This window comes from Molossus molossus, unplaced genomic scaffold (assembly GCF_014108415.1).
Source record: "Molossus molossus isolate mMolMol1 unplaced genomic scaffold, mMolMol1.p scaffold_m16_p_1, whole genome shotgun sequence".
NCBI classification, from domain to species: Eukaryota; Metazoa; Chordata; class Mammalia; order Chiroptera; family Molossidae; genus Molossus; species Molossus molossus.
Genome location: NW_023425344.1, coordinates 87,305,665 through 87,594,022, shown reverse-complemented (window position 1 = coordinate 87,594,022; position 288,358 = coordinate 87,305,665). Strand labels below are relative to the sequence as shown.

General features: G+C 40.4%; 2 protein-coding genes and 2 pseudogenes across 3 annotated transcripts; all 4 read left to right on the top strand.

The window, feature by feature from the left end:
* The first annotated feature begins 7,386 nt into the window (after positions 1–7,386).
* On the top strand, positions 7,387–7,670 carry LOC118631223 (thymosin beta-4-like). Its single transcript, XM_036263564.1, has 2 exons — positions 7,387–7,507; positions 7,657–7,670. Exons 1-2 carry the CDS (start codon positions 7,387–7,389, stop codon positions 7,668–7,670), a joined length of 135 nt encoding a protein of 44 aa, XP_036119457.1.
* A 24,451-nt stretch (positions 7,671–32,121) lies between these two features.
* On the top strand, positions 32,122–32,862 carry LOC118624501 (annotated as a pseudogene).
* A 16,931-nt stretch (positions 32,863–49,793) lies between these two features.
* On the top strand, positions 49,794–50,384 carry LOC118631128 (annotated as a pseudogene).
* A 60,426-nt stretch (positions 50,385–110,810) lies between these two features.
* On the top strand, positions 110,811–267,603 carry ELOVL6 (ELOVL fatty acid elongase 6). Of its 2 annotated transcripts, none has more exons than XM_036276179.1 (5): positions 110,811–110,860; positions 111,312–111,432; positions 220,065–220,196; positions 260,638–260,789; positions 266,240–267,603. In XM_036276179.1, the coding sequence occupies exons 2-5, from the start codon at positions 111,344–111,346 to the stop codon at positions 266,662–266,664; spliced, it is 798 nt and encodes a 265-aa protein (XP_036132072.1). In that variant the 5' UTR covers positions 110,811–110,860; positions 111,312–111,343; the 3' UTR covers positions 266,665–267,603. The 2 variants fall into 2 exon arrangements, with proteins under 2 accessions (XP_036132072.1, XP_036132082.1); XM_036276189.1 differs by lacking the exon at positions 110,811–110,860 and adding an exon at positions 111,101–111,152.
* The last annotated feature ends 20,755 nt before the right edge of the window (positions 267,604–288,358 follow it).

The following is a 288,358-nucleotide window of genomic DNA, read 5'->3' as shown; positions in this document are numbered from 1 at the left end:
ATCTTTTCCTTTCAAGATGCAGACATAAAAATTCATTGTACAGCAATATGATCATGTCAATATACATTTTTGTACATTTTTTCTTCTATCTAATGATTATGTGAAGGCAGCAGAATGTCAACAGAGATAGACATTTGAAGGAGACAATTATTAATACATGGGCTGTAATTTTTTATATGACACAAAAATTAACCATTTTATAGCCATCCTCAAAACTGCAACAGCTAAAGCAGAGTTTGCTGTTTTACCAATTTGCACATTTTCATTAAGGGCAAATGTTTGGGTTCTATTTCCAAATCTTCTCGTACATAATTTTCCCAATGTAGATCTCATCGTTCCAAAAGCAGTTTTTATTCCACGAATATGTCAGACTTCTATATAGTATGCTAAAGTACAAAACAAAGCAACACAAAACCAACTTTGCAAGTGTGAGATAAAGTCTGAGGTTAGCAGTTTGGGATGTTGGGCAAGCCTAAAAGCTTGATTTCTGTGCATGTAAGCCTTTTTGCTGTGGGTGTGTACCACAATTTCTATTTTCTTAAGCTACCAGTCTAATTAGTTTGTTAGCTCCCCCTTCTCATAAACATTGGATGCAGAAGGTTGGGAAGGGGTCACTGAGGCCAACCTCAGATGCAGCAATTGAGCAAGACAAGGCTCCTTGGGGATTGTTATAACTAGATAAAGAAAAAGAAAAACTGGGGGAGAGTGTCATTCATTTAAATTGCTAAGAAAATCTCACACATTTTAACATCCACATGCTTGTAAATTAATCTAGGCAGAGTATATAGCTCTATTTGAAATAATAAGGATGAGTTCTAGAAACAGAGAAGATGCTTCTAACAGAGTTTGCGACTAATCTAAGCCAAATGAGTAAATATTTAAAGAGTAATCAGTATGTTAGATTAACATTTCACAGCTTCACTCTGCTTGACGGCCTGGGTGCTCTGTGGTCTCACCTCAACTGTCTCCGCAAAATGACATTTCTTCCCTCTGCCTCCATACGTAGTATGTTTCTATTCCCTTACCTCTTTTATTCCTTTTTTTTTTTTTAATGTTTTTATTTTTTATTTATTTATTTAACAGAGAGAAGAATGGATAAAGAGAGAGAAACATTGATGTGATCGGCTGCCTCCTGCATGCCAGTAAGAGACAGAGCCTGCAACCTGGGCTTGTGCCCTGACCAGGAATCGAACTGGGACCTCTCAGACCATGGGACGACGCTCAATCCACTGAGCCACACAGACAGGCCCCCTTTTATTCCTTTTGACTACCATACCAAGACTCCTTTTCACTCCTGAACTTATGGGATTTCTCTCCACTCTTCATCGATCACTTTTTCATCGATTCCCAAGTATATGGCTGCTCCCCAGTCCACTCCACTGAGGAGCCAGCACTGTTGAAAGCCACAGGTAATTTCTCAGAGTTGAACTCAGTGGACTTCTACTTTCAAGTCTCATCTTTGGATTTTCTGCTATAACTGACATTTGTTTCCAGATTTTTCTTGACATTCTCTGCCCTTGATGCCAGGAGTTAGAAGCTGGTGGCCTACTCAGTGCTTAATTAAGCCCCCCAATTTTTTTTTCTTTTCTTTTCTTTTTTTTTTTTCCAGGTTGGGGTGGAGGGTAGTCAGTTCACATGGTCCTTGCCTGCCTCTTCACACACCGCTGCCTGAGCGCAGACATGAACATTTATAACTGTGACACCACACTGTCGCGATTCCCCACTGACTTCTTCTCTAATTCTCACTCCCCTTCCCAAATACAGTATCAGACATCTAGTTCTTTCATACCTACATAGTCATCATCAATTTTTCATTCCCTTTAATAACGTCAAGTATTCTATGTAATGGTCCTAACACAGACATTTTTCTGCCCTAACTTTGCTGCTGAAATCCAATTGTAGATTTCCAATTGATTTCTAGACATTTCCATCCTCCTCAAACTCAAACTGTTTAAAAACAAGTTGATGTTCTTCCACAACAGATTATTTTTTCTTTCTAACTTCCATATTTTTGTCAGAGACATCATTATTCTTGCAGTTGTTCAAATGGAGACTGTTTTCTTTCCAATCCTCTTCGCTTACCCAGGCAGACCCCATGAGTTACTACGTTTGATGAATAAGGAAACACGGTGAGGGACCAGTGTGAGGACATTCAGCTGGTGTGTGACAACGTTCTTACATAAGATCTAAGTTCCTTGATGGTCAAATTTAGTATTCTTTTCTCCAAACGGGGCTACCTTCACATTGAGAACATTTATTACATTTATGAAAAGATTTCTAACCCCCCAAAATGTAGTAAGCAACATTTTCCCTGAATATCAACACAACTTTAGGAGCTCAAAGTTAATTCCACTGACAAAAATAAATGAGCATTATGCTAAAAAGCTTTATCTTCACCATTCGATTTACAAAGGAAAGGTAGATTTTATTTTTAAAAATTTATTCTGAAAATGTTGGATTTGTGTCTGAAGAAACCCTGTTAGTGTGATGATGAGGAAGACAATGGTTTCAGCTAACATTTCTTGATGATGGATGTCATTTAATCTTTAAAACAACCCCCTGAGATATGTATGTACTATTATTATCTCCGTTTTATTGACAGGGAAATAGAGGCTTATGGACATTAAGTACATGTACAAGGTCACATAATTAAAAGGGCTGGAGCCAGAGTTATAACCCAGGTCACTTGGCCAGATTCCAAACCTTGTGTTCTCAAATGAGTACATATATGCCTAGGCCCTGTTGACGCCACATAATTCTTGCTCTCTCAGAAATTCTGCATTTTGAAACATCGTTTCTTATTTGTGTTTTTAAGCCAGAACATCTTTTCAATGTAGTCTACTCCTAAATGACAATGCTGATGTTTCCCAGGAATCGGAAGAAGCGGGGAAGAATTGGCACCTTTCCTTGGCACTCTGCAAGATACAGCAAAGAGCAGACCTCTCCAAGGCAAACTGCTTTTCGCCCAGGGAGCTGCTGAGAGTGTCTTGTTACTCCCAGTAGAGAGACCACTTCTCTACTGTGAGTATTAATTCAGGAAATGTGTTCATAAAGGGATTGTACCTGTGAGGAGGGCATCTGTGGACACTCATGTAGCTCTTTTCTCCCTAGTATTTTCTGTCAGTTCACATCCACTTGTCAGCTCAGGAGACTCCTGTTCTCAAACAGTCGTGCCAGCTGTCAGGTCTGGGAGTGCGTTTTCCTCCTCATTTCTTTTCAGCAGCTCCCATTTGTTTTTTTCCCTGTAGATTCTTGTCTCCATCTTACAACCACTAACCTACTGATAAAGAGACTCTGCCTAAAGCACTTCTTGTCTTCCTGTCCATTCAAGTATTACAAGATCTGGAAATTTCCCAAACTCTGTAAATTGTCATATATATAAATCAGCCTGCGGAAGTCAACACAGTACGGAGAATGATGGGCTCAAGTTACAAATTTTCACATCTGGGTTCTATTCCAGCTGAAGGTCACTCGTCCACTCTGGGTCTCTGTTTCCATGTTTATAAAAAGAAGAGTTGACTAAATCTCTATATTGCTCCTATCTGACAAAATTTCTAATCTTATTTATAGCAATAATAATATTCATAATTAATAATATCTATCATTATTGAGCATTGAACTTTTCCCAAACACTGTATAAATGCATTCTTTTCATTATCTAATTTAATCTTCACAAGAACCTTAATGATATGTATTAATATTAGTATTATTGCAATTTTTCATTCAGAAAAATGAGGCCTGGAGGGATCAAATAATTTACCCAGTGGCACTTGCTAGTAAGTGGTGTCCATTGATATTGAGGCTTCTCACAAATATTCCAGTTTCTGCTTCCTTCCAGGCACTGGTCAGACTTGATTTCTCCACCCCTCGCTGCCGTTGAAGTGAGGCATGGCCGTGTAAACGTGGTCAGTGTGAACCTAAGTGCTCTGTATCACTCGGAACAAAAGTTTGAGACGTCTGTGTGAAATCTGCCACAGTTCTTTTTCCACCTGTCACCGGTGTTTCAAATATTGGTGTCAGCTCTCTCAACTTGGGTTCTGGAGTGGGGACAATAGAGAATCGGGAGCCCAGCCAGTCCACAGTGAGCATATGGCATGAGTGAAAAATAAATCTTTGTCTGTCTGGGGATTGTTTATCTCTGAAATCCCACCTGGCCCATCCTGACTGATGTAGTGCTGAAAGTATGACGTTTGACACTAGGTCTCACTGGTTTTAAAATTCACAAGTTTAACCACTGTTATGGGCTGAATTGTGTTCTCCCAAATTCATATGTTGAAGCCCTCACCCCTTCAGCATGGGACTGTATTTGGAACTAGGTCCTTTAAAGTGATGATTACATTAAAATGAGGCCGTTAGGGTGGGCCCTAATCCAATGTGACTGGTGCCCTCACAAGAAGAGACGCCAGGGAAAATCCATGTGAGGACGCAGTGAGAAACCAAAAAGAGAAGCCTCAGGAGAAACCCAAACCACCAACACTTTGATCTTGGACTTCTATCCTGCAGAACGGTGAGAAAACAGATTTCTGTAGTTGAAGCCACCCTGCCCATGGTATTTTGTATGATGGCCCTAGTAGGTGAATACAATCACAACATTCCATTTTCTCCTAGAAGGACAGTGCTTACAAATTGCTGAGTCTTTGAGACCCTAAGAAGTGAAATGTCATAACAAAACATTTCAAATTTAATTCACACAGCAATCTGTAGATTTTTCCATATAGTTTTCTTTAAAATAAGAAGGGTTTCACCTAGGAGCTATACAAAGCATGGCTAATGCTATCTGGCATTAGAAATTGTGACCAAGTCTGCATATGAGTCCTGAAGTCTAAAATGTATTTTTGTTAATATCAGAGGTCACTACTTGGGCAGCACACATTGCTGAAAGTCTAGCAAACACAATTAGCATCCATGCAAAGTAAAATTCAGTAGTAATAAATGACTCTTTTACAGTTACAATTACCATAGCTCTGAACATCTTAATTCCCTGCTGCTCTCTCTATATATATATTTCTTAAGATAAAATAACACTTTTAAAACAATCTATAACATTTTCACAACTGTAGTAATTGAAGAAAATTAAAAGTGGCATAATAGTTTTAACATTTAGGATAATTTTTTTAAACGTATGATAATTCTCCAGACTTTCAGATGCTTCCAGAATTTGAACTAGACATTCTCTAGATTCTACCCTCTGGAAGGCATTCTTTTTGTCCATAAGGAGTGCTTTGAGCATAATCTGAAACACTTTGTAGATGTGTGGTAGGCAGTTAGACAGTGGGCCAAGTACAAGATCACCAGGGCAGAACATCTAGGGCACGTAGCAATGGGGAAAACTGGTAGAGCAAGTACTGGAGATCAGTACTGTTAATCAGGACCTCCCCCTAAGGCACCCTCTCCTCCCCCAGATCATCTCCTGTCATGCAGGTCAGATTCTCCCCCTGACATTTTTTCCCCAGCATGTGGTAGACCCCCACCTTTAGAGGAGAACAAGGGTGCTAGAGAAAAGCTCCATCTAATTTCCGTATAAGGACAGAAGATGACCAACCAGACAGGCCCTGATAGGTCAGTTACCCTCCCCCTCCAAGGAGTTCAAAGGAACCCTAGCCTATATCCCAGGGCAGCTCTTTTAGCCACCTGCTAGATATAATTAAGGTCAGGAATTGTTATGAGCTTAATTGAGTCCCTTAAAAGGACGTTGGCCTGGCTGGTGTGGCTCAGTGGACTGAGCATCCTCACATGGACTAAGAGGTCCTGGTTCAATTCCCGGTCAGGGCACATGCCCAGTTGCAGGATTGATCCCCAGTAGGTGCATGCAGAAGACAGCCCATTGATGTTTCTTGCATTGTTATCTCTCTCTCTCTCTCTCTCAAAAAAAAAAAAAAAGAAAGAAAGAAAGAAAGAAAGAAAAGAAAAGAAAAGAAAATCAATAAAAACATTAAAAAAAAGATGTTGAAATCCTAACCTCCAGTACCTGTGTACATGACCTTATTTGGAAATAATATCTTTGAAGATAATCAAATTAAGATGTCATCAAGGTGCAGCCAAATCCAAATGCCTTGTGTCCTTATTAAAAAGAGGAAATTTGGACAGAGATAGAGAATGCTTTCACAGGCCAAGGAGTGCCTGAGGCTACCAGCAGCTAGGGGACCGGATGCTCCCTCACAGCCCCTCTGAAGGACTCAACCCTGTCAACACTCTGACTTTGGATTTCTAGCTTTCAGAACTGTGAGATACTTTCCTATTGTGTAAACCACCCAATTTCTGGTACTTTGTTACAGTAGCCCTAGCAAATTCACATATGACTTGTTTGACTTTGAACTGAACACAGGAAGATTAGGAGGGTGGGCATAATCTAATCACAAGTGCTCTTCAAAAGCAGAGAGTTTTTCTTCAGCCAAAATGAAAGTCAGACATTCTAAGCATAAGGGACTGTTGCAGCCTCTGAGGTGGAGGGAGCCACATGGCAAGTGATGGAGGGAGATCTGTAGGAGCAGAAAGCAGTCACGCTGACAGTGGTAGGGGTTGAGGGGAGGAACTTCAGTCCAGCAACTTGCAAGAAACCAAATTCTGCCAACCACCTGAACTAGCCTGGACGTGGCTCCCTCCCCAGAGCCTCTGGATAGAAGAGCTGAACCCAGATGACACCTTGATTTTGGACTTTGATTCGCTGAGCCAGAAAACCCAGTTGAGCCCATCCAGACTTCTAATCTATGAAGCTATGAGATAATAAATGGATGTTGTTTCAGGTTGCAGTTTGAGGGTGATTCATTATGCAGCCAGAGAAAGTGAGTATGTCAAAGCTAGCAAATACCAAGTGCTTTCTTCGTCAGTCACTATTCCAGGTGTTTTATATTAAAAAAAAATCACAGTATTGTCATAGAGCTATTATTGTCCTGAGGCAATCAAGTTGAATCCACAGTAGGAAACTACGTGATATCTGAAAGACAAGAGGCATGTACCAGACAGCAACAGAACACCCTATGCAACGGAAGGCAGAACCAGTGGAACAGATAGGATGGGCATTTTAAATGAGGATAATACATTTCTTAATAAAGACAAGAAACAATGCTGGGAACATGCAGCAGGGACAATCAACAATGGAAAAAAAAAAACATTTAGAAATATTAAATAGTAAAATAATATATAATTGTTGAAATAAAACAATTAGTAATGGCAAAACAAATCTTGCCTCTGGCCCAGTAGACGGCTTGGCAGCACTCTGCGGCCCCTGTAAGAGTGAAGTGCCGCTCGCATGGAAATAACTTGTCAGAAGTTTGAGAAATGCTATAAAAGAGACCAGCAGAAGTGCCTTAGAGAGGCACTGGGTGGCGACCACTGAGGGATCTGACTCCTCTTGTTCAGGCCCCTCACTCCGCTTCCTCCACAACCATGTCTGACAAACCCGATATGGCTGAGATTGGGAAATTGATGTCAAGATTGAAGAAAACAGAAATGCAAGAGAACGTCTTCTGCCTTCACAAAGAAACGATTGAACAGGAGAAGCAAGGAGGTGAATTGTAATGAGGCTCCCTCCACCAATATGCACTGTACCTCCCAAAGCCTTGCCTTCTGATCTTACTTCTTCTGGTTGTTCAACTTTGTGAGATGCGCAGAGATTGGGTCAGTTTTAAATGACGGTGCTGCCCCTTTTCACACCAGAGAACGGACAATGAAGGCCGCACCTGCCTCGCCTGTCTGGCTATGGGGAAGGTAAAGAACTGGCTTGCTGGTGAAGAGGAAGTTGGTGGGATGGCAGTGAAATCCACAGTGAAAACCAGGCTCGCCCCAGATAGCCTGCAGGTTGTAAAATACAATTTAATCAGAGTGCTTTTTTTTCAAATGATTTTTATGGAAATGCACATTTTTTTATTATGAAAATAAAAAGTTTTTAAACATGAGGGAAAAACCTTAGAGGAATATAAAATGAATTTTTTAATAAGATAATCTCTTGCCCTGGCCGGTTTAGCTCAGCGGTTGGGGCATCGGCCTGTGGACCAGGAAGTCCCGGGTTCAGTTTCTGATAAGGGCACGTACCTCGGTTCCCGGCCCCAGTTGGGGTCGCGTTGGTGGCAGCCAGTCGATGTGTCTCTCTCACATCGATGTTTCTTTCTCTCTTCCTTCCTCTTTCTCTCCCACTCTATCTGAAGATAAATGCAAAAATGTCCTCGGGTGAGGATAAAAAAAAAAAGATAATCTCTTAAGAATAAGAATTCTCAAAATTGGAATTAGGAAGTTTATATCTATTTTATTCACTTTTCTCAGATATTCCACTTTATTTCTGCAACTAAATAAGCCTTTGCAGTGTGTGGGAAAACTCCCAGCAAAACTTTATCATAGTTTGTTCACAAACATGCCCAATTTTCACCTTTATTACTATACTATGCAAACTTATGATTGCCAAACTTCAGAAATGATATAACGGAGACAGGAAAGTCAGAGAAGGGTGCATACAATAATCAATCAACTTTGGAGCTATTCATTCTATTTTTTCTTTTTTAACTTATCTTTACTGTTGAAAGTATTACAGATATACCTCCCTTTTTCCCCCATTGACGTCCTCCTCACTGTGTCTACTGGTTGTGCATATATGTATATCAGTTCTTTTGTTTATCTCCTCCTGCCACCACCCCTACCTACTTCCCACTGAGATTTGTCAGTCTGTTCCCTACTTCCATGTCTCTGGGTCTATTTTGTTCACCAGCTTATTTTGTTCATTATATTCCACAAATAAGTGAGATCATGTGATACTTGTCTTTCTCAGTCTGGCTTATTTCACTTAGCGTAATACTCTCCAGGTCCCACCATGTCATCTCAAAGGGTAAGAGATCTTTCTTTCTTACAGCTACATAGTGTTCCATTGTGTATATGTACCACAGCTTTTTTATCTACTCATCTACTGATGGGCATTTGGGCTGTTTCCAGATCTTAGCTATTGTAAATAGTGCTGCTATGAACATGGGGGTACATATATTCTTTCTAATTGGTGTTTTAGGCTTCTTAGGATGTATTCTTAGAATTGGAATCACTGGGTTAAATGGCAGTTTCATTTTTAATTTTTTGAGGAAACACCATATTGTTTTTCATAGTGGCTGCACCAGTCTGCATTCCCAACAGCAATGTACTAGAGGCCCCTTTTCTCCACACCCTCACCAGCACTTGTTGTTTGATGATTTGTTAATGGCGGACATTCCAGAAAATGTGAGGTAATACCTCATAGTCATTTTAATTTATATCTCTCGCCCTGGCTGGTTTGGCTCAGTGGTTAGAGAGTCGGCCTGCGGTCCAGAGAGACCCGGGTTCAGTTCCCGCTAAGGGCATGTACCTTGGTTGCAGTTTGTCCCCGGCCCTGGTTGGGTCATGTGGGTGGCAACCACTCGATGTGTCCCTTTCACGTCGATGTTTCTCTCTCTCTCTCTCTCTCTCTCTCTCTCTCTCTCTCTCTCTCTCTTCCTCCCATTCCATCTGAACAAAATATCAAAAAAATGTCCTCGGGTGAGGAAAAAAAAATTATATCTCTCTGATGATTAGTGACATTGAACATTTTTTCATGTCTCCTGGCCATTTGTATGTCCTTTTTGGAGAAGTGTCTATTTAGGTCCTCTGCCCATTTTTTAAGAATAAACTCAAAATGCATAAAAGACTTAAATATAAGTCATAAAACCATAAAAATCCTAGAAGAAAATGTAGGCAGCAAAATTGCAGACATCACACAAAGCAGAGTTTTCACTGATACATCACCTAGGACAAGAGAAACAAAGGGAAAAAAATTAATAAATGGGATTACATCAAACTAAAAAGAAACCAGCATCGAAATGCAAAGGGAACCCACTGTATGGAAGCACATAATTGCCAATGATACATCAGGTAAGGGATTAATTTCCAAAATATATAAAGTACTCATACAACTCAACAAAAGGAAGACAAACAACCCAATTAAAAAATGAGGAGCTATTCATTCCTGAGTATCACACCTTGCCTTGTTCCCAGCTTCTGCTTTTTCCTGCACAGCGCCTGTCCTAGGACTGGCTTTGAGGGTCTGCAGGTGAGAATCCTGCATTCCTCCAGCTGGCTTAACTCCTCCTTTGTGAGAGACTTTTTGCATGGCATCAATTTTGCTAAAATCTGCTCTGCCATCTCCTGCCCCAAGGCAGGATATCTCTGCATTCTGCATTTCTTTATCTCTGCATTTTGCATTTCTTTAAGTAACCATTTACTCAACAAGCCAGTCTTTGCTGACCTTTTGTTCCTCTTGTGGTATTTCCTGGAATTGCTTCGTGCAAGCAAGCGTGGTGCTTGACAAAAGGTGCTCCCTGTTTTTCCTGCCCTATATATTGTGTGAATATCCCTGGAATAAACGAGACTTGATCAGAACCCTGTCTTGTCTCCATTTCTCGTGTCTCTTGTCCCTCCTCATCCTAACTCCCCCTCTAGAGTCCTCCTTGCTCGACCTGCGGGACGGGTCACTCCTTATCTGATTTTCCTCCAGTTTAAGGACTTCATTCATTCTGACTCCAGGGCAGAGTGTGTTTAATGACCTGTTCAGGGCCACAGTGACTTGGGAGACAAAGAATGGAGAGCAGACCTAGGATCAAAGTCAAACCAGGTGCTTGTTAAGGAGGAAGCCAGCACAAGTGCAGGGAACAAGCACAAAGTCCAAACGCAGGAAATCAAAGAACTAGGAAAGATAAAATAAAGTGACTGGTGAATCAGGTAGGAGGTGGTCTGGAGGATTCTCTGTAAACTTCTGCAGAGGCATTTAGAGGATGAATGAGCAACTTGGAGTTTGCTCCTGAACCATAGCTCAGAGGTGTCAACCTTATTACCTTTGATAAACTTTTCTGATATTGACTCTCAATTGGCCTAGAAATGAAGGGTATCTCCTCTTAGATTTTGCATCACAATGCTCTCCACCTATTTTATTTGGAAGCTTAAGATTTGCCACTCCCTCAGGACACTATGCTTTGCTTGTTCCCACCTACGTGGGTGGGACTCTATCTTTCTCCCTGTCACTAGGCCTCTTAATCCTGTTGCAGTTGATTGGAATATGCTAAAGACCAAAAATGTAACAGGAACATCTAAGGACAGGAGAGGACAGTAGCACATTCTACAAATCACAAACATTTTGAATAAAAGACATTGTTGGCTAACATCTGAATACAGACCTTAGAATATGAAAATTGGTTATTTAGGTCAAATAAAGTACTATTTTTTTTTTACATAAAGTAGTTATATAAAAACTACTGATAGAGCTTGGCTGGTGTGGCTCAGTGGTTGAGCATTAACCCATGCATCAAGAGGTCACTGATTTGATTCCTAGTCAGGGCACATGCCCAGCTTGTGGGCCAAATCCCCAGTGGGGGGCATGCAGGAGGCAGCCAATCAATGTTCTCTCTCATCAATGTTTCTCTCTCTCTCTCCCTCTCCCTTCCTCTCTCTCTAAAATTAATAAAGAACAAAAATATCTTAAAAAACAAAAAACAAAAAACCACTATTGGTAGAGATTTCACCAGTCAGTGGTCATGGCTCAATATAAAAAGAAATTTATGAAGGATCTGAGAAAACTCATGTATGAAATCTTCATAATATATTACTAAGTGAAATTATATTTATCTTTAGTATCATGTGAGGTGAATGTCCTGAAGGACAACTGTATGTGAAACTTCTGTTGACTTTTTTTGGAAGGGTAGGGCATCTTAGCACTGATTTTCCTTTCTAAGAGAACACTCTTTCCTCTGGGGGAATTATTTCTCCCAGGAATGAGCAGTCTTGGTGCTACTGTATTCAAGATCTCTACCCTCCCCTATTCAGGGAGCATGTAATTTCAGCTGGGCCTATAGGAATCTCTCTCCTGGGACTTTGAATTACAAGAAAATTGAACTAAGATGATGACAACTTTTGGAGCTTTTCATTCTAAAGTAGAACCCAGAGTATGTCCTGCTGCCTAGATGTTTGGAGAGCATTTAAAATATTCTGTGTAGGTCCTATGTCTGCTTCTATTGGGAGTGGCAGGAATGGCACTACGGTTAGACCAGTGGGGTCAGACTGGACCTGGGTTTAGCAACCTCAGTACTTTTTTATCCTCACCAAAGGCCATTTTTGCATTTATCTTCAGGGAGAGCGGGAAAGAAGAGGGAGGAAGAGAGAAAGAAACATTAATGCAAGAGAGGCAAATCGATGGGTTGCCACCCACACAACCCCAACCGGGGCCAGGGACAAAGTGCACCGAGGTACGTGCCCTTAGTGGGAACCACGCGCCCATGCTCTAACCGCTGAACCAAACCAGCCAGGGCGCAACCTCAGTACTTGAGTTCGGGCTAGGACAGAATTCAGAGCCAAGACTCAAACTATGAGAGAACATTTATTTATAAAATCACAGAGGTGGAAGAAGTAATTTCTAGAAGAAACGGGCTCAGGAAACACGTTATAGAGGCAAAGGAAGGGCCCTTGGAGTTTGGAAGTGAGGAAGGTAAAGGTGCTGTGTGGGGGAAGGGTGGGGAAGGAGGAGGGGAGGGAGAAGCGGCTGGGTCCGTGTCCCTAAGGGTTTTAAGGGTGGAGATGTTAGGGGAGATTCCAGTTGCAGATCTTAATAGAATATAGTCGTCCCTCGCCACTTTGTGCTTTGACATTCGAGACTTCACTCTATACTGTACTATATTGAAAAAACTACGATAGAGCGAAGCCGCGGACGTGGAAGCGCGAAGTGACGAGGGACGACTGTATAAAGAAAGATTCCTGCCTTGGCCAGTTTGGCTCAGCGGTTAGAACCTCGGCTGCGGTCCTGAGAGACCCGGGTTCGGTTCCCGCTAAGGGCACGTACCTCGGTTGCAGTTTGTCCCCGGCCCTGGTTGGTCGTGCGGGTGGCAGCCACTCGATGTGTCCCTTTCACGTCGATGTTTCTCTCTCTCTCTGTTCCTCTCTCTCCCTCCCACTCTGTCTGTACAAAAATTGAAAAATGTCCTCGGATGAGGATTAAAAAAAAAGAAAGATTCCTACTTCGCGGAAATTCATTTATCGCGGTAGAGTCTGGAACCAATTAACCACAATAAATGAGGGCTGACTGTATTTAGCAGCTCTCCAGGTATGTCCTTTCAGGGTCTTGGGTCTCTACTGACTGACTGACCAAGGCAAGGGGTCATTATTCAACACAGCTGGTCCCGAGGTCAGCCGTGGTGGCACTTGTCTGCTTTTGGTTTTGCTGCTTTTCTGGGCCTGGAGCTGAGATAGAGAGAGAGCTGAGGCCTAGATGTTATCTCTAGGAAGGAAAGGTCACCCTGGGAGCCAGGTCCCACCCTACAATGATCTATTTCTAGGCACCCAGGGCTGTTCACCCTGGTGACCTTCTGTACCTGGCCCATCGTCCTTGCTCTGCTCATGTCTGTCTGCCTACCTCAGTTCTACCGAGCTCTCTAACTTCCCATCACTCCGTGAGTTACCCACTGTGAAATTCTTGCCGGTCTTTGTTAATCACAACACCAGAATCTCCACTGATATGCCCTCTGCCTTCTGTTAAGACACTGCTACATGAATCAAGTTAGGAATTCAACAAACCTGAGGACTGCTGTCTGCTCTTTCACTGACATGTTCTGTGATTCTGAAAAACTTGCTTCGCTTCACTGAGCCTTAGCACCCTTTCCTGTAGAATGAGGAGCAGAATTCACATTCCCAGTTATTATTGGAATTAGGTATGCATTTATGTGAAAGTTCCTAGGATAGCTACAAAGAAAGCCTATGAATTTCTTATCAAAGTGATCCATTCATAATGAGAATTGGATGTTAGTGATTTGGCCAATCATGATAAGATGGAATATTGGGCATTTATCTAAAACCAAAGATTCTGTACAGAAAGTTACACTTAATAGTCAACATACACTTCCCCCTATTACTGTGGTAGGCAGATTTCAGAATTAGCCATTTATAGGTATATTCATTCTGGCAATATTTTTCTTTGTTGACAAAAAAGGTGATAGAAAATTTCCCATATGAATATTTACAAAGTAACTTGGTCTAGATTTACGTTGGCATACTTATTACTTCAATTCCTGGCAGATTTAAACTGCATCTCTGTTTATGGTAAAGTGAAAATCATTTGCTACTTTACACAAATGTTACTTGCAATCTGAAATAAAGCATAGACAACATCGGTTTACTGAAGACAGAAGTTGTGTCCTGGGAAGAAAAGGCAGACGGAACTGGCCCTCTCCAGAAGCACTAGAACTGTGACTGACGGGTTCTACCTTCTCCGCTTCTCCAAAGCTTTGTGTTAGTGAATATGCTGTGAAGACTTCAAATCATGCATGAATTCTTGGCAGAAACAAAAGAAGAAAAAAAGCACGTTGACTTACTCTCCCATAACTGAAGATTTAAAAAATCTTGCATGGGTGCAACAGTAAAATTTTGAAATGAAATAACAATAAAGAAAAAAATAACCTATAATGCACACCGCTCTGCTAGATAGTCTGGAGCTGGGGGTCTAAGGGGACCAGTTGTCACGGCCCCATGCCCCCTTCCACCCCATCAAGGAGCACCGTGCAAAACTCCGGCCTTCTTTACCTATGTGGCAGGATAGTAAAAAGCTAGGGAAATTCCTTGACACTTGGAATAAGGGAAACTGAGACAAAATAATTCAATAAGGCCAAACAATTTGAGCAATTTATAGCCAGCTAATAAATCACAAGGTTTTACTTTCCCCAACCAAGGACCCAGGAGCAAATGGTTCGCCTATTCCAGACTGTTCCGGGGCAGACTGCTCCATCCTGGTCCCTCTTCAATACATTCTTTGAAACTAAAACTTACCAGAAAATAACCCTGACCTCTCTATACACACATTTTGATGAATCATCATATTGAATGACATACCTGAAAAGTTAATGAATATTCTTTTAAGATGCTCCCCTAGATCTCCCCTAAGATTCCCCCTGTCCAAAGAAAAATTAAAAAGCCTCTAGACAAAGAATCCATGGCTAGAGCACACCCAGCCAGGCTAGAGCATGCCCACACCTCCTATCTCTGCTGTCTTTCTCCTAAACTCTAAGGGACCCCATAAGACTTGCAACCAGGTGAGCAATAGGCGGCAGCAGCTCGTCCTGGGCTTACCCCCTAAATCTGTCTCCAGAGCCCTTTTTTCTCTGACCTTCTTCGTTGCTTTTTTGACCTTAAGCCCACCCTTAGTTTCACTGTCCCTAGCTTTAATAAACATACTCTCAAAATCGTCTGGACTCAAAAGGTGACTCTAGTACACTGCTGGTGGGAGTGCAGACTAGTGCAGCCACTACGGAAGACAATGTGGTGTTACCTCTAAAAATTAAAAATTGAACTGCCATTTGACCCAGAGATCCCAACTCTAGGAATACATCCTAAGAAACCTGAAACACCAATCAGAAAGAATATATGTACCCCCATGTTCATAGCAGCACTATTTATAATAGCTAAGATCTGAAAACAGCCCAAGTGCCTATCAATAGATGAGTGGATAAAAAAGCTGTGGTACATAAACACAATGGAATACTATGCAGCTATAAGAAAGAAAGATCTCTTATCCTTTGAGACAACATGGAGGGACCTGGAGAGTATTATCCTAAATGAAACAAGCCAATCAGAAAAAGACAAATATCACATGATCTCACTTATCTGTGGAATATAATGAACAAAACAGACCCAGAGACGTGGAGGAGGGGTGCAGACTGACAAACCTCAGAAGAGGTGGATGTGGGGGGAGGGAAGAGCTAAACCACAGAACTTTTACACATGTATGTGTAAACAAGGACATAGACAACAATGTTTGGGGCGGGGAGGGGGCAGAATTGGGAGGAGGGTGTCAATGGGGGGAAAAAAGAGAAATATCTGTAACAAAAAGAAATTAATCAAAAAAAAAAACAAAAAACTTTATGCTAAGTGAAATAAGCCAGCCAGAGAAAGACAAGTACCATATGTGGAATCTAATGAACAAAATAGAAGCAGACTCACAGATATAGAGAACAGACACGGACAGCTGTCAGAAGAGATGGAAGTTGGGAGGCTGGCTGAAAAAGGTGAAGGGATTAAACCAAAAAAAAAAAAAAAAAGCCCTTAAAGACACAAGCAGTATAACAGTATGGTGATTACCAGAGGGAAAGGGGGCTGAGAGGAGGTAGAAGAAGGTATAGGGGGGTTAAATGAGGAGAGTAGACTTAGGGTGGTGAGCACATAATATAATATATAGATGAGAATTGTGTACATGAAATCCATATAATTTTATTAACCAATGGTACCCCAATAAATTCAATTTAAAAAAAGAAAAAAAAAAACACCTGGACTTGCATTGTGAAATGTTTCCTACATGAAGTCAAGAACCCACATACAAGTGGCTGGCCCAAGGCAGAAGTGCTCTAGGCCCAGACCCTGTCCAGTAACACTGTGACCAACCTGGACTGAGTGAACACGTCTATTTATGGAAATCTGTGTAGACTGAATAATCCGTGGGCCCCAGCCAGAGGACAAAAATGATGGAAGAGCCACTACTTTAGAACAACATTTTTCAAAGTGTCATATGGGATCATTCTTCAACTGAATCATCCTGAGATGGCAAAAATAATGTGTTTCTAGGTTCACCCCTGATTCAAGAACCAGAATCTCTGTGGGTGAGACCTTTGGAGATTTCAGCTGAGTTGATGTTTAAGAAACACTGACCTGGCGGGCTCAGAAATCTAATTCTTACCTGATCCAATTTACTTTCTAGTCAAGAAAAAAACTAGAAAAAAATGAATTTCATGAACATTTATAGATTCTGTTTTATGAGAGCTAAAATAAGAAAGAAAGAGAATTCTGGACAGACTGGGAAAGTGAGAACCATTTTTATTAAGGGGGGGAAAAAAGTTGTTTTGTCCTAATATCATATCTCTCTAACCTAACAATCATTAATCAGCCACTAGAATCCAGCACAAGACATTTCCCCCACAGAAACGGTATTGGTCAAGCACAGTGATTTCTGAAATTTGAATTATTAGCCAGTGTTTTAAAACTGAGAAATATTCAGGCCTCTTAGGGTACATTCCTAGAAGTGGGATCACTGGGTCAAATGGCAGATCAATGTTTAATTTTTAGAGGTAACATCATACTGTTTTCCATAGCGGCTGCACCAGTCTGCATTCCCACCAGCAATGTACTAGAGTCCCCTTTTCTCCACACCCTCGCTAACACTTGTTGTTTGATGATTTGTTGATGGTGGCCATTCTGACAGGTGTGAGGTGATACCTCATTGTTGTTTTAATTTGCATCTCTCTGATGATTAGTGATGTTGAGCATTTCTTCATATGTCTCTTAACCATTTGTATGTCCTGTTTAGAGAGGTGTCTATTTAGTTCCTCTGCCCCTTTTTATAATTGGGTTCTTTGCCTTCCTTTTGTTGAGTTGTATGAGCACTCTATATATTTTGGAAATTAACCCCTTATCTGATGTATCATTGGCAATTATGCTCTCCTATAGAGTCGGTTGCCTTTCCATTTGTGGTTGTTTCTTTTGCTGTGCAGAAGCTTTTGAGCTTGATGTAGCCATTGACCCAGTGATCCCACTTCTAGGAATATACCTAAGAAGCCTGAAACACCAATCAGAAAGAATATATGTACCTCCATGTTCATAGCAGCACTATTTACAATAGCTAAGATCTGGAAACAGCCCAAGTGTCCATCAGTAGACGAATGGATAAAAAAACTGTGGTACATATACACAATGGAGTACTATGCAGCTGTAAGAAAGAAAGATCTCTTATCCTTTGAGATGACATGGAGGGACCTGGAAAGTATTATCCTAAGTGAAACAAGCCAAACAGAGAAAGACAAGTATCACATGATCTCACTTATTTGTGGAATATAATGAACATAACAGTCTGGGGAATAGGGTAGTCTCAGAGACGTGGAAGTGTGGGTACAGACTGACAATCCTCAGAAGAGGGGTTGGGGGGAGAGATAAACCACAGAACTTATATGCATGTATGCATGAACAATGGACATGGACAACAAAGCTGTGGACAGGGCAGGGAGGGAGGGGGAAGGGGGGATCAGTGGGGGGGAAGAAGAAACATCTGTAACAAAAATAAATTAATTCATTAAAATAAATAAATAAATAAAACTGGGAAATATTACATAAAAATAAAGACAGCTAATCCTTTCTGAAATGTCAGATTGGCAACAATAAGCTGTCACTGAGTAGCAACCACCCCCATCTTAGACAAGCAGTTGGAGTTCATTTTAGGACACCTCCCACGTTCTCTTTCCCCCAACCAACCCAAGTGCTAGTTGACATTTATCTTTGAGCTTATGCTAGTGTTTTTGTTGCTGTTCAATTAAGAAAATAGCTAGCCCTGGCCAGGTGGCTCAGTTGGTTAGAACATCATCCCATGAACCAAAAAATTGCAGTTTTGATTCCCGGTCAGGGCACGTGCCTGGGTTTCAGGCTCTATCCCCAGGAGGGGGCGTGCGGGAGGCAGCCAACTGATGTTTCTTTCTCTCTCTCTCAAATCAATAATAATAATTTTAAAAATTATGATTAAAAAAATAAGAAGTAAAATGTTTTCACTTTGGGGGTTGTCAGTCATTCTTTGCCTAACCCTGATACCTGGAGGCACCCAGTTTGAAAACTCTCCAGTAGCTTTTACTCCACTGTTTATAAAATCTAGGCATACGAGGGTTCTCTATCAGAAACATAGGCTTTGTCTTCTGTAACAGCTGCAAATAAGTGACATTCTTTTTCAAAACTTTTAAAGGACAATTCAGAAGAGACATTTGAGTTGATAAAACTCATCTAGTTCACAGGAGAGTGAGAGAGAGAGAGGAAGAGGCTATGGGGCCAAGCTAACGTTGACACAGTGCCTGCATGGACAATAGTTTACTCCATGTTTGATATGCATACCTAGGAAGATTTAAAAACAGTCTTTATCATATACTCATGAAACAATTTATAGAACATAGCAGTTTACATTTTATAAAGTGACATCATATTATTTCTTTCCATTTTCACAGAAACCCTGAAAAGATTATATTATTATCTCACTTTATAGATCAGGACTCTGCTATTTAGTAGTAAACTGACTTATGAGGTCAAGTAGCTACTAACTAGCAAAGCTGGAGTTTAAACATAGTCTTTTTGATCTAAATGTAGTTTTCTCCCTATTATATAACTACCACGTTCCATTATAATTTCAGAAGTGCATTCACAGCCCAGCTGGTGTAGCTCAGTGGTTGAGCATTGACCTATGCACCAGTAGGTTGCCAGTTTGATTCCTGGTCAGGGCACATGCCCAGGTTTTGGGCTCAATCACCATTAGGGGGTATGCAGGAGGATCTTGATTCTCTCTCATCACTGTTTCTATCTCTCCCTCTCCCTTCCTCTCTCTCTAAAATTAAAATATATATATATATATATATATATGTGTGTGTGTGTATACCTATCTATATATATCTATATATCTATATCTATATCTATATCTATATCTATATCTATATCTATATCTATCTATATCGATATGAAGTGCATTCATATGAAGTCAATGGAATGTAGCACCACAAATCCCATTAGGGGAGATCTCAAATCCCAGGCACTCAGATCTTTATTCCTAGCAAATAAAGTAGAGAAATGCAAGGATAGGTAACTTAAACAATTCTTCTCCCTGTTCAGGTTTTAAAAGCAGTGATTTTTGTTTTTCAAATTCTGGGCAATTATCTAAGATATTTACTGGAGTCAATGAAAGGCCAGAAAAATGCTTAAGCTGCCGTCAAGTTCACTGAAGACTTGAACAGGGAAGTCTTACACACATGGCAGGTTAAAGCTTAAAGAGAACCTAAAATTGCTTCTCCTATCTGTAGATGAGGATGCAGAGCCCAGGAAAATGGCATCATGTTCTTTTTTGCAATTACAGTTTACATTCAATATTATTTTGTATTAGTTTCAGGTGTACAGCCTAGTGATTAAACAATCATATACTTTACAAAGTGATCTCTGATATTCCCAGTATCCACCTGGCAACATATGTAGTTATTATATTATTGACTCTATTCTCTATGCTGTACTTTACACCCCCATCACTATTTTGTAATCTGTGAGTTCACTAATCTGTGAGTTCAGGTTTTTCACCGTTTCTCCATGTCACACCCCCCTCAGTGACCATCAGTCTGTTCTCTGTAAAAATGGCATCACTACTAAAGCTGACATGTAAACCCCAATCTAATGGACCCTAAAGTATGTATTTCTTGTTAAATTTATTTTCAAGAGTTTATCTTTTTTGTTTATCTTGTAACTTTAATCTTTTCCCCCTTAATATTTGCTGTTTGGGAAGCTCTTTCTTCTAAAATAATTGGTCTGTTCGAGTTTATTTCTTTTCTGGTATCCATTTTATTTTTTAATCCTCACCTGAGGATATTTTTCTATTTATCTCCAGATAGAGTGAGAGGGTAAAAGAGGGAGAGAAAGGGAGAGAAAGAGAAACTTCGATGTGAGAGGGACACATCAACTGGTTGCGTCCCGCTGAACTCAACCAGGGCTGGGGACGAACTACAACCGAGGTACGTGCCCTTGACCAGAATCAAACCCGTGACTCATTGACCCATGGGCCCACGCTCTACCACTGAGCCAAACCAGCCAGGGCCCATTTTTGTTGTTGTTATTATTATTATTATTAACACTATTATTAATAAAGTATTAAGTACCTGTGAAACCACCACTCACGCAAACCAAAAGCTAGGGCTCTGTCCATACCCTGTAAACACATAGTCCTTTCCATCCAATTTCTCGGCCTCACCTCATTTGAGGTGACTATCATGCTGAGTCTCAGGTTCATCCTTTGCTTCTTGCTTTCCTCAGTATTTGGGTTTATTGCATCTACATGTTTTCTTAAAAAGTGTGTATGTATGTGCCTGGAGATGAGTCATTGGGTTAAGAGTGCTCAGTTTTCATTCCTTTATCTTTTCACTTTCTTCATGTCCTCTCACCCCCTAACAATGGTATCTTCAAGCAGGAATCCACTGTCTAGAGACTTTTTCTGACAGACTTGACTCTCTCAGGTTTCAAACTCCAGGGCCTTCACCTCTCGCCTCTATTCTGATGATGCCATGTATAGGTTTATAATCTCTCCCTACCTCTAATCACATCACCTTAATTGCTCTTGTACTTGGACATTGTTCTTTGTAGTCACAGTTTTTAAAGTTACTTAAAATATACAGTGAAGAAATCAAGGTTAGGCTAAAGTGATGTCAAATAGTAGAGATGATATTTAAATTACAGAAATAACTTCGTAGAGAAGAGCTGCCCTTCTAGGCACAGAAAACAAAACTGCGTGTTTACATGGAGATAATTAAATTTTTATTTTGTCTAAGCTAATATTATTTGAGCTCTCTCTGTTACTTGTAGCTGAACCTAATTATAACTAAAACATTTCCTTCTGTGGACCATAGAATAATAATGGCTAACATTAATGGGTCATTATGTTCCAAGTTCACTGCTAAATACCAAACATTTACTACCTCTTTTAATCTTCACAATGACTCTGAGTTGGTCGCTATCATCATTTTATTTTATTTTTTCCTTTATTGATTTGAGAGAAAGAAGAAGGAAGAAGGAGAGAGAGAGAAACATCTATGAGAGAGAACATCGATTGGCCGCCTCCTGCATGCCCCCCTCTGGGGATCAGGCCCACAACCTGGGCATGTGCCCTGACTGGGAATCGAACTGGCAACCTCTTGGTGCATGGGTCAACGCTCAACCACTGAGTCACACAGGCCGGACCATCATTTTAATTTTTAAATGATGGAACTGAGGCTTTTTTAAAGTACCAAGTTCCCACAGTTGGTAAATGACTGAGCTGGATTTCCAAACCCGCTCATGTTCATTCTGCCTTCTCTCACAGGCACTTCGTGACACATGTGCATTGCTCTGTTAATTATAAACCACTAGCCTACCAGATAAACTGGCTGATGAAAAGACTTTAAAATTATTACTGTGTTTCTGGTGAAAGAACAAAAAGCTGGTTTCACGAGACTCAAGATCCACCTTAGCAAGAATTGCCCCCATGATCTTGTAAAAGGCACACAGCCTGGGACCCATCTAACTCACGGTGCAGGTGGGAATAGCAGTGTTTGCCCTATTGCACTGCGTGAAGACGCTGTGAGGATTTGCTTCGGGGTTCACAGAAGTACTGAGGCACAATTTTAACCACTGGAACTTGCTCTTTTCAATCCGTTCAGTGATTTTACCTGTTAGTTAGCAACTACTTCTGGCTGTGGCAGTGTGACCGTGTGACCAGATGGCAGCGACTTAAAAGTTAGGGCTGTTTATTGTTTGGAGATGAAAAGGAGCTCCTCCCAGCTGAATCAGCCCTTTTTAACAGTTTTCCAGGAAATGCCAAGCATTACTTTGCTTGCATACCTCCTTGCTCACCCAAAACAAGGAAATGCAAGAAAGGTTTAAAATGCTGTCATTTAGCTTGGTACATGACTGTCCCAAATATAATCTGTTGCTAAGGAAAAGAAAGATGATAGAGATGAGAGAGGCATCCAGCAGTAGTAATCCACGTGGGCAGAGCACACAAACTCTTCGTTTTTGACTCTGCTTTTCCCCAAGTGGAGACCTTCACAGGGAGTGTGGAGGGTCTCAGCCAACATGCAACACAGCAAACTTTTATCTGCTGAAAGTCAGCATATCGGGCAGAGAAGAATAAGAGGGTGAAGATTCTGGAAGATGCTGGGATGTCTGCCTCTAGCTTAGGAGAGAATGGGCTCCTCTAGTTGGAGTTCTTAGTTGAGATGACAGCTCTGTTATTACAAGAGAAAGTTTTATCACATAAGTTTGATGCTGCACTAGGAACCTGACACATTTATTCATTTTAGATGGCCCTACTGAAATCAGCACAAGGTAAAAATCTATAAAAAAACTTTTTGGTAAACATTTCACACACAAAAAATGATATTGCTATTAGGTCAAGATTTTTAAGTTCAATATGCAAATGTTCAAACTTTGCTTTTTTTCTTTTAGTTTACTCGGTCTATCAATTCTGACAGAAGTGTGTGTTTGATTGTGAATTTGTTCTATTACTCTTGTACTTCCCTCAGCTTTTGCTTTATTTCAACACTGCATTTAAAGGCGTAAAATATCATGACTGTTGTATCTTTTGGGAATGATTCTTTATTATTAACTATTGCTTTTCTCTTTTTAATGCTTTTAGCTTTTATTCTATTTGGTAAAATTGGAATATTTCTATACTTTTAAAAAATTGTTGTTGTTACATTCACCTGATATAGCTTTTGCCAATCCTTCATTTTCTACTTTTCAGAGTTATTTCATTGTGATGTTACTTTATCACTCTAATCTGAGAGTTTCTCTTTTAATATCACTGATTATTAATAGTTTTGGACTTTATAACAATTTTATTTTGTTTTCTTGCTGTTTTCTTATTTTTTCTCTTTGCATTGTCTTGCTAGATAGACTTAGTTGTCTTTTATTTTATTTATAATATACATTAAAAATACACACACTACATCTATTCTTCTAGTGGTTAACCTTACTTATTGAACATTTTAATTTGATTTTTGTCACAGTAACACTTTCACATAAGTTTAAAAAAATTAGATGGTACTAAAAAACCTCATAAAGAAAATCAGCCCTGGCCGGTTTGGTTCAGCGGTTAGAGCGTCGGCCTGCGGTCCAGAGAGACCCGGGTTCGGTTCCCGCTAAGGGCACGTACCTCAGTTGCAGTTTGTCCCCGGCCCTGGTTGGTCGTGTGGGTGGCAACCACTCGATGTGTCCCTTTCACATCGATGTTTCTCTCTCTCTCTCTCTCCCTCCCGCTCTATATGAACAAAAAAAATGGAAAAATGTCCTCGCGTGAGGATAAAAAAAAAGAAAGAAAATCAGAAGTTCTCTGTAACTGTTCTCCACAGGTTTTACCACTCCGTCTCCCTGAGATGGTGAGAGAGGGGCAGGACGCACTCCCAGACAGGCTATGTCAGGACCTGGCCGGCTGGGCTTCTGGTTTCTACTGGTGCGCAGCCCCAGGACAGCTGCTCCGACTCTGGGGCACACCAATGGCTCCGCCCTGTGGTAGGCGCCTCTCCTGGTCACTTCTGGACACAGTGCCCTGCTGCTTCAGTCCGGTGCCCCAACTCTTCCCCTGACCAGTCCCTCCTGCTCCTATAGTGTCTTCTTCTAAAACCCCTCTAAAGCCACCCCTGTCCTTGGCCGCAGTTCTTTGTTGTAAGTTCTTTCCATCTCCTTTCCATCTCTTAGGGATTTCTCACCTTCTGGTCCTCAGCAAACACCAAGTGGCCCTTCTCATCATCTAGCACTGTGAGAGAGACTCTGTCACTGAGATGACAGGGGCAGGCACATGGGCTCAAGCCATCCTTTTGAGCCAAGTATGATCAACATGTTTCCATGGTTGGGTGGCAGAGACTTCTAATTTGCTTGATAAGATCAAATGAGGAGAGGAGGCAAGTTGGACCCTTAAACTCCAAAATCTAGGAAATGTGTATGAAGATATTGTCATGTCATATCTGACATTCTAGCTTCTTCCTTTCCAAGTCCCTCCCCTCTTGGCTTACTCATGTCCCACCACCCCACATCCACGGTCCTTTCCGGTCCCCATACATGTCATGACTTGAAGCAGGAAACATTTCAACAGTAACTCTATAAAGGCGTGAGAGTTGATGGATTCATCAATAAATAGGTCAATGAATTGGGAGCTATTACTCAACAAAATCCAAGGGGTCTTTATCCTCAATATCTAAGGAGAATGTCGTTTGATTCTGAGCTGAGGATTGTAGGTCATAGATTGTTGGTGTAGCAGAAGGAAGAGCGTGGCCACTGAGGGAAAGTAGAAATGAATTTGCAGCCTCACGGGGTTCTCACCACTGGGTTACTTTGAGCCAGTTCCCCAACCTCTTCAACTTTCAATTTCTTATTCTGTAAACTGGAATAAGAATATTTTCTCAGCAGTTAGGTACTACTGCTTCCTCATACACTGTAGTCCAGGCCACTGCAAACTCTCATTAGGATTCTGCAAAAGTTCCTGAATGGCCTCCCTGCCTTCACAACTGCTCCGCCTGCACTCCAGGTCCAGCCAGCAGCCCGTCAGATCGGGTCCTTCTCCTGGACACTGAATGGTTCCCTTACTCCCTCCGCAGGAGAGCTGCTTCTTTGCTGCCTCTCTGACCTCCTGTGCCAGAACGTCCCTCTCCTCCCCACGCACCAGGCACCTGCCGCAGGGGCCTCCTTGGTGGCCTTCAGTCACACCTTGGCACTGGCTCTACTCTCTGTGGGGGGTGCTCTTCTCCAGATACCCCCAGGCTTTTTTTTTTTACTAACGTGTCACCCTGCTAGTCGTGCCTCTCTTTGATACTTCACCACAATTTTCTGTGTTCCCCTGATACTTCTTCTGCATACCTTTTTTCTCTTAGAAGTTCACACTAGCTAACATGCTATATCTTTTACTCACTTAAGTTTGCTATTGTCTGTTCCTACAATTAAAATGGAAGTTCCATGAGGATGGGGATGTTTTAAAAATTCAGACTGTCGCTCTCCCAGCCCCAGGAGTCATTTCTGGCCCATAATAGATGCTCAGTGTATATTAGTTAGAGAGAGTGTTTGTAAAGCCAAATAGTATACTGCAGCGGTGAAGCTTGTGTCTTCAGAAACCAGACTCCACAGGTTCCAATCTAGTTCTCACAGTTACTGGGCCTATAACCTTGGGCAAGTTGCTTAACCTCCTGGGCCTCAGTTTTATCATCTTTACTATGGAACTGGTACTACTACCTATGCATAGAATTTTTGGGAAGATTAAACAAGTTAATACATGTAAAGTGTTTAGAATAATGACTGGCATATAGCAAACCATCAAAAAGAGATATCTATTGTGATTGACATGTCTAGCACACAGTAGGTCCCAAGTTCAATAGCACTTGTGATTATCATCAACCTCAATCTGTAAATCTACCGGCCTCCGAGAAGGAGCAGATTTAAGAGTTGAAGGATGAAGTTATCTGACTGGAACCAAAAAAGCCAAGCTTATAGATTAAGAGGAATCTGTAGCTAAGCTGACCATCTCTCTAATTCAACTACACACAAGCAGCTTGTGCTAATGCGGGCTGACTCCAAACAGCTGGTTAAGCACAAGATGCATGAAAGAGAAATGGCAACAATAGGACAAGGTTTCACAAGGTCGCTGAACTTAGAAGGTTTACTTCATCTCACAGGGAGCAGAGAGTATAATCAGCCAGAGAAGAGCACAGAGGCCTTCTGTTTGAGTCCCCTGAGCGGTCTTGTCACAGCTGAATAAGGAGGCAAGTGCAAGATATTATTAACTGTCCCGTGAGCAAAGGCCCATAAAAGCAACGCTATCCTGTATCAGCAAATTCCATTGCAGACATATCCAGTGAGAGGGATTCCTGGAAGCAACGGAGCCAGGAAACACAGGGTTCCTCCACAGCGAGAGGAGCACGGTGCCTCCCCTGCAGCTCTCTGCTTCCACTTCTGATGCTGAGTTTGGCTGTTGGAGGGTTGGTGTAGACGATGTCTGTTCTTAGATTACTTTAGCCATTAGGTACTGTCAAGGAATTATAGGTCTTTTTATTATTCTGTGATCATACTTATGATAGCTGAATAATGGAAAACTCCTTAAATGAGTTTGTTTTCTGAATAACCAGTTTTACTGACCTACTTTGTACTGATCCAACTGGCTATTGGGACATTTGGGGCATGTGGGTCTTTTTTGTAAAAGCAAATATCCTCTTTGGATTTTAAGCGATGTGGCATAGTGACATTTCAGGAGGCAGGGGATACCTGCATTCTATTTTTTAATTAGATAAAGAAAAGAAATTTATTATTTTAATATGTGAATCACCAAGAAAGATTTTAAAAAATGTTTTTTCTTTATTGATTTTAGAGAGAGAGGAAAGGAGAGGGAGAAATAGAAACATCGATGAGAGACAACATTGATTGGCCATCTCCTGCCCGCCCCCAACTGGGGATCAGGCCCACAACCTGGGCATGTGCCCTGACTGGGAATTGAACTAGTGACCTCTTGGTGCATGGGTCAACCATTGAACCACACCAGCTGGGCACCAAGAAAGATTTTAAATAACAATATTATACAAGTAAACCAGGTACACGAAAAAAGTTCACACAGTATAGAGGAGTCCTGATCATGACACAGCTGTACAAGTGCCCACCTTTCAGTCCTTCAGTCTCACATCCTAGAGATCAGCTTCCTTTTTTTTGTTGTTAATCTTCACCCGAGGATTTTCCATTGATTTTTAGATGGAGTGGAAGGGAGGGAGGGAGAGAGAGAGAGAGAGAAAACCATTGATGTAAGAGAGACGTATCAATTGGTTGCCTCCCTCATGACCCCAACCAGGGCTGGGGATGGAACCTGGAACCCAGGTACATGCCCTTGACCAGGAACTGAACACACGACCCTTCGGTCTGCGGGACAATGCTCTAACCACTGGCCAGTGGGAGATCAGCTTTCTTAACAGTTGTCTGAGTAAACTTTCAGAAGACTTTCTAAGTATTTGTGTAACCACACGGTCCTGCTTTTCACTTTTTTTTTTTTTTAATTAACAATAGCTCTTGGAGAATTTCATAAGAGGAAATATACCTAGCTCATGAATTCTCACAGCTAAATAATATTGCACTTTATGGACCTCCACAAATTTATTTACCTTCCCCCTCACACTAAATACTTAGCACTTCTCCAAGTAGTCCTTGATTCGCCTGTATCATGTTTAAAAGCTATTTGTAGATCTAAGCAGTAACAGTGATTTTCAAACTTTAGAGTGAGTAAGGATTACCTATGAAGCTTAGCAAAACTGAGCAGTGCTGAGCCTCATCCCTAGAGAGTTGATATGGTATGTCTGAAGTGAGGCTAATTATTTTGAAGCAAGTGGTTTCTAATCCAACTTTGAGTACTATTGAAACAAAATAAAGAGCATCATTAATTCCAGAAAGACACTGTAGAACTGTTGCTGTGTTCCAAAATCTGTCCGTGTGCTGGGAGTACAAACATGAATAGTACAAGGCCCCAGCCCTGACAATGGAAAAGACAAGTAAACGAGCCAATGCCACACCCTGGCAGACACACAGTAGAGGTGCATACACGGTTCTAGAGCTGGGGAAGGAAAGACTAATGGGAGAGGTCAGGGGAGCCTTCCTGAAGAAGGTTATGGCTGAGCAGAACTTGTGTAGATTAACAAGGATTTTCCAAGGAGATGGAACATGAGGTGGTGTAGAGTGAAAACTAGCAAACAGAAGGAATAGTCATGTGTGAATAGTCATGCGACCGAGAGAACAGAGTGATCACTGCAAGTCTACTGGAAAAAACAATGGTGATAATGGTCACATCACTGAGTATGCCATGTTAAGAAGCTTACTTATCTGTGGTTATGGAAACTAGGAATTGTTTTGAACAGGGAAGTAACAGGGTTCAACTTGCATTTTAAAAATCATCGTGGCTACCGTATGAAGATAGATTCAAGAGGTCAATAACTAGTGGCAAGGATATTCTTTTAAAGGCTATCACAAAATCATGCCAAAAGGATGATAGATTTTTGAAAATATGCAAGAATAATAATAAAAAATATATAAAAGGCTCAGCAGTTAGAACATCAGCCTGCAGACTGGAGAGTCCTGGGTTCAGTTCCCACTAACGGCACGTACCTCAGTTGCAGTTTGTCCCCAGCCCCAGTTGGGGTTGTGTGGGTGGCAACCAGTCAAAGTGTCTCTCTCACATTGATGTTTCTCTCTCTCTCTTTCCCCCTCTCTCCCTCCCATTCTATCTGAAGATAAATGCAAACATGTCCTTGGGTGAGGATAAAAAAAAATTATATATATAAAAAGATATTCTAATAATTTTAGGTAGAGAAATGCTTTTTATGTGTGTTATAAAACTCAGAAGTCAAAAAAGAAAAAATTGGCCCGGCCGGCGTGACTCAGTGGTTGAGCATTGACCCATGCACCAAGAGGTTGCTGGTTCAATTCTCAGTCAGGACACATGCCCAGGTTATGGGCCAAATCCCCAGTGGGGGGCATGCAGGAGGCGGCCAATCCATGTTCTGTCTCATTGATGTTTCCATCTCTCTCTCCCTCTCCCTTTTTCTCTCTCTAAACTCAATAAAGAAAATAAAAAATGAAAGATTGGTAAATTGAACAACATAAAAATACAAAGTTGTGTGTGTATTAAATACGTAGGAAGATCAAAATACAAACAATAAGCTGAGCGAAATGTTTGTAACATATACCACAAGGGCTAATTTCTTTACTATATGAGAAATTTCTGTGAATCGATGAAAATAGGCCAGCGAGCCTGGCCGGTGTGGCTGAGTGGTTGAGCATTGACCCATCCACCAAGAGGTCGCCAGTTCAATTCCCAGTCAGGGCACATGCCCAGGTTTTGGGTCAAATCCACAGTGGGGGACATGCAGGAGTCTGCCAAGTGACGTTCTCTCTCATTGATGTTTCTATCTCTCTCTAAGATCATTAAAGAAAAAAAAAAATTTTTTTAAAGAAAAGAAAATAGGCCAGTGATCCACTAGAAACACACACACAAAAAAACATGAGAAGACAGTTTACAACCTACAAATGGCTTTTAAATATTCAAAAATTATGTTTAATCTCACTTATAATTAGAGTCAATACAATAAAAAATAAAACTATATTGAAGTACTATTTTTTACCTTCCAAAACCTTAAAAAATTTTAAGAAAAAATATTCACCAAAGAAGTACAAGAAATTTTAAGGACAAGAATTCATAAAATGGTTGTCATGCAGATACATGTAAAATCCAAATGCACCAAGTACAGGATGGGGACAGGCATCTACACAATTGCCCAAGTGGAAAAACATCTAAGATCTTAAGATCACAAAATCATGTATGTGAAAAACATTTTCACATAAAAAATGTTTGTAAGTAACTTCACAAAATTCAGTTTTACAATGTGATATGTTTACAAAGTAAACAAAAATAAACAAATGTATCTATTGGGGTTCTAGGCTCTCATATCTTCTTCACATAGTAAATATAGAACAAGCTTTAGATTCATACATAGCTGAATTTTAATCATTCCATTGAATGATTAGGAATAAATTATTTACCCTCTGTGGTTTTTCATTGCCCTATCAGGAAAATGAGGTAATGATAACCCATTCCCAAAGTTTTAGAGGATTAAAAAGACAACATTAAAGCAACTTAGCATGATGCCTGGCACAGAATCTGTGTTTAATTAATGTCAACTCTCTTGCCTTTTCCCCTCTGAGGCCCCTCCCCTTCCCACGACATCAGACCACTTCCCCACTAGAGTATAATATTGGCCTCAGAAGTTAATTATCAAAAGAGATAATGGGAGAGTCCTTAGCAGAGTTATCACTACGGAATTTAAGAGGCAGTCCTAGCAGAGCTTGGTATTAAGAATAGGATAAAAAGAGCTAGAGTTTCAAGTAGAGGGAAGAGAAGGGGGCACAAGGGGTGGTTACAGAGAAGCAGTGCTGGGCGTGCAGACCAAGTCAGTAGCAGGCTGGGTCAGCTGCAGGAACTTGCAGAATATATTCACACCTGCAGCACACTTTCAGGAATGTCTCATTAAATAATAGGAGGAGAGTAATAGACATATTGAGGAATCTCTGTTCAGAGCCAAGTAGGATCAATGGCCAGTGTAGAATCAAGAAAATCAGAGTCCCAGCTGGATCCATGCATGCAGCTGACCTTGAGCTGGAGCCAGAGACCAGATCAGAGCGGTCCTCTGGCAGTGGGCAGTGGAAGAGCTGATATTCACTCGCCTTGTTTCTCAGCCGGCAGCGCTGCTCTGAGGAGGAGGGAAAACGTAAAGGTCTGCAGACAGATCAGTGTCTCTCTAAGAGTTTCCTAGCTGTGGAGAGCCAGGAATTAATTTTATAAAAATCGCTTTACAAATGAAATCAAGACTGCTTAAAAACATGAGAGGAACCATTCCTTGCTCCTAGGAGCAAAGGTCAATCCTATGAAATGACCTCCATAACCTATATGTAGTAGTCAGGGTTCTTCAGAAAAACAGAATATATAAATATAGATACAGATTTAATTCCTACAGCAATTGGCCCACATAACTATGGAGTCTGAGAAGCTGGAGAACAAGGAAAGCTAGTGGTGAAATTCAGCCCAAAGGCCTGAGAACCAGGAAAGCAGATGGTGTAAGTCCCACTGAGTCCAAAAGCCCAAGAATGGGATGGGGTACAATTCTGGATTCAAGTCCAAAGACCTGAGAACCACGAGCACCAATGTCCAAGGGCAAGAGAAGATGGATGTCTCAGCACAACAACAGAGCAAATTTCTCCTTCCTTCACCTTTTTGCTCTATGCAAATCCTCAATGGATTGAGGTGAGAGTGATCTTTATCAATTTACCAATTCAAATGTCTTACAGAAACACCCTCAAAGACATACCCAGAAATTAGGTTTTACTAATTATCAGGGCATTCTATAGCCCAGTCAAATTGACAATAAAAATAGCCATCACATTATGAAATAGCCCCAAGTATTGTTGGCAAGTCACTTGTCAGAAAATTAGGTGACTGTAAGATCTTCTCTGAGGATAAGAATAAAATAGGTATCTTGATTTCAAAGAGGCTGTGATCAGGTCAAAACTAGAGTGAGAAACAGGCAATTGGTTTCATCCTCAGAACTTTCCTCTTTTTTTCCCACTCATACATGATATTCTTATCCATCACTGTGGCTTTAAATACCACCCATAGTCAATGACTTCTCTACTTAGGCTATATTACCATCTTCTTTCCCCCACCCCACCTCAGCATGGATGCCCTCCTCACTTTGCTTAGTTTCTGAGGTTTAATATTTTTTTCATAAAAGCTCAACTTAATACATAATTACAGAAATAAAAATTAAAATAAAAATCCATTGTGAACATAGATGCAAAAATTCTCAACATATTTCCAAAAGAATGATACAATATGACCAATTGGGATTTATCTCAGGTCTGTAAGACTGGCTCAACATTTGAAAATGTATTAATGTAGAAGGGTGATGCTGATGAGTAACTCAGAGGGGAAGGTTATTTCCACCTGGTACATGTGAATGCTAGATTGGACTCTGATGAACAGAACTGTCAATTTATGAATGAAGTATGGCTTGTGTTGAACAAGATAAGTCGAGTCAAGCATTTGAAGATGCTTTTGGGGTACCAAGGCAACATTAAACTGGAGATCCTCGGTAGTCTCCAGATTACAAAAACTACCTGACTTTCATCAACCGCTGTTCTCATGTTAGAGGAAATTCCAGCTGCTGTGGGATGCTGCCTTCAGAGGAACCTGCTGTAACTGGAGAACAGTAATGGACAGTGCTGTGGACCTCTATTTTGAAAAAAAATATTCATCAATCTCTGCAGAACATCCCTGAAGACCAACTGGTACAACCTCCTGTTCTCCAGCAAAAGGGGGGAAAAGGCAGGAAGAAGCTTCGACCGTTCCAATACCTTCATGAATTCCCTGTGTAACCCCGAGATGGCATCTTGTATTCGGTGGGTAGAGAAAACCAAAGATATCTTTCAGTTCGTGTCAAAATACAAAGAAAGACTTGCCCAACTTTGGGGCAGAAGGAAAGGCAACCAAAGACCATGATTTATCAGAAAATGGACAGAGAACTGAGGAATTATGGAAGAACTGGAGAAATCACCAAAATCCGGAGAAAACTAACATCAATTCAATGAGGCCATTCTCCAAAGACTCTATCTTATTTCTTTGAAAAAGAGATCATCTACTCACAGTATGGTTAGCCTGATCAAGGATGTCTACGTTTAAGTAACTGGAATGCAAATTGTAATTATAAATATGCCAATTACCATGAGCTAAGTTACCCTGATTGCTAAATATAGTCTTACATATTATGATTTTCTAACATCAGAAATCCCTGAACCCGCAATACAACATGCAGATTATAGAATTGTACACTTAAAACCTATATAATTTTATTAACCAATGTCACCCTCATAAATTCAATAAAAATAAAATAAAATAAAAAGAAATCCTTACAGCCTGGCCGGTGTGGCTCAGTGGATTGAACATCGTCCCATGGACAGAGATGTCCCAGTTCGATTCCCGGCGAGGGCACATGCCCGGGTTGCAGGGTTGATCAACTGATTGATGTCTCTCTCTCACATTGATGTTTCTCTCTCTCTCTAAAAAACTGAATAAAAATTAAAATAAAATAAAAAAAAAAAGAAATCCTTACAAATTTCAAGATTTCTCTTAATGCAAATGCTGAAGAGAAAAAGAATGCCATTGTTTCTATTTTTTTTTTAAATAGCATACAGTCTATAGCTACTTGGCGAGACATTCTGCCAGTGAATGATAAAATGATCAAGTCCCCTTTGAAAGCATAGACTAAATGTTTTTGCTCTTACTATTGTCTATGCAACTTTCTTCTAAATTAACAATGCCAGTAGAGATTATTTGAATTCTATATTCATTTAAACATTTTCTTACCCTACTAAATTTAAAAAACCACTAACATATCTGATGGTTTTAGCAACAAAACAAAAACTGCTTATTTCATGCTAAAACACATTTAACGGCTTTACAATGTTCAGTGGCTATCCTGAACTTACGTTTTCTCTGCACTTCAGACCTCCTGGTCTGCAAACCTGTGGTGCCAAAGAAACAATGGTCTAAGGAAAATGCAACCTAACTTAAGGGAAGCTTATACTTCCCACAAATTATGTCCTTGCATTTCTCTCTTCCATACGTAGATCCAGAAGCTAATGTTTCTTGCTCTCCAGACATTCAGTCACAGGGAGAGGCTCTTGCACCACTATCTCTCTGGCCCAGCCTTGGAACATGATCTCCCTTCTCCCTTGAACTAGCCCAGCTGAGACCAAACTGGAATAGTTGAAAGGAAAAAGAAAAAGACTTTGATGAATGACAGAACTAGCAAAAACTAAACCCAGAATAAAACCAGAATTTAGTCAGTCTGGCTTGAAAGCTATGATTTAATCTCCACATTCCATAAGGAACCCTGGGAAAAAATGCTTTGTTTCTTCCTTCCTGCTTGGCAGGTTTGTGCATATGCCATCTGTATAACCATGAAGGACGAGAGCTTCCTAGACCACACGGGCCATTTTCATCCAGGCCAAGAGCCCCCTGGAGCCTGCCCTATCCAATCTGTGGCATTCCCACTCTCTCTTTTTCCTGGTGCACTTCCCCAGGGACTTTTAAAAAAGAACATGGCCAGTTTCGCACAGCAGTTAGAGCATTGGCCTGCAGTCCAGAGAGACCCAGGTTCGGTTCTCGCCAGGGGCATGTACTTCAGTTGCAGTTTTTCCCCGGCCCTGGTTGGGTCGTGCAGGTGGTGGCCACTCGATGTGGCCCTTTCACATTGATGTTTCTCTCTCTCTCTCTCTCTCTCTCTCTCTCTCTCTCTCTCTCTCTCTCTATCTGAATAAAAAAATGGAAAAGTGTCCTCGGGTAAGGATTAAAAAAAAAAAAAAAAAAAGTGTGGATTATAAAACAAAAAGCAACAAACAAACAAAAAATAGATACAGACAACAAAATGGTAGTTACCAGAGAAGTGGGTAGGAAGAGGACAAAGAAGGTAAAGGGGGTCAAATATATGGTAACAGAAGGAAACTAGACAGTGAGAGGTGAGTGCACAATTGAGTATACAGATGTGTTATAATGTTATACACTTGAAATTTATGTAATGTGATCAACCAATGCTACCCTAATAAATTCAGTAAAAAGTAATTTTTTAAAATTATTAATGTAAACCATCGCATCACAGGCTAAAAAAAGAAAAACTACAGGATTATATCAATAGACACAGAAAAAGCATTGAAAAGTCCAAAATTTATTCATCATAAAAACTCTCAATAAACTAGAAATAAAGGGGGATTTTCTCAACTTAATATATAATTTCTACAGAAAACCTACAGCTAACATAATACTACACACAAAGCTCTCTTACTAAGATCATGTACAAGACAAGAATGCCCTCTCTAACCACTACTTTTGAACATTAGATTGGAATTCTTGGCTAATATAATAAGGGGAGAAAAAAGGAACTAAAAGGTATACATGTTTGGAAGACAGACTTAAAGCTGTCTTTGTCAGCAGATCACATGATAATCTATGTAGATAATCTGAAAGAACTGACAAAAATTCCTCCTGGAACTCATAAGTAATTATAGCATGGATGTAGGATATAAGATTCATATATACAAATAAATTGCTCTTCAAATATACTAGCAATAAACAAATAGAATTTAAAATTAAAAACACAATTCATGACCACCCCCAAAATAAAAAACTTAGGTATAAATCTAACACACTATGTGCAAGACCCAGTGTGTTAGATTTATACCTATAAGGAAAGCTAAAACTTTGATGAACAAAATCAAATAACTAAATAAATAGAGAAATATTCCGTGTTCATGGATAGAAAGAGTCAATATTATCATTATGTCAGATCTCCCAAATGTGATTTATAGAGTAAATGCAATCCCAATATAAATTGCAGTGTATTATTTTGTGGATATTCACAAACTGGTTCTAAAGTTCATATGAAGAGGCAAAAGACCCAGAATGTCTAACACAATATTAAAGGAGAGAAACAAAGTTGGAAGATTGACATTACTAAATTTAAAACTTACTATAAAACTACAGTAATCAAAACAGCATGGTACTGGCATAAAAACGATAAATAGATCAATGAAACAGAACAGAAAGTCCAGAAATAAACACACGTAAATATAGTCAACTGATCATGACAAAGAAGCAAAGGCAATGCAATGGAACAAAGATAATCTCTTCAACAAATGGTGCTGAAACAACTGAACATCCACATGCAAACACAAAAAACAAATCTTGACATAGACCTTATACTCTTTCTCCGAAATTAACTCAAAATGGATCACACACCTAAATGTCAAATGCAAAACTATAAATCTCTTAGAAGATAACATATAAAAAAACCTAAATAATTCTGGATATCCAGATGATTTCTTAACTTCAACACCAAAGGCATAATTCATAAAAGAAGTAATTGATAAGCTTGACTTCATTAAAATAAAAAACTTTGTCAGTCTGTACCCTACTTCCACGTCTCTGGGTCTACTTTGTTCCTCAGACTGTTATGTTCATTATATTCCACAAATAAGTGAGATCATGTGATATTTGTCTTTCTCTGCTTGGCTTGTTTTCCTTAGGATAATACTTTCCAGGTCTCTACATGTCTCAAAAGATAAGAGATCTTTCTTTCTTACAGATGCATAGTACTCCATTGTGTGTATGTACACAGCTTTTTTTATCCATTTGTCTACTGATGGACACTTGGGCTGTTTCCAGATTTAAGCTATTATAAATAGTGCTGCTCTGAAAATGGGGTACATATATTCTTTCTGATTGGTGTTTTCGGCTTCTTAGGGTATATTCCTAGAAGTGGGATCACTGGGTCAAATGGCAATTCAATTTTTAATTTTTTGAGGCAACACCATCGTGTTTTTCATAGTGGCTGTACCAGTCTGCATTCCCACCAGCAGTGTACTAGAGTCCCCTTTTCTCCACACCCTCACAAGCACTTGTTGTTTGATGATTTGTTGATGGCAGCCATTCTGACAGGTGTGAGGTAATACCTCATTTTTGTTTTAATTTGCATCTCTCTGATGATTAGTGATGTTGAGCATTTCTTCATATGTCTCTTGGCCATTTGTGTGCCTGTTTGGAGAGTTGTCTATTTAGCTCCTTTAACAGTCTGAGGAACAGAATAGACCCAGAGACGTGGAAGTAGGGTACAGACTGACAGCCGTCAGAAGAAGGGGTGGTGGGGTAAGGGAAGAGATAAACCACAAAACTTATATGCATGTACACATAACCTATGGACACAGACAACAAAGCCGGGTACAGGGTAGAAAGAATGGGGAGGAGTATGTCAATGGGGGAAAAAAGGTAAAACATCTGTAACAAAAATAAATTAATAAAAATTTAAAAAAAACCCTTTGGCTCTGTGAAAGACAATGTCAAGAGGATAAGAAGAAAGCAACAGAATAGGAGAAAATATTTGCAAAAGACACATTTCATAAGGCAGTGGTATCTAAAGTATTGAAAAAACTCTTAAAACTCAACTGTAAGAAAACAAACAACCCAACTGAAAATGGGACAAATACCTTAACAGACACCTCACTAGAGAGATATACAAATGGTGTATGAAAAGATGCCCCACATCCTTTCATAAAAGAAATGCAAATTAAACCAACAGTGAGATACCACTAGACATATGTTAAAATGACCCAAATCTAGAACACTGACAACACCAAATCCTGGTGAGGATGTAGAGCAACAGGAACTCTCATTCATTTTTATGCAAAACAGTACAGTCACTGTGGAAGGTAGTTTGATGGTTTCTTACAAAACTAGGCATATTTTTTACCATATTGACCCGTCCCGCAGGTCAAGCAACGAGGACTCTAGGGGGAGAGTGAAGATGAGAAGGGACAAGAGACACAAGAAATGGAGACAAGACAAGGTTCTGATCAAGTCTCGTTTATTCTGGGGAGATCCACAGTATATATAGGGCAAGAAGCAGAAAAACAAGAACATTTGTTGCCAAGTGATAAGTTTGTGGTAACCACCCTGAAGCAATTTCAGGTAAATATCACATAAATATCCCTGGTGGAACAAAAGATAAACAGAGCATAACTGGCTGAGTAAATGGTTACTTAAAGGAATGCAGAAACATTGTATACAGAGGTATCCTGCCTTGGGGCAGGAGATGGCAGAGCAGATTATAACAAAATGGATGCCATGCAAACAGTCTCCCACACCATATGATCTAACGATCGTGCTCTTGGTATTACTTAGCCAAAGGAGTTTAAAACCTATGTCCACACAAAAAAACTACACAGGAATATTTATAGCAGTTTATTCATAATTGCCAAAACTTGGAAGCAATCAAAATGTCTTTCCGCAGAGGAATAGATAAATAAACAGTGATACATCCAGACAATAAAATACAAAGTTAGGAAAAAGTATGTTAATTTACCAGCCATCGTTATTTAAAAGATAAATCAAAAGTAAGAATATGAAATAATAACAATAAGAGGACAAATAATACAAATAAATAATACAATAATTAATAAATAATAACACAAAAATAAATTCTGTGTTTAGCATACTCACAACTGTAAACTTACATTTTCCTACCCCTGTATTATTCAGCACTAAAAATAAATGAACTATCAAGCCATAAAAAGACAGAGGGACCTTAAATAAATATTATTAAGTGAAAGAAGCCAATTTGAAAGGACTGCATATGTATGATTTAATTGTATGACATTCCAGAAATGGCAAAACTATGAAAATAATAAAAAGATCAGTGATTGCAAGGATGGGGTTGGGTAGAGGAGAGATAAATGTCAGTGCACAAAAGAATTTTAAGGCAGTGAAAATAGTCTTTATGATATAATATTGGGTATATGTTATTATATATTTATTTAAGACCATAGAATGTACAGTGATACCTCGGTTCTCAAACATAATTCGTTCCAGGAGGACGGTCGAGAACCGAATTGTTCGAGAACTGAAGCAATGAAACCCAATAGGAAAGCGTGACTCCACAAAGCGTGACTCTCTCTCTGCACTCACACTGATGACGCAAGCAAGGCGCGCTGGGCCGAATGAACGCCATTCGGCTCAACTCGGCTCATCTCGGAAGTTCGAGTTCCAAATATTTGTTCGGATTCCGAGACAAAAGTTTCTCGAATCCCGATTTGGTCGAAAACCGAGGCGTTCGAGAACCGAGGTATCACTGTATAATACCAGGGTCTTTCAGTCAAGATGGCAGAGTAGGTAAATGTGGTACTTGCCTCCTCCCACAACCACATCAAAACTACAAATAAACTATAGAACAACCATCATTCAGAACCACCTGAATTTAGCTGAACAGAAGGACTATAACTAAGGATTTACAGAAGCCACAATGAGACTGGTAGAAGGGATGAGACCCAGAACAAGCTGGTGCCACACCCACATGTGCTGGTTAAAAACCTGAGAGATATCTCAGCTGCAGATGTCCCCAATGAGGAGCAAGTGGTCCCAGCCCCACACCAGTCTTCTCAGTTCCAGGGTTCCAGTGCCAGGAAGAGAAAGTCACTATAACTTCTGGCTATGAAAACCAGCAAGGATTGTGGCTGAGTGAGATGAAGCATGGCTGGAATCCCAGGAATTTCTCTTAAAGGGCCCATGTATGGACTTACTTGGACTCACTCTGAGCTTTAGTGCTGAGGCAGCAGCTTCAAAGGCACCAGGGATACACAAGGAGGAACTTGAATTGTCTGGCTTTAGCATGAGATCTGGAGGGGCAGTTTCCTCAGAGAGAAGTGCTGGCAGGAGCCATGGTTCCTTTGTTGAGCCTTCCCCCTGCAGGCCCAGGCAGGCACTATAGCTCAGTCTCCATCAGCCTAGCTAACATCATTTCCCCTGCCCTGGTGATTCCCTGAGACTCCATTCCACCCAACTAGTAGATCCACCCAAGCCTCTTCCTGTGGCTTTTCCATACAGACAGCCTGTCTTGGCTCATGCTGCAGACTTTGCTAAAATCTTTCAGAGGTCCACAAACACCAAACAAGCAGTGACTGGCTTCAGCATTCCTCACATCTCCAGCAAGTGGCCTTAGGCATGGCATTAGTGGCAGCTGGCCTCATTTCACAGTTTGGCTTCTCCTGGGCACCTCCAAGCCCAGAACACGTAGCAACCATCAGCAGACCATTTAGTAACTCGTACCTGATAGTCCTAGGCAGGGTACGGGTGGCACATTACCTTGGCCTGAACCTTCCAGGATGCTATAGTGCACCTGGAAGACAGCCTAAAACCACACGGCTGCACAACCCTGCCTCCATGATCAACACATTTTAGAGGCAGACTAATTGGGCACAAGAGACCCCCTGAAGTGAGTCCTGCTTTAGGGAGTGCACAGTAGCTCCTTCACTAGAGTTGCAGCTGGTCCTAGCAGCCAATCTTCCTGGGGATCAACCCCATCTATTGATTTGCCAATAAAAATCAAGATTCAAATACAACAGTAGGGTTTTCAGCTTGGGTGGCTTGGGAGGCTGTGCCACTGGGCCTCACATAAGGCCACTCTACCAAGACTGAAAAACATAGCGGCTCTAACTAAAACATAGAAACAAACACAGGGGGGCAGACAAAATGAGACACAGAAGCATGTCCCAAATAAAAGAACCTACCAAAATGCCCCAAAAAGAACTAAATAAAGTGGAGACAAGCAATCTACCAAATGCACAGTTCAAAACACTGGTTATAAGAATGCTCAATGAGGAGATTCCAAAATGGTGGCAGAGTGAATGGAAGCTACATAGACCATCTCCTAGGACCAAACTGGAATTACAACTAAAATAAAGACAAATTATTGGGAAAAGGCAACAGAAAAGTAGCTGGAGAGGACACATATAACCAGGGACAGGAAAAAGGACACTGAATTGAGCCTAGTAGGAACTGTGGAGGTGTGAGAGGGTGGGCTGGAAGCCCACAGACAGCAAGTATTTTAGTTGTGAGCAGCTCCCTTAGGATTAAAATCCCAAGCTGACAGAAGGCTGGGACAGAGCATGAAATTAGCTATAGCCACTCACTTGGGGCTCTGGCAGAGGGAGGGTGAAGTGGACTGGAACTGTGTGAAGACTCAGGAGCTTGAAAAGGTATGAGGGTAATGGAAGTTTTTGCTGAATCACTCCCTCACAGGACAATAGACATCTTACTCAAAGAGCCCCTTCCCAGAGTCCTGGGGAGAAGCAACAGCTCCTCCCTCAGAAATTTAACACTAGCTGGCCAGGCCAGAGAAATGCAAATTGAGGCTAATTAACAGCAAGCCTCACCCTCTAGAAATCCTCTTACCCTGAATACCTGAGGGATTTTTTTATTCAGTTGATGGCTACACCCCAAGACTCATCAAGCAACTGAGACTAATAGCCTCCAGGCAAAAGGCTACAAAATAAATGAACCTTTCCTGGGCTTGGAAATCCACCTAGGAAAGTAAGACTTGACCATGGTGTTTAATGTGGGTCCTCCTGTACTCTTCTAAACCAAGTAGAGGGAGTCACAATCAGCAGAACACCAGCACCCACAGGAAAAATTTGGCAAGCTCCAAAATCCACTGAGACAGCCAAAATGGTGAAACAAAGAAACAAATCCCAAATAAAAGAACAGAAGAACTCTATTGAAGATGAGATAAATGAAATGCAGTCAAGCAAGTTATCAGAGGTAGAGTTCAGAGTGATGATATTGAGAAAGCTCAACAGCATGAGTAAAGATATAGAAATATTGAAAACCAATTCATTGTAAATAAAGAATGACATAGCAGAAATAAAAAACACATTGGAAGGAATAACCAGCAGGAAGATGAGGACCAGATCAGTGAATGAAAAGACAGGGCAGAAAAAATATCACCCAATCAGAAAACCAAAAAGAAAAAAAACATTTACAAATAGGAACACAGCTTAAGAGAACTGTAGGACAAGAATTACAGAATATATTTGAAGAAATAGTGACAGAAAACTTCCCTAACTTGGTGAAAGAAGAAGCATTCAAGTTCAAGAAGCACAGAGAGCCCCAACTATAAAGAACCCAAACAGGGACACACCAAGACAAATAATAATTAAAATGCCAAAAATTAAAGACAAAGAGAAAATCCTAGAAAATGGCGGTGGAGTGAATGAAGCTACACAGACCACCTCCCAGGACCCAACTGGAATTACAACTAAAATAAAGACAAATTGTCAGGGAAAAGCAACAGAAAAGCAGCTTGGAGGACCATGCTTCAATCTTGGTAGGATTGCGGAGGTGCAACAGGTGGGCTGGGAGCCCACAGACAACAGCAGCCTTTGCTGTGAGCAGTGCACTCAAGTCCGAAGTGGCTCCACAGCACAGAGCCAGGACAGAGGCAAAAATAGCCACAGCCACTCACCTTGGGCTCCAGCAGAGGGAGGGCAGATGGGACTGGAACTGTGTGGGGACACTCGGGATTTGGAGGGCACTCAGGGCTTTTGCTAAATTGCGGCCACACAGGACAGTGGTCGTCTTATTCCTTCCCAGGGCTATGGGGACAGGCAGTGGCCACTTCCTGGGAGATTCAACCCCACCCAGTGACCATTGAAATGCAAATTGAGGCTCATTAACAACAAGCATCTGCCCCCTTAGGCTGAACATCTGAGGGAGTTTTTCATTCAACTGCGAAGCCAAAGCTCTTCAAGTAATTGCGACTAATAGCCTCCAGGCAAAAAGCTAGAGAATAACCGCACTATTCCTTGGCTTGAAACTCTGCCCAGGAAAGTAAGATTTGACAGTGGTATTTAATGTGGGTCCTCCCACGCTCATCCAAACCCAGTAGAGGGTGCCACAAACAGCAGAACACCAATACCCACAGGGAAAATTTGGCAGGCTCCAAAGATCACTGAGATAGCCAGAATGGTGAAACAAAGAAACAAATGCCAAATGAAATAACGAGACCTCTACCAAAGATGAGATAAATAAGGTGCAGTTAAACAAGTTAACAGAGCTAAAATTCAGAGCCATGATCTTGAGGAAGCACAACAGCATGTGTAAGGACATGAGCACCATGAGTCAAAACATAAAAATGTTGAAAATCAATTAGTTGGAAATTAAAAACCACCAAGAAGAAATAAGGAATGACATGTCAGAAATAAAGAACACATTGGAAGGTCTAAACAGCAGAGTAGAGGAAGTGGAGGACCGGATCAGTGAATTAGAAGACAGGGTAGAAAATATCAACCAATCAGAAAAACAAAAAGAAAAAAACAATTAAAAGAGAAAATCCTAGAGGCAGCAAGAGATAAGCAACAGGTTACCTACAAAGGAACCCCCAAAAGGCTATCAGCTGACTTCTAAACAGAAACACTACAGGCCAGAAGGGAATGGCATAAAGTAATCAAAGTAATGCAAAACAAGAAACTGAAAGCAAGACTACTCTATCTGGAAAGGCTATCATTCAAAATAGGTCAAATGAAGAGCTTCCCAGACAAAAAAAAAAGGCTAAGGGAATATATTAGTACCAAACCAACACTGTAAGAAATGTTAAACAAACTGCTGTAATTAGTAGAAGAAATAGGAGGAAAAATATAACCACATTAAATGAAAATGGCAATAAATAAGTACATATCAATAATAACCTTAAATGTAAATGGATTGAACACTCCATGAGAAGACACAGAGTAGCTGATTGGATAATAAAGCATGACTCATATATATGTTGTTTAAAAGAGACCCACCTCACAACAAAAGACTCACACAGGTTGAAAGTGAAGAGATGGAAAAAAATCTTCCAAGCAAATGGAAAGGAAAAATAGCTGGGGTAGCAATACTCATATCTGATAAAATAGATTTCAAAATGAATGCCATAACTACAGACAAGGAAGGACACTATATAATGTTAAAAGGATCTATCCAACAGGAAGATATAACCTTGGTAAACATATGTACCAAATATAGGATCAACAAAATATATTGAAAAACTTCTGGAAGACTTCAGAGGAGAGAGCAACAGCAATACAATCATAGTAGAAGACTTCAGCACCCCACTGACATCACTGGATAGATTCTCTAGACAAAAAAATTAACAAGGAAACAGAGACTCTAAATGGTGCACTAGATCAAATAAAGTTAATAGATATCTACAGAAAATTACACCCCAAAACTACAGAATTCACATTCTTCTCAAGTGCACATGGGAGATTCTCAAAGATAGACCACATATTAGGGCACAGACTAAGTCTCTACATGTTCAAGAAGATTGAAATCATATCAAGCATCTTCTCAGATCACAATGGCATGAAACTCGAAATCAATTACAGCAAAGACATATGAAGACATGGAGGCTCAATAGCATGTTATTAAACAATGAATGAGTTACTGAGGAGATCAAGGAAGAAATTAAAAACTTCCTGGAAACCGATGAAAATGAACACACAATAACACAAAATCTATGGGATGCAGCAAAAGCAGTTCTGAGAGGGAAGTTCATAGTACTATAGGCCTACCTCAAGAAACAAGAAAATTTTCTAATTCACTGTTTAACCTCACAACTTAAAGAATTAGAAAGCAAACATAAAGAAAACCCCAGAGCAAGTAGAAGGAAGGAAAAGTAAAGATCACAGCAGAAATAAATGACATAGAGATCAAAAAACAATTCAAAGGATCGATGAAACAAAGAGCTGGTATTTTGAAAAGATAAACAAGATTGATGGACCCTTAGCTAGACTCACCAAGAAACAAAAAGAGAAAACCCAAATACACAAAATCAGAAATGAAAGTTGCAAAGTAAAAGATTGTTAACAACTATTATGAACAATTATATGGCAACAAATTCGACAATCTAAGCGAAATGGACAAATTTCTAGAATCACACAGTCTCCCAAACCTTGACCAGGAAGAGATAAAAAACTTGAACAGACCAATAACAACAAAAGAAACTGAAGATGTAATCAAGACTCTCCCAGCCTGGATGGTTTCACAGGGAAGTTTTACCAAACATTCAAAAAAGAACTAACACCCATTCTCCTCAAACTATTTCAAAAAATTCAAGAAGAAGGAAGACTTCCAAACTTGTTTTATGAGGCCAGCATAATTCTAATTCAAAAACCAGAAAAAGACACTACAAAGAAAGAAAACTACAGGCCAATATCGCTGATGAACATAGATGCCAAAATCCTGAACAAAATATTAGCAAATCAGATCCAGCAATACACCAAAAAAATTATTCACCACGACCAAGTGGGATTCATCCCAGGGATGCAAGGCTGGTACAATATTTGCAAATCAATAAATGTGATACACCACATAAACAAAATGAAGAATAAAAACCACATGATCATATCAATAAATGCTGAAAAAGCATTCAACAAAATCCAGCATCCATTTCTGATAAAAACGCTCAGCAATGTGGGATTAGAGGGATCATATCTCAACATAATAAAGCCCATATATGAAAGACCTACAGCCAACATAATATTCAATGGGCAGAAACTAAAAACATTTTCCTTAAGAACAGGAACAAAGCAGGAATGCCCATTTTTGCCACTCTTATTTAACATAGTACTGGAAGTCTTAGCCACAGCAATCAGACAGGAAGAAAAAGTAAAAGGGATCCAAATTGGAAAGGAGGAAGTGAAACTGTCATTATTTGCAGATGACATGATATTATACATAGAAAACCCTAAAAACGCCATCAAAAATCTACAAGACTTAATAAATGAATTAGGCAAAGTAGCAGGATACAAAATTAACGTCAAGAAATTGACGGCATTCTTATACACCAATGACGAACTCACAGAAACAGAAACTGAAAAAACAATCCCATTTACCATCGCGGCAAAAAAATTAAGATACCTAGGAATAAACTTAACCAAAGAAGTAAAAGATTTACTTGCAGAAAACTACAGGACATTGAAAAAAGAAATAAAGGAAGACATAAAAAAGTGGAAGCACATACCCTGTTCATGGATTGGAAGACTTAACATCATTAAAATGTCCATACTACCCAAAGCAATCTATAGATTCAATGCAATCCCCATCAAAATGCCAACGACATATTTCACAGAACTAGAACAAATACTTCAAAAGTTCATATGGAACCAAAAAGACCCCGAATAGCCAAGCAATCTTGCAAAAGAAGGACAAAGTAGGTGGGAACAAAATACCAGATATCAGGTTATACTACAAAGCTAATGTAATCAAAACAGCGTAGTACTGGCAGAAGAACAGGCATATAGACCAGTGGAACAAAATAAAGAACCCGGAAATGGACCCAAGACACTATGCTCAATTAATATTTGACAAAGAAGGCAAGAGCATACAATTGAGTAAAGACAGCCTCTTTAATACATGGTTTTGGGAAAATTGGACAGCTACATGCAAAAAAATAAAACTAGACTATCAACTTATACCATACACAAAAATAAATTCAAAATGGATAAAAGACTTAAATATGACCTATAAAAATCTATAAAAATTCTAGGAGAAAATGTAGGCAACCTAATTTCGGACATCATAACTAGCAGAATTTTCACTGATACATCACCTAAGGCAACAGAAACAAAGAAAAAAAATGAACACATGGGAGTACAACAAACTCAAAAGCTTCTGTACAGCAAAAGAAACAACCATCAAAATGGAAAGGCAACCCACTGTATGGGAGAATGATACATCAGATAAGGGGTTAATTTCCAAAATATATAGAGTACTCATACAACTCAACAAAAGGAAGACAAAGACCCCAATTAGAAAATAGGCAGAGGAGCTCAATAGACACTTCTCCAAACAGGACATACGAATAGCCAAGAGACATATGAAGAAATGCTCAACATCACTAATAATCAGAAAGATGCAAATTAAAACAACAATGAGGTATCACCTCACACCTGTCAGAATGGCTGTCATCAACCAATCATCAAACAACAAGTATTGGTGAGGTTGTGGAGAAAAGGGGACTCTAGTACACTACTGGTGGGAATGCAGACTGGTGCAGCCACTATGGAAAACAATATGGTGTTATGTCAAAAAAATTAAAAATTGAACTTCCATTTGATCCAGTTATCCTACTTCTAGGAATATACCTTAAGAAGCCTGAATCACCAATCAGAAAGAATATATGTACCCCCATGTTTATAGCACCACTATTTACAATAGCTAAGATCTGGAAACAGCCCAAGTGTCCATCAATAGATGAGTGGATAAAAATGCTGTGGTACATATACATAATGGAATTCTATGCAGCTGTAAGAAAGAGAGATCTCTTATCCTTTGAGATGACATGGAGGAACCTGGAGAGTATTATGCTAATAGACCCAGAGACATAGAAAGGAATACGGTTCCGACTGACAAACCTCAGAGGAGGAGGGCGGTTTTGGGGGGAACGGATGAGGTAAATCAAAGAACTTATATGCATGTATGCGCAACCAGTAGACACAGACAACAATGCTGGGGAGGTGGAAAGGGTGTACTGTGGAGAAGGGTGTCTAGGAGGGAAAAAAGAGAATAATCTGTAACAAAAATAAATTAATTAAATGTGGGGGAAATGCTCAATGAACTTGGGGGAGGTGTAGATGAACTTAATAAGGACTTCAACCAAGAGATAGGAAACATAAAAATTGAGATAAAAGTCATGAAGGATCAGCCAGAAGTGAAGAATCTAGTAACTAAAAATGAAGAATACATTATAAGGAATCAACAGTAGATTAGATGAAGCAGAGAACTGAATCAGTGATTTGTACGATAAGGTAACAGAAAACACCCAATCAGAATAGCAAAAAGGAAAGAAAAAAAGATAGTTTAAGGATCCTCTGGGACAACATCAAATATACCAAAAAGAGGAAAGAGAGAAGAGAGAGCAAGAAATTGAAAACCTATACCTATTTGACTGAGTAGTATTTCATTATATATATATATATATATAATATATATCACATTTTTTTAAGAGAAGTCATTTTTTTTATCCTCACCTGAGGACATTTTCCATTTTTTGTTCAGATAGAGTGGGAGGGAGAGAGAAAGAGAGAAATATCAACATGAAAGGGACACATCGAGTGGTTACCACCTGCACAACCCAACCAGGGCCGGGGAAAAACTGCAACTGAGGTACATGCCCTTAGCGGGAACCGAACCCGGGTCTCTCTGGACCACGGGCCGACGCTCTAACCCCTGAGCCAAACCAGCCAGGGCGAGAAGTCATTTTTTTTTTTTAAATATGTTTTTATTGATTTTTTTAGAGAGAGAGGATGGGACAGAGAGATAGAAACATTGATGTGAGAGAGAAACATTGACTGGCTGTCTCCTGTATGCCCCTTACTGGGAATCAAGTCTGCAACCAGAGCATGTGCCCTGATCAGGAATCGAACAGGGACCTCTCAGTCCACTGAGCAACACCAGCTGGGCTGTACCACATCTTCTTTATTCAATCCTATCAAATAACACTTTGGTTTTTCTCATGTCTTGACCACCATAAATAATGCTGAAATAAACATAAAGGCTCATATATCTTTGTGAATACATGTTTTCAAATTTTCAGAGTAGATGCCCAGAAAAGGGGTTTCGGGGTCATGTAGTAATTCTATTCTTAATCTTTTGAAGAACCTCCATACTGTTTTTCATAGTGGCTATTCCCACCATCTGTGAATGAGGATTCCTTTTTCTCCACAACCTCTCCAACACTTGTTATTACTTGCTTATTGATAATAGCTATTCTAACAGGTATAAAGTAGTATCTCATTATAGTTTTGATTTGCATTTTCCTAATAGCTGGTGAAGTTGAGCATCTTTCATATATCTGTTGGCCATTTGTATGTCTTCTTGGCAAAAGTGTCTATTCAGATCCTTTGCTCATTTTTTAATGGGATTGCTTTTTTCTCATGGTGTTGAGTTGTATGAGTTCTTTATATATTTTGGATATTAACAGAGCTGTTGAAATACTTCCATTTGTGACAACATGATGAATCTTGAGAATATGCTAAGCAAAATAAGTCAGATAGAAAAAGTCAAGAACCATATGATTTTACTCATATGTGGAATATAAAACTGAAAGCAACAAATGAACAAAGAAAACACACAGACATACAGAAACTCATAGACACAGTCAACAGTATTATGGTTACCAAAAGAGAAGAGGGGTGGGTGTAGTGAAGGGTAGAGAGGGTTGAGTACACAGTAACAGGAGATTTGACTTTGGGTGTCAAACACACAATACAATATACAGATTATGTATAGTAGAACTGTACACTTGAAACCTGTATGATTGTATTAACCCAATGTCACATCAATACATTAAACTTTAAAATTCTTAAAAACCTGTTTGAAAAAATAATGAAAGAAAATGTTCCTAACCTGATGAAGGAAATAGACTTACAAGTCTAGGAAGTGTAGGAGTCCTAAACAAGCTATACTCAAAGAGTCCCACAATAAGACTCATCATAATTAAAATGCCAAAAGTTGAAGACAAAGAGAGAATCTTGAAGTCAGCAAGACAAGAGCAGTTAGTTACCTGCAAGGGAGCTCCTATAAGAATGTCAGCTGATATCTCTACAGAAAGTTTGTAGTCCAGAGGGATTGGCAGGTAATATTTGAAGTGATAAAAAGTAAGGACCTACCACCAAGATTACTCTACTGAAGGACAAATTAAGAGCTTCCCAGACAAGAAAAAACTAAAATATTACAAAAAATATTAAAGTCTTTTTTTGAAGGAGGAGGAGGAGAAAAAGGAAGAAGAAATGAAAATATGAATAATAAAATGGCAATAAGTATATATCTATTAACAATTATTTTAAATACAAATGGATTAAATGCTTCAATAAAAACACATAGAGGAGGCCATGGTCAAGTAGTTCAGTTGGTTAAAGCATCTTCTCAATACACCAAAGTTTCAAGTTGCAGCTTCATCTAGTCAGACCACATACAGGAATAAACCAAGGAATGCATAAATAATAACAAATTGATGTTTCTCTCTCTCTCTCTCTCTCTCTCTCTCTCTCTCTATATATATATATATATATATATATATATATATATAGTATATATATATGTATATACACACACACACACACACACACACACACATATGTGTGTGTGTGATCTCTCTTTCTCAAATAAAATAAATTCAAAACTAGAAGACATAGAGGTGAGTCACAGGTGTCCACTGTTGCACTGCTCTTGCCTTAGCAATGCAGCTTCTACTCCCCTCCATCACTGCCTCCCCGCCACTGAGCATTCGAAGCCTCTGCACCCTCCTCTCCACATGTGTCTCTGGCTGCTGTTGCAGCCCCCGGCCCGGCCATGCACCTGGCCTTTCAGGCTCCTCGGAGGCCTGACCTGTGGCTGCGCAGCCCTCTACACACCAAAGAGGGCAAAGCTTTGGTTGAATTCCTGAGTGATCAAATTAAGGAGGGAAAGAAGGTACAGAAGCACAAGTCCCTCGCCAAGATGTCTGGAGTTTGAGATCTGGAAGTGAAGGGACAGAAGCAAAATTAATGCAGAATGTTGCTGGAGAAAGGATGACTATCACTCTCAACATTTGATGAGGAGGAGAAGCCCTCCCCAGGACAGAAGGTTGAGCCTGAATTGACATCCACTCCTAATTTCGTGGTTGAAGTTGTAAAGAATGGTGGCAAAAAGGCCCTTGTGTGAATCTGAATGGAAGGACACAAATTATATAGTCAACACAGATTCCCTGAACTGGGCCTTGTATGATCATCGAATGGATTTCCTTGTACACTGAGGGGTGGACAACACTTTTGTGGATGAGTTGGTGCAGCTCAGCACAACCCTGGAGCAGCAGGAGTACATTACTTTTCTGGGAGACCTCAAAGGTTTTGTCAAGATCCAGTAGACAAAACATTAAGCTGAATACCTTAGTTTCATGGCAGGCTTTGCCAGTGAATAACACCTCCTCTGAAGCCAGATGTGTACTTTGAAATGGTTTCATCCTAATATAATGGGAAATGACTCAAATTTAAATTACTTATTGCCCTCTTATTTACTATTCACCTGTTTTCTTTTCTACAAATCTATTATTTCTAGAATAAGACCCATACATATGCTGTCTACAAGAGACTCAATTCAGATTGAAAGACACATACAGATTGAAAGTAAAGAGATGAAAAAATGCATTTCATAAATATAAAAACAAACAAACAAACAAACAGAAAACCTGGGGTAGCAATACTTATTCCAAACAAACCAGACTTTAAGACAAAGACTATAACAAGAGACAAAGAAGGACCCAGCTATTCGACTTCTGGGTATTTATCCGAAAAAACCCCAAACACTAAATCAAAAAGACATATATATCAGTATGTATTTACAATAGATATAGAAGCAACTACAGTATCTATGGATAGATGAATGGATAAAGAAGTAATACATCAGGGGCGGGGCTCCACCGGGAGGCAGTGGTTGTGGCAGCTCTTTCATAAATGCGGCAACTCTGGCTCTGGTTTGAGTGGACTGAGCGGCCGGAGACGTTGGAGAGAGAGAGAGGAAGGGAGAGGGAGAGAGATAGAAACATGATGAGAGAAAACATCGATTGGCTGCCTCCTGTATGCCCCCCACTGAGGATTTGGCCCACAACCTGGGCATGTGCCCTGACCAGGAATCGAACTGGCGACCTCTTGGTGTGTGGGTCTATGCTCACCCTCTGAGCCACACTGGCCGGGCAATGAATGTGAATTTAAATGTTTGCAATATTCTAGCATACTTGAAAAGCATTTCCCACACAGCACAAACATGAGGAAAAATTTTTAGTATGTTCACTAGGAACTTGCCAGTTAACACTTGTATGACGGCTACTAGGAAAACCACATACATGACAGACGAAGAAGTTTTTACATTTGTCAAAGGTGATGGAAATCAATAGCTCTTCCGGTTTTTACATTATTTAAATACAGTAGAAAATCAGACTAAAATGTTCCTGATGCCAACCTCTTCAGAGTTCAACAGTGAGAAGAACTTTCTAACCCAGTAGATGACCAATCCTTTTTGGGTTGGAATCATATGAAATTGTGGATTTCCTATTTTGGAAGCAGATGAAGACAAGCGAGTAAATGTTAACGTTTCCACCAGTTTTCCTGTTAAAGCCACATATTTTTCAAATAGCTTGAACTTTATAAGTGAAGAAGATGCACTTCATGAAGAACAAGAGATGGAGTCTAACAGCCCTTACAAACTACAGTCAGATAAATCTGAAATACACACAGTCTTTTCTTTACCTAAAGAGGGACCACAACCTGTGGCATGTCAGGATGCTCCTGGACACTGGAAGATAACAAAGTGACTTTATCTCAGACCTTGCAAGTGAATTCAAAGAAGTGACTTACAAAGACCCACTTTTTAAAAAGCTGGAACTGGTGAAAGAGGTGCAGCAGAAGCAGAAACGGAAGAGGCAGCAGTTGGAGCAACTGCAAAGACTCACGGAAGCACAAGAGAAGCTGCTCACCATGGTGTCTGGGCAGCACACACTCCCAGGTTAACTCTGCTGCCTGATAATCAGAGCCAGAATTACAGAGCTCCAGGAAGTTCAACCACTGTAGAGAAACCCACACTCTTCTTACCATCATACACCTACCAGAATCAAACACAAGAAAAAACATAACACTTCAAACATGTACAATGAACAAAACAACTTCTGTAGAATTACTTATCAGGATTTTGTCTTCATTTCTTTTTTTTTTTTTTTTATCCTCACCCGAGGACATTTTCCCATTTTTTTGTTCAGGTAGAGTGGGAGGGAGAGAGGGGAACAGAGAGAGAAAAACATCGACGTGAAAGGAACACATCGAGTGGCTGCCACCCGCACGACCGACCAGGGCCGGGGACAAACTGCAACCGAGGTATGCGCCCTTAGAGGGAACCGAACCCGGGTCTCTCAGGACCGCAGGCCGACGCTCTAACTGCTGAGCCAAACCGGCCAGGGCGGGATTTTGTCTTCATTTCAAAAAAGCGGTGCTTCTCCCAATTTGTTTTAGGAGGCACAATATCAAGAAGCACTTGTGAGCCTGGCCTGTGTGGCTCAGTGGTTGAGCATCAACCCATGCACCAAGAGGTCACCAGTTCGATTCCTGGTCGGGGCTCATGCCCAGGTTGTGGGCCAAATCCCCAGTTGGGGCTATGCAGGAGGCGGTCAATTGATGTTCTCTCTCATCGATGTTTCCATGTCTCTCTCCCTCTCCCTTCCTTTTTCTAAAATCAATAAAGAAAACAATATATATATATATTTTTTAAAGCACATATAAAAAACATAATTTGAAGGAAGAAAACCATAACCATTCTAAAGGTGGAAGTATTGTACCATGTTTGGAGAAAGTGACAGACCAGATTCAGAAAGGGAACAATGTAAACTTTAAAAAAAATGGTGACTCCTCAGTAGTTAATAACAAAGAAAGATAACGTCCATGTTAAAAGGAATAAAACATGTGATTATTTAATATAAAAAAGTAATACTTATATACAATAGAATATGACTCAGCTTTAAAAAATATTAAAATCTTGCCATCTGCAACAACATGGATGGACCAGAGCAGAAGTTAAAGGGTCGTGGCATTAGGAAGGTTGAGAGCCACTGGACTAGAGGGTATTATGTTGAGTGAAATAAGTCAGTCAGAGAAAAACAAATGCCGTATGATTGCACTTATTTATGGAATCTAAAAATCAAAGCAAATGAACAAAACAGAAACAGCTTTATAGATACAGAGAACATTTTGACAGTTGCCAGGTGGGAGGTGGGTTGGGGGAATAGATAAAAAAAGGTGAAGGGATTAAGAAGTACAACTTGGTAGTTACAAATCAGTCATGGGGTTGCTAAGTATAGCCTAAGGAATACGGTCAATAATATTGTAATAACTATATATGGTGTCAGGAGGGTCCTAGATTTATCAGGGTGACCTGATCACTAATCACTATGTTGTACACCTGAAACTAATATAATATTGTATGTCATCTATAATGGAATTATTTTTAAATTTTTTAAAAGAACTCAGTAAATAAAAGCTGTGTTTGCAGCTGTCGCCTTTGACATTTTCTGGGATAAAGGCCATCAGATTAGTCACAAACAAGCTAGGACATAGTTGACATAGTTAAAAGTGAGGCTCAGTGAGGTAGGTTGTCACAAAGCACAACAAGAAAAACAAACAAAAGTCAAAATCCAGATTCTAATTCTTTTTCTATTATTTACATGCCTCATGCCCCTTAGCAATTTACCTTTTCAAATGTGAATTTTCTCACTCTTAAAAGGATCTTAAAAATAAAAATATCTGTCCTGCCTGGCCAGTGTGCCTCAGTGGTTGAGCTTCGACCCATGCACCAAGAGGCCGCAAGTTGAATTCCCAGTCAGGGCACATATCAGATTGTGGGCCTGATCCCCAGTGGAGGGCATGCAGGAGGCGGCCAGTCGATGTTCTCTCTCATCGATGTTTCTATCTCTCTCTCCCTCTCCCTTCCTCCCTCTCTAAAATCAATAAAGAAAAAAATATATATCTGTTCTGCCTATTTTGCATGGTTACTGAAAGGATTGAATAAACTGAAGGTTTCAAAGTGCTGCAACAATGGTGAGATTGCAGCGACAATGTGGGTGTCCCTGTGCACCAGTCCCCCGTGTACAGGAGGGTTAAACTTGCAAGGGGGAAGGGAGGACACAGCAGGTCCGTGATTGGACTCATCTGCCTGACAGACTATGAAATAGAACGTTCAGGCAATGAGAGCAGTCATTCAAGGACAGGATTAAAACTTTTGAAATTTTTATTTCTGTGCTTTTCTTCCCTATAAGAAGGGATCATTCTGAAGCTGTAATGGAAAGAAAATGGACTTTGGAGTCATGCCAGGATTCAGTCCGGCTCTGTTTCTTTCTTTCTATATAACCTTTAGCATGTTTATTAACGTCTTTCTGAACTTCACCTCCATCCTGTAAAATGGGGGAAAGAGCAATGCTTTTTTCACAAAGTTATAAGCATAGAGTAGTCATTTAATAATTAAGCTTTGTAATTTCTCTTAAGTATTCACGTTTTCCTCTGCCTATTTATAAATACCGGGTTTGCTATTTTAGTGTCAATAAAATAAAATAAAATAAATATAAAGAGATGCCTCTGGCCTTGGCCAGTTGGGCTCAGAAGTTAGAGCGTTGGCCTGTGGTCCAGAGAGACCTGGGTTCGGTTCCCGCTAAGGGCATGTACTTCGGTTGCAGTTTGTCCCCGGCCCTGGTTGGGTCGTGCGGATGGCAGCCACTCGATGTCCTTTTCACGTCGATGTTTCTCTCTCTCTTCCTCTCGCTCCCTCCTGCTCTGTCTGAATAAAGAATGGAAAAATGTCTTTGGGTGAGGATTAAAGATAGATAGATAAATAAATAAATAAATAAATAAATAAATAAATAAATAAGATGCCTCTGTGGTCACCAGGAAATAAATGTCCCCCTTACTCTAGAACAGGGTTTCTCAACAGCGGCACTGTTGACATTTGGGAGGGATTACTCTGTTTGTGGGGCTGTTCTGTGCATGTTTAGCAGGATGTTCAGCAGCATCCCTGGCCTCTATCCAGTAGACTCCAGTAACCCTTATTCTAGTTGCCACAATTAAAAATGCCTCTAGAAATTGTCAACTTCCCCTTCAGCAAAACTGTTCCCAGTTGAGAACTACTGCTCTAGGGATTTGGGATTGACTATAAGAAAGGTTTCAACAGTACAATATAAAACAGTTTACTTTTGAGCTGAATTTTTGCACAATAGTAAACGAGTACAGGGAATGAACCGGATGGATGTCCAGTTCAGCATGGATTTAGATGACATTAACTCTTTTTTTGCTGAGAGTCTCACCTTATTCTATGGGGATTGGCCTCACACATACTTATAGGAGTTCTCCTGTTCATCATTGAAATATAGACTCCTCTAGGGTTGAAACCAGCAGCTGTTTAAACATCATCAGTGTGTTATGCTGGAGTTTACAATAAAAAGCAAAGAGCAACCTTTCCCATGAAGACCACTGGGATCACAGGAAGCTGACGAACAGGGACTCTAGGACAGTGAGCTCCACAAGTTTCCACCCCAAGCAATGTGACCTAAAGGTATCATAGTTAGCCACTGAATGCCTTATCTTTTCTTTAAAGCAATCTCTTTAATGTCTTCATTTAAAATCATGTAGAAAGATTTATGCTATAAAGAAAATGTGATGTTAGCTTTGAACCTCTGATTCTATGTCAATTATTTGTTCTAAAAATATTTGTTTAGCACTTGTTTGTAAGGCACTGTCTACGTACTGGGAAAGCAGTAATCAACATAGTTTGGTTCCTTCCCATTTTATTTGGGGCAGGGTGTAGGACAAGACTCAGGCAAAATTAACGAAGTAGAATATGTATGTCTTTCTAGTCTTCCCCATCTTGTATTAAGTATCTAAGGTGCAGCTTCAGTAGCAAGGGCCTAAGGAAACACAGATTCTGAGATTTGCATTCAAATCTTGTTTGTACTATTTCCTTGCTTTGCAACTCTGTAAAAGTGCCTAATTTCTTGGTTTCCTCATCTGTAAAGTGGGAGAATATAATAATATCTGTATTATAAAATAGGTAAGAGTTCATTTATTGCACTTATTAAGCACAAAGTAAATTAAAATCAGTAATAGCTGAATTAGTAGTAACAACAACCACACATTCATTCAGGACTTAGTACTTCATAACATCTTTTGTTTGACCAGAGTCCCAATTAGTATCCTTCAGCCAGATGTGCCTTTCAAATCAGGTTCTCCTAGACTCTCAGAGCTTACATTGCAGAACACTTAAGTTCTCCCATTCAATTTCTAGTCAGGTGTTTTGATTTCTCAGCTTGGGAAAAAAGAGGAAGCTAGAAGGGATACTGTAATTAAGGGGGTGCAATGACCTGTACTTTGATTGCTACATTGGATCAAAAACTAACAGTATATAAAAAGATATTATAGAAAACAAAGACATCTCAGAAAAAGCACACTTTTCATAAAATGTAATAATAATTTAGGACTCAAAAGAACTTCTGAACTCTAAAAGCTGGACACAGAAGAACTTTTCACAAGTAATGAGTTTTATGGGGAGGTAGGAGGAGAAGCATCTATACTGAAGTAGCATCATAGATCAAGCACTAGTAAGTGAGCGCTGACCCAATTATAGCAAACACTTTCCTTTCAACAAGGTGAGAACAACAAAAAGTTGATGGACTGTGGGTACTAGAGGTGGTGCTAATTAGTCATGATGACTTTGCAGGTATAATACCATAAATATCACATTATTTTTGTGGATTTAGCCCATTGTGAGCATAAGATTGATTTGACGTCATTTGATTTAATTTATTTATTTCTTTCTTTCTTTTTTATTTTTTTATCCTCACCCGAGGACACTTTTTCATTCTTTGTTCAGATAGAGCAGGAGAGAGGGAGAGAGAGAGAAACATCGATGTGAAAGGGACACATCGAGTGGCTGCCACCCGCACCACCAACCAGGGCCGGGGACAAACTGCAACCGAGGTACGTGCCCTTAGCGGGAACCAAACCCAGGTCTCTCCGGACCGCAGGCCGACGCTTTAACCGCTGAGCCAAACCAGCCAGGGCCATTAGATTTAATTTAGCTGAGAGACAGCAGATGCGCTTTGTTGTGAGTACCAGTCAGATCATATGGTGATGACCACCTGGGGCAGTGTACGGAGAAGGTTATGTGAGGCTGTGTGCAGACTCGGTGAGAAGAGTGCTGAGGTGGATTATCAATGGCTGCGATGAGCAGACAGGCAGAGAATAAGGATTGTCAGCTTTATGCTGCTAGTTGACACTGCAGATTCAGGTCTTCTTTATGCTTTTCCTCATTAGATAAAAAGTAGACTTGCTTAGAGTTCAGGAAAGTTTATTCAATAGGTAAATCTAAATAAAATTACCTCCATACAAAAAGTATTTTCATTCATGTTTTATTCAATATACAGTAATAAAGTAACTATTATATTCTAGACAATGCTGGATGCTGGGGGAAAAGAGAATATAATAGATATGTTCTCTATCCTCACGTGGATTAAACGGAAAACAGGACCTTAAATAATAATCCAAATAAACATAAAATTGAGAACCGAGAGGATTTAACACTTCCTTAGAGACTAGTTTGGAATATATGATGCATGGCTCTTTTGTTGTAGGGCTTTTTGCTGTCTCTGTGTGACAAATAGAAACATTTTCATTCAATTAAAAAATGTTTATTGAGACCGGCTGATGTGGCTCAGTGGTTGAGCGTCAACCCATGCACCAAGAGGTTGCAGGTTTGATTCCTGGTCAGGGCACAAGCCCAGGTTGTGGGCCAAATCCCCAGTGGGGAGCATGCAGGATGCAACCAATTGATGTTCTCTCTCGTCAATGTTTCTATCTCTCTCTCTCTCCCCCTCTCCCTTCCTCTCTAAAAATTAAAATAAAAAATACTTCAAAAGTTCATATGGAAACAAAAAAGACCCCGAATAGCCATGGCAATCTTGAAAAAGAACAAATTAGGAGGAATCATAATACCAGATATTAGATTATACTATAAACCCACTGTAATCAAAACAGCCTGGTACTGGCACAAGAATAGGCATATAGATTAATGGAACAGAATAGAGAATCCAGAAATTGACCCAAGGTATTATGCTTAATTAATATTTGACAAAAGTGGCAAGAGCACACAATGGAGTAAAGACAGCCTCTTTAAAAAATTGTGTTGGAAAAATTGGACAGTTACATGCAAAAAAATGAAACTAGACCCCCAAATTACACCATACAAAAGAATAAACTCAAAATGGATAAAAGACATAAATGTGACCCGTGAATCCATAAAAACCCTAGAAGAAAATGTAGGCAGCAAAATTTTGGACATCACATGAAGCAGAATTTTTACTGATGCAACACCTAAGGCAAGAGAAACAAAGAAAAAAATGAACACATGGGACCATGTCAAACTAAAAAGCTCTGCACAGCAAAAGAAACAAGTATCAAAATGGAAAGGGAACCCACTATATGGGAGAGCATAATTGCCAACAATACATCAGATAAGGGGTTGATTTCTAAAGTATATAGAATGCTCATACAACTCAACAAAAGGAAGACAAAGAATTCAATTTAAAAATGGGCACCGGACCTACATAGATACCTCTTCAAACAGGACATACAAATGGCCAAGAGACATATGCAAAAATGCTCCACATTACTAATCATCAGAGAGATGCAAATTAAAACAACTATGAGGTATCACCTCACACCTGCCAGAATGGCTGCCAGCAACAAATCATCAAACAACAAGTGTTGGCGAGGGTGTGGAGAAAAGGGGACTCTAGTACACTGCTGGTGGGAGTGCAGACTGGTACAGCCACTATGGAAAACAATATGGTGTTTCCTCATAAAATTAAAACTTGAACTGCCATTTGACCCAGTGATCCCACTTCTAGGAATATATCCTAAGAAGCCTGAAACACCAATCAGAAAGAATATATGTACCCCTATGTTCATAGCAGCACTATTTACAATTGCTAAGAACTGGAAACAGCCCTCGTGTCCATCTGTAGATAAGTGGATAAAAAAGCTGTGTGTACATTTACCCAATGCAATACTATGCAGCTGTAAGAAAGAAAGATCTCCTATCCTTTGAGATGACATGAAGGAACCTGGAGAGTACTATGTTAAGTGAAATAAGCCAATCAGAGAAAAACAAATACCACATGATCTCACTTATTTGTGGAATATAATGAACAAAAAAGCTGATGAACAAAACAGAGCTGGAGACAAACTGCAACCGAGGTACGTGCCCTTAGTGGGACCCAAACCCAGGTCTCTCTGGACCGCAGGCCAATGCTCTAACCGCTGAGCCAAACTGGTTAGAGCTAGAGCACCCTTTCTAAAATTGCAACTCTCCTAACACTTTTAAACTCCCATTTCTTGATTTATGCTTCACTTTAATATACTACATATTTAATTATTTTATTATCTGTCTCTCCCTGGGCTGCATATGACTTTCATAGACTCAAGGGTTTTTTGCATTTGTGAGCCCCTTTATCCATAAAAAATATATATTTAAAATGTTATTTGAGAGTTCCGATCAAGATGGTCAAGTAGGTAAATGCTGTGCTCTCCTCTCATGACCACATAAAATCATTACAACTAAATTATAGATCAAGCTGGAGAAACATCTGAAGATTAGCTGAATAAAAGTTCTGTAAGTAAGAATAAAAAGAAGAAGCCACTCACGGGGAAGTTTTACCAAACATTCAAAGAGGAACTAACACCATTCTCCTCAAACTATTCCAAAAAATTGAAGAGGACAGAAGACTTCCAAACTCATTTTATGAGGCCAGCATAATTTCAATTCCAAACCCAGATAAAGACACTACAAACAAAGAAAACTACAGGCCAATATCCCTGATGAACATAGATGCCAAAATCCATATATGGCAACCTACAGCTAACATCACATTCAATGGGAAAAAACAAGAAGCATTTTCTTTAAGATCATGAATAAGACAAGTATACCCACTTATATTATTTCTATAGAACATAGTATTAAAAGTTCTAGCCACAGCAATCTGATGGAAAAGAAATGCATCCAATTAGCAAGGAAGAAGTATGTGCAGATGACATGATACTGTATATAAAGACACCTAAGGATTCCACCAGAAAACTACTGGAACTGATAAATGAATTCAGTAAAGTAGCAGAATACAGAAATTGGTTTCATTTTTCCCCCTCGTTTTTATACACTAATAACAAGTTATCAGAAAGACAAATCAAGGAAACAATCCCATTTACAATTACATAAAAAAATGTTAAATACTTAGACTAAATTTAACCAAGAAAGTAAAAGACTTGTACTCAAAAACTATAAGACAATGAAAAAAGAAACTAAAGAAAATTCAAATAAATGGAACGATATACCTTGTTCATGGATAGGATGAATTAACATCATTAAAATTCCATACTACTTAAAGCAATCTACATAGTCAATGCAATCTCTATCAAAATACCAATGGTATTTATCACAGAACTAGAACAAATAATCCTAAAATTTATATGAAACCACAAAAAACCACGAAGAGCCACAGCAATCTTGAAAAAGAAGAAAAAAGTTGGAGGTATTACATTGACATCAGGCTACACTGCAAGGCTATAGTAATCAAAACAGCATGGTACTGGCATAAAAACAGACATATAGATCAATGGAACAGAATAGAGAGCACAGAAATAAATCCGTGCCTACTTGGTCAGTTGATATATAACAAATGATGCAAGAACATGCAATGTGGTAAAGATAGTCTCTTTAATAAATAACATTGGGAAACTGGACAGATACATGCAAAAACATAAAATTAGACCACCTTCTTACACCATATACATGAATACAATCAAAATGGATTGAGGTCTTAAATATGAGACTCGAAACCATAAACCTCCTAGAAGAAAACATAGGCAGAAAACTTTCTGACATTGCTCTTTGTAATATTTTTTCTGATATATCTGCTCAGGCAAAGGAAACAAAAGGAAAAAAATAAACAAATGGGACTACATCAAACTAAAAAGTTTTTTCACAGCAAAGGAAACCATCAACAAGAAGAAAAGACAACCTACTGAATGGAAGAACATATTCGCCAATGATACATCTGGTAAAGGGTTAATATCTTAAATTTATAAAGAACTCATACAACCCAACACCAAAAAAAAATCTAATTACAAAACAAGCAGAGGACATGAATAGATAGCCCTCCAAAGAGGACATACAGATGGTCAGTAAACATGAAAACATGCTCAATGTCACTAATCATTTGAGAACTACAATGAGATATTACCTTTTTCCTGTCAAAATGGCTATTATCAATAAATCCACAAACAACAAGTGTTAGCGAGGATGTGGAGAAAAGAAAACTCTTGTGTACTGTTGGTGGTAATGCAGATTGGTGCAGCCACTGTGGAAAACAATATGAAGGTGCTCAAAAAATTAAAAGTGAAACCACCTTATGACTTAGTAATTCCACTTCTGGGTATGTATCTGAAGCAACCCAAAATACTAATTCAAGAGAATACAGTATGTGCATCCCTATGTTCGTCACAGCATCATTTACTATACCCAAGATATGGAAGCAACCCAAGTGTCCATGGAAACACGAGTGGATAAAAAGCCCTGGTGTGTGTGTGTGTGTGTGTGTGTGTGTGTGTGTGTGTGTTATTCAGCCATAAAAAGAATAAAATCTTACCCTTTGCAACAGCATGGATAGACCTAGAGGGTATTGTGCTAAGTGAAATAAGTCTTCAGAGAAAGACAAATACCATAAGATATTACTTATATGTAGACTATAAAGAACAAAATAAATGAGCAAACAAAATAGAAATAGACTCATAGATACAGAGAACAGACTGATGGTTGCCAGAGCTAGAGGGGTGAAAAAGCCGAAAGGATTAAGAAGTATACACTGGTAGTTACAAAATAGTCACGGGGATATAAAGTACAGCATGAGGAATATAGTCAATAATATAGTAATAACTGTGTTGGTCTCAGGTAGGCACTGGAAATAGGGGAAGGGACACTTTATAAAGTGTCAACCACTTTGCTGTACAGAAGAACCTGATTTAATACAAAATAATATTGAATGTAAACTGTAATTGAAAAATTAAATTTTAAAAAAGAAATACGTACCATTATAAAAATAAAGGATGAATCTAACCCCTGGGCTGCTCTGTACACAGCCAACACCAAAGCTGCCTTCTAGGCGATGAGCATGTGCCAGTGGGCCCCCTGCAGGGGCAGCTTCTTTGGGAACAGCAAGCAACACTACCTGTTCTCGGAGACACCCCTTCCAGTCCCTCCCAAACACGGCCACTGTGCCCAGCCACTAGCCCCAGCCCTGCGTTCTCCTTGGTCCCTGAAAGCTGTTTCAGCGGCGGAGGCAGCAGCAGCAGCAGCAAAGGCGGTGGCTTCCCCGGGAACGTTCCTGTCTCTGCTCGGAACCACCACCACTACCAGCAGCAGCCACTGGTGCCCCAGCAACCCCACCCTGCCCATCGCCCAGCTGTGTCCTCTGCGTGTCCTGTGGATTGAGTGGGTGCTGCGGTCCCTTCCAGCACCGATTTTCCGCCTTCAGTCTTCTCTTTCCCCTGCCTGCCCTTCAGCCCCACGTGCGGCAGAGGCTAAGCGGGCACCCAGCAGGAGGGCAGCAGCGCCTCCCCAGTGATGCATTTGCCTATGGTGGCAGTGTCCCCGCCGAGCCGTGCTGGATGGATGGCCAGTCGGTTCACCTCCCGTCCATGCAGAGCTTCACGGCGGGGCCGGCCGGTGCGTTCCAGGCCCAGGGCTAGGTGCGCAGCAAGGGTTCCTGTCATAAAAAGAGCAGCAGTCTCTGATGTTACAACTGTGGGACCACTGGTCTCGGGCTCAGTACTGCAAGCCGCTATCCATGGACTTCAAACGGCAAGATACTTTTAGGTTGAAACATGCCCCTCCAGCAGAAAGTGTGGACTCCACAGATCGATGCTTTTCTCTAGCAACAGAACGCTAGTAAGCCATGGAGACATGTGGAAAATTAAATACAAAACTGAGAAGTCTAGTTGCTGTTGAGTTTAATATTTTTAATTAAAGGTGATTTACTTTACTAGACTGGATAGAAAACCTAACGTAGGAGTGTATTGCATATCAGAGAGTTGCTAAGAGCATAGAGTTTAAAAGTTCTCATCACAAGAAAATAAATTTTGTAATTATGTGTGTTGATGGATATTAACTAAACTTATTGTGATGGTCATTTTGCAATATATAAAATTATCCAATCATTATGCTGTACACCTGAAACTAGTAAAATGTTAATGTCAATTTATAAAAAACTCTAAAATGGAGCTTGATGTCAGGACGGGCCTGGTGGGTACCCTCTCAGTGACCACCCCCACCCCTGGTTGCAACGCAGAGACCTCCTATCTGAGGAAGAGTATTGCTGCAATTGGTTTTAGGTCCACAGGTAATTCCAGGGCAGCTATCCAAGATCCAAATCAAGAAGTGAAGGTTGGGGTTCTCCAGTGTAGTTCCATCAGTCTGTCTATTAACAAGTCTGGGCAAGGGAAAATATCATCTTTGTTTTGTTCCTAATGTGATTAGGCATTGATTTCTGGGCTTTTTAAGGATTGCACTACAGAAAAATGTAGAATGACGTCGATCTCTGCAGTTCCAGGAGACAAACTGCCTAAAGCCGCTCAGTAGTTGCAAGACACTCAGAAAAGCCATATTAAAGAGTTGGCACCAGCAGGCTATGTGACTTAGTACACAACAGAGATTTTTAATATTTACTTCCCTCTTTAAAATATTGTAGCAGTTTTGCCCAGCTATTGTGGCTCAGTGGATTGAGCATGGACCCATAGACTGAGAAATCCCAGTTCAATTCCCGATCAGGGCTCATGTGAGGGTTTCGGGCTCAATCCCCAGTGTGGGAGGCAGCTGATTGATGTTTTTCTCTCTCTCCTTTTCTCTTTCTCTAAAAAACTCAATGAAAACATATAAAAAAAAAATTTATAGCAGTTTCAAGTTTTTAATATTTTTTCTACGAATGAATTTAAACTACATTATTAAATTTCTTTATTTGTTAATACTTAATTTATTAATATTTTTATTACAGATGTCCCTTTTTCCCCCTTTGACACCCTCCTCCACACTCCCACCCCCAGACCCCTTAACCATACTGTTGTCAGTGTCCATTAGTTGTGCATATATGCATATAAGTTCTTTGGTTTATCTCTTCCTGCCCCTACCTCCCTTCCCTCTGAGGTTTGTCAGTCTGTTTCTTACTTCCATGTTTCTGGATCTATTTTGTTCATCAGCTTATTTTGTTCATTATATTCCACAAATAAGTGAGATCATGTGGTATTTGTCTTTCGCTGATTGGCTTATTTCACTTAGCATAATACTCTGGAGGTCCTTCCATGCCATCTCAAAGGATAAGACATCTCTCTTTCTTACAGCTGCATAGTATTCCATTGGGTAAATGTACCACAGCTTTTTTATCCACTCATCTACTGACGGACACATTACATTTTTTAAAATCATAAAACTCCAGTCCTCTTATCACCTTCATTTCATATGAAGAAGGATCTATTAACCTCAAATTCGTTAGAAGGACATGAATCTTAGACCAAAGCATAGTGCTTTAAATTGTGAAATTGGATGAGAAAATAATAGCAGCATAGTTTGGAATCACCTCACTTCTCTTGGAAATCCTACAAAGCAATAAGAAGAACAGTATCAACCAGAACAAAAAGTACAAACTATATCCTCAACAAAATGAACTCAGAAAAATTCCAAATTCCACTGCGGTGTGGTCAAAATATATGAAAGTAAAGGAAGGACCTAAGAAGCAATGTCGGTGCAGCCTGAGATTTGGGGAGACTGGGTTGGAGAGAGATTGGCAGTGGACCAGCTCAGACACTGACAACTCACATCAACTCTTAGAATCTCAGGCCTTGCCCCGATGGAATCTAGCAGCCTGAGATGGAACAGAAAGCATGAACTGGGGAAGGCAGAGGGGGAAAAGCAGGGAAAGGGCCCAGGGAAGACTTGAAGTGGCTGAATTCAGAGAATACCACTTTTTAAAAAAATCTGAACTGTATACTTTGATTAATAGATACACCTGCCCTGGCCAGTTTGGCTCAGCAGTAGAGCGTCAGCCTGCAGTCCAGAGAGACCCGGGTTCGGTTCCCGCTAAGGGCATGTACCTTGGTTGCAGTTGGTCCCCAGCCCTGGTTGGGTTGTGAGGGTGGCAGCCACTCGATGTGTCTCATCCCGTCAATGTTTCTCTCTCTCTCCCTCCCCACTCTCTCTGAACAAAAAACGGAAAAATGTCCCGGGTGAGGATTTAAAAAATAAAAATAATAATAATAATAATAAAATAGATACACCCATGCAGCTTATACTCTGATTCAGATATCGGACATTGCTACCACTTCAGAAAGTTCCCCCATATCCCTACATAGTCGACCCACCCCCTGAAGCAACCAATGTTCTAAATTTTTTTTACTGCAAATTAGTTTTGCCTGTTCTAGAAATTAATTTAAAAGGTATGCACACCTTTGTGTCTAGTTCACCTGTGAGATAGAGAACACCACTTTTTAAAAAAAGAAAGCTGCAGGTGGAAAGCAGAGGCTGTTCCTCAGTAGTAATATCTGGAAAGCTCATCGCTGGCATTAATCCTGTGAGCGCCACAGGAGGCGGAGCTGCTCGGTAGAACCCTGTTTTCCCAGCACTGACGCTTCAGAAGGGGGAGAATTTGAGCACAGTGATTGGAAAACTGCCCTAGGTTTTCCCCTCACTCCACGTGAATCTTTTGCTAATGGCTCATCTGGAAAACAATAGACTATTCAAACACATGTGAGCACAGCCTCCTAACAACAACAGAAAATGAAAATAAAAAAACTCTAAGAGAAAATAGGAAGAAAACTTGCCAGAAAAAAAAAATGTTATCACAAAGCACATGTTGTCATAACTCAAAGTTCCTACATGAATGGGGCGGGAGGACCACCTGAATTTTGACAATTCAATTGATTGAGAATGGGAACAGGAAAAAAGACTAAAATTACACTGACATGAACGTGCTTGACATGGTCAGAAAAAGTGAACGAATTGGTGAGGCTGGACTATAAAATGAAGGGGAAAATCATATACGGAGCCAAGAAATCTTCTGGAAGATAAATTATGGGGAGTTTAGTTGCTACTCTAAATAAGTTTGTGCTTTGTACTTGGGTTTCTGGTTCGATTCCTCGGCCCTGGATGGGGCACCTGCGGGAGGCCACCAATTAATGTATCTCTCTCACATCTATGTTTTTTTTCTCTCTCTCCATCCCTCCCTCCCTCCTAGTCTATCTAAATATCAATGGAAAAAAAGATATCTTTGGGTGATGATTAACAAAAAATAGTAAATGAATCTGTGCTTTACCCTATCAATAAGCAATGAAGGGAGGAGAGTGAGTTGATTCAGTCCATGTCTTTGGAGCATAACTTGATTTCTTTGAGTGAGAGATAAATTCTAAAGGCAAGAGAGTGGATCAATTAGGAAACCACTGTGAATTTTCTGTGCATTTATTTGTGTGTCACCTGTTTATTGAGGGTCTGTGATGAGCTAGGCACTGTCTCGGGTCTGTGGAAACAGCAGTGAACCACGGAGTCACGGCCCTCAGGTGGTTCGAGTACTAGCAAGTTGAGATCACTAACACGACAAATACATTCGTACTATGTCAGAAAATTGCATGTGCTGTGAGAAAAGATAAAGCCAGTTTAGGGCATGGAGGATGATGTTGAGGGGAGGGGGCGGTCGAGAAGACCTCCCATGAGGAGCTGTTGGAGCTGAGACCCAGATGAAGTGAGTAAGTGAGCACGGATCCATCTCAGTGAGAAGTGCTAGGACTTCAGCCGAAGTTGGGAGCTAGGAGTGGGTGCTAAATCAAACCAGCCAGAGATCTCTGTTGCTCGAATATTTAAACATATCCTGGTACAAAATAGAGAATCTAAATGAAAAACCGAGGTCCTGAATGTGGAAAACTTGAGTGTAGGAAGATACTGAGAAAAGAGGCCAGGAGATGGAAAGATTTGGAAGCTCTCCGTTGTCCCCAGGCAGATTTCATCAGGGCAGTGTCTTTTGACTCATGACAGCTAATTCACCTTTGCCCGACAAACATAAAGCTGGGCCTTGTGCTACTGGCAGTGAGCAGTCTATTTTTTCACCACACATTAAGGATAAGCCCAACTGCACTAGAAGAAGATCATGGGAAGAATGTTGCTGCGGGAACATGCTGTTACAGTCCTTCTTAGCTTAAAAGGGATTCTTCAGCAGAGATGGTCCCCTTAAAAATGATCTTCCCTCATGTGTTCTTCATAAAATGATTCAGCTACTCTGGTAAATAGTCTGGAAGTTTCTAGAAAAACTAAACATGTACTTAGCATACAACCCGGCAATTGCACTTGTGGGCATTTATCCCAGAGAAATAAAAGCGTAATGCCCACATAAAAACCTGTACATAATTGTTCACAGCAGCTTTATTTGTAACAGTTGGGAAGTGGAAACAACCACAACGTCCCTCTGTAAATGAATGGTTACACCAAATATGGCACAACCATACCGTAAATCACTCAGCAATAAAATGAGCTATTGATGCCCATAACTACTTGGATGGAGCGCAAAGACATTATACTGAGTGAAAGATGATCTCAAAAAGTCATACTGTGTGATTCTATTTATATAACATTCTGGAAATAACCAAATTGTAGAGATGGAAAATAGATTAGTGATGGTCGAGTGCGAGGAATGCTGGGGAAGGATGGGTGAACGGGACTGAAAGGCACAAGGGAGATCTTTGTGGCGATGGAGCAGCTCTCCATCCTGACTGCAGTGCCGATTGCACAAAACTACAGGCTGAGAAACACAAAACCACCTAACACATCGGTATGGATGTCCAATTCCTGGTAGTGATATTGTACTATAAATTGGTAAGATGTAACCATTGGGGAACTGGGTGAAGGGTACATGACACGCATCTGTACCGTTTTTGCAACTTTCCGGGAGTCTATAATTATTTCACAATTTTTTTTTAGATTTAAAGAGTTCTAAAATCCTAGAGTGTCTCTGGACCTAAGTGGGGGGAAATATTATCAGTGATTTCTATCTAGTGGAACTCTAATAAAAGTTTATTTTAAGAAAACATCCATACTTCACAGAATGGTTTAGAATTGTAGTGCACTCTAGAATAGCATAGCTTTTAATCAGAAATAATCTCTTAAATATGCTTCTGTAGCTTCTCAAATGAATCTGACCTTGTAACAGACACTAATTCAGACAACTCAGGTCAACAAGCTTTTGCCTGGTAGCCTAAACAATGACCTCTTTTCTTTATTCTTTCAGGTTGAAGGGATCTGCAAGGTTTGCACTCCTGATCATTGAGGTTCAGGCTAGTCCACACAGCGGGGCAGGAGCAGGGTAGCTGTCTATAGTGCTTCTTTTGAGTTTCTGTATTTATAAAATGACTTGGTGTTTACTTCTCAATTCAAGCAAGTTGTCCCACTGTCATATATGACCCAAAGTTTGAAACCCACCAACATATGATTGGACTAGTTCTCCAGTTTTGGAAACTTTATTCATGATGCCCAACATAAATGCCATGGTCTTCATCCAGTTGTCCCTTATCTTCCTCTCCACCCCCAGGCCCATTACAATAGATGGTTTCTTTCATGTACCCACAACATGTGACTTGTAATCTCAGACTATAGGTCATTTTCCATGGGTTATAAAATTTAATAATATCTCTGCTTTTACTAAATTTTAAGTTTTTATTGGCAACAGTCTATGCTAAAAGTATCTATTATAATTCTTATCACAAAATAAGGCGTTCTGCCTACGCAACGATTTCATTGCCTTTCTCCCCGTTTTCACAGTGACCGCTAACGTTCAGGCTCTCCTAATCTGACCCCGGCTGTAATAACCTTCTAGACCAGTGGTTCTCAACCGTCCTAATGCCGCGACCCTTTAATACAGTTCCTCATGTTGTGGTGACCCCCCAACCACAAAATTATTTTTGTTGCTACTTCATAACTGTAATTTTGTTACCGTTATGAATCACCATCAGAAATATGTGTTTTCCGATGGTCTTAGGCGACCCCTGTGAAAGGGTCGTCCGACCCCCAAAGAGTCGCGACCCACAGGTTGAGAACCGCTATTCTAGACCATTTCTTCTATTTCAGTCTCTTCCTTTCTGAGGCATTCTACACCGATGCAAATAGCTTATCAATTTTACACTCAAAAATCTTTAGAATCTCCTTTTTGCCACTTTAATGGCTAATAGACATCTCAAGTTCAATATGTCCCAAACTGTGGCCCTTATCTTCCCCTCCAAACTCTCATTTTCCATATCGGTCCATATCTGCTGATGGTAGACATTTCAACACCAGCATGTTCAGCCTAGAAGTCCTGATTTAATCTCGTCTCCTGCTCCTCTCCTTGTTCACAGGACTGCAGCCATGCTGGCCTCCTTACTGAACTCTCTGGACAAGCCAGACATGCTCCCGCCTTAAGGTCTTTGTGTAGGCTATTCTTTCTGCCTGGACCACTCTTTCTCCAGATATTTACCTAACTGTTACCCTTACAGCCCTCATATTTTTGTTTAATTTTCACCTTCTGTTGGTTCACAACCTCGGGAACTTCCCAGATAAAATCTGAAAGTGGCCCCTGTACACAGAGGACAAGGAAAGATGAAACAAAGACGCAGCCACTGCAGACTGGCAGGTGGCAGGTTTAATAAGCAAGGAGACTTGCTTGGCTGGTGTGGCTCAGTGGTTGGGGGTCGACCCATGCACCAAGAGGCCACCAGTTCAATTCTCGGTCAGGGCACATGCCCAGGTTGTGGGCCTGATCCCCAGTGAGGGCATACAGGAGGTGGCCAGTCGATGTTCTCTCTCACTGATGTTTCTTTCTCTCTCCCTCTCCCTTTCTCTCTTTATCATCAATAAAGAAAAAAATAGCCCTGGCCAGTTTGGCTCAGCGGTTAGAGCGTCAACCCACAGACTGGAGAGTCCTGCGTTTGGTTCCCGCTAAGGGCACGTACCTCCGTTGCAGTTTGTCCCCAGCCCTGGTTGGAGTTGTGTGGGTGGCGACCACTCCATGTGTCTCTCTCACATTGATGTTTCTCTCTCTTTCTTCCTCTCTCCCTCCCACTCTATCTGAAGATGAATGCAAAAATGTCCTCAGATGAGGATAAAAAATAAGTAAATAAATAAATAAGGGGACTTACATATGAGGCTTATCATAGGTGCTACAAGCTGAGTAGATCTCCACACCTGCCCGCCTGAATATTAAAAGTTTATATAAAGACTTCGATGTGGTTCAACCATGTACAGAGTCCAGACAGTCTCAACAACTGTTCTCTCAAGGCTGCATCCTTGAAACAGCTTCTAATGCAGGAGAGGTGGGCAGAATGCACATTCCAAGGACAGGGAAGGGGTGAGGACTCTTTGATAGCCAAGTCTCAGCTCAGGGGTCAATTAATGGTCATATTCTCTTTAAGACCCTCTCCAACATCTTCTCAATGAATAGATACCATTTAAATACATGTATCAAACACTCCTCACTGCCCAGTACTCTTGAGTTTCCTTACCATGCCTTACCTTCATTTTTTCATGGTGGCACTCACCACTTTCTAATGTACTACACAATTATCTTATTTATTATTTTTGTCTTTCTCCCTCTACTACAGTATAAGCTCCAGAGATACAAAAAATATTGGCCTATTTTGCTCACGCATGTGCAATAAGCACCTATTACTTTGCTGGACATATTGTGAGTACTAAATTTTTTTTTTATCCTCACCCGAGGACATTTTTTCATTTTTTTGTTCAGATAGAGTGGGAGGGAAAGAGAGGAAGAGGGAGAGAGAAACATCGACGTGAAAGGGACACATCGAGTGGTTGCCACCCACACGACCCAACCAGAGCCGGGGACAAACTGCAACCGAGGTACGTGCCTTTAGCGGAGATCGAACCCAGGTCTCTCGGGACCACAGGCCAACCCTCTAACCGCTGAGCCAAACCGGCCAGGGTCTAAATATTTTTAAATGAACTGAATTAATTAAATGTCAACCAACTAAAAATAGACTTTCTTGGCAATGGTGAGAAAATGCCCCTGCAACAAGTTCTAACCTACGTTCCCATCTTGACCTCCTATTTCACTCGTTTACTACTCTTCAATCAATGACTAGAATACTCATGTTTAGATAGTTTTCATAAAAATAAAATTCTAGGAGAAAATACTAGGCATGTTTCCATAAAAAGCATTTTTGCCTCTAGGTCACTTTTCCAAATCATGACTTAAAAAGAGGAACTATGTCAGTTGTCCTTCACAGTCATTTCCAAGGTGATTGCTTACATCGTTCCTAAGACTGAAGATGGAATAGCACCATCTGCTGTCAGCCTGCTGATCTTGACAAAGGGACTTATTTGAGTCTTTCTGGAAGCAGTTTGTTCTCTAATACATTATAATACTTAGCTGTTGAACTTGGTTCTGTGCTATTATCCGACACGACAATATTCCTGACACAAAATAATTAGAAAATTTGAAAACAACAATTCTTCCTTTTTTGACCACATTTATCTCACCTAAATGTCTCTGAACTCATTTGCAAGATCATGAGATTTCTACATCTACTATGATATATTTATTGTATTTTCGTCATATTTTTCCTGATTTCTACTCACCCTACCTTTTCTTTGCTTTTTCTTAAACCTCTTTCTTGTCTAAAAGTAGACAAGTATCCTGACTCTACTTCATCTTTGCTTCTGGAATATTCTATAACCATGCTGTACAATACAAATATAATGTGAAATACATCTGTAAATCTAAAGTTAAAGAGTTAAAATTAATTAGTATATATGTGTACAATATTTAACCCAATATATCCAAAATATTATCAAATCAACATGTAATCAATAACGATTTTACTTTTTTTGTATTAAGACTTGAAATCTAGTGTGTATTTTATATTTAGAGAACCTCTCAATTTGAACTAGCCACATTTCAATGCTTACTAGCTGTTTGTGCCTAGTGGCCACCATACTAGATAGCATAAGTCCAAAGTATAATCACTTTTGCCAGCCTTAAAAAAATTTCATTAAAAAAAAAAAAATCTAGCAACTTGTAAATGGGACAAATAAAATATCAACAATGAACTGTCAATAACATTACAACTTGCCTAAGATTGTTGTTATCTAGTCAGGAGTTCTTTCAGAGATGGGATCAAGACCTTCATAATGTACATTATGACAAAATTGATAAACCAAGAACTAGCAAATATATATAAATACATATATATATGTATTTCTGAGGATATAAAAATAACCCATAGAATTAACACAGCAGACAAACAGAGACTAGGAAGCTTTGTGAGTAAAAGGCCAAAGAGATCCCAGGGGTCCTCCCAAGCACATCAGGAAGACAATAGGTAGCACAGCTGGACTCCAATCAACACCAGAAGGGGTGAATGGGGATTCTGACCTTCCTCCCTGGCTGGAGGGAAGTGAGTTTGTGTCTACAGGAGTTCTTTCAAAATCTTAACTCAAAATCTTGCACATAATATAGACTTCAGAAATATTTGATCATTGACTAATGGCTAATACATTCCAGACACAAGTTAACTGAGTCTTCTCAAGCATCTGTTCAACAAGATTTCTCTTTTAAATATATATTTCATTGGATTCTAAAATGGCAGCAGAGTGAATGGAAGCTACACATACCATCTCTCAGTACTAAAATGGAATTACAACTAAAAAAAAAAGACAAATCGCAAATGAAAGAACAAGAGAATTCTTAATTAGAAGAGATAGATTAAATGCAATTAAACAAGTTATCAAAGGTGGAGTTCAGAGTAATGATAATGAGGAAGCTTAACAGCCTGAGTAAAGATATAAAAACATTGAAAATCAACCAAATGGAAATGAACAATCACCAAGCAGAAATGAAGAATGACAATGCAGAAGTAAAGAACACATTGGAAGGAATAACCAACAGAGTAAAGGAAGCCAAGGATCAAATCAGTGAATTAGAAGACAGGGTAGAAAAAAATCACCTAATCAGAGAACCAAAAAATAAAAAACAAGAAGACAGCCTAAGAGAACTCCATGACAATATGAAACATAAAAACATTCACATTATAGGAGTTCCAGAAGAAGAAGAAAATGAGCAAGAATTACAGAATATATTTGAAGAAATAGTGACAGGAAACTTTCCTAACTTGGTGAAGGAAAAGGCATCCAAACTCAAGAAGCACAGAGAACCCCAAGTAAGAAGAACCCAAAAAGGACCACACCAAGACACATAATAATTAAAATGCCAAAAATTAAAGACAAAGAGAGGTTCCTAATGACAGCAAGAGATAAGCAACAGGTTACCTACAAACAAACCCTATCAGCTGACTTCTCAACAGAAACACTACAGGCCAGAATGGAATGGCATGAAGTAATCAATGTAATGAAAAACAAGGATCTGAATCCAAGAATATTCTATCTAGTAAAGCTAACATTCAAAATAGAAGGTGAAATAAAGAGCTTCCCAGACAAAAAAAAAAAAAAAAAAGAGTAAGGGAATATATTAGAAATGTTAAAAGAACTGCTTTAATTAGCAGAAGAAATAGGATGAAAAATATAACCAAAAGTGGCAATAAATAAGTACTTATCAATAACAATCTGAAATGTAAATGGACTAAATGCTCCAATCAAAAAACACAGAGTAGGTAATTGAATAAAAAAGCATTACTCATATATATCGTTTAGAAGAGACCAACCTCAAAACAGAAGAATCACATAGATTGAAAGTCAAAAATTTTCTAAGCTAACAAATAGGAAAAAAAAAGCTGGGGTAGCAATACTCATATCCCATGAAATAGACTTCCAAATGAAGGTTATAATGACAGACAAAGACGGTCACTACATAATAATGAAAGGATCTATCCAGAGGAAGATATAACCTTGGTAAACATAAATGCACCCAATATAGGAACATCAAAATACATTTAAAAACTTCAGACAAGAAATCGACAGCAATACAATTATAGCAGGGGACTTCAATACCCCACTGACATCACTGGATAGATCCTCTAGACAAAAAATGAACAAGGAAACAGAGACTCTAAATGATGCACTAGATCAAGTGGATTTAATTCTACAGAGAATTATACCCCCAAACTGCAGAACTCACATTCTTCTCAAGTGCACATGGGACATTCTCAAAAATAGACCACATGTTAGGAAAAAAATTAAGTGTCTACAAGTTCAAGAAGATTGAAATCATATCAAGCATCTTCTCATATAACAATGGCATGAAACTAGAAATCAATTACAATGAAAACACTAAAAACATTCAAACACATGGAGGCCACATATCCTGTTATTAAACAATGAATAAGTTACCAAGGGGATCAAGTAAGAAATTAAAAACTTCCTGGAAACCAATGAAAATAAACACACAACAACACAAAATCTATGGGATGCAGAGAAAGCAGTTCTGAGAGGGAAGTTCATAGCACTACAGGCCTACCTCAAGAGACAGGAAAAATTTCTAACCTCACAACTTAAAGAACTAGAAAGTAAACAAAAAGAAAAACCCAGAGCAAGTAGAAGGAAAGAAATAGTAAAGATCAGAGCAGATATAAACAACATAGAGGCTAAAAAACAATTTAAAAGATCAATGAAATAAAGAGTTGGCTCTTTGAAAAGACAAACAAGATTGATGGACCCTTAGACTCACCAAGAAACAAAGAGAGAGAACCCAAATAAACAAAATCAGAAACGAAAAAGGAGAAGTAACAACTGACACCACAGAAGTACAAAGGATCATTAAAAAAATACTGTGAACAATTATATGCCAAATTGGACAATCTAGGCAAAATGGACAAATTTCTAGAATCACACAGTCTCCCAAAACTGAATCCAGAAGAGATAGAAAACGTGAACAGACCAATAACAACTAAGGAAATTGAAGAGGTAAACAAGAAACTCCCAGCAAACAAAAGCCAAGCCCAGCGGCTTCACTGGAAGAGTTTTGCCAACCATTCAAAATATAACTAACATCCATTCTCCTCTAACTATTCCAAAAAATTCAAGAAGAAGGAAGACTTTCAAACTCGTTTGTTGAGGTCAGCATAATTCTGATTCCAAAACCTGATGAAGACATTACAGAGAAAGAAAACTACAGGCCAATATCCCTGATGAACATAGATGCCAAATCCTTAACAAAATATTAGCAAATCGAATCCAGCTATACATCAAAAAAATTATTTACCATGGCCAAGTGGGATTCATCTCATGGATGTAAGGCTGGTACAATATTCACAAATCAATAAATGTGATACGTCACATAAACAAAATGAAAGATAAAAACCATATGATCATATAAATAGATGCTGAAAAAGCGTTTGACAAAACCCTGCACCCATTTCTGATAAAAACGCTCAGCAAGGTGGGAATAGAAGGATCATATCTCGACATAATAAAGGCCATATATGAAAAACCTATAGCCAACATCATACTCAATGGGCAAAAACTAAAAGCATTTACCTTAAGAACAGGAACAAGACAGGGATGTTCACTTTTACCACTCTTATTTGACATAGGGCAGGAAGTCTTAGCCACAGCAATTTGACATGAAGAAAAAAACTAAAAGGTATCCAAATTGGAAAGGAGGAAGTGAAACTGTCATTATTTGCAGATGACATGATATTGTACATAGAAAACCCTAAAGACTCCATCAAAAATCTACTAGATTTAATAGATGAATTTGGCAAAGTAGCAGGATACAAAATTAACATCAAGAAATTGACAGCATTTTTTTTTATCCTCACTCAAGGACATTTTGCATTTATCTTCAGATAGAGTGGGAGGGAGAGTGGGAGAAAAAGAGAAAGAGAAACATTGATGTGAGAGAGACACATCGACTGCTTGCCACCCACACCACCCAAACAGAGGGTGGGCATGAACCGCAACTGAGGTACATGCCCTTAGCAGGAACCAAACCCAGGACTCTCTTGTCTGTGGGCCGATACTCTAACTGCTGAGCCAAACCGGCCAGGGCTTGATGGTATTTTTAAACACCTATAATGAACTCACAAAGAATCTTTAAAAACTCCTATTTACCATTGCAGCAAAAAAAAAATTATACCTAAGAATAAAATTAACCAAAGAAGTAGAGGACCTATTCACAGAAAACTATAGGACATTGAAAAAAGAAGTAAAGGAAGGTATAAAAAAGTGGAAGCATGTACCTTCTTCATGGATTGGAAGAATTAACATCATTAAAATGTCCATACCACCCAATCTATAGATTCAATGCAATCCCCATCAAAATACCAATGACATATTTCACAGAACTAGAACAAATTCTTCAAAAGTTTATGTGGAACCAAAAAGACCCTGAATAGCCACAGTAGTCTTGAAAAAGAATAACAAAGTAGGTGGGATCACAATACCAGATATCAGGTTATACTACAAAGCCAATGTAATCAAAACAGCCTGGAACTACCACAAGAACAGGCATAAAGATGAATGAAACAGCACAGAGAATCCGAAAATTGACCCAAGACATTATGCTCAATTCATATTTGACATAGGTGGCAAGAGCACACAATGGAGTAAAGACAGCCTCTTTAATAAATGGTGTTGGGAAAATTGGACAGCTACATGTAAAAGAATGAAACTAGACCACCAACTTACACCATACACAAGAATAAACTGAAAATGGATAGAAGACTTAAATATGACTTGTGAATCCATAAAAATCCTAGTAGAAAATGTAGGCAGAAAAATTCCAGACATCACATGCAGTATAATTGTCACTGATACAATGCCTAAGGAAAGAGAAACAAAGAAAAAAAATAATACATGGGAGTGCATCAAAATAAAAAGCTTCTGCACAGCAAAAGAAACAAGCATCAAAATGGAAAAGGGACCCACTATATGGGAGAGCACAATTGCCAATGATACATCAGATAAGGGGTTAATTTCCAAAATATATAGAGTGCTCATACAATTCAACAAAAGGAAGACAAACAACCCAATTAAATAATGGGCAAAGGAGCTGAATAGACACCTCTCCAAACAGGACATACAAATGGCTAAGAGACATATGCAAAAATGCTCAACGTTACTAATCATCAGAGAGATGCAAACTAAAATGACTATATGGTATCATCTCACACCTATCATAATGGCTGTCATCAACAAGTGCTGGCAAGGATATGGAGGAAAGGGGACCCTAGTACACTGCTCATGGAAATGCAGACTGGTGCAGCCACTATGGAAAACAATATGGTGTTATGTCAAAACATTAAAAACTGAACTGCCATTTGACCCAGTGATCCTACTTCCAGGAATATATCCTAAGAAGCCTGAAACACAAATCAGAAAGAATCTATGTACCCCTATGTTCATAGCAGCACTATTTAGAATTGCTAAGATCTGGAAACAGTCCAAGTGTCCATCAATAGATGAGTGGATAAAAAAGCGGTGTGTACATATACACAATGGAACACTATACAGTTGTAAGAAAGAAAGATCTCTTATCCTTTGAGACGACATGGAGGGACCTGGAGAATATAATGCTAAGTGAAATAAGCCAATCAGAGAAAGACAAATACCACATGATCTCACTTATTTGTGAAATATAATGAACAAAAATAAACTGATGAACAAAGTAGACCCAGAGGTATAGAAAGGAGTATGGTTCAGGCTGACAAACCTCAGGGGACAGGCTGGGGGGGGGGGAATGAGATAAACCAAAGAACTTATATGCATGTATGTGTAACCAACGGACATAGACAACAATCTTGTGAAGGGGGGCAAGATGGGGAGGAGGGCGTAAAGGAGGAAAAAGGAGAAACATCTGTAACAAAAATAAGTTAATTAATTTAAAAAAATAAACCTTAGATTCTAAGGCTTGGAAGAACTCAAAATAGAAATGGCTAGAAGAGAATTGGGTGTGAAAAGAAAGGGGGCTGTATTGAAAGATTTCATAAAAATTGCTTAGAAAGCATTCAGTAAAAGTTAGACATTGTTACCATCACCATTATTATTGTTAGTATTGTTGTTATTATTGTAAGCTCTTCTACATTATTTTATTTATTTATTTATTTTTTATCCTCACCGGAGGACATTTTTCCATTTTTTGTTCAGGTAGAGTGGGAAGGAGAGAGAGGAAGAGAGAGAGAGAGAAACATCGATGTGAAAGGGACACATCGAGTGGCTGCCACCCACACAACCAACCAGGGCCGGGGACAAACTGCAACCGAGGTACGTGCCCTTAGCGGGAACTGAACCCGGGTCTCTCAGGACCGCAGGCTGACGCTCTAACCGCTGAGCCAAACCGGCCAGGGCACATTATTTGATTTTTAAGCCATATAAATGAATTACATTTGTTTAAGTTTTTATTTTAAAAGAAGAAGAAAAAGGTGCTAACTTACGTGAAATTTTAGGATTAAGAACTATAAGAAACCTCAGATCATTATTCTTATTTCATAAATAAGAAAACTAAGGCTCAGATCACCTCAACTTATTCCTCACTCTGAAACCTACACCAGCATCTAGATCTCCATTTGTAGTGGGCAGGAAAATACACCTTTCGGTTTCCTAACTTTGGGGAATATAACTAACTGATAGATCCAACTATTATGCTCCAAATCCACCATGGAGTTTGAGCTCACAATTCCCACATGTCAGCCAATGACTGGGTGACAGACATGTGAAGGGAGGCCACTGCCGTGTGTCACTGGACTCCTTTGATTGTTTTCAAGGGTTTCCCCATGGCCTTGTCAAAACTTTCTTAGAATTGCACTGCATCTAAGACACTCCCTATTCAACATTTTCCCTTTCATATTTTCTGAAGCAATCATACCTGAACCTCAGCTCTCCCAGCCTCCTCCACCATCATCCCCATTTATCCTCATAGGCATTTTCTCCTGTAGATAACTTGCACACTTAATTCCATCCTGGTGTCTGCTTCTCTGAGGAGCCAAACGAATATAACATTCATTCTTAAGTTATTTCTAGACATAAGGTTATGTCCCTCTCTCCTCCTGCTCAAGGATAGTCCATTAACAATACATTGACCTCCATCCCTTCTGTCTCCTCCAGGACCGTGTTGCCCCACCCCCCTCATTTTTACAATACTTTCTTTTTGGTATTTATGGTCCCTCTCAACTAAACAACTACTAAAACATCTACACTGAAAACTGGTTCCCTTTCTGTCTGGATTTGATTCAGAAAGCAGAGCCACTCTAAGAACTTCAGAAACAAAGGGTTTAATACAAGAATTAGAATTTAGCCCTGGCTGGTTTGGCTCAGCAGTTAGATTGTCAGCCCACGAACCAAGGAGTCACGGGTTCGATTCTGGTCTGGGGCACATGCCTCGGTTGCAGTTTGTCCCCACTCTGGTTGGGGTCGTGTGGGTGGTAACCAATCTATGTGTCTCTCTCCCTCCCTCCCTTCCTTCCTCCCATTCTACCTCAAAATCAATGGAAAAATATCCTCAGGTGAAGACTAAAAGTAAAAATAAATAAAAAATAAAGAACTAGAATTTACCCTAAGGATGAAAGAGCTGGGAGAGTAAAGATCAGGGAACTCACTACCAAAGGTGAGAAAAGGTAAAACATTCACCTGAATCACTAAGGTAATAGGTTATCTCCCGAAACATCAGAAGGAAAGTTGGAATTTTCAGGTTTATCTTAAAAAGATTCCACCTACTAATTCTTTCCAAAGCAGTGAAGAAAATGGCTCTCAAACACACATCAAGAAGCCTCTGTGGATTTTATTCAAGTTTGGCACTAGAAAATCTAACTCAGAATCCCACTGGGGAAGGAGATTATGGAACATGTAGTTCCCTGGAATGTAATACAGAGGAAACTTTGGATAGGGGTTCTGGTGATGCGCCCTACTTTCACCCAGCCAGCCCCCTTCATGGAAGGCTCTGCCTCAGGGTTTTATAATTCCTTGCTCTGGACCAATCATAAAGAGAGGTGCCTTCCCAAGACGAGAAGACCAGAGGCTGCAATGGCACCCATCCTCTGCCAGATGCTCAGCTCCTAAAGCAGGTGTGTCACTCAGAGAACATCACTCACTGTTCCCTGAAACTTGGCTCAGAGATTTTGCCAAGTGGCACAGGCAGGCCTTAAATCAGATGGATTTGAACCTAGTCCCAAAGGAACTGATTCCGTCTGCGACAGAGTATGAGAAAGTCTAAGCCTAAGGATTCTCTCAAAAATAATGGATGTTGAGGTGAAAGCAATGAACAGGGGACTGGTAAATTCTCTATTCATAAAACCACAGATCAGTAAGTTTTCCAGAAAGAATTAAGGACAGAGACAAACAGGAAAAGCTCTCTTGAGATCAGAAGAAGTCTCAAACACTGACCTTCCAAGGAGCCCAAATTGAATTGGACCCAGTGATGAACAATCTCAACAAGAACCACGAACTAAAAGTCAGGACATTCTACTAGGTCAAGAGAAAGAATGAAAAGGCCCCCACAACTCAATGACTGGAGCCAGATACTGATCAACTGAAACTGGCTCAGCCAAAAATGAGGGTAAGCATGAATGCTAAAGGTACCTGCAGCAATTACCTTGTGTCAATCTTATCTTTTTTCCAGTATTCTGGCTCTTTGCAATAATTGCAGAAACCAGGAGGTTTCCCAACACTACAAATTGAAAAGGTGATCCTTCCCCCTTTGAGCATTCTTGGCCCCTCATCAAATATTAGTTGACTGTGCATGCATGAGTTTTGTTCTAAGCTCTTGAATCTGTTCCACTGCTCTAAATGTCAGCTGTAATGCCAGGACCATACTTTTTATTCCTATAGCTTTGTAGTATAGTGTGAAATTAGGAAGTTTGATGGCTCCAACTTTGTTCCTCTCTCTCAAGATTGCTTTGGCTATTCAGGGTCTTTTGTGTTTCCATTAGAATTTTAGGATTGTTTTTCTTTCTCTGTCAAAAAAGTCATCAGAATGTTGATAGAGATTGCATTGAATCTACAGATGGCTTCAAGTAGTATGAATATTACTGACAATATTAATTCTTCCAATTCATGAACTTTTGATGAAAGAATTTAGTTTAACTTAAAGTTTAAAATAATTATTGATAGGTAAGAACTTATTATTACCATTTTGTTTATTTTCTAATTGGTAGTCTTAGTTCGTTTGTCCTTTCTTCCTTTCTTTGTGACATTATTTTGTGGTGATATGCTTTAATTTCCTTCTCTCTATCTTTTGTGTTTCAACTCTATAGTCCATGGTGGTTACCATGAGGCTTACATAAAACATCTTATAAATACAATATTATTTTAGGCCAATAACAATTTACTTTTAATCACATACAAAAACTACATTTTTACTTCTCCTCTCCCAACATTTTTTGCTATTGATGTCACTCTTTATATTTTTTCATATTATGCATCTACTAACAATTATAGCAAAGTTGTTTTTAATGTTATTATTTCTTTAACTTCTATACTACAGATAAAAGGGATTTACGTATCATTGTAGAATATCAGGGCATTCTAAATTTGAATATATAATTACCTTGACCTGTGAGGGGGTTGTTTATCCTTGCCCAAGGACTTTTTTATTTTATTTTATTTTTTTCTTTTTTATTAATTAATTTTTGTTACAGATGTTTCTCCTTTTCCCCCCACTGATTCTCTCCTCCCCCACCCTCCCTGCCCTGTCCCCAGTTTGTTGTCCATGTCCACTGTTCATGCATACGTGCATATAAGTTCTGTGGTTTATCTCTCCCCCACCATCCCCTCTTCCAGGGATTGTCAGTCTGTACCCCACTTCCACATCTCTGGGACTACCCCATTCCTCAGACTGTTCTGTTCATTATATTCCACAAATAAGTGAGATCATATGATACTTGTCTTTCTCTGTTTGGCTTGTTTCACTTAGGATGATACTTTCCAGGTCCCTCCATGTCGTCTCAAAGGATAAGAAATCTTTCTTCCTTACAGCTGCTCAGTACTGCATTGCGTACATGTACCACTGTTTTTTTATCCATTCGTCTACTGATGGACACTTGGGCTGTTTCCAGATCTTAGCTATTGTAAATAGTGCTACTACAAACATGGGGGTACATATATTCTCTCCAATTGGTGTTTCAGGCCTCCCAGGGTATATTCCTAGAAGCGGGATCATTGGGTCAAATGGAAGTTCAATTTTTAATTTTTTGAGGTAGCACCATAGTGTTTTCCATAGTGGCTGCACCAGTCTGCATTCCCACCAGCAATGTACTAGAGTCCCCTTTTCTCCACACCCTCGCCAACACTTGCTGTTTGATGATTTGTTGATGGCGGCCACTCTGACAGGTGTGAGGTGATACCTCATTGTTGTTTTAATTTGCATCTCTCTGATGATTAGTGATGATGAGCATTTCTTCATATGACTCTTAGCCATTTGTATGTCCTGTTTGGAGAGGTGTCTATTTAGTTCCTCTGCCCATTTTTTAATTGGATTCTTTGTCTTCCATTTGTGGAGTTGTATGAGCACTCTCTATTTATTGGAAATTAGCCCCTTATCTGATATATCATTGGCAATTATGCTCTCCCATACAGTGGGTAGCCTTTCCGTTTTGATGATTGTATCTTTCCCTGTGCAGAAGCTTTTGAGTTTGATGTAATCCCATGTGTTCATTTTCTCCTTTGTTTCTATTGCCTTAGGTGATGTATCAGTGAAAATTCTGCTGTGTATGATGTCTGAAATTTTGATGCCTACAGTTTCTTCTAGGATTTTTTTGGATTCATGAGTCACATTTAAGTCTTTTATCCATTTTGAGTTTATTCTTGTGTAGGGTGTAAGTTGATGGTCTAGTTTCATTTTTCTGCATGTAGCTGTCCAATTTTCCCAGCACCATTTATTGAAGAGGCTGTCCTCACTCCACTGTATGCTCTTGCCACCTTTGTCAAATATTAACTGAGCATATTGCCTTGGGTCCATTTCTGGGTTCTCTGTTCTGTTCCACTGGTCTATATGCCTGTTCTTGTGCCAGTACCAGGCTGTTTTGATTACAGTGGCTTTGTAGTATAACCTGAAATCTGGTAATGTGATCCCTCCAACTTTGTTCTTCCTTTTCAAGATTGCTGTGGCTATTCGAGGTCTTTTTTGGTTCCATATGAACTTTTGAAGTACTTGTTCTAATTCCGTGAAGTATGCCATTGGTATTTAGATGGGGATTGCATTGAATCTATAGATTGCTTTGGGTAATATGCACATTTTAATGATGTTAATTCTCCCAATCCATGAACAAGGTATGTGCTTCCACTTTTTTATATCTTCCTCTATTTCTTTTTTCAATGACCTGTAGTTTTCTGCAAATAGGTCCTTTATTTCTTTGGTTAAGTTTATTCCTAGGTATCTTAACTTTTTTGCAGCAATGGTAAATGGGATTGTTTTCTTCGTTTCTCTTTCTGTGAGTTCATCCTTGCTGTATAAGAATGCCATTGATTTCTTGACGTTAATTTTGTATCCTGCTACTTTGCCAAATTTATTTATTAAGTCTAGTAAATTTTTGATGGAGTCTTTGGGGTTTTCTACATATAGTATCATGTCATCTGCAAATAATGACAGTTTCACTTCCTCCTTTCCAATTTGGATCCCTTTTAGTTTTTTCTTCCTGTCTGATTGCTGTGGCTAAGACTTCCAGTACTATGTTAAATAAGAGTGGCAAAAGTAGGCATCCTTGCTTTGTTCCTGTTCTTAAGAAAAATGCTTTTCGTTTTTGCCCATTGAGTATGATGTTGGCTGTAGGTCTTTCATATATGGCCATTATTATGTCTAGATATGATCCCTCTATTCCCACATTGCTGAGTGTTTTTATCAGAAATGGATGCTGGATTTTGTGAAAGGCGTTTTCGGCATCTATTGATATGATCATGTGGTGTTGATTCTTCATTTTATTTATGTGGTGTATCACGTTTATTGATTTGCGAATATTGTACCAGCCTTGAATCCCTGGGATGAATCCCACTTGGTCATGGTGGATAATTTTTTTGGTGTATTGCTGGATCGGATTTGCTAGTATTTTGTTCAGGATTTTGGTGTCTATGTTCATCAGGGATATTGGCCTGTAGGTTTCTTTCTTTGTAGTGTCTTTTTCAGGTTTTGGAATTAGAATTATGCTGGCTTCATAAAATGAGTTTGGAAGTCTTCCTTCTTCTTGAATTTTTTGAAATAGTTTGAGGAGAATTGGTATTAGTTCTTCTTTGAATATTCGGTAAAACTCCCCCATGAAGCCATCCGGGCCTGGGCTTTTGTTTGCTGGGAGAGTCTTGATTACCTCTTCAATTTCCTTAGTTGTTATTGGTCTGTTCAAGTGTTCTCTCTCTTCCTGGTCCAGTTTTGGGAGACTGTGTGTTTCTAGAAATTTGTCCATTTCACTTAGATTGTCTAATTTGTTGCCATATAATTTTCATAGTAGTTGCTAACGATCTTTTGTACTTCTGTGGTGTCAGTTGTTACTTCTCCTTTTTCGTTTCTGATTTTGTGTATTTGGGTTCTCTCTCTTTGTTTCTTGGTGAGTCTAGCTAAGGGTCCATCAATCTTGCTTTTCCTTTCGAAAAACCAGCTCTTTGTTTCATTTAGCCTTTGAATTGTTTTTTTTGGTCTCTATGTAGTTTATTTCTGCTCTGATCTTTACTATTTCCTTCCTTCTACTTGCTGTGGGGTTTCTTTTTGTTTGCTCTCTAGTTCTTTAAGTTGTGAGGTTAGATAGTCTATTGAGTTTTTTCTTGTTTTTTTTTTTTTTTTTTTTTTTTTTTTTTGAGGTAGGCCTGTAGTGCTATGAACTTCCCTCTCAGAACGGCTTTCGCTGCATCCCATAGATTTTGTGTTGTTGTGTCTTCATTTTCATTGGTTTCCATGAAGTTTATAATTTCTTCCTTGATCTCCTCGGTAACCCATTCATTGTTTAATAACATGCTATTTAGCTTCTATGTGTTCAAATGTCTTTGTGTGTTCTTCTTGCAATTGATTTCTAGTTTCATGCCATTGTGATCTGAGAAAATGCTTGATATGATTTCAGTCTTCTTGAACTTGTAGAGACTTAGTTTGTGCCCTAACATGTGGTCTATCTTTGAGAATGTCCCACGTGCACTTGAAAAGAATGTGGCCCTGGCCGGTTTGGCTCAGCGGTTAGAGCGTCGGCCTGCGGTCCTGAGAGACCCGGGTTTGGTCCCCGCTAAGGGCACGTACCTCGGTTGCAGTTTGTCCCCGGCCCTGGTCGGTTGTGCGGGTGGCAACCACTCGATGTGTCCCTTCACGTCGATGTTTCTCTCTCTCTGTTCCTCTCTCTCCCTCCCACTCTACCTGAACAAAAAATGGAAAAATGTCCTCGGGTGAGGATAAAAAAAAAAAAAAAAAAAAGAAAAGAATGTGAATTCTGTAGTTTTGGGGTGTAATTCTCTGTAGATATCTATTAAATCCATTTGGTCTAGTGCTTCATTTAGAGTCTCTGTTTCCTTGCTAGTTTTTTGTGTAGAGGATCTATCTAGTGCTGTCAGCGGGGTGTTGAAGTCCCCTGCTGTGATTGTATTGTTATTGATTTCTCCTTTGAAGTCCTCCAGAAGATTTTTAATATATTTTGGTGCTCCTATATTGGGTGCATATGTTTATCAAGGTTATATCTACCTGTTGGATAGACGCTTTCAATATTATGTAGTGGCCTTCTTTGTCTCTAGTTATGGCCTTCATTTTAAAGTCTATTTTATCAGATATGAGTATTGCTACCCCAGCTTTTTTTTCCTTTCCATTTGCTTGGAAGACTTTTTTCCATCCCTTCACTTTCAATCTATGTGAGTCTTTTGTTGTGAGGTGGGTCTCCTATAATCAACATATAGATGAGTCATGCTTTCTTATCCAATCAGCTACTCTGTGTCTTTTTATGGGAGCATTCAACCCATTTACATTTAAGGTGATTATTGATATGTACTTATTTATTGCCATTTTTGTTTAATGTGGTTCTATTTTTCTTCCCATTTCTCCTGCTAGTTACAGCAGTCCTTATAACATTTCTTGCAGTGCTGGTTTGGTGCTAATGTATTCCCTTAGCCTTTTTTTGTCTGGGAAGCTCTTTATTTGACCTTCTATTTTGAATGATAGCCTTGCTGGGTAGAGTAGTCTTGGATTCAGATCCTTGTTTTTCATGACCTTGATTACTTCATGCCATTCCCTTCTGGCCTGTAGTGTTTCTTGTGAGAAGTCAGCTGAGAGCCTTATGGGGTTTCCTTTGTAGGTAACCTGTTGCTTATCTCTTGCTGCTTTTAGGATTCTCTCTTTGTCTTTAATTTTTGGCAGTTTGATTACTATGTGTCTTGGTGTGGGCCTGTTTGGGTTCTTCTTACTTGGGACTCTCTGTGCTTCTTGAACTGGAATGCCTTCTTCCTTCACCAAATTAGGGAAGTATTCTGTCACTCTTTCTTTGAATATATTCTCTAACCCTTGCTCATTTTCTTCCTCTTCGGGGACTCCTATGATACGAATATCATTACATTTCCAGTTGTCCCATAGTTCTCTTAAGCTGTCTTCCTGTTTTTTAATAGATTTTTCCTTTTGGTTTTCTGATTGGTTGATTTTTTCTACCCTGTCTTCTAATTCACTGATCCGTTCCTCAGCTTCCTCTACTCTGCTTTTTAGACCTTCCAATGTGTTTTTCATTTCTGATATGTCGTTTTTAATTTCCAACTGGTTGATTCTCAACGTTTCTATGTCTTTACTCATGGTGCTCATGTCCTTACACATGCTGTTGAGCTTCCTCAAGATCATGGCTCTGAATTTTAGTTCTGTTAACTTGCTTAACTGCACCTCATTTATATCATCTTCGGTAGAGGTCTCTTGTACTTTCATTTGGCTTTTGTTTTTGTTTTTTACCATTTTGGCTATCACAGTGGGCTTTGGAGTCTGCCAAATTTTCCCAGTGGTTGTTGGTGTTCTGCTGTTTGTGGCTCCCTCTCCTGGGTTTGGATAAGGCAGGGAGAACCCACTTTAACCACCACTGTCAAGTCTTAAATTTCCTCTAGCTTTTTTTTTTTTTGCTTGGACGCTATCAGTAGAGGTCACCTGAAGAACCTTGGTTTCTGAGTTGCCTGAAAAGCTCCCTCAGGTGCTCAGTGTAAGAGTATTTCCGGAGAGTGGGGCAGATGCTGGTTGTTAATGGGCCTCAGTTAGCATTTCAATGGCCACTGGGTGGGCTTGAATATCTGAGGGAGGGGCTGCCACCTTTCCCCAGGTCCCTGGGAAGGAGTAAGATGACCATAGTCCTGCGTGGCTGCACTCAGCAAAAGCTCTGAGCACCCTCCAAATCCCGAGTGTCCCCACACAGTTCCAGTCCAGTCTACCTTCCCTCTGCCAGAGCCCAAGGTGAGTGGCTGCTGCCCATTTAGCCTCTGTCCAGACTCTGCGTCTTGGAGCCGCCTGGGACTTTTAACCCAATGGCGCTGCTCCTAGCTAAGGTCGGCCGAGTCTCCGAGTCTGCGGCACCACCCGAGGGCGTGGCACCCAGCTGAGGCGGCAGCAGCTTCCAGCCGTGTCCCCTGGTCCCAGCCGAGTCCACTGGTCCCAGCCCAGGCTGCTGTGGACCGTGGTCTCCTGGCCCCCTCTCACGTCCTTGCAAGCCTACCAGGATTGAGTCAGTGTCCCTGGTCATGTGGTCCTCCAGGCTGCCTTTCGGTTGCCCCTTCCTGGTGATTTGTCTTTATTTTCGTTGTAATTCCAGTTTGGTCCTGGGAGATGGTCTGTGTAGCTCCATTCACTCTGCCGCCATTTTTTCCATCTCCCAAGTACTTTTTAAAAAATTGATTTTAGAGAGAGAAGAAGGGAGAGAGAGACACCAAAGTAAGAAACATTGATAGGTTGCCTCCCGCATGCGTCCTGACTGAGGATCCAACACGCAACCTGGGTTTGTGTCCTGACCTGGAGTCAAACCTGCAACCTTTGGGTTTATGGGACATCTCTCCAACCAACTGAGCCACCTGGACAGGACTACCTGTGAGTTTTATACTTTTATGTTTTTATGTTGCTACATAGTATCCTTTCATTTCAACTTGAAGAATTCTTTTTAGCATTTCTTATAAGGCAGGTCTAGTGGTGATAAACTCCCTTCACTTTTATTTGTCTAAGAATGTCCTTATATCTCCTTCATTTTGAAGAACAGTTTGCCAAATAGTATTGTTGGCTGGCAAATTTCTCTCAGAACGTTCAATGTATCATCTGTCTCCCTTCTAACCTGCCAAATTTCTACAAAGAAATTTTCTGATAGCCTTGTGAAGGATCCCATGTATGTGATGTGTCATTTTTCTCTTATATTCAAAATTTTTTATTTGTCTTTGACTATTGACATTTTGATTATAATGTTCTTAGAGTAATCTTCTTTGGTTGATGTTGCTCCTCCCAGCTTCTTGACCCTGGGTGTCCACATCTCTCCCAAGATTAGGGGAGTTTTAAGCTATTACAACTTTAAATAATCTTTCTATCCATTTCTTCTCCTCTGGGACTCCTATGACACAAATGTTCATTTGTTTATGGTATCTTATAATTTGAGTAGGCTTTCTTCACTCTTTTTAATTCTTATTTTCTTTCTGTTCTTCTAGATGGTTAATTTCATGTGGTTGGTTTTTGAGTTTGCTGGTTCTTTCTTTTGCATGATCAAGTCTGTTCTGAAGTTCACTAATTAATTTTTCAGTTTGAACATTGTTGTCTTCAGTTCCAGGATTTCTGTTTGGTTTCTTTTGATGACTTACACTTCCTTAGTAAACTTCTCATGTTGTTTATGCATTGCTTTCCCGATTTTGTTTAGTTGTCTATCTGTGTTCCCTTGCATTTCATTGAGTTATTACAATGTTTTTGAATCCTTTATCAGAAAAATTGTGGGTCTTCATTTCTTTGGAGTCAGTTACTGTAGCTTCATTATTTTTTTTTTTTTTTTGGTGGTGTTATATCTGCCTGATTCTTTATGATCCATCATCGTGTTGGTGTATATGCGTTTGAAGGAGAAAACACCTCTTACAGTTTTTACAGACTACTTTGGCAGGAAAGGCCTTCTGTCAGTTTCCTGACAATGATAGGGTTATCACTGGAATCAGTCATGCTGTGTTAAAGCCAATTTCATGACTATTGTTGAGTCTACCATGTGATCCACACTTGGAATACTTGTTACCTGGGGCTCGGGCAGCATGCATCTTATCTGGTTCCTTGTGGACAGAACTATATTTAGTATCTTGTTCAATAGAGTGGTTTGGAACAAGGGTCCACTTCAGCTTTCACACTTTGGTCCTCAGTTCATTTTACAAGCCTATTACCAGATGCATGGACAGGTGTGACTTTGTCAGATTCTTGAAAGGACTCTTTCCTGGTCACCGGATGGGCCCCTGTGTAGATTGGACTGGCACTGGACTATGGCTGAAGAGGGCTAGAACTATGCTCCAGGGCTGTTTTGAGTTCCACAGTTGAGACTGAGCTCTGCAGACATTTACACAACGGAATACTACTCAGCCATAAAAATAAGAAAATCTTACCTTTTGCAACAGCATGAATGGACCTAGAGAACATTATGCTCAGTGAAATAAGCCAGTCATAGAAAGACAAATACCATATGATTTCAGTCATATGTGAAATCTAATGAACAAAATAAGCCAATAAAATGAAAACCAACAGAGAACAGACTGATAGCTGTTAAAGGGGAGGGGCGTTGGGGGGGCAGGGTGAAAATGTTGAAAGGATTATACAAGAGAAAACCTCATAGACACAGACAATAGTATAGTGATTACCAGAAGGAAAGTGGGGTGGGGGGAAATAGAAGAGGGTGAAGGTGGGATAAATGGTGATGGAAGGAGAGTTGGCTTGGGATGGTGAACACACAATACAACATACAGATGATGTATTATAGACGTATACACCTGAAACCTATATAATTGTATTAACCAATGTTACCCAATAAATTAAATAAAAATTTTTTTTTTTTTAATCCTCACCCGAGGATATTTTTCCATTTTTTGTACAGATAGAGTAGGAGGGAGAGAGAGGAAGGGAGAGAGAGAGAGAGAAACATCGATGTGAAGGGACACATCGAGTGGCTGCCACCCGCACGACCAACCAGGGCCAGGGACAAACTGCAACCGAGGTACGTGCCCTTAGCGGGAACCGAACCCGGGTCTCTCCGGACCGCAGGCCGACGCTCTAACCGCTGAGCCAAACTGGCCAGGGCAATAAAATTTTTTTAAAAGACTATTGGTTTCAGCAAGATAGATAACTTGTTTTTCAGTATGACCTCCTTCACCCATGGCCTTCCGCCATCTAGTGGAGAAGAGCAGAGGCCTCATTGTCAGTGGAAGCAGCAGCCCTGGTCTTCTACCAAGCAGTCATGTCTTGTGCTTACTCCTCTCCAACCATTCCAACTCGCTGTAAATCATTCCCTTCACCTCGCTTGTGGTAGATGGCCTTCATAGCCTCAAGTTTTTACCCCTTCCTATATCCACACCTTTGGCATGGGACTTTGCAGTTTCTTTGCTTACTAAGGCAAAGTATATTTCCTCCCTCACCCCCTTGACTTTTGGGCCACCATGTGACTTGCTTAAATCTATTTGATGCCAGTGCATGAGACATGTCCAAAAGCATAAAAATCTTATGAATGACTGGGCTTGCCCTCTTGCACTTGAAGAACATGGTCCAGAAGACAGGAGAAAGAGTGAGAAAGAAGAGAGAAAGACTCCCTGCTCACCTCAGATACAACAGCAAGCCTAGCTGAGACTAACAGACTAACAGCCCAGGTGAGCTGAACTGCAGCTGGCCCATGATCAATGCTTGTTGTTGCACGGCACTGAGGTTTTGTGGTTGTTAATTACACAGCATTATAGTGGCCACATTTAACTGCTACATCACCCCAATGCCACTGCATTAGTTATCTATTGCTGTGTAGCAAATTATTCCCAAACTTAATGACAAATATTTGTTATCTTGCAATTTCTGTCATCAGAAATTTGAAAAGCCTTGTTTGGATGGTCTGACTCTGTCATGTGGTTGCAGTCAGGATGTTGGCAGAGGCTGTAGTCAGTCATCTGAAGGCTTAGCTGAGGCTGGAAGACCAACTCGCAAGGTGCCCTAGTCCCAAGGCTATCAGCAGGCTTCAGTTCCTCACAGGCTTTGGACACGGTGCCTTAGTTCCTTGTGTGTGGACCTTTTCCTATGCTGCTGGTGTGCCCTCATGGCCTGGCAGCTAACTTCCCTCTTAGAGCGAGTACAAAGGAAGCCCCAATGCCTTTATGCCCTGCAGCACTCCACACCCTTCTGCTTTGTCATAGTCATTAGATGAGAGCCACTAATCGAGACCATATTCAAGGACAGGGAATATTCTTCTGGAAGGGAAGAGTAGCTAAGACTTTGTGAACATATTTTAAAACCATCACAGAATTTCTTCTAACATATTATATACATTCCTTCCACACGCAACCTATACTCACTCCTCCCCAAGGCTTCCCTATGTCTCACCCCATTATAGCTTCAGTTCAATGTCCAGAATCTCACCATTTAAATCAGGCCCGGTTGCAGAAGGGACACTTCAGTTTTAGTGTCTTAAGTACAGCGTCTGGAGTCCGGTTCCTTTCCACCCAAGTGTCTGTGACTAAAGGGATCTGTGCTCCCACCCCCACACCCAACATACAGTGGTGAGATAGGCATAGGAGAAAGACTATAATCATCCTCAGATATTCAAAAATATTCAGCAGTATAACTTTTATAGTTTTTTCCTCATCAAATCTCTAGGAAAGGTATTATTGCTATTTTACAAAAAAGTGGATAGCCTTATACATTCCTATTTAATGACAAAAAGTGAATTGACAAAATATCATAAAAATTGATCAGGTCACTGGAAACTTGGGTACAGTTATTTGTTTTGTTTTAATTTTTTTTTCTTATTGATTTTTAAAGAGATAGGAAGGGAGCCCTGGGTGGTTTGGCTCAGCGGTTAGAGGGTCAGCCTGCGGACCAAAGAGTCCCGGGTTTAGTTCTCACTAAGGGCACGTACCTCAGTTGCAGTTTGTCACCGCCCGGGTTGTGGTCGTGTGGGTGGCAACCAGCCGATGTGTCCCTCTCACATCAATGTTTCTCTCTCTCTCTTCCTACCACTCTATATGAAGATAAATGCAAAAATGTCCTCAGTGAGGATAAAAAATAATAATAAAAAAGAGAGAGAGAGAGAGAGAGAGAGGAAGGGAGAAGAAACATAGATGAGAGAAACATCGATTGGCCACCTCCTGCATGCCCCCACTGGGGACTTGGCCCACAACCTTGGGCATGTGCCCTGACCAGGAATCGAACCAGCAACCTCTTGATATGTGGGTTGATGTTCAACCACTGAGCCACACCGTCCAGGCTAAAGTTATTTGTTAATAGTGATGGTGGGAAACACAGAATGCTTAGATTATAATAGGCTTAATTAGTCTTATCATGTCACCATTATTAAGAAAAACTTTCCAGATGACCTGCTATGAGCTATATAAGAAGATATCTATTTCTGCTTTACTGGTAGTGTTACCTACTAGAACAATGTTTTTGTAGCATAGAATTTCTGCTTGGAATTCTGCTGAATTCAAGACTATCACCAGACCAGGTGTGAAACTAAGTATCATATTTTAAAATCATGTTGAAAAGTATACCATTGAATATGCACTCATAGTGGAAAAATGGTATACAGGTAAAAAGGAATTGGAGCACTGGATTATATTAAATAAGTATTTTGTTTACACTAAGAGATAAAAAGGCAGGATAGTATACAATTTTTGTGGTTACAATTCTCCAGGTATATAAATCCTTCTGAAGTATATGCATAACATCATGTACAGTCTGAACTGAAAGTCTAAAAGCATATTACCAAACCAAGTATATTCACAGAAATGAATCTTTCATGTCGGCCCCCAAACAAAAAACACCTCTTTGTTTATTTTTCAGTGGCTTTTGGATTTCTTTTCTCTTATATGGATATCAATTCTTGTATTTAATTTAATCAATGAAGTTTAAAAGCAACTTAGTAAAAGATAACTAGCAAAAATGTTTATAGTATATAGAACCCCCCAAAAAAGGTTAATACTTAATACATAAAGATCTCCTTTATAAATAAGGAAAGGTAGAAGCTCAAAAGTCCAAAATACTGTTTCCATTTCAATTTTATTTCATTCTTTTATCTCACTTGAGTGTTCTTTCCATCCATCCCTCTCATCCATTCATCCATTTATTCATCTATTTATCTATCCATCTATCCATCCATCCATTCAACAAGTAGTCTTCACTTATAGAATCCCTATCCAACCTTCCACATGGTAGATGTTATTGCTGCCCATCTACATTTCCTTGACACCTGTGACTATCGGACTACAGGTGTATGCTCAGATTGAGGAGCAGGCCAAAAGTACCACTGAGTCAATACCTCTGGAAGCAACCCTCAGTCAATGACAAACAGAGTTGGTGGATAAATACCGCATCCTTACTCTCCAGGTGGACCAACTGGGAAGTACATGCTTCACTGTCTCCCAGTGGTCCTCCATGGAATTCAGCTCTAATTGTTCCTTATACACATTATATTGGCTTCCTCTCCACCCACTCCCCCACCCCCGATTCACTCCCTTTTCCCTTACCTGTGCTTCCTAAAATTACTTCTCAAATCCTTGTCTCAGTCAGCTTCTAGGAGAACCCAGCCTAAGATAAAAACTAACTCAAACTTTTCCTCCATGAAATAAAGCATTGCTCTCCCCTCTGTGCTATCAAAGGACAGATATTTATTGTTCTCCCAGCACATTTCATTTATTGACATATTTCAAAGGCTCTTATCTCTTTTAGATCATAAACTTATAACAAGAATTATTTTTACCTATTGTTCAACCCACACTGTCTATCCCACACTGAACGATACATTTTCCTACAAATTTATCTTTTTATTTCTTTTGGATTTTCTTTCATTAAGATATCTATTTTTAAAAAATAAAAATGTAGGTCAACATTATCCTCTGTCCTTGAACATATTCTTCTTCATCTTTTTCTCATTATAGTACACTATTGGGTATTTCTTGGAAGCCTAAAATATAATCATATTTTGTGACTTTACTATGGGCACTTATGTTCTCTAGTTTCAATATCTATCAATTGAACCTACTTTACTGATATGCTATTTAGGTATTTATATCCTCACTTACTATGTTGTTATATTTTGAACTGAGAGAGGTTAACTAAAGTTTATTGTCATTAACATATTTCTATATAGTTCTTCTTTCTATCCCATAACTCAGGCTTAATGAATATTGTGGCTATTTCATTATATGCATAGATATTAACAACTTCTATATCTTTATTAAACTCTTTAGCATTATAAAGTACACTGCTTGTCTCTTAATTTTAGTTATATATTATCTAATTTTAATATCACAGCTCTTATTCTCTTTTTGGTCACATTTTTTAAAATTTTACACATTCTTTTATTTTTAACCTTTCTAAATTACTTTGTGTAGGTATATTTAATGTATACAGCCTTCAGCACGTTTGACTTTATGATCCAACCCATTATTAGGTATTATAAATTTATTATTGTCATGTCTTCCTAATCAGTTGATTCTTTTATCATTATGAAATCTCTCTCCTTATTTTTGATAATATTTTGTCTTGAATCCTGTAATAAACTATATTAATACATCCATTCCAATTTTTGTATGCTTACTTTATAAATGGTATACTTTTTCCATACATTTGATTTCAACCTAGCTGAATATTTTATATTTATAATGTATCAGCAGTAGACAGCATATAATCAGTGGATCTTGTTTTTTGACCTATTGATAAAATCTCTGTTTTTTAATTAAAGTATTTTGACAATTAATATTTAACATAATTATCAACATGGTTAATAGGTAGACCATCTTACTGTTTTCTGTTTTTCCCTTCCACTTTTTATTTGCTTGTTTATTTTTGTTTTAGGCTTCCTGCCTTCTTTTGAATCTTTCTTTGAATTCCATTTTAATCCATCTATTCATATACACTATATCTCTTTGCATTAATTTTTAGTGGTTATGGTAAGGATTACAATGTACATCCTTAACTTTTTGTAGCTAATCTAGAGTTGATATTGTACTACTTGATGTAAAATAGAAAACTCTTACAACCACCTCGATCCATTTACTGCCCCTTACCCTTTATTCTATAGTTGTCATATTTATTACATCAGCATACCTTATAAACCCCACATGACAATCTTAGAACTTTTGTTTTAAGTAGTAAAAATATATTTTAAGAAATTTAGGGGAAATATTTTAAAAATATGTTTTTATTGATTTTTTTTTTTTTAGGGAGATAGAAAAGGAGAGAGAGCTAGAAACATCAATGTGAGTGAGATACATCCATCAGCTGCCTCCTACATGCCCCCCACTGGGGACTGAGCTTGCAACCTGGGCATGTGCCCCGACCATGAATCAAACCAGGACCTCTCAATCCATGCAGCGACGCTCAATCCATTGAGCCATACCAACCAGGCTGAGAGGAAAAATTTTTTTTTACATTTACTCAGATACTTATAATTTATTCATTTTCCTCACAAACATAAGGTCAGGAGGAAAGTAGTTCCAAAGTTGATTCAGTGACTCAACCAAATCATCAAAGTTATTTTATCTTCCTATTCTGCCATCTACATTAAATTTGTTTAGACAAAAGTCTTCTTCCTTTCTAGACACACCATGGTTGGCACATTTCAGGAATTATACTTTGTAAATATACCAACATTTAGCTAAAGAAGAACAGTGTTTTATTCAATACTTTCCAAGAAGCTCAGTAGGACCCATGCCCATTGTTTTGAATAAGAATCTGGAGAAAGTATCTGGCATTGTATTTTCATCGTCTATCATGGGAATCAAGTTCTTTGGTTAGGAGGAAAGGAAGAAGAATTGCTGTTAGGTAGGAAATCAACGGTTCCTGCCATAACATCTGAAGTCTAATTATTTGTAGTGGCTGGTAAGAGCAGTAATATAAAAGAACTAAAGACTCAATTTAGAAGAATTAAAGACTCTGATTAATATGCAATGTCTACCATGAATATAGGAAGAAAGAATACTGGGGGTGTTTTCCATCCACTGGCCTAAAATGTGTAACATAATTCTATAGTTATTGCCTTCAGCACTACATTGTCAAGCCCTGAGTGCTTTAGAAATGCGCTGTCTGAATTTAAATTTCAGTTTTAGTACCCATCACTATTTAAGATGCCCACCTGCTTCTAGAACTCCTGCTCATTTGATAGTTAGCTTTTGCATCTAACTAGGTTCAATTAAATATAGATCCATATTAGTTACTAGTTCTGAGCCTAGTCTTACCTAAACTAAGCATTTACTAACATCTCAACATAAATCTATAAAGAATTCCCTACCTCACATACTGCCTCATATTCTAGCATAATAACTAGAAAATAAAACTTAACAAAAAGTAATTATAAATGTTGATGCTTCTGAAATTTTTGTTGTTGTTAATCCTCACCCAATGATATTTTTCCATTGATTTTTAGAGAGAGTGGAAGAAAGGGAGGGAGAAAAAGAGAGAGAGAGAGAACCATCGATGCGAGAGAGACACATCCATTGTTTGCCTCCCACACAACCCCGACTAGGGACAGGGATCAAACCTGCAACCCAGGTACATGCCCTTGACTGAGACTCAAACCCAAGACCCTTTGGTCTGAGGGCAACACTCTAATCACTCAGCAAAACTGGCCAGGGCTCTGAAAATTTTAATGATCATGGGTGGTAGATTAAAATTCCTAGAGATCCTCAAATTACTCTGCATATTTCAAAGCCAATGCTGCTAAAGGCCAGATTTGAAACTCCTCTGCTGTTTATTAGGCTATAGGATATTTTTTAATATTTAGTCAACTAGTCTTCTGTATCTTAAAACATCCAGAAAACTAGAACATTTTTATCAGTAAATGCATATGATTAAATTTAACAATTACTATTACAAGCATTGGCTGATAGTGCTTTAAATAAAATAAAGAACAAGCCATCTTAGCTTTGATAATCTAACATTTGGCCAGGCTTTAGCTAATACATAATACTACACAGATTGTTTATTATCTGTAATATGTATTTTTTTTTTTATTAGGAGTTTTCTCTTTTTCTAAGAATTCTTTTACTGTTTTAGTTTGTTTGGTTTTATATTGTTTTGTAGAGGAAAAGGCAAGGATTTTACTCTTTGGAGATTAGAAAGTATATATCATATACTTAATTTTGTATTTTAATTGAATCTTTGTAAATGAAAAGAAAATGAGGGACATACTATGAGAGAGAATGTAACCCTGTTTTCTAAAAATTAAGAGGTAATGCTACAGAATTCTAAAATACATTGATTTCTGTTCACTTCCACATTCCTTGATAATAGTGTCAGTCAGTATTCAGTGAAACACACTCACCCCATTGTAGGTATTTTAAGCAGAAAGAAATTGAGAACAGGGAATTAGGTCCTGATAAAATTACTGGCATGGCTCAGGCAGAAGGCACTAGGCTGAGTCTTTAAAATGAATCATAGCTGTCAGCTGATTTCTCAATAGACATATTTCATGCCAGAAGGGATTGGCACAAATATTCAACGTGATGAAAAGCAAGGAACTACAACCAAGACTACTCTACCCAGCAAGGCTATTGTGTAAAATTGAAAGAAAAATAAAGAACTTCCAACACATGAAAAAACTAAAAGAGTTCACCACTACAAAACTAATATTACAAGAAATGTTAAAGGCACTTCTTTAAAAAGAAGAAAGAAAAAAAAAAGAATGTAAATAATCACTTTAAATGAAATTGGATTAAATGCTACAATTAAAAGACATAGCATAGCTGAATGGATGAAAAAGCAATACCCATATATACACTGACTACAACAGACACATTTTAGAATAAAAGACACACACAGACTAAAAGTAAGGGGATTAAAAAAGATATTTCATGCAAAAGGAAACAGAAACAAAACAAAAGATAGGGTAGCAATATTTATATCAGACAAAATAGACTTTAAAACAAAGGCTATAGTAAAGACAAAGTAAAACATGACATAATAATAAAGGGAGCAATCTAACAAAGGGGTACAATTCTTGTAAACATTTATTCAATCAACATAGGAGCACCTAAATATATAAAGCAAATATTGACGAACATAAAGGGAGAGATTGACAGTAATTCAGTCATAGTAGGGAACTTTAACACCCCATTGACATTAATGAATACATCTTCCAGACAGAAAATCAACAAGGAAACAATGGACTTAAATGGCATATCAGACTTGATGGATTTAATTGATATTTTCAGAGCATTTCACCACAAAACAGCATATATATATATATTCTTTTCAATTGCACATGAAACATTTTCCAGGATAAACTGCATGTTAGGCCACAAAACAAGTCTCCATAAAATTAAGAAGACTGAAATTATATTAAGCATCTCCTCCAATAACAATGGTGTGAACTAGAAATTATTTATAAGAAAAAAATTGAAACACACAAACACATGGAGGTTAAATTACATGTTACTAAACAATGAATGGGTTAACAATGAGATCAAGGAAGAAATCAAAAGATACTTTGAAACAAATAAAAATAAGAACACAACAACCCTAATCTATGGGACACAACGAAAGTCATCCTAAGAGAAAAATCTATGGCAATACAGGTCTACTTCAAGCAACAGCAAAAAATTCTCAAACAAACAATCTCACCTTACACCTAAAGAAACTACAAAAAGAACATCAAATAAAGCCCAAAGTGAGTAGAAGAAAGAAAATAATATAAACAAAACAAAGTCTAAAGAAACAGAAACAATCAATGTAAACAAGAATTGGTTTTTTAAAAAGATAAATAAGATTAGCCCAGCCAGTGTGGCTCAGTTGTTGAGCATCATCCCATGCACCAAGAGGTCAACAGTTCGATTCCCGGTACAGGCACATCCCCAGGTTATGGGCCAAATCACCAGTGGGGGGCATGCAGGAGGAGGCCAATTGATATTCTCTCTCATCAATGTTTCTATCTCTCTCTCCCTCTCCCTTTCTCTCTCTCTAAAATCAATAAATAAATAAAAAAAATTTTTTAAGAGAAACAAGATTAATAAACCTTTAACAAGATTCATCAACAAAAAGAAAGAGGACCCAAATAAATAAAATTAGAAATGAAACAGAAGTAACAACTGACTCCACAGAAATATAAGATTTGCAAGAAAATATTACGAACAACTATATGCAAACAAATTGAGCAATTGGAAAGAATAGATAAATTTCTAGAAACACAACAATCTTCCAAGACTGAATCAAGAAGAAACAGAAAATCTGAACAGACCAATTACAACCAATGAAATCGAAGCAGTAATAAAAAACTCCCAGCAAACAAAATATTGTGACTAAATGGCTTTACCAAGCATTCAAAGAAAAACTAACACCTATCCCTCTCAAATTATTCCAAAAAATTTAGGCCTGGGAAGACTTCCACGTTCATTTTATAAGGCCAACATTATCCCCATTCCAAAATCAGATAGACACTACAAAAAAAGAATATTATAGACAATATCCTTGGTGAACATAGATACAAAGTCCTTAACAAAATACTAGCACATCCAATTCAGCAATGCGTTAAAAAAATCTTACACCATGTTCGAGTGATACAAGGATGTTTCAACATCCACAAGTCAATTAACACAATACACCACATAAACAAAATGAAGAATAAAAATTATATGATCATATCAATAGATGCAGACAATATCCAGCACCCATTTATGACAAAATATTTCAACAAAGTGGGAATAGAAGCCATATATGGCAAGCCCACAGACAGCATTATTCTTGACAACGGAAAAATAAGAGTGATTCCCTTAAGATCAGGAACAAGATAGGGATGTCCACACTCACCACTCTCATTTAACATAGAACTGGAAGCCCTTGCTATAGCAATCAGACAAGAAGAAGAAGAAGAAAAAAGGCATCCAATTTGGAAAGAAAGAGGTAAAATTGTCATTATTTGCAGATGACATAATACTGTATATAAGTAACCCTAAAGATTTCATTAGAAAACTACCAGAACTGATGACTGAATTCAATAAAGTAGCAAGATACAAAATAAATATTCAGAAATTGGTTGCATTTTTATACATAATAATGAACTATCAGAAAATTAAAACTAAAAAAAAAAAATTCCCATTTACATAAAAAAAAATACCTAGGAAAAAATTTAACTAAGGAGACAAAGACCTGTATTCAGAATACCTGTATTCAGACATTGAAGAGAAAACTCAAAGGAAATACTAACAAATGGAAGCATAAACCATGCTCCTGGATAGAAAGAATTAATATCATTAAAATATCCACACTACCCAAAGCAATCTATAGATTCAACACAACTCCTATCAAGATACCAATAATGTATTTCACAGAACTAGAACAAGTAATCTACAGATTTGTGTGGAAACACAAAGACTCAAATAGTGACAGCAATCTTGAAAAAGAACAAAGTGGGAGGTATCATACTACCTGATATCAAATTGTACTATAAAGCTATAGTAATCAAAGTAGCATGGTACTGGCATAAAAACAGACACAAAGATCAATGAAACAGAATAAAGATCCCAGAAATAAACCCATGTCTCTATAGTCAATTAAACTTGACAACAGAACCAAGAACATATAATGGGGTAAAGCAGTGTATTCAATAAATAGTGTTGGGAAAATTGAACAGATCCATGCAAGAAATGAAACTAGACCACCTTCTTACACCATATACAAGAATAAACTAAAAATGGATTAAAGACTTAAATGTAAGACCTGAAACCATAACACTCCTAGAAGAAAACATTGGCAGTAAAGTCTTGGACATTTCTCTCAGCAACATTTTTTCTGACATATCTTCTGGGGCAAGGAAAAACAAATAAACAAAAAATGATACTACATCAAATTAAAAAGTTTTTGCACAGCAAGGGAAACCATCAACAAGATGAAAAGACAACCTACTGAATGGAAGATTTTCACCAATAATATATCTGATAAGAGGTAATATCCAAAATTCGTAAACTCAGACAACTCAACACCAGAAACACAAATAACCCAATGAAAAAGTGGTTGAAACACCTGAATAGAGATTTCTCCAAAGAGAACATACAGATGGCCAATAGACATATGAAAAATAACTCAATATCACTAGATAGCAGAGAATTGCAAAATAAAAACCATAGTGAGCCCTGGCCGGTTTGGCTCAGCGGTTAGACTGTTGGCCCACAGACCAGAGAGTCCCGCGTTCGGTTCCTGCTAAGGGCATGTACCTTGGTTGCAGTTGGTCCCTGGCCCTGATTGGGGTCATGTAGGTGGCAGCCACTTGATGTGTCTCTCTCACTTTCTCTCTCTCTCCATCTCGCTCTAGATGAAGATAAAGGCAAAAAAAACCCATAATGAGGTATCATCTCACACCTATCAGAATGGCTATCACCCATGACTCAATAAAAAAGAAGCGTTAGTGAGAGTGTGGAGAAAAGGGAACCCTAGTGCACTGTTGCTAGGAATCTAGATTGGTGCAACCAATATGAAAAATAGTGTGGAGGTTCCTCAAAAAATTAAAAATGAAATTGCCTTATGACCCAGTGATTTTATATCTGTGAATATATCTGAAAAAACTCAAAACACTCATTCAAAAGAACACATGTACCCCACCTTCACTGCAGCATTATACACAATAGCCAAGATATGGAAGTAACTCATGTGCCTGTCAACAGATAAGTGGTTTTTATCCACTTGTGGTACATATACACATTGGAATACTACTCGGCCACTGAAAAAGAAAAATCTGGACTTCCAATCAAGATGGCGGGGTAGGTAAATGCGGTGCTCACCTCCTCCCACAACCACATTAAAATTACAACTAAACTATGGAAAAACCATCATTCAGAAGCTCCTGAAATCCAGCTGAATAAAAGTCCTACAGCTACAAAATTAAAGAAGCCACATTGAGGCTGGTAGAAGAGGCAGGGACAAGGATGGTTGGTCCCACACCCATGTGTGGCAGATAAAAATCAGGATGGATACCTTGGCTAGGAAACTCCTCTCGGAGGAGCAAAGGGTCCCCATTCCACACCAAGTCCCCCAGCTCAGGGTTCCAGTACCAAGAAACGTCTCCATAACTTCTGGCTGTAAACACCAGCAAGAATTGAGGCTGAGGCTGCTGGAGTCCCAGGTAGTTCCTCTTAAAGGGCCCACACAGAAACTTACTTGGACCTGCTCCCTCCAGGCTCCAGTGTGGGGGAGGCAGCTTGAAAGGTGCCAGAGACCTGAGAGGAAGAACTGAATTTGGCACTGGGGTGAGAACTGGAGAGGCAGCTATCTCCCAGATAAACGTGCTGGTGGAAGCTGCTGTTCCTTTGGTGAGCTCTTCCCCGACAGGGAAGGCAGACATGCACCATATCTGGACTCCAGCAACCTGGCTCAAACTGTTGGCCTCACCCTGGTAAATCCCTGAGGCCCTGCCCCACCCAACTTTCAGGTTGCCTACGCAAGGTGTTTCCAGTGGCTTTACCACAGGACTGGTCTGTCTTGACTCTTGTTTCAAATTTTCCTAAATTCTCTCAGAAAAACAGCACCTGGCCTCAGCGAACCCCATACCTCTAGCTAACTGGCCCCTAGGCCTGGCACTAGAAGCATCCAGCCTTGGTTCATAGCTTGGCTTTGCCTGGGCACCTTCAGGACCAGCACAAGAAGGAGCCATCTGTAGATCACTTTGTAGCTTACATCTGGTGGCCCCTGGTAGAACACAGGCAGTGGCTGACCTTGCCCCAGAGCCAGCACACCCAGTGGACAGCTTCAGACCACATCGAAGCACCACCACCCAGCCACCTACACGAGTGACACACTCAAGGAGTGGACTCAGTGGGTACCAGAGCCTTGCTCAAGTAAGTCTTGCTGTGTGTGGTGGGTAGTCAGAGGCCAGTGGTCAGTGGGCACAGCCAGTCATTGCAGCTGATCAGCCTGAGTAAATCCCTCTCATTGACGTGCCAACAGCAATCAAGACTCAATTACAACAGAAGGCTGTACAGTCCACACTAGGGATGCAGTTCGAGGGCTCAGCTGCGGTGACCAGGGAGACTGTGCCACTGAACCCTACAGGACACCTACTACAATAGGCCCCCTAGGAAGCCTAGGAAACATAGCAACTCTACCTAATACATAGAAACAAACACAGGGAGGCAGCCAAAATGAGGAGACAAAGAAACGTGTCCCAAATGAAAGAAAAGAACAAAACTCCAGGAAAAAATTAAACAAAATGGAGAAAAGCAATCTAACAGATGCTGAGTTCAAAACACTGATTATAAGGATGCTCAAGGAACTTAGTGAGAACCTCAAAAGCATACAAAAGGACTAATCAGAAAGAAAGATGCACTAACTGAAATAAAGAATAATTTACAGGGAATCAATAGTAGAGTAGGTGTAGCTTAGAAGCAAACCATTGATTTGGAATATAAGAAAGCAAAAAACACCAAATCAGAACAAAGAATCCAAAAAAATGAAGATAGTGTAAGGAGCCTCTGGGACAACTTCAAGCGTGCCAACACTCACATCTTGGGGGTGCCAGAAGGAGAAGAGAGAGAGAGCAAGAAATTGAAAACCTATTTGAAATAATAATGATGAAAAATTTTTCTACCTTGGTGAAGGAAATAGACATAAAAATCCAGGGAGCACAGAGAGTCCCAAACTAGATGAACCCAAAGAGGGGTCCACAACAAGGCACATCATCATCAAAATGCAAAAGGTTTAAGACAAAGGGAGAATCTTAAACGTAGCAAGAGAACATCAGTGTATTACCTACCACAGAGCTCCTATAAGACTGTCAGCTGATTTCTCAAAAGAAACTTTGCAGGCCAGACAGGAGTGGCAAGAGATATTCAAAGTGATGAAAAGCAACTACCTACAACCACCTACCTCCTTCTATCTTGCAAAGCTATCATTTATATCAATAGAAATATAAAGAGTTTTTCAGACAAGAAAAAGCTAAAGGAGTTCATCACCACCAAACCACTATTATATGAAATGTTGAAGGGTCTTCTTGAAGAAGAACAAAAATATGAACAATAAATACATATCTATCAGCAATTAAATCTACAAACAAAATGAGCAAGCAGAACAGAAACAGACTCATAGATACAGAGAACTTTTTGTTGGTTGCCAGATGGAAGGGGGCTGGGGGGATGGGTAAAAAAAGTGAAGGAATTAAGAAGTACAAATTGATTGTTATTCTGATGAACCTTAAAGGGAAGGTGGGAGGAAGGGTGGGAAGAGATAAACTGAACAATTTATATGCATATATGCATAACCAATGGACACAGACAATAGTGTGGGGAAGGCAGGAGTGGGGTGGGAACAGGGGAGGAGGGGGTCAATGGGGGAAAAAGGGAGGGACATCTGTAATACATTCAACAATAAAGATAAGTTTAAAAAGATTTTTTTAAAAAAGAATGAAATCTTATCTTTTGCAGTAGAATGAGTGGACCTAAAAAGTATTATGCTAAGTAAAATAAATCAGAGAAAGACAAATACTATATGATTTCACTTACATGTGAAATCTAAAGAACAAAATTAACAAATAGAAACAGATTCAGAGCCCTGGCCAGGTAGCTCAGTTAGTTAGTGTCCTCCTGACACACCAAAGTTGCAGGTTTGACACCCATCAGGGCAATGGATGGATAAATAAGTGGAACAACGAATCTCTCTCCCCCCCAACCCCCCCCCCCCAACCTCTTCCTCTTTTTCTGTCTCTTTAAAATCAATTTTAAAAAAGAAACAGAGTCATAGATACAGAGAACAGACTGAGAGTTGCCAGAGGGGAAGGTGGTTTGGGAACTGGGTAAAAAAGCTGAAAGGATTAAGAAGTACAAATTGGTAGTTACAAAATAGTCACAGAGATGTAAATTACAGCATAGGGAATAGAGTCAATAATATCTTAATAACTCGGTATGGGGTCAGGTGGGTACTTGAAATATCAGGGGGGCACTCTGTAAATTACATGATTGTCTAACCACTATGCTGTACACCTGAACCTAATACAGAAAAATAATGAATGTAAACTGTAACAGAACAATAAAAAAAGTCAACACAATATTGGAAAGACTACATTTGGAAAATTGTTTTACTCATTTGCCTCTTTGGGAACTCTTTCATTTTGTGGATGCTATTTTTTTCAAGGTCATTTTCTTTTCTAACTTGCAACACTCTCCAATCTCTTACAAATGTTTTTCTATTTGTTGTTGTTGTTTTTAATCAAAATACTCGGGTAAGTTCAAGAGTTCTCTGCGTGGTCTAAGTGAGAGAGACTCCAGGCTCAGAGTTGAACTGATTGAGAGGAATCTGGTCCTGTGAGTGCTCACCCATCACAGCACAGGCGGTCAGGTGTGGCGTGGGAGTCTGCAGGGCAGCTAGACTGCCAAGGTCATTGCACACCTTCCTCCTTCACCTGCTAAGAACCATAGAACATCAGAACCAAAGGAGAACTTACTGATCATGTTTTCCAATATCTTCATTTCGTAGAGGAGGAAACTGAGAAAAAAATGGTTTCTCACCCAAAATGGTAAAGGGATTTGCCTACGGTTGCCCAATAAATTAATGGCAGGACTAGCAAAGAATTCAGGCTTTCTGACAGCCAGCCTGGTGCTCTTCACTGTGCCACACTTTTCCCTTTCAAAGATGCTCTTTCTCCAACAGGCAGCTGAAATGACTCTCCTGCCAGGTCACTTTCCTTCCCTCCACACCCCTCTCTCTTCCTCCCTCCTCCCCTTCCTCCCTCCTCCCCTTCCTCCCTCCCTTCCTTCCTCCCTCCTCCCCTTCCTCCCTCCTCCCCTTCCTCCCTCCTCCCCTTCCTCCCTCCTCCCCTTCCTCCCTCCTCCCCTTCCTCCCTCCTCTCCTTCCTCACTTACTCCCTTCCTTCCTTCCTTCCTTCCTTCCTTCCTTCCTTCCTTCCTTCCTTCCTTCCTTCCTTCCTCCTTCTTTCCATTCTTTCCCTACCTTATTATATACATAAAATACAGAAAAAGAACGAATAAAATGAAACTACATCATAAAAATGTGTGAAATAAGAAAAAATAAAGGTAAGATTAAAAGAAGGAAAGAGCCCTGGCCGGTTTGGCTCAGCGGTTAGAGCGTCCGCCTGCGGTCATGGAAATATTCTTCAGATTTTCCTTAAAATAAAAACATGGGAAGATTTTTTTTTTTTTTTTTTTTGCTTTCTATTAGGTGGTCTGGCCTGGAACAGGCTGAAAGAGTTTAATTGGTATTCACTGACATAAGTCTTAGCCCAAGTCGCAAGGCGGTTAAAGGCCCTCCTAAATCTTACATGATAGTCAACTCCCTGCTGTCCAAAGGCCAAGTACCAGTCTACTGTCCTGACACGATGCCTCTGACAAGCAAAGATAGGACCATGGTGGGAAAGGGCCCACTGATACCTTTCTTGAGGTTTTCTTTACAGTTTGGACCAATACATATCAAAGAGATAACAGCAGAGGGTCTGGGCATTTCTTGGTAAGTCAAGGGAGTTTATTAATTCATTTGATGCCTTTTATTCTCTATTAAAAGAGATAATGAGGCATAAATGAAATTTCCTAATAGCCAGTGTACTGATACACATACACATGAATATAGAGAGAAAGATCGTATTAATGTAAAAGGGATTTTTCAGGTTTCCCTTCACATGCAGGCTGCCCAGTTGTCCTCTAGGGGCGCTATGATCTTTTTTTATTGTGTGTGTGTGTATGTTTTCTTTTTTTAAATTGATTTTTTAGAAAGAGTAGAAGGGAGAGAGATAGAAACATAGATGTGTGAGAGAGAAGCATCGATCGGCTGTCCTGCACACCCCCCTACGGGGAGTTGAGCCCGAAACCCAGGCATGTGCCCTGACCAGGAATTGAACCGGGAATTCTCAGTCTATGGGATTATCCCCAATCCACTGAGCCACATGAAACAGTGTGTATTTTAACATATTTCTATGCCAGAGAAATGTTGAGATGGTATCCAGATTATTCTGTCTAGTACTGTTATTTTATAGTAGAAAAGGAAATAAAAGTATTGATTTATTGTCCCCAAGATCAGATAGTTAAATCTGAACTAGAGTTAGGACTAAAATCCAAATCTTTTAGTAGTCAAGTCTTCTTTGCAGTACATTTCTCTTTCAAATATTCCTTAAACTCTCTAGCATAATTTAAAATTTTTTACTACTAAATATTGATTAACAGTTACTTTTTGAGCTCCAGTTATTTATATGTAGTATTTTAACTACTTATCTGGTTATGGGTTAGAAACACACACAATAAATCTTTTCACAAAAATTCCTAATGGTGTTGCTGGGCACCCTCCCAACATTCCCCTCCATCTTTCCTAACCTTCCCTAGGCCCTCGGCAGGAAAATATCTAAGCAAATAGCCATGACTCAGTGTATGTTTTGTAATTTAAAATAAGTCTAGAAAAATCACCATTTAAATGTTATTTATAATATTCTTACACATTAAGTTTTTCAACATAGAAAATTAAAAATAGAAAAGTGACCTATTATCTCACTACTTTGCTAACTCCTGTTGACTTGTTTTTCAATAACATACAAATACACCATAAGAAAATTCAAATACTGCAGAAAAATAAATAGTAAAAATAGTAGGTAGGAATTCTTAGTTTGCTCCTGGGACTTGCCCCTAATATACACATCACCAACAAATTCTTGTCTTTCTAGAAAAAAATATTGTACACAATTGCAGATGTTTTTCTTAATGCAACACTATATACAATGTTCTGTGCCTTTCTTTTTAATTTTTCTGAAAATTATATCTAAAAGCTTTTTTGATATTGCAACCTAAAAAATTATTTCTTTTTGAAAGACTTTCTATTGTTTCATTATAGAGTGTTTTGTTATTATAAAGAATGCTGAACAGTATCTTATATCTTGAATGTTTTTGTGAGTGTATCCACAGAGTAAATTCCCAGTAGTAGAATTGAAACCGGACAACAAATGTGTCCAGGCTGACGCGCTGCTTTCCCATCTTGCCGGCAATATTGGAATAAATGCTCATATGTGATTCCATCTTGTCTCTGCTTAATTGGTTCAAGTAGTGACAGGTGGCCCAGACCCATTCGTTGTCCAGTTTTATATTTACTAGGAATGATCATGTTATTCCCCAGCAAAAACCCTTTAATATCCCTTCACCCCCACTGCAGTTTAGAATCAAATCCAAGTTTTGCCTTGATTTCCCAGGCTGTAAAGACCTGGCTCCCACCTGCCTCTCCAACCTTTCATTAAGGACCTGGAGACACACAGGTCTTTTGCTCTTCTACAATCTCAATCCTCTTTTGGACTTGCTGTTGCTTCTTGTAACACTGCAACAGATGGCTGTCTCTTAGTTATTGTAACTCAAAGTTACCTTCTCCGTGAAGCCTTCAGGGTTTATTTATTATTGTTATTACTATTATTATTATTATTAATCCTCACCCCAGGACATTTTTTGCATTTATCTTCAGATAGAGCGGGAGGGAGAGGGGGGGGGGAGAGAGAGAGAGAAACATTGATGTGAGAGAGATACATCGAGTGATTGCCACCCACACAACCCCAACCGGGCCGGGGACAAACTGCAACCAAGGTACATGCCCTTAGCGGGAACTGAACCCAGGACCCTCCGGTCTGCCTGCGGGCTGACGCTCTAACCGTTGAGCCAAACCAGCCAGGGCAAGCCTTCAAGGTTTAAATGGACAGACACTTCACCCCTTCACATCATGCAGTTTAATTTTAATCTTAACACTTCACTATTAATCATTTTGTCTTCCCCTCTGGAACGTGAGCTCCAAAAGAACAGGATCCTTGTCACTTTTCTTCCCCACTGAGTCACAAGAGCTCCGAAGAGCACAGGCTCCAGAAATACCTGGTGAATGAGTGGTCAAAGGTTAAGTGAATTGAAAATGATCATACAGGTTGCTGAATTGCTTTCCAGATAGCCACCAATTGTTACTGCCACTGACAGTGTCCATTCTGTATACTCTCAACAGCCCTTAGAACTATCAAGCATTTACCATTTTTGTAATCATCCACTTTAAGAGTTAAGAAATAGGAACATATCTCTCACTTTGAAGTAATTTCTCTTTAGACATTATTAAGAACAAACAGATATTTGTTTTTAACATAACCCCAAATCCATCGTTGGAAAACAAATAGGCAGTCACAGACACTATTTGAATAAGAAACATGGTAAGTAAAAAAAGAATGTCTCAGACTAGTATGAAATTGATGTAATGACTAGTAAGAGTATAGAATTTAAAAATTGAATCCTTTAAAGACAAAAGTAGGACTTACCCTTGCAACATATGTTAAAATTGCAACATACTGTAAACTGGTAAATTTCTTTTTTATCTTCCTATTTTCTTCATAGTTTTTAAATCAATCTTTCATTCACATTACACATATTTTTTGAAAGCCCAGATACTGTGCTAAAATCCTTTTCTCATCAGGCCACACCCACCTTCCAAAGCCCAATGAGGCCAAGTGTTTGGGCCTGAGGTTGTTTTTTGTTTGTTTTTTATTTGGTACCTGCCCCTAGAGGAACCAAACCTACTACTCTCCGGTGGTGGTAGGTCGACCCTCCAACCGCTGAGTCAAACTGGCCAGGGCTTTTGGCCTGAGATTTACCTTCAATGAGAATTGTACTGCAGAAGTCTCTAGAATGACAACACTTGAAAAGTCCATACAAGGGATCTAAGATAAATTAATTTGCTAATCATCAACCAGTCTAGTCCTTTGATTAAATAATTTTGTAGTGGATGTTAAAAACTCCTTTAATTTCTTATTATACCTTTCTCCTTGACAGAGATGTTTCTCCTACTCCCCACTTTTCAGTGGTTCACAAGCACTTGACTTTGAATGAAAATACCATGTTTTCGGACTACCTGGGAGGTGGGGAGCCACCCATAAGAGAAAGAAAATGTTCTACCTGGTCCTAATGTCTACCTAATTTTTAAAACATAGGTTCCTGATTGTTGTATTTTAAGTTTACAATAATAATATAATCAATAGATTATATTATTAGATGCCTTTATGTCTCATATTTCATTTTTCCTAACTTGTGGGGAATGAGTGGAGGGATGGACCCAGTAGAAAATACTTTTTCCTCTAAGAAAAGAAAGGGGGGCATATATAGAAGCTGGGCTAAAACACTGTTGTGAGACTGGGGGTTCAGTAGGGGTCAACACTAGATTTAGCAGTCTACTTAAACAAGTATGTTCCACCAACTGGACATCAAATGAAGCAAAATTTCTCATGGATACAAATAAAGTTTTTGCATTGGACCAGTTAGTCCAGTTTTCCTATCTGATAACTTCCTTCCCCCTTTGTCTCTCTCGGTTCACTAATTCCACCCCTCCCGGTACCCAAAACCCTCCACTGATCCTATTTTCCTCTTTGGGCTACTACTTTTCACTCTTGACTTTCCACCATCCTCATCTTCAGCATCCCCAGCCGGCAAGTGATTAAGGAGCTCTGAGGGCTTCCTGCCCCCACTTTTAATAGAATCAAAACCAAAGCCTTGGGGTGGGAACCTAGAGGGTAGGGCGGGGCAAGGAGGTTGGAAGAACATTTACATGTAATCTCGGCTTTAATTTGCTAGGAGTTCTTACAAGACAGCTGGCAGGTTTTACTATTTCCTGTCGCCTACTTGGCCAACCTCGCGGGGACTTGCGCCTCCTTGCTGCGCCCTGCACGCCGAAACTACATTGAAATGCAAGGCTAGGACGCCCACGAGGTCGGTACTGGGGATGGTGGCTGACCTTGAGATCGGTTACTTCCACTTCTTGTCCTTCTTCCAATTCCCTACTCACCTTTGCTTAGGCATAACGCCCGCATGGGCAGGAGAGGTCTCGCGCTCCCTCTCTCCCTCGCAAAGGGTTAATTTTTCCAATCGCACGAGGGGGAGGAGATTTCCCTGTAGACTAGTAAAAAGGGTGATGGACAGACGTGCGGGCACTAAGACCGCAAGGCATTCATTTCCTCCTACGGTGGATGCGGACGCGGGGAGGAGGAGAGCCCCAGAACGGGTGAGGAGCACAGGCAACACTCAGCCCTGGATGTAGCTGAGAGATTGGGAGAGACCGACGACCGCCGCGATTTAGCGGCGAGAGGAAGACCTGGGGGGCGGGTGGGGGAAGCATAACACTTGAAACCTAGCGCTTTACAGATTATTTTATTTTGTGTAGAGAACACATAGCGACTCCGAAGATCAGCCCCAATGAACATGTCAGTGTTGACTTTACAAGAATATGAATTCGAAAAGCAGTTCAACGAGAATGAAGCCATCCAATGGATGCAGGAAAACTGGTAGGTGATGCTTTCGCGTGATACTGTGTCCAGGAGCCCAGCGCGTCTTCTCCGTGTGCCTTGATGTCTGTGTTCCCCGCGTGGGAGTGAATGGAGCCGGGAGTCGCGGGCCGCAGAGAGCCGGCCCCTGAGACACCGGCTGCCTGAAGCTCGTAGGTCTGGGTGCCGCTGTGCGAACCTTGGCTACACATACATCTTTAACACAGATTATATAACATGGAACATATATGTGCTCATAGAGTAGATGTTTGCGCCGCGGAGAAGCCACAGTCCAGGTTCCCTACCTGTGCTGCCTCCGGGCTTTCATCTAGAGGGGTTTTCTTGCTTGGCCTCCCGCAATCGGAGTGTGCAAGGCGGAGGAGGAGAACCGGGTCTCCGGCTCCGTTTAACCCTCTCCCACCCGCCGGCCTCGGTTCTCTGGTCCTCTCCCTCTTCCCATCCCTCGCGTCCTTCCTTTCTCCTTGCAGCTCTCCCACTTCTCTGCCCTCTGTGCGCTTCCCAGCCGTTTCCCTCCTTTCCTGGACCCCTTTCCCCACGCGGATCCTTTCCGGTTTCATAAAGAGGGGGGGAGGGGCACACAATGAAAACAAATACAAATGAATGAACCCAAGCGATTGGAGCCGTGCCATTAAGTTTGTTTTACGGAAACGCCTTTTGGACACACTCCGTTCTAATTCGGTGGGAGGCTGCTGGGTGGAGTTGAGACAGATTAAATCCCCTGGGTCCGCAGCCCTTAGGTGCTCTTCCCCAGACAAATGTATAATCGAGGAAAGCATGCCTTGTTTACTGTGTTCCCTCCACCAGTCCTTTTGAAAATCCCTGTGTGGGAGGCGATCTTGTGTCACCTTGCAATATTTAACAGAGTAGGGCGTGCTCCTCTCCTTGTAGACGGAGCTGCTGTGGCAGACATTGTCTCTCGCCTTCACCCCGGCTCTGGTCATCAGTAAAGTGCTAGCCGAACGCACTCGGAGCTGGGCAGTGGCCCGCCGCCTCCCGGGTGTTGTAGGGGAGGGGGATTCGGGTGGAGGAGGCTCCGGGGCTCAGGGGGACCCCGCCCGCCGCGTGCCCCCGGCCCTTACGACCTGCCTCCCTCCCCCTCGGCTGTGGGAAACCAGAGATGTGCGTGTGTGGGGGGGGGGTGTCCAGGTGGTTGGTGCACTGGGAGGGCTGCCTCGGCTGGAGCCCCGAGAGGGTTAACTTCCTTCCCTCGGGCCCCCTGGAGGAGCGAGGAGCCTCAGGTGATTCGGCCGCGGCTCCGGCTTCCGCCTGCCGGCCGGAGGGCTGGCGGCTTGTGGCGCCGGGGCTGGAGCGCGGGGCCGGAGGCCCGCAGGGGGCCGGGGCCGGAAGCCGGGAGCCGGGAGCCGCGCGGTCCGCTCGGGAGGCCGGGAAGCGAGGCGGACGGGCACTGGGGGCGCGGGCTGGGCCCCTCCTGGGCCGCGGAGGCCGAGAGCGCCAGGGACGGTGGTGGTGGGAGGAAGTTGTATACCGCGAGGCTCGAACCGCCGAGCGTCTAGACCCTGAAAGGCCCGGGCGCTGGGAAAGCCGAGCCCCTGGCCCGCGGACCTGCTCCATCCAGATGTACTTCCTCTTCCCGCGCAGGGGGTGGTGCTGACGGCAAGTTGGGGGCGGTGGCCCGCCAGGCCGCCAGGGCTCCGGGCTTCGTTTGTTCTATCTCATGCAACACGACTCGAGCCCATCTTCCTCCCCCCATGAGCCTCGTGTGCTCTGTGTTTTCTGAGGTCGGCGTGTCTCCAACTTGCTGCACCCGAGGGGAACCTGCCTTCTGGAGCCGGCCGTCGGCCAGCCTCCCTTGCACCGCCGCGGCCAAGATTGCCTTTGCTCCGAGGTCACTTTCTGGGCTTCCTCCGGGTACCATTTCCCGCCTCTTTTCTCCATTCACTCAACAAGTGCACACTAAGCCAGACAGGGCCTCGCCCTCTTGGGACTGAAACTGGCGAAAATGCGCCAATTTCGCTTCGCTTATTGGGCTCTGACCACTGTTTCCTCCCAGCTCCTTATCTGTACTTTTCATCTGGCAATTTCTTTCCTGGCTTTTCTTTATATATACGAATATTTGCAGATATGTCTGTGCCTCCTACCAGACCGTCAGCTCTTAGGGGTATATAGTTCTTGTCTCATTCCACTCTAGATGACCCCCAGCACCTCAAAGAAGGCTTTGCACATGGTACGTGCTGGGGAAAAGGCTTGTCCAGTAAATTATAAAATGATAATCGGTGCCCACTTTATTACCAGCACTGCCTGTTGACATCTGAAGCTTATCTTATTTGTCCTCCCCCTGCCGTTTTGAATACTTTGTCACTGTCCCATACAGGGATTTCCTCCTCCCTGCCTTTTTCTCTCTTTGTTGACTTGGTGGGTTGTTTTTTTGTTTTTGTTTTGGCTTGCTTATTGCAGTAAAAAACAGCGGGGAAAAAACCCTGCTGGCTGTTACTCCTTACTTGCAAGTCTCCCTGACCCTAATTGTCTTGCTTTCTTCTTTTACTCCAGAGTGTGTGCAGTCCAATTTTATAAACCTCCCTTCCATAACCACAATAGCCAAAAAGTCTTGAAACAGGTGTATAAGAAAATGAAGATTTTCTTTCCGTTTCTTTTGTTAACAGGAGAAGGAAGCTCCATAACCAAGGCTTAGACCCTCTTGGGGGCAGGGGAAGTTTAGGAAACCGCAGTCTTAACTTTTCCAGACTCCTTAACTTAAAATGGTTTGAAATAGCTTCTGGAGGAAAGCACAATGCCCAGAAGCTTCTACTGTGTCTTTTGAGAGATCATTTGCAGTTGTCCTAAAAAAAAAAAGTCTTCTTGACAGAGACGCAAACAAAGCTTGTTAATTTAAAGAATTATAATTTATCTCTCAAAAATGAGTTAGGCTCTCTTTTCAAGAATTAGGAGGACTGCTAAGAGTGCTGTTTTGTCAGGATGTTGTCTGTACTACCTGGTATCATGTAAGAGGACCTTACGTAAAGGTAATTTATTAAACATATCTTATAATCCATATACATTGTCTTATTGCATATTAATGTAATAGCCCCTATTTTGAAGTAGTGTTGTATAAACACTAAAGGATCCAGCTGAGGCAAGTTTATCAAGTTTATTGTTGCGTTAACAAATGATTAACCCTATATTCATTGTTCTAGACACAGGATAAATAGTACTGACTTTTGTTTTATTAACCTTTTTAGCAAATAGTTTTACCTATAACAAATTAGAAAAGCAGTTGAAATGCAAGGGAATGTATTCCCTTGGACAGTCATCCTGACCCTCATCTTAAAACTACATGTCAAGTTAAAAATACCTGGGGTGATATTATCTGGTAAATGAGAGTTTATTGCATTAGGTAGAGAAAAATGACTGCTTTTATCCCAATAGCGATTTTGAGTTCCAATTTTACACACAAAGCACCTTGTGATTTTACAACATTGAAAAGAGGCATTTTGTTCTTTTATGAGATGTCTGGCCTTTACCTGCTATTCTCACTAATAGCTAACTTAATTTATAAAGGCTTCTAGCAAGGAGCAAAATCACCTAGTTATTGGTAAGGTGACATAAAATTCATAGAGTAGGAAGGGCAGCCTTCCCTTTCAGCAGCCTGCCAGGGCTGTGCTCACAGCAGCCTATGCTGCTTGCTCCAGTTGTAATTGTCTGGCCAATGATGAGTATCTTCTGATGTCGGCTGACATGGTGTTCACCAATAGGAAAGCAGGAGGCCTGTGCTGACTGCTGTAACATTATGTATGTGAAGCAGCGTCATCACAGGGCTTGCCTAGAACCTCATGAAACCCTCCCCCGCTCCCTCTGGCATCCTCCACATCCAGCTTTTCAATGCTTTGTATTTTTTCTGACTCTTTTCCCCTCCCTCCTTCCCTGGCAATGTTTATAAGACTTTTTATATTCTGTGTTCTGTATTATAAGGTCTATAAGAGAGTGTAGGAATTTTCAGAATTAAATACTGTCTGGCTAAGGAAACCTTTTAATCCACAAATTTGTTTTGACTAAGGGAAAACATTTAAAGAAACACTATTTAAAAGAATTGTATACCTATACATTTTTTTCCTTGTATGTAAAGTTTAGAAAGTAACATGATGTACAATTTCAGTATTAAAAAACATAACAGCATTATAAGCCTGTATTAATATTTTACTTACAATACAGCATCATAATATCTATCACACTTTAAAATACAAGCTGTTTTTCCTGTAGTGACAATTGCTTTGCATTGATCCCTAAAATTTTCCTGCAAACTGTTGTATGTATTCATAAGAAAAATGGCTGGAAAATAATTCAGTCTTGGTCATGAAACAGAAAAAGCTACAGAGTATCGTTTAATCAGTGACACTACAGCGAATATCAATTTGGTCAGCTGTTCAGGAAAGTACTGTGTTCATATTGTACTTGTTATGTTGCTTGCCACTTCTTTTGGAGAATCACAGTTCACATTAGCTTTAAGACTTCAACGTTCTGAGTGTGAGCAACTTAACCTGTCATTCAATAAACTTTACAACACTGGGATATTGGACTAATATGCACTAGGTTAAGAATTTGAAGAATGAGGAAAAGAAAAATGTGATCTATAATATACTAAAAATATAATAAAACCTAGTTTGGAAATTTTGATCTGAAAACTTTCATGTATCTTTAATGCATTGATGTATATTTCTGGAGTCTTTTTTATTATTATTAATTTAATTTTGTTACAGATGTTTCTCCTTTTTTCCCCATTGACACCTTCCTCCCCATCCCCCTGACCCCGTCCCCAGCTTTGTTGTCCATGTCCGTCGGTTATGCATACATGCATATAAGTTCTATGGTTTATCTCCCCACACACACACGCCCTCTTCTGAGGGTGGTCAGTCTGTACCCTACTTCCACATCTCTAGGCCTACCCTGTTCTTTAGACTGTTATGTTCATTATATTCCACAAATAAGAGAGATCATGTGATATTTGTCTTTCTCTGCTTGGTTTGTTTTGCTTAGGATAATACTCTCCAGGTCCCTCAATGTCCTCTCAAAGGATAAGAGATCTTTCTTTCTTGCAGCTGCATAGTACTCCATTGTGTATGTGTACCACAGCTTTTTTTTTTTTTTATCCTCACCCGAGGACATTTTTCAATTTTTTGTTCAGATACAGTGGGAGGGAGAGAGAGGAAGCCACAGAGAGAAAGAAACATTGACATGAAAGGGACACATTGAGTGGCTGCCACACACAAGACCAACTAGCGCCAGGGACAAACTGTAACCGAGGTACGTGCCCTTAGCGGGAACTGAACCCAGGTCTATCTGGATGGCAGGCCGACGCTCTAACCACTGAGCCAAACAGGCCAGGGCTATACCACAGATTTTTATCCATTTGTCTACTGATGGACACTTGGGCTGTTTCCAGATCATAGCTATTGTAAATAGTGCTGCTATGAACATAGGAGTACATATATTCTTTCCAATTGGTGTTTCAGGCTTCTTAGGGTATACTCTTAGAAGTGGGATCACTGGTCAAATGGAGGTTCAATTTTTAATTTTTTGAGGTAACACTATAGTGTTTTCCATAGTGGCTGCACCAGTCTGCATTCCCACCAACAGTGTACTAGCGTTTCTTTTTCTCCACAACCTCACCAACACTTGTTTGATGATTATTGATGGCGGCCATTCTGACAGGTGTGAGGTGATACCTTATTGTTGTTTTAATTTGCATCTCTCTGATGATTAGTGATTTGAGCATTTTTTTCATATGTCTCTTGACCATTTGTATGTCCTATTTGGAGAGGTGTCTATTTAGTTCCTCTGCCCATTTTTTAATTGGGGTTATTGCCTTCCTTTTGTGGAGTTGTATGAGCACTCTATATATTTTGGAAATTAACCCCTTATTTGATGCACCATTGGCAGTTATGCCCTTCCATATCATGGGTTCTTTTTCCATTTTGATCCTGTTTTCTTTTGCTGTGCAGAAGCTTTATAGCTTGATGTAGTCCCATGTGTTCATTTTTTTCTTTGTTTCTGTTGCCTTAGGTGATGTATCAGTGAAAATTCTGCTGTGTATGATGTCAGAAATTTTGTTCCCTACATTTTCTTCTAGGATTTTTATGGATTCACGGGTCACATTTAAGTCTTTTATCCATTTTGAGTTTATTCTTGTGTATGGTATAAATTGATGGTCTAGTTTCATTTTTTTGCATGTAGCTGTTCAATTTTCCCAACAACATTTATTAAAGAGGCTGTCTTTACTCCATTGTGTGCTCTTGCCACCTTTGTCAAATATTAATTAAGCATAATGTCTTGTGGGTCAATTTCCAAGTTCTCTGTTCTGTTCCATTGGTCTGTCTGCCTGTTCTTGTGCCAGTACCAGGCTGTTTTGATTACAGTTGCTTTGTAGTATAACCTGATATCTGGTATTGTGATCCCACCTACTTTGTCCTTCATTTTCAAGATTGCTGTGGCTATTCGGGGTCTATTTTGGTTCCATATGAACTTTTGAAGTACTTGTTCTGATTCTGTAAAATATATCATTGGTATTTTGAGGGGGATTGCATTGACTCTATAGATTGCTTTGGGTAATACGGATATTTTAATGATATTAATTCTTCCCATTCATGAACAAGGTATGTGCATCCACTTTTTTACATCTTCCTCTATTTTTTTTTTTCAATGTCCTATAGTTTTCTGCAAATAGGTCCTTTACTTCTTTGGTTAAGTTTATTTCTAGGTATTGCTGTGATGGTAAATGGGATTGTTTTTTTGAATTTCTCTTTCTGTGAGTTCATCATTGGTGTATAAGAATGTCATTGATTTCTTGACATTAATTTCTTGTTCTGCTACTTTGCCCAATTCATTTATTAAGTCTAATAGATTTTTGATGGAGTCTTTAGTGGTTTCTATGTACAATATCGTATCATCTGCAAAGAATGACAGTTTTACTTCCTCCTTTCCAATTTGGATCCCTTTTATTTTTTTCTTCATGTCTGATTGCTGTGGCTAAGATTTCCAGTACTATGTTAAATAAGAGTGGCAAAAGTGGGTATCCCTATCGTTCCTGTTCTTAAGAGAAATGCTTTTAGTTTTTGCCCATTTAGTATGATGTTGGCTGTAGGTCTTTCATATATGGCCTTTATTATGTCGAGATAGGATCCTTCTATTCCCACATTGCTCAGTGTATTTATCAGAAATGGGTGCTGGATTTTGTCAAATGCGTTTTCAGCGTCTATTGATATGATAATGTGGTTTTTATCTTTCATTTTGCTTATGTAGTGTATCACATTTATTGATTTGCAAATATTGTACCATCCCTGGGATGAATCCCACTTGGTTATGGTGAATAATATTTTTGATGTATTGCTGGATCTGATTTGCTAGTAATTCGTTCGGGATTTCGGCATCTATGTTCTTCAGGGATATTGGCCTGTAATTTTCTTTCTTTGTAGTGTCTTTTTCTGGTTTTGGAATTAAAATTATGCGGTCTCATGAAACAAGTTTGGAAGACTTCCTTCTTCTTGACTTTTTTGAAATAGTTTGAGGAGAGTGGGTGTTAGTTCTATAAATGTTCAGTAAAATTCCCCTGTGAAGCCGTCCAAGCCTAGGCTTTTGTTTGCTGGGAGAGTTTTGATTATATCTTCAGTTTTCTTAGTTGTGATTGCTCTATTCAAGTTTTCTCTCTTCTTGGTCCAGTTTCGGGAGACTATGTATTTCTAGAAATTTGTTTATTTTGCTCAGATGGTTGAATTTGTTGCCATATAATTGTTCACAGATTTGTTGACGATCCTTTGTATTTCTGTGGTGTCAGTTGTTACTTCTCTTTCATTTCTGATTTAGTGTATTTGGGTTCTTTCTCTTTGTTTCTTGGTGAATGTAGCTAAGGATCCATCAATCTTGTTTATCTTTACGACAAACCGGCTCTTTGTTTCATTGATCCTTTGAATTGTTTTTTTGGTCTTTATGTTATTTATTTGTGCTCTAATCTTTACTATTTTCTTCCTTCTACTTGCTCTGGGGTTTTCTTTTTGTTTGCTTTCTAGTTCTTTAAGTTGTGAAGTTAGATAGTCTATGAGAAATTTTTCTTGTTTCTTGAGGTAGGCCTGTAGTGCTATGAACGTCCCTCTCACAATTGCTTTTGCTGCATCCCATAGATTTTGTGTTGTTGTATGTTCATTTTCATTGGTTTCTAGGAAGTTTTTAATTTCTTCCTTGATCTCCTTGGTAACCCATTCATTGTTTAATAACATGCTATTTAGCCTTCGTGTGTTCAAATATCTTTGCATGTTATTGTTGCAATTGACTTCTAGTTTCATGCCATTGTGATCTGAGAAGATGCTTGATATGATTTCAATCTTCTTGAACTTGTAGAGACTTAGTTTGTGTCCTAAAATGTGATCTTCTTTGAGAATCTCCCATGTGCACTTGAGAAGAATGTGAATTCTGCAGTGTTGGGGTGTAATTCTCTGTAGATATCTATTAAATCCATTTGGTCTCGTGCTTCATTTAGAGTCTCTGTTTCCTTGCTAATTTTTTGTCTAGAGCATCTATCCAGTGATGTCAGCGTGGTGTTGAAGTCCCCTGCTATGATTATATTGCTATTGATTTCTCCTTTGAAGTCTTCCAGAAGATTTGTAATATATGTTGGTGCTTCTATATTGGGTGCATATATGTTTATTACCAAGGTTATATCTTCTGTTTGCTTGGAAGATTTTTTTCCATCCCTTCATTTTCAACCTAGGTGAGTCTTTTGTTGTGAGGTGGGTCTCTTGTTAACAACATATATATGAGTCATGCTTTCTTATCCAATCAGCTCCTCTGTGTCTTTTTATGGGAGCATTCGATCCATTTACATTTAAGGTTATTATTGATATGTACTTATTTATTGCCATTTTTATTTATTATGGTTATATTTTTCTTCCTATTTCTTCTACTAATTACAGCAGTCCTTATAACATTTCTTGCAGTGCTGGTTTGGTACTAATGTATTCCCTTAGCCTATTTTTTTGTCTGGGAAGCTCTTTGTTTGACCTTCTATTTTGAATGATAGCTGTGCTGGATAGAGTAGTCTTGGATTCAGATCCTTGTTTTTCATGACCTTGATTACCTCATGCCATTTCCTTCTGGCCTGTAGTGTTTCTGTTGAGATGTCAGCTGACAGCTTTATGGGGGTTGTTTTGTAGGTAACCTGTTGCTTATCTTTTGCTGCCTTTAGGATTCTTTTTTTGTCTTTAATTTTGGGCATTTTGATTACTACTTATCTTGGTGTGGGCCTGTTTGGGTTCTTCTACCTTGGGGCTCTCTGTGCTTCTTGAACTTAAATACCTTCTTTCTTCACAGAATTCACGAAGTTTTCTTCAAATATATTCTCTAACCCTCACTCATTTTCTTCTTCGTCAGGGACTCCTATGATGTGAATATTATTATGTTTCCAGTTGTCTCACAGTTCCCTTAAACTGTCTTTCCATTTTTTAAATTTTTTTCTTTTGGTTTTCTGATTGGTTGATTTTTTTCTACCCTGTTCTAATTCACTGATCCAGTCCTCAGCTTCCTCTACTCTGCTGTTTAGTCCTTCCAATGTGTTCTTTATTTTTGTTATGTCATTCTTTATTCCTTCTTGGTGGTTTTTCTTTTAAAATTGGTTGATTTTCAATGTTTCTATGTCTTTACTCATAGTGTTGATGTCCTTACTCATGCTGTTGAGCTTCCTCATGATCATGGCTCTGAATTCTACCTGTGATAACTTACTTAACTGCATTTCCTTTATCTCATCTTTGGTAGAGGTCTCTTATTCTTTTATTTTGGATTTGTGTCTTTGTTTCACCATTTTTACTATCTCTGGGTTTTGATGTTGGTGTTCTGCTGTTTGTAGCTCCTTCTACCAGGTTTGAATGAGGGTGGGAGGACCCACATTAAACACTACTGTCATGTCTTACTTTCCTGGGTAGATTTACAAGCCCAGGAACAGTTCAGTTATCCTCTAGCTTTTTGCCTGGGAGGCTATTAGTCAAGGTTACCTGAAGAGCCTTGGTTTCTCAGTTGAATGAAAAACTCCCTCAGGTATTCTGCATAATAGGATTTTCTGAGGGTGGGGCAGATGCTGGCTGTTAATGAACCTCAATTTGCATTTCAATGGCCCACCAGGTGGGATTGAATCTCCAAGGGAGGGGCTTCCACCTTCCCCAGAGCCCTGGGAAGGAGTAAGAGGGCCTCCATCGTGTGTGGCTGCAACTCAGCAAAAGCTCTGTGTGCCCTCCAAATCCCAAGTGTCCCCTCACAGTTCTAGTCCTGTCTGATCTCCCTCTGCTGGAGCCCAAGGTGAGTGGCTGTGGCTATTTTAGCGTCTGTCCTTGCCCTCTGCAATGTGGAGCAGGCTTGGGATTTTAACCCTGAAGGCGCTGCTCTCAGCTAAGACTACTGCTGTCCCTGGGCTCCCAGCCCCCCTCTCGCGCTTCCGCACTCCTACCAAGATCGATTCAGTGTCCCTGGTTATATGGTCCTCACAAGTTGCTTTTCTGTTGCTTTTTCCCGACTGTTTGTCTTTATTTTAGTAGCAATTCCAGTTTGGTCCAGAGAGATGATCTGTGTAGCTTCCATTCACTCTGCCACCATTTTGTAATCCCTATTTCTGGAGTCTTGTTTTTAATTTTTTTTTTTTTAAGGAGTTCCAGGGATAATGCAAATTATTTTTTCATTATCTTATTCACCTCTTATTTTATTAGTTATAAATATTATATGATTGCAAAATTTTTACATAAGGCCTTTGCTAAATTGGATGTTAAATTTTGTGATCTAGGGAAGCCTGCTTGTTTCTTTTAATGTTAGATGATAATTCTAATATTAGCTGTCGGTATCACATTGGACTTTAAAGTCAACGTACTTCAGAGCTAAGCATTATTTTGCATACTTCCTTTGAAGAGAATCTTTCAAGTGGGTGAGTGGAAGAGCTATGAGGGGGTCGGAGATTTAAAAATACTTAGAAGGGCATAAAATCACCATCATAATCAGTCTTCAGACAACAAAGTAAAATGAAGGAGTGTAGAACTATTTAATAATTCATTTTTGTTTCAGTGAGCTGGATATTTTCTGAGATGAGTTATCTAAAAATTTTCTCAATAACCCACTTAATTTTGTTGTTGTCAATCCTTACGAGTGTATTTTTCCATTGATTGTTAGATAGAATGGAAGGGAAGGAGCAAGGGAGGGAGGGAGAGAGAGAGAGAGAGAGAAATATGAATGTGAGAGAGACGGTGATTGGTCACCTCACATTCATTGGTTGTCTCCCGTCTGTATGACCCTAACTGGGGTGAGGATTGTGGGGTATGAACCCAAGACCCTTGGGTCTGCAGACCAACACTCTAACCTCCGAGCCAAAGCAGCTAGGGCCCCACTTAATTTTTAATGTGTGAACATAGGTGAGCCAAGTTGCCCTTTATTAATAGGAACCAGACAACACTCCATGCAATTGCCCTTGCTCTTTATCTTCTCTAGTACTTAGCTTCAAATCCCCTGGTTCCCATTTACTTTCAATTTATCTGATAGCAGAGCACAAGAAAAATTTACCTAGAATAGTTACCTGTACCACAAATGTATCAATAGATAACCCTGGGGAATCTGAATAAAAATCTAACATGGTTTGCCCTGGCTGGTTTGGCTCAGCAGTTAGAGTGTTGGCCAGCGATCCGGAGAGACCCATGTTTGGTTCCCACTAAGGGCATGTACCCTGGTTGCAGTTTGTCTTTGGCCCTGGTTGGGTCATGCGGGTGGTAGCCACTCAATGTGTCCCTTTCACGTCAATGTTTCTCTCTCTCTCTACCTCTCTGTCCCTCCCACTCTATCTGAACAAAAAAATGGAAAAAATGTCCTCAGGTGAGGATTAAAAAAAAATCTAACATGGCTTTATTGAAATGTTAAGACATAATATTATTCTTTTATATCTGTATTCTGATTGTGTGAGTATACAGATGGGCACAAATGTGCTATGTTACCATAGGTACTCAGAATTTTTAAAAAGTAGCATTCTTTTTTTTAATGATTTTAATATTCAGTGAAAGCAACCACACTTTTTATTTTATTTTATTTATTTATTTTTAATCCCCACCCGAGGACATTTTTTCCATATTTTGTTCAGATAGAGTGGGAGGGAGAGAGAGAGAGAAAAAAAAAACATCGACGTGAAAGGGACACATCGAGTGGTTGCCACCTGCACGACCCAACCAGGGTCGGGGACAAACTGCAACCGAGGTACGTGCCCTTAGTGGAAACCGAACCCGGGTCTCTCTGGACTGCAGGCTGATGCTCTAACCACTGAGCAAAACTGGCCAGGGTGAAAAGTAGCATTCTTAATTATATTTAACTTATAATAATGTCTTTCAGAGCTGGATTAATCCTTTTTAAAAAATATTGCCTTAGAGTAAAAAATGAATTTGCAGTTTTAAGTTCACCAAGCAAAAATCATCCCAAAATACAGGTCCATGTAAGTCATCTAAGTTGAAGACTATGTATTTACCATGATTCTTTTTTTTTTAATGTTCACCTGAGGATACTTTTTCATTTATCTTCAGAGAGAGTGGGAGGGAGGGAGAGAGAGAGAAACATCGACATGAAAGAGACACATCGAATGGTTGCCTCCTGCACGCCTGAACCGCAATTGAGGTACATGCCCTTGATTGGAAATGAACTCGAGACTCTTTGGTCTGCGGGCCAGTACTCCAACCACTGAGCTAAACCAGTCAAGGCTATCACAGTACATTTTTATATTGAGTACTCATGATTTTTAGTTTTAAGGTTCTTCATCCTTCTATACTGTATTGAAGTAATGAAGACTTTTAGGAAAATGTGTTCATTTAGTCATCTACTGGGAACTTTCTGAAATTTAAGTTTGTCTGCCAAAAAAAAGAAAAAGTGCACAAGTGAAAAAGATTGACACTTTGCTGAGATAATAGCACGTGCTGATTAGAAGTAATTTTGCTGGATAGATACTCATGGTTTTCTAATACGTTTATTCTATTTTCTTCAGGATTTTATATTTTAGTGTTTATGTTTCTAAAGATTTTATAGAAGAGTTTGTAATTGCAGTATGATAAAGAGAATTATTGTTGAAATAATGTATTTTGGGGAGGAGCATCACTTATATTTTCAATCAGGTTATGATCACATTTTAAGTAAAATAAGTATAAGATAAATTTCAGATGTTCTAACTGAATTTTTAATTTTATTAACACCCATCCTTGGAGATAGTTTTTCTTTGTACATAATTTTTTGGGTTTTGAGGCTGAATTTTTTTTTTTTTTTTTTTTATCCTCACCCGAGGACATTTTTCCATTTTTTGTTCAGGTAGAGTGGGAGGGAGAGAGAGGAACAGAGAGAGAGAAACATCGATGTGAAGGGACACATCGAGTGGTTGCCACCCGCACAACCAACCAGGGCCGGGGACAAACTGCAACCGAGGTACGTGCCCTTAGCGGGAACCGAACCTGGGTCTCTCAGGACCGCGGGCCGCCGCTCTAACCGCTGAGCCAAACCGGCTAGGGCGAGGCTGAATTTTTTTAATTGAATATTTGTTAATTCTAAATAGACAGTATACATGATAATTCTTTTTTTTCCTTTATTGATTTTAAAGAGAGCAGGAGAGAGAGATAGAAACATTGGTGAGAGAGAACATTGATTGGCCACCTCCTGCATGCCCCCCACTAGGGATTTGGCCCACAACCTGGGTATGTGCCGGGCTAAAATATAAAAGTTTTTTTTTTAATCCTCACCCAAGGATATTATTTTCCATTTATCTTCAGATAGAGTGGGAGCGAAGGAAAGAGAGAGAAAGAGAAACATCAACATGAGAGAAACACATTGACTGGTTGCCCCCCACCACCACCACCACCAGCACATGACCCTGACCAGGGCCAGGGACAAACTGCAACTGAGGTACATGCCCTTGATGAGACTCAAAATCTGTGACTCTTTGGTCCATAGGCCGACGTTCTAACTGCTAAGCCAAACCAGCCAGGGCCTGAAACTTTTTTTTTAATATATGTGAGACTTTTATTGAAGTCCATTGGTGCCTTAAGCATTTAAAGTCTGGACCACTATACATTGAAAAAAGAAATAGAGGAAGATATAAAAAAGTGGAGGTATATAACGTGTTCATGGATTGGAAGAATTAACATCATTAAAATGTACATACTAATGAAAGCAATATATAGATTCAATCCACTCCCCATCAAAATAACAACATATTTCACAGAACTAGAACAAATACTCTAAAAGTTTACATGGAACCAAAAAAGACCCCGAATAGCCACAACAATCTTGAAAAATAAGAACAAAGTAGGAAGGATCACACTACCGGATATTAGGTTATATTACAAAGCCACTGTAATAAAAACAGCCTGGTACTGGCACAAGAACAGGCAGATAGATCAATGGAACAGAATAGAGAACCCAGAAATTGACCCAAGACAATATGCTCAATTAATATTTGACAAAAGTGGCAAGAACATACAGTGGAGTCAAGACAGTCTCTTCAATAAATGGTGTTGGGAAAATTGGATAGCTATATGCAAAAAAATGAAACTAGACCACCAGCTAACACCATACACAAGAATAAGCTCAAAATGGATAAAAAACTGAAATGTAACTCGTGAATCCATAAAAATCCTAGAAGAAAATGTAGGCAACAAAATTTCAGACATATGCAGCAGAATTTTCACTGATACAACACCTAAGGCAAGAAAAAGAAAGGAAAAAATGAATACATGGGACTACATCAAATTAAAAGCTTCTGCACAGCATAACTGCCAATGATGCATCTGATAGGGGGTTAATTTCCAAAATATATAGAGTACTCACACAACTCAACACACCTGTCAGAATGGTTGCCATCAACAAATCAGCAAACAACAAGTGCTTGTGAGGGTGTGGAGAAAAGGGGACTCTAGTACATTGCTGGTGGGAATGCAGACTGGTGCAGCCACTATGGAAAACATTATGGTGTTACCTCAAAAAATTAAAAATTGAACTGCGATTTGACCCAGTGATCCCACTTCTAGGAATATACCCTAAGAAGCCTGAAACACTAATCAGAAAGAATATATGGCTCTGGCTGGCTTGGCTCAGCAGTTTGAGCATTGGCCTTTGGACCAGAGAGTCCCAGGTTCAGTTTCTGCTAAGGTCACATATCTCGGTTGCAGTTGTCCCCTCCCCAGTTGGGGTCGTGTGTGTGGCAACCAGTCAGTGTGTCTCTCGCACATCAATGTTTCTCTCTCTCTCTTCCCCCTTCTCTTCCTCCCACTCTATCTGGAGATGAATGCAAAAATGTCCTCGGTTTGGGATAAAAAAAAAAAAGAATATATGTACCCCTACCTATATTCATAGCAGCACTATTTACAATAGTTAAGATCTGGAAATAGCCCAAGTGTCCATCAATAGATGAGTGGATAAAAAAGCTGTGGTATGCCCTGGCCAGTTTGGCTCAGCAGTTAGAGCATTAGCCCACGGACCAGAGAGTCCCAGGTTCAGTTCCTGCTAAAGACATGTACCTCAGTTGCAGTTTGTCCCGACCCCAGTTAGGGTCATGTGGGTGGCAGCCACTCGATGTTTCTCTCTCTCTCTTCCTTCCTCTCTCCCTCCTTCTCTATCTGAAGATAAATACAAAAAAAAAAAAAAAAAAAGTCCTTAGGTGAGGATTAAAAAACAGCAGTGGTACATATACACAATGGAGTACTATGCAGCTGTAAGAAAGAAAGATCTCTTATCCTTTGAGACTACGTGGAGGGACCTGGAGAGTATTATCCTAAGTAAAACAAGCCATTCAGAGAAAGACAGATATAACATGATCTCACTTATTTGTGGAATATAGTGAACAAAACAAACTGATGAACAAAATAGACCCAGAGACATAGAAGTAGGGTACAGACTGACAAACCTCAGAAGAAGGAGTGGGAGGGGGGGAAGGAAGAGATAAACCACAGAACTTATATGCATGTATGCGTAACCAATGGACATAAACAAGAAAGCTGGGGACAGAGCAGGTGGAGGGATAAGGAGGAGGGTGTCAATGGGGGAAAAAAGAGAAGCATCTGTAACAAAAAGAAATTAAGAAAAATAATAAAGAATAAATAAAATCACTAAATAAAATAACTAAAAATAAAAGCTGGACTATCACCCAGCCAATGTGGCTCGGTGGTTGAGTGTCGACCCATGCACCAAAAGGTCTACCGTTCGATTCCTGGTCAGGGCACACGTCCAGGTTGTGGGCCAAATCCCCAGTGGTGGCATGCAAGAGGCAGCCCACATCTGTCTCATCGATGTTTCTATCTCTCTCTCCCTCTCCCTTCCTGTCTCTCTAAATATCAATAAAGAGAAAAAAAAATTAAAAATAAACATAAAGTCTGGATTATCACCCTAGCTGATTTGGCTCAGCAATTAGAGAGTCAGCCCTCGGACCAAAGAGTCATAGGTTCGATTCTGGTCAACATGCCACTGTACCTTCGTTGCAGTTTGTCCCCAGCCCTGGTTGGGGTCATGCAGGAGGCAGCCAGTCGATGAGTCCCTTGCACATCAATGTTTCTCTCTCTCTCTGCCCCCTCTCTCTCCCTCCCTCTCTATCTAAAGATAAATAGAAAAATATCCTCGGGTGAGAATTAGAAAAAAGAAGCTGGACTATTCGTGGTTATTACAATAAGAAGGTAGGAAGCTCAATAAAAGATACTTTGAGTATCAAAATCTATAGTTTCTTCTCAATTTTTTGACTTTTTGATGTAGACTTACAGGATCTTAGTATAGTAGATTTTCTTCATTCTGGAGTAATGATACTAATAGTTGATACTTACATAGTTGTTTACTGATTGCAGGCATTCTTTTAAAACGTTTTACATATGTTAACTGTTAAATCCTTCCAACCACTCATTGATGTGGTCTTTTTTCAATTTTACACAACAGGAAATGAAGTACAGTGTGGATAAACAAGTTGGAATTTGCATGTAGGGTTAACAAGGAGAGAAATGGGCTCCAGGCCTGAATTAATTCTTGGTTACTAATGCTCTGATCATCCCCCTATTGGAATAGGAATAAATATTCAATCAATAAAGCAATGCCCTTGAAACTTGGCAGCATTGTAAACATGTAAAGTACTTTACCTGTTTATACTTGCAATAATCTTACAAGTGTCTCTTTTGTAATTTTGTGGGGTTTTTTTTGGTACGTGCCCCTAGCAGGGTCGGAACCCGGACTCTCTGGTCCGCAGGCCGATGCTCCAACCGCTGAGCCAAACCGGCCAGGGCTGTTTTCTAAATTTTGTAATGTTCACTAAGTGGATCCTAAACACTCAAAGCCAGAATAAGGACACAAAGCACCTGTTAACATTATAATGAACATTAAACTGTATAGATAAATACTTCAGTCATTAAAAAATACTGTGTTCTAAATATTTGTTCAGTATCTATCAACACTTTTATAATCGGAGAAGGCCATGCTGCCTTTAATGATGCTTTTAACATAAAAAATTTCCAGTTTCATCTCAAACCATGACACAGACTTGGGAACATTTCTTCTAAAGTATACTTCTCTCTTTTTTCCTGTTAGCTTTATGCACTCAGCTTGGTTGTAGACTCTGGGAGTTCGTTGCCAGCTGATACTGCCTGCAGCCAGGTTTTCCTGCTTTAGTAGCTACTGGTCAATTGCCACCCCCAGAGAAAGAAAGAAAAAAACAAGCAAAAAATACGTGGTTTGTGGATGTTCCTAGTGGATGTCAGCTCCTACAATGTGAAGAATTAAAGAGTGCTTTTTAATTGTTTTGTTTATTAGTTTTAAGTTTTTTCATCATTAGAAATAATATAATAAAAAGAAACAAAAACATTAAAAGGTGTTAAGACTAAGGAAATCCAATGCCTAATCCTTACCCAGAGGCAACCACAGGGGTTTTGTCACCTTGGCCTCAACCTATTTCCAGGTTGCTCAAATGCTCAGCTCACTGTTTACATTCATTGTCCTGCTCTCTCCTTACAGCTTTTTATGTTGCCCTTTTTTCCTCTTTACATTATAAACGCGTTTCATGTTACTAAAACCTCTCCATAAGTATCTATTTTTTTGTGTTTTTTTTTATCCCCACCTGAGGACATTTTTGCATTCATCTTCAGATAGAGCAGGAGGGAGAGAGGAGAGGAGAGAGAGAGAGAGAAACATCGATGTGAGAGAGACACATCGAGTCGCTGCCACCCACATGACCCCAACGGGGGCCGGGGACAAACTGCAACTGAAGTACGTGCCCTTAGCGGGAACCGAACCCAGGTCTCTTTGGTCCGTGGGCTGACACTCTACCCACTGAGCCAATCCTGCCAGAGCCATAAGTATAATTTTTAGGCTTAAATTGATTTAAGTAACCATTTTCTTAATGTTGAACATGTTAAGTTTCTAATATTTTACTATTAGAAATAGTCCTCTGAACATCTTTGTATATTAATCTTTCACTTATCTGATTCTTTTTTTTTGGATAAATGTAAAGTGTGTAGTATCCAGAGGAATGACTCTCCTTGAGGTTTACGGTATTTGCAGACGAGCTGATGTCTATAAAAGTCAAACCAATTTACACTCCGCCAGGGAAGCAGAGTTTTCACACCCGTTTTAACATTGAAGATGATCACGCTATTAAAGATTTTGATAAATTAATGTAAAAAGTGATATCTCATTGCTTTAATTTATGTTTATTATTTCTAGTAAAACTCAAAAAATTCACTGGTGTTTGTTTTCCTTTTGTTCTTGTGAATTATCTCTATGGGACCTTTCCTAATGAGCTATATTTGCTTACATTTGGGATATTATAAGGATATTAGTCTTTTGTCCAGCATGACTACTAGTTGCAAATAATTCCTTCTCCAGAATGATTTCTGTGGCCTCTAGTTTGCTAAATTTCATAGTTGGGAGCAGATCTAACAACTAGTTTAGTATATGAAATATTCTATTTCCCATCGCCCTCTAAATGAAGAGAAACACCTGTGCTCATCTCATGTTTGTGGAGGTCAGTAGTCCCAGGGAGGAAGGAGAAGAGAAGAGGGTTCCTCAGGTCAGCACCCCGGGGTCCCAGAACCCTCCTGAACACCCTTCCCCCCGCCATGCTGCTGGGTCTCTTCCTCTCCCACCCCTCCTCCAGCCCCGAAGTGCCCCAGACATATCTGTTGGGTAACAAAAGGGCTGGAACTGCAGCTGCCTTTAGCCTTTGTTCCTAGACCTGTTCCTCCGCTGGTGTTTTGTTTTGTTTTGTTTTTATCACCATCCCCTCCCCCAGCACTGCCACTGGCCTGTTTGGGCTAAGCCCCCTCCATTCTGCCTGCCGTTGGAGAAGTTCCTGGTACCAGAAGGAATGAAAGGACTGGGGTTGGTCTCCATGACAACTGGAAGAAAGGGGAATAACTCTGGAAACCCAATTTCCCAACTCTGGAAATTCCAGCTGTTGTAGGAAGCTACCCCAGATGGGTCCTACAGGAACCAAGCACAGCTGTAACTGTTCTTCCAAATCTCAGTGCCCAGTGTGGCCTACCTTCCTGCCAGCACATACCAACACCACAAAAATAAATGGTCCTCCCTTACCTGGGGAAGCTTCTATCCAAGTCTGTGCATTCCCACGGATCTTCCCAAGGAATCGCCTGAGGCTGCCAAGACAAACAACACTTGAAATATGTGTAGCAACTTTATAGTTTACAGAGCACCTTTACACCTCACCTGTTCCTCCTGACAAGGTCCCAGAGGCACACAGATTTTAAAGATGGCAGAACCTGGACTTCTGAGAAGTTACCCACTCTGTCTTATATAATCAAAAGAAGGCATGGATTTAGTGAAAGTCCAATACATTACTGTAGGCTTTTTCTCCTCTTAAACATGTGTGTGTCTTCATTCTAGTGTATTTGTGAACTTGCTGACCGTGTGTGGCTATCATTACAATTTATCCAAAATACTAACAAGTGAAGCATATGCTACTTGTAGTTAGGCAAGATGTGTGTACCCTACATGAAAAATGCAAATAAAATGTTTATTAAACATTAATAAATGATGTTAGAAGTCAGGGTAATGGTTCCCCTTGGGGAAGGGGGAGAGAGGAGTGATGAGAAGATGCCAGACAGGCTTATAGAAGGCTGGAAAGGTTCGGTTTCTTTGGTCTGGGTGGTGGTCCATGGGTCTGTTCACTTTGTAATATTTCATCAACATGTTCACTTGATTTGTGCAGTTTTCTATGTGTAATTGTGCTTAAGGAAAGGAGGGAGGTATTGGTCTCTTTGACTTCCTAAATTTTGGACTGTTATTTGCATTGATTTTTCATTTTATCACAAGTGGTGTGATGAGTGTTCACTGTGGAACTGTTGTATGGTGGTGAACCCGCGGACTCTGGAACCATTGTGGCAGTGTTCAAGCCGTGGTTCTACCACAGAGGAGCTGAGTGACCTTCTAGCCAGTTACTTAGTGCCCATCTACTTCAGTCCCCTCATCTCTAGATGGGGACATGATGATGGTAGCATTGGGGATGATGAGGAGGATGGTGATAATGATGCTGGGATCTACCTTAGCAGACTGTGAGGATTAAACAATTTATTATGCATCAGACCTTAGAAAAGTGTCCAGCATATACATTGTTATTACACCTTTATTGTTGTCTGCAACTATAAACTGTGGGATCAAGAGGGAAAAGAGAAAATTATATTCCCAGGTAACCCCCAACGGCCTTGCAATAGATCCTCCAGATATGACATAAAGAGCCCCATTACCTAGAAACCACTACGGAGCTATAGGCACTGCGGAGGGGAAAAAATGTGCGACATCAACTCCACTTTTTAGAAGCCTCTAATCCACTTTGAAAGATCCTGGCAAAACAAACACTGTTATTATAAATGTGGCTTATAAAAAGCGTGGGGGCCAGCTCTGTGGAGAACATTTGGAAACATTTTCAGAAGCTCTATTTTATCTTTAGTCACAGGTACCGAACAATGTAAAGTAGAGCCAGTTTTGGTAATGGACACTGGTTCCTATTTATTTCCTACAAAACACCTGAGATTGTCTCATTTAATAGTTTATTCAGCAAAAGTGTGCTAGTGTCTATATATGTTCCCCACACTGAAGGTAAATCACTCTGCATGAATACGTGAAATTGATAATGACGGAAAATGTCAGAGCAAAGAGCCTGCAGATTTACATTTCAAGTAAGTCTTTGGTTGTTATTCAAATACTTTTTCCTTTTGTATTTCAGTGTAAGAGGTATGCCTGTTTGGTTCCTTAGTGAAGTAAAATAAGGAACCATCATACATCCGTTTTCTCTTATGCTTGAACTGTGGTTGGCCTGTGCTGGAGAAAACTTTCCAGTGCAGACTTTTCTTTAAAGTTCCCAATTCTCTCATTTTTGACAGGGAAGTCGATCAGGAGTTCACAGGGAATGGGGCAGCTTCTTCCATGTGCTTGTTTGTTCCCCTCTTGGCTCCTGTTGGTGGAGGTCATCAAGAGGATGTGACTGCTGGTTGACCCTGACCCGAGAGCTGGACCTGGGCAATGAGAGGCTCCATCCCTCCTCCCCTGTCTTGGAGTGAACGTTCCTCCCACTGTTCCCATACTGGCCGCCACTTCAGGGATGCAGTCTTGAGAGAGCACTGTATTGTTGAGAACATCTGGACTGTGTGTGTGGCTGAACCACATTAAGGCCGCTACATAAACTTTTAATATTCTAGTAGGCAGGTGTGGAGATCTATCTACTCATCTTGCAACACCCAAAACAAGCCTCATACATAAGACCCCAAGATTACAAAACCTGCCACCTACCAGTCTGGAGTGGCCTGCCTCTTTCTTTGGTGTCACCTTGTCCTCTGTGTATGGGGGCCAGTTTCAAATGGCACCTGGGGAACTCCCAAGGTTACAAATCAACAGCTCCCCATCCAGGCCTGGATTGGCAGCTTGTACCCCTCTTTGTGACAGGACACATGTGATTGGAGGTGTTTTATAACTAGCCTCCTAGTAGTAGTATTTAAGTCATAAATACTTCCACTTGCTGGGCCCCTATCAACTGTGGGCCATTCCCTTGTTAGACCTAGTATTGCAGGTACTTGGAATTTGTGATTCTAACAGTAGCAGTTTTGATTTGGAGAATGACCCAAAGGTCCATGAAATGAAGCAGTATTTTTATTTTTGCTGAGGTCAAACTTGAGAAGCATTCACTCGTCAGAGAAGTTACGTTGTGCTTTTTCTTGTCTGTAAGTAGGAGCTCTCCTAGAGACAGAGACTTTGTGCCCTTGTGAAAAGTGTCCCCACAAAGGAGTTGCAACATGAAAGTAAGGATTTTGAGACAAGGTCAAGGAACATTGTGAAGCTTAATCAGAAAAAAAATGGATAGTTTATGTAGTTTTCTAGATTTAAGTAGATGGTTTTATGGAGTGTTCTCCGAACTTTTTACTTACATCCTCCTAAAGAGAAGTATGAAAAACTATGTACAGCCTCACACATTTAAAAATTTTTACCCTAAGTTGAAATACATTAATTTTTAATAGCAATAGAATAAATAAGATGAGGATTAGCTATAAATATTTCATGATACGATGATAGGATAGGTGTATCTACTTTATTTGAATGATACACTGTGAATCTGAAATGAATCACAACATTTTTAATACATGATTTTAATTGATAGCTCCAAAAATATTTCACTTTCCACACTGACACATTTAAAAAAAAAATCAATGGCACTAACCTATATTGCTTTGGGTTGTTCTGAATTCAGAACATCCCAGCATTCAGAATGTGGAGGGACTAATCAGAGGGGTGGAGTCGGGTAAAAATTGCCTTACAGCATTTTTTTGCCTTACATCATTGTTCATTTTTACTTCCTTTTGGGGCTAGAGAGAGGGAGAGATGGGTAGGCTATTAAGTGTCTTAAACTATGTTTCTTGACTGCAGAGAAGGTTGTAGATGATAGTGTGATGTGTGGTCATGAGGACCAGTCTCCTACTCGGGCGAAGTGATTTCTTATTGGTGATTTGGTCATCCATTGTCAGAGCCCAAGGACTTTCACCTTAGCAAGCCCCCTTTAGTCCTTCCACTTGGGGTAGCTGTGATTGTTGAAGCTGTCCTCCATAATCGACCTGAAAGTGGTATCCTTCCATTAGTTCTTTCTTATTGATTTTTAGAGAGAAAGAGAGAGAGAGAGACAGACAGACAGACATCGATGTAAGGGAGAAGCATTGATAGCACCTCTAGTATGTGCCCCAACCTGGGGCTCAGACCCGCAACCTAGGTATGCGCCCTGGAACTAAACCTGTAACCTTTTGGTGCAGGGACTATGCTCCAACCAACTGAGCCACCTGGCCAGGATTCCATTAGTCCTTTATTAATTCTAATTCTGACGCTGGCTGTGTTTTATTTCTACATCTGCATGACTGTCCAGTATGCATTTGAAAATGGATAGTATATCCTCTCTATACTTTCTTTTCTAAGCTATTTTTCAAGCATCACTTGCATGCAGTCTTCTAGGAATCCACATGGATAATTCTGAAAAATAAAAAAGTAGGGCTCCTACACTTTTGGTTTGAACATATAGTACCTACTAGGAAACTACTGAGAAATTGATTAAAGCTTACTAAAACTTGGCACACATACATTAAAATGAGAGGGTCTGTATAATGGGCAGTGGGGGGGTGCAGTTTTCATTTAGTACTCTGCTAAAAAGTCTGCCACGCGGTGCATCGGAACATTACAAAGCTCCCATTGTGGATGACATTCTGGACATTTCTGTATCCAGGGTTGTCTTGAGTTGTCGTTGGTTTTCAATGACTCTTCCAACATTCGTATTTGCAGAAATACTTTTTCGAACCTATATTTTGTGGTTCATGATATTTTGTGATTGCACCACTTGGACTGGTACTTGGTTCTCCAGTTTTTGTAATTACTCAGTTCTTTGGGAGAAAAATGTTTGAGAACCGTGCTTTATGCCCTGGCTCCCTAACCAGGTACTTGGGCCAGACTCGCCTGGACAGTTTATTTCTCCCATGAATACACAAGCACAGGCTTTATCTCAGGGACTTGGAATTAGCAGGTCCACTGGGGACCAGGTACTGTATAATATCTTCCCAGGTGGTTCTTACACATGGCTTAGGTGAGAAGCCTTCCTCCAAATGGTGCTGATTCCATCCCACATTCTTTGGGTCTGTCTTCTCTGATCACGGATTTCACAAACTGAACTCTTTCTCTGCCAACATGCTCTATCTCCTTTGTCATCTCCATGGGACCAGGAAATCACTGTCCAGCACCCACATCTCCCTTCTCACCTCTGTCAGTGATGTTGGAAATGTCCAACACTGTAGAGAAATTTTATGAGGTTATTTGAGCCAAAATTGCAATTGCCAGGAAACAAAATCTCAACGCCTTAAGAAAATGTTCCAGAGAATGACAATTTTACAGCTTAATACATTAAAAAAAAAAAAAGAGACATAAGAGGTTTGCATGACATCCATTGGTGTTAGATTAGGGAGGGGCAGAAAGCAAAGCAGGGAAACCTCTGGGATTGGATAAAGGCTAAAATGGAGAGACATTACTTCTTTTACCAGTTGGTGGGTACAGGATAGTCAACAGTTAACACTTAAAATATACAGAGATGGTATTTGGAAAACAAGATTACAATGAGGGGTTCTGTGGTCTCGTGCTATGGTGGGAAATTGTACCCTGAGGGGTCCAGGAAGGGAATTATGCTGCCATTCCAAGGGTATATTATTGCAGATGCAGAAAGACCATAGACAGGCTCACTTAAGGTAAAGACTGACTTTTGTCAAGGAAGCTACAGGCCAAGGATGTGACTAGCTGCCATGACTCCTTTTCAGTTAGGACTATTTTTTTTAATCCTCACCTAAGGACATTTTCCCATTTTTTTTATTCAGATAGAGCAGGAGGGAGAGAAAGAAACATCGACGTGAAAGGGGCGCACCAAGTGGCTGCCACCCACACAACCTAACCAGGGCTGGGGACAAACTGCAACCAAAGTACGCGCCCTTAGCGGGAACCAAACCCAGGACTCTCTGGTCTGTGGGCCGATGCTCTAACCACTGGGCAAAACCGGATATTTTGGCCATGGATATTTAGGACTTTTTATGTACAGACGATCTTAAGCGGTTACTTTTGGTCTCTGAGTGTGAATGAGCCACCATGCAGGCCTCCTGGATTAGTACAACACTCCTTTTTCAGTCTCACCTCTAATTTACAACTAAGTTCTGTGTAATGTGGCTGTCCATTACACTTTTGCACATTCATGCCCATCACCCTCCTCAGGCAACCCCTACTGCTTTGTTTCTTCACTAATTTCCCTTCCTCCCTCTCTCCTGGGCTTATCCTAGTCACTGATTCAATCTTGTCACTCCAGTGGTAAAAACCTTCAGTACTGATCATTCCAAAATGGCAGTGGAGTGAATGGAAGCTACACAGACTGTCTCCCAGGACCAAACTGGAATTACAACTAAAATAAAGACAAATCATGGGGAAAAAGCAACAAAAAAGCAGCTTGCCAGGATCATATAACCAGGGACACTGACTCGATCCTGGTAGGATTGCAGAGATGTGAAAGGTAGGCTGGGAGGCCATGGACAGCAACGATCTTAGCTGTGAACAGTGCCCTCGAGGTTACACTCCCAACCAGCTCCACACCACAGAGCCAGGACAGATGCTAAAATAGCCACAGCCACTCACCTTGGGCTCCAGCAGAGGGAGGGCAGACTGGACTGGAACTGTGTGGGGACACTCGGGATTTGGAGGGTGCTCAGAGGTTTTGCTGAGTTGCAGTCACCCAGGACTGTGGCCATATTACTCCTTCCCAGGGCTCTGGGGAGAGGCTCCAGCCCCTCCATCTGAGATTCAACCCCACCCGGTGGGCCATTGAAATGCAAATTGAGGTTCACTAACAACCGGCATCTGTCCAACCCTCGGGAAATCCTGTTATGCTGAGCACCTGAGGGAGTTTTTCATTCAATTGAGAAGCCAAGGCTCTTCAAATAACCGTGACTAATAGTCCCCAGGCAAAAAGCTAGAGGATAACTAACGCTTTCCTGGGCTCGCAACTCTGCCCAGGAAAGTAAGACTTGACAGTGCTGTTTAACATGGATTCTCCCACGGTCAACCAAACCCAGGAGAGGGAGCTACAATGAGCAGATTTCTAACACCCACAAGGAAAATTTGGCAGGCTCCAAACCACACAGTCATAGCCAAAATGGTGAAACATAGAAACAAATGCCAAATGAAAGAACAGGAGACCTCTACCAAAGATGAGATAAATGAGGAGCAGTTAAGCAAGTTAACAGCTACAATTCAGAGAAATGATTTTGAGGAAGTTCAACAGCATGAGTAAGGACATCAACACCATGAGTAAAGACATAGAAATGTTGAAAATCAACCAATTGGAGATTAGAAACCACCAGAAAAAATCAAGAATGATATAGCAGAAATAAAGAACACATTGGAAGGTCTAAACAACAGAGTAGAGGAAGCTGAGGATGGATCAGTAAATTAGAAGACAGGGTAGAAAAAAATCAACCACTCAGAAAACCAAAAGGAAAAAACAATAAAAAACACAGGAAGAAAGCTTAAGAAAACTGTGGGACAAATGGAAATGTAATAATATTCTCATCATAGGAGTCCCCGAAGAAGAAGAAAATGGGCAAGGGTTAGAGAGTATATTTGAAGAAATAGTGACAGAAAACTTCCCTAATTTGGTGAAGGAAGAAGGCATTCAAGTTCAAGTATCACAGAGAGCCCCAAGTAAGAAGAACACAAACAGGCCCACACCAAGGCACATAGTAATTAACATACCAAAAATTAAAGACAAAGATAGAATCCTCAAAGCAGAAAGAGATGAGCAACAGGTTACCTAAAAAGGAACCCCCATAAGGCTCTCAGCTGACTTCTCAACAGAAACACTACAGGCCAGAAGGGAATGGCATAAGGTAATCAAGGTCATGAAAAACAAGGATCTGAATTCAAGACTACTCTACCCAGCAAGGCTATCACTCAAAATAGAAGGTCAAATAAAAAGCTTCCCAGACAAAAAAAAGGCTAAGGAAATACATTAGCACCAAACCAGCACTGCAAGAAATGTTCAAAGGACTGCTGTAATTAGTAGAAGAAATAGGAAGAAAAATATAACCACACTAAACAAAAGTGGCAATAAATAAGTACATATCAATAATCACCTTAAGTGTAAATGGATTGAATGATCTGATAAAAAGACACAGAGTACCTGATTGGATAAGAAAGCATGACTCATAAATATGTTGTTTACGAGAGACCCACCTCACAACAAATGACTCACGTAGGTTGAAAGTAAAGGGATGGAAAAAAATCTTCCAAGCAAACAGAAAGGGAAAAAAAGCTGGGGTACCAATACTCATTTCTATTTTATGAAATCATAAAATAGATTTCAAAATGAAGAGACCATAACTAGAGACAAACAAGGCCACTACATAATATTCATAGGATCTATCCAACAGGAAGATATAACCTTGGTAAACATATATGCACCCAATATAGGAGCACCAACATATATTAAAAATCTTCTGGAGGACTTCAAAAGAGAAATCAACAGCAATACAATCTTAGCAGAGGACTTAAACACACTGCTGACATTACTGGATAGATCCTCTAGACAAAAAACTAACAAGGAAACACAGACCCTAAATGAAGCACTGGGTCAAATGGATTTCATAGCTATCTACAGAGAATTATACCCCAAAATTGAAGAATTCACATTCTCAAGTACACATGGGACATTCTCAAAGATGAACCACAGGTTGGGATACAAATTAAGTCTCTGCAAGTTCAAGAAGATTGAAATTATATCAAGCATCTTCTCAGATCACAATGGCATGAAACTAGAAATCAATTGTAACAAGAACATGCAAAGACATTTGAACACATGAAGGCTAAATAGCATGTTATTAAACAATGCATGGGTTACTAAGGAGATCACTTCCTCGAAACCAATGAAAATGAACATACAACAACACAAAATCTATGGGATGCAGTGAAAGCAGTTCTGAGAGGAAATTCATAGCACTACAGGCCTACCTCAAGAAACAAGAAAAATTTTCTAGTAGACTATCTAACTTCACAACTTAAAGAACTAGAAAGCAAACATAAAGAAAACCCCAGAGCAAGTAGAAGGAAGGAAATAGTAAAGATCAGAGCAGAAATAAATGACATAGAGACCAAAAACACAATTCAAAGGATCAATGAAACAAAGAGCTGGTTTTTGAAAAGATGAACAAGATTGATGGACCCTTAGCTATACTCACCAAGAAACAAAGAAAGAGAACCCAAATACACAAAATCAGAAATGAAAGAGGAGAAGTAACAACCGACACCACAGAAAAACAAAAGATTATTAACAACTACTGTGAACAATTATATGGCAACAAATTCGACAACCTAAGCGAAATAGACAAATTTCTAGAAACATAATCTCCCAAAACTAAACCAGGAAGAGATAGAAAAATTGAACAGAACAATAGCAACTAGGGAAATTGAAAATGTAATCAAGACTCTCCCAGCAAACAAAAGCCCAGGCCCGGATGGCTTCACAGGGGAGTTTTACCGAACATTAAAAAAAAACTAACGCCTATTCTCCTCAAACTATTTCAAAAAATTCAAGAAGAAGGAAGACTTCCAAACTCATTTCATGAGGCCAGCATAATTCTAATTCAAAAACCAGAAAAACACAATACAAGGAAAGAAAACTACAGGCCAATATCCCTGATGAACATAGACGCCAAAATCCTGAACAAAATACTGACAAATTGGATCCAGCAATACATCAAAAAATTATTCACCATGACCAACTGGGATTCATCTCAGGGATGCAAGGCTGGTACAATATTTGCAAATCAATAAATGTGATACACCACATAAACAAAATGAAGAATAAAAACCACATGATTGTATCAATAGATGCCAAAAAAGCCTTCAACAAAATCCCGCATCCATGTCTGATAAAAATGTTCAGCAATGTGGGAATGGAGAGATCATATCTTGACATAATAAAGGCCATATATGAAAGACCTGCAGCCAACATCATACTCAATGGGCAGAAACTAAAAGAAACTAATTTTCCTTTAATACAGAAACAATACAGGGATGCCCACTTTCACCACTCTTATTTAACATAGTACTGGAAGTCTTAACCACAGCAATCAGACAGGAAGGAAAAGTAAAAGGGATCCAAATTGGAAAGGAGGAAGTGAAACTGTCATTATTTGCAGATGACATGATATTATACATAGAAAACCCTAAAGACTTCATCAAAAATCTATTAGACTTAATAAATGAATTTGGCAAAGTAGCAGGATACAAAATTAATGTCAAGAAGTTGATGGCATTCTTATATACCAAAGATGAACTCACAGAAAGAGAAACTGAAAAAACAGTCCCATTTACCATTGTGGGGAAAAAAAATTAAGATACCTAGGAATAAACTTAACCAAAGAAGTAAAGACCTCTTTGCAGAAAACTACAGGACATTTAAAAAAGAAATAAAGGAAGATATAAAAAAGTGGAAGCACATACCTTGTTCATGGATTGGAAGAATTAACATCATTAAAATGTCCATACTACCCAAAGCAATCTATAGATTCAATGCAATCCCCATCAAAATACCAATGACATATTTCACAGAACTAGAACAAATACATCAAAAGTTCATATGGAACCACAAAAGACCCCAAATAGCCACAGCAATCTTGATACTGAAGGACAAAGTAGGTGGGATCACAATACCGGATATCAGGTTATACTACAAAGCTACTGTAATCAATGCAGCCTGGTATTGGCACAAGAAGAGGCATATAGACCAGTGGAACAGAACAGAGAACCCAAGACATTATGCTCAATTTATATTTGACAAAGGAGGCAACAGCATACAATGGAGTAAAGACAGCCTCTTTAATAAATGATGTTGGGAAAATTGGACAGCTACATGCAAAAAAATGAAACTAGGCCATCAACGTACACCATACACAAGAATAAACTCAAAATGGATAAAAGACTTAAATGTGACCCATGAATCCATAAAAACCCTAGAAGAAAATGTAGGCAGCAGAATTTTCACTGATATATCACCTAAGGCAACAGTAACAAAGGAAAAAAATGAACACATGGGACTACATCAAACGAAAGCTTCTGCACAGCAAAAGATACAATCATCAAAATGGAAAGGTAACCCACAATATGGGAAAGCATCATTGCCAATGATACGTCAGGTAAGGGGTTAATTCCCAAAATATATAGAGTACTCATACAACTCAACAAAAGAAAGACAAAGAACTCAATTAAAAAATGGTCAGAGGAGTTGAACAGACACCTCTCCAAACAGGACATACAAATGGCCAAGAGACATATGAAGAAATGCTCAACATCACTAATCATCAGAGAGATGCAAATTAAAACAACAATGAGGTATCATCTCACACCTGTCAGAATGGCCGCCATCAACAAAGCAAACAAGTGTTGGCAAGGGTGTGGAGAAAAGGGGACTCTAGTACACTGCTGGTGGGAATGAAGACTGGTGCACTACGGTGTTACCTCAAAAAATGAAAAATTGAATTGCCATTTGACCCAGTGATCCCACTTCTAAGAATATACCCTAAGAAGCTCGAAACACCAATCAGAAAGAATATATGTACCCCCATGTTTGTAGCAGCACTATGTACAATAGCTAAGATCTGGAAACAGCCCAAGTGTCCATCAGTAGATGAATGGATAAAAAAGCAGTGGTACATATATACAATGGAGTACTATGCAGCTGTAAGAAAGAAAGATCTCTTGTTCTTTGAGAGGACATGAAGAGACCTGGAAAGTATTATCCTATGTGAAACATGCCAAGCAGAAAAAGACAAATACCACATGATCTCACTTATTTTGGAATATAATGAACATAAAAGTCTGAGGAGTAGGGTAGATCCAGAGATGTGGAAGTAGGGTACAGACTGACAATCCTTGGAAGGGGAGTAGGTGGGGGGACGGAGGAGATAAACCACAGAATTTATATGTATGTACGCATAACCAATGGACATGGACAACAAAACGGGATGGGGTGTGGGGAGGTTGGGGAGGAGTTAGTGGGGTAAAAAAGGAGAAATATCTGTAACAAAAAAAATTTTTTTTAATAAAATAATTACAACAACAACAACAAAAAAACCTTCAGTGTTTTTCATTGTCTACAGGAAACCTCCAAAGTCTCTCTATTGGGTTGAAGGCCCATCAAAATCTAGCTCCTTAATACCTTCTTAGTGTTTCCTGTTGATTCAGTGGTCATCCCCTTCAAATGCAGATTCTCTTCCCCACCCATCAAAATCCATTTTTTTGTTTTTGTTTTACTAGCACTTGGCTCTCAAATAGACTTAGATTTTGTCTTCTAGCTGTGAAGTCAAAGCCTATCACCGAATTTGGCTTACAGTTGCATACATTTGTTTTCTGTTCCCTTGTTTGCCCATTTTATGTATGTTGAATAGATGAATGTCCATCTGCATGGACACACAAGCTGTTCATTCACTTTCAAATGTGCTGATTTCTTAGCCAGTACATCTCCATGTTGCCCTTACATGAGTCAGGGGAGACTGTCCAGTGTCTTATTGAAATAATAATAAAAATGCTTATTTTACTCTCTTCATCTAATTTTATTTTTAAGAGGAAAAAATATTGATTTAACATGAGTAGTTCTTAGTCAAATACTTCCCAAAAGTGAGTGGAGAGTGGGGATTGAATGCACAAGGGGAAAAACACAGGAAGAAAATAATACCTAAATGGTAAAAAGTAGTAGTGTAAAGGTGGTAAAATGGTTATTATTTCTTCTTTTGCTCTTCTGGTGTTCTATAATCTTTTTATATTACATTCTGGGTAGGTATGGGCTATGTGATTATGCAGATAGTCTTACTCTACTTTTTTAGTTAACTATAATGTACTTACTGTTTTTATAATAAAAGACAAGTTTCACTTTATAATGGTATTTTATCTGGAATCAGGCAGAAGACAATTTTAAAAAACGAATGCATTTTTAAATAAGCATTAAAATAAGCAATACGGTTACACAAAAGGGTAGTTTGTGATGACACTGGACTGTAAATTTTTACTCCAAATTAATACGCTTTCTTAGTGTTGATGTCACAAAAATTTCCTTCTCTTTTGCCAATAATAAATTATACCTTTTGATTATTTTTTAGTAGGAAAGGGATGTAGTTCCTTAAGGGAGGGAGATAAAAGACATTAATTTGTCTTTAACATTACAACTTTTATGCCTGGGCTTCAGGAATGTATCTAATAGGGCAAAAGTTCCCCAGGGACAATAGTCATCTAATCTAATAGTGATAAAAGATTAAACATAAACTAGTCCCTAGAGAGAAGAAAAATGAATAGGATAATTGGCTCAGGGGCCTGGTGTCACCTGGAAACGTGCTGCGCTCGTAGCTGGGATACATCATTAATAGATGTGATCCAGTACTGCAGACCGCCTGGGAGACTGGCCGAGTTAGAGGAGCTAGAAAGATTTTGTTATTCCCCAAATCGAAGATTATAGGGGGCCAGCCTAGTCCAGAGGCTCTGTGGATCCTGAGAGCCTGGGCTGTCTGCTCCGGTAGGAAGTCCCAGGGATCTGTCTGGCTGGGGATAGCATGACAGGGCTTTTTCACCGGGCTGCGTTGTCCAGCTGACCTCGGACTCATGCTGCTTCTGCACTAACTCTTCAGGGAAGAGGGGTAGCTGGGGTTTGCTATTGACTACAGGAAAGTAGTGTTTTGTAATAGTGTTTTACTGTTTTTATGTTACCAGTATCTAGGAAGACTTGTCATTCCATGCTCTTTTCCTCTCCATTGTCTCAGCAGTCACAGGAGAAAGGGGAAGTTGGAGAATGGTTCTAAATCGGCGGTTCTCAACACATATTTCCGATGGCGATTCATGACAGTAGGAAAATTACAGTTCTGAAGTAGCAACGAAAATAATTTTATGGTTGGGGGTCACCACAACATGAGGAACTGTACTAATGGGTCATGGCATTAGGAAGGTTGAGAACCACTGTTCTAAATCATATGTGTACAGTTTTCAAAAGTCTCTGTAAGTGTGATGATGATCTTTTGGTTTTATTCTTCCTATAATTTAGAAAAAGTTCTGCTCTTACACCATAGACAACCTAAATAAGTATTCTTTTTGGATGCAAGGCAACAAATGCTAGCCCTGGCCTTGTACCTCAGTTGGTTAGAGCATCGTCCACATACGCCAAGGTCGTGGGTTTGATTCCCAGTCAGGGCACATTCCAGAATCAGCCAATGAATGCATAAACAAGTGGAACAGCAAATTGATGTCTCTCTCTCTCTCTCTCTCTAAAATAAATCAGTAAATAAAACAAAACAAACTGTAAGTTAGAAATATTCTGGAGAAGCAAAAACAATATTAAATACTAAGAAAAATATTACATATTTAATATGTTTTAAGTGTATTAGACTTGATTTTTCTAAGAGTTTTAAAAATACTCTGTCTTGTCCTGGCCAGTTTGGCTCAGTGGTTACAGCGTTGGCCCCTGGACCAGAGAGGCCTGGGTTCAATTCCCACTAAGAGCTCATACCTTGGTTGCAGTTTGTCCTCGGCCCTGGTTAAGGTCATGTGAGTGGCAACCAGTTGATGTGTCTCTCTCACATCGATGTTTTTCTCTCTCTCTTCCCCCCCCCCTCTCTCCTGTTCTATCTGAAGATACATGCAAAAATGTCCTCGGGTGAAGATAGAAAAAAAAAATACTGTCTTTTCTTCAAAAGACAATATTTCTTTCTTTTTAAAATCCTCACCCAAGGATATATTTTTATTGATTTTCAGAGAGAGAGGAAGGGAGATGGGGGGGGGGGATACCAATGTAAGAGGGAAACATCGATTGGTTGCCTCCCATATGCATCCCTATGGGGATTGAACTCCAAACCTAGGTAGGTGCCCTGACCAAAAATCAAACCCCAAACCTTTTGGTGTACAGGACAACACTCCAACTAACCAAGCCACCCAACCAGGGCAAGACAATTATTTCTTAAAGTAAATTTAAAAATTTAGTTTACCGCCCTGGCCAGTTTGGCTGAGCGGTTAGAGCGATGGCCTGTGGACCAGTGAGTCACAGGTTCGATTCTGGTCAAGGGTACCTACATCAGTTGTGGTTCATTCCCCAGCCCTGGTCGGGTTGTGTGGGAGGCAACCAGTCAATGTGGCTCTATCACATCAATGTTTTTCTCTCTCTCCATCCAACTCTATCTGATGATAAATAGAAAAAATGTCCTTGGGTGAGGAATAAGAAAAAAAAATTTAGTCTACAAAACATTTATGACTTTCTTCTATAACATCAAAAGCAATGGTAGATCTAGCTCCTTTCAGGTAATTTATTTTTTCTTTATTTATTTTCTTTATTTATTTTAGAGAGAGGAAGGGAGAGGGGGAGAGAGATTGAAACATCAATGAGAGAGAACATCAATTGGCTGCCTCCTTCATGCCCCCCCATCCCCTGGGGATCTGGCCCACAATCTAGACATATGCCCTGACCAGGAATCGAACCGGTGACCTCTTGGTGCATGGGTCAATGTTCAACCACTGAGCCACACCGGCCTGGCTAAAAGAAATAAACTGCTATTAACTATTGGGCTTATTCTTTTTAAATTGAGCAAATGTTGATTCTGACCTCTTTAGTTCTGCTGTGACAGGAAGAAGCGGTCAATACACAATAACTGCTGTCTGGGCTCTGACTGTGAGGTTACTTCATGTGGGTAATGCAGGCAACCCAGACAGTGGTTTTTTTGACTTGGTATTAAGTAGATGAAATAACACTCAAACAAAAAAGACTCTACCATATTTTTGAGATTTGTGTCATGGCTTAGGAGTAGGAAGCTTGGCCCCAGAGATCTATGAGTTCATCTGACTGAATTTTTTGTGGAGACTTTATTCCCCACCAAGCTCTTGGTGTCCAGAGGCCCCTCCTCCCCAGCAGTGCTGAAGGGACTACGGTAGGGACTCTGAAACTGCTGAATCATGCTGATTGCACTTCTCACCGGCCTACAGAAAATAACCAGACTGCTGCCTCTGGATGCCCCCTTCGGGATTAAATTTTACTTAGTGGAAAGACTGTGGGTTCTTTTTTATGTTTATCTTTTATCATATCTGACGTATGGAAATAAATTTAAACTGGTTTTTTAAGGTAGTTATACTGTAACGGCCCCAAATGTCTTGTTCACATGCAACATCGAAGACACTTGGAATGTAGTCCTTTTCTGAAGTATGGTGTAAGTTATCTTTTCATTGATCTCGGGCCAGACCATCAGTAATAGTTTGCTAACTTGTCTTTCATAGTTAAGCTTAATTTTTTTTATGTGTGTAAAGGAAAGGCACTACTGTTTTCTCAGGAGTTCAGCTGAGTTTCAAGATTTAATATTTCTCTACCCTAGTTTCTGAAATTTCTGTACATAGTCTTTCACTTCATCTTCGTATGTATCTGGAGGCCTAGAATTATGGAGATACACACACAATCTTTATATTTTTAGGATTTTACTTAATGTAGAGAAGTATTACGATTTCATTTTGATAAAGCAGAGACATGTTCTGTCACAGAAAAATTTTTTAGACGGGATACATTTATATCAGTTGTAGTTTCTGGATAGGCCTGGGGCAAGTAACACATCAACATAAATAAGAAACTAAAATGTAACCTTGAAACACTCGCATTTCAGTTCAAATCTTTTTAAACTTCTCTTTCCATCTGTCCATCTCTATGTTTTCCTTTGTAACACTAATATTATCATAGAGTTCAGACTATATTTTTCTAAAATCGTGACCTTTTAGAAAATATAGAATATATATTTTTCTATGGTGTGAAATACTTTCACCAAATTGTAGCTGGGAGAATTTGTCTTTAATTTGTCCAGCCGACATGCGAAAAGCTGGAGGAGATACATGTCACTCTTTCAATTAAAAGAAACGCAAAACTAGTAGCTTTAAGAGAACAAAAATGTACACCGAAGAATGGTATGTAAATGGTTTCAGTTTGACTAGTGGAATTAAAATGCAATAAATTTCAGGTTATTTTCTTCATAGATTATGTCCTCTTTGGGTAACACTCATCAATTTGCTGTGCAGAATGTACCCACCAGTCAAGGAACAGTGTCAAGGTATTCTCAACTGCAAGTAGCAAATGTAATTAAACATAAAACATTTAATTATTTCATATAAAAATAAGTCTGGTTGGAAGCCTGTAGTTGTTCAGTAGTTTAATGTCACCAACGTTCCAGGTTCTAGCTGAATTTTTGTCTTGCCATTCTTGATGTTATCAGCAGTATTTTCTTCACGGTCACAAGATAGCTGCAGTATCACCAAGCATCTGTTCTTATTCCAACTTTCCAAGCAGAAGGGAAGGGGCAGCAACAAAGAAGCCTTCTTCTAGTTCTCTTCTTTAGCAAAGAGAAGCTTGCAAGCCAACTTACTCTTCGTAAGTTTATGTAAGGGTTTGCTTCTATTATTGCTATATCTTCATCCCACTGACTAAGCCTCATCTCATTGGGTCACATCCTTCACTCCTGGGCCGTTCACTGGCAAAAAGTCTGGGATTGCTTTGCCTACCCTTAGACAACTGATAAAGACATCCATTGCCTTGAGATGCATATTCTACCAGCCTTGCTTTGTTTCTCAGGGCCTACAAACCATATCAGGTTAAGTTTTCTGTTTGCAAAGGGTGGCTTTGGCTATTAGGTTGTCCTCAACTGTGGTAGTATATACCCTGAGAAGAAAGAAAGGATTTAAGGCTGCTATAAGATTCATTTGTACATGGTTCTTCGCAAACAGAATGGTCTTATTAAAAAGTGGAAACACTGATTTATGTGTAGTGATGTTAAATGTAAATGATTGTGGTAATTACTCCTTAATCTCTGAAGACACAGTTCTAAATACTAACCTTCTAATGGAAGTGAAAGAATAATTTCTAAACAAAGTACAAACAAATGGTTAAGAAAGAACACTTCTACCCATTACATCACATGAGATTCTAAACTTTGAGCCAACATTGACAAAGTACGGGGATCACTGCTATCAGATGTATCGTTCATCTTCTGAACCTCAGCTTCCTCATCTGTAAGATCAGGACAATAGTAATACTGGCCCAGTAGCATTGTTGAGTTGAATAAATGAGTTAATGTGTGCAAGGTATTCACTAACACTCTACAGGTTTTGTATTGTTATCATTGAGGCTAATGGGTCAGTATTTAACATTTTACACAGTACATTCATGTTATCTCATGATCCTTTCATAGCAACCCTGTGAGGTAGGAATTGATTTTAGAGAGAAAGAGGAAGGGAGAAAGAGAGAGAGATAGAGATCGTAACATCAATGAGAGAGAACGTCAGTGGCCGCCTTCTGCATGCCCCCCACTGGGGATTTGGCACACAACCTGGGTATGTATCCTGACTGGGAATCGAACCAGTGACCTCTTGGTGCATGGGTCAACGCTCAACCACTGAGCCACACTGACTGGGCAAAAACATTATATTTTTTATGTCCCAATCTTTGTATGAGCCCACGAATGATTCTCTTTGTCTTTTTATTTTAATTATAAATTCTACTTCTGCTCTAAGCAGAAATTATATGTGGAATGTACACATTCTGAAATGACATGGTCCATAAGATCCCATCAGAAAGAATGAAGAAGGGAAAAGAGTGTTTGGTTAATACATAGCAAGTTAGGAGTTAATTGCACCCAATAGGAATAATTATGTTCATTCACTGCATTAAATTTCTTGGGATTGATTTGTATACATAAATATGCTAACTCTCGGGCGAGAATAAAAATGTAAGTAAAGATCATAGTATATATGTGATAGGGTTCTTTGCTTTCAGTATATTCTCTACCTACATATGTTACGTCTGTGACTGGTAGTCCAATCGGGGGAAGTGGATCCAGTCTCATGCATGTGTGCTAACGTTAAGAACGCCAGGCTCGGTGCAGCAGCCCAAGGTCAATAGAAAGCTCTTACAAAGTCCACTTTAATTCAGTATGGACCCAGGCAAAGAGATATCATCTGAACTTTTAATATTTCCTTTTGATTCATGTTCAAAATTAACAGCATTTATTGTTATAAAAATTATGTACGCAGATCTGGCTGGTGTGGCTCACTTGGTTGAGTGTTGTACCATGTACTAAAAGGTTGCTGGTTTGATTCCCAGTCGGGGTGCATGCAGGAGGCAACTGATCAATGTTTCTCTCTGTCTGTCTCCCTTCCTCTCTCTTAATAAAGACATTTTTTTTTTAAATTATATACTTAAAATGGTTTTATACCTATGTTAAATATTTTCATTCGCATTGATGGTAATGTCATTTCATTTTATTTTTTGCCAAAGAATATTATAGAAGAACCAACCAGTTCATCATAGAATTTTTTCCACTTCAGTACGTTGTTTTGGCAGAATGCAGCCATAGGTTGAGTGACATGAACTATTTTATAACAGGGTAAATTACATTACAACGGCCTCCTGTATATCTAGAAATCAGGTAAAGAATATATTCTCATCAGCTCTAATAAATGGTCAGAAGTGTTTAGACAAGTTTCAAACATGGATATGCTAGGATGAAAAAATGGCTAGTTGGGGTATCATTAGGGGCACTAAGGCAGCCTGGAGTAGTTATTGCTGTCCTGTGACTTGCACTCAGAAAACGAACTGGTCTGGTGGGATCATATTCTGCCTCTTCTGTTACTGCCCACGTTCATATTTCCCTGTTTGTGTTCATTCTCACACTTGACTGAAATCACACAGCACTGGAGTTGTCAAGGCAGAGAGGTAGGTCAGGGATATTATGTGAATACATAGATAAGCCGATAAAGATGAAACGGTATACTACAAGGGTGATGCTTTTTGTACTTTCTTATACAGACTTACAGGTTCATTCAGCACAGAGCTGCTGATTGGACGGTGTCACGCAATCAAATGCATTGTAAAAAGACAGTGCGGCTCCAGATTCCACTCTTCCTCTTGTTCTGAAGAGAAGCAGTTTGGGGAGATTGGGGCGTGCTATTGGTTTTCATGTGTTCCCTTGCACCACGTAGCATCAGGCTCAGATGAAAAGCCCCCATATTGCAGGAGACATATTTCCATTGTTTCACTGTAAGAAGACTGAAAAACCTTTTGCATAGTGCAGAGTAAAAAACAAACAAACAAGAATTTGAAGTACTTCAGGCTAATGCAAATATTTATTTTTGCAAGAATGTATTTTTAACTAAGTAAAATCAGATTACATTTCTCAAGAAGAAAGGTAATCACTCAACTAAGCAACCAGTATCAAGTATGGATTATATTCTAGAGCAGTGGTTCTCAACCTTCCTAATGCCATGACCCTTTAATACAGTTCCTCATGTTGTGGTGATCCCCCAACCATAAAATTATTTTTGTTGCTATTTCATAACTAATTCTGCTGCTGTTATGAATCGCCATCAGAAATATGTGTTTTCCAGTGGTCTTAGGCGACCCCTGTGAAAGGGTCATTCGACCTCCAAAGGTGTCGCAACCCACAGGTTAACCCCTGTTCTAGAGCCTCTTCCTTCCCAGATTCTAATCCATTACCTAGAAGAATTAGTTCTCCATGCCTCTACTCCATGTTCCTTGTAGGAGGTATAGTCCATTCTCATTATTGGCCTATAAAACAGCATGGCTAATTTTTAAAACTCACACACATAGACACACACACATATATGCAAACATATACAGCTAGCATCATTTTAACTTCATGTCCCTCAAAATCTAATTATGATTATCTTTGAGATGGGATTAAGTCAGGGAATCAAAAGTGTGTCTCAAGGCAACTAATATTTTTGTGAATAGATTCAGACGCCTTGGTTTCGGCATGCATCCAAGCTGTTCAGTGTGATCCTGGATGAAGCCACTGGTAATTACTCATAGATCAGAGTGTGCCTGACATGCAGGAGACAGGTGAGAAGACAAAGAAGGCAACGTCCTACAATTGGTAGACAGACCTGTAAACATCTCCATCTATTTGAATTACGATCTATTCAGGAAGGTAAATATCCACCCAAAATGCAGGTAGGAGGCCATAAGGCAGAACAAATATTGAAGTGCCAGAATACAGGAATTATAGGAACTGGGAAAAAAAATCACTATGCTATGGGGTGTTTTGAAAAACGCCATTAAAAGGCAGACACCTTGAGCCCTGACTGGTGCGTTCAGTGGTTAGAGCACCGGCCCGTGTACCAAAGGGCTGCAGGTTCTATTTCCAGTTAAGAGCACGTACCTGGGTTTTAGATTCAACCCTGGCCCTGGTCAGGGCATGTGCAGAAGGCAACCAATCAATGTGTCTCTCTCATCTCCCCCCCCGTCAACACACACACTAAAAACATCAATAGAAATAGGTGAGGATTAATGAAAAAAAAAGAGGCAGGCACCTTGAGAGTTTATAGTTGCATTGACAAAAAGGAGAGCCGGGAGTTTACTTTCAAGGTAGTAGAGATGGACCGCTGCCTGCTGTCCTGTGTGCTAACCATGGTGGTTTATAGGATGCTAAGATTAAGAGGCTTCCCGGCAGCCAGCACAAATGTAGAAACAAGAATTTAGAAGAGTTCTGGCTATCTGAAAAGAAAGTTGTCCAATTGTTCAAGAGAGCTAGATGATTTTTCTTTCAGTAAGTTCAAGGATAAACTTAGGTCCTAGGACAAAGACTTATAGTAACCTTTGGAGGAAAGTCAGTGACGTAATGGCTAAGAACAGGAGAGCCCAGGGGCCAGATTCATTGGGCCAAGCCACTTCCCAGTGTTCTCACCTGAGAGCATGCCAGGGTTCACAGAGCAGTATGCTCCCTGAAGATAAGGTAGTCTTCTGTTGATAAGCTGTCCCAGGAGTGCGGGGGGATCTGTCCCCCGACCAACGAGGGAGCTGTGCATTGCAAACAGGATCACCAGTTGATAATTTCTTAGGAATATAGAGGAGCCTAATTAGTCTTCTTGCTTGGAGAAGACCACCTCCCCCCTGCTTTTTCCCAGTGGACCAACTGGGACAGGCAGAGGATGCAAGATTGTTCCTAGGAATCCATCTTGGAATCTCCCTAATGTGTGGGTAAATGTTTGGTTTTTTCAAAGCAGGTGTAACCTGGCAACCTCCACATACCTCATTTTATAAAGCCTCCTGATAATCCTGATAGGAATGCATATAATTATTTTGTAGTTGAGGAAACCGAATCTCGAAGAGGTGATTAACACACCTCTGTTCCACAGCAAGTGTGTGGCTGAGCTGGGATTAGACCTCCAGCATGACCAGCTCCCGCAACTACAGCCGTGCTTCTCCAGGCCTCCGGTGACACGGAATGGCTAAAGTGCACCTCTGAACTGGACAAGCCAGCTCATTCCTACCCACCTGTAAAAACGCAGGATAGCCTAAGCATTAGTAGCTGTGAAGAGACTCAGCCAGGCCTGCCTGAGGTTTACACAGATCGTGGAGGTGAGATTGAGTCCATGAGGGTAGACTGGCCTCGATGAAGCCAGACAGGAATTGCAGTCTCTCTGGTTAGGCAGGAAGAGACCGTGTCAGTGAGGCAGGAACATAATGATGGAAGCACCCTGTTCTCTCACAGACCCAAATAGTATTTAGGATGAACTGTATGAAATTGCCAACGTTTACAGTTTTTGGCCAGTGCAATGACAATATCATACGGTTCAACTAAAACAGAGTCCTTGGTATTGTTTTAATCCCATCCGTATTTCACACCGACTTTCACCTGAGAAAATACTGGGGAGGGATGCTGTTTTGAGTTCATTGTCTGCAGTCACCAAGCAAATAATCTTGTCCAACTAGTAAGAAGCCAGTTCTCTTTCTGCAAAAGGTTGAACCTGCTGCACAGGTTTATATGTTTGCCACCAGTTGGATGGACATTGTTAAGATTAAGTGCACAGAAACGTCACATTCTGCATTATCTTTTTGAAATCCTTTCATCAGAAATGAGCAGCCTACCTGCCTGCCTTCCATCCTGTTTTCTTTCAACACATTTTCGTGGCCTCTCTCTGGCACTTTTGTGATGGTGGAATTATGGGGAAGTGTTTAGTGCCTGGGTCATAATACTCATGCTATCGATGCAATTCCCCTTTGCTACACCATGGCCTCAACTTCGCCTACCCTGAACCTGTCCTCAGAGGAGCCTGGAACCTGTGGATTCAGACACACTGACTTCCTCTACCTGATGGTTTGGTGAACTTGGGCACATTTATTAACTTAAGCCATCGTTTCTAAGTGTGCGATTGAGATCATCGAATAAGGTTATGGTAAGAATTAAACTAGATAAGGTGTATAAATTGCTTACAAAATGCATAGCACTTTATAAGTCCACTATAAAATGTAGCTTTTTCTGGTATGACTCTGAGCAGCCATGTTTATTTTGCCTTGTTTTCAACATAACAGCAGATGTCCTAATCAACATGTTTCTAACTTCTCATTAAGCATTCAGAAACATTGTGTTACAACTCTGCCTAAAAACTTTTTAAAATATGTTTTCTTTATTGATTTCAGAGTGGGAGGGAGATAGAAACATCGATGAGAGAGAACATCGATTGGCTGCCTCCTGCATGCCCCCCACTGGGGATGGGGCCCTCACCGGGGCATGTGCCCTGACCGGAATCAAACTGGCAGCCTTTTGGTGCATGGGCTGGCGCTCAACCACTGAGCCACACTGGCGCGACTCTGCATGAAAACTATCCATTGCTCCCAGACTGCCCCTTGTACTGGTACAAATGTTTCAGCCTGATATGCAAGGTTCTTTACAGTGTGACCTCAACTCACCATTCCGACTCAGTTACTTCTCTCTTTTTCCTTCACAGAGCTTATTGCCCTGGCAGTCGGAACCACTTCCCATTTCTCCGGTGTTTCCATCCCATCCTTTTCTTCTTATTTCTCTCACCTGGAATATCTATCTCCTTTCCCTACATCTAAAGCTTACCCACCCCAATGCTACCACCTTCATTAAACCTTTAACAGTTTTCTAAATGGTTTTTATGTTTGTATTGAAAATCCTCAACTCGCGCTAAGCTGTCAGATTTTCTCATAATGAAGTTAGTTGTGACATGTATTATCGTTCTTCTAGCACTTTATACGCATTGATGATAAGGCTTGACTTTTTTTTCTGTCCTCACCCGAGGACATCTTTGCATTTATCTTCAGGTAGAGTGGGAGGGAGAGAGGGGGGAAGAGAGAGAGAGAAACATCCATGTGAGAGAGACACATCCAGTGGTTGCCACCCACACAACCCCAACCGGGCCGGAGACAAACTGTAACCGAGGTATGTGCTCTTAGCGGAAACCAAACCCGGGACTCTGGTCTGCAGTCCGACGCTGCAATCGCTGAGCCAAACCAGCCAGGGCAAGGCTTGACTTTCAATCCAGCCTGCTACAATATTTGGTGAGTTCAGTAACTGCTTGCAGAATTTCATGTACGCAGCTCAGTGAATGTATTATAGAACAGAGAGAACTCGTCTACCTGGTGCTAGCAGAGCCCGTCACTAGACACCGAGAATTGCAATGGAGAAATATTGGCTGTTGTCTTATGAATGGCACCACCCAGGAAACAGGAAGCTAGTGCTCAAAAGCCCAAACTCCCTGATGGTGATGACATGTAGGTTACAGACTATATAGGGCAAAATCACAAGATTTTGATTAGGGGTTCTCGGTCATGCCAAGAGCTGAAAGATTAGAGATGAGGTGAGGGTAATGAATCATTTCTTCGGGTCTGTTCTGGTGTTCCTCTGTCTGGTTTCATGGGAAAGGAGCCAAGTAGCGAGGGGGTCATTCCACCTTGAGGCTCAGGAGCTGAAACAATGCGGATCATGATGTTACCTTTATCCTGCCAGAAGTCCTCGTGTTAATCAGTTCCAGACTGTTGTCTTCTGCTGCTTCAGAGAATTGCTGATTATCCTGGGCAGGCCTCTGAGGGACGGAGGGAGAGAGAAAGAATATCTAGAGCTGGGACTTAGAACTAAATTTAATCAAATTCATAAGGACCCTCAGTTTCAATTATTTATTGAGTGCTTGTTACCTGCCAGACACTGTTTCAGGGCAAGGTCCCTGCTCTCATAAACCATACAGTCCACTGGGACAGAGAGGAATTAAACATATAAAAAGCCTGGCTGGTGTGGCTCAGTGGTTGAGTGGAGACCCAGGCACCAAGAGGTCACTGGTTTGATTCCTGGTCAGAGCACATTCCCAGGTTGTGGGCCCGATCCCCAGTGAGGGGCATGCAGGAGGCAGCTATCAATGAATGATCTCTCTCATTGATATTTCTATCTCTCTCTCCCCCTCCCTTCCTCCCTCTCTAAACTCAATAAAGAACAAAAATTTTTTTAACATGTAAACAAATACATAAACAAAATAACGTTAGATGTTGAAAAGTGCTATGATGAAAATAAAATAGGAATGTGATAGGAAGTGACTGGGATCAGAGGACATCATTTTAGCCAGAGGGAGAGGGAAGGCTTCTCCAAAGGCATCATCTGAAACAGACCAGCTCGCCCTGGAATATCTAGGAAAGAGGGTTCCAGACACAGCAGACCCAGAGCCCTCAGCAGATGAACTGTGGCTTTGCACCAGAAGAGGCTTCTGCTTTCTGTTTTGTTTCCGAATACCTGTCAGATACTGATTGCACGCTTGAGTCATATCTGATAGTTTGGAGTTCATTTTATTCTCAGTACGGTTCCCTATTATTTTTATCTAAATGACCTGGTTTATGCTTGTTCGCAGGAAGTTAGTTTTTCTTTGTATAGCCTTGGACCCAGAACATTTAAGTCATTTCCCAGCTCTGCCATTTATTACCTAGGTGACCTTAAGTAGATCACTCACCCCTTGAAGACTCGGGTTCCTCATCTTGAGTGACTGTCATAGTTACTGCTTTTCAGAGTTGAGAGGATCTGATTCAGTGATGTATATCAAGTGCTTGACATGTGGTAGAAGTTCAATAAAGAGTAGAATTTGTCATGTCATGCACTGTGTTCTGGATACCTTGGAATATGTTATTAACATGGTATTTTAAATCAAGATTCTGAGCTTGTGTTTCTGTATCATTGGCATCAACTCCAGTGGTTAAGCATTCATTGTTGTGGAGTTTTCGTCCTAAGAAAGCAAATTTACGCCTTGGCCAGTTTGGTTCAGCGGTAGAGCATCAGCCTGCGGATCAATGAATTGTAGGTTTGATTATGGCCAAGGGCATGTACCTCTGTTGCGGTTTGTCCCCTGCCCTGGTTGGATTGGGGGTTGTGCGGGAGGCAGCCAGTCAATGTGTCCCTCTCACGTCATATTTCTCTCTCTTTCTCCCTCCCACTCTATCTGAAGATAAATAGAAAAATATCCTCGGGTGAGGATTTAAATTAAAAAAAGCAAGTCAGCAAATTTACCCCCCCAAAGCAGAAGCCAGGCAAGTCTGTGGAAGGTGCTTGCACCCTCCCAAGCCCTGGCAGCTGCTTTGATGAAGAAACGAAGATGATGAACATTAGAAATTATAACATGTTAAATAAGGTGGAGAAATTGTCAGTAGATGTTTCCTTAACCAAAATGTGACTCCATTTGTCTTCAGTTCAGATTCAAGATAGAAGCGTTTTGGGGCCTCCTATGCTTTATATTTAGAGCAGGACACAGGCACAGAAACACCAAAAAGAATTTTTGGTGGAAAAAATCATCTAAAATATCTACATTCAGCAAAATACTTCATTATATTAGCCACATTAAAGCTTTACTCAGTCACACTAAAATTAAGGGGGAATTTTGGTATTTTATAATTTTACTGTGATTTCCCAAAACATTTATTCAACATTCTACTGGTAACATTTTTTAAGTGGTTTTTTTTTTTTTTAACTTTAATTTTATTTGAAAAAATAATAATTGAAAATAAGAATGGTTTAAAATTTAAAATGTACACAAGGCTATGCCCTGAAAAGGAATATACCCCTTCCAAAGCCACAGTGCCCCTCCTGGTAGAAAACCAGTGTACACTTACAGAGAAGTTCTACGCACATTAACACAGTTGTAAATACAGTGGGTTCTCATTATTTGTGGTAGATATGTTGTATAAAGTCAAACACTGAAAATTAGTGAATATTGAACCATTGCCCTTAGGGGAAATACAAGACAAGGTTCCCAAGAGCCTCTGGTCACAGCATTTTTGACAGCTGATAAATACATAACTTTGTTTAATGGGTGTATCCATTTAAAGACACCTTATATAATATACTGTTGACCCCTGAACAATACAGATGTGAGCTGGATTGTCCCCGGCCCTGGTTGGGTCGTGTGGGTGGCAACCACTCGATGTGTCCCTTTCACATCGATGTTTCTCTCTCTCTCTCTCTCTCTCTCTCTCTCTCTCTTCCCCTCCCTCCCTCCCTCCCTCCCACTCTATCTGAACAAAATATCGAAAAAATGTCCTTGGGTGAGGATTTAAAATATATATATATATATATATATATATATATACTAGGACAGATGTGAACTGGATAGGTGCACTCACACATGGATTTTTGTCAGTTGACTGCATTTCTATTGAACCGCACAGTTTGGACCCACGTTGTGCAGGGTCCAGTCCGGGTCTGGGAATCTGCAGATTCAGAGGGCCAACTGTATGCGGTCTGCACTGGGTTGACGCCGCTCACCCCTCACATTGAAGGGTCAGCTGTATATAGTTCATTCATTAACATTGAATTCACGGGCAATGGCGTTCTCACTCCCGCCTAAATGAAGCTTACCTAACACGGGAAGTTTCTACCTAAGGTACATCACAGCCTTTGCTTAGGAACGTGGGCAGCATTTCATCACCGGGGAGTCACTTTATTTATTTGTTTATTTATTTAATCCTCACCCAGGAATATGTTTTTGACTTTTAGAGAGAGATGAAGGGAGAGAGAGAGAAAAATATCAATGTGAGAAACATGGATCGGTTGCCTCCCATACACAGTCGAACCACAACCTTATGGTGTACAGGATGGTGCTTCAACCCTCTGAGCCACCTGGCCAGGGCTCTGGATCATATTTTAAACAGCAAAATCCCTAACAAACAAACAAAAAGCACAAAAATACAATAGACATGGCATTAAGTAAGACCTTGAAAGGATACTTTTTAAAAATATGTATATACATTTTATTTTTTATTAATTTATTTTTGTTACAGATGTTTGTCCTTTTTTCCCCATTGACACCCTCCTCCCTGTCCCCTCACCTCTGTTGTCCATGCATACATGCATATAACATACATGCATATAACTTCTATGGTTTATCCGCCCCCCTTCCCCTCTTCTGAGAATTGTCAGTCTATACCCTACTTCCATGTCTTTGGGTCTGCCCTGTTCCTCAGACTGTTATGTTCATTATATTCCACAAATAAGTGAGATCATGTAGTATTTGTCTTTCTCTGCTTGGCTTGTTTCACTTAGGATAATACTCTCCAGGTCCCTCCATGTTTTCTCAAAGGATAAGAGATCTTTCTTGTAGCTGCATAGTACTCCATTGTGTATATGTACCACAGCTTTTTTATCCATTCGGAAAGGACACTTCTTTACAGTATGAGAGCTCAAACCAGGCAGAGAGACCAGTGCCTTGTATGATTGCAGCTGGGCACGTAAACACATGTCATGCGTCTCAAATTTTTTGCCACTTTGTTCTTGTCCATAAATTACTGTGAAAGTGCTTTGAGTATTGACTTTGGGGTTAGAAATAAATTTTAGTAAAAGAATTTATAAATATGGAATCTGTGAAAAATGAGGATCAACCATATATATATATAATTTTTTCTCATTTTAAATACACAGATGGTAGTATACAATTCATAATGTTCTGTCTTGATTCTTTACTTAACACCACATCTTAAACATTTTATGTACAAATCCAAATATTATTTAATTAAAAATGGAGCTTCTGCACTGTGTGTCATTGTTGAGGCTGGTTGCATATTATTCCATTGCTTAGACATTTGTGTTTTTCCTGATTCTTTATTATTGGAGATGGTGTACATGTTATATATGGATCACATTGTACTGGAAATGTTGATCCTGCCCAGTTCTCGTTCCCCTCTGTGAAGTGGACACTTCTATCGTCATTATATGAATGGATGGCATTCTTTCACACGGCAGCATCCTTTACTGGTTGAACAAGATAATGACTTGAATTCTATTTTAACATCTATCTACTATGTCAGAGAAACCATCTTACTAATAAGGTATAAGAAACACTGAGTAGCCCTGGCCAGTTTGGCTCAGCGGTTAGAGCGTCAGCCCACTGACCAATAGAGTCCTTGGTTCGATTCCCACTAAGGTCATGTACCTTGGTTGTAGTTTGTCCCTGGCCCCGGTTGGGGTCATGTGGGTGGCAACCAGTCGATGTATCTCTTTCTCTTTCACATTGATGTTTCTCTCTCTCTTCCTCACTCTCTCCCTCCTGCTCTATCTGAAGATAAATGCAAAAAAAATGTCCTCGGGTGAGAATTAAAAAAAAACACTGAGTCAAAAACCAACAGTTATAATCTCAAAGGTATCAATGTATGTGGTATTTACATTCCTTCCCTCCCTGTTTACCTATTTCATAACCTTTTTATTTGGTCCATGACTATAACCAGTGTTTCACATCAAGCAATTTATCATTTCCTTTTCTAGTTAAACATTCTACAGAAAACTGTTTCAGAAATCAGTGCACATTGTAGCAACATACGGGCAACATGCCTGTCTTTAGTATTCTATTGTTATAATGGCCTAGAGAGGATAATTTGCATATAAAAATATCTGAAACTTGGCCCTGGTCAGTTAGCTCAGTTGGTTGAGTGTCATCTAGAAATGGCAAATTGTGGTTTCAATCTCCAGTCAGCACAATAGTATATATAAGAAGTAACCGGTGAATTCATAAATGAGTGGAACAACAAATCAGTGTTTCTCTTTCACTCTATCTCCCCCCCCCAAAGCAATAAAGAAAAAATTAATATATCTATCTGAAGCTTTACTGCCATGAAATTTGTATGTATTGAAACTAGTAAAATGGCACAACTGTGCAAGTTAAGATTACTTAATAAGATAAAATATTAATCTCTGCCTTTATGAAGTTTGCATTTTAGGAGCAAGAGATAGATTATATACAAATAAGTTGACCATATAGTGTATGCTTACCATTTATGTATATAGTAGGTCTCATGGCGATATGTGCTATGGAGAAAAGCAAAGCAGAAAGGTTTGTGTAGCGTCAGGGGCAGTTGGAAAGTATGGTTTTGCAAGGATGTTAAGAAAGATAACATTTGAGTGACGACCATAAAATAGTGAGGGTGAGCTATGCAGGTTTAGAAATGCGAGGCTGTGGAGAAAAGGGCCTGTGGAGAAGCCCTATCAAGCAGGAGCATATCTGACAAGGAGCCAGGGCGCAGGAACAGGACTAGGAGGAGGAGAAAATGCTCCATAAAGACTTGATGCTTCATAAAGACTTGAAGAGGAGCTAGATTCAAACATCTGATCAATATCAATATCCCACTGAAGGTGGGAGTGAATAGGCAGTCATATGTATTATTGGTGGGACAATCTATGGCTACAATCTTGGAGAAGCTTAGGCAATATCTCAAAATTTTTCAACGTATGTGGATTTTCGCTTGTGAGTGACTGAGATCTTCCCATTTGTGTGTGTGCACTGAAAGGTGCACTGTTCTTTGCAGCATTGTTGGTGATAGCAAATAGTTAAAAGCAATCTGAACAGAGAACTGGTAATAAATATGTTACATTGAAGCCATGGAATACTTTGTAACTGCGAAAAATAATAAAGTCAAGCTCTGGGTTCTGTTAGGAGATCCACAAGATACATTGTTAAAGTGATGAAAATCAAGGCATTCAGTGTGTGTGTGTGTGTGTGTGTGAGAGAGAGAGAGAGAGAGAGAGAGAGAGAGAGAGAGAGAGAGAAGTGGTAAACAAATCCACATGTGTTGTTGATAAGACTTTAAATCTTGTTTTTCTTTAGGTGCTAAATTCACCAATGTTAAAAGAGGTCTTACAAATCAACAAGAACAAGATAACTCCGTAATAAGGTAGATTAAGGGCGTAAACAGAAAGTTTATAACAAAGGAGATGTTTCTTAGCCACTTCTTTCAGGAAACATCTGGAGAAAATGCTTAAATGTATTCATAACTGAAGAAGTGGAAAAAAAAAAACAAAAACAGCAATGGATACCACTTTAACTCTTGACTGAGACATTAAAATTCCTGAGCCATCTCAGTGCTACAGAGTAGGGGAAAATAATGTTGGAAGTATAAATTCCTGTATTTTTTTGGAGTAATTTTGAGGATAATTTTACATTGTCTCTTAACTGTTAACAACACTGAGGTAGAATCTTGTGCTGATATGCAAAGATTTCAAAGATAAATTGTCATAAGTGAAAAACACCAAGAAGAACAATAATATTGTAAATATTTTAAAAATTTATATATACATATATTAATATACACAAATATGCATAAAATTTCTGAGAAGTGAAATTGGGAGTCTGGAAAAGGGAAGGAGAATTGGCTTTCATCTTGTTCTCTTTCTATATTATTTGACTTTATTTTTTTGCCATGTGTATGTATTATTTTCATAGGGAAATTTAAATCTTACTAATTTATTCTCCAAACCAAATATATTTTTGTTGAGGTAGTTGGCACTCAGTAAGTGTTTATTGAATTACTATTGGTTTTCCTCCGCAGCAGTCCTTCAGGGAGAATTACATCCACATTCCTGGTCACTTTGTTACCTAATCCTCCCTCCTGACAGCCTTCCATGCCAGAAAACATTTTAACTTTGTAAATATTTAGATTTTACCAACCATGGCAAGTTTGGTAACAACTACCAGTCTTGCATTTTCAAAATGGCTCTAATGGAATCTTATTATTCCAGCAGGTCCTGGTTTTCTTCTGTCTTTCTTTTCTTTTCCTACCCCTTTCTTTGTCTCTTGAATAGTATTTAAAGAAAGGAAACAGGTATATTTGGAGGTATGGCTACTTAGACACTATTTCTAAGAATAATTGTTCAATGTCTCTTTGTGTCTCTCTCTCTGTCTGTCTCTTTCTGTCTCTCTCTGTGTCCCTCTCTCTCTGTGTGTCTCTCTCTCTCTCTCTCTCTCTCTCTCTCTCTCTCTCTCTCTCTCTCTCTCTCTCGTTAGCACCTCTGTGTTTTATTCTCACTCTGCATAACAGTTGCCATTATTTAGGATAGTGCATCTGAACATTACTTGCAATTCCAGTGTTGTAATCACTTGGGAAGCTTTTACAATCTCTGGAGGTGTGGATCAAGAAATGTAGCCCTGGCCCATTTGGCTCACCAGTTAGAGCATTGGCCTGTGGTCAAGAGAGACCCAGGTTCAGTTCCCACTCAGGGCATGTACCTTGGTTGCAGTTTGTCCCCAGCCCTGGTTGGGTCATGTGGGTGACAACCACTCAATGTGTCCCTTTCATGTCAATGTTTTTCTCTCTCTCTCTCTCTCTCCCTCCCTCTCTATCTGAACAAAATATCAAAAAATGTCCTCGGATGAGGATAAAAAAAAAGAAGTGTAAAAACTTCCCCAGAAGATGAAGTAATAAGAACCTGTAGTTTAGGAAGATACTAGAAACCCAGTGTGGGGCAGGGACTATTTATTTACCTGAGTGAACTCTTATTATTTTAAATACACCTGGAATATGTAGCCATTCTATCATGGCATGCTGAGCTATCTCTGGGTCTAGATATGAATATATGAACCAGGTCAATTTGGATCTCTCTGTCTGGAAAGAATAAATTGCGTTAGAGGAAAAAGAAATATTCCAAAAAAAACATTAATAGCATAGTTAAATCCTGATCTTTGTAGTACACATTTTTGAACTTTGATTTTATCAAAATGTTATCTTTTTTGTAAGAGAAGCATTTAAATATTTTTTGTAAAATTTATAGTTTTTTGGTTTGTTTTTCTATTATAAACAAAATTTTTACTATAGATAGGAATGTTTTCTAAACTTAGTTCCCAGGGGTAATCAATTTTGGTATCTACATTTTTAAATAATATTTTTCAAATATGATTAACATATTAATAAGTATTATGACTTAATGTAAGAGGGTTTCTAAAACCACAAAGTTATTAGGATCATGATTTAATTCTAAATAAGAAATTATAATAATTTATCATCTGAAAACATTTTTAATTTATTTTTTAAATTAATTAATTTATTTTTGTTACAGATGTTTCTCCTTTATCCCCCACTGATTCCCCCCTCTCCCTCCCTCCCCACCCTGCCCCCAGCTTTGTTGTCCGTGTCCATTGTTCATGCATACATGCATACATGCATATAAGTTCTGTGGTTTCTCTCTCCCCCACCACCCCCTCTTCTGGGGATTGTCAGTCTGTACCCCACTTCCACATCTCTGGGACTACCCTGTTCCTCAGACTGTTATGTTCATTATATTCCACAAATAAGTGAGATCATATGATACTTGTCTTTCTCTGTTTGGCTTGTTTCGCTTAAGGTAATACTTTCCAGGTCCCTCCATGTTATCTCAATGGATAAAAGATCTTTCTTTCTTATAGCTGCATAGTACTCCATTGTGTATATGTACCACTGCTTTTTTATTCATTCATCTACTGATGCACATTTGGGCTGTTTCCAGATCTTAGCTATTGTAAATAGTGCTGCTACAAACATGGGGGTACATATATATTCTTTCTGATTGGTGTTTCAGGCTTCTTAGGGTATATTCCCAGAAGTGGGATCACTGGGTCAAATGGAATTTCAATTTTTAATTTTTTGCGGTAACACCATAGTGTTTTCCATAGTGGCTGCACCAGTCTGCATTTCTACCAGCAGCAGCATCTGAAAACTTTTAAGGAGTAAAAGTTTTGTCTATGTGAATATGGTCAATCTGTACTTCAAAATTATATTTTCATGCAATTTTAGAAATATGTTATCAGTTATGCCCAGGATTTGCTTAAAATTTATTGGGGTTAATATTAAGTGCCTATCAAGTGCTTAAAATGTGTTACTCATTTACTTCTGAAAATAAAGCTGCAAGGATGATATTAACTTCATTGTCCAGTCACAGAATCGGTAACTGTCAAAAGGGGAGGGTTGCCCTGGCCAGGTAGGTCAGTTCATTAGAGCATCAGCCACACACCAAAAGGTTGCGGGTTTGTTCCCTGGTCTGGGTGTGTACAGGAGGCAACCAATGAATGTTTCTCTTTCATGTGGATGTTTCTCCTCCCTCTCTCTCTCCCTTCCTCTCTAAAATCAATAAACATCTTCCCAGAGGATTAAGAAAGGGCGGGGTTGCACCAGAAACTCTCCCGAAAGCCCTTGTCCTTACTTCTACTACAGCGTTAGCCTTACAGCAGCCAGAATGGCCTTTCTCCTCCAATTAGTTACAAATGAGAGATGGATTTCACAGCTTGAGAGCGACCTGGCATATCCCTCTCCATGCTGGCCATGGCACTGTTGCTTGACCTGCCTGCACCACAAGCCTGCTTCTCCACCCAGCGGTGGCAGCTGACAAATTCTGACCGAGTCTGGGTTTAATGACCGCTTAAATAACTGGAGGCCGGCGCATCAGATGTTAAACTTGACAGTAACAAATTAATAGTGATGACACAAGCTCTGGTACATTTTGTGTTTCTTACCTTTTCTGAATAAAAGAGGAATTGCTATTTATAATAGACAAAATCAGTGCCTTAGTATAAAATTGTGGTTGGCAAGAAAAATATATATTTCTGTTTCATCTCAAATGAGGTAAAGAATGCCATTAGGTCAGCGGAGACAGCTAACCCTGCAAAGCTGCCTACTTTGCATTAAGAAACTACAAGGTAAGAAACCACCCATAGTTCCATCTCTAGAGTTCTTTCAGGAATGGCATTGGAAAGTTCACTAGATCTCATTTTAAACAAAGATCTGTTAGCTTTATTTTTAAAAAAATAAGTACATTTTTTTTCTTTATTGATTTGAGAGAGAGAGATAGAAACATCGATGAGAGAGAACATCGATTGGTCGCCTCCTACATGCCCCTCACTGGGGATTTGGCCCCCAACCTGGGCATGTGCCCTGACTGGGAATTGAACCAGTGACCTCTTGGTGCATGGGTCAATGCTCAACCACTGAGCCACACCAGACGGGCTCTGTTAGCTTTTTAAATCTGTAGGACCATGCTTAAAATTCTAAGATTATAGTAGTATCTATTACGGTTTAAAGCATTCAAGAGAGATGATAGGTGGTAAATGCTGTCATTCTGTTTCAATGGTAAATATTTTGTGTAAGAGATTAATATATAAGGTCTCAGAAATGACACTAGCCACCTCCTTTCTACAGAATAGCATACTTTCCATAATTTTACTGCATTATTATTATTATTTTGCTATATTATTATTATTATTAAACTTGAAGGGTCTTCTCCATGACATCAGGAAACATTCCCAGTATACATTCTACTTATAAATATTTCTCATTTCTGCCAGTGTTCCGGCTACCTACTTATAAGCTAACACAGGCTGATCATGACATTAAAAAATTACCAAGGATACATCAGAGAAGTAATTCATCAACTACTGTATCATTCCCAGCTCCCTAATAGACCAGTGTCTTTACTCACAGAGAGGTCATATAGGTTTGACGTACCCACTTTGAGAGCCAAAAATTGTCCTTGCCAATTTGAAAAGAAAATTTCGAAAGAACTTAATGTTCATTTTGAAATAAGGTTTCTAGGACAGTGCATTAAGGTGCTTTTCCTTTCTTTATTTAAGATTTTCTGAAATATTTTTAACCATCAAATGCACACACACTATAGTGACCTACTTGTCTCAACTCTCACCACTTGTGTGATGTGAGTGTGTGTGGACCAGCAGCGTCTGGGGAGCTTGTGGAAATGCAGCATCTCGGGCCCCACCCCAGACCTAATAAATCAAAGTCTGCACTTGAACAAGAGCTCCAGGTGTTTCATATGTCCAGACATTCAGAATTTGAGATGCTGGTCTCAGGAGTCCTTTGCTGCCTGGCAGAACGGCCAAGCGTGCCACTGTCTGTATCTTCCCTGAATAAATTCTCTTTCTCTGCTTAAGAGAGTCCTTTATTTCCTCTTTTCTAAAGGGAGATCCTGGTCCTGGGTGGTAGAGAGGTGAGGTTTGGGCAGGTAAAGGTTTTATAACCACCGTAGTGTAATAAGAGCAGCTGTACAAAAATGCCAGGGAAAGAATCGATGAGAATCCAGGATGACAGCTGAGTTCTTCCCAGTAGGTTCCTCTTGTATGGTGTCTTCAGTTCATGATCTGCAAAAAGGTTATGTAGTGAGGACTAGATGACACAGGTGTGACCTTTTGGTCATCTCTAAAGAAAACAGGTTCTTACCACAGTGTGATCTTTCAAGCTTTGAAAATACTTTTCGGGGATATGAAAGTACCAAGAACCAAATCAATAGGAGTCAACTGTTTAGAATTCAATCCTTTTCACTTATCTCCTTTTTACTGATGTGGAACCAAGAGATTACTTAAATTGTCAAAAACTCATCAGCTAGTAAGTGGCAGGGACAGATACACACTTCAGGGTGTCATTCCAAAGTCCCGCCTCTTAATTAGGACACTAGATTGCTTTCTAGACTTCCTTATGGCCCCAGCCCTGTCCCCTAGGACAAGATAAGCTTCTCAAATCTCACTATTATTTATGGTTCTAATGAGTAAAAACTTTGGTAAGTATTGACAAAGAAATCTTCTGACACACCCAAGCACCTATTCTGTTGGTCACACCCAAATCCTGATCTTATTTTGGTGACTCATTAATATAGTCATGGTATTAGAAGGACAAAAAATAATCTCTCTTGACATGTAGAATTTATGCAACTAAAAGGTACAGAAATTCAGTTAAGAAGTTTAAAGTTTCATTTTAAAGTTACATTTTTATTTTAAAAATATCAGTATGTCTTCTTATCAAATAAGATTAAAGCATAGAAATGAAAGGATCATACAATGAGTGAGCATCCAAAATCCGTTTAAATAATGTCAAGAAGAATGTTTTAAGTAAAAACATTTTGCCCTGACCAGCTTGGCGCAGCTGTTAGAGCATTGGCCCTTGGACCGAAGGGTCACAAGTTCGATTTTGGTCAAGGGCACATGCCTGGGTTTCAAGTTACCTCCGCCCCAACCAGGGCTGTGCGGGACGCATCCAGACAATGTCTCTCTCAATATAAATGTTTCTCTCTCTCTCTCGCTACTTCTTTCCCTTCCACTCACTCTAGAAAATAAAAAATAAAAATCAATGGAAAAAAATTGTAACCATGTTTTTTCTTTTTTTCTAGTTTTATTGAGATATAATGGACATACAGGGCTGTATAAGTTTAAAGTGTATAGCAAATGATTTGACATATATATTGTGAAATAATTACCACAGTAAATTTGGTTAACATCTATAATCTCATGGATACAAAAAAGAAAAAAAAATGTTTTATTCCTTATACTGAGGACTCCTAGGATTTACTCTCTTAACAACTTTTAACATTTTTATCTTTATAAAAATTGTCTTTCTTAATGAGAAATCATCTCTTTTAGAGGTTGGCAATTGACATGATAATGATTGAGATTCCCTTTTGCCAGACAAAGTTGTAGAAGAAACACAATAATGTGAAAATGATCAGCATGTTTGAATATTTATAGGGAACCAGAAAAAACAACAACAACAACAAAAAAAAACAAATAAAACATAGATCAATATATAAGCAAAGACTCCAAAATGTGTAAGAGTTTAAATTTTGCTGCCTATATATTCAGGTTTGGTAGTGCAGGCAACGAGGGTGTTTTCTGAACTTGAGTTGCATGGATTTCAAGGTTATTTTGAAAGTGTATAAAGTATAATGCAGAAAAGAAGAAACAGTTTCCATTCAAATTGCTGCTTTTCTTATTTTTTATTTATTTATTTATTTATTTATTTATTTATTTATTTATTTATTTATTTATTTATTTTTGGTACGTGCCCCTAGTGGGAACTGAACCCGGCACTCTCTGGTCCATAGGCTGACTCTCCAAATTGGCCAGGGCCAAATTGCTGCTTTTCAACAATACCACAATTTGCTGCCTTGGGCTTCATGATGTGCTTGTTTAAAGAAGAAATAATATGCTCTATATATTTTGGAAATTAACCCCTTATCTGATGTATCATTGGCAATTATGCTCTCCCATATAGTGGGTTCCCTTTCTATTTTAATGCTTGTTTCTTTTGCTGTGCAGAATTTTTTTTAGTTTGATGTGGTTCCCATGTGTTCATTTTTTTCCATTGTTTCTCTTGCCTTAGGCATTGTATCAATGAAAAATTCTGCTGTGTGTGATGTCTGAAATTTTGTTGCCTACATTTTCTTCTAGGATTTTTGTGGATTCATGAGTCACATTTAAGTCTTTTATCTATTTTGAGTTTATTCTTGTGTAGGGTGTAAGTTGATGGTCTAGTTTCATTTTTCTGCATGTAGCTGTCCAATTTTCCCAACAACATTTATTAAAGAGGCTGTCTTTACTCCACTGTATGCTCTTGCCACCTTTGTCAAATATTAATTGAGAATATTGCTTTAGGTCCATCTCTGGGTTCTCTGTTCTGTTCCACTGGTCTATATGCCTGTTCTTGTGCCAGTACCAGGCTGTTTTGATTATAGTCGCTTTGTAGTATAACCTGATATCTGGTATTGTGATCCTACCTACTTTGTCCTTCTTTTTCAAAATTACTCTGGTTATTCGGGGACTTTTTTGGTTCCATATGAACTTTTGAAGTATTTGTTCTAGTTCTGTGAAATACATCATTGGCATTTTGATGGGGATTGCATTGAATCTATAGATTGCTTTGGGTAATATGGACATTTTAATGATGTTAATTCTTCCAATCCATGAACAAGGTATGTGCTTCCACTTTTTTATATCTTCCTCTACTTATTTTTTCAATGTCCTGTAGTTTTCTGCAAATAGGTCCTTTACTTCTTTGGTTAAGTTTATTCCTAGGTTCATTTTCTCCTTTGTTTCTGTTGCCTTAGGTGATGTATCAGTGAAATTCTACTGCGTATGATATCTGAAATTTTGTTGCCTACAGTTTCTTCTAGGATTTTTATGGATTCATGGGTCAAATTTAAGTCTTTTATCCATTTTGAGTTTATTTTTGTGTATGGTATAAGTTGGTGGTCTAGTTTCATTTTTTTGCTTGTAGCTGTTCAATTTTCCCAACACCATTAATTGAAGAGTCTGTTTATACTCCACTGTATGCTCTTGCCACCTTTGTCAAATATTAATTGAACATATTGTTTTGGGTCAATTTCTGGGTTCTCTTTTCTGTTCCATTGATCTATCTACCTGTTCTTGTGCCTGTACCAGGCTGTTTTGATTATAGTGGCTTTGTAGTATAACCTGATATCTGCTATTGTGATCCCTTCTGTTTTGTTCTTCTTTTTCAAGATTGCTGTGGCTATTCAGGGTCTTTTTTTGGTTCCATATAAACTTTTGGAGTGTTTGTTCTAGTTCTGTGAAGTATTTTGATGTGGATTGCATTGAATCTATATATTGCTTTGGGTAGTATGGACATTTTAATGATTAATTCTCCAATCCATGAACAAGATATATGCTTCCACTTTTTAAATATCTTCCTCTATTTTTTTTTTTCAATGACCTGTAGTTTTCTGTGAAGAGGTACTTTACTTCTTTGGTTAAGTTTATTCCTAGGTATCTTAATTTTTTTTGCCACAATGGTAAATGGGATTGTTTTTATAAATTTCTCTTTCTGTGAGTTTGTTGTTGTATAGAAATGCCATCGATTTCTTGATGTTAATATTGTAACCTGCTACTTTGCCAAATTCATTTATTAAATCTCGTAGATTTTTGATGGAGTCTTTAGGGTTTTCTATGTACAATATCATATAATCTGTGAATAATGACAGTTTTACTTCCTCCTTTCCAATTTGGATTCCTTTTATTCTTTCTTTGTGTCTAATTGCAATGGCTAAGACTTCAAGTACTATGTTAAATAAGAGTGGCAAAAGTGGGCATCCCTGTTTTGTTCCTCTTTTTAAGGAAAATGCTTTTAGTTTTTGCCCATTGAGTATGATGTTGGTTGTACGTTTTTCATATATGGCCTTTATTACATCAAGATATAATCTCTCTATTCCCATATTGCTGAGTGTTTTTATTGGAAATGGGTGCTGGATTTTGTCAAATACTTTTTCAGCATCTATTGATATGATCATATGGTTTTTATCTTCCATTTTGTTTACGTGGTGTATCACATTTATTGATTTGTGAATATTGTACCAGCCTTGCTTCCGTGGGATGAATCCCACTTGGTCATGGTGAATAATTTTTTTTAATGAATGGCTGGATCCTATTTGATAATATTTTGTTAAGGATTTTGGCATCTGTGTTCATCAGTGATATTGGCCTGTAATTTTCTTTCTTTGTGGTGTCTTTATTCGGTTTTGGAATTAGGATTATTCTTGGATCTTTTGGAATAGTTTGAGGAGAATGGGTGTTAGATACTCTTTGAATATTCGGTAAAAGTCCCCTGTGAAGCTGTCTGGGCCTGGGCTTTTGTTTGCAGGGAGTTTCTTGATTTCATCTTCAATTTCTTTAGTTGTTATTGGTCTGTTCAAGTTTTCTATCTCTTCCTGGTTCAGTTTTGGGAGACTGTGTGTTTCTAAAAATTTGTCCATTTTGCCTAGATTGTCCAATTTGTTGGTATGTGATTGTTAATAGTATTTGTTAATGATCCTCTGTATTTCTGCGATGTCAGTTGTTACTTCTCCTCTTTTGTTTCTGATTTTGTTTATTTGGGTCCTCTCTTTTTGTTTCTTAGTGAGTCTGGCTAAGGGTCCATCAATCTTGTTTGTCTTTTCAAAGAACCAGCTCTTTGTTTCATTGATCTTTTGAATTGTGGTATTTTTATTTTTTTATTTCTGTCATTTATTTTTGCTCTGACTTTTGCTATTTCTTTTCTTCTACTTGTTCCGAGTTTTTCTTTTTGTTCACTTTCTAGTTCTTTAACTTGTAGGGTTAGAAAGTCAATTAGGAATTTTTCTTGTTTCTTGAAATAGGCCAGTAGTGCTATGAACTTTCCTCTCAGGACTGCATCCCATAAATTTTGTGTTGTTGTGCGTTCATTTTCATTGTTTTGCAGGAAGTTTTAAATTTCTTCCTTAATCTCTTGGTAACCCATTCATTGTTTAATAATATACTATTCAGCCTCCATGTGTTTGAAAGTTTTTGTTGTAATTGATTTATAGTTTCATGCCATTGTGATCTGAGAAGATGCTTGATATGATTTCAATCTTTTTGAATTTGTAGAGACTTACTTTGTTTCCTAACATGTGGTATATCTTCACAAATGTTCTGTGTGCACTGGAGAAGAAGGTATATTCTGCAACTTTGGGGTGAAATGTTCTATAAATATTGATTAAGTTCAACTGATCTAGTTAATCATTTAAGGACTCTGTGTCCTTGTTAATTTTTTGTCTAGAAGATCTATCCAGTGGAGTCAGTGGAGTGTCAAAGTCACCCAGTATGATTGTATTGCTATTGATCTCTCCCTTGAAGTCCTCCAGAAGTTATTGAATATATTTTGTTCCTCCCATATTTGGTGTGTATATGTTTTCCAGAGTTATATACTCTTGTTGGATTGATCCCTTCAATATTATGTAGTGACATTCTTTGTCTCTTATTATGGCCCTCATTTTGAAATCTATCTTATCAGATATGAGTATTGCTACACCAGCTGTTTTTTCATTTCCATTTGCTTGGAAAGTTTTTTCTATTCCTTTACTTTCATTCTGTGTGAGTCTTTTGTTGTGAGGTGGGTCTCTTGTAGACAGCATATATATGGGTCATGTTTTCTTATCCAATCAGCTACCCTATTTCCTTTGATTGGAGCATTAAAGTCTTTTACATTTAAATTTATTATTGATAGATACTTATTAGTTGCCATTTTTATTTTATGCTTGAGTTCCTCTTTCTCTCTCTCTCTCTCTCTCTCTCTCTCTCTCTCTCTCTCTCTCCCTCCTCTTCTTACAACAGTCTCTTTAGCATTTTTTGCAATGCTGATTTCGTGGTGATGAATTCCTTTAGCTTTTTTTTCTCTGTGAAGCTCTTTATTTCTCCTTCAATTTTGAATGATAGCCTTGCAGGATAGAGTAGTCTTGGATTCAGACCCTTGCCTTTCATTACTTTGTATACTTCATGCATTCCCTTCTGACCTGCAGGGTTTCTATTGAGAAATCAGTTGACAGTCTAATGGGAGCTCTTTTGTAGGTAGGTAACTTTCTGTCCCTCTCTTTCTTTCTTTAAGATTCTTTCTTTGTCTTTAATGTTTGCCATTTTAATTATGATGTGTCTAGCTATGGGTCTTATGGGGTTCATCTTGCTTGGGACTCTCTGTGTTTCCTGAACTTGTGTGACTTTTTCCTTCACCAATTTAGGGAAATTTTCTGTCATTATTTCTTCAAACAGGTTCTCTATTCCTTTCTCTGATTATTCTTCTTCCAGTACCCCTATGATGTGAATGTTTATATGTTTTGTATTGTCCCAAAGCTCTTTTAAACTCTCTTCCTGCTTTTTAATTTTTTTTTTTTTTTTTTTTTTTTTTTTTTTATCCTCACCCGAGGACATTTTTCCATTTTTTGTACAGATAGAGTGGGAGGGAGAAAGAGGAAGAGAGAGAGAGAGAGAAACATCGATGTGAAAGGGACACATCGAGTGGCTGCCACCCGCACGACCAACCAGGGCCGGGGACAAACTGCAACCGAGGTACATGCCCTTAGTGGGAACCGAACTCGGGTCTCTCCGGACCGCAGGCCAACGCTCTAACCGCTGAGCCAAACCGGCCAGGGCTAATTTTTTTTTTTTTTTTTTTTTTTTGCATTTGCTGCTCTGTTTGGGTGTTTTATTCCACTTTGTCTTCTAACAGCTAATTTGGACTTCAGCTTCTTCTAATCTACTATTGAACCCCTTCTAAGGTATTTATCATAACAGCTATATCATTCTTTATTTCCTCTTGAATTTTATGCATAGCTTCTACTTCTTATTTTAAGCTGATGTGGTTCCTACTGAGCTCTTCATAATTCTTATTAAGTTGCTCGTAGTTCTCACTAAATTGTTTGACCACCCTTAAAATCATTGCTTTGAATTCTTTATCTGATAAATTGCTTTCTTCCATTTCATGTAGTTCCTTTTCTGGTGATTTCTCCTTTTCTTTCATTTGGGTGCTGTTTCTTTATCTCACCATTTTAGTAGTCTGGTAGGTCTAGGCCCAGTGAGGGATGTTGGAATATGTACACATGTTGGAATGTGTATCAAATCAGGCTGCTGTGCCTCCCAAACTATTTTCCTATGTGGCACCTCTTGCCTGCTGTGGGTCCTGGAGGATTGACTACTGGAGGCTGGTACTGGTCTGTTGTATTAGGCGCTCTTGGAGTACGTGGGCCCAGCTCGTGACCTTCTGGGGTGTATGGGTCACTCTGGAGTCCTTCTGGGGTGTGCTGCTGCTTGGTAGGACTCAGTTCCTGATGAGACACTGCTGGGGGCGAGTGTCAGTACCCAGTTTGTGCTGCTGCTGCTGTTGTTGCCTGGGGGTGCTCTCAGCTTCCAATCCTCTGCTGCTGTTGGATGCTTACCTCCCATGACTTTGCTGCTGCTGGGGGAGGAGCTCCACTCCAAATCCACTGCTGCGGTTGTCAGGGACAGGTCTCTGCTGCCCAAGTCTTGCTGCTGCTTAGGCTGGGACACCGCTCCTGATCAGCCTCTGCTGATGCCACTGGGGATGGGTCTCAGCTGCCAATCTGTGCTGCTGCTGCTGCCTGGGGATGGATGTCTGCTCCAGAGCCTCTGCTTCTGGGGATGTGTCTCACTTCTCCAACCTCAGCTCTGTTGGGGTTGGGGCTCCACTCTCGCCCAGTCACTGCTGCTGTGGGGGAAGGGGCTGGGCTCCGATCAGGCTTCTACTGTGGGGATGGTGCTCGGCTCCCTTCGGGTTGCAGCTACTGCAGCAGGCACCTCCATAGTGCACTACTCTGTGGTGGTCCACATTGACACAGTGGGTCCCCCTGGTCTGATGGTGCAAGGCTGGTCACTTGGCCCTAGCTGCTCCCAGCTGCCTCCTCCCAGAGAAGACCCGAGATCTTCCAAAATAGCCAGGCCTCCCCCTGGCAGGGAGAAGCACCCTGACAAGCCGCTTACTGCGGTAGCTGGCTGCTCTCTGTCCACAGCACAGGAACCCTCTGCCCCACGTTTCTGCACTGCTCAAGGTTGCTCGTCCACACTCACATCTATTCACACTCTCTCCCACACTCCCTCACACTCTCACGCACTCACCCTCGCTCTCGTCCTGCCCACCGCCATCTTCCAAATTGCATTTTTGTTGGTGATGGTCACTCCTGTGCAACACCTAAGCAGTGATGCATCCACCCTGGCTCATTATATTATAGTTGAGATCCTTTCTGCAGATTAGGGACCACTGTTTAGAAAGAGGAGAGCCACAGTTGACTCAAGAGGAAGGACCTCATGCATCAACTGGACTTTCATGAGTTTACCACCTCACTGACGGTTGTTCGGGTTCTCTTAGGGGAAAAGTGGGATTTATATAAGTTGTTTATGTTCATCATCAAAAGAATTGGAAAGGGGCACAAGCAAATATAACTTTAATGCCATTATTTTTTTACATTGGATAAATATACTGTAAGCATTGTGCCAGGTTTATTGATTTACAGTGGAAGATAATCTCTGTGGTTTCTACACTATTCATAATGACCCCCTGTGACCCTCCATTTCCTTCAATAGTACCTACCTAAGGATTATAAGTTGTGGTGGAATCAAAACGTAGGCAACTACCTAATTTTGTGGGTTATTTCATCTATAATAGGAACTGACGGAGTGTGTATGACTTATCTGGTGGGTCATAGAGAATGCACCTGTATGGCAGATTCAGCATTTTGTTTTGAAATCTTTATGTCAGTTCCTTGACTTAAATTTTTCCTAAGACCATTCTTTTTGTATTGTGAAAGTGATTTATTTTATGTCCCCGTTGCTATTGTTGTTTTCTTGATGGGAAGCCAGACTTCCTTATACGACGTTGCTCAAACATGAATGTGCACCTAAATCACCTGGGGGATCCTGACAAATGCAGAGTCTCAGCCAGTCGGTATGTAGTAACACAGACTCTTAATCTGAGATAACAGCGAGAATGCTGGTTGTCGCTACCATTCCAGCAGCAAAGCTCTAATCCTCCTAAGAGATGGCTGACATCCCTTGGGGCGGTTTATTTCTATACAACCTAGTGCTTTTCTTCTGACCCTAGTTTGCGTTTACTCTATAAATACAAAGCAAGAAATCAGAGCATGAATTTTTTTTTTACCTTATCCACAGATTCAGGATATATATATGCGTGTGTGAATGTATGATACAATGTAGCATATTAAATCTATAGGGAAAAAGTAGGTTAGTGTAAAGATAAGTGAAAAACAGCACTGGAGTCTAGTTTGTAGGAAAAATCTCACTTCTGTTGATTGGAGCTCTCTTTGGTGAGAGAGAAGCACTTCCAGCAATGTCTGATGAGGGAGTTGTTGTTTTTTTAATAATATATCCTTGTTGAATCCTGGGATCAGGGGTTTGATGTCCTTCACACAATACTATGGTCCAGCCTACAATAACTACTGACTTGATAGACACATGGTAGAGAGATAGGTTATTAGCTTTGAATTGGTAGTTTTAAGGGTCTATGGAACTTGACAAAGGGACAGGCCATTCTGTGTATGCTGAGGGGTGGAGGGAAGGGACACGTATGAAGGATAAGCAAGTCATAACAATATTTTTTAGACAATTTAGCATTGATATAATTAATTATTTTTATTGTTGAATGTATTACAGATGCCACCCTTTTTTCCCCATTGACTCCCTTCTTCCCGCTCCTACCCCCTCTCCTGCCCTCCCCAGCCTAGTGTCCATGTCAGTTGGTTGTGCATATGCATTGATATCATTGATAATTTCTTCGGGAGGTAAAAACACAATTTGAAACTGAGTTACAGTGAAGAATTAGTTGGTGTGTTGTAGGATTGACGATACCTAGAAAAAAATGGCAACAAATCTTCCAGCCATATGATATGAGAAGGAATTTCTAGAATTCAATAATTATGTCTTTTACCTATTCAGGATGAGAGAGGAAATGCTATGGTTTCCCCAAAGGAGAAAATATTAGTTTATCAAGAGAGCAAGAGTTCACTTTTACTGTTGGAGGTTTGCACTTCCTGGTCATTACATTAATTCATTGAACTATTTGTCCAAAACTTCCTTAGACTGAATGAGCAGACTGAGTTCATCAAATGGCAGTACTTCCACAGTTTAGACAGGCGTAGATGGAAAGAGAAGCAATGTTCATAAATTCTAGCTTGAATGAGAACAAGATTAACCCTCTTAAGTCCTGTTAAACAAGTTGGGCAGATTCCTGTAACCCAAGGCATGGCTAGAAGTTAGTGATGGGCAGGAAGTTCAGGAATTCCTTGGACTGCACAAATCCCAGAAACAAAAGACATTTGGCCGAGCTACAGCTAGAAGGTGGCTGGCAGTCAGACGAGAGAACTCTCACCTTATGTCTCCCTGCATTTTCAATTTCCAGTTCTTGAGAGCAATGGAATGTCAAGTATGTGCTGCAGTAGAACTTACTGGGTAAACTACATAACAGAGGACATTGTAGTAAAAATTAGGAATGCACTTAACATTCTGAAAACATATGCATAAGAATCAAAGCTTTTTGTTTTGAGGTCTAGCACCATGGTCCTAAACACAGGCCTGGGAAACAGTAAGAAAGGTGTAACTGTAGTGACCAGTGCTGCAGGCCTGCTCCCTCCTCTGTAGAACAGGTATGATATCTGGGTGCTTGGTTTTCACTATATGATAGATTAAGTGAAAGCACCTTGAATAGTGATGTTCTTAAAAATAAAATCCATGTGCAAGAAATGTGCAGATCTTACACTCACAACTGAAACTACAACAATTACTATTTCACTGTGGGTGAAATTATTGAGACTCAGTTACTTCCGTGGTAAGTGAGTGTCACCAGCTCCCTAACACTGTGACACAACCCACTGAGACGTCATTGCCCCCTTGCCACAGCAGAAACGGTGCACTGGGAATGTGCAACTTATTTTGTGGGGAAAATTTTTTAAAAAGAAAGAAAATAATCTGTTAGTATTGGAATACTACTGATTTTGATACTGTTGTAATTAACTAGTTTATTAATAACAGGAACGGAATAAAGGGGAGGCCAGACATTATAGGCATGTTCACTGCAAAACAGTGGGGGAGGGATCTCACATAGGGAAGATGCTTGCCTGTCCATCACACCTGAGGACAGAGATGATTGGCCTGCATGGGCACGTGCATTGCAAGTGCTGGAAGATTTGGAATACATAATCTGCTGAACAAAGGAGCTGGTGCTCTTGTGCTTTCTGGACTCTTGGGACTCTTGTTGCCCAGGGCACACTCTCTTGGTTCTGTTGTATTTGCCAATTTGGCCCTCAGCCACGTGGACCCCCTCCCCCCATGGTGGACTGATGCACTGTGGCCAGCCTGATGCTGAACTGGACCCGACTTCAATGTGGGAAGGAAACTGTGGACACTGGCTCTGATTTTAGCTCTACTGAAACCCCAGGCACATTTCTTCCTTGACTGGACTAAGGGAAACGGGACTTTGGAAACCCAAGGGTGTAATTTCTTGGAAATAAACTTTCTATTATACTTCCTCTTCCCATGGGGGCCTCCAGAAATGTTTATTCCAGGGGTACCCCAAGAACCCCACTCCCGTGCGCAACAGGGGTAGGCAAGCCACACTCTCCTCTGTTAACGATTTGGGCAGTTCAGTTAGGAAATGTCCCTTCTAATATCAAAAATTCTATCAGACTTGGAAGTCATTTGAGAATCTGCAATTCTCTGGGACCTGAATGAAAAAGGAGGCATCGCTCCAACGAGGAAGAAATTGGACAAGAAGCAAAGTGCTTTTCTAATCTTATCAAGTTTCCTTTCTGGTTGTCAGGCTGCCAGTGGGACTCACTGTGGGACTCAAAGGGCACTGGCACTTGCTAAGCCCTGGAGAGAAACCAGAGCACCACTAATCACGAGTGGACGGACAAGGACGGTGACGATCGTGGCTTATAGGGCACTTTCCCACAGCCCCTGCCGCCGCCGCTGCTGCTGCTGGTGTTTGAGTCACCGATTAAATGTGGGCAATTTGGGGCATGTTGCTGATTCAGAAGTGGACAAAGGGAAGGTGATCTGAAAGGCAGAGGTAGGCAAGTAAAGCTTCTAAATAAAGCAGGGATACACTATCTGTGATAGTCATTTGGCTTCAACGCATTGTGTTCTCCCACACTTGCTAAATTTCTTGTCGTTTTAAAGTTTTCCCCTAAAATCCCAAAGCACTGCAAGGTTCTTTTGTACTAATAAAACACCAATGCTCCTCAACACTAGTATTTATAGGAGTACAACGTTAATACTAGTAAAGTTCAACTACTTCTGTAAGGATCCCAGTGATTCTCAAAATAAGATACCACGCCCCTCCAGGTGGGTACTTATTTGTCATCGTGTGGTGCTTCTTCAGGTCCTTCCCCACCCCCAGCGGTCCCTAGATTTTCTGATATACCTTTCTGGGTATGTGGCCACAGAAAAATGCTCTTTCTGTTGTATTTTTCAGGTGTATTGTGGGCATCCTAAAGATGGTATTTTAAGAAATACCAATGTCCCAGACCTTACCCCAGGCAAATCAGATTCTCTAGGAGATAGCTCTCAAATATTTTTTAAAACTCTAGATGATTCTGATGTGCTCCCAGGGCTCAGAACCATGCTCCTTTAGAGATTAAAAATGAGCCCTGGCCGGTTTGGCTCAGCAGTTAGAGCATCGGCCTGTGGACCAATGAGTCATGGGTTCGATTCTGATCAAGGGCACATACCTTGGTTGTGGTTCGTCCCTGGCCTTGGTTGGGTCATGTGCGAGGCAACCAGTCGATGTGGCTGTATCACACTGATGTTTCTCTCTCTCCCTCCCTCCCACTCTATCTAACGATAAATAGAAAAATATCCTTGAGTGAGGAATTAAAAAAACAAGAACAAAGAAAATGAGAACTGTCCCTTATTCATGCCTCTGGGTGAATCAATTCCTATAAACTGAGTTTTTCCAAAACCAAGAGCTACAAGAATGATTCAATATGAAATTTTAATACTAGTGATGGGCCATAAAAAAACAACATGCAAACATCTCAGTAGTCTGTTGGGATAACAAAACTTAGTTTACATCAATATTTTGTTCAGACTAAATTGTAATCTCTTCAACTAGGTTGCAAAATACTTGCAGTAAGAAAGCTAACTTACTTCCAATTTGTTTTTGTTCAATGTCCCTTTCCGTGTCATCTATTAAGATCATAATAAAAGAAGTTATCTAAGAAACGTTGGAGAAACTGGTCATTCTGGAAGAGTTTGCTATGGTATTTTTACGGTGCCCAAGAGAGGACTTTTATGGATAATAAAAGGATATACACAGTATTATTCATGTTTTGTTAAACTTTAGATACCTCTTGAAGAGTTTAATATATTTATTTAAATATGTTACCCTTGGTTGCAATTAACCAAGTCACTGAAGGTACTTTGGCAATAAGGACATGCTCAGTATAACTCAGATTTTGCTAAAACAGTGACTGACTGTTGATAACGTAAGAATTTATAAGAGCCCTGGCCAGGCAGCTAAGTTGGTTGGAGCATCATCCTACACACCAAAAGGTTATGGGTTCAATTCCCAGTCAGGGTGCATAAGGAAGGCAACCAATCCCTCTCCCTTTCTCTCTCTCTCTCTCTCCCTCTCTCTCTCTCTCTCTCCAAGTTAAAACACACACGCACACACATCCCCTTGGTGAGGATTAATAAAAATGTTTTTAAAAAAGAATTTATAGCCCTGACCAGTGTGGCTCAGCGGTTAGCGCATTGGCCCACACTCCAAAGGGTTGCTGGTTTGACTTCTGGTCAAGTGCAGGTACCTGAGTTGCAGGTACGTGGGAGGTAACCAATCAGTGTGTGTCTCTCTCCCACTCCCTCCCTCTCTTCCACTCTCTCTTAAAAAAAAATTGATGGAAAAAACAATTTATAAGAATATTATCTCTTGATTGCATTTAAGAAGTGCTCAGGCCCTGGCTAGTTTGGCTCAGCGGTTACAGCGTCAGCCTGCGGACCAGAGAGACCCAGGTTCAGTTCACGCTAAGGGCATGTACCTTGGTTGCAGTTTGTCCCCGACCCCGGTTGGGGTTGTAGGGGTGGCAACCAGTTGATGTGTCTCTCTCACATCGATGTTTCTCTCTCTCTCTCTTCCCCCTGTCTCCCTCCCGCTCTATCTGAAGATAAATGCAAGAATGTCCTCAGGTGAGGAAAAAAAAAAACAAAAAACAAGAAGTGCTCAGACTTGAAATCGGAAGACTATCCAAACAATTTAAAGGAGCCACCACTGAATCAACCCCTGCCTCAAGTCAATTTGTTCCTTTTACCAGACTGAGTGATTGACTTTGGTCAGGATTTGATACCTGAGAGCACAAAAACTTAGACGTGGGGAACAGCCTGCAGGTGATCATTGCATTTGCAGAAATAATGACCGAGTACAGGCTCCCTCTGCTTGTATCTTGTGGAAAGAAAAGAAAGGAAAAAAAGGCCCAAGACCCAACTTTCCACCTTTCTGTGAAACACAAAGTTAAGTGTGTAGGGCTTGTAGGAGATGCTAGCCCGAGCTTCCCCAGGGGGTGGGGGAGGGTGGGAGACAGCCCAGCGGCACCCAGTAGAGGAGCAGGAAGGCAGCCTCCACTGGCCGCCAGGACTAGCGGGTCACAGACAGGAGCGAGGGCATAGCAGCTGGGTGTCGCCATCTCCTAAGGTGAGTAAGGGGCAGGTTAGGTAAAATGTTCTGCCAGGGAAGGGAAGGGACAGGACAAAGCCACCGTTGGTAAGCTTTGAGATTCTTTGCTGTGGAAATTCAGAAATAGTAGACATGGCCGGTTTGGCTCAGGGATTAGAGCGTTGGCCCGCGGACTAAAGAGCCACGGGTTCAATTCTGGCCAAGGGGACCTACCGCCCCGCCGCTGGCTCTGGTCAGGGTGGTGCCGGAGGCAACCAGTTGATGTGTCTCACGTGGATGTTTCTCTCTCTCTCCCTTTCTCTCCCTCTCTCTTCCTTCCACTCTATCTGGAGATAAATGGAAAGATGCCCTTGGGTGAGGATTAAAAAAGAAATAGTAGAAACAGTTGCAGTTATGGTAGAGATTGTTGAAAGACGGATTTGAACAAAGTTGACTTGGGAAGGGGGTCAGAGTTTGTTTAAGAACCTGAAAAAAAACAAAAAACAAAGCTCACTTCCATTTAAAAACTGTAAATGAAAACCCTCTGCTGATAAGAACAGCAGGGTCAATTACATAGCTGTTCTCTTTGCTTCCAAATCACTTCTCAAACAGACAAAGAGTAGACAGGTGAGAGAACAAGCCCAGGTCCCGCAGAGGAAGGGGACATTGTTTTTATGAGCATGGTAGTCTCTAAAAATACATCTGTAAGCCAAGAAAAAAATCACCTTTAACAGGCAAAAATACTGTGGAAGGAAGAGAGATTTGAATAAGGGAAGGTGCTCCGAGAGCTCTTGTGTTTGCCTCTCTCTGAAGAGTGAAACCATGACAGCCCCGAGCCCCGAGGGGATTACAAAATAAAAATGTATTGGGCTCAGTTCCTGGGAACATTCTTGGATTTTATTTTTTTATTTTTTTTTTAGCTCCCCAAATTTAACGAGCTGAAATTTTTCTTAAAAGCAGGCTTTCATAAAAACAAAAAGGTTTTCTTCATTTTGTTGTTTATTTTCTTAATTTAAAAAACACTAAAGAAAAAATAATAATAAGTTCCTATAATCTCACCTTTTTTCCTTAAATTTTACAGGAAGTGGAAATTTCATTACCCTCCAAGCTTGGGAGATAATTTTTTTTTTCTAGACTACCAGAGATACATATCTATAGCTATCTCTCCATAGATGGATTCTTATCAGTATCTATAATTACAATGATTTGACTTAACACAAATCTCCATTTAAAAAGATGGGACACTGTTCTTGATGTAGGTAGTCTATTGATATTCTATCATATTTTTATATATTATATTTTATGCAATATAATAATTTATTATATGTCTAGTTTTATGTGCTTAATCTGTAAGTTTCTGGGTTACAACACAATTATTCAAGTCATGGCTGATTGAAGGCACATAAATGGGACACTGGTACTTTGGGGCACACACCTAAGAGCTGTTCGGGACTCCATTTTTATCGCATACCATCCCCCACCCTTCCCATGTCATACCTGCACAATGACCATTTCCCAGCTTCTTACACAAACCAAACTGGTTTTTGGGCTCTCTGATATGCAGTTTCTTCTCCCTGGGATGTCATCTACTCATGGCCAGCTCTTTCTCATTTTTGTGATCCCAGTTTATGTGCCAGCTCTTCATGGAGACATTCTCATCCTTTTAAAAGAGCACCTAGCCCTGGCCAGTTTTGCTCAGTGTTTAGAGCTTTGGCCCATGGACCAAAGAGTCATGGGTTTGATTCCGGTCAAGGGCATGTACCTTGGTTGCGGTTTGTCCCTGGCCCTGGTTGAGGTTGTGCAGGAGGCAACCAGTTGATGTGTCCCTCTCATGCCGATGTTTCTCTCTCTCTCTATCTCCCTCCCTCCCTCCCACTCTATCTAAAAATTAATGGAAAAATATCTTCAGGTGAGGATTAACAAAAAAAATGTTTTAAATAAAAGAGCGCCCCATGCACCAGAAGGCGCTGGCTCAATCCCCAGTCCCCAGTACAGGGTGTCAGGAGGCAGCCAATGCCTCTATCTCTCTCCCTCGCCCATCCTCTCTCTGAAATCAATAAAAACATACTTTTAAAAAATAAATAAAGTTGCTGCCAACCCACACAGTCTCTCCCAGTGCTCTGTTCAGTTTTCCTTCAAAACACATCATAGTGGTTTATTTTTGTTTCTCGCTTAGTGTCTGTCTCTCCTCTACTCAGTAGAACAAGCTCCGTGGCTTACAGAGGTGCCCATCTTTTGCGCCACTGTGTATCCAGCACCTGGCACAGGGTCTGGCAGATAATAGGGGTCCAATAGGTATTGGTGGAATTAATGAGGTATATGTCATTGGCACAAATCCACAAACATTGTATTAATGGCTTGCTTTACAACCATGGGGCCATGAAGAAAGGGAAGGTTGCTATTTGATTGGTTTTTATTAGTCATGTTTTACCAAGTTAAAAGTTACTAGTAAATCTGTAGTGAAATAGTTACACCAGTGTTAAGTTACAGACCATGTTGTATTGCTAAAATAGGTTACTGCCCTTGAGAGACCTAAGCAATGTTGGGATGGGAGAATTGTTCTATGCATTTTCATAATGAGTCGAGCAGAAGTCAAGTGAGTGGAAGCAAGAAAGGGACTCTCTTTGATCTTAGATCTGCTATTTATTAGTTAAGTTCTTAAGAGCCTCTGAGAGTTTCAGTTTTCTTATCTGTAAAAGGCAATACTTTCATTTCATAGGAATAATGTAGGTGATATGTGAAGCAATTAAATCGTGCTATAATTATATAAGTAAATGTGCACAGTCTTCTTATTTTGAAATTAATGAGAAGGGGAGCTCATACACTCGCCGCCTGGGAATCCTGGGCATCTGAGAGCTCATTGCCAATTATGTTATTTCTGAAAATTTGCTATGGTCTCCGAGTGGGCTGTCAGGAATTTGTGTAATGCTAGCAAAAGTGTTTTGTGCACTGCAAAGGGGCATATACATTTATGGTCTTATTACTATTACAAGGTTGGAAAAAAAACAATAGATTCTATTAAAAAGAGAAATCTGTTAATAGTAACTGTTAGCTTTTACCTTTTAAAATTTACGTAGGCTTAATAGAAGCGTAAGCTTAACTGACATGGATAGACCATGCACAGTCAAGTCAAACAGGCTGTAAAACCTTGGACAGTTGCTAATGCCTTGTAATGAAATGTCCCCTTCCACAAGTAGAGGAAGGTGAGTTTGCTCCATTTGTGACTGACTGACCTTTGCTTTCCCAACTTTGCCCCCCAAAAAAGTTATTCTCAGTGGGGAACTTCTTAAGAGGAAACAGCCATAAAATGAGAAATCACTCAAGGCAGTCACCAGTAATTTATCTAGGTTTACACTCAACCAAGGCAGGTTTAATCCAGTCTGAGTCAAAGAATCACTGAATTCTAGTGCTGGAGGAGCTAAAATGTACTCTTATTAACCCAAAAGTCAAGTCTAAAGTTATTTTGATTTCCAGTCTCTTAAAGGAGAAATCCAATAAATTAGTTTTATTATGTTTTTGACCTACATGTAGTACCAACCATACCACTGTCCCAGGTGCCCTTTTCCCTGCCATGCTCTGCTGTGCGTACTTGTTACCTTGGCGCTCCAAGGAAGGGAGACTTCTGCACTGATGTAGACACAGCTCTTAACTGACAATGCAGAAGTCATCTGGGCATTTCTGGAATAAGGTTTTCTTTTCAGGCCTCTATTTCTTCTGCATTTCCACCTTTTCTACCCCACCCCCACTTTTGTCTGTGCTCTGTATTAGGATGTAGGTGGGCATGGTGTAGTTTAGCTGTTGATTTTGTTAATTCAGCCTCAAAGAACAGCTGTACAAATTAACATTTGAGGACCTGAAACACAAAGGTGATCTGAAACTTCTGGGGCCACAGCTGACCTGGGGCCAGCTATGCAGAGGGCAAGTGACGTTCAGTGGGCACGTTGGGGCCACTGGTATAATTAGAGATCAATGGCAGATCATACGGAATTAGTTCTTCTAGGTAAATAAGAAAATATTCATAAACTGATGTGAAGACTACGTCTCCGGTGTTTTGTTTTGTTTTGTTTGCGTAATGGAAAAATAGTTTCTTATTTAATTATCCCAGAAGTCTTGTCATTGTGAGAAGGTCACCAGTTGGTGCTTATACTCTCTGTCACCGCTAATCTCCTTTGTCAATGCAAAAGTGACTGGCCTCAGATTCAAGCCTGGGATCTTCACAACTTAATGTGAACTTTAGACTTGACTGGGTGAGTGTCACGGATGATGGGATGATCCAAAACCTGATGGGCATCTGAATCACCTGAGGATATTTTTTTCTGCCTGGGCTTCGGTGGGGGGAGGGCAAAGCACACCCAAGTCTTGGGTTTGTGGCTCTGGGGAGAGAGCCCAAGGGACAGCCACCAGGATCCCAGTGCTGCGTCACTCTCACATCAACATCTCCAGACTTTAATTCGGTTTATAAGGAAGTGCTCCTTGCTCCTAATTTGGATGATTGCACCTGTTAGTCAGTGGAATACATAACCAGCCTTATATCTCTTTGTAGCAGGACATCCCTGATTACCACTTAACCATTTCTCATGTCTTCAATAAGGTATTCAATAAAGGGTGAATCTTTTATTAATGATAAACCTGTTTGTGGGAATTCTACCCAGAACTACCGCACAGACTTGAACTTTACAATTGATTGACCTTCAATAAGAAACTTACAGTATTTTATTTATGTGCCTATTCCTATGCAGGATTTTCAGCTCCAGAGGAAACATCTAAGGGAATTCAGGATGTGTCACAAAGTAGGATGGGAATCTCAGATACTTATTTAGAAACTTGAGACCAAAATAATACTTAGAATTTCAAATATCTAAAATCCTAGGAAACAACATTAATAGAGAAACAAGAATGCATTGAGCTACATCCGTTTGGGGATGTAGGCTTCATGATCAATGTTCTAAGGAGCTCACTATAGATATCTTTCATACTAACCCAGACTCAACTATTTATATTATCATTAGTTAGTATACAATGATTAAAGTAATGTTTTAATGACATATCTAAATTTAAAAGAACAATTCATTTTCTACTAGACTCTCAATTTTACTTCTAATTGACGTTCTTGTATGTTAATGAAGGTGTAGGTTCATTCTTTGAAAACCTCATACTGACTTATGGTCAGCCTTCTCTCTTTCTGGTTCGCTTTGATATTTCTTCACAGAACTCATGCTCTGTCCTTTGTTCATCTTTGAGGACCTTCTCTGAGTGCTAAGTTATCTCTGGTGTCTGGTGTGGATCAGACCTCTTTGGAGGATGAGGTGATTACTTAACCGTTCTTCCAGGCGACCTTGGTGAGGCTGACTACAAACAGAGACAGAAGGGAGGAAGTTGGCGGGAGGGGAAGAGAGTGCTGTATTGCAGTCCCTGCGTTGGTTGGCTTTGTCCTACCAAAGTCTTTACCTGCTTATCCATCTATAAAAAATTTTTATTGATTGATTTGAGAGAGAAACTTTGATTTATTGTTCCATTATGTATTCATTGGTTGATTCGTGTATGTGCCCTGACCTGGGATTGATGTATCAGGACAATGCTCTACCCAACTGAGGTACCCAGCCAGCGCATCCTTTGTTTCTTTTTTAATTAAATGTATTGGGGTAACATTGGTTAATAAGATCATATAGGTTTCGAGTGTACATTGAGCTTATCCATTTTTACATTTAAAATTTTTAGTGCCTTCTTTTCTCCCCTGCCCGAAACGGTTTACTGCCCTAAACTGTCCTTATTGGGCTTCATTACATGTGTTTTTGACTCCTCAGATTTGCTAATTCAGTTACAGTTTTGTCCTTCATGGTGCTGACCTTGGCTTTGGAGTCACATGTACAGAGGCTAGTTTGAACCCGAACACCACTACTTACTTTTGTGCAAACCTGGGCAAGTTATTTAACATTGCCGAACTTCCTCGGGTATAAATGGGGACGGTGCGTACACCTAGGGGAGCTGAATGTCGGAGATCCGCAGCACGTGCCCAGCACAGTGCCGAGACGTCCTGAGGAGCCTGGGCTCTGATGCAAGGTAAACCTTGTCCTTCTCAGCCATCCTTAGACGATTTTCAGTGACTTCCTTGATGCCATATGTGATTCTCTCGTCTTCACCTAGTTATACTAAAGGAGTGTCCTAGGTTCGGTTTTCAAGGTCTATCAGTGAATGCAAATAAAAGGAGAGGCCTCACGTTTTTAGCTTGGAATTCAAGGCCCTGAACTGTTCTGTCCCAAACCCCCTCTTCCTCCTTATTTCCCACATCCTCAGTTTCGAATATCGAACACATTTATCAAGCTGGAATAATTCTCCTTCCCTGGACAGACTCCGTCTAGCTCTTGTCTCATGCTGTGCTTCATTCTGGACTGTCCTGTTCCTGACCGCCACCGGTCCCTGTCCTGCCACGGAGCCCGAACACAGAGGACTGTTCTCTCCCAGCCTGGAGTAACCCCCCTCCATCAGCTGACTTAGCATAATTTTGTAATAGCTTTATGATGACTGTCCATGCTCTGCCTTGTGTGGTCATGACTACCAGTTAGGAGACTGAGGGCAGGAAAAGGTTTAACGCCTCGGTTCCCCTCTGTGCTTACAGTGGTGCTTGGTAACTGGTGAGCCTCAGTGGTGGAGTTCCACAGGAAGGCGCGCTTTGTGGGGATCAGAACCAGATATCCATGGTGAAGGCAAATATATTCTCTCTCATTGTTTCAGACTTTTACTTCCATATATTTTTGTTCATTATATGAGAAGCCTGCCCTGACCCCCAGCCCGGACAGAGCTCAGGCCACGTGGCTGCCCTGATTTCAAACAGCAGGCAGCACGGCGACGTCGGGGAGCCTCAGGCTGCTGTTAGCTTCCGCCTCCTGCTAGATCGGAGGCTTCAGGAGCTCAGGGACTTCATCTTTCTGACACTTGTGATCTTGACCAAAAACTCGGTGATTATCTCCTGAACAAGCAAATGGATAAAGGAAATAATCACAGATTTTACTCTGTCAGAGTATTTAGGATATTATTGTCAGTTCATATAAACAGGCTTTCTAATGCTTGTTGTTTTGGAGGTTTAGAGGTTATGTTTTTAGAGTAGTTTTCAGTAGTGGATTCTCCTCTGGGGACAGTGTCTAGAAGACTTCAGGATGGTCCAGACTCGGACAGATCATCGTAGGCCCTCCTACAAGACGGCCCCTGACCAAGCGAGGCAGTCTGAAACCTCAGGAACTGAATTGCTGACCGTCACACCAAGAAGGCGAGAAAAGCACCCAGATCTGCTTGTGTGTGCAGGCCGAGTTCCCGGAGTCCGTGCTGTGCGGAGTCCTCACGTTCTTCTGTCTGAAACAAAGAAGCAGGGCGGTGGTACAGCCATGTGTGCCAAACGTGTCTGTGACCCGATCAAGCGAGCTTTCCACTAGGAGCAGGAATTGCTGACCAAGTGCCAAGCCAGAAAGCTAAATAAAAATATGAACCTTTTGCCCTGGCTGGTTTGGCTCAGCGGTTAGAGCCTCAGCCCACAGACTGAAGAGTTGTGGGTTCAGTTCCGGTCAAGGGCACGAGCCTCGGTTGCGGTTCGTCCCCGGCCCTGGTCAGGGTTGTGTGGGAGGCCACCAGTCAGTGTGTCCCTCTCACATTGATGTTTCTCTCTCTCTCCCTCCCATTCTATCTGAAGATAAATGGAAAAATATCCTTGGGTGAGAATTAAAAAAAAAAAAGAACATTTTTTGAATGATAAAAGAATCAAAAGATTAGTTATGTCGTCAGTGCTAAGTGACTATGCAGTGAGGTTTCTCTAAAGGGTAGCCAGAGCCCAGAAATATTTTAGTGTACTTTGATGAGTTTAACTTTTTCTTTCCTACTTGATTTTCTTCTTTCAATATCAAAAGAGTGTATTCGGAAATAACTGCTTCTCCTCAGCCTAGGACTTTGCTCCCTAAACAGATGTGGGAGTTAAGTAAAGGGTTCAGCAGAATAAAGATCCCAGAATGAATCCTGACTGGTTTGGCTCAGCAGTTAGTGTGTCGGCCTGCGGACCAATGAGTCACAGGTTCGATTCCAGTCAAGGCCCCGCACCTCGGTTCGGATTCGTCCCGGGCTCTGATTGGGGTTGCGGGGGAGGCAACCACTTGATATGTCCCACTCACATCGATGTTTCTTTCTCTCTCTCTCTCTCTCTCTCTCTCTCTCTCTCTCTCTCTCTCTCTCCTTCTCTCTCCCTCCCACTCTATCTGAACAGAATGTAGAAACACATCCTCGGGTGAGGATTTACATACATACATACATATCCCAGAATGAGAGGGTGAGGAGCTGCCAGGCCTTTTCTCCCCTCCCCACTGTCTTCTCAGGCTCCTGGGATCCTCTGAGCCCCGGCCTCCCCTCCTCCTCCGCTCACCTCCTCCCCTGTTTGTCCAAGTGCAACATAAGCAAGTGCTTTACATGCACAATCACTTCCTGTTCACACCTTACATAGTGTAATATGTATAAAGAAATAGAAATGTTTTTACTAGGCTTTCAAAGTAGGATAGGGCTGTCCTTAAAGTTTGAGGTTTATCTGCACAGCACCTGGCACCCAGGGGACTGCAGTCAATATTTACTGAAAAAATGAATAGACACTGATAGGCCACTTCATGTCACAATGAACAGTCTTCTTGTTGGTACTTATGGGACCTGAGTGCTTTGTGCTACTTGACCCTCCCTTGTTTTCTTTTATACTCCTGGATTTTCTTCTTAGAGCTTTTAGCAGTCTCTCCTTACTCTTTCCTGCTTATTTCTTTTCCATCATCATTTACATCAGGATGCCCCCTCCCGGTTAGACTCCACCTTGACCTTCAGAGTATACCCTTTGGATGACCTTCTTCATGACCTGACTCAACTGCTACCACTCAGACGAACATGTTTGACTTCCAAATAGATACTTTCATTCAGCCCAGACATTTCTAAATCCTACACCCTATAGATTTCTTTTCATCTCTACCAGTAAGTCCTAGAGTCCTATTAACTGTCTTTGTTTGTAAATAGTAAAATGCTGCTTCTTCTTTACTCCCACCCATCAAAGTAACACCAGGTACCAAATCCGACAAAACCAGAAACCCAAGAATGATCGCCTGCTCTCTCTTGTGGTTAAGACCTGCCTGTTGTCCTCCTCTGTTGAATTCTTCAGCGAGCATAGGGAATGATTGCTCTGTTGGGTACTGTCTTCCAGACGGCATGCCTCTTGTCCGTCATCGTCAGTCCTGGCATCTTCTCTGCTGTGACCCGCGGTTACCTGCCTCTCCACCTCCACCAGGCCACCTTCCTCCCAGGTGCTCTTTCTTTTACTACTGTCTGGTGGGCTTTTTAAAGCTGGAATCTAACTCTGGTCCTTCTTGTTCACTTCACACCTTCAGGATGAAAAGTTCAAAGTAACCCCGTGTGGGTATAAAACCTCCAGTGGCCTCATATACCTTCAGGATAAAAAGTTCAAAGTAGCCCCATGCGGGTATAAAACCCTCAGTGGCCTCCTACACCTTCAGAATAAAAAGTTCAAAGTATAGCCCCATGTGGGTATGAAAGTCACCCAGGATACTACCTCATCTTAATTCTCCAACCTCATTTCCTACTCCTGCAGCAGGGCCCTGGTCACCAGAGTCCTTGTTCAGATCGCTGACAGCCCACAGGGTGCTTGTCCCAACCACACTTCCTCCCTGAAGCAGCTCTTCTCCATCTTCCTCTCGCTGTCCTTTCAAACTGGTTCTTTCTGCGGGAGAATTTCACTTCTGCCTTCCTTTTTAAGCCTTCTCCCATCCTCTTCACACCTCTTGGGATGTTTGGATGTTCTTTACTACTTTCTGCCTCACTAGACTGAGCAGCTTGAGATTTCTGTCCCTCCCCTCTAAACCAGTGTTTCTGAACGTGGGGGCTGCAGGCCCTCCTTGTCAGAGTCACCGGGCCGCTCCTAACACTCATATTCTCGGGCCCTCCCTTCCACCAATGGACATAGAGAGTTTCTGAGTTTTTTAATGGACTCCCAGGTCATTTTCATGAATATATGTATTCAATAAATATTTTTGAATAAGCACAACAGCAGGAACCTTTGGTTGGTTCTTTTTTTTCTCCACACACACTGTAGTAACTTGGACTTGTCACTGATAATTCCGTAAATACTCATCGTGTTTTTATGGGGCAGTTTTATTTTCTAGAGGAAAGACTGCCTCTAGGTTGTAGGATGAACGGGAGATTTGAAAGTCCTGTGGCCAATTTTCAGCAATATAAACAAACAACTTGAACAGTTTGGATTAAAAAATAATGTCATGCAACTAGATTTAGGCAGCCCAAACTCCTAGATCTGTCAGCAAGCATGACATCTCCCCTCTCTGGAACAGTTCATCTCCATGGAAACACGAACCATGGTGCACGACACCCGGTGGTTTGCAGGGATTTCAAAATCATTGTGGCAACTATTTTATACGTTTCATTATTTTCAATCCAGTGTCCAAGGGTTAGCCCCTACACATAATATAAGAATTAGTGATTTAGGAGGTTAAACTACAAAGAATCTGTTGTACACAAAGAAACCAAAGTGCAGCTAGGGTTTCTATATAAGAGTAGGGATGAGAAGACTAATTATCTGTCTAGAGTGTTAAGCTCACACACTATCTCCTCGAACAGAAATAAGTACTTACCTATGTTTTATAGGCATTTAAATGCCAATATAAAGACTCATTCATGCACAAATATAAATTTGCTGTCTTGAATATCCTACAATGATTTTTAGTTAGGTGCACATAAACTAGTCTGAAAATCCTAGAGCCAGCCAGACAGGTTGTACATTTGAATAAGTATAGCTGTTGCAATCTGTAGCCCACATGCTATGTTTGCATAAGTATTCAATTCCTAATGGCTCTTTTAACTGGTTTGTGTGGTGCTTATAATTGTGTCACTTTAATTCACCTAAAATTGTCCATAAAACTATTTGTTTTGCTTTTCTGGAAAGTTCTTTCTCTTGGGCCACTGTGTCACTTGTGTTTTTGTATCCAGGGTTCAGTCTTTTTTAATACTTGACCAATCAAGCTTAACTAAATGACACTCATTTTGGACAAAATGCTCAGGAAGTGTGTAGAGTTTTGGGGTTTTGTTCTCCTGTTGTTTTTTTGGTACCAACACAGCTCCCATAGATCAGACAGCTTGGCATCTTTGTAGAAGGAGACTGTATAAACATCACTAGACAAACACGATGTGTTAGAGGTAAAGGCTTCCTGTTCTCACCATGTTATTACATCACCAGAGAATTCCCCATACTGTCAGTATCGATGGAACCTGGTACGTTATATTCAGAGAAGTTTCCATAGATATTCAGGGTATTGGTTGAGAGTATAGCGGACTAGAAGTAACAGAAAAATCAACAAATAGAACTTTAATAAGTATGGGGGTGCCCTGGTTTTATTCAACAAAAGTCCAGAGCACACAATCCAGAGCCCAGCAGCAGTTCCACGATGGCATCAGGAAACCAAGCTCGTATCTTTCCCCTCCACTCTTTCTTTCTGATGGCTGTGAGGTGGCTGCCACCCCAGTGTCTGGTCTGTGACTAGGCAGGATAGAGAAGTGCAAACAAGTAAAACTCCAAAGGGGCATGTCAGCCAAATCAATCAAGCTTTCCCAGAGGTTCCATCCAGCCATGTCTACTTGGGTATCATTGCCAGAACTCCATCACATGGCCTCCCTCGATCAATCACAGAAGGGAGCTAGGGAAAAAAGGTATTATGGATGGCAGTTCAGTTACACCACCCTACTCAGACAGCCTCGCTAACGGCCCTGTTCTCTGAAACTAGGGTTCCAACTGAAGGACATCTGCCGAGCACAGCACTTGCCATAATGTCTGCCCTGGTGTTGTGGGGTATCTTTAGAGACTCAAGGACTAGGAGATGACACTAGGGGCATCCTATTCTCTCAGCTTGCAAGAAAAAAGGACAATTCAGTATAGATGTGCCTCACTTGAGAAAACATATAATACAATAACAAGATTTAATCTTTACAAATAATCATTAAATTTCTCCTAAGTAGAGGAAGCTCTCCAAATGTTTTCAAAGTAAACTTTAGTTTTTTAAAATGTATACAGTTTTCCTGGAGTAAATTTGTTGCATGAAGCAAGATAAAGCTAGACTTTATTATTTTTGTGTGTGTGTTCTTTTTTTTTTTTTTAATTTTATTTTTGTTACAGGTGTTTCTCCTTTTTTACCCCATTGACACCCTCCTCCCCATCCCCCCCACCTCGTCCTTGGCTTTGTTGTCCATGTCCGTTGGTTATGCATACATGCATATAAGTTCTGTGGTTTATCTCTTCCCACCCCCCACCACCCCCTCTTCTGAGGGTTGTCAGACTATACCCTACTTCCGTGTTTCTATTCTCAGACTTTTATATTCATTATATTTCATATATAAGTGAGATGATGTGGTATTTGTCTTTTTCTGCTTGGCTTGTTTCACTTAGGATAATACTTTCCAGGTCCCTCCATGTCGTCTCAAAGGATAAGAGATCATTCTTTCTTACAGCTGTATAGTACTCCATTGTGTATATGTACCACTGCTTTTTTATCCATTCGTCTACTGATAGACACTTGGGCTGTTTCCAGATTTTAGCTATTATAAATAGTGCTGCTATGAACATGGGGGTACATATATTCTTTCTGATTGGTGTTTCAGGCTTTTTAGGGTATATTCTTAGAAGCGGGATCACTGAGTCAAATGGCAGTTCAATCTTTAATTTTTTGAGGTAACACCATATTGTTTCCCATAGTGGCTGCACCAGTCTGCATTCCCACCAGCAGTGCACTAGAGTCTCCTTTTCTCCACACCCTCGCCAACACTTGTTTGATGATTTGTTGATGGTGGCCATTCTGACAGGTGTAAGGTGATACCTCATTGTTGTTTTAATTTGCATCTCTCTGATGATAGTAATGTTGAGCATTTCTTCATATGTCTCTTGGCCACTTGTATGTCCTGTTTGGAGAGGTGTCTCTTCAGCTCCTCTGCCCATTTTGAAACTGAAAAACAATCCCATTTACCATTGCGGCAAAAAAAATTAAGATACCTAGGAATAAACTTAATCAAAGAAGTAAAGGACCTATTTGCAGAAAACTACAGAACATTGAAGAAAGAAATAGAGGAAGATATAAAAAAGTGGAAGCACATACCTTGTTCATGGATTGTAAGAATTAACATCATTAAAATGTCCATATTACCCAGAGCAATCTGTAGATTCAATGCAATCCCCATCAAAATACCAACGACATATTTCACAGAACTAGAACAAATACTTCAAAAGTTCATATGGAACCTAAAAAGACTCCGAATAGCCACAGCAATTTTGAAAAAGAAGGACAAAGTAGGTGGGATCACAATACCAGATATCAGGTTATACTGCAAAGTGACTGTAATCAAAACAGCCTGGTACTGGCACAAGAACAGGCATATAGACCAGTGGAACAGAATAGAGAACCCAGAAATGGACCCAAAGCAATATGCTCAATTAATATTTGATAAAGATGGCAAGAGCATACAGTGGAGTAAAGACAGCCTCTTTAATAAATGGTGTTGGGAAAATTGGACAGCTACAAGCAAAAAAAAATGAAACTAGACCATCAACTTACACCATACACAAAAATAAACTCAAAATGGATAAAAGACTTAAATGTGACCCGTGAATCCATAAAAATCCTAGAAGAAGATATAGGCAACAAAATTTCGGACATCATACCCAGCAGAATTTTCACTGATAGATCACCTAAGGCAGCAGAAATAAAGCTGTACTTTTAAAAGGCTTATTTCACCTCTGAGGTGTGGATATAAAATCTTGGTAACTCAGTCATACACTTATCCTCATCAGTGCAGCCATTCTTGGGTCTTCAAAAACATATCCCACCTGAGCTAAGAACTTATCTTTACAAGTTCTGTCTTGTTGGTTGGGCAAGTGGATGAATGTTTTCTTAGTTCTGAAACTGACATTATTGCATACCAGTGATTGACGCATGATGGGAGGGAGCACAATTTTATATCTAAGAACATGATAAGCACGAAAAGAATGAAGAAATACTACACTTTGCTATGCGCTCTATATTTAAAGATATATGTTTGAGTGAAATCCTTTGCAAAAGGCACCTGACTAACCTCATACATAGAACATTTGACCACATGATCAACTACTATAAAATGACCCCCAAGTTGGGAGTATACAGACTTGGGAACCTGTGACCACATTGCTCATTCCTGCCTTATCTTCAGCTCCAGGCCCTGTCCTACATAAAACCTGTATCACTCACTTACTCAAGACTTACTCAAGCTCCCACTTAGATATTATCACTGAGCAGTCTTTATATATCACAAAATTATGCTGACTTTATTCATGTAAACTCTTCAATGGCTTCCCATTGCTCTTAAGATTAAAAGGAAACTTTTTAAACATAGTTTGTAAGAGCCCTCATGATCTTGTTTCCACCTACTTCTTAGAACTTCAGCTCAACACTCTCCAACATACTCTGAATTAGAAGGTCAAACACCCAATTCTCACAGTTGTTTGACTGGGCTTTCTCTCTCTTTGTCCTTGCTGTTGCCACACCCTACCCGTCTTGTCTAAATCTGGATTAGAGTGTATCTTTATTGTTTTTACTGATTTATTTTCTTATGTATTCCCCCAGTTTTCAATTTACTTTTCTATTACCTCCCCCCTCCCCCAAAATAAAATAAATATATTTTAAAGTCTCCAGCAGGCAAGGGTTGTGTCTGTCTTGTTAACTCTCCTCAACACCTTGCACATAGTTAACATCTAATAAATATTATTGAATAGCAATGTTAAAGAATGGATGAATCACAATTCATTCTCCTTACTCTGTGACCAAGTAAACTCTTAGTAATACTGTTTCAGCAAAATTTTGTACCATAAGCCAAATGGCTTTGCACTATTGTATTAGTTAGAAGGTAAGTCAACAACACCTTTGATCTGTGGTATTAGTCTCAACAATCAACCTCACAGCAATTCCTGAAAAATTGCATCTTTCACCTGAAGTAGCTCATTATGAAGAAAGGGTAAATATGTTATTCCTAGGTTTTAGTTTTTTGTTTAAAAGGGGAAGGGACTTTAGATGGATTTATTGTTTTTGTTAAATTCTCATAGAGAGAAGTTTTAGAAGCTTAGACACAGACTTAAGTTCCTCTGGTCATGGTATTACTGGGGCAACTCCATGCGTCTGTCCTGTCTGTTGTTAACGCACAATACAGGAGATTGTCTACCACTTTCGTTTTCCTTCGGTTTTCATCTCTTCTCAAAGTCTTTGTTAGTTGTAATGCACTGGTTTCTTTTTTGTAAATATGATATTAGCCAGAAGGTGTTTATTTAATTGTAGGATATCATTGAATTGGACATGTGTAATAGTTGTGTTATCTTTGAGGTAGGGAATCAAAGAATCTCGAGGGATTGTGGTGGCTAAAGATATGAAGTAGATCAAACTTAAGTCTAAAAGTCTCCTAAGAATCATAATTAAGTGCAGACTTTTAGGGTTACTGTTTGTTCAGGGTCTGTCTAGGTTGCTGTGACAAAATACCACAGACTGAGTCGCTTAACTAACAAATTTTTCTCATAGCCCCAGAGTCTGGGAAGACCAAGATCTGGTACTGGCAGGCCCTAGGTAGCTGCCTTTTCTCTTTAATCATTTGTGGAGCTTTCTTGGGCCCCTTTTATAAGGGCACGAACTCCATTCAGGAGGAGGCTCGGTCCTCCTGACCTAAGCACCTTCCAAAGGCCCCATATCCTAACATTATCACAGGGGAGATTAGGATTGCAACATGAATTCTGAGTGGTACACAAACATTCATACGATAGTACTCTTCTAGATTCAGAAGGTCTGAGAGGGATAACCTGCAGTCTTAACAAGCACCTCAGGAGCTTCTCAGATGAACCATATTGAGAAACTTTATGATTGGCTGGTGAGCCCAGCCGGAGTGGCTCAGTGGATTGAGCATGGTCCCATGCACCAAGAGGTCGCCGGTTAGATTCTTGGTCAGGGCACATGCCCAGGTTGCAGGCTCGATCCCCAGTAGGGGGCATGCAGGAGAGGCAGCCAATCAATGTTTCTCTCTCACATCAATGTTTATCTCTCTCCCTGCCTTCCTCTTTCTCTAAAAAAATCAATAAAAAACATCTTTTTGTAAAATGTAAATGTTTTTCTTTATTGATTTTAGAGAGAGAGGTAGAAACATCGATGAGAAAGAACATCGCTTGGCTGCCTCCTGCATGCCCTCCACTGGGGATCGGGCCCACAACCTGGGCATATGCCTTGACCGGGAATCAACCACTGAGCCATACCAGCTGGGCTAAAAAATATATATTTTTACAAAAATTAGCTGGTGAGTCCTGGCCAGGTAGGTCTGTTGGTTAGAGCATCATCCTGACACATCAAGGTTACAATTTTCATCCCTGGGCAGTGCACATATGAGAAGTAACTACTGAATGCATAAATAAGTGAAAAAACAAATCAATGTTTCTCTCTCTCCCCCCTCCATTCCTCTCTCCAAAATCAATAAATAAAAATAAAAACTTAGCTGGTGAAAGTGCTTAGTAAGAAAATGTGACCTCGCCCTAACTGGGTGGTTTTGCTCAGAGGTTAGAGCCTCGGCCCGTGAACCAATGAGTCGCAGGTTCATTTTCAGTCAAGGGCATTGGCCTCGGTTGCTGTTCGTCCCTGGCCCTGGTCAGGGTCATGCTAGAGGCAACCAGTTGATGTGTCTCTCTTATATCGATATCTCTCTCTCTCTCTCTCTCTCTCTCTCTCTCTCTCTCTCTCCTTCCCCCATTCCCTCCCACTCTGTCTGAAATAAATAGAAAAAATAACCTCGGTTGAGGATTTTTAAAAAAGAAAGAAAATGTGACCTTGTGTATAGATGTTAGAGGACCAGCAACTTCGAGCGAACTCCCAAGTCCTCCTATATTCTGTCCATAGCACCAGTGAACAAATTAGAAGGTGGAGAAAATTCTCATCTAATTTCCCACCACCCACACATACATCCTCACGAGGCCTCTGGAGCGCCACCAAGGGGGGCACAGTTCAATTACAAGTCTTTGAGGTTTAAGGAAACAGCTATATTTTATCTTTCAAGTGTTTATATTTCTATTTTATGATGACTTTCTAAAATTGGGATCAGGTCACATACTATGTAGTGTAATTACCTAGTTGAAAATTTAAAACCACGTCAAGTTCACTTAAGCCCTAGAGTAAAAGGCCTAATTTTTTTAATGCAAATAGATTGTCGCTACAGTATATATGTGTTTTAATTCACTTAGTTCCTATTTTAGTTTTAAAGTCTTTATTCATTTTTATTTGCTTTCTCTCTAAAATTTTGATTTCTACCGTAACATTAAGCTTTGCTTCTTAATATGTGCATTTAGAGAAATAATATACCAAGTTACTTTTGTCTTGTACCCTTTTGCTGACTTATAGGAAGAAAACTTGAAAACCTATTTCCTGTCTGTCAGGAATTTTTTTTTTTCAACTTGGACATGAAATCAGTTTGCTAGTGAAGCAGAATGAATGTGCTTATAGAAAATCAGCCCTGGCTGGTTTGGATCAGCAGTTAGAGTGTTGGCCTGCGGTCCAGAGAAAATCAAATTCTCTCTCTAGTCGGGGAAAAGCCCTGGCAATTTTTTGAAGAACTAGCCTTTGCTTTGTATATTCAGGTTTGGTTTTACAAAAGTAAATCACACTTTCTTTTAGCGGAAAGATTAAATAAATTGATCTCTGAAGTCAAGTTACTTTAGATCAGTTTTAATTTAAGGTTCTTAATCTGTCTATGAACGAAATTCACAAGATGTTGTATCAGACACTCAAAATCCATCAATTTAACAGGAAAAAAGAATCATCATGTTGATGTTAATCAGGTAAACCCCTGCTTTTGTTTTATCACATACAGTTATGGCTAAGAGCTAGAATTTCTCAAACAACAACAATTTATTATTTTGTAGTTCTGGAGGTCAGAAGTCTGGGATGAATCTTATGCAGCTAAAGTCTGGGTGTCCTCAGGGCCGGTTCCTTCAACTATCCAGAGGAGAACCGTTTTCTTGCCTTGTCCTGCTTCTAGATCTGCTAGATTCTTTGTCTCGTGATAGCCTCCCTCGAATCCTGCTTCCCTCATCTCCTGTCCTCCTGTCCGTGACACTCCTGGCTCCCTTTTATAAGGACCCTTTTGATTTCGATTTCTACCCAGTCAATCCAGGATAATCTCCCCATTTCAAGGCCCTTAATTTAATCAATCTGCAAAGCCCCTTTTTGTTGTAGAAGGTAATGGAGTCCCCAATGCTGGGGCTCAGGATGTGATATCATTGGGGAAATATTATTTAGCCAGAACACCAAACAGAAAGAATTCTCTTAAGTTTGTTTAGCCATCTGATTGTTGTCTGCAGAAAAATAAATTTGTAAGTTTGATGGCCCTTCTAAAATGCCAAACCAGGTAGAACAGTAGGAAGAGGAAATCTACACTTTTTATTTGTACTGTTACAATTCAAGGGCCAACATAAGATAGAAATGTAAGCAAATGACTGTGCCCACTAGTACTATCTAAACCTAACTAAGCAGGTGTTCAATAGTAAAAATGTGAATGAGATAGCAAGTTGAAAGATACAAAACTGAGAAACCTGTATCAAAATGGGGGGGGGGGGTCTCAAAATGTTAGACCATCAGCTGTATCATTGCCATTCCCATGTAATCCTCAGCTAGTGACCTGAGCATTACACATTGGTGTGGTCCAGTAATATGGACACAGGTCCTGCTCATTCATTTCAAAGTGATTCTAAAATTTCTCCAGCACCTGCGGATAAGAGTTCTTGACCACAACGCCTCACATACAGTCAAGCAAGGCTGCTTTTGCCCGTAGTCATACCCATGCTGCATCTTTTTTTTTTTATATATCCTCACTGGAAGACACTTTTGCATTTATTTTCAGATAGAGCGGGGAGGGAAAGAAGGAGGAAGATAGAGAGAGAAAAACATCAACTCATTGCTGCCCGCACGACCCCAACCAGGCCGGGGACAAACCACAACCTAGGTATGTGCCCTCAGTGGGAACTGAACCCCGGACTCTGGTCCGCAGGCCAACGCTCTAACCATTGAGCCAAATAGGTCAGGGCCATGCTGCATCTTTAATGAGATCTTTACAGACTGATACTTCCACAAAGAGTTTGTACATGGGAGAAAGATTTAACTCTAAAGTAGAGATTATAGAGCTGGCATCATGCCACTCGAGATGAAAACTCTCTGCGGGAGCTACTGCCACGCAGATCTCGCTTCTCGGCTGTTGGGGCAAGTGGAGCTTTAGCTCAGCAGGAAAGCTGGCATTAGCTCTTGCTGCCCACCTCTCTGCCCCAAGCAGCCAATAAGAACCAAATGAGGTTATAAATTAGAGGAGGAATCTTCCAATGCCCTTTCATAATTTCAGCCCCCTTTGACTCGTGCTTAGATTTATTTTTAAGTTCCCTTTTTGTGTAAAGATATAAGGGAAGTCATGGGCTCAAGGCAAGACTAGAAGTTGAAAACCTACGCTCACCAGCTCTTGTCGGCCCAAAGTGAAAGGTGCACTCTAGGTCAGATAGCTGGTGAATATTTGCTCATGATCGGTCAGGTTCACACAATGGCAGGTGTGTGGAATGGAGAGCAGATTCCTGGCCAGTAGCTGGTTTGGAGTCATGAGATAATTCTTTATCTATGCTTTAGATGCCCTTTGAATGTCTGCTGACATCAAAGAAGTAATGCCAGTTTTACACACCTGGGTTAGAGCAGACCTTCGTCTGGCGGCCAGTTTGCTTTCCATCTCACCTCCAAGCAGAGCAGGGACCTCACAATACAGTACTGGTGTCTCCACCTGCATGGCTGCGTGGCCGACCTGCTCCCAGCCCAGAGTGGCTGCAGTAAACATCTTTGATTGTAAAAATACTGTAAGTTACTAAGAGAATGAGCACTGTACAACATGAGCGTCATGGCCTTTTAACTGCAGCATAAATCAGCCACTTGGTTAAATAGAATTCCTTTCTTTACTGCTACCCTAGTAATTAAGTGGCTATAGAAGGGACCTTTTTTGCTCCCACCATAAATAGGTCAGATGAAAAGGGTATCTGCTTATAACTCATTTATCATTTTCTTTTGGAAATATCTAATTTGGAAGGGCTATTTATAGCCATTTTTTGGTTACAATTCCTAAACATACTGCTTTTAAGTAACTTTTCAGCTCAGGTCAGAGTGGCCTGCATGCACCGTCTGAGAAACTTGTCCTGCATCCTGTCTGGGGGTTTTTTATAACAAAAAAATGTTCAGATTATTGTTTTACAGTCTCTCTATATTCAAGCTGAGATATGTAATTTAGTTTTCGTAAAAAGCTCTTGATTACTTACATACTTGGCTTCTGCTACTTTGCTTGTTTATTGCTTCTTAAAGTACTCACAAAAACGCTACTATTAAATTCACAAGCGTTCTGCTAGCATGTATATCTTTAGAATGACTAAAAAAGGCTGGAAATGCCTTAGGCCATAAAGACCCAACTAGCCTGATTTTTGCATTTGATTCTATTCTTATACTATGATGTCTATTTTTTTCTGATAATAAACAAAAGCGTTAGGTACCATGTATTAAGTACTTAGGATGTGTCAGATGTTGCCAGGGTCAGTATTTTGATGATTTACAACAAGCCTAAGAAATGGGTGTGGGTTTCCCAGGTTTTTTGAGAACGACACCAAGGCGGATAAAATGTAAAGCAATTTACTCAATATCACAGAGTCAGTATGTGATAGGCATTATTGAAACTCGGGTCTTTTTGACTTTAGTAAGTACAGAAGTGAGCAGTGACTACTATAGTACCTTGCAATTAGACATATGGAGAAGTATAGGGAATAAAATTTGTGTAATTTTATATAGTATTCATGCAACTACCACCAAAATGCTCGGTGTATTGGTTAGCATTTTATATTTTTAAAAATAAAAACATTTTTAAAAATTGTATTATGAAATTTGTATTATTCATTATTAAACTAGGGGGAAAGCATGCATGGTCTCATTGCCCAGTAAACACTACTGTAAATTTGGGGTGGAGTATTTCTTCTGGTTTGTAATTTAACCACATTCTGCTTTTTTTCTCCCATAGTTATTAATACCATATACACTTCACATAACTCTAATGGTTGTACAGTAGTCTTCTGAGTGGCTTTATCCTAGTCTATCCCTGACCCTGAGAGATTTAGTGTGCATTTTCACTGTTGTACTGAGTGATTATCTTGCCTTTACCATACTTAAGGTTGTTTGCTTTAGGCAGATCCCATGAAGTAGAATTGCAGGATTTAAAGGTGTGACTGTTTGAAGGTTCTTGATACATTGTTTTTCTTTTTTTATCCTCACCCGAGGACATTTATTTTATTTTATTTTTATTTTTTTTTTGATATTTTGTTCAGATAGAGTGGGAGGGAGAGAGAGAGAAACATCCATGTGAAAGGGACACACAATCCAACCAGGGCTGGGGACAAACTGCAACCAAGGTACGTGCCCTTAGCGGGAAGCGAACCCAGGACTCTCCAGACCACAGGCCAATACTCTAACCCTGAGCAAAACCAGCCAGGGTGATACATTGTTTTTCCAAGAGATATATTATTTTGCCCTCCCACTAGCAAAACATATGCATCATTGTATGCTCACCTGAGTCAGGCACTATCAGTTTTCTCTTTGCCAATTGATAGACATCAAGTAGTATCTGAGAGCTTTCTTTGATTATAGTATAGTAATCCTGATCAAAATAAATGTTTTCTTTATCATCAAAATATGAGGGTGTTATTGTTGATATTATTTCAGATGAAGCTTGGCTCTTCACAGAGTCTGTCTGGAAATGTTTCAGTGAATCGGAGAGACTCCATGGATGCAGTTACCAGATGGAAGGTGATGCTATTACAGCGCCAATCTCATTTATACCTGTCTGTTCTCTCTTTTGCTTACTTCATGCAAACAATTACACTGAGAAAGCAATACATTGGTCTCTAGACAGCAAGAACTAAAGAAACTGGATGGTGCTTCCCCCACATTTCTAAGCATCACTTGAAAGGGTATGCTATTCCAAGAACAGCATGCCTCAGTAGAAATATAATCCTAGTTCCTAAGAGAAGTTTTTAGCAAGGCAAGAGAATTAAATTCAGATTTGAAGGATTTTTCAGCTCCGGGTGGGGGGGGGGAGCTATAGTAAAACATAATTCTTACTGTTTAGACTTAGAATCAAGTGGGTTTGAAACACAGATTCATAGGTGACTGGTGACTTAAGCATTGAATATCCTTATTAGTCTCCCAGTAATATATATATATTTTTCTTTTAAAGTATTTCTAAAACACAGATTTTTAAAATATCCAATATATCATTCATCCATTCATATGTCAGAAGTCCATTAAGGCCAGCACTTGGTCTGAAAGCTTGGGCATACAGAGTTGAGGAAGACACAACCCCCACTCTCCAGGATTATAGACCTGTAAGCTCGTATGTGAAGTACAAAGAGATAAGTGCTGTAATATGTATGCAAAGGATATATAGAAGGAAGGGGTAACTAACTTGACCTAGAAGAAGTCAGGGAGTATCTTCACAGATCAACAAAACGACAAGGATAGGTGCAAAAGGCAAAGGTAATGAAAATGGTGCGTTTAAAGGCAAGGTGAGACAAAAAAAAAGTGTTATCTTTTGAAAATCACAATATGGTGGTAGCATAGGGAAAGTTATAAGACACAATTCCAGAGAAAACATAAATAAAATAATTTGAATCATATCAAAGCATTTGGACATAGTCTGAGAGACAGTGTCAAATCTGCTCAATTCCTATGGAACCTGTTAACCACCTAAATAAACAAGATAGTTAGAAAATATAAAGTACTTGTCTTTTTAGTTCCTTATATATAGTCTTGCACAAATGTCCTCAACAGTGTTTCAATACCACGTTTGAGGATCTGGAAGCACAGGCTCTTTCCTCTTGGACAGCTGGAACTATAGGATAAATCATTCTAAGTGGGAAGACACCAAGGCAAGACATTGTGTAATATGCCAAAGGTGTTCCAGTATGTCCTACCATTAAGTGATCCAGGGGATGTGACTGTCAGCTTCCAGCATGCAGTGACTTTGGGAGAAGTATTCTCTGCAGACTTCTTCAACTGATTTCTCCTTATTAAATCAATAGCCTTATGGCCCTGGCTGGTTTGGCTCAGCGGTTGGAGCGTCGGCCTGCGGTCCAGAGAGACCCGGGTTCGGTTCCCGCTAAGGGCACGTACCTCAGTTGCAGTTTGTCCCCGGCCCTGGTTGGTCGTGCGGGTGGCAGCCACTCGATGTGTCCCTTCACATCGATGTTTCTCTCTCTCTCTCTTCCTCTCTCTCCCTCCCACTCTATCTGAACAAAAAATAGAAAAATGTCCTCGGGTGAGGGAAAAAAAAAAAATCAATAGCCTTATGAATATGACATAAAGAAAGGAATACTTTCTTGGAGAAAAAATAGATTTCAAGTATAAGTGATTACATTTTTGAATGTCAGAGTAAGGGATGAGAGGGAGATGGTAAAAGTGATGATTTTAAAAACCACTGCTGCCCAGGCTGGTTGGCTCAGCAGTTAGAGTGTCGGCCCGCGGACCAGAGAGTCCCTGGTTTGGTTCCTGCTAAGGGCACGTACCTCGGTTGCAGTTTGTCCCTGGCCCCGGTTGGGGTCGTGTGGGTGGCAACCACTCAATGTGTCTCTCTCTGTCTCTTCCTCTCTCTTTCCCTCCCACTCTATCTGAAGGTAAGTGCAAAAATGTCCTCGGGTAAGGATTTAAAAAAAGCAAAAAACACTGCTGCTGAAATGACCAGCAGAGAAGTAGAATAACATCCTCAATAAGAATACAACATAATGGTTAAGTCCACGGGGCCTAACACTTGGCTACTTGGGTTTTAATTCCAGTATTGTCACTTTAATCAGTGGGTTCTGGTACAAGTTACTTTACCTGGTTCCTTAGTTTCTTTGTCCACAAAATGGGGGTGATGGTGAGTTCTTTGAACTATAAATGAGACATTATATATCTGCAGCATAGTAAGTGCTCAGTTTAATAAGTTGTCATTACTTTGATCAAATTCAGACACTGCATTCCAAGCCAGCCTTCAACACGGTGTCTGAGGAGCAGTGAGGTTCTGTATCAGACATATATGTAGAGAGCTATAACTTGTACATGCTCAGTAAGCCAATGTTATAGCACATGGGCATCTATCTCCATTTTTCTATCTTTCCTATCTCTTTTTTTAATCCTCACCTAAGGATATTTTTCCATTGATTTCTTTCTTTCTTTTCTTTTTTTTTTTTTTTTTTTTCCCAGATAGAGTGGGAAGGAGGGAGGATAGGAGAGAGAGAGAGATAAACATCAATATGAAAAAGACACGTCAATTAGTTGCCTCCCACATGACCCCAACCAGAGCCAGGAATCAAACCCGCAATTCTGATCCATGGGCTGATGCTCTAACCTCTGAGCCAAACTCGCCAGGGCTGTTTCCTATCTCTTTGTTGCAGTTCTCACTGAGATCATTGAGCATTCTTATAACCAGTGTTTTGAAGTCTGCGTCTAGTAGAGTACTTGTTTCCTTTTTATTTAGTTCTTTTTCTAGAGTTTTGGTCTGTTCCTTAATTTGCGACATGTTTCTTTGTCTCCTCATTTTTTTTGCGTCCCTGTGGTTGTTTCTATGTGTTAGGTAGAGCTGCTGTGTCTCCCAGTCTTGGTAGAGTGGCTTGTGTGGTAGGCGTCCCGTAGAGCCCAGTGGTGCAGTCTCCCTGGTCACCTGAGCTGGGCACTCCTTGTATGGGTTGTGTGTGCCTTCCTGCTGTAGTTGAGCCTTGATTAGTTGTAAGGAATGGCTGAGACTGTAGTGGAGGATCTGTTGCACTGGGGCTGACCCTACAGAGCAGAATTTGCCTTAGCCAGGCTCTCGTACCTGCTGAGTCTGCTCTTTGGGTGTATCATTTGTGTAGGTGGTTGGGTGGTGCTTTGGTGTGGTATGAAGCTGACCACCGGGTATGTTCATTCTAGGACCTCTTGGGCAGTGCAGACCAAGGTCAGTCACTGCCTGTGCCCTGCCTGGTGCCACTTTGTAGAAGCTAAAAAGTGATCGGCAGATGGCTGCCATTTGTGCTGGGCTTGGAGGCACCCTGGAGAGACTAAGCTGTGAACAGAGGCCTGCTGCCACTAGTACCAGGCTTGGGGCTGAAAAGCAAGAGGTACGGGGCATGCCAAGGCCAGATGCTGTTTATTTGGGGTTAGTGAACCTTTGCAAGATCGTAGGAAAGTCGGCAGCATGAGCCAAGACAAGCTGTTTCTATGGGAAAGCCACTAGAAGCAGCTTTGGTTGACACAGGGTTTCAGGGAATCGCCAGGGCCAGCCAAACAGTGTTAGCCAGGTTGATGGAGACTCAGGTATGGCACCCGCCTGTGCCTGCAGTGGGAGGGCTCAGCAAGGACAATGGCTTCTGCTAGCACTTCCTTTTGGGAGAAAGCTGTTCCTCCAGCCCTTGCCCTGAAGCCTACATATCCTTAATTTTAGGACATCTGTTTAGCTAGATTTCAGGCGGTTCTCAGTGATGGTTGATCTGTAGGTTAGTTGTAATTTTGATGAGGTTGTGGGAGGAAGCCAGTACAGAATTCACCTACGCCACCATCTTGACCACAGTCGGCATCTAGAATTTCTCAAAGTGGTTCAAAATGCTTTCCTGAAGGATGCATCTTGAGAAAACACTTGTCAGATTCCTTATTCTTTTCTTTGTGTATGCGCATGCGCATGTGAAATCCTTCTATGCAAGCATAGCTAAGTAAAGAATATTCTTACTCTTAAGACTTAGTAATCACTCCTGACAAGTAAGAGAAGTAGAAAAAGAACAGTAAATGCAGAGGCTCAGGTTTGCTATATGGAGCAATTGCCAGCTGTTGCCATAGCAAGCGCATGCTCCCCTGAGTCATCTGAAGGACACATGCCCGCTTAATGCATCTTCCCAAGGTAATGCTCTTGGGAACATGGGAAGACACATCAACCTTCTGCCTTTCAAAAAAGCCAGGAGTCACATACATGCTTGTCTCTCCTTACACATTTGTGCTTCCTTCAGAAACTGACTGAAGAAAAGTTTGCTGTGGTCAGTGCTGTCTTTCCCCAGAACCCCTGCTTGAGATCCCAGACTTTGTTAGTCATGGCCCAGGGTGCCCCTGACATGCTCGTGAAGAAGAAAATATTCTTGTCTCACAATCTAGTAGTAAAAAGAAACTTTTAAAAACTAAAACAGTCCAGCCAGTGTGGCTCAGTAGTTAAGCAGTGATCCATGCAGCAAGAGGTCGTGGGTTTGATTCCCAGTCAGGGCACATGCCCAGGTTGTGGGCCTGATCCCCAGTCAGGGGCATGCAGGAGGCAGCCAATTGATATTGTCTCTCATCTATGTTTCTATCTCTCTCTCTCTCTAAAAAAATCAATAAAGGGAAAAAAAAATTAAAAAAAAAAAGGTAAAACAAATTTTCCCCTTAACTCTGAAGAAATGGGAACTGCGTTCTTTAATTCCATGTTTTTGGATAGATCTCAATATTTTTCTATTGAACATTTTTGTTCCAAAAGGATGTTTTATCATTGTTCCTGGCTTTGAAACTGTAAATCAAGGGAAAAACCAGTGAAGTGAAAGTCTCAGTGGAAAATGACATAAACAAACAGTGTTTAAAGGCTCCTTCCTACCTGGCAGGTTTCATTCTGGTCCCTCCGTAGAAACCGATGACAGGTACTTGGTAGAGAGTAGCTCTGGTTCAGTTCCTTCAGCTTGTACACAGTCATCCCAGGAGAACCATGTCTCCCAACATAGCACAGTGGAGAGGAGCGAAGGCCTGAAAGTAAGTAGCTTATAATCAATAATCAATCATGTGTTCTAAGATTTAGAAAACAGAACACTTGAATTTGTTCATTACAGTTGGCCTACTTCATCATATGATAGCAGCCATTTTTCTTATATAATTCTGAGACTTACAAAATGGAGGTGTTCCTACTCTTAATTTTAAAGAAATTATGTCATAGAAACTTTCGTTGTTTTCAAATTGTCATGCTTTAATGATTTGGAAAAGGTGGGGTAAGTATAGGTCAGTATGAGTTGTAAGTTCTGATAGTCGAATGTATTTTTACAACGTGGTCTCATCCAGGGCTAAGTTAGGATTGGCTTTCATGGAATTATTATATACTGTGGGATTGGTCAGTAGAGGGATGACTAGAAATAATAGGAATTCTACTTCAAAAAGAATTTGAACTCTGGTGTGTGAGGTGGGGGTTGCCTTGGCAGCGACCGTCCTGAACAATTTTCTTTCTCTTGCCTGGACAGAGATTGTACATTGCAGTTCTGGGTGACAGTCATAGCAAGGACGTATTGCAATCAGTTTGTAAGAACGGATCACTCCAGACTTCATGGGGCCGCTAGGCCGTGGTTTCATTTGAGGCAGAATTAGACTTAATTCTGGAATAGTGAAGGGAAAAATGGATCCAAATTGGTTGCTCTGTCTCGTTTACAATTTAAATTGAACTGATCTGAAACCAGAACCTAACTCTGTTGAACTCTGTGTGTGGAATCTGTTTGAAGCAATTCAGCCTAAGTGATGTCATTCCACATGTGAGCGTGGTTCTCAGTTTCTGTTACGTTTTAACATCTACTTGCTTTCGTTCTTCAGTTTCTCTTTTCATAATCTCTTCCTTTACCTTTCACTTGGCCACAGTTTCTCAATCTTGGCACTATTGGCATTGGGGCCAGAAAATTGTTTTTTGTAGAGAACTGTCCTGGGCACCATCCAGGTCCTCTATACACTAGGCAAGTAGCCAACTCTCCTCTGGTTGTAAAAACCAAAAATGTCTCCAGACATTGCCAAGTAGCCTCTCTGGGCAAAACCATTCACTAGTGCAGGTGAAAAGGAAGTGATCCACAGACTGAGCCCAGGGGGTTCTCTAAAGTTTAAAGACGAGGGAGAATGAGAGGGAACCAGGAAAGGAGAATGGAAAACAAACAAAAGAAAAAAAGAGAGCAGGTGGTGAAGTTGGAGAAGTAAGAGAAAATAGAGTCCCAGAAACCAAATGAAGAGCGTGTTACAGAAAAGAGGGTATCGCCATCTGTGTCAAATGCTGCTGTTCCTTAGGCCTGAGATGAGGATTCGTCGCTTATTTAACAATCAGATTTAACAGTAAGAGCGATGAAGTGTAAAATCATAGGATTGCTGCAAATAGGAACATGTACTTGATGTAGCTTGTAACATGTATTTTAAGATTAAAATTCCGAAGATGGTCACAAGGCAGATAATCTTTGCTGTTGTAAAAGAGTATAAGATGGCAATTTAGAGCTTGTGACAATCGGGATAAATTGAATATGTATTAATAATTTCTAATAAACTATATATATTTTTTAAATATTTGTATTGATTTTTTAGAGAGAGAGAAGAGAGAGAAACATCGGTGAAGGAGAAACATCGATTGGCTGCCTCCTGCACACCCCCCACAAGGGATCGAGCCCAAAACCTGGGCATGTGCCCTGACCGGTAATCATACTGGCAACCTCTTGGTGCCTGGGTTGACACTCAGCCACTGAACCACACCAGCCGGGCTCTACTGAACTATATTTTACTAGAAACTGTAAGCCTTGGTACCTCACCCAAGGTATATAATAAGGAAGGTATATGATAAGGTACGATATATGGCATATGATAAGTAAGGTATATGAGAAGTTATATGTTACCAATAAGAGACATTTGTGAGTTTAAATATGTATGCGTGGCTTCAGGACAGTTCGTAACAGTGTGAGTCAGCCACTTACATTCATTGTAAAATGCTTTCTTGAGTTGGAGGGAAGAGGCTTAGCAAAATAAGAACAGAAATGAAAGGTTTGCCATCTGTAGGGTGTTCCTCTGCTGTGTGGCAGTAGAAAAATGACTTTAGACCTGATTACTCAGGTTACTACTCCCTGTGGCAAGATGAATAACAACCCCACAAAGATGCCCCAGTCTGAATCCCTGGAATTTATGACTATGTTACCTACATGGCAAAGGAGACTTTGCATGTGTGATTAGGTTAAGTAATTTGATCTGAAGAGATTTTTCTGGAATAATCTGGGCCCAGTGTCATCACATGTACCTTAAGCCTGGAGAACCTTACTAGACTGTGGTACTGAATTATCCCTTGGGCTCAATGTAATCACAGGGTCAGAGTCGGAGAAGGTGATATGATGACACAGTTAGAGAAGGTGATAGTGTATGAAAACAGGTTGGAACGATGCGTTTGGAAGATAGAGAAAGAGACCCCAAGCCAGGGGATGCTGGCGGCCTCTAGATGCTGGAAAAGGCAACAAAGCAGATTTTCCCCCTAGAACCTCTAGAAAGAATGCAGTCCTAAGAACACTTTGATTTTATCCCCATAAAATTCATTTTAGACTTCTGATCTCCAAAACTATCAGATAATAAATTCGTGTTGTTTTAAGCCACTGGGTTGGTGGGACTTTGTCACGACATCAATAAGAAAGTAATCCAATCCAATTCAGTACACAAGTTCTCCTCATTACCTCACTTCAAAGTACTGAAATCTCTGGGCCTTGTCTTCTGTGTCACTGAGGGAGCATTCAGATTTTGAAGAAGCAGCGTGAATACCATAATAAAGATCTTTCCACATTATTGTTTTCAAGGGCAAAATGAAATTCATCACCCTTTCTTGGGTAACTGAGTGATATCTTAAGGGTGAAAAAAAGTCATTTTTGCTACCTTGCTAATAATATATTTAATCTTGTCATTACTAGTTTTATGTAGTCTTAATTTCTTATGTGATTTGGGGAACAAGAAATTATCTGTGACCTATGCCATGAAATAATCTTCATCACTGAGCTATTTTCTCCCCAATCCAGAAATTGCATTTGGAACATGTTTTCCCATTGCTTTCCCTGCCCCCCCTTTCAACATTAATGTCCAGGGGAAATGCAACAATATGTTTAATCTGCCAATAGTTATTGTGAGAATGTCTAATTTTTTCCTTGATAGTGTCTTTTGGCTTCTTTACTGTTGTCTGAAGCAGTGAGTATAAACTCAAACTCTTTATAAATTTAAGGAAAAAGATCATCTTTCAATGCAAACATTTAGCCCTTGAGGAGAGAGAAAGAAAGCGCTCTCGGGTTTGGATATGTTGACTCTTGTTTGTATAATTGTCTGTGCAGCTGTCATTTGTATTCAAATTTTGGGAAATTCTGTCCAAATTGGGCTTAATTTCATACACCTAAAAGCGGGTTTCCACTCCATTGTGAGTAATCAATATGCCCTTTATAGCATTTTGTCCCTTCTGGTTGCAGGGTCCAGCTCGCAGATAAAGGTGTTATCTACAGAACACGCAGGGCTTCTCCAGGATGAAGGCAAGCAGGAAAATTAAAGATATTTTATTTGACTAATTTTTATTTTTATATTTTTAAATAGTTTATAGTTTATATTTCTATGGTCAGTAGGCCATTAGAGTGAATGACTTTTTTTTTTTAAGCCTTGACACAAGCCCAGACTTATGTGTTGCTCAACTTCTGGTCCAAGAAAATTTTATAGGCTGCAAAAAAAAAAAAAAGTCACTAATACCGCATTTACATTATGTAATAGGTTTTAAGACTGTAAGAGGTCAAGTTTAACCTGGTGGCAGGATTCAGTCAACTGCTCTTATTTAATAGGAGCCATTTCAGAATTATAGCATGCTTTCTGTATTGTCATTATTATCATATTTTAAAGTAATCTTAACAGGTGAGCATTTCTTCATTGGAAATTCAGATGAAAGCTTTCTATTTCTTTCAACAAAGAGCATGTTTTTAAGGGAATGAGCACAATGAAGTTGCTGACGGAACCACTTTCTGGATTGAATTTCTGCATGCTGCCTCTCTGTTTTTTAATGGTCACTAGACTTTAATGTTTTACCATGACTAGTATCAGTAGCTGATGTATATTATGTAAGACAGTTACTTGGGAATTCTAACTGGAAGTGATATTCAGTACCAGAGAATCAGATGAGAATATTGAGAGCAATACGCTCAAACAAAACAAACTATAAATTATTTTGTGAATCCATACGTCATTTTTAGTTTGCTTAGAGATGGGGTGAGACTTGTTTAAAAAAACCATTGATACACTTTTGGCTAAATTTTTATCTGGAGATGGTGGTAAGCTTTACTCTTTCTAAGGAGATAAGAAATTGTCACCTTCATCAAAGACAGAATATAATTTTATTCTGTCTTTAATTAAGTATCCTCTAAACATATTTGATTCTAGCTTTGAAATGGATTCTTCCTGATGAGTTTTATGAAACCACATCTTCTAAGACAAAGAATAAATATTCTTGCATCTCTCTAAGATGCAGTACCCTGGGGAAAATGGACACTGACTCCAGATGAGAGGTCAGAACACTTAATTCAGGATGTATCAGCCTCACTGAAGCAATACCATGATTAGCCTAGCAATTTGCTGTACTTTTCTCAGACCAGAAGAATATTCATTCTTTTAAAATTTTTATTTTTAATTATAATTGATATGCAGTATTATATTAATTCCAGATGTACAATGAAGTGGTTCAACATTTGTATGCCTTACAAAGTAATCATCATATTTATTCTTTTATTTATTTATTTATTTTTTATCCTCACCCGAGGACATTTTTCGATTTTTTTGTTCAGATAAAGTGGGAGGAGGAGAGAGAGAGAAACATCCACGTGAAAGGGACACATCGAGTGGCTGCCACCCACACGACCCAACCAGGGCGGGGGGCAAACTGCAACCGAGGTACGTGCCCTTAGCGGGAACGGAGCCCAGGTCTCACCAGACCGCAGGCCCACGCTCTAACCACTGAGCCAAACCGATCAGGGCCATATTTATTCTTAAGTGAATGAAACTTAAAGGTGTGAAGAGCAGGAGCTCATTTAAAAAGCTCCTTCAGGTCACACATGCATTTCTGTAGCTCATGTGGCTGCGGATGCTGCTGTTGTAGGGGGAGGGGAACATGCCAGAGTGTATTGACTGGAGATGCAGCATCAACCTGCAACCACGTCTGCCCATTAGAATGGAAATCATTAACGCCAAGTTTTTTTGCGAGCAGATCTTTTTTGTTCTGCGCCCTCTCAAAGATCCTAGTGCTCTCCGTGGCTTAAACCCGCACGTCTCCCATTTATTTTTCCGAAGGCCAGAAGTGCTAACTCTTCCCCCTTCTCTCACACGCAAGGCATGTAATGACTCAGCCTGTTCTTCTTTACTTAAAGAGAAGAACAGAGAGCCCTGACCGGTTTGGCTCAGTGGTTGGAGCATAGGCTGGGGGACGAAAGGTCTCGGGATCAATTTCCGGTCAAGGGCACCTACTGCGGTTGCAGGTTCAATCCTGGATTCCTCGGTTGGGGTCTTGCCATGCTGGAGACAACTAATCAATGTGTCGCTCTCACACCTATGTTTCTTTCTTCTCTCCCTCTCCCTCTCCCTCTCCCTCTCCCTCTCCCTCTCCCTCTCCCTCTCCCTCTCCCTCTCCCTCTCCCTCCCCCTTCTCCCCACCTCTCCCCCCCTCTCCCCCCCTCTCCCTCTCCCTCTCCCTCTCCCTCTCCCTCTCCCTCTCCAAGAAAATCAATGGAAAAGTATACTCGGGTAAGGCTTAAAAAAAAAAAAAAAAGACAAAAGAAAAAGCCATGCGTTTCAGTACTGTAATGGTTAGCGGTGATAAATTGGTGAACCCAACCCTCACAACTTATTGCAACCTGACTCTGCGGCAGTTTTCAGAGCTCCACACAAGCTGACCGTCCTTTTTCCAAAGGGACTGTCGGCCATCCTCAGCCCAAAGCCAGTCTGTCTGATACACTTTCCACCTAGATCAAGCCTGCTGCTGCCTCTTCCCATCCTTCCATCCTCACCGGCCACCTCAAAGCCCTCTTTCCACAGGGCATTTTCTCTCGACAGTAACATCTCCTTCCTCAGAATTTTTATCAAACATTATGAATTATAACACATTTTTCTAATTAGATTAACAGAGGCAGACTTTCCTCTCACATAGGGATTGGTTTATTGTTATTTTTCCATTCAGTGGCATACAAACCACACTGCAAATGAAAATGATGAAGTTAATCACATTTTGAATGGATGGATGTCAGCATTTTTGATGAGCAACTGAAAACATCTAAGGAAACAATGGTAATTAATTGATATCTTTGCCAAGTTCTTAGACAGATGGCATTGTTTTATGGGCTGAGTGTGTGTGGAACATTTTACAACTTTTCTCCCCAAAGATCTTCTTTTCAGTTGTAAAAAGAAAGCCAACAAGAAAACAGAATTCATACAGATTTTTTAAAAGGTAACAAGGAACCCTGGCCCATTTGGCTCAGCAGTTAGAGCCTCAGCCCAAGGACCAAAAGGGTTGTGGTTCAATCTTGGGCCCCAGTCAGGGCCCTAGGGGAGGCAACCAATCCCGCCCCCCCCCCCCCTCCAGTCTCTCTTTCTCCCTCTCTCCCTTCCAGTCCGTCTTTAAGAAAAAAAATCACTAGAAAAATATCCTCAGGTGAGGATTAACAAAACAAAACAAAAATTGACAAGGGGAAAAAATTCCATGTTGACAGATAAGTACGCAACTTTCTCCAAGAGATCTGTTTTAAGAGAACTACTGTCCTGGAAAGGGACAGATATGTAACCATGTTACTGAATCCATTGTACCAAATGTGACTTTGCTTTAATCATGGCGTACTTCAACCATAGAAAAACTGAATTGGAAAAGAATGGTTTTCTCGCCTTTTTAAAAAAATAAATAAGGAGAACCTGTGATCTTTAAATTAGCATTTGAGGGGAAGAAAGAGGTAGTTGCAACTCAGAGAAGCTCATAAATCACACATTATTTGGTTTTCTGGGTCAAACATAACAGCCTTTACTTTAGTCATGGCTTTGTCTTGCCATCATGAAGCCATCATTCATTTGTATTCACTATGGACACAAAATTATTATGCACAAAATTATTCTTTGTCAGAATTTCTAGGCGCGAAGTTAATTTTTAGTTATAATTTACTTGTGAATAAAAACTGCAGGAAAATCTCCATTGCTTGTAAATTAAAAAATGCCTCTGTGAAGTGTTAGGGGTCTTGAAATCTCAAGAATGTGACCGTCCAGCCCTGGCCAGAACTCCAACTGCATAACTTCAGGATCCCTTTTAAGAAAACCCTCTTCTCTATTCTTATGACATTGTAACCACCATAGACATCCACTGAATATCTTGTGGGCGAAAAGCAGTGTGTTATTTCCTCAGTCTCTGGGCCTCCAATCTGTTTGTAGCCTTAAAATTACTTTTAGAACCTTGAATTGTGTCCTGACTGGAATCAGCAACTGAACTAAAGGAGAAATCTTGAAAGAGAGGTGCCCTCACCAGTCAGCAATTTTTCTCAGCTGCAGACGCTTTTAGGTCTCCTTTCCTTGTCTTTCCTCCCCCACAGCTCTGTTTTTACTTTCACAACTCAGTAGCCCCTGACTAGCCACAAAGCAAGGTTATTTAAACACAAAGGAGCTAAGGCCATCTCCTGAAGGTATTCATTAGCAATTATCCTCTGTTGAAATGCTGCCCACATGAAAGTTTCACCATCCTCAAATAAACGTGTCTGACTCCTGAAGGCGTACAAGTATGCTGGCAGAGATCTTGATGTGAATTGTTAAAGAGACAGAAGCTGAGTGCTGGTTTCGGTTGAATCCTAGAAGTTGGGGGAACCAAAGCGTTTGAATGGGTACACACTCTTTGAGCATGTTATTGGATTGGATAATAAATACAAATATTGAGTTGTTACTCCGGTTACGAATAGAAAAAAAGACACCTCTTAGGAATGTTTAGGAACAAGGTAGCATGATAGGGAACTCTAAATCTCTACGGATAAAGGATAAGACCATCATTTGTTTTTATTAATTATGAACCAGTTTCTTTTATTCACATTGATGACAGAAGTGGAAGTGTGAATCCAAGTACAACACGCTCAGAGCACATCAGTACTTCATTTGGGTGAACTTTATTTGGTTGGTTACCTCGTAATTATAGCTACAGAGTCACCATCCTGAGAAGAATGTAAAGAGCACCTACAGTTAAGGGTTGTGCTATATAATGTGCATTTAAGATGTATTAAGCAAGAAGAGTCAATGCCATCTAGAAATTGCTAGTTATCTGGTAATAAAACAATATAGTGTTACATTATACCCATCTCTGAAGGCTGGTCAGAATATGAAGTGTTACTGGATTACCACTGAGACATTAGGGAAGTCATTTATCTACATCAGTGACTTTCAACCAGTGCGCCTCAAGAATTTTTAAAACAGGCAATACCTGACTATTTAGTCAGGGGTACTGACCTCTTTTCTCTTAGACAGTCAAATTAAAAAAATGACAGCCAACACAATAACCATCCAGCGTGAATGCCCTGGCTTGAACCATAAATATATAGGTCATGTAATAGAGTTGCATCTTATTTGTCATGTTGCATAATAAGGTTCGCCTGATTGGTTAATTCTTCTACCAGAAATCCTTATGTACAAGTATAGGCACCTGTTTTTTTTGTTTGTTTGGTTTTTTTAAATCACTGTGGAACAAAAAAAGTAGGTAATTACTGTTATTATATATTTTTTATAAATCAATCAAAATGATATCTATTTTTGTCAGATTGGCAAGAAAGTATTTTTTCATGTGCTGCAGAATTTTAGTAATTAGTTTATGTGTGCCATGAGATGAAAAAGGTTGAAAGTCACTGCTCTACATAAAATAGTAAGTGGGCAAGCAGCAAGTCATTATTCATCTTGACTATAATTGAACCTTTCCCAGATGCCAAGACAGAAAGGCAGTTTTAATTTACTTAACCCTGTTTGCTAAAGAAAATCGTATCTTCTTCTAAGCAAAATGGAAAAATCACAATACATTAAACTATAAATGATACATTTTGATTACTCAATTGAAGAGATGAGATTTAATATTTCCTTAAGATGATTTCCTGTTATAGAAGCTTAAACCTAATTTTAAATTAACCCAAAGAGCATTATTTGAATTTTACCACAGAAGATTTATATCATAGACAATGAGCAACATTTTTATTATTGCATTTATACTTAAACAAATATTAGTTCACATCATTGACGGCCTGAGGCCCAGATACAGCCTAGACAAATACTGCATGTTGACTTTGTAGTTTTGACCAATATGAAGTATGCACCTATGTGACCATCAGCAACCAATGTCATCAGCACACACGCACACATGCACAATTCTCTCCTCTGTAGCACAAGGAAATCAGACTCCATCTCTAAGGTTCCTTGCAATTCTTAATTTCTGTGCATCTGTACTGATTGACTTGGTTACCCTGGCTGTGGAACGGAAGGTTTGTGAAGAATCTTTAGAAAAAGTGTGAAAAAGAGAATGATCCTTGCCAAGAAGTTAGCAGTGCATTAGGACTAATTCTCATTCTAGAACTGAAGAAATTAGAGAGAAAAAAATACAGAGGGAAGATTTTTCTTTTTTTCCTGGTTATTTGCGCACATTACTTTCCCCTTAATGGCTAGAATGATAGGATCATATAAAGACATCCCTTTAACTTGCTTTATAAGCGTAAGTAACACAATCTAACCATAACCAAAACTTGAATTGGATTGAATGAGCAATAATTTGTTCTCCATGAAGTGAAGGGGTTTGGACCATGAAGTTGTGGAGATTTCTCTTACTCTTTCACAGTTAAATAATGTACTACACAATTACACATTGGTCATGGAATTCAGTAGAAGGGCTTAAGGAATTCTTATATGCTTATAAGATAACACATCAGGTACATCTTTTCTCCTCTGTCCCCAAAAGTTTAGCATAGGAAAGTAGCGAGGATCTAAGGCTACTTAACCTCTAAGCCTGATTCCTTAGTCATAAAATGAAGATAATGCTTTATCTGCATTAAGGATGATTAAAATGATCATGCTTTTAAGCACTATCTCTACCCATAGGAATCACTTCCTAAATCATAATACTATGATTATTGTCACTTATCATTACCTTTATCATTTTTAAAAGAATAAATACTATTTGATATTACTATTGCCTGCATTAACTTGATAGAACTTTGTTTTCTTTAGTGAGCCCTTGCTTCCACAAATGTAAATGTGAATAGTGATTCTGACTCTAAAAGTAATTTCATGCTGTAAACTTGCAAAATACAAAGAAATAAAGCAATAAATATATTTATGGCCCAAAGTATTTTCTCCTTGAAATGTTCAATAGTTAAGTTTCCATAAGTGTCCCACTTTTTCATTTCTATTTGAACTATAGAAATAGATTCTTTCTCGGAGAAGAAAATGGATCACATGTTTTTTTTCTAAATATTTTATTCTTTATTAATGTATCACTGGAAAAGTACAACTGTTCATTTACTTAGTTAGTGTTTGCTGAACAACCATGTACACAATTATTTTCCCTGGCAGAAAATTTGAGATGACAAAACCAGGATCGTTCAACAAATATTTAATAAGCACTCCTTTGTACCAGGTCTTGTGTTTCCAAGACAAGTATTTGAAAACCTCAGTGGAAGTGATTTATTCCACCCTTACTCATGGGTTGATTTCTGGAATCACTTGCCTTATTTGAGTTAGGAATGTTGCACGTGTAAATAGTAAGATTCCTCATGAGTCAGCCCATATGTGTCAGCAGTTAAGGGGGAAAATAATGAAGCATTTTATAAATGGTGCTCTTTGGGTTAATGCATTTTGCTATTTGTAGTATGTCTTATAAATGACTTTTCAACCCTTTCATTTTAACCAGACTCAGTGGGGAATGCCCAATTTAAGGGAAATATTGGTTTTTCAGGAAGTATGCTCAGATGGTTAAATTATTTACAAGGCATCTTACATTTTATTGGATTGTAGTCTATAGAAGCTTTTGTTCTTTTGGGCATTTTCACTACTATTGTACACTTCACCTTGGCACAGTGATAAGCCAGCAAGACCTAGAGATTCTATTAGATATTTCTTTTTTTTTTTTTTTTTTTTGTAATCCTCATCTGAGGATTTTTAAAAAATTTATTTTAACCCTGGCCAGTTTTGCTCAGTGGTTAGAGCGTTGGCTTGCGGTCCAGAGAGACCTGGGTTCGGTTCCCGCTAAGGCATGTACCTCGGTTGCAGTTTGCCTCCAGCCCTGGTTGGGTTGTGCAGGTGGCAGCCACTCGATGTGTCCCTTTCACGTCGATGTTTTTCTCTCTCTTTCTCATCCTCTCTCTCCCCCCACTCTATCTGAACAAAAAATAGAAAAATGTCCTCAGGTGAGGATAAAAAAAAAATTTAATTTAGAGAGAGAGGAAGGTGAACGAGAGAGAGAGAGAAACATCAAATGGTTGCCTCTCTTACTGCGCCCAGACCAGAAGTTGAACCCCACAACCTTATCGTGTATGGGATGACGTTCCAGTATTTCCTATACATAGGTAGTAAGATCAGACATTTGATTAGATCAAGCTCAAAGTTTTAGGCAAGTTAGGTGGCTCTGTGTTCTTCCTTAAGGGAGGATTGAACAGTGCCACGTTGCCCAATGAACTAAACGCTGACTCTAGTGAAAAGGGCACATTCCCAAGAAAATGTTTTCTGTGCTTGCATAGAGGGGACTGGTATAAAAGTTGGTGAATAACGACTAAATATAAATTTCTAATGGGTAAATAAATTGCTTAAATTTGTATTTTATAAGATTTGGATTTTTTTTAATTTGTTCATAGGAAGAAATCCTTCCTGTTTTCTGCTCTGTATGCTGCCTTTATCTTTGGCGGTCGGCACCTAATGAACAAGCGGGCGAAGTTTGAACTGAGGAAGCCGTTAGTGCTCTGGTCTCTGACCCTCGCAGTCTTCAGGTAGGTGTTTTTCATTTTCCTAATAAAATCCATCCGTTTCATCAGAAGCAACAATTGAGCATTTTATCTTACATCTCGTATTTTTGGTTGTTTATAAATAGATTGAGGACGTAAAGCCATGTCCAGAGAGAACCTTCATTGCAGCCAAATCTCCCACACTGGACTTAGTCCCGTAAGGGCTCCCAGGGCAGCTGTGGAAACTGCTCCTGTAGCAATCCAGTTCCTCTCGCAGGGCTGGAAATAGTGCCTCTGTTCCCTGTTTTTGTTGCACTAATTTAGATGAAGGGCTAAGTGGAAAGCCACACCAGTGAACTGTTGAAGTGTATGGGAGAGCATAGGGCTTGAATGTGGTAGACATGATGTTACTAATACTTGATCAAAAAATGGCACCAGACACAACCAGATACTGAACACGTGTAGCATGAGACCAGAGCATGTTTTTTCCTGTGTCCCCGAAATCACCCTCCACGCCATTGCCTGCATTGACTCACAGGCATATGTATGCAACTAGTTCTGACTTCATAGTTGGTGGAACTCGTCAGAGAGGCCGTTAGGACCAGGCCTGGTCTTCCAGGGGGCCTGTGCCAGCCAACGCACACTCATTCCTGGAAGACAGAAGGAGCAGTCTCTAATATTTGGTGATTTCGGCAATCCTGAGACTAATTAGCACACAGCTGGTGTCCAAACAGGTGCCAGAATTCACCTGTAGCACTGACAAAAGTACCTTGTCTCGCTTGTCAAAACCAACAAGTTTATAACTAGGCTTCTGGGGTAGGGGAAATAGATGGAGATATACCACAAAATAAAAAAATAAAAAAAACTATTCATTTCAATATTTATGGGTGGGTTTTTTTTCATGTTACATATTAACCGTTCTTCCACTAAGCAGAAATAGATGGTATCATTAAAAGCCTCATTAATTACTACATCTTAATAAAAACAATCGGAAGAGGGTTTTCACAGACTCCAGTGATCTGTGCATTTCCATTATGTTGGTTCCCTGCATCTGAAAACCCATTTGCTGGCTGCCATCAAACAGGTTCTATCTTGGCGCGTTTTGTGAGGCTCGTGTTTGAGGTGCTGGTCCGAGATCTGCCACTCAAGACTTCCTCCGTTTCAGTCTGTGTCAGGGTGTGATTCTCTAACGCAAAGGAGCATTTTAATGTTAATTTTCATTTAATGATCACAGAGTATGCTTCACCGAAAGGATTTTCCTATGGATACCTTTCAGCATTTTACCAAGTTTTCAACATCCCCTGAGCCTTTATTAGTCTTTTTCCTGTAACTTGAACAGGTAGAAGCAGAGAAAAGAGTACGAGGACCCCAAGCCTCCCTTACCCTGCTTAAGTAACTATCAACACTGGGTTCACCTTTCATCTGTAACCCTACCAACTGCCCCTTTTACCTCGAAGTATTTGGAATATGTCTGAATGAAATAATATGATTTTTATAAGTTCTGATTTTTTAAAAAATGACCAAATTAACATTACCTCACCAAATTAATAATTCTTTATTCTGAATTATTCAAATTTCTCCAATTGTCTCATAAATTTTTTCCCACTCACCTGAGGCTATTTTCCTATTTATTATCAGATAGAGTGGGAAGAAGGGAGAGAGAGAGAGAGAGAGAGAGAGAGAGAGAGAGAGAGAGAGAGAGAGAGAAACATCGATGTGAGAGAGACACATCGACTAGCTGCCTCCCGCACGACCCAACCAGGGCCGGGGACAAACTGCAACTTAGGTACGTGCCCTTGACTGGAGTCAAATCGAGATAAATTTTTTTTTTTTTAAATAAAAAAAAGTATTTTTAAGAATTTGGATCAAAATAACATGAACACATTTCCGTTGGTTGCTTTCTTTTAACTTAGAGGTTTCCACCCCCTCTCCCCTTGTCCCTCTGCCCATGCCCATCCATCCTTTGAGGATCGTTTGCCCCTTAGACTTTCTCCCAGACTAGATTTTGCTAACTTTTCTCTGTATTCCTTTTTAGCTGGTAGTTAGATCTAGAAGTTTGATTATAATTAGTTTTAACATTTGACTTTTTATAAGTAGAAACTTGCCTTTATCAACCCTTCATATATAGAGTTATTACAGCAAAGACAGGATAAATGCTCGATTCTTTGACTATACAGTATTTAGCCATTCCCAAAAATATATTGGATTACTTAGCATGTAAATATTAACTGTTTCTTAACCATTATTATGAACTCATGGATTCATACTTCATGTGTAAATGACTTTTAAATGATTTTGATTTTGGTGTATTTTAGTTCATTGCTGTTATTCTTCTGGATGCTAAATTATTCCATCTTTGGCCAGTGGGAGTTGTTTCAAGTAGACTCTGGATCTTTGTTACATGCACAGAATGGTACCCATAGCTTGATTCTCTGGGGGGTTGGGGGGGATGGTGACAAGATGTTCCCAAACGGGAATTAGCCATTTCTCTAAGGAGCCCAAGTTCCTTTGGGGGATGGGAAATAGTATTTAGAAACCACTATCTGAGTACTAGGGGTGGGTGTTGGTGCAAAGTCAGTTCTTATTTCTCGGACTTTCAGAGGCCAAACATATATAATTATCTATTTTTTAAAGAAATGTATCCAGCCCTGGCCAGTTTGTCTCAGCCGTCAGAGCGTTGGCCTGCGGTCCAGAGAGACCCGGGTTTAGTTCTTCCTAAAGGCATGTACCTCGGTTGCAGTTTGTCCCTGGCCCCGGTTGGGTCATGCGGGTGGCAGCCACTAGATGTGTCCCTTTCACGTCGATGTTTCTCTCTCTTTCTCTCTCTCCCTCCCACTCTATCTGAACAAAAGATGGAAAAATGTCCTTGGGTGAGGATAAAAAAAAAAGAAAGAAATTGATCCAGAGTTAGATACTTTTAGGTCTTATTTATGACTAGAGAGTTTTTACTTAATTAACTACTTATTTTTTCTTCCTCCCATGCCAGAATTTAAGTTCCCAATGTCAACCAGTAATTACTCATTTATTTTATCTTACAATGCATATGTAATAGTCATTAACACGACTTTATATTTTTTTAGATTGACACGTTTTTCTTGTTTCCTCTTCCATTTCCTTAATTCTGTCAGTTACTTTACTTCCTTCAGAGCAATGTTTTTATATAAAATTTTAGAAACAAGAACTATATTGATCAGTCTGAGCATGGATGGTCTAGACTAGAGTCTTGTAAAAATTCGCAATAATATTTTAATCAGGAATTTGCAAAATATCGATAATAGGACACTATTGCATTAACCCAGCATTGTTTCATGTTAAGAATAGTATATTGAGGTTCCTCTTTGCTTACAGAATTCTGGTTGACATTGCATTGAATGAAAAAGGCTAAATACAGAATGATATTCTTAATATAATATTATGTAAATTTAACTCCTAGACACCAAACATCTATATGTTGTTCATTAATCCCTTCAAGTACTTGTAAAAGCATCTAAAAAGATAACTAGAAGAAAATAGCTCAATTGTTACATCTGTGGAAAGACAGAGAAGACATGTTTTTATTGAATGCCTACTATTTACTAGAAACTTTTTTTAAAATCAGTGCTTGTAGAGCTTGGTTCTGGTTGACTGGCAATTTTGAAATTGACAGGATTTAAATTTTTTCTATGATGTGTTGTTATCTTATTCAAAACTAATTAAGCAAATATAATGATAAATCTAATTCTGGGTAGTGGGTGTTTATTATTCTTTGCATTTTTCTGCATTTACAAAAATTTCTAAAATACACATCATGCATACATGATCTCATATGCAGTTCTAGACAGTCTCAAGTGATAGCTGCTATTTTTTATTTTGAATCCAAATATCTTTTGAATGAAGTTGATATAAAGAATAAAAAATAAGCTTGGTCTACAAACAGATGTTTTCAGTGAATATTAGTAAGAATCTTACTATGATGGTCATATACGATAGCTTTGTTATTACAAAACTATATCTTTGTAGAAAATTTGGAATGGCTCTTACCTTACTATCATTCACACATTTTCAAATCTATCCATAAATTGTGACTTCTATAGAAGTTTAGGAATTCCTTGCTCAGGAGACATTCTTGTATTATTTGATCTGTATCTGCTCCACTCCCACTGCATGTACTCCACTCCCACTGCATGTACACCACTCCCACTGCATGTACACCACTCCCACTGCATGTACTCCACTCCCACTGCATGTACTCCACTCCCACTGCATGTATACCACTCCCACTGCATGTACACCACTCCCACTGCATGTACTCCACTCCCACTGCATGTACTCCACTCCCACTGCATGTATACCACTCCCACTGCATGTACACCACTCCCACTGCATGTACTCCACTCCCACTGCATGTACTCCACTCCCACTGCATGTACTCCACTCCCACTGCATATACACCATTCCCACTGCATGTACACCACTCCCACTGCATGTACACCACTCCCACTGCATGTATACCACTCCCACTGCATGTACTCCACTCCCACTGCATGTATACCACTCCCACTGCATGTACTCCACTCCCACTGCATGTACTCCACTCCCACTGCATATACACCATTCCCACTGCATGTACACCACTCCCACTGCATGTACACCACTCCCACTGTGTCTACTCCACTTCCACTGCATCAACTCTCTTTGCTCCTACAGGATATCATGAATTTGGAAAAAAGAGCAAAAGAGAACAGGAACCAAACTTTTCAGTTAGAGGAATTAGAAAATCACTAAAAAAATAACTTTTTGTGTATTTTGCTGCTTAGGAATAACTTCTCTTCTTCAACTTGTCAAGCTTGCCCGTCAACTTTTTATAGTAGCCAGGGACCCCACTATGACTAATTTCCGGGTGCCACACACTATGTTTACTCACGAACTAAGACAACTAAAATTGGAAATTAACTTGGACATGCAGAGTACTTAAGCAAAAATTAAAACCCTGTCTCCATACCATTCTAGTTCAGAAAATGGTAGGGTTTTTTAATATAGTTTAGCAAGAATTACCTGTAGAATATTTTTCTTCTTTCTTTTTACCTTTGGAAGTTGACTGAATATGATAGCAGTCTTCATACATACCGTGTTCAATTTAATTTATGGAAAGGTTCCGTAAGTTTTGATGGAGTAGATAGAATATGATCAACTGAGTTTTCACCAGGCTTGTAATGGATTCAATTTATTTGAAAATGATTTCTCTGTTATTGTTTGTTTGGTTGGTTGGTTACACTTTCTTCCCACTATCTGCACCTCGTCCTGCCTTTCAGATCCAACTCATCAGCTTCTGGTGTCAGTCTTTACAGATATGACTGTGATGATAACACTGCCCCCTCCTTCCAACCCACATCCCACCCAACCCAACAACAAGCATTTCCTTATTTGATGAGATAATTTCATGTGCATTTGGTCCTAGATGATTGAACATTTTCCTAGGGTATATACTGAAAAATTCTGGTGGTGTGAATTAGTAAATTCTTTAGACAAGATTGTTCCTCCTGGCAAACAGCCTCAAACACTTTGAGATGCCTTTAATCCATTCATTTCAGACCTTGCTGAGTCATTAAATCATGTTGCTGTGACATCTCAGCTGTGTTACTACAGTCGATTTGTAAAGGGCTTACTATGTATTTATGTAAGAACTCCTAGATTGGGTACAGATGTGTGTGCTTTCCCAGACTCTGTCTGGCAGTGTGTTATCACTGGCAGCATAAGCAGTTCCAAGGAGCCCTCTTCTAAGTCTCAGACCCTGAACGGTCAGAGCAGGGTGTCTAGTCAGTGCACATTAGAATATTTATAGATGCCAATACACACTTGCTTCAAATTTGCTTGCTCCCGTTTCCTGGTGATTCACTCTGGCTTCGAGTGTTTTATGCTTTATTGAACAAAGCCAGATATCCTATGCTTTGTAGTTTGACACTTCTTTCTTCTCTTGTTATTAAGTGGCAGTTTTCCCTGTTGAAACTGATTTTTTATTTCCTTGCCATATTTTTATTTGTCATTAAAATTTTATCGCCAGCTTAAGTATAAAATATATTTAAGACTAATAAGAAATTACGTTTTTTTCCTTTAAGGAGATATCCATGAACAAAGCATTTGAATGTAGTACGGGAAATGTTCAGAAAAGTATGTTTAACAGTGCAGAGCAGCAGGTGAATGGTATTTAATCAGATCTCGTGATTTGTACGTGCACACATCAGTATTTGATATTGGAAGAATTCTTGGCAATTGCTTTATTAATTTTAAGGAAACAATTATATGATAAATCCAAGTAGGACTGTTCAGATGAGAAAGATATGACATTAAAAAAAACCATATTGAAGGAATAAGTACATCATTAACCTGTAAAATGATAAAACACTGAAAATGACAAATTTCAGAACAACTTCATCAATTCATACTCAAGCACCTCATACCTAGTATTTTGTTCTGTGATTGTCAAAAGGTTCTTCTTAAATCCACAGAGAACAATGTTATAGGCAGTGGTTCCTAGTGGTATTAATGATATAAAAGAAATGGATATATAAACTATAAATGTCATAGGAGAAAAGCTTCTATTTTATTAATAACAGGTTATAAATTTTACATTTTCAAATGTATCACCAAAACAGCAAAGGTAATAACTCTAGGGAACATAATGTTGAGAAGTGAAAAAGCAAGCTGCCGAATAATTCTGGGCGTGTGATGCCATGAATGAAAATTTTAATGACCTATAAATTAACACTACATTTTATGTATTGACCTATATGTAGTAAAGGCATACACATAATGTTTGAAAAGTTTAGGCTAGTGGTTATCTTGGTTTCTGGGGAGGCAGAGAGAATGATGGGTTCAGAGAGGGTACAGAGGAGGTGTCTGTTCTTTTGTAAGAGTTTATGTCGTTACAAAAAAGTCAAATAAGAAAGTATGGATAGCAGTTTTTTTTTAAGTTGGAAGCAAATAATGAAAAAAAATCTGTTTTTCAAAAGAAATGCTAACAATTGTAATTTTATAAGATTCTGGTGAAATGCTGTTTATATCAAATAGAGCAAGTGAATACCAAAACACAAACTTTGTGCCCTATTCACACACACACACACACACACACACACACACACACAAATGGCAGAATTCTAATTAGACTTGAGAATCTTCTTTTGTTTTCTCTTTTCCGACAATGACCCTGAGTTAAGTGTGTGTTTATGTATCCCCAAAGGGGTAATTTTGGGAACTTTATTTTTTGTCTGTTTGCTGTTCAGCTCTTAAAAGTGATCATTGTTAGTGTTTCTTTCTTACATACAGACATACCGTCTGGCACACAGGCAAATGGAGGTCTGACCGTGCCCATTTAAACATTTGTTAATCATTCATTTATCAAATTGTCTTGTTTTTATGTTTAGTCTACTTAAAAATGTAAAATACAATAATATTTATATCAGTTCTTTATGTTTTCTTTTCTCTCTGGCTTTTGGGTCATTTTATCAAAGAACCTTAACAATCATTTCATGCTTTGATTCTGATGCCATATTTATAAATTACAGCTTCTCTCTCATTTTAAAAAACGGAAACTGACAGATATGTAGAAAATTATTCCTTTCTGAAGGCAGGTTGTATCAAGTTTTCTTTGCAGAATCAAATAAATTTTTCTAAAAAATAAGTTGTTGAGATTTTTGTTCACTGAGACATAAAACAACTGAGACTAGGAATAACATGACAGTCAGATGAAATAGTTGTTTCAAAGGCAGGTCACAGAATGACAGCAAAACCCGTTTTGTTTCCCTTTGCACCAAGAGATACGTGAAGCATCTACACTGAATAAAAAAAAAAACATTAAGTCAAAAATAGTAGAAGCAAAAAAAAAAAAAGTCACTGCCATGGGAAAAATAAACCCTACATTTACTTAGTCCATCAAGAGTTGGCTTTACTTCCTTGCTGAGGAACACCATGCTAACATTGTCATAAATGGAGATAGCAATGTCTAATCTGAAAGAAAACCGACTTCTTTAGCATTTTGAGTTGTATTTGAATCCCTTCCCACCTGAGAGCTGCCAAAATACCCTCCACAGTTCTGCTCAGTATGAATATAAATTTTGTTATTCTGTCCCACCTATACACACTACAAAGGTATTACCCAACAAATCACAATTCAACAAGGAAACCTTTCCCTGCCTGCCCCTCCCCAAACACTTGTGTACACAACACATGAAGGTCCACCCTTTACCCACTCTCCTAGCTCCCTGGAAATTTATTCCACCCCTCTGTTTTCAGATACAACTCAATTAAAATGTTACTTCGGCAGAGACCTTACATCAGAGGTTCCCATGCCAACCTAGAATAGCTCTGCGTCTCCCCTCCACACTCCTTAGCCTCGCCAGGAGCATCAGTAGTAGGTGAAGAGAAGCGATGCAGGGCACAGGCTACTTCATCAGCTTGTACTTGATTTTAGATGTCTAAAACTCCATCCTGTGCCGGAAGAGGCTCTGGTCTCAAATCACAACAGTGATGCTGATTAATAATAAAGATAAGAAGTGCCAACTCTCCATCTTTTAAAAATTAGATTCAGCCCTGGCCGGTTTGGCTCAGTGGTTAGAGCATTGGCCTGCAGTCCAGAGAGTCCCGGGTTCGGTTCCCGCTAAGGGCACGTACCTCGGTTGCAGTTTGTCCCTGGTTGGGTTGTGCGGGTGGCAGCCACTCGATGTGTCCCTTTCACGTTGATGTTTCTCTCTCTCTTCCTCACTCTCCCTCCCACTCTATCTGAACAACAACAACAAAAAAGTTAGATTGTTTATAAACTGGGATTCATGTTTGGATTTGCTCTCCACGGCCTTGGTTTTGATGTGATTACCAGTAGCTCCCTTTTCGCTCTCAGAATGCCCCAGCTTGAATGGTAAGTGATAGGATTATTCTATTTATAACTCACTGAGAAATTGCATCGGCTCAATAAAACAGAAAAAGGGCAAATACCCAAATCATTTATTAACTTACCCCTACAAATCTTTATTTTTAGTGTTGATCTCTCATCTGAAACTTGCTTTCCTGTCTATAATAGTTCCAAACATTTGACATATCATCATTCAAATTTAAAATATTCACACCAGATCCCTTTTTGACAACCCTTTGAAATTTCTCAAAATGTATATTTGCCTCGTGAACATCTTTAAGTCATTCAAAATACACAAGTAACTCTTTCAACCCATCCCCAAGTTGTATAATTCTTAAATGTCTTGGGTAGCTGTCTACGCCTCTCCATTTCCATGCTGGGCACTCCATTCATGGTCTTCATCACTTCACAGATTCAGTATTTCTTTTTTTTTTTTTTTAATTCTTACCCGAGAACATTTCTCCATATATCTTCAGATAGAGTGGGAAGGGGAGAGATAAAGAGAGAGAGAGACATCAACGTGAGAGAGACACATCGATTGGTTGCCTCCCGCACAATTCTGACCAGGGCCAGGGTGAACCACAACCAAGGTACGTGCCCTTGACCAGAACTGAACCCGGTCCAGTGGGCCGATGCTCTAACTGCTGAGCCAAACCAGCCAGGGCACAGCTTCAGTATTTCAACCACCGATGGCTGTCTTAAATGTTTGGTCTATCCCAGTTACTCTACATGCTACGTTATTTCTCTGTTTAAACCCTCACTGAAACTCCTCTCCCTATAGGTTAAAACTTTAATCTGTCCATAAAAAAATTGCAATCTTTCCCTGACCAACCTGTCACCTCTGCCCTATGCAAACTTTCTGTTTCAGCCAACATATGTCTAACCGTTGCCAGCAGAACAGGCTTACCGTGCCACCCTCATTCCATGTCTGTGAACACACTATACCTCCTTGTTCGCCAGTCTTCCTCCATTTCTTGGACATACCTTAGACTGCCTTCCCTGTAAAGGCTTCTCTGATCATTTCAGCCCACCTCTCAGCTTCTCCCGAACGTGTAGCTCTCTCATCCTTTAACCAGATGACATGCTTACTGCCTCACCCGTGTACCTCCCAGGAGACCACATGGGTTCCTTGGGGTCAGAATTCCATCTGGCTGTGCCTGGAACACATTGCCACCTGCAGTTCCTGAGTGAATAAATCAAAATCTTGGCCACTTCTCCAGTCACCAGGAAATGGAGTTTTTTTAGTCATTTTCCTTGGTCATCCTTTAAGTGTTTTGTATCCTCTGCCTCAAACATTCCCCAGTCCAGGCTTCATGGGGTATCTTCGGGCCTGACCTTGGAAGGACAGGCCTGCTTCAGGAAACCTGGGGTGGCGTTGTGATTGCAGGGACCGTCCAGAGGCCTGCAAAGTCCTCCCCAGTCTACTCTGACCTCTCCTCTCCTCCTCTCCCTCCCGCAGGCTCAGTGGTGCCTGCTGATTCTTACCCACCCAGTGAGGCTGCTCCGGCAGGACGGTCACACCTGACACTCTGCCCAGACATTCCTTTCGAGGGCTTTTCCCTCAGCTCCTTAAGACCTTGACTAAAATTTCGCCCTGGCCGGTTTGGCTCAGCGGTTAGAGTGTCCACCTGCAGTCCGGAGAGGCCCGGGTTCGGTTCCCGCTAAGGGCATGTACCTCGGTTGCAGTTTGTCCCTGACCCTGGTTGGTCGTGCAGGTGGCAACCACTCGATGTGTCCCTTTCACATCGATGTTTCCCTCTCTCTCTCTTCCTCTCTCTCCATCCCACTCTGTCTGTACAAAAAATGGAAAAAAAAAAAAAATGTCCTCGGATGAGGATTAAAAAAAAAAATGTTTAAAAAAAAAAAAAAAAGACCTTGACTAAAATTTCACCTTCTCAGGGTGGCCTTCCCCACGCCCCTGCCTAAATCACAGTAATCCCCGCCCACATTCCTCTATGGCCCGGGCCTGATGTATTTTTCTCCTTGGCAGTGAGCACTCTCTGTATCAGTAATTCTCTTCCTTCCTACTTGATCTGAGCTCCCTGAGGACAGGGATTTTCATCGGATTTTCTGCCATCTTTAGTGTCCGAGTAGGTAATTAATAAATATTTATCTTTTAAAAATTAAAAAGGGACATGAAGAGCCCTGGCTGGGTGACTCCATTGGTTGGAGTGTCGTCTGGCACCAAAACGCCTTCAGGTGTGATGCCTGGTCGGGGTGCCTACGGGAGGCAACTGAGCAATGTTTCTCTCACATCAGTATTTCTCCCTCTCTCTCTCAAATCAATAAAGGTATCCTAGGGTAGCCCCTAAAGAAGGTGGGGGATAGCCCTGGCCAGTTTGGCTCAGCTGTTAGTGCACTGACCCACGGACCAGAGTCTCGGGTTTGATTCTGGTCAAGGGCACGTACCTCGATTGCAGTTCATCCCTGGCCCTGGTTGGGGTCGTGCAGGAGGCAACCAATTGATGCGTCCCCCTCGCACCCATGTTTTTCTCTCTCTCCCTCTCACTCTATCTGAAAAATAAATAGAAAAATATCCTCAGATAAGGATTTTTTTTTTTTTTAGAAAGGTAGGGGTGAAGAGAGGAGGCTTGTAGACGGTCATTAGTAAGTCTCCTTTCCATTTTTGGAAAGTTTTTTTTTCCAAGAGGGAAAATGTTCCCACTTTTCCCTTGAATCCAGGAACTAATTGGATTTTCAAGTATTTCCAAGGAAATAATGATTAGATTAATGATTTAAGTGCATGAAATTCTGCTTGTTTTCTTAAAAATAAAAATACCCATTACAAGGGAAAATTCCAAGCTGCTGTTAAAGGGGCTCCCTGAGGAGCCGCCAGGAAAGCAGACGTCACACCGCAGTGCCGGTGGCTCCGTGGGCTCCGGCGAGTGGGCGCAGGCCGCCCCTCCTGCCTTCCGCCGGCACTGACCTACCTGCAGGTCTCTGCTGCTCCGGACTTCCTGACTGGTCGATTTGCTTCCAAATTAAGAAAAAACAATCCACCCATCGTATAATGATCTAATCCAAATTGGACTCATGTTTACACTTTGTGGCAGTCTGTTATAAATGGTATAAGTACTATATAGGAAGCCCAGACCACCACCAATGCAGTTAATGAGAAGAGCTTCAGGTTAATGTAAGTACAGACTAGGAATGTCCTCTCTGTCTCCCAGAATTAAAGACCATGCGACAACCTTGCTTATTTGCAACTGGCTATGCTATATTTAGTAGTTGTTTTTTTATTAAATAACTTCTTTCTCTATCTAGTTTTTAAAGTGAGAATTCTCTGAGAAACACATACAGAAAACTTTTAATCTCACTACCACAGATATTTATTGTTAATGTTTTGGTGCATGTCCTTTCAGTAATTTAATGTTAAGTTTGAGGGTGTTTGTTTGTTTGTTTCATTATAATTTAAATTCTCTGTAATCTGATATATTTGAGTTTGGACAGAAGTCTGACCTCAGTAATATGTTTGTATTACCTCTGGTGCTATAATACCTTGAAACAGCTGAACTGGAAGACATTTTAAATAATTTCACCAAAATGAATTAGTGTTTAAATAGCTGTAACACTATAGCTTTTCTAAATCTTTTGTGAAAAATAACCTGAGCATTCTCGAAGAGGTCACATGGTAGTTTAAGATGTAAGTATAATAACCCCTGAAACATTTGTTAAGGATTATTTTGAGTAAGACTGAGTTAAGGATTACTGTACTTATAAGCTTCTTGGGCTACCTCAAAAAATTCTTATATAATCTTTCATGTTTAGCAGGGTTAAAAAAGAAGTCAATAACAAACCAAAAAAACTACAAGATGTTAAGCAACAAATTGAGGCCTTACAAAAAAATCCTCAGGTGTAACTTTTTATGGAATTGCCTAACTGCATAATCTGGAATGAATCAGATGCTGCTACATCCATTTTGAAGTTTAGGCAACCAGAATCATAGATCAGCTGAAGAAAACATAAAAGTGAATACCGTGGAAAAATACTAGAAGCTTGCTCTGGAGAGACCAGTCGTGAGCAGAGAATAATGGACACACTGAGAGATGAAACTTCCTTTTCTTCATCATCCACATGCCCTCAAGACAGGATGTGTGTGGAGAACTGTAGCAGAGACAGGAGATGTGGCTCAGGAATAAAGGTCTCTCACCCTAGGGTAACCTGCTGTTAGAGCAATGAAATCCTCCTAAACACGATGCCTTTTCCACATGAATGTATTGGCAGTTCTTTCATAAAAGCTGTCAGTTTTTATTCTCTCTATTTCAACCAGAAACTCCCGGTAGTAACTGCTCATCAATTTTTGATGATGCTGGGGGACTGACAGATTGCCTAGATCGCGTTTGATTTTGCATACGAAATAGGGAGCCCAGTTTTCTTCCTTGGAAACGGCAACTCTTGTAGTTAATGCTACCAGTCGTGGGTTTCACTGGTCGGTAGCTCTCCTTGGAGTGCATTTCCTACAGTTGTTTCAAAAAAGGTACAAGTGAAAGCCAGTGGGAACTGTTTGATCACTTCTTATTGTCACTTATGACTAAGTTGTCATGCTTGCCGGAGGCTATCCTCACTGTACTCATTGTCACCAGGACATTTCTTACTGTTTTCAGAGCCTCGAGAATGAGAATCAACTATATAATTAAAGTGATTGATTTGAGGCATAATACCTCCTTGCTCACACGCTGCATTTTCAAACCACGTAATATCGCAATCATTTTCTTTCATTCCTTTCATTTCATGACGAATGGTACAGTGATGGACAGAGAGGAGGCTTTTGTATTCTTTTGTTCCGGGAAATGGATGAGCATCGTGGACTTTTAGCAGTGGGCGTGCAGGGGGATTAAAATAGCCGGGAGAGATCGTCCATTGATTCTAGGTGTTTGTGTTGAGAGAGCTGAAGCAGAAATCTTCCATGCAGTTCAGTAGAATTGCCTGTGATTTGAAGAACTTTATGAATCATTAGCTATTCAGAGTTCTTGTGCAGGAGGCAGGGATGTGGGTTCTCCCAAAGAGTTTAGCTTTAAATTGGAGTCTATACCAGGTTAGAGCAAAAAAATTAAAAAGGTACAGAGCAAGGCCACAGAACTCAGAGAAGCCTGAAAAGAGCATTTTAATTTCTGCCTTTACAAAGAACATAGTAAAAAGGAAAAAGAAAAAAGAACATAGTAAAACACTAGAACTTTTCAATCTTGAACAGAAAGCCTGGCACCAGTGATTTCATCTTAACTCCTCAAACTTGTTTTTTGCCAACTTGTTCGTTTTTGCCATCTCTCATCACACCCAGGAGTGAAGAAACCCCACCTGAGCTTTCTCGGATCTGCAGATTGACACTTGTAGGCTACGTGAAATTTTCTGTCCTCCTTAAGGACGTATCCTTAAATTCACCGAGTAGAACTAGTTTTGAGTGTGAAGTCATTGAAAGTAAAGGCAAACACACCTTTGCCTGCCTTGTCTTCCTTCCTTCCGTCTTTGCCTGACCTGTGAATATTTTATTAATCTTCCTGCCATTCCTTTGTAATACAGTCCGTAGTTCTTCCTTCACATTTACACACACAAGCTCAGACTACAAGTGGAATTGGGTCTGGTGTTGGTTCTAAAGAACAAAATCAGATTTTTCTGACGTTTCAGGGACCCTGTGGCCCTATGAGGGAGGACCTGTGTCCTTCTTTTCCTCCAACATCTCCTGCTCTGGCGCAGAACACGATTCACAATTAGGTCTTATCAATAATGATGGATAACGTATCTTTAAAAAAAAAATTTCTTTATTGATTTTTAGAGAGAAAAGAAGGGAGAGGGAAAGATAGAAGCATCAATGAGCGAGAACATCAACTGGCTGTCCCCTGCAAGCCCCCCACTGGGGACCAGGCCCATAACCTGGGCATGTGCCCTGACTGGGAATCGAACCGGCAACCTTAGTGCATGGGTCGATGCTAAACCACTGAGCCACACCAGCCGGATGGATAATATATCTTACAAGCAATACATGGTATCCTTATGTGCAGACTGACTGCTATTGGTGTTGAGCACAAACTGCATCCTTTTAAGAGGGTATGGTTGGCAACAATATGAATAGAGGGCACCCTACTTCTACTTCTGTTCCTACTGTACAGAGGTTCCCATGTAGATCAGTGATAAATCTTGTTACACAGCATGAGCTTACAGGGGGAATGTCTCTCTGCTCCATAACAGTCTAAACCCCGACCTCAACACACAAGACTGAAGCAATGCTATGAGGAGTTAAGGACAAATACTTTGAGAGAATTTTGGACTTTGCCCTCATAACCCTAACACTAATAATAGACGTCATTTATTAGGTCCCTGGCACTGAACTCACAGGTGGTATTATCTAATTTTCATAACTGCCTCATACCTCTGCTCTCGTTTTACACAGGAGAAAACCAAGGCTTGGAGAGGTTTCAATATGTTCATTGTCAAACCTGGGCAATAAATTCTAAAGACTGTTCTGTTATGCAAAGAAAATTACTCCAACACCAGAACCCACTGCAAAACTATGTGCCTTCCGGGTACCTAAGTGACTGCCCTCCTCCTCCTCCTCATCAGCACCATGGTGGTCGTGTCATCAGGATGGCTGTACTCCTGCCGTCCCAAGTTCTATCTGGGTGGGAGCGCAACATTTGTAACTTACACGATTTGCCATCTTGATGCAACAATGACACTTTTAGAACAATGACCATTTGACAAGGAGAAGAGTTGGCCTAACACAAAATTCTCATTGGGCAAGAACCTAGTGTGATCCGTAGATAACTTTAGCAGCTAATTGTCTGATCCTCTGCTTGCATATCAAAATGAGATCTATTAGAAGTGAATTTCAATGGTTAGGAAATTCAGAAGTGTGACACGGATCCATTTCTGAGATTGCCAGTAGAAATGGATACTGGGTTTGTAAACGGTCTTGGATACAGTTACATTCAGCCAAATGCATGTTTTCACACACCACTGTCTCCACATTTCTTTATGAAGAGAACACAGAACTTTTATTTCACTATTAATTTTGCCTGTTTAAGTATTTTATCCTAAATTAAATATATGGTTATCGTTTGAAATGATTATCAAAGTCACATTTGTTAAAAAGAGGGAAAATTCCAAATAAAAACAACCCTATTTTTTTTTTAGAGGAAAAAGAAATCTGTTGTGCCCTGGCCTGTGTGGCTGAGTGGACTGAGCATCATCCCATGCACTGAGAGGTCCCTGTTAGATTCCCGGTCAGGGCACATGCCTGGGTTGCAGGCTCCATCCCCGATAGGGGGCGTGCAGGAGGCAGCATCCATGTTTCTCTCTCTTCCCCTCTCTAAAAATCAATAAAAATCTTAAAAATAGAGAAAAGAAAAGAAATCTGTTACAAAAGTGCTGGCTAAGTTAAAGTGCAGAGTCCCTACATTAAAACAATGCACTCAAGTAATATACCCAAGTAATCCTCAGGTTTTCACTTGCTCTTTCTTGCACCCAGCATTTGATGGAAAGCACGTCCGCTCTCATTTTGATTCCCGTGTGGTGTAGAAGCCTCAGCACCCTGAGGTTGGCTTTGGTGCAAACAAACTGCAAACCGTTCCACTGCGACCTTTGATTGGGATGACTGAAGGGCCTGGCAGCTTCTAAATGAATACTATTTTTCCTTAAACACTTCTAGGCAAAACCCTGTGAGATGTTCTATATCTTAAATGGTGTATAATTTAAAAAACTCCTCAAAATCAATAAAACCATGTATTTATAACCTGTATTCAAAAAGGCAGGAATATAATTTTTTTTTAAATGACTAATTATTAAGAACAAAATGAACCGTCTTTTGTCTAAACAAGGCTACCAGAACTCACTCGGATTAGGAATATTTTACACTGAAAACCAACCAGAAAAAAAGGAGCTATTTTTTTTTTATTACCTTCTTTATAAGTTTTAAATTAGTGTTTCTCAATGCGGTTTAAGTAACTGCACAAATATGGTAGGAGTGTGTTCCCCGCTGAGCGTCAATGACAGGTGCAACCCAGCAGACTCATTCAACTGTTTTCGCAGATTGAAGAAGAGTGTCAGAGACAGCTGAGCTTGCAAACCCTCCAGAAGTCTTTTATTGTTTCCTCTATTGGATCAAGTCCAAAGTGAGAATAATTACCCCTTAGAACTGCCAACTTTTCAGGCTGTTCAGATAACCCTGGTCTTGTAGTAAGAAAGAAATGTGAGCCAAGGTGCAAAAAGAGTGACTGAATTTTATAAAAAATAGACTTCTCTTATATCGCAAAGAGCAGTTTTCCTAAATGTGGTCCATTTGCTTTGACTAATAGAAGGCAGAGAATAATGTGTTCAAAACCACAGAAAATAGGGAGAGAGAAAATTAGACATATTATCTATCTACTCTTAGGCTGCTATAGTAAGTAATACAGGAGCTGAGGATTTTTAACAAGGCTTCCTTGAGACCTTTCTGTAATTCTTGGAAGTCTCTATGGGGAGGGGAACAGGAAGTAGCTCAATATTGAATGGAAAATTTTTATTGTTCTGAAAACTTTATTTTCCAATTTTTTAAAATTATTCTTAACTTAAAGTGGACAGTTCTCTGTGAAAAGAGAGAAGAAGTTACCTAGTTATAAGTATAACTAGTTTAGATGTTATATCATTCTCAAATAGACCTGTGAAGAAAATACTATTATAGGGAGGTCACATTTTTTGAGATGGATAAGTTCCTTGACTATTTCAAAATACTCAAATATTCCAGTACTTTTATAATTCAAAATCACTTTTCCCACAGGAATAATTTAAAACACAACACACAAATACATACCTAATAGTAACTTCATTGTGTCCAACTTTTGTTCCTTCGTTTGAAAGTTCTTGGTCTCTGACATGTTTCTCTGTTCTGCCAGTAGCGCCCCTACTTAAATAAATACCAGAGGCATGGTTATAATTTACCAACAGTGATTGTTAAAGTAACAGCCCAGTGGTCACCAAAGTCACCCTCAGGACTTCTGAGGCACCTAAACAACAGAGTGGTTCAGAAAATAGTGACCAGCGATGTGGGTATTTCTGTCCCCCACTAAGGCAGCACTTCCATGTGGCAGTATTATAAATATTAAAACAGTTGGGTCACCAGCTTTGAAATTACATGATTCTTGAGTATATTTTAGGTGTAGGGGTTCATATTCCTTCAAATATTCATATTAGGGACATCCTTATTAATATTTATACATTGATATTTCAAAATGTCCTGATCCAAACCTATATAAAAAGCAGCCATGTCCCTATTTTGCAGATGAAGGAACTGATGCTTAGTACAATTCAGAAATTTACCCATGGACACACAGCCTGTAGGTGACGGGATTGGGTTTACCCCGTGATCTTTGCTCAGAGCCATGCTGCTTACACACCAGGGACGGTCAAAACGAAAGGTGCTAGAGCCAGAAAGACTGAGTGGCTTACAGAGAGGGGAAGATGATCTTATGACCCGGGAGGGAGGAGAAACTTTGCTGGGAGAAACTGTAACATGTGCACCATATTCCTGAAAACATCTGGAATCTCTGTTAAAAATTCCATTTCTGGGTCTTTCTCCAGTGTTATATAATTAGAGCCTCTGGTGGTAGGGCCGGGAAATCTTCGTTTTTACCAACCTCCATGGTTTGTAGTATTTAAAATTTGTATAATTTCAAGGGGCTTGAATGCCACCCTCTCCCCCACCCACAAGTGCAGGGACTCTCTCCACCCACTGCACTGACAATCACGATTGCACAACTAAAGACTTTCAGGAGATGTTCCGTAGCCGAGAAGCCCAGGGCATGACGAGCGCCCTGCAGAGGTATCAGACTGTGACACAGACCAACTGTGGCATACTTGATCCTTACTCATGCATTTCTTATTGTGCCTCTGACCTTTCTACAGACATTTTCTCCAGCACCTGGACTATTCACTGGGTGCTTGCACCTGAGATAACATCAGTGTGCTGGTAACCTTTCACTCAAGGGCGTTGTATCTCAACTGGCTTCCTGGTCAATCAACTTTCCGATCTGCCTAATGCCTTTGCCACAGGGCCTGCAGAGGGAAGCCAGCCCCAGACAGCATTTCATACCTTTGCCATCACTTCCTATGGCGGAGATGTTCGCACCCTTCTGGCTTCTCCGGCCCCGCGGCCCTCAGCTCACACGTACCTGTGATTTGCACATCTCATGAATCTTCTTCCATAGATTTGCACATCTCATGAATCTTCTTCCATATCAGGCTGCATTTTCCTAATTGTACGTCCTGATCTTGCCTCAGACTCAACATGATCTGAAACAGTTTTACAAAAAATGTTCTTAGCCAGTCCTTTAACTCAGTAATCCCACCATTGGGGGTCTGTTCCAAGGAAATAACCCCAAACCAGGAAATACTTCATGTATAATGATGTTTATGGCAACATTATTTATATTTTAAAAAATTAAAACAATCTAGAGAGAAGCGTATAAAAAAGGAGAGTGAGCCCTGGCCGGTTTGGCTCAGCGGTTGGAGCATCGGCCTGCAGACCAGAGAGTCCCAGGTTCGGTTCCCTCTAGGAACATGTACCCACAAAAAAAAAAAAAAAAAAAAAGGAGAGTGATAAATTAAATTAGAGTGCAGGCATTCAATGAGACACTTTGCAGATATTAAATGGATTCATAAAGACTATGCAGGAATATGGACAAATTGCTAATGAAGTAAGAAATGTACTAAGTGGGCAATTACTGCCTAGGTACTCTATGCTCATCTGTGAACAGAAAATGAGAAACATTGGAAGGTAATAAAAATTATAATAGTTGTATCATGTTGATAGGATCATGACAGATTTATCCTATTTCCTAATTTATTTAATTTTTTTTTAATCCTCACTCGAGGACATTTTTGCATTTATCTTTTTTTTTTTTTTTTTTTTGGTACATGCCCCTAGCGGGAACCGAACCCAGAACTCTCTGGTCCGCAGGCCAACTCTCCAACCACTGAGCCAAACCGGCCAGGGCTGCATTCATCTTAAGATAGAGTGGGAGGAAGAGAAAGAGAGAGACATCAATGTGAGAGAGACACATCGACTGGTCACCACCCACACAACCCCAACCAGGGCAGGGGACAAACTGCAACTGAGGTACATGCCCTTAGCAGGAATTGAACCCAGGCCTCTCTGGTCCGCAGGCCAACATTCTAACTGCTGAGCCGAACTGACCAGGGCTATTTCCTAAATTTTATTAAAGCTCATCAAATTCCCCACTCAGGATGGCCTGTTTACGCCCCTATTCAAAGGCTCAGTACATGGAGTAATCTTTGACATGACCCTTCTACTTAGGTCGGCTCTGTAAGTCTTTCGTTAAAGGTTCTTGAATACCCACCACAAGATTCTCTTTACCTCTCTGGTGGACCTACGGTGAGCTCCTCACAGCTTCTCAGCAGTGCCCAATTCCACCTCCTCCCGTCTGACCTACAAAAGTCGAAGTGTCTTAGGGCTCAGTTGTGTGGTTCCTTCTCTTCTTCATTTATATTCTTTCCCTAAAAGATCTCATCTCATTAAGCCATGTGTCAATAGCAGAGCACTCCCAAATTGAAGTTTGCAGCCCTAATCGCTTCCCTAAACTCCAAATGTCCCTTTATCCAAAAGCTATGTCATCTTCACCTGAATGTTTGATCATATCTAGTATATCCAAACAGAACTCTGGATTTTCTCTCTACCAGGGTGTCTAATCGGCTCTACTGGCCAAATACATACCAGATTGGTCTACTTTTTCCCGTTTTCCACTGTTTTTCATTGTTACCATGTATCAGCCACCATCGTCTCATCTGGAAATGAGAGATATATTATTCTTCTAAATATTATCCCTGGTAATTTCTTATACAATATAGTGATGACTTTTTATTATTTAATATTATTAATAATTATATATTATTACCTATTAATATTATTAATTGTACTGTATCTTATTATATTACAGCCCATTCTCCACCCAGCAGCCTGAGTTTTCATTAAAAACATAAATCACCTCATGTCACTCCCCTGCTTAAAATCCACTGATGCCTATGCTGTGTAGGGAAAATAAAATACCATTTATGATTTATTATACTTAATTAGTGATATTACTATCACTATAGCATAAAAAATCCTTACGGGCCCTAAAGATGGTCCCTGCCCACTGTTGAACTGCCTCTCATGTCAGCCCCTGTCTCCGCCACCCTCCCTGCCTTGGACCTCACACGCCCAGCTCATACCTGCCGTGCTGTGGTCTCTTCCTCCACCTGGTAGGTTCTCCTTCAGGTCTTGTCTGGACTGGCTCTTTCGCATGAGCTCACATGTCACCTCCTCCAAGAGGCCTTCTCCAACTTCAGCAGATCTTCCTGTCCCAAATATCTAGTCATTACTACCTCACCCAGTTTTATCACCAGCATGGCACTTAACCCTCTCTGGAATTTTTAAGCCACTTCTTAATGTATGTCTCCTCCCTCCACTGGAATATTGGCTCCATGACAATAGATTCCTTGTCTTTTCCTCTTTTTTTTTTTTTTTTTAATCCCTTGAACCAGAAAATACTGTACCTAAAAAGAACTTAGCACCTGGTGAGCATAGAATTTTTCTTGTTAACTTCTTATTTGCAGTATATCATCTGTATAGAAAAATCTACCAATCCTAAGAGTAGAGCTGAATGATTTTTTTTTTTTTTTATCCTCACCCGAGGACATTTTTCCATTTTTTGTTCAGGTAGAGTGGGAGGGAGAGAGAGGAACAGAGAGAGAGAGAAACATCGATGTAAAAGGAACACATCGAGTGGCTGCCACCCGCACAACCGACCAGGGCCGGGGACAAACTGCAACCGAGGTACGCGCCCTTAGCGGGAACCGAACCCGGGTCTCTCAGGACCCCAGGCCGACACTCTAACCGCTGAACCAAACTGGCCAGGGCTGAATGATTTTTTTAACAAAGTGAACTCACTTGGTGATCCCCACCAAGATCAAGATTATATAGATATCACCAACACCTCAGAAACTTCTCTCTGTACCTCCTCCCAAATTACTATCTCCTCAAAAGTACTGCTCTGAATTCTGTCATCACATTGATTTTGCCTTTATTTGAACTTCATATGAACAGAATCATACAATGTATGATGTTGTGTGTCTGGATTCTTTCATTCAGCATTATATTTGTGAGAACCATCCACATGTTTGCACGTAGCAATAGATCTTTTATTCTCATTACTGTGTAGTACTTCATTTTTACATTCTATTTCACTGTATTCTAGATAGACTTTTGGGGTTGTTTCTACTGTGGAGATATACATAATGCTGAGATGAACATTTTTATGCCTGTCTTTTAGTGCTCATTGTGTTGGCATTTCTTTGGAGTAAATACCTAGGAGAGAAATTGCTTGGTCAGACGGTTTAGCTTTACTAGATTCTGCCAAACAGTTTTCCAAAGGGTTTGTACCAATTTATGTTCCTACCAACAGCAGGGAAAATTCCAGTTGCTCCCCATTGTCACCAACACTTGGTGTTGTCAGTTTTCCTACCTGTAGTAATTCTGGTGGATAGTTTAATAGTTTCTCCTTTTGAAATAAACCAGCTGTCTGGGTGGATTAAATCTCAGAATAAATAAATGAATAAAGCCAGATATAAACAATCTGATCAAATCAGAATTTTCTAAAAGGATATCTATGCTCTCTGATTTGGCTCATGTTGAGTACAAGATTTTTGTCACAATGTTCAAGTAAGGTTTACGAGTTCTGATATTTACATGTAACAGTACCTGGAGGAGTTCCTTAATTTGAGATTTCTATGGAGCTGCTACAGGGGTTTGTGGATAGTGGTTGAGTTTATCATGATTCTATAATGAAAATTTGATACAACTATCATATATAGTCATATATACAGTCACAATAAATTACAGAGACATGTTCTGATTTCTTCTTCATTTTCTCATGCTTCCTAACAATCTAGTCTCATATTGGTAATGTTCTCTTTTTTTCAGCTTATCACTAATTCTCCATCTTTATTTATAAATGGATTCAATTTATAGTTTCAAGTGCTGAGTCATTGCCAGGCAGTTTCTTCACTGTCTGGTGTTGCTGCTGGCTGTGACCGGGTGGCACCGGCAGAGTTCTCTGCGTGGCGTGTCCTAGATTACCATCTTTTTTTTTTTTTTTTTTATTGATTAATTTTTGTTACAAATGATTCTCCTTTTTTTCCCCACTGATTCCCCCCTCCCCCTTCCCTCCCTGCCCCTTCCCCCGATTGTTGTCCATGTCCACTGTTCATGCATACATGCGTATAAATTCTGTTGTTCATCCCTCTCTCACCTCCCCACTCCTTAGGGGATTGTCCTCAAACTGTTATGTTCATTATATTCCAGAAATCAGTGAGATCATATGAAATTTGTCTTTCTCTGTTTGGCTTGTTTCACTTAGGATGATACTTTCCAGGTCCCTCCATGTAGTCTCAAAGGATAAGAGATCTTTCTTTCTTACCGCTGCGTAGTACTCCATTGTGTATATGTACCACAGCATTTTAATCCATTCGTCTACTGATGGGCACTTGGGCTGTTTCCAGATCTTAGCGATTGTAAATAGTGCTGCTACAAAGATGGGGGTACATATATTCTTTCTGATTGGTGTTTTATGCTTCGTAGGGTATATTCCTAGAAGTGGGATCACTGGGTCAAATGGGAGATCAATTTTTAATTTTTTGAGGTGACACCATATTGTTTTCCATAGTGGCTGCACCAGTCTGCATTCCCACCAGCAGTGTACTAGAGTCCCCTTTTCTCCACACCCTCGCCAACACTTGTTGTTTGATGATTTGTTGATGGCGGCCATTCTGACAGGTGTGAGGTGATACCTCATTGTTGTTTTGATTTGCATCTCTCTGATGATTAGTGATGATGAACAAAATCTCAGACATCATACGCAGCAGAATTTTTACTGACACATCACCTAAGGCAATAGAAACAAAGGAGAAAATGAACACATGGGACTACATCAAACTCAAAAGCTTCTGCACAGCGAAAGATACAATCATCAAAACGGAAAGGCTACCCACTGTATGGGAGAGCATAATTGCCAATGATATATCAGATAAGGGGTTAATTTCCAATACATATAGAGTGCTCATACAACTCCACAAAAGGAAGACAAAGAATCCAATTAAAAAATGGGCAGAGGAACTAAATAGACACCTCTCCAAACAGGACATACAAATGGCTAAGAGACATATGAAGAAATGTTCATCATCACTAATCATTAGATTACCATCTTAACGCCGCAAGAGTTCCAGGCAACACCGCTACGTCTGTAACAGTTGTGATCAGTTGGGTTTCAGTCTATCGTCTCTTTATTGTGGGAACCTTTTATTTATTTCAGGAAGTTATTTTTAACATTTTTATCAAAGGCACATGTCACCTATATTTGGACTTTTTTGTTTTTGATTTCAATACTTTAAAAGTCATTAACTGGGAAATCCACCTTTTGGTGTTACTGAACTGATTGATTGCCCAAGGCGATAAGAATTTGGACCAGGAGATACCTACGGCCCTTACAGGACTCTCTTAGTTTAGGTAAAGTTGCTCCCAGAGTAATAAAGATGTAACATTGTGAGATTTGGGTTCGGGTCTACTTTTCTGGTTCCACTCCAGCCTACTGGAGACTGAACCCATGAACATAAAGCTTTTGATGACAAGGGACTTAGTGACTCAGTTGCAGTTCCAGCTCCAGGAGACAGAGGGATAGGGCACAACTTGACCTAGGATCCAGAAAAGTCCAGAGTCATGGGATGGGATGCAGGGCAACCGTGGAGCTCACCCCATCACTTCCTTCGGGTCTTTGCTTAGATGTCACCATACTTTTGATATGCTGTGTCTGAAATAGCAAGCCCCATCCTCACCCAGCGCTCCCTGTCCTCCGTATTATCTGGGATAGTACAAATTTCCTAACATTAGTATCTCTCCGGCTTTAAAATGTATGTTACAGGAAATGTGAGACCTGTCGAGTTTACTGAACTATTGCACACCCAGTACCTATGTCTCATCCAAATCTCTCTAAACTTCTCTAGCTCCTAACATTTCAGGCCTCTCCTTCTGCCAAAATAGTGCCTGATACATATAAAACACTTGGGAAATAATTGGTTGAATGAATGAATAAATCAATCAAACAATCGATCAATCAATGAATAAAAAGTCCTGGCCCTCCCCTGTCTGGAACTCTTTTTTTTTTTTTTTTTTTTTTTTTTAATTTTTATTGTTGAATATATTACAGATGTTACTCATTTTCCCCCTATTGACCCCCCTCTCCCCACTCCTGCCCCCTCCTGCCTTTTCCCACACTGTTGTCTGTGTTCATTGGTTATGCATATAAGTTCTTTGGTTTATTTCTTCCCACCCCCAAACCCTCTCCCATCTGGCAACCAACAAAATGTTTTCTATATCTATGAGAATGTTTCTGTTCTGCTTGTTCATTTTGTTTGTAGATGATTCAATTATTGATAAATATGTATTCATTGCCATTTTGTTTGTTCATATTTTTTATCTTTTTCTTCAAGAAGACCCTTCAATATTTCATATAATAATGGTTTGGTAGTGGTGAACTTCTTTAGCTTTTCCTTGTCTGGGAAACTCTTTATATGGCCATTGAATCTAAATGACTGCTTTGCAGGATAGAGTAATCTTGGTTACAGGTTCTTGCTTTTCATCACTCTGAATGTTTTTTGCCACTCTCTTCTGGCCTGCAAAGTTTCTTTTGAGAAATCAGCTGACAGTCTTATGGGAACTCCCTTGTAGGTAATTAACTGCCTTTCTCTTGCTGCTTTTAAGATTCTCTCTTTGTCTTGAACCTTTTGCATTTTGATGACGATGTGTCTTGGTGTGGGCCTCTTGGGGTTCATCTTGTTTGGGACTCTCTGTGCTTCCTGGACTTGTATGTCTGTTTTGTTCCCCAGGTTAGGGAAGTTTTGTGCCATTATTGTTTCAAATAGGTTTTCGATTTCTTGTTCTCTCTCTTCTCCTTCTGGCACCCCCAAGATGTGAGTGTTGGCACGCTTGAAGTTGTCCCAGAAGCTCCTCACACTCTCCTCCTTTTTTTGGATTCTTTTTTCTTTTTGCTGTTCTGATTAGGTGTTTTCTGCTTCCTTATATTCCAAATTGATGGTTTGCTTCTTGGCTTTACCTACTGTACTATTGAATCTGTGTAAATTATTTTTTATTTCAGTTAGTGCCTCCTTCATTTCTGACTGGTCCTTTTTTATGCTCTTGAGGCCCTCACCAAGTTCACTGAGGTTCTCACTAAGTTCATTGTGCATCCTTATAAGCAGTGTTTTGAACTCAGCATCTGTTAGGTTGCTTATCTCCATTTCACTTAGTTCTTTTCCTGGGGTTTTGTTCTGTTCTTTCATTTGGGACCTGTTTCTTTGTCTCCTCATTTTGGCTTCCTCCCTGTGTTTGTTTCTATGTATTGCTTAATGAGAAGTATGGGGCTAGCTGAGACCAGATGGTGCTTGTTTGAAAGAATTTAGGAAAACCTGAAGCAGGATCCAAGACAGGCCAATCCTATGGTTAAGCAACTGGCAACAGCTTGGGTGGGCCTGAAAGTTGGGTGGGGCGGGGCCTCAGGGAGTCACCAGGGGGGGCTACCAGTGTGAGCCAGGTTGCTGGAGTCCCAGATATGGTGACTGTCTGCCGCCCCAGGGAAGGGCTCACCAAAGGAACAAAAGCCTCTGATAGCACATCTGCCCTGGAGCAAGCCCCCTCTCCAGCCCTCGCTCCAGTGCCAAACAGCTCAGTTCTTCCCTGTATGTCTCTGGTGCCCCTCGAGCTGCCTCCCCTCTGAGCTTAGAGGGAGAGAGTCCGATAAGTCCGTGCGCGGGCCCTTTAGGGAGCTGCCTGGGGCTCCAGCTGCGTCAGCTTCCCTGAGCCTCAGTTCCCGCTGGTTTTCCCAGCCAGAAGTTAATGGGGATTCTCTTCCTGGCACTGGAACCCTGAGCCGGGCACCTGGTGTGGGACGGGGACCCCTCAGTCCTCAGGGAGGACCTTCCCAGCCGAGGTGTCCTCCTGATTTTTATCCGCCACACGTGGGTGTGGGACCAGCCCATCCCCCTCCGCCCCTCCTCCCAGTCTGGATGTGGCTGCTGCTTTAATTCCGTAGTTGTAGGACTTCCATTCAGCCTGATTTCAGGCGGTTTTGAATGATGGTTGTTCTGTAGTTTAGTTGTAACTTTGATGTGGCTGTGGGAGGACGCGATACCGTGTTTACCTACCCACATCTTGAGTGGAAGTCTGGAACTCTTCAGAGACCTGGGTTATCTGCAATTCTATCGGTCGAAAATGTAGCAAACACCCCAGGAAGAGGAAGAGAGTTTCAGTCATTTCCTCCTTCAATCACATTTGTCTTCTAACATCTGAGAAATTATAAGAATTTTCTGAAGAGATCAAGAAGCAGAAGAGTCTGTATTTAGAAACCGAAGTGTTGAAGGACTCTGGGTAACTGGAAGGAAAAGGGACAAGAACAAGAGGGAGGGCCAGGACGTGAGCTCGGAAAGGCCACACTCAAACCCACTAACTTCCACTTGTGCTAGGCCCTATCTTTTCATCTCTCCTGTCAGTCATCAGATGGAAACTGGATTTTCCTCCAGAAGAGAGAAAAGTCCTAAAGCTCAGGGGCCCGGCCTCTTTGCTGGGATGGCTGGGGAGTGAGGGGCAGAGGTGGAGGAAGTACTCAACACGCTCACATTTAATGGCGAAGTGAAAAGACCCATCCCCTGGGGAAATTTAGAGGCCTGCAGGGTTCCGCTGTACCTGATAAGGCCATTTGGAAAGTTCAATAGTCTGAGCATCTGTGAAACAGAGATTGCAAAGTCTCCAGACTTCTTGAAATCTTAGTTTTTATTATCCATTAACTATCATGGCACACAAACACCCACTGAATTCCTATTATTCCTAAATTCCCAAAGACCCAAGGTAATTCACGGGCCCAACCCACTTCCAGCCTTATATCGCAAAGACCTTTCACATACGAAGCTTTCTCTGCCCTGCGGGTTAAAAAACAGATAAGATATGTTCCTGTGTGGGAAGAACACTGTGCTCCTAGGGTAGGGCTGATGGAATGCCAGGCCAGAGCAGGAGCAAAGTGCACAAAGTGAGCTTGGTAGCACGTGTGATGTGGTAACATAAGGAATGAAGATATTTCTGCCTGAATGGGCTTTAGTGCTTTCTGTATTTTTGTGGTTGACATTGTTATTGTTTTCCATTGTTAATCTGTTAGTAGTCAGATACGATTTCTTACTAAGAGACAAATGTATACATAGATGTCTTTCCTTGAAAGTTACCAGAATATTGCCATTGAAATCTAACAGATTAACCTTTAAAAAGTTTTTGAGAAAGAAAGAAAAGCACAAAAATAAGCAGAGCCTCATCCACCATGAGGATGAAGACCATTCTCGACCATCAGACTGTGGATGTCCCGGATCATGCCGACATCACTCTGAAGGGACACACGGTTATTGCGAAGGGCCCCAGAGGCACCCTGCAGAGGGACTTCAATCACATCAGTGTAGAACTCATTCTCCTTGGAAAGCAAAACAGGCCCCAGGTTGACGAGTGGTGAGGAAATAGAAAGGGACTGGCCAGCATTCACACTGTCAGCAGTCATGTACAGAACATGACCGGGGTGGTTACACTGGGCTTGGGTTACAAGGTGAGGTTCCCATCAATGTTGTTCTTCAGGAGAATGGTTGTCTTGTTGAAATCAGAAATGTCTTGGGGGGGGAAATATATCTACAGGGTTCAAATGAGGTCAGGCATTGCTTGTTTGGTTGTTTAATATTATCTCAAACCCAGAAAGATGAGTAAATTCTTTTCTTTCTTTCTTTTTCTTTTTTTTTTTTTTTTTTTTTTGGTATATTCCCCTAGGGGGAACTGAACCCAGGACTCTCTGGTCCACAGGGCAATGCTTCAACCACTGAGCCAAACCGGCCAGGGCAAGATGAGTAAATTCTTAAAGGAAATGATGTCAAACTTATATCAAATTCAGCAAGCCACAACTGTGGAAAACAAGGGTATCAGAAAATCTTTGGAAGGTATCTCTGTTTCTGAAAAAAGATCAGTTCATCAGGCTGATGAATAAGATCCAAGTTGTCCAGCTATAGAAACAGCAAGATGCCAGATGATTCCTCAGATGTATTTGTGATATTTTAAAAATACAGTAAAAACCATGTATTGATTTAGGGGGAAACAACAGAACAAGTAGGACAGTTTAAGCATGTTCCTAGCTCTTAAAATCCACAGAACACAGTTCCTATGACTGTATTTGCTTAGAAATTAGAGTGATTATAAATGAAAGGGGATGCAGTCAGGAAAAGATTTGTTGATGAAAGAGGTGGTAGTGCTATCAGTAATAATGTTTTATTATTGTTGAGTGAATAACTTTAACATCCATCAGCTTAGGTGATCCTCATGACAGCTGTGATGCAGGCAGAATATTAGACAATACCATCTCCATTTTATAAAGCAAGTGAGAAGAGTTATGAGACATGACCTAAAGCCCTTGGTAAGTAAAGGAGACGAGATTAGGAATCCAACTGCCAGATTTTCTCTGCTTAACACCAGGCTGCCTCTCTGATAATATTGTAAACTTCTAGAGTATGCCTTAGATATTAGAAATATATTCACATATATTATTTCAATGGATATTACATGTTTTTTATTATTACTATGTTATTAAATCCCACATGAACGGTCTTACTGAGGAAGGTGCTTGTCTTGTTTAACGGGGTCAAGGTAGATGAAACTTTATATATAAAGCTTTTTATAGGCATAGTAATTAAAGGAAGTCATTTTGGTCATCTCCGCTCTTTGCTGCTAGTAGATCCTATTTGAATTCTCTATTCAAAAATCTGGATTAATAGAAAAATGGGAAACAAATAGGAAGCAAGGCAAGATCTATAGAAGAATGAAAGAGAAGAGTGAATTTTTTTTTTTCTCAAATTAGACCTGGTGTGCACAAAGGTGTAAAAATGTGCTTATCTAGGCTACTGTTTTTGCGTTCAGAATCATTACGTGATCAAATTAGGGCAGAGAGTTCCCATGGCTTCACTGTGCAGGACCGTGGGAAGCTTGGATTTGGGCATGGAGGTGCAGGAGAATGCAAGCTCCCAGGCTTCCTTTGAGCGAAAGGAAGTTCTTGAAAGGGAGGGTCCCAGAGCAGACCATTTGAGTATTGAAAATTGTCAGGGTAGCCAAGCCAACTCTTGCGTAGTTTTAAGGTAGGAGAATCTGCACTGGCCACAAGTCTAGGACTGCATGTGTTGGAGTTTCTGCTGGGGTTTCTTCTGGAGGAGCAGATGAACTCTGCAACATGGTCGCTGCCAGTGTGACACGTTTGAAGGATGACCCATCTGGACACCATCTATACACACTTTGCAGTAGAAGAGCATAATTTCCACCTGGGAGATACATTTGCAATGATTTCTAGGAATAACAGTACAGAGAATTTGTGCAGCTGCCACTGTTCAGCCTGCAGACTCAGTGTTCTGAGATGATCGCTGGTCAGCAGCCAAGAGGCACTCTAGCTGGAGTCCATACCTATTCCTGAAGGGCTGCAGTCAATATCTGTCTGTCTGTCTGTCCATCCCACTAAGTTCATGATGGTGGTGGTGAGCTGATCCCGTTGGAGAATCGCTATACTTCAGATGCCACAAGACCTGGGTGATGGGGAGGCTGACTCCCCTTATCACATCATAAAGTTCACGTGCCAAAGAGATCGCCAGATGTTTCAGGCCCTGTAATCCTTTGAAAAATCCCCCAGAAATTTTCCTGGAGGTCTGCATATCCCTCTTTCAAAAATATTAACCAAAGATATGATTTAGAAAGGACTATCTTTGCTCTTCCTACCATCTCTTTTGAGTGGTGATATTTGAGTGCTCTATTAAAAAGTAGCCCTGGCTGGTTTGGCTCAGCAGTTAGAGCGTCAGCCCGCAGACCCATGAGTCTCGGGTTCGATTCTGGTCAAGGGGGCACATACCTCGGTTGCGGTTCATCCCGGGCCCTGGTCTGGTCCTGCGGGAGGCAACCAATCAGAGTGGCTCTATCACATCAATGTTTCTCTCTGTCTCTCTCTCTCCTTTTCTCCCACTCTATCTGATGATAAATAGAAAAGTGTCCTTGGGTGAGGGATAAAAAATAAATAAAATAAATAACTTTGGAGAGAAAAAAAGTAAACTGACAGGAGTGAGATGTGACACCAGGCTTATCGCCTAGTAGGCATTTATCCTTAATGTTTGTAAAATGAATATTGTTCAAGTCTACTGTCTTTGGTATGTCTTACGATGATAATAATTCACTTACTCTGAACAACTGTGAAAATTTCAGAAAAATGGCAGTGTTGTAAAAATGAATGTAATGGATTTTTGGATAAGCCCAAAGGAAGGACTTGGGCAGACAAAGAGCAGCGATGTATGATGTACGTTTCCTCCCCTTCTGAGACTTATGACACAAGCAAGCAGCAGTGTAGGGCTGGGCTCCTGCAGGACATTCCTGGTCCCCAGTTTTGAGGATGTGGAAAACTGACCTTCACGATGTCCTTTTCCTTTCTTTTCTTATTCCTCTCTCCCTCCCTCTTTTATTTTCTTCTGTTTTGTTTGTTCGTTTGATTGGGTTGAGGTAGGGGAAAGACTATTTAGACAGATAATGACCTATTAATGATTCACATGCTCTCCCAGTGAAACGTTCAATAAGCATTCCTCAGGGAAAAAAGTGTTTCCTGAGTGCTGCTGAGTAACACCTGGTTAAGACCGTGCAGCCCTGGCCAATTACGCTCCGCGGTTAGAGCATCGGCCCGTGGACCAGAGTCTTGGGTTTGACTGTGGTCAAGGGCACGTACCTCGGTTGCAGTTCATCCAGGTCCTGCTTGGGGTCATGCAGGAGGCAACCAATTGATGTGTCTCACTCATGTTGATATTTCTCTCTCTCTCTCTCCCCCCACCCCCCACTCTATCTGAAGATAAATGGGGGGTAAGTATCCTCAGGTGAAGATTAAATTTAAAAAAAGACTGTGCATTGGAGTTAATGGGCAGTGCTCTTGGTCTTGGCACCGGAATTGTCACTGTCCTGATAGTCTAGTAATATTCCAAAAGAGATGAAGAGTTTTCTCAAAGGAACAACCTTTTCTGTACAAACAAGATGATTAACCACTTTTATGATCCTGATGAGTTTTTTTACTTCAACATTCATCTTGACTACTGCCTACATTTATTTTTAGGTTCTTTTCAGTTCCTACAACTCCCCTATGTTAATTTTTCTGCTGCGCTCAATTGGAGTCACTAATGACAGGACTTGATCTTTTTGTTCTCATTGTGGAAGTCCAGAAACCAGCACACTGTTCTTTACACGGGTGTTGAAAGCTAATATTCCTTAGTCATGGGCCAGTCTCCACTTGCCCATAAATGCATTACATGGCATCCCATCAGTGGTTGAATAAAGAAGGCAAAGAAAGAAAGCACACCTACCAGGAGACATTGATTTTGTAAAATTTAGCAGAACTCCAAGGCTTCAACTTCAGGGACAAGAATTCTTCTCTAGGACCGCGGTGATGCATAGTGGGCAACGTTCTTCATCAGTGACCTGAGCAACTTCATCCACAGGTTCATGGATTTGGAGGGGGCAGGGGAGGGGGGCAGCAGGATGGCATCTTGGACGGTGAAGTCTCCAGGGTGTTTCTAGTCCATGGCTAGGACCCATCGGTTCCTTCCATATCGAGGTTCTGAGTCAATCACCATGAGATGAGTGCTAGGCATAATTGAATGCTTCTTGGAGATTGTGATCTCCAGTCAGGTTGAGAACCACTATCTTAAATGAAAGTCTGATGGGGACTCAGGGCCAGCGCTGGATGAGAGGCAAAGCTCTGGAGCGATAGGCAGAAGATTCTTAGTAACTGTGTGACCCAGGGCCAGTCCCCTGCCCTCTCTCTCCATGCCTATTTCTCTGTCTACAAAACCAGGATAATGGCCCCAGGAGCTGTTATGAGCTCAGTAATGTTCCTCCACTGCAGAATGCCGTGCCGGCATCTAGCACAATACCTGCAGAGTCAGGTACTCGTCAGCCAGAGCTGAAGCTGGTGTTTGTGGTCGAGGGGTCAGGGGGAGGGAGCAGGGCAGCCCTGAGGGGCCGAGGCTGCTCGTCCTGCCAGTGTGTCTCAGATGAAAGCAGAATAATAGCAGCTCAAGTAAAAGGAAGGCTTGTCCGTTATATAAAACAGCTTGCAATCTTAATCAAAATTTCTAACTTAAACTAAAGTGTAAGTTCTATAGCCAGGTGTTACCTTTTTTTTTTTGGAGGAATACTAATCAAGCTCTATTGTGGTCCCAGTGGTCATTATTATTATTATTATTTTAATCTCTCCAGCCCTCCTTATTCCCTGCTTTGCCAGGCTGGATTTTATCAGCTGAATTTGTCATACTTGACCCAGCATGTCTTGGCCGTGTCAGACGCCTAGAGCAGGTGTGCTCCATCCAGGGTGCGCACGCCAGATGCAAGGACTGTGGTAGTCACAGCTAAGCGACATTCAGACTCTTAAGGCTGCTTTTTTTTCCTTTCAATGCTTAGCTTTACAAGTTAAAGGAATAAACGGATCAGAAAGTGAATCAAAGCCAACCTAGCTTACCACACATTCAGTAAGAACATCTGTTTCAGACTGAAGTTTTCTGACTTACCAAGGGGATTTGTGGTGAGTGGAGAGAGCGGTTGTCAAGTGCATACCCTCCCTCTGTGTGTCTTTCTGGGGACCATGTTGCCCACTGAGGTCTCTTCCCCGTTCTGCAAGGTTTTCCTCACTCATAGCTTCTTCCACGGAGCCTTCAGCTCCGATAGACTCCCCACTGCAACCTGCAGCCTTTATTTGGGAGTTCATGAATATCATTACTGGCTTACCTCATTTTATTGTGGTTTGCTTTCTCGAGCTTCACAGATGTTGCGGTTTTTTACAAATTGAGGGCGAGACCCTCCACCAGCAAAATGATTGCGACTCACTTTATTATGAAACTCCCTTTATTGCGGTGATCTGGAATGGAACCAGCCATATCTCCAAGGTCTGCCTGAATATGTGCTGGTTTGTAACAGATTCCATTGCAAGAAATACAGTGGAAGCTGCTCCACACGTCAGGGATATTTCTCCAAAGAGGCCTTACCTATCCTCTCTTGCCTGTTCTAAACTAGGTTCAGCTTTTTCTTTTCTTTTTTTATTGGTTTGAGAAAGAGGGAGAGGGAGAGAGAGGAACGTCGATGAGAGAGAACATCCATTGGCCGCCTCCTGCATGTCCTCCACTGGGGATTGGGCCACAACCTGGGCATGTGCCCTGACCAGGGATCAAACTGGCGACCTCCTGGTGCAGGGGTCGATGCTCAACCACTGAACCACACCGGCCGGGCTGGGTTCAGCTTTTTCACTCAGTCTACTTCTATCTTGTTCTTTTTCATGGTTGTTGGCTCTCTGATTCCCCTGTAGACTAAAAGCTCCATCTAATATGTCTGATCTCTGAGAAGCAAAAGTGTTACTATCTACATAACTTTCAGACTTTGTTTTTCTTTATTGATTTTAGAGAGAGAGGAAGGGACAGGGAGAGAAAGAGAGAAACATTGATGAGAGAGAACATCAATTGGCTGCCTCCTGCATGCGCCCCCCCCCCCCCACTGGGAATCAGGCCCACAACCTGGGCATGTGCCCTGACCAGGAATCGAACTGGCAACCTTTTGGTGCATGGTCAATGCTCAACCACTGAGCCACACCAGCCGGACAACATTCAGATTTTTAATGTGTCATTCTTTTATTATTAAAAAAATTTTCAAAGATTACTTGACATGAGACTATAAACATTATAAATTAGAAATGATCATTTAAAATTAGGTTTCCAATGGCGTCTGAAAAAAAAAGCAAATCACAAATATTGTAAAACAAAATTCTAACAGGTATCGTTAACAGTTTGAAGGGTTTTCCTCTATAAATATTTTATACCTATTAGTACATATATGTTTAACCTTTTAAAAAATATACACAGTCCGGCCGGTATGGCTCAGTGGTTGAGCGTCGACCCAGGCACCAAGAGGTCGCCAGTTTGATTCCCAGTCAGGACACGTGCCCAGGTTGTGGCCCGATCCGCAGTGGGGGGCATGCAGGAGGCAGCCAATCGATGTTCTCTCTCATTGATGTTTCTCTCTCTCTCCCTCTCCCTTCCTCTTTCTACAAAACCAATAAAGAAAATAAATAAATAAAAATAAAAATTATGCACAACTGGGATGACACTGTAAGAAGGGTCTGCCCTGGATTTCTCACGACATCCTCAAGTATCTCGGAGCTCCCCCGTCGGCACCTGGGCAGCACATTTTATAACTGTGCTGTGTTTATTGCAGTTTATTTAACCATTGTCATGTCAGTGGACTTTTAGATTATATACTAACCATCTTTTATATATTACAAAACATACAATTTGGTATGCTTTTGCAAGCATATCTAAAAAGTAGGTTGTATTTCCAACAGTGGAATTACTAGGTCAAAGAATGTATGTATGTTTGCTTTTTAGAGAAGAGTAGGAAGGATGGAGGGAGGGGGAGAGAGAGAGGAACATCAATGAGAGAGAGACACACATGATTGGCTCCCTCCTGCAGGCGCCCCTTCTACAGCTGGGGATCAAACCTGCAACCCAGGTCTGACCCTTGACTAGGAATTGAACTAGTGGCCCTTTGGTACACAAGCCCACACTCTAACCACTGTGCAACACCAGCCAGGGCAAATATATGTATTTTTAATTTTTTATATATATAATATGCCATTTTAGCCTCTCTGTACCGCAGGCCGACGCTCCAACCGCTGAGCCAAACCGGCCAGGGCCCATTTTAGCCTCATGTATTTTTTTGTTGTTGTTGTTAATCCTCACCAGAGGATATTTAGGCATTTGTTTCTATAACACATCTGCATGTTTATTTACGTGTTTATTGTCTCCTGTAGTCCACTGCCTAGATCCTCTCCCTGCCCAGTGAGTGCTAAGTATCTGACCCTCGGTGGATGTTGATGTCGTAGATGTTGATTCAATAAATGACTATATCTTTTCCGCCACACCCAGTGCCCGTGTGGTAAAGCTTTGCAGGTGTCGTTATGATTGTTTACTCAGTGTATCAATTGTATCTAGTCACCTATTTAAAATACATGTTTTTTTGTCGGTCTAATTAACATACACTTGCTTTAAAATAGTGCAGAAATGTACATAGTACAAATGAGAAGGTTCCCTCCCCAACCCTCCCAGGATCTCAGCCGACAGTTCGATGAACATCCTTGGTGCTTCCTTGAGGCCATGAATGCCATGGCCGATAGTTAACGATGAATAAACCGGGGCCTGGGAAGGCAGAACATTCGTTTGAGAAGCAGCTCCTCAGCTCACCAGGCTGTGGTTTACTCCCGACCAGAGCTCCTTACTGCAGGGCCTAGTGTAGATGAAAAGGAGCAGAAGCCCTGCCGGTTTGGCTCAGCGGTTAGAGTGTTGGCCCGCGGACCAGAGAGGCCCGGGTTCGGTTCCTGCTAAGGGCACGTACCTCAGGTGCAGTTTGTCCCCGGCCCCGGTTGGGGTTGTGTGGGTGGTAACCACTCAATGCGTCTCTGTCATATTGATGTCTCTCTCTCTCTCTTCCTCCCTCTCTCCCTCTTGCTCTATCTCAAGATAAATGCAAAAATGTCCACAGGTAAGGATTAAAAAAAAAAAAGAAAAGGAGCAGAAACGTCCACTGCTCCCTCTGCTGAGCCCTCTCCTAACCCATTAACTGTGATCGTCAAAACTAGGTTTTGACGAGAAAAATGATGTATTTCTTCCAAAACAAAAAAAACTAAAACAAAACAAAGGGTGCCGGTGTGACCCTACAGCTGGGAGGGCGTGAGATGTAGTCATCTGCCCTCATTAAAGCAGCCTCCCAGCCTCTTCGAGGCCCCAGATTTAGAATAATCTTTATCATCTGATCGAAAGATGAATTTCACATGAACCAGACGCTTTTCTGTACCGACAGTCTCTCCTTCAAGACAGTCCATAGAGAATGCTCATTTCATATCATATTGTGAACTTGGTAGCTGTCACTTATTTGGGGGGAAGTTGGCTCATGAAATTAAGAAAACCTAACAAGGAAACAATAACACGGATAATCATCCGTGCAAATCAAATCTCTGTGCATCAGTTTCCCAGGCTTTTCATTAGCCTTGCCCTCTCCTGCCTGACACGAGACGAGAGAAGCACAGTGCTTCTGTACAGGTCGAGCGAAGCAGCAATAACAATAAATAGTAATAAAATAATAATCATGAATAAAAGCTAATATTCAGCACCTAGCTATCAGAGACTATGCTAATTAAATACCTACCTATACTGTCTTTTTTCCCTATCTATATTGTTAAAAATGTATAGAAGGGCTTTGTAAGTTAGATATGATTATCATTTCAGATGAAGAAAGACTGAGAGAGGGTAAGTAATGTACCCAGTCATGAAAGTAGGGAGAGCACTGTGGTTGGAATTTGCAAGTCTAGTCTGCTGGTAGTGGCCTGGAGTGATTGAGGACTTTGCTATGTCCAGGCGTGGCCAGACAGAGTCAGGTTTGATTAGCCATGAGTATCTGCCATGCGTATAAGTGAGGACTGGGGGTAGCAGAACATAGGCGCATGTATGTCTCTTGCATCACAGTACCTCACAAGATGATGCAACTTAGGGAGGAAAAATGTCACCTCCCTTAAATATTTTGGTAAAATATCACAGTCGCAGGGACCTGTGCCCAGTGATAATAAAAAGGCATGTCGTTCCCAAGTGTCTAGGGGCTGAGACGTGCCAGGGGCAGAGCCGCTGGCTTCCCACAAACAACAGTGTCTCACTGGCCACGCAGCTCCCCGATGGCTCCCCAGCGGTAGCATTGTCACATCCCAACAAAGCGGCTTTGCCCGCAGACACATAAGCCCGACGGCTGGCACTGACAGGTCCCTGAGAAATGCACTGTCCTCTGTTCTTTCAGCCTCATTGTTCAGCGTCAAGGGAGTGAGGCTTATGTCCAGATCTAGACAATGATATGTGCTATGTTCTTGTTGTCAGCAATATTGTGGGTCACCATGTATCTGAACTTTCAAGGCTCAAATGCTCTGGAATGACCTTCTCACACCCTAACCCTCCTGCTGGAAGATCTATTTGTCCCTGACCACTTCCTCTGCAGTCTTCCCGGACCACCCCTACCTCCCGCTGCAGGATCGGCTCGTTGACCCTTGTCACCCCAGCATCTAGGACAGTGCCAATAAAACTTCAGTGATTGAAAGAATAAGCTAAATTGTGTCGAAACTTAAGAAATTCAGTGTAAACTATAGTGCTTTTTGTGACCCAGGAAGATGAAAAGGTAGTAACTATTCAAAGGTGCTCTCCTTGGATCTACTCTGATCGCAGGTGAATTGCACAGTCTAGCAGCAGAATCTAGTCGAAGGGCTGTGCTTCCAGGGAACGTTGGGCTGCAGTCAATGGGGAGAGGCACACTCTAAAATCATACATCTGGGGCTAATGAGCAGAGACTGATACATGTTAAAGTGTGTCATTTGTGTGTTTCTTTACATTTGATGTGTACAAAAGTCATTGATTGACAGATCTCCCACTGGTCTACAAAGAGTGACAGTTGATGTAGTAAGTAGTTCACCAGCAGTATCTATGACTTGATGCATGTTATAGCCATAAAATGTTAACTAGTGTTCAGAAGTCTACCGACCACCAATCTCATGTGTTGTGTCTGCTGGGATGCTTTGGGCTGCAAGTAATAGAAAGCATAATTCGAAATGGCTTATACCATAAGAACATTTTATCTCAAAAACAAGAAGTCTTGAGATAGGGTCCTGGAATGATTCATTAATCCAGCAGCATAGTCACATCTTGAAGGACTACTTTGCTGTCCCCACTCCTAAATTAGAACAATAAATTGACTGAAAAGACGTAGGTCCTTCTATAGGTGTGCCCGAACTAGTTGAGTATCTTCTCTTGTTCCTTATTCTTTGAGATAAGAAAGTGAGAAGGAGATAGCCTTGGAGTGAACATGAGAGAAAAGCTCCCCAAGAAAAGGAAATATACACACAGATCCTGAAACAGAAAACCGATCAGATCTGAAAGTGCTGGACTGTTGGGCTCACAGTGAGCAGGAAGAGAATCACAGGAGGTACCTGCTGGAGGGAGGAATGGTTAGAACCTTGTAGGTCGAGGTGAGGAGTGGAGGTTTATTCTAAGTGCAGTGGGAAGCCATTTGAAGGATTCAGTAGGGTCTACAAGTCAAAGGTGACACCAATAATCCCATGCAGGATCCTTTTACATGTTGGAAAGAGTAACTCCGTATAATATAGGCTGTATGTCAGTAGAGAAGCTACTTAACAAAGTCCCAATTTAATAGACAGTCCCTAGGAAATCAGCTCCGTTACCTTGGTTCTATGCAGAGTGGATCTTCAGTTCTAGTGGTGAACACATGTTCATGAACAGGGTAGCCTGGTGGAATGACTTATTCTGGAGCAACTCCAAGACGTTTTAACTAAAAGATGGTGCCTCTGGAGAGAAACAAAAGCGATTTTCCCATTTGGTGACCCTACTACTCATTTTAATAGTTATTCATTATTTTTACTCCCAACAGACTTCTAGAACCTAGGAGGAGATACTGCCAGAAAGAGGGTGGGCAGACGCAGCTCCCCTGGCGGTCAGCCAGCTTTCCCTTCGGTTGAGTGTGCTTTGCATACTCTGAGACATATGCCTAAAGGGTTCGTTGGAATGGACGCCACTGGTTCCTGTTGCCAAGTCTTTGCACATTTCAGGTTTCATCACTGAGCTCAGCAAATCCCAGAGCTCTGCTGCTTCCTTAGCAGTTCCTTGATAAAAATGTCTTATCAACATATCGGTTTATTTCTCAACAGTCTCTCGCTTTTCAGTAGTCTTTGAGCACCTGTGTCTGTGTGGAGGCAAACACGGCGAGGCAGTGAAGAACAGTGTGTGAGCGGTGTCATACATGGTGTGGGGAGCTCAGAGCAAGCCCGGATGGGCTTCCCGCAGAGAATGACAGCAGAGCTAAGCCTTGTAGGAGGCTTCTTTGGCTTCTGTGAGGAAGATGGATGGGACAGCGGAAAGATGTAACCAGGACAGTGGTTTAGAGGCCAAGGAGAGGCCTGGGCTATCCAGACGCGGAGGGAGAGTTGGCTGAAAGAAGTAAAAAGAGGTATTCCAGGAACACAGCCAGTGGGACTCGGAGAATGATGGGCATAGGACAGAACTGAGATAATTCCAAGAACTCTCAGCTAATCCTGTCACATCCCCAAAGTTATTAAGCTGAAGCACAGAGGTCACCAGAGTTCTTCATAGACCCTGCCCTGAGCCGTCCCCTTTTCCATGACCTCTTCTGGGAACACTGATGAAGAATAAGTGGTATTCTGTGTGCTCTTCAGAATAAAGCCCTAGTTGCATTACTCTTGTTCACAGAACATTTGAAGATGCTTCTGGGTACATGCAAATTATTATGGGACATCTGTCCCCCTTCAGCCAATGGCAGACAGCCTTCAAAGTATGGTTAATATCAGAAGTGAAATTATTTTCCTAAATGTTGTTTCTTTCTTCTTTTCATTTATGAAGTATATTCGGTGCTCTTCGAACTGGTGCTTATATGGTGTACATTTTGATGACCAAAGGCCTGAAGCAGTCAGTTTGTGACCAGAGTTTTTACAATGGACCGGTCAGCAAATTTTGGGCGTATGCATTTGTGCTAAGCAAAGCACCGGAACTAGGTGAGTATCTTCCCTCCTTCTATTTCCTCCTCCTCACCCCCTTTATAGCTACTTACCCACAATATTTATTTCAAAACAAACAAAAAAAAACTCAAACAATTTGAAGGTCCTGTTTTGCTGGTTGCAAGAAAGTTACAATTAATGGCCAACTTCCATGATCTTTTCCTCTCTCTCCTCCCTCCCTGCTTTTAAATAATTGTACATTGTGTATATGAAGAGCAAAATTCTCCGCATAGAACATGCAGATTTCCAAGCACTACTGTATATCACGTCCAGGGGCTTATAAAATATATGCAGCCCCTTCCCTCTGGAACATTAGCATCGTGGCTAATATTCAAATATGAGGGAAAATTAGCAACATGACTGTTTCCGAGTCCCATACCAAAGCATGCTCCTGTTTCTGGAATTAGGAACCAGACTAGGAAATGAAGCTTTTCATTTGGGTGTCCTCATGAGAAAATGCTAAGGGTTGATTTCCGGTGTTGTTTGGTTTTAATCCTCAAAGAGAGGGGCCTCGGAGCAGTGGACTGGAGTTCACTTTTTAGAAACTAATTTTAAAAAAACTAGTTATATTTGTAGATTTCTAAGATCTTTCCCTCAGCTCTTTAACGGGCTCCAGTGTAAGTGCGTCCCAGGTTAGCAGAAACGGTGAGAACATAAGTGGCAGTGATTGGACATGGATTTGACATGGATTCAGTTCCCTGGGAAAATACCTCTTGCCAAGAAAAGGATCCGCCGGTCATAACAAGCTCTGACTTCATCCATGAGCCCTGTTGGCCACTGTCTCACAAACCAGTTCAGATCTTTTTTTTTTTTTTTTTTTTATCCTCACCCGAGGACATTTTTCCATTTTTTATTCAGGTAGAGTGGGAGGGAGAGAGAGGAAGAGAGAGAGAGAGAAACATCGATGTAAAAGGAACACATCGAGTGGCTGCCACCCGCACAACCGACCAGGGCCGGGGACAAACTGCAACCGAGGTACGTGCCCTTAGCGGGAACCAAACCCGGGTCTCTCAGGACCACAGGCCGACGCTCTAACCGCTGAGCCAAACCGGCCAGGGCACCAGTTCAGATCTTTAGAGAACACTTAGCCATGCTCTAGGTTTCTTCATTTTTAATATAGAATTGAGAATTCTGTGTATTAAGTTTAAAATATTTATTTATAGATGTTCTTCCATTTTTTCCTAGAAAGGTGTTACAGGTAATTTCATCATAAACCACCTACACTACAACATATCAGCAATCTTTCTGAAAGGTGCCCCGGGCACATGTCCTGTTGTCTTTTCTCCAAGGTCTCTCTGTCTTGGGTGTCAGCAAACCACGTGCCTTCCACTGGGTGGATACACCTGCTGGCGGTTGGTTTGACCGGGAGAGCAGCTCAAGAAAACTTAATCCAATTGGATCATTCAGAACTTTTCTTATTTTTAGGTCCCAAGTTCTGTTTTTCAGTACTCCAAGATGCTGGACCCCCTTATGCGCACCAGAAAGACAATGTCTCATGAGAAAAAAGAACAGTTCAACACTGAAACTCTCTATTCCCCCCCCAAAACTTGCATGCCTCCCATTTCACTAAACTTTTGTTTTATTCCTGAGTCAAAATAGGCATAAAACTTCCTATTTCTAAGTGTGCAGGGCTACAGCATTAAGAACATTTGTGTTGTCCACTTATCACACCTCTCCTTCTCCAGCACTGACTCATCTTCTTTTTTTTTTTTTTTTTTTTGGTACATGCCCCTAGTGGGAACCGAACCCGGGACTCTCTGGTCTGCAGGCTGACGTTCCAACCGCTGAGCCAAGCCGGCCAGGGCTGATTCATCTTCTTGAGCTAACATTCTCTCCCCATTAAACACCATCTCACCGTTCCCCCTTCACTAAACTCTCAGTAGCAAGACAGGCGTTCTGTTCCAGCAGAAATCATTAAGCTCCTTTCAGTGAATTACAGGGTTACAGTCTCCTAGACCAGTGAGGGGAAGAGCGCCACCATCCTGCCTGCTGTGCCAAAATCCTGGTGCGCCTACTGTTTGAACTAGATTACAACCTGCTGCGATCTGGTTCTGTTAAAACTTGGCAACATCTGCTCTGAGACCAGGGCCTTGCTCAGTGGAGTCTGTCTTTGTTTCTGAAACTCTGACTCAGCAGAGCTCCAGCTAACTGAAGAGAAGCACAGCCGTCTGTGACAGACCACACACAGAGTGGCTGGCGGCCGTGCGTGCCCCTGGGGACTTCCGAGTGCTAAAGGGACACTTGGGCATGAAGTGACCATGCCCTGCCTGCAGCCTGGCTCTTGACTGAGCATAGCTGAACCAAAGGTTAGAGAAACAGTGGTGAAGAGACACCAGCCATGGCACAATATGAGACATGACTGAAATGCTCAAGAGTCAAAGGTCCCAAATCCTTGACACCTAACCAAAACCCTTTCCATAACGCCAGCTGGACCTTCGCCTGAGAATGATTAGTTGGCCAACATCACATGCAGAGTCCCTATCTTTAATTGGCATTTCTAGGACACTCGTTTTTGGCAAGCCGGTAAATGCCATGGCTTGTGACAAATCGAATGTGATGGTATGCGGTTCCCCAGAGGGAAAAAATTGTGTTGCCAGAGTGCTGTGACTGCTGCATCTCAGCAGCAAATCAAAGAGCCACGGGAGGTTTCAAGGAGCCCTTCCGGAGCACCCCTAGCTTCCCCTCACCCAAGGGAAACTATTATTCTCTGGGTCACTAGCCATCTTGAGGACAGTCACCTTGATATGGCATTGGAGTTGGTACTCCCGAGAGGCTCCAGGGCCATCTTCATTGCTCCATCTACCATCCTGCATAGCTGTTCTGAAAAAAATTCTTAAGTGAATTTAAATCCATTTTGTTTTGAAGGTCTCATGACATGTCCTTTACCCCCACCTCCCTATATTAAGTGGAAACACCTAGTGTGTCTCAGATCAAGCCTGACACCTCCCCCCTGCACTGAGGCAGGAAGAGCACAAAGCCGTTTTCAACGCCAGAACTGTATTTCCCACTTTCCACCCGTGTCGCCCCTCCTAACACGGCACGTCCTTTGTCTCCTGCTCTCCTCCCAACGAAGTTGTTCTCTGGACGTATGATGTAAAAGCGATGATAGAGTTAAAATTCAATCTGTTTATAAGGATGAAATGCTTATTACTTCATGGCAAGTGACTTGTATTACAATGTGTTTGAATATTGTGTGGGACTAAATTTGTTTTTAATGTGCAATTCCTTGGGCATCTAGGTTGTCCGCCGAGAACAAAGGTGAGCTGGAATTGTTGTTTCTACGTGATCACCTACGGAGGAAAGGCAGGCCCAGGGTAGTAATTACATAGAATACTAGACCTTTGACAGGCACACACAATAGCACAGTGTAACATTAAGACATAGACCCGGGTCTCCTAGCACTATTTTTGTCCCTGAAATATACAAGTGAGTGTTACCATCACCATCAGTCATTATCAGCCTGCCTGATATTTGTAGGCATAATATGTCAGCCTATAAGCGGGAAGAGACTTCAAAGAACATTTTATAATGGGTTCAGAAATGCAGCAATTGGCAACTTTCCTGTTCCTAACAAATATAAAGTGATCATGTTTTAACAGTTCATTAGGAAAGCAGATTAATATCTCCTGCCCAATGGAATGGGGCACCGCCGTATTAGTCCAACCATGGCTGCCTGTCCAAGGTCCGGCATTCTTTGTGCCACATGTTGTAGGGCACCTTCAACTATGAGGGATAGGATAAAGATAAGTACTGATTCCCTGTGTGCTTAATTAAATTTCAGAATAACAAGAGAAGACATCTTGTTCTCCTTGTTATCCAACAAGAAGTCAAGTTTGAGTTTGCCAATGGTCATGAAGGATGTTGGTTTTCACCGTATCTGAGAACCACGAAGATAGGAAAGAGAACGAAGCCTTTGCCTGCATGAACCCACATCCCAATGTCTTCTACCCTTTTTTTTTTTTTTGTATTTGTTAATGGAATTGGATGTATTTGTCCCTTTTTTTTTTTTTTTTTTTTTCATTATTTTAAAGAGAGAGAAAGGGAGAGACAGAGAGAGCTAGAAACATTGATGAGAGAGAACATGGATTGGCTGCCTCCTGCATGTCCCCCACTGGGGATCAGGCCCACAACCTGGGCATGTGCCCTGACCAGGAATTGAACCGGTGAACTCTTGATACATGGGTCGACACTCAACTACACCAACCGGACAGATGTTATTTGTTCCTTATCCATTTTTTACATATGTTCTACAGTATATTTTCCAGAATTCCTAGACCTCTCAGAATCATTGCAGATATATAGCATCTTCCTACCTGAACATAATTCTAACTTCTGTCATAAACTCCCTACCTTAGAAACAGTGGTCTTTTTCTTCAAGGAGATAATGCCTGTAAAAATTTTGATAGCTCTAGTGAGCTATTTCAAAGTTGATTCCATAAAAATGTATGTCAATCTCAGTTTTTTATCACTTGATTCATTGGTTTCATAAAATATTTCTTTTGCCCTCTTCAACAAATACAATATACGATGACTTTGTTCTTTTTTTCTACTTTTGCCTTTTGCTTAAATTTTACTTTTCTAACTGCCATATGTCAAGCTGTTACCTTTTACAGGAAGCTTACAAAGATGTATTTTTAAGGGGTCCCTTTTTCATGTACCAAAGAAAAACAGTTTACTGCTCCAGAGAGGTATAAGAACATTGTGCTGGGCACTTAAAGTCTAATGTTTCTCTTGATTGACAACTAATCTGAGACAAGTCACCTGACTCTTCCAGGTGATATTCCCTAAAATATATGGCAAAGTTGGAAATCAGGCAGCATGGTCACTAATGTCCCTTTAAGATAAAAAATTACTAAGGTTTTGTGCAAAACACATTTTTTTTCAATCTTCACCTGAGAATATTTTTCTATTTATCTTCAGATAGAGTGGGAAGGAGAGAGAGAGGAAGAAAGAGGGAGAGAAAGAGAAATATCCATAAGAGAGGGACACATCGACTGGTTGCCTCCCTCACGACCAGGGCCAGGGACGGACCGCAACCAAGGTACGAGATACGTGCCCTCAGCTGGACTCAAACCCGCGACTCATTGGTCCGCAGTCGACGCTCTAACCACTGAACCAAACCGGCCAGGGCCAAAACACCTTTCTGAAAGTGACATTTATTGAGTTCTTACCATGTGCTGAGAGGGTCTGTTGCTAATCCTGTGTAATTCTCAGACAATTCCAAGCTACGGTGGTTATCCCTGTTTTACAGAGGAGGAAACTGAAAAGCAGTGAGAATACATAACTTGCCCGAGGTCACAGAGGTAGTAAATATCAGTCCAGGATTCTAACCCAGTCCATCCCACCCTCCAGGGCTCATGCAAGATACGGACTTTCCATGCAGAAATGTCAAATGTCATCATGTCATGGTCCAGGGGCTCAAGTTCTGTCTCTCTTTCGCCTTTCAGGAGATACAATATTCATTATTCTGAGGAAGCAGAAGCTCATCTTCCTGCACTGGTACCACCACATCACTGTGCTCCTATACTCCTGGTACTCCTACAAGGACATGGTCGCCGGGGGTGGTTGGTTCATGACTATGAACTATGGCGTGCACGCCGTGATGTACTCTTACTATGCCTTGCGAGCGGCGGGTTTCCGAGTCTCCCGGAAGTTTGCCATGTTCATCACCTTGTCCCAGATCACTCAGATGCTGATGGGCTGTGTCGTTAACTACCTGGTCTTCTACTGGATGCAGTATGACCAGTGTCACTCCCACTTCCAGAACATCTTCTGGTCCTCACTCATGTACCTCAGCTACCTTGTGCTCTTCTGCCACTTCTTCTTTGAGGCCTACATCGGCAAGATGCGGAAAACCACGAAGGCTGAGTAGCGCTGGGACTGAGGAGGAAGCCATAGCTCAGGGTCATCCAGAAAAATAATAGACAAAAGAAAATGGCACAAGGAATCACACATGGTGCAGCTACAACAAAACATATGAGCAAACACAAAACCCGAGGCAGCTTAGGGATAATTAGGTTGACTTAACCCAGTAAGTTTATGATCCTTTTTGGGTGAGGACTCACTGAGTGCACCTCTATCTCAAAGGACCGCTGCTAGACGACCCCATTCCCTCTTTATCTGTCAACTTTGAAACAAATGAAAGCAAAAGTGAGCCAGAGGCAGAGCGAGAGAGACATAGATGGTAAACAACAGCTATTAACACCGTATGAAAAGTATTTACAAAGTGTTATATTTCTCTAAGGATGAAAGAAGTTTACTTTAAAAACTGCAAGCATCTGCACACACACAATCCTTTCTAATCTTTTTGGCACGTAATAAACTGGAGCCAATAGAATAAGTAAAAATGGAAGACACACAGGGTGTACATCTGGAACATTCATGCTTTTGCAAAAATTAAAGCCTTTTTAAGAAAGGTTCGTAGCTGTAGCCCCCATGAGAAAAGATGTCTTAATCACCTCTTATGAAAACTGATGTAGACAAGTATATTTCAGCTGGTGTTTTCCTCTTAGCAACACAGGCTCGGGCGAACCGGTGTGCCAAGACCAAACAGGGCCACAGTATTTTCCCAGGTTCCTCCCGGGAGGTTGGAAACAAAGCAGCTCAGTGCCGAATGGAGCCGCTTCGACTCCGAACGTTTCTGGTGGTTGTAACAGTCATTTCTGCTCTTAAATGATATGGAGCATTGTCCTTGGTTCTGGTACCCCAGGCTTTTCAAAAGAAGAGTAAACGGGATAGAAAAGGTAACGGTCAACCGAATGGTTTGAAAATGGATTCTGTAGTACATGTAAAAATGTTCAGCCCTGTATCATTCTTCACCTGGGAAGGGGGGGGGGGGGGGGGGGGGCCGAAGATCTATACAAAGTATTCCCCTCCCGCATCCTCATAGCTTTCCACATGAAACCTTAGGGTACAGTCCATATTTTCTATATTTTTGTGAACTCCAAAAAGAAATCTGCAGGGCTCTTCCTGATACTGAGTGAACACTGTGTTTCTGCATCATCTGCATTTGCTCCCTAAGCAATGTAGAGGTGTGTAAAGTGCCCTCTGCTGGTTAAGTGGAGATACTTCGACAAACACTTCATGGGAAGTTTGGCTGAACAGTTGGCAACAAAGGGCCCCCTCTAGACTTACCCTTCAAATTTTAAATGACACGAAATGCACGTCATATTTTTGGCCGAATCAGAAGACATTCTTTCTGCTTCAAGTTAGCTTCAGAAAATTTTTTAATGGGACTTTCGTTCTGGAACTCAAAATCAATTTATTAAGAGCCATATTCTTTAAAAAAAAAAAAAAAAAGTGAGTTAATATATTATTGGTAATATTTCAGTCCTTTACAAGCCAAATAAATGTGTAAACATTCCTAGTATTTCAAAGAAGCAATTATGTAAAGTTGTTCAATGTGATATAATAGTATTCTAATTGGTTAAGTAGCTTAATGATTAGACAAACTAGTTGAAAAAATTAGGGGCTACTACACTGCATAGATATTACATGTATAGCCACACATGTATGCACAGATGTGGAGTACACTAAACTTCAAAGCCCAAATGAATAGACACACGTTTTCTGGCTAGCAGAAAAGAAACTGGTGTTTATCTTTCTTGCTTTATTTGAAAGTGTACAGTAAAAGGGATTTTTTTCAAATTATTTTTATATTATTTTAGCTTTAATTGTGCTGTCATTCATGAAACAGAGCTGCTGCTTCTCTGTCAGAGATGACAAGGGCTTTCTCAGTATCTCATTTGTGTGTGGAATTTAAGAGAATAAAGTTTTATTCCATTCTGTGTGAATGGTTTGAACAATGAACAAAGGATCCATGCAAACCACATCATGACTGCTAGACAGAGGTTGGGGTGGGGTGTATGCAGGGAGGGAAGCTGTTACATCTGTGTTAAATTATCATGACCAGTCTATGATGTCTTGACATTGGCTCATAGATGAGAAACCACTGATGGAGGAATGTATTATTATTATTAGGGCAAAGGCTGACATGAGCTGAAAAGATACATCCTGCTGTAACAACTAATAGATTCTATTATGCAAATAATGTTATTTTGAGCTTTGAAAACACATGATACTGTGCAATAAGCTTTTTTTCTTATTACAGAAAATAAGCAGAATAATTAAAAGGAGAAAGAGGTCAAATAACAGCTGACTTGAGTTTAACTGAAGGACCAGTTAGAGCTCATTGGGTTGATTTGATTTAATTACTTAGTCCATTGATTTATCATTGATCCTTTAATGCAGGTTAGAACAAGGTCACGAGTGTACACACTCCAAGTGATTCCCAAGCACTTGCATTCTGATGCAGGTTCATGCTCGTGTTCACTTGTGAGGAAATTTAGAAATTTTGTTTACTTACAGGCTGGGTAGCTAATAACTTTTAAGTGAACTAAATATATCTAAAGATATTTCCGATGTTTTTTTCATGGGAGGGGAAAAAACATTTTAAAAAATTCTGGGATTGCAGATTCAGTACAATGTTTTTAACATCTCAGTTCAACTGCTTAATTATATCAAGAAAGGAGGCTGGATCGCTAGCCCATGGCAGATCTGAAAACTATCAGAGAATTAGACAGTCCTGCTGCTGTTAACATTCCAGAAAAACTTGGGCAGGCAAGTGTTTATAGCTGCCTCACTCGGCTGCAATCGATTATCTTTCTATTGAAGATTTTTCACTGCATTCCAATTACAGTATGATGAAAACATTCCTGCATTGAAAAAAAAGATTCTTCATTTCATATATAAGTACATGCAATTTGATACACTAGATCTGAGCATCAACCCAAGCCTATGAGTGGCAATGAAAAACAATTCTAGTGAAAAAGACTATTCGTAGAGCAGGAGATTTTATGTGGAACTTCTAGCTTTACTAGTGAGAAAAGCAAGTACTAAACTATTCATATCCAGTGCCAGGCCAAAGTACCAAATGAATCATACATTGAGGTTATTATTCCAGGTCATTTACTCCCATCCTTCAATCACACTCCATTACAAAAGTTAGGGGAGGGACAATACACAAGATACCTTTTACTGAAGGAATAAAAAGGATCGTATCTCCTCACTTCACCTCTCAGCTAATGACACTCTGGACTGCGTCCGAAATTTCATTTGAGTGGGTTTATGTAGAATTCCATGGAAGAACACTTCTAGGGAAGAGACCAAAGAATTTAAAAATTAGATTGTGGTATCTATACGAGAGATAAAACCTGTTGCATCGGACTGATTGCCTGAAGTCAATTACACTGGAGTAGAATATTCCAAAAGCCTGCCCTCGTTCCCAGACTGCTGGATTACCTGGAGAGAACATGCTCAGGTTACTATCTTGTCTGGATTCTGGTAGAACCGCCTCTCAGCAACTAGATGTGTCACACAACTGAGTGCTCTCCCACCCAGCTGGGCTTTCTTCCAGTTCAGTTAATGATTCTCTGACAGGGTTGGATCGGCCTCATACTGACTCGGGAGAGCTGTGAGGAGGGTGGAGCAGATCACAGAGACTGCCTCCCAGAGTTCAGTGCTACGACTTGTTCATGCATGGTCCGTGTCTGCCTCTTTTAGACACACTTTCCTGAAAAAAGTTTCCATCCTGAAAAGTCCAACTGTTGGAGAACTTCCTGATGAAAGCCCAGAACTTGCCAGTAGTCCATTCTTTTTGTTTTCGGGAACAAACATTGTGTCATCAGCCCGGAACGATAGTGGAGCCTGTGACCAGCTGTGAGTCACCATCTCCTGTAACTTCTTAAAGTTGTTCTTCTGTCCCTTTTTATTTATACACGACCTGCTTCTGCGTGCCTCGGACCCATGACCACCAAGAAGAGGGTTTGCTAAGAACGCCCCACAGTAATGAGAGAGCTGGTGAAGAATCAATCTTGTGCCGACAATCAGGAGGAAGTGTTTGGTCCAGTTTTCCATTGAACCCACAGCCTCTGTATGCTGGTACCCGATACTTCAGCCAAACAAGTGTTGGTGCAAAGATAGCATTTTCTTGAATGTGAGCTGTGACGCTCTCGGTTATAAACATCCTCGAGCCAAGGTTTAGAGGCCGGTGAAAGACACCTGTGTAGAGTTTCGAGGAGGACTCACAAGCCTGTTGAATCGAGTTACTTTCCTCATCCTCGGACACTCTGAAAGGTCAGGACCCACAGAAGGGGAAAAGACAACCCCCCAGGCTCCCCTTAATCCCGAATTACACTTATTTTAAAAAGTGAAATGAGTTCTAGCACTAAAGAGACAGGCAACGAAAGCACACCACATGTGGGCTCAGGGCAGACAGAAATCTTGCAGGTACACGTCCCTGGGAAACCAAACCCAGAACGCATTGTAGTAAACTTCTGAAGCATCTGGTTAAATTAAAAAAAAAAAAAAAAGTCCCATCCAGCAGGGCCAAGCCATATTTGCAACCCGTTTAGGTCAGGATTGGGGGTCCTGACTCCGGCTGGTTTTTAAACGCTGTTGTTTTCCCAATGCTTGACAGCACTTGAGACTTCTCCCAGTGGCCAGGAGTCAAGAACGCTCCAGGGACAGCCTGGAAGCGCTGTCCAGGCTCGCGATTCAGACAGGTCTGCGGTCTGGGCATGTTCAGGCCGGAGGTTGCTTGAAAACCACTGGGAGATTCAGCCTCTTGTGGCCCCAGGGTCTACGTTCAGATGGAAGCCCACCCACATAAGCCTCACAGAGCTAATCACAGCAGTGTTGGAATTGTTATTTTCAAGTGCTTACTTCATGACATTAAAAGAAATATTTTTTTCTGATATATTAAATTAAAAATAAAATCATAACTTTTGATTTAAAACCAGATCATGTTTCCGGTTTCTTTTATCTCTTGTTCTCGGGCGATTCGAAGGGCTCGTCCAGAGCATTGAGGGCCACCCGAAAGTCTGTTGCGGATGTGACACTATTGTTCTTAAAAGTCCTTGTTCTCCAGCAGAGCCCAGCGGTAATGTCATCCCCAGTGCTACTCACAGTCCCTCAGGTGTCTACCCTTCAGTGGTGTCTCCCAGGTGTGACACTTCACAGTTCATATGCTTTCCAGACGTTCACCGGAGCAGTCATCGTGGGGCAGGCAATCTAAGCTGGATCCCCATTTTACAGATGAGGAAATTTTGCCCATTCGATCAAATGTCACAGAAATAGAAGAAATGAGGTTTGAACATCATCTTCACCTCAATTTCATGGTAGCTATTCAAAAATGTTACAACCAAGTGGGGTAAAAATGAATGAAAGTCCAGTATTGAGCACTAAACTGGAAAGTACTTTGCCGAGTCATTGAACAGATGTTCAGGCCCAAATGTCTGTTGGGGAAGATATTTAGGAAGCACAGCAGTTGTCCTTACTCACGCCCCTGACAGCTGTTAGGAAGGGTCATCCCTGTCACCTACCTCCTGCTGGAAAGGTTGGCCTTCAGTGTCTGGTGTTTTTGTATGTTCTATTGGATATTTTTTAGGTTAAATGGCTTATGGTACTCTTTGTGGCATCTCTACACTGTGAGCAGCAGCAATGTTGTATTTATATTTCAATTTAAAGATGTTATACATTTATACTTAAAACCAAGGACCTGTTATTCGTGGAGGTTTTCCACGGCCAAATTATGATGAACATGCCTCTTTTCACATGATCTCAGAATAAATTAAGACGGAACTTTCTGTCCCTTTGTAATCTATTTAATGTATGTTCTCAACTCCAGCAAAAGGCAGGGGGGTGGGAGGGAGTGAACCCAATACTATGCACACGGTATTTTTAACTTCCCCCTAAAGAAAGAAACAGATAGGAAGGAGGGAGGGAGGGAGGGAGAGAGAGAGAGGCAGGAGTAAACCTTAGGGATGTTTGTGTCTCTGATAGCAGTCTCAGAAACCCAACAGGGCCAACTGCTCCATCATGCAGCTTCTGATAGAAAAACGGCCTCATACATACAATGCAAGCTTCAGAAATGAATCAAGCAGGCATTAAAATGTATGAGCATTTTATATCACTGCCTCGCTAACAAGAATGTTGTACTTATGTAACTTCAAGACCAAAAAAGTATAGCAAGCTTCCTAGGACTATAAAAATAAAAATGGAATCAGATTACCAATATTTCAGCTTCATGATCACTCTTGGCTGGTCTTTGTTTTTTCAAAAGGAATGGAAGTAAGTAGAGCCACAGTGAGTGTCCTAGGTCAATGGTCAGGGCAGTTAAATAACTGAAAGGGCTCCCCACTGGTGGGTCTGCAGCCAATGAACCTCCATCCCTGGTAGGTCTGGCGTAGGTTCTCAGTTATCGCCAAACACCTCTGAGAGGCAATGGTGATCACGGAGATTTGCATGGATGGCCACCCTCCACCCCACAAAACTAGACGCTGGCACAGACTGCATGCACTCTCTGCCTCTGTCTGTAATGTCCTGCAACACCCTGTTCCTAATGAACCCCGGGCGAGACGGGGTGCTCTGGATCAGAAAAAGGCAGAATCCTACTGATCCACAGGAGATGGCTATTTAATTCACTTTTACACCGTAACTAACCTTGTACACTTTCTTCTGCCTGTCATCATTCTTCACCTGTATAATAGTGGAAGGAATTAACCGTTGGTATTTCCCTTTATTTATAGAGAAAAGTTCATACACACACTATGGAAACCACGTTGCAGCCTGAGGGCTAAGCATGCGTGGTAGGCAGCGCCCTCCTGACACGCCCACTGCGCCCTCACCACTGAATTTGCCATCTTTGGTATTCTCAGACCCCCCAGGGTGAAAACCCTGTGCTACACTCTAGAGGGTTTTATACACAGCTTCCTTTTCTATCCACTACACTAATTCCTTTCATACCAGAGGGGAAAACTGCCCCCACCCCGAGTGTTTCTCTATGTTTTATTTATGAAAACTCTAGTGGGTGTTTCTTAAGGCAGCCAATATCTCCACAAAGAGAAGGCTAACAGTGTTCGCTATTCCTGCATCTTCCACAGCTCCTAGTTATATGTGAGTTACTATAAAACGTCAGAGCACTTTTGCAAATGAGTCCTTTGTCTCCAAATTAGAAGCAGTTCTAATTTCAATTTTGAATAATCAAATCAATGCAACATAAATAAAGCTACTGGACTTCCATTCGGCCACCATGCAAACTTGTTTGTTCATTTACATGTAACCTGAATTTTTCTTGGACCTGCCATTGTGCAGAGGCAAATTCTGGCTGGTGTGCAGCTCCCAATGATACAGCCCGTCTGACTCGCTGCCAAGTCCTTTGCATCTAAATCTGGAAACTGCCAAGGGGAGTCGTGCAGCCTCCATCAAGCATTTCTTCTATGTGGTCAACCCCACCTCACCTCCTTGTTTTCCTCCCTCTCTCCCTCCTTCCCATCCCCACCAGGTCAAGTTGCTACTGCCTCTGTCCATTGGGCCCCTAAGTCTCTATGCAAGCCAAGCTCGGCAGACATCTGTCACCCCTCAGATAGGCGGAGTGCCCCCTGCTCTGCAGTGAGTCCGGTGCCTCTTTCCCCTGGGTTAGATGTTATATGTGAAAAGGTGGCGAGAGCAAGAGTGCATCGCAGGTGCCAGGGGACGTGTTATAGAACTCAAGGGGTTCGCCATGTGGAGATGTTGCGAAGTAGTTTTACAAGTAAGGAGACAGCAGATTCACGCCAAAGCTCTGTCTACCTGAAGGGAGGCTTAGCCATTGCTTACTACACTATTTGGTCAATTACAGGTTGATTTCTTCTTTGCAATAGGCTACAGTCATGCAGTTGAGTGCCTGTCAAGCTCATCCTGTTTACAGCTATATCTGCAAAACACTGTGCTACATGTTAAAATGTAGCAGGAAAAGCATTTAGTAAGAACTGTCCAGACCTTGAGACCCTTGTCCTATCTAAGGGACGGATTGGGGAACAGCCATTGCACTGTATCCGAATGCCTCTTTCCTCCTTGGCGTGGGGTAAAACTTGCCTCTGGGTGGAGCTCCATGGACCTAGATTCTTTCAATGAGGGCAAATAGTTCTTTCTCACATGTTTGTTGTAGTTTGTCTTCTGTTCGCTGCTTTTGGCATTCATTCATGATTGACCCTTGAGAGAAAGAAAAAAAATAGGCCACCTGAGCATCCAGTGTTAGGACCCAGATATTATTCTAACTTGTCCTAATATATCATTTTCCACCACAGGCCCACTTCTTGCTTGACTATTGTGATAAAAAGAATTCTTAAAGATATAGAAGTGAATTCCTGCTCCTTATAGCATAACACAATTAGAAATTGCCAGGGATATTAATACAACACAAACATTGGAATTTAAAATAGAATAGCCTTGAGACTCCAAAATGGTGGTGAAGTGAATGGAAGCTACAAAGACCATCTCCCAGGACCAAACTGGAATTACAACTAAAATAAAGACAAATCGTTGGGGAAAAGCAACAAAAAAGCAGCTTGCCAGGACCATATAACCAGGGACATTGAACCGATCCTGGTAGGATTGCAGAGGCGCAAGAGGGGTGCTGGGAGCCCACAGACAGCAGCAGTTTGAGCTGTGGGCAGCTCCCTCAGGGTTACACTCCCAAGCGGCTCGACAGCGCAGAGCTGGGACAGATGCTAAAATAGCCACAGCCCCTCACCTTGGGCTCTGGCAGAGGGAGGGCGGACTGGACTGGAACTGTGTGGGGACACTTGGGATTTGGAGGGCGCCCAGAGCTTTTGCTGAGTTGTGGCCACGCAGGACAGTGGCCATCGTACTCCTTCTCAGGGTTATGGGGAAAGGCAGCAGCCCCTCCATCTGAGATTCAACCCCACCCAGTGGCCATTGCAATGCAAACTGAGGCTCATTAACAACCAGCATTTGCCTCACCCTCAGGAAATCCTCAAATGCTAAACACCTGAGAGAATTTTGCATTCAACTGAGAACCCAAGGCTCTTCAAGTAACCATGACTGATAGCCTCCAGGCAAAAGGGTAGAGAATAACTGAACCATTCCTGGGATTGCAACTCTGCCCAGGAAAGTATGACTTGACAGTGGTGTTTAACCTGGGTCCTCCCACGCTCATCCAAACCCGGTAGATGGAGCCACAAATAGCAGAACAACAACACCCACAGGAAAAATTTGGCAGACTCCAAAGCACACTGAGATAGCCAAAATGGTAAAACAAAGAAACAAATGCCAAATAAAAGAACAAGAGACCTCTACTGGAAATGAAATAAATGAGGTTTAGTTAACCAAGTTAACAGAACTAGAATTCAGAGCCATGATCTTGAGGAAGCTCAACAGCATGAGTAAGAACATCAACACCATGAGTAAAGACATAGAAATGTTGAAAATAAACCAACTGGAAATTAAAAACCACCAAGAAGAAATCAAGAATAACATATCAGAAATAAAGAACACATTGGGAGGTCTAAACAGAAGAGTAGAGAAAGCTGAGGACCAGATCAGTGAATAAGAAGATAGGCTAGAAAAAAATCAACCATCAGAAAACCAAAAGGAAAAAAAAACAATTAAAAAACAGGAAGACAGCTTAAAAGAACTGTGGGACAACTGGAAACGTAATAATATTCGCATCATAGAAGTCCCCGAAGAAGAAGAAAATGAGCAAGGGTTAGAGAGTATATTTGAAGAAATAGTGACAGAAAACTTCCCTAAATTGGTGAAGGAAGAAGGCATTCAAGTTCAAGAAGCACAGAAAGCCCCAAGTAAGAAGAACACAAACGGGCCCATGCCAAGATACATAGTAATTAAAATGCCAAAAATTAAAGACAAAGAGAGAATCCTAAAGGCAGCAAGAGATAAGCAACACGTTACCTACAGAGGAACCCCCATAAGGCTCTCAGCTGACTTCTCAACAGAAACACTACAGACCAGAAGGGAATGGCATGAAGTAATCAAGGTCATGAAAAACAAGGATCTCAATCCAAGGCTACTCTACCCAGTAAGGCTATCATTCAAAATAGAAGGTCAAAAAAAAGCTTCCCAGACAAAAAATAAAATAAAATAAAAAAGGCTAAGGGAATACATTAGCACCAAACCAGCACTGCAAGAAATGTTAAAACGACTGCTGTAATTAGTAGAAGAAACAGGAAGAAAAATAGAACCATACTAAACAAACATGCCAATAAATAACTACCTATCAATAATCACCTTAAATGTAAAGGGACTAAATGCTCCAATAAAAAGACACAGAGTAGCTGATTGGATAAGAAAGCATGATTCATATATATGTTGTTCACAAGAGACCCACCTCACAACAAAAGACTCACATAGGTTGAAAGTGAAGGGATGGAATAAAATCTTCCAAGCAAAAGAAAAGGAAAAAAAAAGCTGGGGTAGCAATACTAATATCTGATAAAATAGATTACAAAATGAAGGACATATCTAGAGACAAAGAAGGCCACTACATAGTATTGAAAGGATCTATCCAACAGGAAGATATAACCTTGATAAACATATATGCACCCAATAGAGGAGCATCAAAATATATTAAAAATCTTCTGGAGGACTTCAAAGGAGAAATCTACAGCAATATAATCATAGCAGGGGATTTCAACACCCCACTGACATCACTGGATAGATCCTCAAAACAGAAAATTAGCAAGGAAACAGAGACTCTAAATGAAGCACTAGACCAAGTGGATTTAATAGATATCTATAGAGAATTACACCCCAAAACTACAGAATTTACATTCTTCTCAAGTGCACATGGGACATTTTCAAAGATAGACCACATGTTAGGGCACAAACTAAGTCTCTACAAGTTCAAGAAGATTAAAATCATATCAAGCATCTTCTCCGATCACAATGGCATGAAACTAGAAATCAATTGCAACAAGAACATGCAAAGACATTTGAAAATATGGAGGTTAAATAGCATGTTATTGAACAATGAATGGGTTACCATGGAGATCAAGGAAGAAATTAAAAACTTCCTAGAAACCAATGAAAATGAACACACAACAACACAAAATCTCAAAGCAATTGTGAGAAGGAAGTTCATAGCACTACAGGCCAACCTCAAGAAACAAGAAAAATTTCTAATAGACTATCTAACATCACAACTTAAAGAACTAGAAAGCAAACAAAAAGAAAACCCCAGAGCAAGTAGAAGGAAGGAAACAGTAAAGATCAGAGCAGAAATAAATGGCATAGAGACCAAAAAAACAATTCAAAGGATCAATGAAACAAAGAGCTGGTTCTTTGAAAAGATAAACAAGATTGATGGACCCTTAGCTAGACTCACCAAGAAACAGAGAGAGAACCCAAATACACAAAATCAGAAATGAAAGAGGAGAAGTAACAACTGACACCAGAGAAATACAAAAGATCGTTAACAACTACTATGAACAATTATATGGCAACAAATTTGACAATCTAAGCAACATGGACAAATTTCTAGAATCACACAGTGTCCCAAACCTGGACCAGGAAGAGAGAGAAAACTTGAACAGACCATTACAACTAAGAAAATTGAAGAGGTAATCAAGACTCTCCCAGCAAACAAAAGCCCAGGCCCAGATGGCTTCACGGGGGAGTTTTACCGAACATTCAAAAAAAACCTAATACCCATTCTTCTCAAACTATTTCAAAAAATTCAAGAAGGGAGACTTCCAAACTCATTTTATGAGGCCAGCATAATTCTAATTCCAAAACCAGAAAAAGACACTACAAAGAAAGAAAACTACAGGCCAGTATCCCTGATGAACATAGACGCCAAAATCCTGAACAGAATACTAGCAAATCGGATTCAGCAATACATCAAAAAAATTATTCACCATGACCAAATGGGATTCATCCCAGGGATGCAAGGCTGGTACAATATTTGCAAATCAATAAATGTGGTACATCACACAAATAAAATGAAGAATAAAAACCACATGATCATATCAATAGATGCTGAAAGAGCATTCAACAAAATCCAGCATCCATTTCTGATAAAAAAAAAAAAAAAAATGCTTAGCAATGTTGAAATAGAGAGATCATATCTTAACATAATAAAGGCCATATATAATAGACCTACAGCCAACATCATACTCAATGGGCAGAAACTAAAAACATTTCCATTAAGAACAGGAACAAGACAGGGATGTCCACTTTCACCACTCTTATTTAACATCGTACTGGAAGTCTTAGCCACAGCAATCAAACATGAAGTAAAAATAAAAGGGATCCAAATTGAAAAGGAGGAAGTGAAACTGTTATTATTTGCATATGACATGATATTATACATAGAAAACCCAAAGACTCCATCAAAAATCTACTAGACTTAATACATGAAATTGGCAAAGTAGCAGGATACAAAATTAACGTCAAGAAATCGACGGCATTCTTATACACCAAAGATGAACTCAGAGAAAGAGAAACTGAAAAAAACAATCCCATTTACCATTGTGGCAAAAAAATTAAGATACTTAGGAGTAAACGTAACCAAACAAGTAAAGGACCTATTTGCAGAAAACTACAGGACATTGGAAAAAAAAAAAAGAGGAAGAAATAAAAATGTGGAAGCACATACCTTGTTTATGGATTGGAAAAATTAACATCATTAAAATGTCCATATTACCCAAAGCAATCTATAGATTCAATGCAATCCCCATCAAAATACCAATGACGTATTTCACAGAACTAGAACAAATACTTCAAAAGTTCATATGGATCCAAAAAAGACCCTGAATAGCCACAGCAATCTTGAAAAATAAGGACAAAGTACGTGAGATCACAATACCAGATATAAGGTTGTACTACAAAGCTACTGTAATCAAAACAACCTGGTACTGGTATAAGAACAGACATATAGACCAGTGGAACAGAACAGAGAACCCAGAAATGGACCCAAGACATTATGCTCAATTAATATTTGACAAAGGAGGCAAGAGCATACAATGGAGTAAAGACAGCCTCTTTAATAAATGGTGCTGGGAAAATAGGACAGCTACATGCAAAAAAAAGAAACGAGACGTTCAATTTACACCATACACAAAAATAAACTCAAAATGGATAAAAGACTTAAATGGGACCTGTGAAGTTATAAAAATCCTAGAAAAAACTGCAGGCAACAAAAAATAAATAATAAATAAAATAGGATAGCCTTTCTTTGTCATGGTTTCGATGGATGAGTCTGTCAAGAACATGTGTATCTTGTTATGAGGCTTTCTAGTAAAAGAAGCTGGGCTCCAGAAAAATAGACAAATCCCAAATCATTATTATATTTAAAATGGCCTAAATCTCTGGAGTTTACGTATAAAATTCTAAGCTAGTAATATGCATTTGGCATTCAAAAGTAGTAAATGAGCCCAGCCGGAGTGGCTTAGGTGGTTGAGCGTTGTCTTGTGCACTGAAAGGTTGCCAGTTGGATTCCCAGTCTGGGCACATACCTGGGTTGTGGGTTCAATCCCCGATTGGGGCATGTTGGGTAGGCAACCAATTGTTTCTCTCTCACGTTGATGTTTCTCTCTCTCTTTCTCTCCCTTCCTCTCTCTAAGCATGTGCTCAGGTGAGGATTAAAAATAATGATAAGTAAAGTAAAACAAAAGTTGTGAAAGAAATATTCGTCACTGGAAGTATCATTAAACATAGACCTGTTCCTTTACCTTTAAACTCACAAATAAACCTTTAGTTTGAAAATGTCTGTAATGCCCTGGCCGGTTTGACTCAGCGGTTAAAGGGTCGGCCTGTGGTCCTGAGAGACCGGGTTCGGTTCCCGCTAAGGGCACGTACCTCGGTTGCAGTTTGTCCCCGGCTCTGGTCAGTCGTGCGGGTGGCAGCCACTCGATGTGTCCCTTTCACATCGATGTTTCTCTCTCTCTCTCTCTGTTCCTCTCTCTCCCTCCCACTCTACCTGAACAAAAAAATGGAAAAATGTCCTCGGGTGAGGATAAAAAAAAGAAAATGTCTGTAATGAGGTCATGTGAAGGAAGCTGCAGGGGTCATACCTGTGCTAAGGACGCAGGTGTGCTTGCCTGTGGGTTTGAGCTAGGGCAGCTACCTGTTGAGCTAGTAGCTTAGGGATTTGGCTTTAACTGTGGGAATTAGATAAACCTTATTTAATTTAGGTATGATGCCACTAAAAATGGCTCTCCTTGTCTGGAGTTGTGGTGCACTTTATTTACACTTCTGCATCACTCTGCGAAGTATGTTACAGTAACTGCATTTTTATTATAATGGCGTGTTTCTCTCAAAATGGCACTTCAGGTCATGGATTTTTCCAGTGTCCAGCTCAGAGACTAGAATAAAGCCAGTATCCTCCAAAATAGAATGTTAGAGCCTGTTTACTTCTCCTGCTTCCTTTAATTACACAGAGATTGTTTATTGAGAAAAATTCTTACCTCTGAAAAGCCATTTTAGTTCTTATCAAAACGTTCCACATTTACATATGTATGAGTATTTTTAAAAACAATTTGAAGTGTTTTCTATGTTTCGAACTGCTCCTCAGAGTTTAATTCATAAGCAATTTTATTGCGCCTAACCTGTGATTCAACTTTTTATTATGAGAACTTCGAGACACATACACAAAGGTACAGAGAATAGTGATGAGCCTCCCTAGTCCCAGCACCTAGCTTTTTAACATGTCTTAATATTTTGCCGTATTTATAATATTTGTTCTAAAGTAAATCCCAGGCATTGTGACATTTTATTCTTAAATAGTTCAAGAAACATTGCTAAGAAAAAAGGGGGGAAAAAGGCATTTCTTACATAACCACAATGTTGGTATTATGATACATGGCAAAATTAACAGCAATTGTTTATTATCCTGTAATAGCCGGGCCATTTTTCAAATTTCCCTGATTATCTCCAAAATGTCATTTCACAGAAAACTCCTCCTGCTTTTTGTTTCCCTTGCTGAAGGATTTATTGAAGACACAAAGTCGATAGTCCTATGATGTGCCCCATGTTCCAGATTTTTCTGCTTGTTAGCTTGTGGCGTCATTGAACTTATTCCTCTGTCTCCGGAATGGCCTATAAATACGGAGTCAGATCTTAAGTCTGATTAGATTCGAGCTTAAGGTTTCTGGCAAGGCCCTGGCTGCTTGTGCTCAGCGGTTAGAGCGTCAGCCTGTGGACTAATGAGTCGCGGATTTGATTCCGGTCAAGGACATGAACCTCGGTTGCGGTTCCTCCCCGGCCCTGGTGAGGTCCTGCAGGGGGCAACCAGTCTATGTGGCTCTATCACATCTATGTTTCTCTCGGTCTCTCTCTCTCTCCCCTTCCATCCCACTCTATCTGATGATAAAAAGAAAATTATCCTTGGGTGAGGAATTAAAAAAAAAAAAATTCTAGCAAGAACATTTCAGTGGTGTCATGTATTTCATACTGCCTCTCAGAGGAGGCACACGATGTCTGCATGTCTTTCAGAGAAACTAAGATTGACCAGATGGCTCAACATTATAATGTTGAATTCCCCCCCTTATTCTGTGGGTTACTACTTTGAGACCTTGCAAATATCCAGTTCCCTATAAACCTAATCCTTTTGCCATCTATTTTGATAATAGTTGCCTGAATCATTTATTTCACTGAAGGATGAAAAATTGAAATTTTTTTTATAATGGGGGAGGCTGTGCATGCGTGGGAAAAATTGACATTTTATAATTCTGTTATTTTTTTCCACATTTACTAACTACAATTTCTTTGCTTAATTAAAACTCATTCTTCATCAACTGAGACAATTCGTGCATTCCAAAGTGCAATTGATGTAGGGACTATATAAGGAAGGCAGGGTAAATCCTTAATTCTTTCCTTAAATGGCAAATTTTCAAAATAGCAATTTGGTGCACCAACTACCTCCAATGGTAACAAATGAGTTTTGAGATTTGTTTTCCTTCTACTCTCATTTCCTTCTTTTTCTCATTATCTATAGGAACTCATGAAATTTTATATATTCAATATGTTTCAACCAATTGTAGTCATTTGTTGTTGTTGACTGTTCAAGGGCAGTGGGGGCCCTTTAAAGTGGCTGCCATGGTCGTTGGCCCGTCCTCGGAAGTCTTTGATAGCTTCCCCGACTTTTGGCACAAGAGATGTCCCAAGCTCATCTTATGCTTTTCCTAACTCAGACCAAGACTCAGTCATCCAAGGAGTCAGAGTTTTTTTTTGTTTTTGTTTTTTTCCAAATCTTTATTGTTGGATATAAAATGTATTACAGATGTTCCACATTTTTCCCCCATTGACCTCCTCCTCCCCACTCCCTTCCCCCTCCCACCTTTTCCCACACTATTGTCCGTGTCCATTGGTTATGCATATAAGTTCTTTGGTTTATTTCTTCCCACCCCCCACCCCCCAACCCCTTTCCCTTTGAGGTTTGTCAGTCTAGCAATGAATCTGTGCTTCTTAAACCCTTCACCTTTTTCACCCATTCCCCCAACCCCCTTCCCAACTGGCAACCAACAAAATGTTCTCTGTATCTATGAGAATGTTTCTGTTCTTCCTGTTCATTTTGTTTGTAGATTCCATTGTTGATAGATATGTATTCATTGCCATTTTGTTTGTTCATACATTTTATCTTTTTCTTCAAAAAGACCCTTCATCATTTCATATAATAACGGTTTGGTAGTGATGAACTCCTTTAACTTTTTCTTGTCTGGGAAAGTTTTTATATGTCCATCAATTCTAAATGACAGCTTTGTAGGATAGAGTAATTTTGGTTGTAGGTTCTTGGTTTTCATCACTCTGAATATTTCTTGCCACTCCCTTCTGGCCTGCAAAGTTTCTTTTGAGAAATCAGCTGACAGCCTAGTGGGTACTCCCTTGTAGGTAACTAGCTGCTTTCTCTTGCTGCTTTTAAGATTCTCTCTTTGTCTTGAACCTTTTGCATTTTGATGATGATGTGTCTTGGTGTGTGCCTCTTGGGGTTCATCTTGTTTGGGACTTTCTGTGCTTCCTGGACTTGTATGTCTGTTTTCTTCACCAAGTTAGGAAAGTTTTCTGCCATTATTGTTTCAAACAGGTTTTCGATTTCTTGTTCTCTCTCTTCTCCTTCGGGCACCCCCAAGATGCGAATGTTGGCACGCTTGAAGTTGTCCCAGAGGCTCCTTACACTATCCTCATTTTTTTGGATTCTTTTTTCTTTTTGCTGTTCTGATTGGGGATTTTTTGCTTCCTTATATTCCAAATCGATGGTTTGCTCCTTGGATTTACATACTCTATTATTGAAGCTGTGTAAATTATTCTTTATTTCAGTTAATGCCTCCTTTAATTCTAACTGTGTATCCATGATTTCTAACTGGTCCTTTTTGATGCTCTTGAGGCCCTCCCTAAGTTTACTGAGGTTCTCACTAAGTTCATTGAGCATCCTTATAAGCAGTATTTTGAACTCAGTATCTGTTAGGTTGCTTATCTCCCTTTCGCTTAGTTCTTTTATTGGGGTTTTGTTCACTCTGAATATCAACTTATTTCAAAGACTAAATGTTCTTTCATTTGGGACCTGTTTCTTTGTATCCTCATTTTGGCTGCCTCCCTGTGTTTGTTTCTGTGTATTACTTAAGGAGAGGTATGGGGCTCGCTGAGACCCGGTGCTGCTCGTTTGAAAGAATTTAGGAAAAACCTGAAGCAGGATCCAAGACCGGCCAATCCTATGGTTAAGTAAGTGGCAACAGCTTGGGTGGGCTTGAAAGTTGTGTGGGGTGGGGCGGGGCCTCAGGGAGTCAGCAGGGCGGGGCTACCAGTGTGAGCCAGGTTGCTGGAGTCCCAGATATGGCTTCTGTCTGCCGCCCCCGGGAAGGGCTCACCAAAGGAACAAAGGCCTCTGACAGCACGTTTGTCCCCGAGGAAGCCCCCTCTCCAGCCCTCGCTCCAGTGCCAAACAGCTCAGTTCTTCTCTGTATGTCTCTGGTTCCCCTCAAGCTGCCTCCCCTCTGAGCTTAGAGGGAGAGAGTCTGATAAGTCCATGCGCGGGCCCTTTAAGGAGCTGCCTGGGGCTCCAGCCGCTTCAGCCTCCCTGAGCCTCAGTTTCTGCTGGTTTTTCCAGCCAGAATTTATGGGGACTTCTCTTCCTGGCACTGGAACCCTGAGCGGGGCACCTGGTGTGGGACGGGGACCCCTCAGTCCTCAGGAAGGACCTTCCCAGCCGCGGGAGCCTCCTGATTTATATCCGCCACGCTTGGGTGTGGGACCAGCCCGTCTCGCCACCGCGCGCCTCCACCGCCGCCTGTCCTACCAGTCTGGATGTAGCTGCTTTTTTTTTTCTTAGTTCCGTAGTTGTACAACTTCCATTCAGCTTGATTTCAGGCGGTTTTGAATGATGGTTGTTCTGTAGTTTAGTTGTTACTTTGATGTGGTTGTGGGAGGATGCGATACTGCATTTACCTACGCCGCCATCTTGACCGGAAGTCCAGAGTTTTTTTGTTTTTGTTTTTTTAATCCTCATCTGAGGACATTTTTCCATTTTTTGTACAGACAGAGTGGGAGGGAGAGAGAGGAAGAGAGAGAGAGGGAAACATCGATGTGAAAGGGACACATCGAGTGGCTGCCACCCGCACGACCAACCAGGGCCGGGGACAAACTGCAACCGAGGTACGCGCCCTTAGCGGGAACCGAACCCGGGTCTCTCCGGACCGAAGGCCGACACTCTAACCGCTGAGCCAAACCGGCCAGGGCCAGAGTTTTTTTTATGGCAAAAATTATCAACTTTTTCTACTCTAAAATATTAATATTTCTAAATTAATCTGAATTAACTACATTGTCAGGTTAAAGATCAACTTATTTCAAAGACTAAGAACCCATTTATGTGCCACTCACAAAAAAACATTTTAATGTTAATCACCAGGCACACACAAGCAAGATTATCAATGCACTTTGGGCATTTTCCCGCTGGTTCTGCAATATTCCCATTAAATTGGTACAAGACAGTTTTATCCCCATCTAACAAGGTGAGCTGGATAGAGAAGCAGAAATTTAATGGTACAGAATATTAGGTACATGTAGAACTTAAGGCGTCAGCTGTGTTCTCTCACTATTAACAAAAAGCTAGTCAAGAAATTGAACAAAGATTTAAATTGTACAAAACAGTCCAAAAAGTATTATGCAACTGTTACTAACTGGCAGTTATTTAATTAAATTTCAGTTAAGTAGCCCAGCTGGTGTGGCTCAGTGGATTGAGTGTAGTCCCATGGACTGAGAAGTCCCAGTTCGATTCCCTGAAGTGGTCCTGTAGGACGCAGCTGATTGATGTTTCTGTCTCTCTCCCTTCCTCTCTCTCTAAAGAACCAACAAGAACATATTTTAAAAAACTTTAGTTAAGTAATTTAAAAGAAGTGTTTTGATCAGCATTTAAAAATTGTATTCCACATAAAAGTAGGTAAAGATTTGCCAGGGATCTAATACCCAGGCAAACATTCATTTAGTTATTCAGTCAATAAGTATTTATGTGTCTAGAAATATATGACACTAACATTTAGTTTTTATAGCTGTGATGTTTTATATTAATTTCTAGAGATAGGCACTTTTTCTATGACTTTAAATCCATCACAATTCAACTATTCCACAACTGTCAAAGGTAAGATTACAGTTCATAATATAGTAAAAAAAAAAAAAAACTTAGACATATGAAGAAGTTGGCCTAATTTCCTGAGATATCGAGTCCCCTGAGGTCCTTGGCAATCGATAGTCCCTTGTTTTTCTGCTGTGGTTTGGGTTGGGTTTTCAAGCCGTAAATCTGTTTTATTCTCATTTCGGTTGCCAACTTGTCAGTATCACCATCCCAGCCAGCCCCGCCACCTCATTGTCAGGCATCTTTTGTACCAAAGAATAAACCTGAGCCCAGCGTGCTCTTCCCCAGAGGACTCTCTAGGGCTGAACGGCCCAGGAGACTTCCAATAGGGGGATTTTCCCATCGGATTTTGCCTCTTTATCAACAAACACCTTGTCACGGTTACTTTCACTGTTACTTTTCAAGTGTTGCCTGACAACTTGCTTCTTCGGTTTACAGGGCACCATTGTGGAAAGAGCCCTGTTCTAGGAAGCGAACAGTCTGCCCCCTAAGCCGCTCTCTAAACTGCTGCCTGTGATCTTACACGAGCCACTGACCCTCAGTGACCCTCAGTTTGCTCATCTCCAGATGATCTCTGAGGGTCATAATTACTCCAACATTTTTCTCAACTAAAGTTACATATGCCTCTCCAGCCCCCCTATAAATCCACACCGGCCAGAGGGGAACTGCTCGAGCTCCGATCCGGGATGCTCTGCATTTGCAACACTGCGCTTTGGTTCTTTCCCACTGGTACAAATTCAATCAATGAAATTAAGTGGAGACAGTAAGAAAACTGACTTAAAAAAAAAACAAAAACCAGTAGTTGAGGACTTAAAAACCACCATCAACAACCTGACTTTTTCAAAACAGGCTGCCAAATAAAATGGACTGAATTCATCAGAAAATAATCCAATTTTAAACTTTTTTTTTTTTTTTTTTTGCAGGGACACTGCTTTGCTTCACAGTAACTTGTAAAAGATAAGCCTATAGCTTCCTTCTCCTGGTTATGGGTATAAGTTGGAGCTTCTGTAGCAAAATAGTAAAGAGGATGTTATCTGGAGTCAAACTGTCCAGGCTTCAACCTTACTCTGTCGCTACCAAGGTCTGTAAATACGGACGACTTAACCTCTCCACGTCTCCATTTCCTCATCTATGAAATGTGGGCAGTAGAAGTACCTCTCTCGCCCTGGCCGGTTTGGCTCAGTGGTTAGAGCATCAGCCTGCGGTCCGGAGAGACCCGGGTTCGGTTCCCGCTAAGGGCACGTACTTCGGTTGCAGTTTGTCCCCGGCCCTGGTTGGTTGTGCGGGTGGCGACCACTCGATGTGTCCCTTTCACATCGATGTTTCCCTCTCTCTCTGTTCCTCTCTCTCCCTCCCATTCTACCTGAACAAAAAATGGAAAAATGTCCTCGGGTGAGGATGATAAAAAAAAAAAAAAAAAAGAAGTACCTCTCTCATAAGTAAATACATTAAAGTTCTTAGATAGTGCCTGGTACATCCTTAGCCCTCAATAAATGTTAGCTAGTATGCATCAACCCAAGCCACCAATTCCTGACCACAAAAGAAATTTTTTGTTTTTTTCAACATATCACCATCACCCTTCATCACCCACCTCTGAAAACTCACCAGTCACTACATTTTTTATGGATCACACAACACCTGTGGGGACAGTTAACTATTCAAGGCAGTCCAACAGAGAAACCATGACTTCCAAATATTTCTAGAACACTTCTTCAAGTTAGTTCCTGTCCAGTTGCAAATCAATCAACCCAGCTGGGTCGGTATTGCTCTCCTGGGAGCCGCTCAAAAATTCTGTCTCCTGGCAAAAGAAGCAATCCACCTTTTCAGCATTTTTTCCCTGAAAGGTCATATCTGTTTGTGGTCTTAGAAATGTATATGAATACTGAAATGTGTAAGTCTTTCCCTTTTAACAAGATACTTCAGCCCACAGCCCCTACACCACAGACCTTAGCAGCTTTCACTTCTACTATTCATAACCAAGGACTTGAACAAAGATCAAGCGCTTTCTATCCCCATGATTGCGGCAATGGTTATAATATTTTCATAAGAAAAATTTATAAGTGGCTTTTACTAAATGCAAAATTTCCCCAAATTCCTTCACGTATGCCAAATGTGGGAAGAAAATTAGCTACCTTCAGAAAAGTGC

Coding starts and splice junctions, on each gene's coding strand:
- LOC118631223 (XM_036263564.1), top strand. CDS start 7,387: ATGTCTGACAAACCCGATATGGCTGAGATTGGGAAATTGATGTCAAGA.
- ELOVL6 (XM_036276179.1), top strand. CDS start 111,344: ATGAACATGTCAGTGTTGACTTTACAAGAATATGAATTCGAAAAGCAG. Junction 111,433..220,064: donor CAATGGATGCAGGAAAACTG/GTAGGTGATGCT, acceptor ATTTGTTCATAG/GAAGAAATCCTTCCTGTTTT. Junction 220,197..260,637: donor CTGACCCTCGCAGTCTTCAG/GTAGGTGTTTTT, acceptor TCATTTATGAAG/TATATTCGGTGCTCTTCGAA.